We start from the raw sequence: 235599 nt of genomic DNA, 5'->3' as shown, positions 1-235599 counted from the left end.
TTTCTGTTGGAACCCGGATAGGGCAGGGGTTCCCAGCCCCGGCTGCACATTTGAAATCCACTGGGAGATTTTAAATGCCCCAAAACCAGACCTCACACCGGGCAGGTTAAGTCAGAATCCCTGTGGGTGGGGCTAGGTGTCCAGCGGTAGGGCTGGGGGCGCTGGAGCAGCGACCACCCAACGACCCCACCCCTCATCAGAGGTTTTTAATCCCCCTGGGCGATTCCAGTGTGCATCCAGCGTCAGAGCGATCCTGGAGGGCTCTTTCCTTTAAAGCCCGGGCTGCTGACCCCAGGCCCATCCTACCTAAGCCCCGGTTTTAGGAAAGCCGGTGTAGCCCTCCTCCCCCTCCTCCTAGGAACCAGCGGTGTAGACCACACCTTTCTGTTGGAACCCGACACTTCTGTTGGAACCTGACACTTCCGAGGCCCGGGCTCCGCGCAGTCTTCTAGGGTGGAGACCTGAGCCTCAGAATTGTCTGAGGCTCCCCAGATGGCTCCAACAGCCATCCCTAGTGCTAGGGATTGAAACCAGGATGCTCTACCACTGAGCCACATCCCCTGCCCTTTTTGTATTTTGAGACAGGGTCTCTCTATGTTGCCTAGGGCCTCACTAAGGGTTGAGGCTGGCGATCCTCTTTCCCCAGCCTTCTGAGTTGCTGGGATTACAAGCCTGTGCCACCACACCAGGTACTACAGGCAACTTTTAAACTGTTCCAGAGAATTATTATTATTTTTTTTACTGAGTATTTACTGGCATAAACCTATTTATTCATATTATTAAATCAGCAATAATAGAAATAAAAGCTACTATAATGAAAATGGAAACCAGGAATGAGGTCATTAAATATAACTAAGTACATTTTAAATATAAATACCATGTATTTTCTGTTAAGTATCAGATAAATAAACTCTCTATCCAAAATTCTAGTTTCAGAGAAAAAGGTCAGAGACAATTACAAAGAAGGTGCTTCGTGTTATCAGGTCCATTTTAAAAACAACTGAGATCCTTTGGGAAAATTGCGTTAGTCTTTTTTTTTTTTCATAGATTCCTGTTGGTCCTTTTGTTGGTAATCCATTTCTGTCAGCATCCTTAAAGTCTACTTTGCCTTTGTTTTTATCATTGGATTCTTGTACAGCTTTTCTAGGCCATATGCGACTAACAAAAGGGGAAATCATAGGGTATATGTATGGCTCCAGGAATTTTTTGTAGATCCAGAGAAGAACAGGAATGACGATACAAGGAATGCACACCACTGTCCCAGGCTCAAGCCCCTAAACGTGAGGCCAGGCGGAGTGTATCGGGAGCGCAGGCCGCCGCAAGGCGCCGGGCAGGGCGGGGAGGCGAGCCACGCACAGGCCGAGGACCCTGAGCGCCGCCGGGAGGAGCCTGCGGAGCTGCTCAAAAGCGCCCCGCGAGCGCGGAAGACAGAGCCCACCTTCCTGCCCCCGCCCCTGCCAGGCGCACCCCAGAGAATTCTTAAACACACTCAATTTACCACCCCTCCACTCACCCTTAGAAACTTTTCTAAACCATTCAGAGACCCTGGGGCTGAAGGAGGAAGGGCTCACCCCGCTGTCAAAGTGATAGTCATGAGTACAGGACTAAGGAAGTAAGTGAGCCGGGAAGTCTAGAGTCTCCATCTCTTTTGATGGAGGCTGGCATCCTCTTTTAAAATATTAATTTTGGGCCCGGCGTGGGGTGACCCAAATTTAATATTTTAAATATGTTCATAAATATGTACATACACACACACATATAAAATTTGTTTTTATTTAACGGGTTGATCCTAGGGTTGCAAATAACTACACAAGAAGCCTCTCAGCACCTTCCTGCTAAACCTGAGTTTGTATTCTATCAGGAGACCGGCGGGGGGTGGGGTGTTGGAACACACTGGACCTGCTCCTGGTGACCCACCCCCCTGTACAATTCCTGCTCCCAAACGCGCCTCTGGTAACTTCTCAACATCCCCACACCCCTACATTCAGGCCTCAGCCCACAGTCACTTTCTGGAAATTTCTTGGCAAAGACTTGGGACTCAGGTGCTCAGGGAAAGGGTTTTACAGGAACTCGCTGGGCCCACTCTTGGCCACTGGCCATTGCGAACTGCTCAAATCTCCCAGGAATCCCACACCGGTCTCTGCCCCAACCTCGGCCCCTCACCCGGCCCTGGCTGGGACTTCTTCCCAAAGAACCCAGGACTTCCCATATTAGCCAGGTGGACTCTGGCGTAACGGTGCAGTTTTGAATCTTGCCCAGCACACCGCGTGTTGCCAGGCGTGCAGACTTGCAGAGTGAACGCAAAGCTACGTGGACAGGCTGCCCCACGCTCCCAGGAAGGTGGCTGCCTTGGGGGGGATTGGGGAGGGATGCGAAGGGGCCCGATGAGCTTGCAATGTTGTTTCTTTACTTGATGTTGGTTGTAATACTTAACCTTTTCCAATGCCCAAAATGACTCATTAAAAAAAAAAAAAAAACCCAGCCTGGAATGTTGGTCCACAGCACTGACTGCCCAGCCCCTTCCCTGGAGAGAGGCTTCTGCAGAAAGGGTCCGCCTTGGTCACCAGCGCCCCTGCATCTGCACCCTGGGCCAAGCTGGCTCCCGACAGTCACTTCACCTGTGCTTCACCTTCCAAATGTGCAGTTATGCCTCAGGAACACTGCTCCACACGGGTGCCCAGAGCCCAACCCCCAACTTTCTGAAAGGAGGGAGTCTCTGGGAGAGGGGTGCTGGGCCCTGCATTGGAATCACACCCAAGTCTGAGAATAAGCCCGTGGGGGGGGGGGTGTTCCACCTTGCTCCTGGCATCGACAGGGACCCCATGGGAGGCCAAAGACAAGATCTTAAACAAAGAGGATCGAATCTGCAAGAAGCGCCCAGCCCTTCAAGGGTGCTTGGCTCCTGCCCCAGGGCCCTGACCCCCTGGTCCAGCCCTGGGTCCCCGGGGCCCTCGGGGAGGCCCTGGGACAGGCAGTGAGCCTGAGGCCTGGAATGCCGCCCGCCAAGGCCGCACCCTGCCCAAACCAGTTTGAACCAGCTGCCGGGAGGGAGCCCTGGCGTCCCCAGGAGCTCCCTCTGGTGCCCAAGCCGGCTCGGAGCTGCTGCTCCCGCAGCCTTCTCCGGAGGCCTGGGCGGTGCCGGCAGCGGCCCTTCGCAGCCTGGGTGAAGGTGTGGCGGCTGCCGCCCATCCAGCTTCGCCTCCAGGGGAAGCGGCTGCCTCCGTGTGGTTTCAAAGTTCTCCCAGCGAGGGCCTCAGACACACCCGGCTCTCCACCAGCCCCAGTCCCCAAACTTGTCTGAGCATCGGAAACTCCGGGAGCGTCTAGAAAACACTGATGCCCAGACCCCACCCCGAGACTGGCTTCATTGCTCTGGAGTGTGGCCTTGGCTTTGGGAGTTTTCAAAGACCCCCGGGGAATTCGGTCTGCCTGGTCCCGGGCTCCCCGGGCTCTGGCCAGTGGAGGACCCCACCAGAGCCTCTTCTAACGCCCTGGGGCTGCTGCAGCAGCGTCCCTTGCCAAAGCCCTGGGCACCAGCCCCATGCCAGATGCTAGTCTCAACTCGCGTGTGTATGTGTGAGTGAGTGTGTGTGTGTGTATGTGTGTGTGTGAGAGAGTGTGTGTGAGAGTGTGTGAGTGTGTGTGAGTATGTGTGTGTGTGTGTGTGAGTGTGTGTGTGTGTGAGTATGTGTGTGTGGGAGTGTGTGGGAGTGTGTGCGTGTGAGAGAGAGTGTGTGTGAGTGAGTGTGTGTGAGTATGTGTGTGGGGGGAGTGTGTGTGAGAGTGTGTGAGTGTGTGTGTATGTGTGTGAGTGTGTGTGAGAGAGTGTGTGAGGGTATGTGTGTGTGTGAGTGAATGTGTGTGTGAGTGTGTGTGAGTGTGTGTGTGAGAGAGTGTGTGAGAGTGTGTGTGTGAGTGAGTGTGTGTGTGTGAGAGAGAGAGAGTGTGTGTGAGAGTGTGTGTGTGTGTGTGTGTGTGTGAGAGAGAGAGAGAGAGAGAGACATTCTGGGGCTCAGGGCCTCCCCACACGGGCCACCCTGAGGTCCAACCAGTGAGCCACGCCACAGCTCCTGACACAGGTTAGTTCAGTGGATCCCTCCACGCCCTGTGAGGCAGGTGGGCCCTGCTATGACCCCATTTCACAGATGAAGAAACTGAGGCACAGAGAGGCTCCTGACTGGCAATAGGAGAGCCAGGATCTGAGCCGGGCAGTCTGGTTCCAGGGCCCAGGCTTCCACCGCCGTCTGCAGGGACGGCCTCCTGCAGGCCGAGCCTTCCTTCGGGCTGGGTGCTTGCTGCTGGGTCAGGCCTGCCTGTTGGGAAGGCCCGGTGCCCTGGCCCCGCCAACCTGCTGTTTTACTGCTCCCCAAAACGCCTCTCATCTCCTCAGCCTGCAGTGGGGGCCTCCCATCCCTGCCTGATAAAGTTCAAAGGCTGGCCCTGCTCAGGCCTTGCAGGTCCGGTCCACCACTTTTCTGATTCCGTTTGAGCCCCAAGCCACACACGGAGCCCACGGAGCAGGGCCAGGGCACCCTGGGTCTCTGGAGTGGCGTCTCCTCACACGGTGTGCTCTGGTTGCTGGCCCGCCTCACGGGGCCTGGTCACCCCCCACACCCATCCCCACGGGGCCTGGTCACCCCCCCCACCCAGCCCCACGGGGCCTGGTCGGCCCACCTCTCCATAGGGCACCTTCATGGTTCAGGCGCACAGTGTGCTGTGGCTTCTCTCGAGAGGAGGGCCTGGGGGCCGGGGCTGCACTGGTCCTGCTCAGCCACTTAAGGCGTTGCCCAGCTTGCCAGGCCTCCAGTCCAGCCCTGGTCTGTCACAGGTTGGCTCCTAAAGGCATCTGGGTTTGGGACCCTGGAGGCTCACGTCTGCTGGCCTCCACGTCTCCGTCCAGTGCTCTCCTGCCTGGATGTCCTAGGCTGTCCCCCGAGCTGACCGCTCGCCTGCCCCCTGTCCAGCCTTCCAAGTTTCTCTTTCACAGCTCATTTCATGCCCCCAGGCAGGTGAGCCCTCGGACACCTGCTGGCTAAGTGGCAGGTTCACCAGACACCGCGTTCCTGGGCACAGAGATTGTGGCTGACGCATCCTTAAGAAACGTTCCGCGTCCAGCGGGCTGCCTCGGCACATAGTAGGTCCTCAATACATGGATGTAAGAAACACAAAGGGTTCCCCTGTGTAGGGTCTGTTTTCCCACTCGTGACATAATTTTAAACACAGCCCATTTCCGTAGAAGCACCGGGAAAAACGAGATTTTTTAAGACATTTTAGATCATGATTGTGAAACTGTCACTATTTAGTGACAGGAAACAGCACTGGCAGCTTCCCATTCTCCCCTCCACCCCCGCAAGGAAAGCTTGTCATTCTCTATAGTCCTGTGACCGGGTTTTCTCTACCCCACGGAGTCCAGCAGCCTCAATTAAGAGGCCAAGGGCGGAGGTTCCATCTGCACACAGCGTCCGCGCTCCCTTCAGAGCGGGGCTGCCTGGGCTGGAGAAGTGAGGGCTCCCGAGTCTGGGGGACGAGGAGCACACCCTCCCAGCCCCTGGAGTGGCTCTGGGGGCCCTCTCTGCCTCCACCCAGGCAGCCATGAGGCCACCCGTGCTTCCTGTGGAACCTTGCTCAGGCGCAGGGCACGGGCAGGCGCACCCCTCACCAGCACCTGGGGCCAGACGTGGTTCGGCATGGGACTCAGAGCTCGGGGAGGCCCATACAGCGCAGGGGCCGCGGACAAGGCCACAGCTCCGGGGCAGGCGGGCAGCACCCTCCTACCAGTGGAACAGAATTTCTCAGCAAACCTGTGAACTTTCACTTGAATGAGTTAAATAAAGGCCTTAGATAGCTTCAGGTCAGCTCAACTCAGTGAACTTCTACTGAACTGAAGGGAAGAAAGCTAATGGCAGCTGGGCGTGGCGGTGCACACCTGTTATCCCAGCGACCTGGGAGGCTGAGGCGTGAGGATCAAGAGTTGGAGGCCAGCCTCAGGAACTTAGTAAGACCCCATCTCAAAATAAAAAAAATGAAAAGGGCTAAGGGTATAGGTAAGTGGTAGAGGGCTCCTGGGTTCAACTCGCAGCGCATGCAAACACACACACACACACACACACACACACACACGCACACGTGTGCCTGATGCTTCTTGTAATTTCCTGGATTTCAAAATTACACACGATAAAAGGAGCTGTGGACTTGTTTCCCAACTTAACAGCTGGGGACACTGAGGCTCGGGAAGCCCAGGGCAGGACCCAGGCCCACAGAGCTCCAGGAGGGTGGCCAAAAACAGGACCCAGGCTGAGCAGAGAATCTGAGCTTGGCGCCTTGGGGCCCTTTCCACCATGTCACGTGGAGATGGGTCAGAACATTCTAGAATAGAGAAATGCCCAAGTAATTCTTAAAAAAAAAAAAAAAGATTTTAATTGGCCTTTTCTTCCACTTTGGAATTAGACGACACTTCTTTCCACAAAATAGGATGAGTGTTTCCCCCAAACAACAGCAGTCTTCAGACTCCTCGGAATGTGTGAATATATGTATGTTGCCATTGTTGTCGCTTGTATTTCTGTTCACTGGGACTTCAAGGCCCTTTTTGGTCTTTATGTACATGATAAAGCATTGTGTATACAGTAGGTGCTTCATCGATGAGCACTGCTCTATCTGAAACCTGCAGTCTTATCAGTAACAAAGCCAAAGGGGCCTCTGGTTGTAACGGTGGCCAAAAACAAGTGAAATGAAATTTAGCAAAAACTTCGTTGTTTTTTGTACCTCCTGAGGATAAGGGAAAGCTTGTCTCCAGCAGTTCGTGTGACAAACAGACCTTTTTGAATTGTCTTAGATTCAACTTCAGGCAATGAAATAACATACCTGCTGAAAGTACATGGGAATGAGGATGTTTACTGAGAAGTAAAGAATGTAAGGCAACGAGCAGAAGGCAAATATCCTCAGGCACAGGCCCTCGGGGGTACAGCAGGCAGCTCCAGGAGGGAGCATTGCTTGGCTACTGCACAAGTTCCAGACTCAAATTCTCTTGGCCCAAATACTGGCTCCCCACCACTTGCTGTGTGACCTTGGTGGAGTTACTTAACTTCTCTGTGCCTCAGTTTCCTCATTAGTAGGCATGACACAACTCACAAGGTCGCTGAGAATATTCAGTTAGATAATCTATGTAAACGGCTTTAAATAGTGTCTGGCACCAAGTAAGCGCTCAATAAATACCACGTGGGAAGTGCAACACGGACCAACCGGAGTGCTTTCGAGGGAGAGCGAAGAAGACGCCCGACAATGCAACGGCGAACCTGCCAGGCAAGGCGTTTGTCGCCCGGGATGCAAGGGTGTCTGTGGGGACCCGCTGAAGGAAGGCCTGCCACCTGGTGCCCTCGTAAAGCCTGGGAGAAGGACGACCACAGGAAGGAGCGAGTGGCTTCCATGCGGCCTCCGGGGACAGGCCTCCCGCCGAACAGAGACACCGCCCCGCCGGGCGGTCTGCGTCGGCGCCGAGACTGCCCCCTGGTGGGCCGACCCTGTAACAGCCGCCGGCCGCAGGCCTGGCGCCCAGGCCCGGGCCACGCCGCCGAAGGGAGGCGCGCATGCGTGAACGGCGGCTCTCCAGGAGCCACTGCTGTGGCGAGAGGTCCAGGCAGGGCCACGGCCTCCCCGAGCCGGCGCTGCCCTGCATGGGGGGCCCCGGAGGGGTCTGCTCTCCGTGCACAGAGCTGACGTGCGGGTGGCGCGGCCTCTGGACGTCGGCCTGACCTCTGGGCTCCCAGGCTGGGTGTGGGGACGATGCCCACCGGGGACACTGCAAGAGTGCGGATCCTGAGCGGGTTGGGTCAGTCACCTGCAGACTGCCACTCTTCAAGAAACGTCAGCTGGAAGCCAGCCGAATTTCTGAAGGGCCATTTTGACAAGTGACCTCGGTGCACCAGAAGGCTGGTTCCGCGGACACAGGTCGTGTTTGTCCTCTTGACTGCTGTGTCCCCACTGTCTGGCGAGGAGTAGGCGGTTGGCACAGTTAATTAAATTTGTTTATTTATTTTTGTCTTTTAAAAGTATGGAAGGCCTGGCAAATTTGCAGTTCACCCCTCCGTGCTACCCTCCTGTGCGGTTCCAGTTTTGAACATGCGCTGCCGAAGCAGAGCAGGAGTTGGCGTATTTGAAATGAGTGAAGTTTGTGGATCAGGACTGACAGCTTTATTGAGATATGGTCCACACACTCTGCCATTCACTGTTTAATGCACACGGTCAGACTGGGCAGGGGCCAAGCCTGACATCCCAGTGACTTGGGAGGCCAGGGCAGGAGGCTTGCATGTTCAAGGTCAGCCTCAGCAACTTCACGAGACCCTGTCTCAAAATTTTAAAAAGGGCTGGGTTTGTGGCTCAGTGGTAGAGAGCCCCTGGGTTCAATCCCCAGTATCCAAAATAAATAAATAAGTATACGTTTCATTATACAGTGAAATACCTTTCAGGATGCACTTCACCAGTCTATTGATTATATTTACTGTGCAACCACCTCCACAATCAAGTTTAGAACATTTCCATTACCCAGAAAAGAACCCCGACACCTGTCAGCTGTCAGTCCCCACGTGCCCCGGAGCCCCAGCACCACGGATCTACTGCCTGACCCTCTGCAGCCTCCTCTCCTGGACATTTCGTATAAATGGAATTGGGCACCGGCAGCCTTTTGTAACTGGCCTCTTTCACACGGCAGGCTGGTTTTAAACTTTACGTTTTAGCGAGACCAGGACATTCCTTCATTCCTTTTATGGCCAATTTTTTTTTGGGCGGGGGGGGAACCAGGGATTGAACCCAGGGGCACTTAATTTCTGAGCCACATCCCCAGTCCTTTCCATTTTTTATTTTGAGACATGGTCTCACTAATTTGTTGAGGCTGGCCTTGAACTTGCAATCCTCCTGCCTCAGCCTCCCAAATCGCTAGGATTACAGGTGGGACCACCACACCCACCTGGCAGACAACCAACATTTCACTGTATGGGCGTACCGTATTTTGTTTATCCATTGCTCAGTTGAGGGACACCAAGGTCAGTGGTCGATCACTTTGTCATGGCTGCTGATTAGAAGTTGGCAAACTGTCCTTACATTGAAGTTCATTTTCAAACACCCTTTGCTCATGCATCCCTAGTGGCTACTCATGCAAAACTCAACGTATCCAGGGGGTCTCCAGGGCTGGGGGTATAGTTCAGTTGGTAGGGTGCTTGCCTCCCTTTACAAGGCCTTGGGTTTAGTCCCAGCACCACTAAAATGAAAAGGGCCTTTTGTTTTATTTATTTATTTATTTATTGGTGCCGGGGATTGAATGCAGAGGCACCCGACCACTGAGCCACATCCCCACCCTATGTCGTATTTTATTTACAGTCAGAGTCTCACTGAGGGGCTGAGCGCCTCGCCATTGCAGAGGCTGGCTTTGAACTCGCCATCCTCCTGCCTCAGCCTCCACACCAGCTCCTAAGGGCCCCAGAGGGTGCTCGCCAGTTTGGCCACAAACGTGGGGAAGTGCCTGGAGCCCAAGCAGAAGACAAGCCGGGAACCACTCCCAAGTGAGACGGGAGGGTGGTCAAAACTCAGGACCTCGCCCAGTACACACCCGCCAGTCCGCTGCGCAGAGCGGCCCTGGAAAGCATCTCGGTGCGGGCCGACGTCTGCAACTAACAGAACAGAGTCTGCAAGGGCTGGCGACAGGAGGCTGGTAAGCAGGCCCTGCCGCCAGAGCAGGTGCTGGCTGAGTGGAAGCAGCCACTTCCACTGCTGAGTGGCATTTAACTCCCCGTTAAACACCGCAGGGGATCAACCCCAGGCTGAGGGTTTCCTCTTGGCTCTGAGTCTGGAGGTCTCCATCCACGATTGACCGGCCCTGCGCCCATCCACGATTGACCGGCCCTGCGCTTTTGGAGCGTGTGGCCAAACAGCTCAACTCACGACCAGGAAGTGAAAGGGACAGAGAGAAAGGGGCCCGAGCTCCCAGCTGCCCAGCAGGGCCCTAAACCCTCCCCAGGCCCTGCCCTCTGCGTGGTGATGTGCTGGGGATGGAGCCAGGGCCTGGGAGCGCTGGGCAGCGCTGGCCTGCGGAGCTACTCCCGCCCACACCTCCATTCTGAAAATATGCGAGGCACCCAGGTAGAAAAGCCAATAAAAGGAGAAATACTAATAACCACACTTTTAAAGGTCTTCGCATTAATAATCAAGATATGCAGAGTAACAGCAAGGCCACGCCCGCCCCATCCCAGCTGAAGGGCCAGCACAAAATGCTACGTCTGGTGTCTTCTAGGGGAAAAGACACTCGCCACACCAGCCCCAGGCTTGGGAAGATCTTTCCGGAGGGAAGCGCGATTCATCTGTGGCCCATCCTCTCCCTTTCCCTAAAACGCCTCCGCCTGACCTGCCATCCCTCCTCCTCGGGTCGCTCCTAAGGAAATAAGTGGGCACAGAATAAAAAAAAGGAACTTACAGAGCCGCTGGCCACAGCACTGCCCAGCACAGTGAGTAAACGGAAACGGAAACGGGAAGGCTGGCTCTAGGGTGAGGCAGGACGGAGCCCCCAGAGCAAGGGTGGCCCCCGACAGACAGCAAGCCTCCCAGTGACTTGTGCCTGCTGTGGTCCCCTCCGTCCCAACAGCTAGTGCACGTGAAGGCTAAACACTGGGCTGCTGTCTCTGGAGATTTCCTTTCTTTTTTCTATGTATTCTTTCTCTAAAGTTTCTGAACTCACAGATTACTCCCGAGGACATGAGCTTCTTGAGCCGCACTCTTCTTTCCCTAAGAAACATTTGCATACGCAGACGCATGCTTTCTTTCCAGGCATCTTTGAAGTTCAGAGGATACCCAAGGGCCAGACAGGAGCACGGGAAGCCCTGCCGGCAAGTTCCGCTGTTTTGCCCATCGATGTGAACGGTATCCAGGACCAGCACGTCAGTAAGAAGAACGCAGAGACCATTAGCTTCGGGAAGGAGAGCGGAACTCAGCTGGGCGTCAGCTCGCCAAGCAGACCGGGCGGCTGGGCATTCTGAGAAGCCCTAATTGAGAGCAAACCGCTGGGCTGGAAATGAGCGTCGCCTGAGCAATGAATTATGGATGGCTGCTGCTAAATATTTCATCCCCCGTACCCGGCATTTGTCCACAAGTGGCTAAAGAGGAAAGAAGAAGGACATGCCAGCATGCGGGCGTCTGTCCTCTCTCAGCTGCTGCAAAACTGCCACGCACACGGCCCTCCCGTGGGGGTCGATCTCTAGACAGAGAGGCCTCGATCGGGATGTCGGGTGGCTTCGCCTCCAGCGTGGAGCGCCTCCCCTTCAAACCACGAACACGTCGCATTGCCGAACATGCTGGTTTCCACGCTGCCTCTCGGGACCCTCGGTGATGCCCGGGCAAAGGGCTTTGGGTTCCATGGGCCATCATGAGGGCGTGGTGCTTCCCGAGCGCCCTGCATCCTCTCCCACTTGGCCACTTCCCGGCCACTCTGCTGCTCCTTGGCGCTTCTCCATTCCCAGTTTATTTTCTCCCTCTCTGTTGACTCCAGCGGCCCGGCTGCTGGAGACACATGCCAGCCCCACTGGGCACTGGTCCCTGTGAACACCAGCCAGGGTACCTGGGGGTGGAGGGTGGGCACCGAGCCAGCTCACATTAAGCACCCCCTGTGTTGCAACTGCACAGCTTCCCACAGGGGACCCAGAAAGCATCACTGTCCAAGGCCATTTAGGGGGGCAACTTATCTGTGGGCACTTTTCAGGCATCATCTGGCTTTGTGCGTGTGTGTGAGCGTGCCGGTTTATTTTCACGTCTAGCTAGAACAGGTTTCTCTGTGTGTGTGTATTCTTGGACCCAATTTAAAATCAGGTAGGCAGCAGGCAAGGTGGCGCACACCTGTAAACCCATCGGCCGGGGAGGCTAAGGCAGGAGGACTGTGATTTCAAGGTCAGCCTCAGCGATTTATCAAGGCCCTAAGCAACTCAGTGGGACCTTCTCTCTAAAAACATTTAAAAAGGACCGGGGATGTGGCTCAGTGGTACAGCGCTCCTGGGTTCAATCCCCGGTGCCAAAAAATAAATAAAATAAAATACAATAGAACCTGGTCGTCAGAGGTTGTGTGCGTGTGTTCGGGAGCCCGCAGGGATTGGAAAGATACCTCCAATACGTCCGTTCGGCGCATACCTGAGCCGGCAGCTGCGCCTGGAGGAAACCCGAGACGTGCCTCGCTCCCAGGCCGCCCGCGGGAGGCCGCCCCAGCCGCTCTGGGCTGCGGCGCAGTGGGGCGCAACCTGCGGGGCCCTGGACACCAGGGCGCACGCGCTGTTTCCTGGCGGTCTCCCGCCTCGCAGAGCAGGAGCGGGAAAGGAATGCGGAGCGGGTGCCATCTGGGGCTGTACTGTGATTAGTCACCGTGGAGCCCTTTCTTCTGACAGGTAAAGCAGCACGAAAACCCAGCCTGGGATCGTCAGAGGTCAGGGGCTCGTGTGCTGTGCGCCTGCTGATCACGGTGATTTGGGTGCAGAGTCGCCTATTCAGTCACAGCTGCGTTACTGATTTAGGAAGTGGGACCCTCCGCAGTGGGGCTGGCTGTCACCAAGTGAATTAATGGTAGGAAGCTCACCCCAGCGACTCGGAGGTCGAGGCAGGAGGATCCCAAGTTCTGGGCCAGGCTGGGCAACGGAGGACACGGGCCTACCCAGATGGCAAGCACAGACTGCAGAGACCCTGCCTCGTGGGGCGGGGGTCTCCTGTTTACCAGCCCCACTGCACGGCCGGCCAACCCCTGGCCTTTGCATTCATTCATTGGTAACCTCTGCTCCAGGACCGGAGGCCCGCTCCTTCCTAGATATGTAAAGTAATAATGTTTGAACTTCCTGTTGTTTCAGATGGAAGTTTATATTGTATTTGTAGAGTCTTAATATATTTGTGTCACTTATTTTAAATGGAATCAAAATAAGCTATTAGACCTAAACACACAAATCCCAAGGTGGTCCCCACTATGAGTTTTAAATACAATTCCAACACCGAGCGCTGCCCGGCCCGCCAGCAGGACTCCCTGCTCCTGTGGGAGCCCACCGTGACTCCCTGATTTTATCCCGGGACCAGGTCCCGCCAGGTTCAGATTGGGGCCCAAGACCAGCCAGGTAGCGAAGAGGTACAGAGCTCAGCTCCCCAGTGGATGAGGCAGGGTCAGTGAGAGTCACCTCTGGCCTCGGAGCATGGGCCCCCTTCTTGGTGGTTATTGATGTGACAATGTAAAAGAGACCTCTGTGCCACCGTAGGGAGGAAAGAAGAGCTAAGGAGAAACCAAAGCAGGAAGTGGAGGGGGGCCACCTACCACAGAGCCGCAGCCCAGCCCCTTTTGTCTTTTGAGACAGGGTCTTGCTAAATTGCCAAGCAGGCCTTGAACATGCGATTCTCCCGTCTCAGCCTCCCACGTCGCTGGGATCACAGGCCAGGCAGGTGCCACCATGCCCAGCTCAAACATTAAATTAACTACAATTACATAAAATTAGGGATTGATTGTGGAACCAACCTAGATGCCCTTCAATAGATGAATGGATAAAGAAACTGGTATATATACACAATGGAATATTACTCAGCCATAGAGAAGAATAATATGGCATTTGCAGATAAATGGATGGAACTGGAGAATATCATGCTAAGTGAAATAAGCCAATCCCAAAAAACCAAAGGCTGAATGTTTTCCCCAATAGGTGGATGATGCTATATAATGGGGGTGGGGGTGAGAGAAGAATGGAGGAACTTTAGATTACGTAGAGGGAAATGAGAGGGAGTGGGGTGTGAAAGATGGACTGAGACAGACATCATCACCCTATGTACATGTATGCTTACACCAATGGTGTGACTCTACATCGTGCACAACCATAGAAACGAAATGATGTGCCCTATTTGTGTACAATGAATCAAAATGCAGTCTGTAAAAATAAAAAAAAATTAAAAGAAGAATTCAGTTTCTTGGTTGTTCCAATGACATTTCAAATACGCAGGAGCCACATGTGGGCTGGTGACTACCTTCTGGACAAAGCAAATACAGAACATTTCCATCATTGTAGAAAGTTCTGTCAGACGCCTGGCATTGGTGGTATGCACCTGGAATCCCAGAGAACCGGGAGGCCAAGGCAGGAGGACTGCAAGTTCCAGGCCAGCCTGGGAAATTTAGCCAGACCCTGTCTCAAAATAAAATAAGAAGAGCTGAGGTGTAGCTCAGTGATAGAGCACCCCTGGGTTCAGTCCCCGGTACGCCGTGTGTGCATGAATAGCTCTCCTGCTTTGAAGTAATGTTTTAAGATCATCAACATTAAATCAGAGCTGGTGTGCTAGCCCTCAGTTATCATCCCAGGGAGGCTGAGGCAGGAGGATTGCAAGTTCGAGGACAGCAACTTAGACAGGCCCTAAGCAACTTAGCAAAATCCTCTTTCAAAATTAAAAATCAAGGGGCTGGGCTGTGGCTCAGTGGCAGAGCGCTTGCCTAGCATGTGTGAGGCACTGGGTTCGATCCTCAGCACCACATAAAGATAAATGAATAAAATAAAAGTCTATTAAGATCTTTAAAAAATCAAAAATAAATAAATTAATTAAAAGGGCTGGGGATGTAGCTCAGTAGCAAGGTATCCCTGGATTCAATTCTCAGTACCAAAAAACAAACAAACAAACAAACAAACAAAAATCAACATTAAATCAAACAGACATGAGGTTCCTGACATGGTACAATAAAGGTATAATATCACTTGTGTGGCATTCATAACTAAAATGCACTACTTGAATATGATCATGAGAAAACCAGTGCAGTGACCCCCCAGTGCAGGAACAGTCTATAGAACAGTGTGTATTTACTCTTCAAAAATGTCAGTATTATGAAAGACAAAGCAAAGCTGAGAGATTGTTCCAGATTAAAGGAACCAAAGAGACCAGGCAGCCTAAGGTGGTGCCTGGCTCTAGATTGGGCCCTGGATGGGGGTCAGTTCTGACAAGAACATTGGGGGACAGCGGGTGAGATATTTTGGAGGGAACAAAGGGTTGAACCCGCGGTACTTTACCACTGAGCTACATCCCACACCCTTTTAATTTTTCTCAATTTTGGGACAGGGTCTCCTACGTTGCTGAAGCTGGCCTCAAACTTGCCATCCTCTTGCCTCAGCCTCCAGAGTATCTGGGCTCACAGGTCTGTGCCACCACACCCGGCTGGGTGAGATTCTAGTGTGGCTTTTTTCCTGATAACATTGTATCAATGTTCAGTATTTTGAATGTGATAACTGAACTGTGGTTGTATAAGGGAATACATGAGAATGCCCTTAGTCTTCAGAAATATATGCCGAAGTCCAAAGTGGGCCTAGGGGCTTGATCTCGGTACCTCATTCTCAAATGGTTCAGGAAAAACAAAACAGCAAAGGCCAGAGATGGATGGAGCCAGCGCGGGGTCCGCTGGGTGAAGGGTGTGGACGGTGCGTCCGGTGCAGCCCTTTGCCAGGCTTGGAACTGTTCCAAACTTCAAAAACTAAAGGTAAAAGTAACAGTAAGCAAGTACGCTATACAGTGCTTCCTCCTCCTTTAGGGAGGAAAAGCAATGCCAGCATTTCCCCTGGTGAACATCTCCAGTGGAAAGCACAGTGCTTCTCGGGGCTTTTCAAACAGTGCGCGCTGGACTCGTTCGAGGATTCACAATGCACATTTTAAAGAATGAAACAGAAGCTGCCTAGCATGAGAGAGGCCCTGGGTTCAATTTCCAGCACCAAACGAAAGGAAGGAAGAAAAAGAAAAGCGGAGCCAGGCGTGGTGGTTCACGCCTGTAGTCCCAGCGGCTCGGGAGGCTGAGGCAGGAGGATCGCAAGTTCTAAGCCAGCCTCAGCAAAAGTGAGGCACTAAGTAACTCAGTGAGACTCTGTCTCTAAATGAAATGCAACATGGGGCTGGGGATGTGGCTCAGGGGTCGAGTGCCCTGAGTTCAATCCCGGGTACCAATAAAATAAAATAAAATAAAAGCAGAGCATTGCACAGTTCCGCTTTGTGAAGCTCCAGTCACAGAGTCACACATGGCACATGCAGTTCTGTTCACACACGCACACCTGCATGCGCTAATAGTTCCTACGGTGGGCTGCAGTTCAAACAATTTTTTGAAAGTCACTATACTATAGTTGCAATCTGCTGGTTTGGGCATTATTAATGGCCAACACATCCATTCTCAAAAGCGTCCCAATTTGGATTATAATCATTCTTGCCTTAAGTTGCTCTAATTCCTTTTTATAGGACAAGTATGAACAATAACAAAAAAATGCCACAGCTTTTTCTGGTTTGGTTTGGTTTTGGTCCCAGGGATTGAACTGAAGCGTGCTTTGCCACCTCCCTAGCCCTTTTTATTTTTTATTTAGAAACAGGGTCTCTGAGTTGCGAGGGGTCTTGCTAAGTTGCTGAGGCTGGCCTGGAACTTGCAATCCTCCTGCCTCAGCCTCCCTAGCCACTGGGATTACAAGTATGTGCCACTGGACCTGGCTCTGTATTTCTTTTAATAAAGACAATGAACTATACATTATTTGCACGATTGAAAATTATTTTTGAAAAGTTCTCATTACTTCCTAATGCTACAATAAATAGCTTTGTTTTCCATTCCATGGGGTTATGACAGACTAGATAAGAAGGATATTTGATGTTTTTTATTTTCTATTTCATGGGGAATAGTGCTTTTAGAATAAACTTCATTCCCAGTTTTATAAATGGGAAAAACACCTTAATATAGCATGTAAAGAAATACAAACCCATTGTGTTATCAACCTGTGGAATAAACACCAAGTATCAGAAAGTAACTGGCTTTTTTTTTTTTTTTTTTTTTTTGGTACTGGGGATTTAACCCAGGAACCCTTTGCCACTGAGTCACTGAGTCAAGAGGATGGTAAGTTCAAGGCCAGACTCAGCAACTTAGTAGGCCCTAAGCAGCTTAGCCAGACCCTGTCTCAAAATAAGATAAATAGGGCTGGAGGTGGGGCTCAGTGGTAGGGCAGCGCTGGATTCACTTCTTGGTACCCCTCACTCATGTCCAGGGAGGGTCTGGCGGGTGGTCATGAAGCACTTCGGAACCGCTGGACCTGACCCATCTCCTGGATGCCTCCCTTCTGGGGCCAGACCTCAGCCAGCGGCAGGCACCTGACTGCACCTTCCTTCCCGAGGGCTGCGAGGACAGCGAAATGTCTTCTGACGGCACTTGGGGAACTCCAGGAGGTACACCTGGGTTCTGCTCTACCTCGCAGGTGACAGTTCTGTCACTTGGTGACATGCTGTCCCAAGACAACAGCAAAGGCTGTCTTGAGAGCCAGGATGCCCTGGCTTTGTCAGAAGAGCCCCGAGTCACCGGGACACCTGTGGCTTCGCCCTGCACGGGGGACCTCTCAGCCGGCTGAGGGAGACCAGCAACGGCAGGGGTTGTGGTCGTGGCACCTAAGCCACCACCGGGGCAGAGGGGCTGGGGCTGTGATTTCTCCAGTGTTTCCTCCACTTCAATCTATCAGTTCTCATCCAGAATTGGGAACTAGGAAGCAGCAGGGATTTAAGGTGCAGACAGCACTGGGCTCCTATTTTGGGGGTCAAAGGGATGTTTCAGCTCATGGTTGTTCATGGACCCTGGAGCCCAGAAACGAGGAACAGGTGCTGATTGCAGCCCCTCAGTGAGGCGAGGGGTCTACGACTCGGCGGCTTACCCAGGGCTGGGGCGCAGGATTCCCTCCGACCTGGGTGGGGCAGGCTGGCGGGAAGATCATTGGGCCAAGTGCAGGGTGACCAATCCAGGGACAGAAATAGTTTAAGGAACCATGTGGGGGTGCACGCCCATATTCCTGGGCGGCGGAAGCAGGAGGATCACAAGTTCGAGGCCAGCACCTGCAGCTTATTTTGAGAACTCTTAAAATGTCAACGGTGCCGGAAGTGTAGGTGAGGGTAGCGCACTGGCCTAGCACTCGGTGGGGCCCTGGGTTTAGCCTCGGCACTGAGAAGACAACAAACAGTGGCCTGAGAAGGCTGGTTTGTCTCCGGCCTTCGCAATTTTCCGGTATAAAATCAGTTCACTGCACAGGGCCGGACTAGAGGTTGGTAACAAGGAAGGACAACAGGGCGGGTCTGAGTGTCAGGAGATGAACGCTCACGTCAAGGCTGGGCTCCGATGCCACCTTTGGGAGGATGATGGCGATCCCTCGCGCTATCAGTATTAAAACATCGCCTGCAGGCGGTCCCCACCGACGTGCAATGCAGGTGCAGAAGTCATGCAGGAAAGCGGATTCTCGCCTCTCAGCTGCCACGGGTGCGGAAGCCGGGATGGTGCCAGACTCAGTGCCCCACCCAGTTCATATGCTCAGCATGCAGCTGTTTCCACATAATTTCAGACAAGAAAGTAGCCTTTACGCAAGTCTATCTTTATTCGTAAAAAATAATATACAACTAAAGCTAATTTGATTTTTTTAAATCAAAGTTCATTTAGTGATAATGTACATTTTATAATAAAATTGTAGTAAAATACTGACATTTGATAGTTTAAACAAAGTATCATTCATGTAAAAATCATGTTATCATGTAAAATTTAATTAGAAAATTCATAGTTCACAAAAGTACATATATTTTGTTGACAGCTTGAGACATTATCATAAACTTACTTAAGATACGCAACAAAATTCACAGTTAGGCTTGACATTTAGTACTATAACATTTTACACTGGATCCACTGATATTTGTGTTAATAAGGTGCACTTGAAATAATCGATTCAGACTACCTACCAATGAATTGATACTTTATTGTATAACCAATCTATTGGTTTTACAATGTTTAGTAATCAATTATTTCGCCAATAATTTAAATGACGGAGATTGAGTTGAAAACACCACTGACATGTATCCTTAACAGGATAGCTAAAATAAAAAGCATTAGCAGCCTTGATTTCCACTTTCATGAACAGATACAAGATAAATCTGTATTTTACAATTAAAATTTGCACAAAAGTCAAGCCCTGAAGTATTTTTTCCCCAAGAGAAAAGTTCTAATGTTAAAACTTTGTTAAAAAAACAAAATAGAGAGAGAGAGAGAGAGAGAGAGAGAGAGAGAGAGAGAGAGGTAGTGTGTGACAGTGTTTTTACTCAGAACGTTGAACCCTTGCACCACTGTTGTCCTAAGTGAACGGAACCTTCTGGCATCTGGCATCGTCTTGCCGCGGGCGGAGCGTCTAGACTCAGAATGCTAAAGCCGGGACACCAGTGCCGCGGGGTGGCACGTGAGGGAGGGAGAGCGAATTCAGCACGCACGCTGGGCCACACACGCTGTGCAGCCAGCTGACAGTTCCCGGGTGACGTGCCCAGTGGGGACACGAACGAAACACAGTGACGCCTGGAGTCCAGTGGCCGCCACTTACTCAAGACTTCACTTCCTCAGGTTTCACCGTCAACAGAGAAAACATCCTTCAAAACGGAGTCACGGGGCTTCATTGTTGGAAGAGCACACGTGGTTACTGAGGTCCTGCGCGAGCCCCACACGAGCGTGATCAACGCGAACGCACGAGGCGCAGGGAGCGCGCGGTCTCCATGCTCCGCGCCTCTGCACACGACACAGTGGAACCAGCAAGGGATGAAAGCAGCAGCTTCTAACTCGTCCTAAGTGGATGCGTTGGAAAACAATAAATAGCCTCATAAAATGATAAACTCCACCTGTTGAGTGCATACTATGTATCTTCCATAAAGTGTAGACAGTGTTCCTAGAAATCCAAAGGAAAAGCCAGTTGTTTCTGTACAAAAAGTGCACGTCTGTCCTGTGTGTGAGCAGCCCTCCAGTCCAGAGTGATTCAGAGCAGGGAGTGCCCGGGATGGGAAGCGCCCGGGCACGAAGGCCTGGCTTCCAGCGGGGCCTGGAGAGGGGACCAGAACCGACTGAGGGAGCGCCTCCCACGTGACCCGTCGGTGGCCTTTCCTTCTAGGGCATCGGTCCTGCCTGAGCAGACCCCATCTGGAACCATGAGGCTGTGGGACGGTGGACGCCACCGGGAGCAGCCGTCACAGCGTCAGGACCGGGAACAGAGCTCTGGTGCCACCCACGCGGGAAGCAACTCCAAGAAATGGCCAACTGGTTTCTTGGAAATTGGGGGTAAAAATACATGCGAGAAAACAATTTGTTAGAATTAACAACAGAGGAACAACACTGGGGAAAATAAATCAAAACACACTATTGGGACAGAAGAGCTGAGGTCCCCGGTGTACAAAGGAGGCAATCAGCCTTCTTCACGTCAAATTTAAAAGACATGAAAGGAAAATCAACTGGGTTCTGCATAGCAGGTTAAATGTGCAACCACTTCAAAGAGAAATGACCCCGTCCCGCACACAGGCCTGGGAATGTGCTCCAACACCCAGTTCTCCACAGAAAACATGGCGACAGCACACAATTTCACACGCAAGGCCCCTGTGTTTTAGACTTAGACTCACCTCTGAGCCACCGAGGTTTATGTTAGCAGTTACCGACCTTTTCAGCAACAGTCCCAGCCGGGCTCCTTTCCCACGCCTGCCCGCGCCCCTGGCTCAGAGGTATGTGTGTACGTATCTACGCCTCATCGCTAGCCAGTCACTGGTCCCACAGCTCCCCGCAGCGGAAAGCATCCGTGCGGCAGCTTCACAGGGTTATGATCGTCCCGTCTTCTTCTAAGAGCTTCTGATCTGGAGCTCGAGTTTCAAACTCCGAGTCTGTGCCACCTGCTGTGGGTGCCAAGCTCAGGCCACGAGAAGGAATGAGGCCGTTCTGCCCAGACTCAAAACTGAGTTCTATCTGCGTTAGGGATTCCAGGCTCTCGGCCTCAGGAACGGCTTTGGGGATCTGCTGCGGCACCCCGTTGTCTTCGATGACAACGTCGTCTTCATCGCTATCTTCGTCCTCTGGCTCAAAGCTTGGTTCCATCGGCTGCGGACAGCCAAGAAGGCTATTGTCGGTCGACTGGCCGGAGCTGCCAGAAGCCCGACTGTTCCTGACGACGTTATTCCTCTGGTTGGCTGGCCTCACTGTGATGATGAGGTTGCGGCTGTTTGCGATCATCATGTCTGTTACTTGGTCGAGGCTCTTCCCTGAGACTTCTATGCCATTAACTTCTAAAACCTCATCATTGACAGCTAACAGTCCCGTGCTCTGAGCCAGACCTCCGGGGACGAGCCTGGATATGAAGATCCCGGGGACCTTCTCCAGCCCGTGGGGCGTGACCCGGACACTGGAGCCATCCCGGATGTAGAACCCCAGGGGTTTCTCGGTGCCGTATTTGTAAAGACGAACCCGACGGTGTGTTTCTGGGAGAATATCCACGTCTATGATGGAAGACACAGGCCGGAAGTCTTGGGGCATACTAATGACTATGTGTGGCTTTTTTCTATGGTTGTCAGGACGTAACACATTGGTTAAAACATTCTTCTTCTTTATTAGTGTGTCTGTACCAAAGGCACTGTAGTCTGCTTCTTCTGTTTAAAAATAAAATAAAATGATCACAGAAATGCAGTAGAAATAATCATTCGCTTGCAGTTCAATCTGTACAGAAAAGACAACTCAAATGTACTTGGTACATAAACTAAATATTAGATTATTCTAGTCAGGACATCTCTCGTGCAATAATAAGATATGCCATGCTCCAAAAAAGCCACTAGGGGGCCCTCTCAACTACACATCACTAACCAAACGCTGAAGCTAAATTTGATAAAGCTCACTATTAAACAACATTAAATGTGGCAAACAAAGTTCTAAGAGATCTTATTGTTTTTTTTTTTTTTTTTTTTTTTTTTTTGAGATGGGGTCTCACTGTTGTCCAAGCTGGCCTCAAGCAATCTTCCTGCCTCCCGAATAGCTGGGCCCACAGGCAGATGCTGCTCTGCCTGGCTGCAAGCTCAATCTTTACACGTCATTTTAAACCAACTATCTTCAAATATATTTTTCCTTTATTTGTTTAAAAAACTTCCAATCTGCATGCTTACACCATTTAAGGACACAAGAGGGACCCTTGATCCCCAAAGTAAATCAAGAGAGCACAATTAAATAATCAGCGCTGGAGGGCATGTCCAGGAAGAGGATCGCTCTGCGCCGGCGGGATTGTGAACAGCCACCACGGAGGCCTCCACGGAGGCCTCTGCGGAGGCTCCTCGAAAGACGCGGCCTGGAAGCACCGTGTGGCCCGGCTGCGCCGCTCCTCAGAGCTTATCCTGAAGAACGAAGTCATGTGACGGGGATGGCGCACACCCATGCGGACAGCAGCAGGGCTCACAAGAGCCCAGCGAGGGAGCCGCCCGTGTCCTCGGCAGCGGGTGGAGAAGGAAGCGTGGAACCCGCGCAGCCACGAAGAGGAATGAAGTCACGTCATCTGCAGGAAAGCGGGTGGGACTGGAGACACTACGTTAAGCTCAGTGAGCCGACTCGGAAGGTCAAGGGTCGTGTGCCATCCCTCCTATGTGGAAGCTGGAGAGGAGAAAGGAAAGGAAAGGTGGGCGGGGAGGGGGGTAAAAGTCTCGGAAACTGAAGGGAGATCAACAGAGGAAAGGGACCGGGAAGGAGGAGGGAAGGGAAAGGGGAAACGCTGGGGAAGAACAGGGGCCCAGTTATGTGGTTATGTCGTGTGCGGGCGCACACTGTGACGACAAATCCCACCACTGTGTACGACTACGATGCACCAAATATGGAAAAGAGCAAAATCAAATGTGTGATTAGCAACAGGGCAGATCATGTGATTAAATGGAGCTGGCCGTAGAGGGACTCCGAGCAGCAGATGCCTGTCCCCTCAGCCTCCTAAAGGGTTCTTAAGGTCTCATTCTCCCAAAGAGGCAGAGGTAGAGACGGGTGGGTGGCCCACATCCGTACTCCCAGCAGCTCAGGAGGCTGAGGCAGGAGGATGGAAAGTTCAAAGTCAGCCTCAGCAACTCAGCAAAAACAGAACAAAACAAAACAGGACGTGGCTCAGGAGTGAAGCACCTGGATTCAATCCCCAGTACAAAAAAAGGAGGAAAGCAGAGGTGAAGGTTCCCTGATCACCCAGGAAGAACTAGTTCGAAGTCCTGGTCTCCAGGAAGCTACAGGCTTTGCCCTCACCCCCCAGTGGTGAGTGATCACCACCTTCACAAAGTAAGTTATGGAGAAAGAACTAGAACCACTAGATCAGCTTGCCCAGGTTCACAGATGGCCATGGTCATGCGCTAGGCTGGGGACACGCGTGTTCTTTTCTGACACTGCATGAAGGCTTTCTGTGTAAGAGGAGGCCCCTTATTTGCGGCATTCCTCCTGCCTTGGGACTCTCATCCTAGTTTATAAGGATTCACGCTGTGTTCTTACAAAAACTGAAAGTCACTTACAATTTGGTGTTGAAACAAATCCACTGATACACAAGGCTTCTTGGCAAAATTTGACCAAAAATCTATTAACCTTTATCTTCTACTGATTGTGTTTTCTCAAACACACACACACACACACACACACAATTTTAAATTTTAAAACAACCAATAATGAAAGCCTACACAACATTTATAAGGGAAATTCCAGAACGTACAAACTAAGAATAAAGCCAAGTTGCCCACAAACCCGCTCATGGGAAACCTGACCAAAAACCTCCAAATCTGCATAATTTGGCATCACATCCAGACTCCATTTGAATGCTCTCTGCTAAATTCTCAAAAGCAATATGCTCCAGTACAAAGGCACCTTTGTTCTCCCATCTAGCTAATCAGTTTCCAGCCACTGGGAAAGAAATATTTTGGCAGAGAGCCAGGGTGCAGGGTGTTAGTGTAAAGTGTAAAGGTGAGCGTCCACAGGAGCCGGCGACTGCAGAGAGCCAGGGAGCAGGGTTTTAGTGTAAAGCGTAAAGGTGAGCGTCCACAGGAGCCGGCGACTGCCTACTGGTGCCACACGAACACTCGCCTCAGACGGAGGCCGGAATCTGCGCCTGGTACCAAGCCGGACTCGCACAACAGGCCCCACACAGGCCCATAAAGCAGATCCCAAGATCTCAGCCACCCGTCACCTACCAGGAACCAGGACCCACGAGGAGGCCTGAGCTGCCAGGCGGATGTGGCCATCCTTACGCAGGGCAGTCCCCAAGCTGACCTACAGGGGAGCACGGCGGGGCTCCCTCGCTCTTCCTCCTCAGCATCAGTTCTGCTAAGCCTGGTCATCTCACTCCGGAGCCCACAGAGGGTCCTATGGCCGCGGTAAGTAAGGGTCCAGTATAAGCAGCAGGCACAGAAACAAGAAATAAAGCTTGCAGTGAACAAAAAGCAAGTCTGAAAAAAAGAAAAGCCCCGTATAAACTCCATCAGCATCTCCACGGGGTAGAACAAACCAGCCCAAGCCCAGTGACCATTCATGGCAAAGGGGTCACGAAAGCTCAGGTGGGTGCCGGCTGCAAGTTCAGAGGAAGACAGGAAAGAATAAAACAACTGTTTACAATGTTCAAATCCAGGGGTCTGACAGTCTGTTCTGTCAAGAGTCAGACAGTACCTGCCTTAGGTACCGCAAGCCACGCGGTCTCTTGCAAAAGCAGCACGGACATGTTTAAAGGAAATTTTATGTACAAAATACAGCCCGCAGTCCTTAGTTTGCCCACTGTTCTAACACAAAATGGTTAAATAAATACATCTGGCAACTTTAAAAGGATTAAACAACACTTTAAGCAATATTCAAAATTTGCAGATCCCTTCATTTCCCAGTATAGAAAAAAAGCAATCGCCAAATATTTATAAACACCTTTGTACCAGGCATTGTGCTCTGTGGGGCAGATTCAGGGCACAAAACAGACTCGGCACCTGTTTCCATGTGCATACTGTATACAGTTAGAGAAGATGGTAACTAACAAATGTCAAGTAACTACAGCATTACAAAGGTACGGCCAGGAACAGGCCCACATCCTGGCACGCAGGAGACTGAGCCACCCTCGGCAACTTAGCGAGAACCTGTCTCAAAATGTCTTATTTAAAAAAGTGGGGTAGGGGGCTGGGGATGTGGTTCAGTGGGTAGCACCCTTGGGCTCGATCCCCAGAAGTGCATGCGCACGCGCATACACACACAGGTGCCGAGGGTTGCGATGTGCAGGTGCCTAGCCTGGCTTGGGGCAGTGAGACGAGACTTCTTTGGGGAAGCAAGGTTTTTGCTGAGACTAAGTGTCCAGGAGCTAATCAGGTAGAAGGAAAGAACATTCCAGACATGGGATACAACAAATCAAGAACCAGGACAGGGCAGATGAAGTCCAATACAGGTAGGGGGACCAGAAAGAGGGCGGAGCCCCACCCAGTCAGAGGGTGGGGGTCCACCCACAGGCAGGCCTCCTGGAAAGTGCTGAAGTTGATGGCGTTTGCCTCGGGCCAAGGGAAGAAGCCAAGGATTTCAAGGGGGAGTGACAGTAATCTCATCTGGGTTTTCTACCAGACTCACTGCGGCTGCAAGCTGGAGAATGACTCGAGGGGAGGAGAGGAGGCTACTGCAGTCATTTAGGACGGCGCCAGGCTGGAGCAGAGGCGGTGAAGACGGGGACAAGCGTGTGAGGCACAATTAGAACACAGTTTTAATAGGCACAGTGACTGACTGAAAAACAGGTATGTGTTCAAGGTGACACCCAGGTTCTGCCATGAGAAACTGGTGTCACATGCTGAGACATGACTCTATAATCACTTTTTATTTCTGGGGCCATAAGTTTTGTTAGACTATATTTTGTAATTAACCATTAAAATGTATATCCCTGCTCAGGGATGGTGGCAAATGTCTGTGATCTCAGTTCCTCAAGAGGCTGAAGCAGGAGGATTGTAAGTTCAAGGCCAGTCTGGGCAACTTAGTGAGATCTTGTCTCAAAAAAAAAAAAAAAAAAAAAAAAAAGGCTGGGGGGATGCCGCTCATTAAGCCCCTGGGTTCAATTCCCAGTTCCCTTAATAAATAAAATTCATACCTCTTGGGTCGTTTTAAAATTAAACCCTGATCCATTAAAAAGTAACCATAGGGCTGGGGCTGGGGCTCAGCGTGAGGCGCTGGGTTTGATTTTCAGCACTGTATATAAATAAATGAATAAAATAAAGGTCTATCAAAATAAAAAAAAAATTTTTTTTTTTTTTTAAGGTCTATGATTTCATGGCCCCGATGCAGGTGTCCAGGCCACAAAGGGCACATCCTTGTGATGGTGCATCCTAAGTGGGACCAAGTTAAAAGCGGGACCTTCTGGCATTTCTAACAAACCCATCCGAATAGTCCACGATGGAAACATCCTTGTTCCATATGTAAAAACGGACAGTGGCATGACAACGAGTTTAGGTGCAGGCATTGTGCTTAGGTCTGGCAGGGATGGGGGGGGGGTCTGTGCTCTAACATGTTCCTGGATCTCGGACTTGGCTGATCATGACGGGAAACCTTGAAAAAATACATTTCCTGGCTGTGTCCAAACCTACAGCAATGACCTGTGGGGTTTTTTTGTTTTTGTTTTTGTTTTTTTAACCTGGGTATTTTTAAAAGAATATTTTTCTAAAACAGTTTTGTGCATAGTTGTAACATAAAACATGAGAGGAAACTATTTTGTACCTTCTCTTCTCCCTCTCCCAAATAAATCAGGATGAACTCTAATGCTCCAACAGGGGAGATACTGGAGAGCTGAAAACCCTCTTTGTGAAAATAACTTTTAAGATATCAGGTTTTTTTGTTTTATTTTTGCTTCCACGGTAACAGACCATGAAATGGAGTAGGGGGTTTTTCTTCAAATAAATTGTTATAAAACATAAAACTTCAAGATATGCAACAACGCTATCTTCAAGTTTGGTCTATAAAGTGGTTTATACGTCCAGTTGTGAGCTTTCACTTCAAAGAAACATTTTCAGTAGAGTATCAGATTCTAAAAGATGACATGGTTTAAAATTTTTAAAAATCACATTTGAAAAAACCTCCCCTGGTACCACATCAAGTGCAACTGCTGCCCTATTGATCCTCAACTGGAGTATCAACAGCTAGGAAACGGAATGTGCTGTGATTAAGCAGCAGAATGCAACGGTACTTATGTCACCTTTTCTCAGTCTCCTGAAGTCACTGTTCATTAAGGTTTTCATAAAATCGGCTTTCTACTTAACCATCTGTCAGCTTTGTTTATGAGAGAAGAGCGTGGACATGAATCACTGCGTGGTGCAAGTGTCACCCAAGCAGATGCTGGGACATGGGGTGAACAAGATGGGAGATGAAGGAACTACCGTGCTCAAGTAGGCACTTCCGGTCTTCAGAGGGAACTGGGGAAGGTGGGAGGGTGGTCAGAGACCCCACGGAAGTGGCCGAGTGCAGCAGAGGCAGCCAGGGAGGAGCTGGAGCAGTGCTGGCAGGGAAGGACGAACACGGGGCCAGTGACCACTATAGCAGGCTGTGCCCAGGGCGCGGAGTGGAGGAGTCCGAACCAGACGGCACTTTACTCCGTGGCAGTCTGATCACTGGTTGGCTAGCGCGGGGGGCGGCTGAGGACTGAACCCAGGGGCTCAACCACTGAGCCACATCCCCAGACCTTTTTATTTTTGAGACAGGACCTCACTAAGTTGAGGAGGCTGGGCTGGAACTTACAATCCTCCTGTCTCGGCCTCCCACATTGCTAACATCACAGGTGAGCACCACCACACCTGGCTACCATCAGTTTTTAAACAGGAATGAATTCATGTTTTGCTGAAGTCATATTTGCATTATGTTTAAATTTTAAATTTTTTGGTACTGGGGATTAAACCCACAGGAGCTTTACCAGTGAACTACATCCTTAGCTCCCCCACCCAGCTTTTTAAAACATTTTTATTTTAGGACAGGGCCTCCGTAAGTTGCTGAGGCAAGCCTCATACCTGTGATCCTCCTGCCTCAGCCTCCGAGAGTCACTACATTTATATTCTTAAAAACTGAAAATCTCAGGGTTGGGGATGTGGCTCAGTAGAACACTAGCTTAGCATGTGTCAGGTCCTAGGTTCCATCTCCATTACCCCCCCCAACACACACAAAAGAAAACCCCAACAAAACAAAAACTTCCTGTGGCATGGACTGCCTATTTCCCCTTCGCCCACTCTTTTGCAGTACCAGGGACAGAACGCAAGGGCGCTCTACTACTACACTACATCCCCAGGCCTCATCATTTTTAATTTTGGGCCAGGGTCTTGTAAATTGCCCAGGCTGGCCTAGAACTTGTGATCCCCCTGCCTCAGGTTCCAGAGTTGCTGTGATTGGTGTGCACAGCCACATGTGGCCTGGACTGCCTATCTCTATATCAAGTGATAGTGGACCTTCCACCTCTACCACCCAGAAACACTCGCTGACGTATAAATATGCTTCTAAACTGTGACGGCTACAACAAAAATAAAAACATCCCTAGGTTTCGAGAAGACCATACCAAGCAATAAGTAAAAACGTTAAAAAGAAATAGCAGAAGATAACTTTTTTTTTTGTGGTACCATGAGTTAAAACCAGAGGCACTCAACCACTGAGCCACATCCCCAGTCCTATTTTATATTTTTATTCAGAGACAGGGCCTTGCTAAGTTGCTGAGGCTGACTGTGAATTTGAGATCCTCCAGCCTCAGCCTCCTGAGTGGATGGGATTACAGGTCACCACACCCGGCAAGATAACTTTTAAAAGATGTTAGGAGTCAGGTACAGTGGCGCTTGCCTGTAATCCCAGTGGCTAGGGAGACTGAGGCAGGAGGATTACAAGTTCAAAGCCAGCCTCAGAAATCTAGTGAGGCCCTAAGCAACTCAGTGAGACCCTGTCTCTAAATAAAAACACAAATAGTGCCAGGGATGTGGCTCAGTGGTTGAGAGCCCCTCGGGCATGAAAGTGTTAAATTCCAGTAGTAAAACGTGATATATATAAAACCTGACTCCGATAATCTTTCTCTAACAAAGGAAATGATCCAAAAATATTTTATCTAATAGTTGTAGTTTAAAAACTCATTCTACATTTGAATAAGCAGCCACTAAATTTTTAGTGAAAATTTTAACTGTTAATAAGAGATCATTATTCAATCAAAATCACCTAAATCAATCTGCCTAAAACAACTAGGTCCTTCAAGTGCCTTGCCCTCGTCTTCCCTGGACGCCTGCTGTCGTCCTCCTGCATTCTGGGCATCGCTTTCCAAGGTTCTGCCCACCGACTTCACTCGGGCCTGAAGTCCACGCCCCCAGGCCAGCTGCCGGTTTCCGCAGACCTCTAGCCTGCAGTCGCCAGATCTTCATCCTCAGCTCTGGTCTCCTGTTCGACATGGTCGACTCGCCAGTCTGATGAATTATTTGTCCTCAGACCAAACTCATCGTTTTCTTCCCTACATTGATCTCTCCTTCAAACTCTGCTGCCTTTCAACAGCACTCAGACAGCCAGGAAGCTGCACTGCGCTGTGCGGGCCCTGACTCAGCGGCTTCTCTGTCCGGGGCTTTGCACACCTCTCCCCTCCTGGGCAGCTCCTCGGCGGGTCTCCCTTCTCCCTGCTCCTGGCTCTATGCTCAGACTGCTACCCACCCAGCTCATCCTGAGCAGCAGGAACCCTCTCCCTGAAGTTGGGTTCTGGTCACACCACACCCCTGCTAAACAGCTCTGCTATTCACCTCAGGAGACTTTGGAGGAACTCTGCTTGGGTGTGTGAAAGCATTTTGTAAATAAGTCAAGTGACACAGACAGAAGTTACCCTTGGAGGTTTATTTTGTGGATGGACTTCAGTTTCTCCAAACCCAGAAAGGCAAAGACACATGATAGTGGAATTCCAAAGCCCCGGAGTGGTCCAATGCTTATCAACTGGCTGGAAACAGCATCATCTTCAAGGGTAATCACTGCCCTCTTCCTCAAACCACTTTCTGGGCTGGTTTAACTGTGTTCTAAAGCTCGATTTTCCCCACACGGGGCTCCATGCTCTCATGCTGGCTTCTAACCCTCAGACTTCTTACTAAAGAGAAAGCAATAAATGGCACACACCATATCCTACCACGGCCAGTGCGGACGTGCGCACATCCCCATACCCACAGGTAGGAGGCTAACGTTTAGAAAGTTTCAGGACTCAAGATACATTTGAAAATGCTTGCCAGACAGTCATAGTAAATGTTCATGACTTTCTACCTCATTTTCCAGTTAACTAGTTTTATACTATTTCTGTGAAAAGCATCCTAAAAAGGGAAAGAAAGAAGACGTGAACCAGGAGCCTACTGTAAGCCAGGGCGTGCCCTGCACTCACTTCATCTGCACGGTTACCTGACAAGAGTCACTCAGCCGAGTGTGGCGGCACATGCCCGTGATCCAGCACCTTGGGGGGGCTAAGGCAGGAAGATCACAAGGGTGAGGCCAGCCTGGGCAACTTAGCCAGGCCCTGTTTCAAAACAAAACTTTAAAAAGGGCTGGGATGTAATCCGTGGTAGAGTGCCATGGTTCAATACCCGGTATCAAAAAAAAAAAAAAAAAAAAGATTTAAATAGAATTTTTATTCACTAAGTTGGTAGCAGTCTGTGCATCCTACCCAGTGGGGGAAATACACTACTTACATTTCTAGAACAATTTTTCTCAGCAGTGACTCTTACCTTTCTTTTGTATAAATATCCTAAGCAGTGGATTGGCTGTTGAAACGGCTTTGTGGTAGTTGTCATCATTATTTATAGGCAGCAAGTCCCCATGGACGTCGGCGTAGCCCACCAGCACATCCACATTGGGGATCTTGTGGACGTGCTGCAGCAGGCCATAGAACTCCTCGAATCTTCCAGGTTTTGACCTTTCCAGGGAGAACCGACGAAACTCCGCTCCAAACTACAAGCACAACACAACGAGAGATCTTAGAAAACGAGAGGAACACAGGCCCCGATGTGAAAACGCATGGCACAGAAACACAAGCACAGTAGTGTTCCCATTAATAAAGAGGATGGTCCCTCGTCAGCAGCTCATTATCAGATTCCAAGGGCAGAAGAGTGGCACAAGGACATGCTCCTCGCTCCGTCTCTGAGGGCACTCCTTCCAAGAGAGGCAGGCCAGCCCGCTCCCAGGGTGCCGCCTCACTGGGGTTGCCCGCAGTGACTCAGCTAAACCCTGCGTGGAGTCCAGACTGACGGCAATACTCTTCTTGCTGGGGTCATGGAGAACCAAAGACTGCCCAAGTCTTTATTCTGACCACTAGTAAAAAGCATCCAAGTGTCTTTTCCTGTAACAGGAACTACAATCTCATGGGATGTGCTAAGAATCAATCACAAAATGTATAAAAGGGACCTTGAGCTTTTTGACATGAAGGTATGATAAAAGTAGAGGTGTATCATGAGAGAAACAGGTGGAGGGCTGGGATGCAGCGCGGGATACTACGCTTGCCCTGCACATGTGAGGCGCTGGGTTTGAGCCCCACACTGCCCCTAAAATACAAAGTCTAGAGATAAGGACCTTCCCTGAGTTAAAGTAGAAAGGTATTAATACATCCAACACACATCCTACCACTCCCCAATTAACACAAGGTGTGTTTACGTGCTTGGCACAGTGCTGGACCCCAGAGACCAGAAGGTTTGGGCCCGCCTCAGAAGCTCCCTAATTAGTGGGCAAAGGGAATAATTAGTGCAGGAAGACACTGAGGGATCACAGATAAGGAGGAAGACACCTCCGTGTCGGGTCTTTTATCTTCATGTTGTGATGTCCAAGTCTGCCTCCCGACACCTCTGCTCTCCCAAGGCCAATTCACTGAAGAGGTTCTTAGCAAGACCGTGGACTCGCTTCAGCCAGCCCTTCGAGAATGGAACTTGTAACTTAATGTGGGACCAGCAGGGTATTTCCTCGAGTAGGAAAACCTAAGAAAGGTTAATGAGCCTTCCTCAAAAAGTGTCCCAGTCACTTAAGTTTAGGAAACGCTACCTGACTTGAATGGCCCTCTTACTCACCCAACGAAGGCTCAGTGCGACGGCGGGGGAGGGGCTCAGGGCAGAGCAGGGACTAGCATTTTGCAGGCTCTGGGTTCCGTGCCCAGCTCCTCATCCAAAAGACAACACACACTTCAGCTAAGACCCAAGCTGAGTTTTGAGGCTGGGGCAGAGCTTGGTGGTAGAGCACGTGCTGAGCATGCTTAGGACCTTGGACTCAATTCCCAGCACCACACAAAACAATTTTTAAATCCATGTTTGCCAAATATGTTTGACAACTAGTTTTTCAAATACCTATTATTACCAGGAAATACTGACATACCTCTGGGACAACCGTAAGCACCACGCGGAGAAAGTCCCTATCGTAACAATGTGAACGGTTTACAAATATGTCAGCCCATTTCCCCAGGGCCCAGAGGTATCTGGATCCACTGTTTCTGCTCTATCTAGAAGGTCCATCTGTCTTGCTTACAGCCATACTACTCACTGGTTTTTAACAAAATCACATTACTGCCTCTTACCTCTAATCATTAAGTTTCCCAAATACATTCCTGAATATAAACACTAACATTTGTCAAGAAAATAACGTGACTCACACCTAAAGCTTTCAAAAAGTTTAGTCACACCTTCATGTTTCAAAGTCAATAAAGTGAGGGAACACCCTTGCTATCAGTCAGTCCCGATGCTATCAATCCGTGCTTTCTCTTGGTATCACTGCAGTCTGGGGCCTCCCTGAGGTACCAATGGGACGGACACCTCAGAAGCCAACACTTCAGTGCTGCTTTTCTTTGCTGAAGTCTCTGGATGAAACTCCTTGCTCGACACTTTCTCTGGCGTAACTATTGTGATGAAAACAACATGAGCATGTATGGCTTCACAGTAGATGTGTCCTTTACAAACGCTGGCAGAAAGGGGGAAAAGGAATGAATGTACTTCTTGCCACAAAACAAAAGAATGGAGAGAACTTTTTACTACATGAGGAAAAACACTACAATAGAAATAAAATTAAGACCAAATCAACAATTCTCCACTATGTGAACCATCTACGACTTTTTTTTTGCCTGGTCATCTAGAACGTGTATGGAATCTCTACTTCCAGAATCTGCTGGTGCATTCTAGAAATGCAAACCTGATTTTATTTTTTATTTCTATTTTTTAAAAATATATTTATATTTTAGTTGTAGTTGGACACAATGCCTTTGTTTGTTTATTTTTATGTGGTGGTGAGAATTGAACCCAGTGCCTCACACACGCTAGGCAGGTGTTCTACCGCTGAACCACAACCCCAACCCCATCAAACCTAATTTTAATATTCTATTTGTTCATGAATAATTAGGAAATGTTATGGCTCAGAGACTTTCTAAGGTTATTTATTTGATGGCACTAAAGATCAAAGCCAGGGTCTTGTGCATGTCAAGTGAGTGCTCTACCACTGACCTATATCCCCAGCCCTGCTCCAAGGTTATTAAAGGACGTCACCATGATTATTAAGATCTTTCCCAACTCTACAGGAACAATTAGGAAGATAAATCACTTACTAAAGAAGTCACATGGTAGCCTGTATCACAAATTTAACTAGAGGTATATTTACATTAACCATTATTTTTATTATCTGTACTTTTTCCCCTTCCCTGAACAAGATAACAAAGTTGACACTATTGTTTTCTATGCAAAACAAAGAGAGATCCTAAAATGTAGATCTGCATTTTACCTAGGTTACCTACAACCTCTTCAAGATCAGTTTTGTAAAAAGGTGTGGTATCACTAAAGTAGCATAAGAGGAAATATTTTCAAAAATCTGGGCTGGGGTTGATCTAGCTCAGTGGTACAGCGTTTGCCCAGCACACACAAGCCTGGGGATTTCATACTTAAGGCTGAAAAAAGGAAATCTGCACAAATATTTTTCAAGTGATGAAGGTGACAAATGTTTCTCCAATCCATTAAAAATACATGTATTTGGGGTGGAGGGAGTCTTGCCAACCAGAGATGACGGATCAATGACTTGATGAAAAACTCAACCTGTGATTTTTCAATCAAAGCATTAAAAGCTCCTAAACCCTAAAAAAAAAAAAAAAAAAAAACCATGTATCAACAATATACATTTAAGCCAGGCGCAGTGGTATGCCTGTAATCCCAGCAACTTGGGAGGCTGAGGCAGGAGGATCATAAGTTGGGGGCCAGCCACTGCAACTCAGCGACACCCTACTTCAAAAAAGAAAAATAAAAAGGGCTGGGAATGTAGCACAGTAGTAAAGTATTCCGGCTTCAAGCCCCAGTACCCCCCAAAAAAAGAAAAGACCTGGTTCACCATAAGTGCAGTGCAGCAGGTGGAATTTATACTATGTAGTTTAAGTATGTGAAAGTTCCACAAATCATCAGGCAGGAGAGGAAGGCAAACCGCCCGAAGCTCGCCCCTAGTGCTCGAGGTTTCCTTCCACTGAGATAAACCCTATCTGAGTGTATTTATCGGTGCACCTAGAATCCTTACTCATTCCTTCCTATGATAAAAATTAAAGACTCTCTACCAAGATTAGGACCATAAACTGCATTTTAGGATCATGCAATATTACAAGCGTTTTTCCTTCCTTCTCTCAATTCTCACAGACCCAAACTAGGTTCATAACAAATGGCTCAAGAAGGTTCACCCGCTGGGCAAGGAATCATGACTGCCAAGACGCTGCTGGAGGACAAGCTCTATGCATTAAGTCACCCCTTGGTTCAAGCAAATCACCCTTAATTTGCTGTGTGTGTCCCAAGGAGGCCACTGGAAAGAGTGGATTCTTTAAACTGTTATAATCAAGCTTCTATTTTTAGTAAACAGAAACATTTCTCAAACTAGAGCCTGATAAACACGTTCTTATATCACAAATAACATTTAAAACACAAATGTAGATTTTCTTGATGTGATTCAGTTACAGAAACTTATAGAACTTGGCTTATAAAACCGAGACACCACCAGCATTCTGACCACAGGTGCCTGGAAGCTCTTACTCCCCAATCCACTCTTTGAGCAGGGCACACGCCTGTCACCTTGGCTACCCAGGGACGTCGAAGCAGGAGGACCACAAGTTTTAGGCCAGCTTTGGCAATTTAGCAAGACCACTCTCAAAGAATAAAAAGAGGTGGGGTGAAGCACCCCTGGGCTCAAACCCCAGAACCACAAAGTAGATAAATGAATGAATAAGTACACTCCCTGGTTCTGCACTGTCCCTGACAGTCTTACCATCAGCGATGCTTCATTAGTTTTGAAGTCGATATCATTTTACGTCTCTTCTTTTACATGGTCTGCCCTTCTCAATTTTTTTCCGGTACCAGAGCTCGAACCCAGTGTTCTCTACCATTGCACTACAACCCCAGCCTTTTTTTATTTTGAGATAGGGTCTCACTAAATTGCTGTGGCTGGGCTCCAACTCCTCAGTTGCTGGGATTACAGGCATGTGCCCCCAGGCCAGCTGGTAAACACTCTCCGTGTGCTCCGATCTGTGTTCAATAGTGTCTAAAAGTTATTTGGTAAAAAAGCTTTAAGTGAAAGGCTTTGTCATAAAGCAGAGCCTGGGCAAGTCAAAGCTTTCTGATCCCATCTTCTCAACCGGTACTTCTCAGAGAACAGACCAGATGACCGAGGCTTCTTTGGGCTCTTCAACTCATGAAAAGCCTGCTGAAAATGTCCCGTGTCTGCGGATCACCTTCAAATTCCAGCTGAAAACCCCCTTTGGAAAGCATTCCCTAACTAATCCCCACGGACTACTCTGCTCACCGAGCCTTGAGATTCAGGAATTCGGTGGATGCCAAAGTAATCATCAGCAGACTGGCATACCGCTGGTCAAGGGTGAAGGCACTTGACGTGAAAAGGTGGCAAGGTGGCATGAAAAGAGCAGCGGCTCAAACTGCAAAGCGCCACTCCAGGCCAGGGTCAGTGCTGTTTCGAAGATGAAGTGCATGGGGCCGGGAAGAGCCCCAGAGGAGGCGAGCTGACCCAGAGGGCTGTGTGGCCACTCGATGCGCCCGAGCCTCGGGAAGGGGTGACATGAGGTGACAACTGGGTCTCCCCCGAGCCTGTACCCACGCCCAGCAGGCAGGGTCCCGCACCTCCCGTGCCGCCTCGCCTGCCGGCGCCCCGGCCTCGGGCTCGCCCCGGCGCCGGCCCCGGGCGCGAGGACCCGGCTTAGAAGAAGCAGGCGCTCCCGGGTCGCAGCTCCCACGCCCGCGTCCCGCCCGCGCCGCCTCCCCGCCCGGCCCCGCGCACCTTGCTCTTCACCTCCATGGTGCCCAGGCAGCCGCTGCCCGCCCCGTGCCGGTGGCCGCGGTTCATGCTGAGGCGCGGCCCGCGGCGGCCTCCTCGGGCCCGCCGCCACTCCGGAGCGCGGGCGGCGAGAGCGCGGCCGCGGCCGGGCGCCCGGTCACAGGCACCTGCAGAGGGGGCGGCCGCGGCTGGGGCGGGCCGCGCTCGGCTCGGCTCGGCTGGCTGCTCACGCGGCGGGACCGAGGGTCGGACTGGCGGCGCGGCGGGCGGGGACGCGGCTCCCTCCCTCCGGGCCTCGGGGGCGGCGGCAGCCGCGGCGGGGGAGGAGAGGGCGGAGCAGAGGCCACAGGCGCCCCGGCCTCACTCTCGGCCTCCTCCTCGGCGAGCCCGCGCGCGCGCCCCCGAGCAGGCCAAAGCCGCGGCGCGGGCGCGCGCTCACCTGCCGCCTCCGAGCAGCCTCGGCCGCTCGCGCTCCGCCCACACCCAATAGGAAGCGCGCACCTGCGCTCGCAGCGCCAACCAATCAGTACACGACTCGCCCGGCGCATGGGCGGACCGCCTTCTCCCAAGCCCCGCCCACAGCCCCTGGATTGGTCCCGCGCTGGAAGGGAGGGGCGGGATCACCTGAATCCGTGGGCCTTTTCTACGAACTCAGCAGGAGATCTGGAAGGCGCATGCGCGGACCCTGGAGTTTCCGCCCCCGGGAAGGCCGTGCGGGGAGACCGGCCGGAAGCGCGAGCGCACCTGGTTGGGATTTAGGGATGTGAGCTCCTTGCGCACGCGCGGGCGCGCGCCAACCACACGCAGTGCTTGGGTTGGAGAGCCAGTCGGTGTCGGTTGCCGTGGCGCCGTGGGGCTGCTAGGATCCCCGTTCCCTGCTCCTCTTGGGTTTGGGACGCCCCTCGTCCTCCCTCTCGCGTCGTTTAGGGTCCGGCTGCAACTCTTGGTTGCAATACTCAGGTTTTCCCGTGTCTGCATCGTTACCGGGGAGACCCACGCTCTCCCTCGGCCTGGTGTGGTCTGGAGAGGCTCCGCACCTCCTCCCTAAATCCGTCAGGTCCGGGGCGTCAGGTGCGCCCCCTGAGAGCTGGAAGGTGGCCCGAGGCCCGCGCAGGGCCCGGCCGCCTGAGCCCTTTGCAGCGGCCTCCCGGGGCGTTCTCTTATTTTAAACCTCTGAAGTCTCCCTCCAGCCATTTCTTGGCTCCTGTTTCCACAGCGCCAGCTCTGGGTTGTGTTCAGTTCCCTTAGTGACCGAGCCGTGTCCCCGGGTAACCGAAGGCCCAATGCGCTCTAACGCCCCAGGCTGGGGCTCTCGCCCCGACCTGCTCACTGGGCCCTGGGGAGGCGAGAAGATTGCAGATTATGGCTGGACGAGGCCCCGCAACCCCCTCCCCCGAAGGTTCAAAGCCGTGGGAGCCGGGAGCCAGGACAGGGCACCGCTGGGGGCGAGCTGGGACCCGAGGAGGGGAGTGGCACAGGGGCGACTGCCCAGGGCGAACCCCTCCCGACACCTGCACCACTCCTGCCCAGCTTATGGCAAGTTCCTATTTTCTCATTTCTTTTTTAAATTTCACGAGTAACCTGCCACCGCCCCGAATGAGCTCTCCTGCTTTGCCCTTAGTGAGAGCGTGGCCCAGAGCCTGTCATACACGTGTCTGCTGGTGCTGGAGCCCAGTGGGTTTTTCTGGGCTACCTTTGCTTCCCTGGTTCAAAGGTGAGCATCTTTCTCCTGAAGGATTCAGTTCACAAAATGTTTGTGGGAGATTTTAAGGCTGTGGGACCATCGGATGGAAGTACCCGGGGAAGGGATACCCTCCCAAGCAGAATGGCAGGAAGTACGGATAGGATTCAGACTCAGCCTGGAAAGAGGCAGGAGCTGTGACGGGCAGCCGTGGTCCTGAAACGTACCTGTTGGAATTAGAACAACAGTTCTGAACTTTCTGGGTCTCAAAGCCAGTTTCACACTATTAAAAATGACAGAGGACCTCAGTATCTTATGTATGCTCTATCAATATCATATTAGAATTAAAACTGAGACTTGTTAAAACACAAAACACCAGCACACATTCACAGTCATCAGTGATGATGTCATTACATGCCACGTCCCTTCCCGAAAACTCCGTCATATACTTATGAGAGCGTCGGGGTGAAGAAAAAAGTGACCATATTGTGAGAACAGTTTGGCCTTTCGAACCCATCGAAAAGGTCTCAGGGACTCCCAGTGGGTCTCTGGAGCACACCATGATGGCTGTTGAACTAGAAAACTTGCTACAACCTTGACGGACACCTCAGGCTCAGCTGTCACCCTCCTCTCCTCCTTCAGGGGCCACGCCCCGGGAGCCAGGGCCCAGGTCTGGGCTGGTTGAGCTTTATTACTGTTATCGGTACTGATTTATCAGGCCTGTTAAGAAGGAAGTTCATGAGTGCCAACACACCTGCGTGGGCCCTGCATTCCTGGAGACGCCGTCACATCCTCCCTCCCCTCCCCCCAGGTGTGGCATCCCTCTTTACTTGGACTTTCCTTTGTAGAAGGGAGGGCCAGGCCATCGCTTCCTGGATCTCCTAAGCAGAATTTGCTTGAGGACTGCGTCACTCGCTGGGCGCCTGGGTTGTGTAAGGAAAGAATGTGGAAGACGTTTGACTTTGATAAAGGTGTGGAGGAGGGCAGCCCTTGCGTTCCAGGAGCTGTTAACAGGCGGGCAGACTGTCAGCTTGTTCGCCAGGCACGAGTTTCACCCTTTCTTGAGAAGCGTGAAGCCTGGAGAAACAGCACAGAGAGAATTTCTATTCCTGATCCTTCACTTTGAAGACTGACCCTAATCTCATTTCTCTCCACCGTCCCTCCCCACCCCCAAATCCTTAAGCTAAAGCTGACGGAGACCTACATGCAGAATGAAAAGCTGGTTCTGTGCCCGGGAGAATTAGTACTCACTGGGCTAGAGAGATAAGTAAAGTATCCGACGGCTCCATAAATTATAGGTTCCCAAAATCATTAGTCGGGAATGGGCAACCAGAGTACCACACCCACGCCCGTCGGACTGCTGGGCCCATGGCTGCCTCTGAGAGAAGTTAGCGAGGGCTGTGCCTCTGCTGTATCTTCCTCTTGACATTTCTGTCTTTCTGGCAAACACCCTGTTACGTTCCTTTGAAACCTGTCTTAGAGGTAGGAAGAGCCTGTAGTTTTCCGTGGTTTGTTTTCTGAGTTCACGTTTTACATAATGATACTTCTTTCTTTCCTCCTTCCTCTGACTCCTGGGGGGTTGCGGGGGGGAGAAGACAGACAATGTGGGTAAAAGTGTTTTTTAAGGAATTCCTCTTGCCAGCTCTTTTTCTCCTTGACTGCTCAAGTTCCAGTTTCGATGGAGCTGGTTAATAATTCTTTGAAAAAGAGCTGAAGTGTATATTTATGAATCTCAGGCTACTCACCGAAGCATTTTAAGTCCTTTAGCAGAGGTGGAGTTAAGTCACAGGATCCGCTCTCTGGTTAATGGCTTATAATGCTTTACTAGTTTGTGGGGGGCTGGGGTGGTGGTGCTCACAGCCGGAGACAATGAATTCCTGCCTGTAGACCTTAAGGAGCCAGGTGCCCTTCTGGGTGAAAACCCATCTTCATGGAGGCAGCGTGGGACACTCGGTGCCTAAGCCTTGCAGTGGCCTGGTCCTGCCAGGAGTCTGCCTTCTGACCTTTCCCTCGCTGGGACTCAACTTCTCCATGTGTAAGTGCAGGCACCAGATGAGGTCATCTCCACAGTCCCTGCCAGCTCTGAACAGTCTATGGTTCCCCAGAGATAATGGAGATTGATCATCATTTCAACATTACCGGGATGAACTGGAATGAAAAAATTAATCTCTCCGTCATGGTCGACAGACAGGCTGCCTCCATCAGCCAAAATATTCTAGTTTCCAAGAGGTGTTAATGAAGATGGTGAGCGTTGACATTTCTGAGAGATCTACCAGGTGCCAGGAACTGCTAAGTGCCTTTTCATGGATCAACTTATTTAATCTTAAGTTGCACAGAAGAGCTCTATATCTGGAGGCACTTGGATTTTATTTGTTTTTTAAGTCGACAGATGTTCCTTTAAGTCCTTGCTCTGCTCCTTCCTGCCTGGGTGACCTTGACCCTGTTCTCTGAACCACGGAGAGCCTCAGAGTTCTTCACCCCTCCTGAGACAGCCTGCCGGGGCTCTGCCCAGTGAGGGCGTATGGAGCTCCGCACACCGTCAGGTACAAAGCAGATGCTGTTGCCCACCAGGGTCTGGGAAAGAAATCCCTTAAGCGAAATGGAAATATCTAGTAAACCTTTCTGTTTTTACACAAGGCAGTTTTTTCATCAACATCTTCTGAGCAGCCAGGAGGCGGCCTGGCCTGTTCCTGAGGGGCAGGATGCAGGCTAGATACTGACCGCCGAGTTGCCCTCTCCCAGCTGTGTGACCTTGGTCAAGTTCTTAACTTCTCTGGTCTCCATGTCCTGTAAAATGAAGGTAATAAGAGAATTAATTGTCTTCATCATGTACCAAGCACTTAAGACAGGGCCATAAATGTCACCTCTTATGGTCATCATTGCCATCTAATTATTTTTATTATTATTGCCATAATAGAATCCATTAGTGTATCACGTATTTAATAGGCTCCACATGTGTACATAACACTGTGCTTGGCGTGGAGATGAAGGACGCCCACAGTCAAGAGTGCGATTCCTGCTGCCCGCCTTCCACAGTCCCGGGTAGACTGGTTCAGCACGCATCCTTGAACACCCACCAGGGCTCACACGAGGAGATCAAACAGGAGCGAGGCAGCTCTGCCCCGGGGATTCACAGTCTGGCCAAGAAGTCAGACCCAGGGACAGTGGCATAGTGTCCGAGGGCGGGCTCTCGAGTTGACCGTCCAGGGTCACGTCTGGCTCTACCAGGAACTAGCTGCGGACTCTTCCCAGGCCCCCCCACTCTTTCCTCGGGTGAAATGAAGGTGATATTAGTACTGACTTTAACTTTTAAAACTTTGTTTGAGCTGGGAGTGGGCTCTTGCAGCATTGCCCAGGCTGGGCTGGGCTCCTGGGCTTCAGTGATCCTCCCGCCTCAGCCTCCAGAGGAGTCAGACTAGAGGCTGGTGGCACTAGCCTAGCCCCCTACCTTCTTTGGTTAAGTAGTATCGATCCAGTGCCTGTTATGTCTCAGGCAGTTGAGGACATGGGCCCTGCTCCCCTCCTGTGCTATCATCCTGGTGGAAGAGACAGAGCACGATCAGTGAAAATGCGTGGTGCGTAAGGATCGGAGCCGCGGAGGAGATACAGACCAGAGGCGGGAAGGAGGCCTGGGGTAGTGTGGGGAGCCCAGCGAGGGCAGGTGGCAGGTGGCCTCTGGGAAGTCAGGTGCCCGGGCAGCCTGTTTCTGGGGCGTGGGGGCCGGGACCTTCTGGGCAGGGTTGGGGATGGGCTGAAGCAGGCCCGGTGTCTGGCACACGTAAGGGCTCTGGGGGAAGCACCAGCTGCTATTTTAAGCCCTTGCTCAGAGCTGAGGCCGGTGGAGCAGAGTGACTGAGTCACCGCGGGCGGGGCAGGTGCTCCCCGTGCAGGGCCGGCTGGAGCCCGGCAGGAATGAGTAGGAGGCTGCAGCCGCGGGCGGGGGCATTCCAGTGGAGGCCTGCAGGCCAGGCCAGGCGCTGGCCAGGGGCCCCTGTGGGCTGGGTGGGGTGCTGTCTGAGATGGGGGCTGGAAGGCAGGTGGATAGCAGCAGGGAGTGGCCCCAGGGGCTGGGGTGTCCGGTTTTTGCTGGAGACCCCTAAAATGTTTAGGGGCGGGGGCGGAAGGACTCGCTTTGTGTTTGAGTGGATGCACCGGAGCCGGCGCTCGGGCAGCCATCACGTCCACCTGCCTTGCGAGCAGAGTGGATTCGGTGGCAGAGTGTGTGAGGGGCCTGCAGGACGGGAGGGGGCGCAGCCTTGACTGACCTGCCCCTCCATCCAGCCTTGTGTGTGTTCTCGCTGTGAACCAGGCACAAGCCACTGCTGGGCCACACTGGGGAGTAAAACTTCACACAGGGAGGGAGACAAGGAAGCGGCCTGACTTTGGGGGCTGAAAGGAGAATGCCACCAAGCCTGCTGGCTTAAGAGCCTGCAACTGATAGCAGCCAGAGCTGGCCCGGGGCGGGCTCGCCTTCAGGCCAGGTGGCTGTGTGGCGGGCGGCAGGAGGCTGCACGTGGGCGGGCCTTCTGGTCCTTCCAGAGGGACCCAGCTCTCCGTGTGACACTGACCTCTGAGCGTTAGCAGCTGGTCAGATGGGACTGGGTAACTGGCATGGGAACAGAGGGATCTGTGCCCCCATCCTCCCTAGGACGGGCTGTGGGAAGAGCACCCAGCTGAGGCACCCGGTGGTGACTGGCGTGCAGGGGTGCGGGGTCCAAGCAGAGAGAAGTCCTGTGCCAAGGACCAGGGGAGACCTTGTGTCTGAGAAATTGGAAGGCAGCCTGGGGCTGCGGGAGGCCCTGGGTCGCTCCCAGCACCGATAAATTAAGTGGATAAAAACAACAAGCCTGAGGGCAGGTGTGGTGAAGCCGCAGGAATCCAGCTCCCAGGAGGCCGAGGCAGGAAGACCACACGTTCAGGGTGAACGGTCCTGGGATCGTGCACGACTTAGTGAGTTGTCTCAAAAAATAATCTGAAGAACTGAGAATGTCGCTCGGTGTCAGAGCACCCCAGGTTTCAGTCCCAGCACCAGTACTGTAAGAAGAAAGAGGCCCGGCGAGGTGGCGCTCGGCGCCCCGCTTCTGACCCTGGCTGCCTTGCCACTGAGCCATGTCCCCAATCCCAGCCCTTTTTATTTTTTATTTTGAGACAGGGTCTCACTAAATTGCTGAGGCTGGTCTCAAACTTACCATCCTCCTGCCTCAGCCTCCCAGATCTCCGGGAGGACAGGTGTGCACCACCGTGCCTGGCAGGACCCTGTGATTTCGGTGAACATCCTGGCTGTTCTGACCCTTGAGCATGTTTGGGAAATGCTGTTGTAAACTCAGGGGTCGTCGCAGGGTTCTGACCCCCGCAGGGGTCAGAAATGGGGATCGATTTGAGGAAAGCAAGTCTGCAGGCCGGGGCTCCAGGAGGCCCTGCCTTTGTGAGGACACGAAGCCGTGGGGTCTTGACTTAGGATGTGGAAGGCAGCGGTATTGATTTCCTGGGCTGCCATGAGGAGGTGCAGACGCGCCTTAGCCTACCGCGGGTTCCCGTTCTCCTGAGCCACTGGAAGCTGGAGGATCGCAGGTGAGAAGGCACTAAAGCCCCCCTCCCGCTGCATGCCCTGGCTTAGCTGCCCAGCATGCTGGAGAGCAGCCCTCCAGGTCCAGGTGAGGGCGGAGGACCTGGAGCTCAGTCCCTCCTGCTTCAGGAGGTAGTTGCTTCCGCTCCGCTAGCCTGCGAAAAGATCAGTCAAGATTGGAAGTCTGGCTTCTCCTGAATGCATAGCTTCGGAACCATCCAAAGTCACAGCCATCTGTCCCACAGGCCAGGCACCCAAGACAGCAGAAATGTGCTCTCTAGCAGTTCTGGACCCTCCAGCCTGAAGCCAAGGTGTTGGCAGGGATGGTTCCTTGTGGAGACTGCAGGACAGGCTGTTCCCAGGACAGGGCCCCTCTGCTGGCTCTGGTGGTTACTGGCAGGCGTTGGCATTCCTTGGCTCACGGCCAGATCACTCGCAGTTCTCCTGGTGCCGCTGTGTGTCTCTTTGTATCTGTTTGTATAAGGACTGCAGTGACTGGCTTTGGGGCCCACCCGAATGACGTCATCTTAAGTGATAGAGCCGCAAAAACCCTGTTTCCCAGTAAGGTCCCGTTCACAGGTACTGGGGGTTAAGGCTTCAACATATCCCGTGGGGGGACAATTCAGTCTTCTGCAGGGACATTCTGGTGGAACAGCAATAACAACAACAACAACAGCAACCACGTACTCTGAGCATCTGCATTCCGCTCTCACGCCGCTTCACACACAATGCTCCTATTCTTCACGGGCCACACTGAGTCCTGAGGAATGAAGCATCTGGCCCAAGGCCACGCGGCTTGTCACAGGGGCTGGACCTCGCTAGAAAGCAAAGGTGGGGCCGGAGCAGGAGGAAGAGAAGACGATGATGAAGTACCAGGAGCAGGAACTGGCCCTGCCCGGCTCCGGCTCGCTCCCCGCGAGGGACTGCCCGGCCCAGGCTCCTTACCTGTAAGGTGGTACCCGCTCCCTGGGTTTGCATGAGGCTCAGCGACACATCTGTAAGAGGTTTGGCAAGGTGCCAAGGACACGGTAAACTCTCAGTTGTCCCCCACTGGGGGTGCAGCTCGGCGGGAGGGCGCTCTCCAGCAAGAGTGAGGCCCCGAGTTCAAGACCCGTCACTGCAAGATAAAAATTGTGGCTATGACCCATGTTCTTCCAGTCTTGAGAAAAAGAGAAGAAATGGTTAGAGAAGCAAGAAGTCGTCAGGGACTTCAGCCCAGGGGCAGAGGACTACTGTTGTTTTCTTCTTCTGTCTTTGCTTTGCTTTCTGTTGTGTGTGCGTGTGGGTCCTGGGATTGAATCCAGGGGCACTTCCCCCAGGTACTGTTATTTTTATTTTTTTTAGAGACAGGCTTTCCCTACGTTGCTGAGGGTCTTGGGAAGTTGTCTGGGCTGGCCTTGAACTTGGGATCCTCTTGCCTCAGCCTCCCAAATCACTGGAATGACAGGCATGCGCCACCACGCCCCACCACGCCCCACCAGGTGCCTGCAGGTGGAGGAAGGGGAAGTGGGAGAAAGATCCCCCTGACTGCCCCCTGTCTGCCGGATGGATTCTCCTCATGCTTGACCCGTGAGAGCACTGACTGGGAACTTGGGGGCAGGGTGTAATGTCGGGGTTGCAGAAGGAAGAGTAGGCACGTTGCAAGCCCCATGTGGCAGCTACTGAGGACCGAGGACCGGGAGGCTGGAGGCAGGGAGGAAGCAGCAGGGACACGGGGCGCAGTCCTCAAGACCCAGCACGCTCCCCCCTCCCCGCAAAGCCAGTGATTGACTTGAAACCTTTTTTTTTTTTGGTACTAGGGTTTGAACCCAGGGCGCTTAAACACTGAGCTGATCCCCAGCCCTTTTCAAAATATTAGAGACAAGGTCTTGCTGAGTTGCTCGGGGCCTCACTAAGTTGCTGAGGCTGACTTTGAACTCTTGATTCTCCTGCCTCAGCCTCCCAAGCGGCTGGGATTACAGGTGTGTGTCACCACACTGAGCTTGAAGCGGTTTCTTCCCTTATGAAACATCATTTTGTTTGGGAGCAAAAAGTGTACCTGTGTCCTTCCCCCGCCCCAAGACACTCCTACAGGTAAGGAGTCAGCTAAGAGTCAGGTTGCAAGGCTGCGGCCTTCTAGGAGCCTTCCAGAAAAATGACACCCTCCAGGGGACCCGCCCCACGGCCCCAGAGTCTGATCAGAGTTCCTCAGGCGACTTTTTAAGGAGGAGGGAGATGGTTAACCGTGGAGAAAAGTTTCCAAAATGAAAATAAACCAACAAACAACCAACTTGCTGACGGAGATCCAGTGACTTAACCTAAGTTCCACATTAAGGAGGGAGAACAACATCGCTTTAGAAATCCTCTGTCCCTCAGGAGACACTTAAGAAGTGAGCATATTTTTAAATTTTTCAAGGAAGGTCAAATTTATGTAAGATTATACCCGTGGTGACAGAGGCCGGAGAGCAGCAGCAAAGCCAGCCAGAGATGAGCCCGTGACTGCAGCTCTTGGGAATCACAGGGGCATCCGTCCGCAGGGAAGCCTGTTCCCGGGCCTGCCTCCGCCTCCCTCAGCGCCTCCCCCTCTGCTGTGCCTCCAAAACGGGATGCTGGTGGCTGGGGACGTGGCTCAGTAGAGCTCTTACTTAGCATGTACAGGACCGGGGTCACCCCCAGCATGCCCCCTCCAAAAAAATTCATTCCCGGTAGTCTTGGTATTGAGGAGGCTAAGGCAAGAGGAAGCAAGTCCAAGGCCAGCCTCAGCGATGTGGCAAACCCTGCCTCGAAAAATAAAAGGACTGGAGAATATGGCTCAGTGGATCAATCCCCAACACCAAAATAAATAAATCAAAAATAAGGTGGGATGCGGGGCAGAGCCACTCCAGAGGGAGAAGGCCCCGAGCGGCCGCCTGGCAGGGAGGGCGCTCGCCCAGCACTGCGGGCTGCGGGCTGCATCCCAAAAAGAGATTCTTCCAGTGCACAAATATCCCTGACAAGTGCTGAGCAAACGGCCTCAGGACTGGCCAGGACGCCTAGGGTTCTCCTCTGCGGCCTGCTGAGTAGCAGCCCTGAGCTAGTGTATCCCACTTACGGATGTGGAGACTGAGACAAGACGGGCTGTCACTCAGGTAGAGCCTGCACACAGCTCGTGGGAGGCCCTGGGTTCCACCCCCAGTGCCAGAAAGCAGGGCAGGGAGAGGGTCAGTAGCTTGCCTTCAAAATTCACACAGAGGCAGGGACGAGCCTGGCACGAGGACCCAGAGCTGTCCCGACTCTGCCGTCTACTGAACAGCTGTGCAGGGAAAGCTTTTATAAAAAGTCAGGTGTTTTCCTAATTCCAGATCTGTTTCTGGAACGTGCCCTGGGGAACCTGGAAATGGAGCTAGGTGTGCCCAGCGGCCTCCTGAGCCACTGGGATTACAGGTGCATGCCACCATGCCTGGCTTCAAGACTCGTTATACTGGGCAGATGATTGAACCTAAAACAATTTAGATTGAACGGAACGATTGACAGTTCTTTAGGGATGTAGTGTCTGTCCTGCGAGGACATTTATCATACTGTACTGTAATTGTGACCTCAAGTGCAATGCTACTCCGAGTGTGGTCGGTGGAACATTGACCCCAAAAGCTGGTTTTGAGCCAGGCGTGGTGGCACACACGCGAAATTCCAGCGACTCCGGAGGCTAAGGCAGGGGTATCTCAAGTTTGAGGCAGCCTCAGCAGCTTGGCAAAATCCTGTTAAAAAATAAAATAAAAATAAATTACATTTTTAAAAGCGGAGGGTAGAGTATTTGCCTCGCACGTGCAAGGCCTTGAGTTCAAACCCCTGCTCAAACTAAAATATGAAAAGGCCGGGCACGGTGATGCACACCTGAAACCCCAGGGACTCGGGAGGCTGAAGCAGGAGGATCACAGGCCAGTCTCAGCAACTTAGCGAGGCCCTGTCTCAAAATAAAAATGAAAGGGGCTGGGGTCGTGGCTCCGCGGTAGAGCAACACACCCCCGAAAAAGTACTTAGATGAGCTCTGCATAGCCTTGCCCTCTATGGCGTTCAGCACCGGAAGATGACTCGCTTTTTATTAGGGTCTTTTGTGGGCGAAGCCTCCCTTCACTCCTCCAGTCTCTCACTGTCCAGCATAGAAACGGACTCGCCCAGGCCTTCTTTGACACACCCAGCTTGCTGCTGCGACAGCGTGTCCCATGGCACTTCCTCTTCACCGCTCACGTGACTTCCTCATCCTTTTTCCTGGCTGCCTGGCTTTCCACGGCTTAGGCGCACAGTGCTTTGCCTGGGCAGACTGGTGACGGTGGACACTGAGGTCAGTACTACTCAGGGTGCTGCACCGACCGTCCTGCGTGTGTCCTGTGCGCGTCTCCAGAACAGACTCCCAGAGGTCCACAGGTGTGCACATCTTAACCTGGTGCACGCTCCCAAAGCCGGCCTCCTGAGAGAGCACCGGTCACCAGACTTCAAGGTGACAACGTTCACTACTGGACCCGCCCACCTTTCGTGGGTCAAGAGGTAGAAGCAGGAAGGAGGTGATGTCGCCTGGTGAGGAGGCAGAGGCAAGGCGCGCCTTCCCGCAACTGCTCACTGAGGTCCCAGCGTGCGGGTCAGTCTCTCAAAAGCCCGGTGGCCAGTCCCCACGCCCATGTGGTGCCCTGCAGAGTCCACCTGGAGGCTCTGACTACTTGCTTTTGCGTCAGATGTGAACCTGTGTCCTTGTGGCTGTGTCTCGGGCCCCTCGGAACCTGACCTTGTCGTATCCGGTGCAGCTGGTGAGTGACGTGAGGGTCTTGGAGCAGCCGGGGTTCCAGCCTTGGCCCCAGCTTTGTGGCCTGAGACGCGGTGCTCTGGGGCCTGGGGCTGGGGCCAGGGAGCCAGCCCTGCAGCTAGACCGAGGCTCTGCGTGCAGGAGGCTCTTGGGTGCTGGTCCCTTCTCTGTCCTCCTGGGCTTGAGGGGGTCTGCTCCTTACCCAACAGGGACGTCGTCCCAGCAGCTGGGCTGTCAGCGCATCGGGAAGAATCGGGAAGCGCACGGTCGGTGCACCGCCTGGCCTGCGAGGCAGGAGCCTGCTGCCGAGTGACCTCCCGGCTCCTCTTGCATTTCGTTTTGAGCCAGGACTGTCCCCGTGTTGCTCAGGCCGGCCTGGAAGTCGTGCTCTTTCTGCCGCCGCCTCCCAGGTAGCTGGAATGACATGCACGCCTGTCACGCGGCTGGAATTTAGGCTTAATTAAGGCCAGAGGTTACTCAAGGCTAAGAAGTGGCTGCGTGGCAAGATCCTCTGGGCACCCCGGCACACGTGCCTTCTGAACCCTGAAGGTCATTGTGGTCTTCTTCCTTATCTCCTGGGGATCTAATTCTGTCAGTGACCCTCTCTTTGGTCATCCAGGGTTATCACTTTATTTCTGACCTCCGATGCCCTATGTCCACGGAGTTGCCTGATTCTAGACACCCGGCAGCAGGTCCTTCCCTGACGCCCCTCAGGTCACACCTTCACACCTCCTACCAGAACTGAGACCGCATGCAGCTGGGTATGGTGGTGCACACCTGTAATCCCAGCAGTTTGGGAGCCTGAGACAGGAGGATCGTAAGTTTGAGGCCAGCCTCAGCAAATTAGCGAGGCCCTAAGCAACTTTGTGAGACCCTGGATCAAGAAAAAAAAAAGACTGGGGTGTGGCCCAGTGGTAAAGCGCCCTGGGTTCAGTCCCTGGTACCAAAACAAACCCACGTGCCCAAGTCCCCGCCTGGGTGCTGTGGCCAGAGCAACCAAGCCCTCTGCCTCTGCCTCCCCACCTGCCCCTCCCTCAGTGACACTGGGTGCTCTCTAGGGTCCCTCCCACTTTGGTTCCCGGGATACTGGCCGCCCCTGGTGGAGAGGTGACTGTTGACCTTTATGGGCATGACTTCACCAGCCGCCACGCCCTGGCCTAGGAGCCGCGACTGTGCTGGATTTGTGGAGGAGACCGAGAGCCAGCCAGGTACAGGGACGGGCTAAGGCCACGCAGCCGGGAGGAGGCGGTGCTGGGACTTGAAGTCCTCGTAAGTGTTTCCAGTCGCTGGAGCGTCTCCAGGGGCGTGAGAAGGTCCGGGAGACGTGGAAAAGGCCACCGCTCCCGTCTTCGTTCCTCCTTTAGAAAGACGGAGGGCTGTTGAGTTTCCCTTCAGAAGCCTGCAGCACGGGAGCTTCACGGGGTCCCGCAGGACCCCGGCTCGGCCTCTCCCGGGTGCCGGACACCTGGACACCAGGCGGGTGACCGGGCCCTGCAGGAATTCGGTGGTTTCATTCTTACTCCATATCCCTGCACGGACATCACGTAGAGCCCAGCTGTGATCGACGGGTTAAGGAAGCAACAGAGAAAGACAGAGCGATGATTCTGTTCGCCTGCGTGTGTCGGCCACAGACAGCACCGAACACAGCCGAGGTGTCTCCCACCTCTTAGAAACCACCGCGAAGATCATAAACCTTGATTAGTTCTTTTTTGTTTCTGCAGTATTGGAGGTTGAACAGAGGGGTGCTCTTTCACTTACCTATACCCTCAGCCCTTTTATTTTTTTGAGACAGGGTCTTGCTAAGTTGCTGAGGCTGGCCTGGAACTTGCGATCCTCCTTCCTCGGTCTCCCGAGTCACCGGGACTACAGGCGTGTGCCGCTGAGCCCAGCTTCTGCCGGCTTTCCCCGGGCCGCTTCTCTGTTCTGTCTCCTTCTACGCTTGCCCTCTGTAGTTATTCTCCACAGAAAACCAGGATCCCAGGGAAACCTGAGTCAGATCAGGTCGCTCCCCCGGCAGATCTCCTGATCTCTCTGCGAGTCAGTGCCAGTCTTCTTGCCGTAGCCTGGGACGCAGCCCGGGAGCCTCCGTTTAGCCTGCCTTCTGCCAGCCCTGCCCGCGCTGCGGCTTGCTGTAGGGTTTGTCTCTGGCGGGCACGGGAGCTGAGGAAGGCACAGACCTGCCCCTTCTGCTTTTCCTCCCGTGTCTGGAACAGCTCTGGACGCTGCCAGGACTCGGCAGTGAGCGAGGGTGACCTTCACCTCCGGGTACAGTCCCGTGTGGCCCAAGGATGCTTCCGTCCAGGACGGGTGGCCCACAGGGTGGTGGTCCCACGGGATCCCATGGAGCTGAGCGATTCCTGCCGCCGGTGCCGGAGCCCTGGGTCGCCAGCCGCGTGGAAGCGCAGCGCGAACGATCCCGCGGGGTAATGACACTGGGCTTGTCTCCGGCGCACAGCGTTACTCCGCTACGCTCCTGAATAGCTGCTCCCGAGATTGTGCAGATACTCAGTGAGAGGCCGCCTGGACAGCTGGCCACGTCTGCCGGAGCAGCCCGTCACCCTGGGCTCATGGCGCTCCTGTGACGTGTGTGACACAGGCTCCGCCACCTGTGGACCTCCCTGCCCAGCGGGCGCCGTGACGCTGCACACCGCAGAGACCCCGAGAACCCAGGCAGCGCAACACCCCTTTACCTGGCGAAGAAAGGACCACGGGAGGCCGGCAGCGACGGCCAGGATGCCACCAGGCGCGATGGCAGGGCGGGTGCAGATGCACGCTCTGCCAGGGCCCTCGGGACTCATGGGAGAGGCCGGGGGCAGATTCGTTCCTTCCAGGGGCAGGAGGCAGGAAGTGGGCAGGTGGCGGTCATGGGCGTCGGCCAGGTGTGGGCCTCTGCTGCGCTCAGGACGCCTGGGAGCTGCTCTTGTCCCTGTTTAAAATGAAGAGGCGGCCGGCCGAGCTGAGGGGCTGCCCGGCCACCCAGTTCCAGTCTCACCTGGACCTTGCTTCACTGGGCCTGGGGCAGGGTCCCTACTCCGCCTTTTTAATTTCTTTTCTTTGTCAATGGTCCCGGGGTGGAGCCCACGGCCTTGCACAGGCTAGGAGAGCACGCGCTCTGCCCCAGCCGCCCTCGAGCCCAACAGCTGCCTCCCTCATCCTTCCCTCCCTCCCTCTCTCCCTCCCTCCCTCCCTCCCTTCCTTCCATCCTTCCTTCCTTCCTTCCGTTTTCTTTCTTTCTTTCTTTCTTTCTTTCTTTCTTTCTTTCTTTCTTTCTTTCTTTCTTTCTTTTTTTCTTTCTTTCTTTCCTTCTTTCTTTTTTTTTGGTACTGGGGATTGCACCCAGGGGCCCTCAACCACTGAGCCACATCCCCAGCCCTTTTTATTTTTTATCTTGAGACAGGGTCTCATTAAGTTATTTAGGGCCTTGCTAAATTGCTGAGGCTGGCCTCGAACTTGCAATCCTCCTGCCTCAGCCTCCTAAGCCACTGGGATCAAAACCACCTTGCCCAGCACAACATCTGCCTTTTTAAAGAGCCCCTGTGGCTGTTCTTATCCTCGAGCAAGTTGAGGAACACCTTACTGTCTGGAAAAGGCTGGATAAACAGATGAACTAACTTCACAAGTCAATTCTGCTGTCCTCAGGGCTGTCACTCTGTCCTGGGGGACTCTTGTCCTTCAGGCTCCCTGGGTGTCCCCGCTGGAGTGAACTCTCTGCGAGGAGCGGGGCCCGTGCTGGGCTTAGTCCCAGGCCACTCTCCTCCCTTGCCGAGTCCTGCTTGTGTCCAGGGAGGTCCGTGCCTCCGTCCCTCCGTCCCTCTCACCCTGGCCTGCCCACCTCTTTCCTTTTGAAATCATTTAAAGGCTTTTTCCACGGCTGTTAAAGCCATAAGGTAATGATCCTAGTATGTGTTTTAAAAACGCATCACGTACACTTTAAAAAAATGCATTACATGAAAGAATGATTCTGTCTCAACGACTGGAGTTCAAACAGAACGAGAGCAATCTCCTACAAGTGGGGCCTGGTTTGGGTGTTTCTGCTGAGCACAAAGCCAGGAGTTTGCGTGACAGAGCTGCCGGGCCCCTGGCTGTCACTGGGCTGCTGTCCTGGCCTGCATCGGCACAGAGCTCACTGAGGCCGTTTCTCTGGCGCCTCACTAGACATGGCTTCGTCCCGCCCGCCCGGGTCGGGAGTCCCTGGCCTGGGCCTTTGCTGCGGCAGATCCTGCGTTCACACCCGAGCACAGTGTCCTGGGGGCTCCTCATGGAAAGGCCCGAGCCCTTGTTCAGGTTGCGGCAGAGAAACCACGACTTCCAGCTCCCTGAAGCCGGCCAGCAGCTGGCTCCCTGCCCTGGGCCCCCCTGCTGTGCCCACAGCAGTCCCCACAGTGCCTGGGGAGCAGCCTCCTGGGAAGGCACCACCTCCGCCCGGGGTCTCCAGCTCTGGACGGCTCCTTCCTTCTTCGGCACCCTCAAGGCCTCCCGTCCCTTCTCCACCATAATCTCCCTAAAACACAAACCTATATTGCTACCGAGAAGCCTAAAATGGTCAGTGGCTCAAGATGAGTCAGCGGTTGAGATAAAACGTCAGCACAGGCCACAGGCCCTGAAGAACGAGGCTCTGCCTATCTCTCTGGCTTCGTCTTGGTTTGACTGTTTTACGAGATATAATTTAAACATGATAAACTCACTTTTTAAAGGTAAAGGGAGCTGGGTGTGTTGGCACAGGATAGTTATCCCAGTGATGCGGGAGACCGAGGTAGGAGGATGCCAAGTTGGAGGCCAGCCTCAGCAACTGAGTGAGAACCTGTCTCGAAATGAAAAGTAAAAAGGACTAGTGGCAAAGTGGCCCTAGGTTCAATCCCCCGAATAAATGAATAAAGTGCACAGAGACTGGGAGGCAGCTCGTGGTAGAGGGAGTGCTCAGCATTCCCGAGGCCCGGTTTCAACCCAGTGGTGCTGATTCAGTGATCATTTGTTTTTTCTCAGTACTGGGGGTCAAACCCAGGGTCTTGCACGTGCTCAAGCGCTCTACCACTGAGCTACACCTTCAGCCCTTTTTAAAGTTTGTTTTGAGGCAGGGTCTCATTAAATTGCTCAGGCCGGCCTCCAACTTGTGATCCTCCTGCCTCAGCCTCCCCAGTAGCTGGGCTTGTAACCGTGCCCCACCACGCCCAGCAGTGCTTCATTCCCTTTTATGGCCGGGGAATATGAAAGGTGCCACAGTGGGTGCGTCATCTGTGTCAATGGACATTTTGGTTGCCCCCTCTTTCCTGGCGATGATTGATGGGTGTGTGGTGAAGACTCGTGTTCAAGTCTGTGCAAGAACATACCTTTTCATTTCTCGTGCGGTGGAATTGCTGTTCCATCACTGCAGACCGCCCGCGGTGGCTGTCCAGTCCCACCCCACCTGCCATGCGCCAGATTCGCACTTCCTGTGGGTTCCTGCACTGGCCTGGTCCCCGACTCCCGACTCCCCCCACAAAGGGGCTGCTGGAAGGTGCCTGGAGTTCTAACCCCATAGAGCACCTGCTCAGCCGCCCTGCAGCCCACAGAGGGCGTAACCCACCCACCCACACAAGGAAAGTGGCTCGTGTGACCCTCCAGCTACACCCGGTGGGCGAATCCGTGAGATTTTAGTGCTGGAAGACCGCATGAGGTAGCGGGTTTTGAACTTTCAGGTGGAGCCACGGAGCAGGTGACAGTGACAAACGCAGGTGGCCCAGGTGCGGGAGCTGGCGGGCTGTTGCTCCAGAGTAGGGTACGGCGCGGTAGGTCCGTCCTCAAGCCGAGTCAGTCTTCTCTGTTTACATTCCAGGAAAGGCGAATTCCAGGTCGCTGCATTCCAGGAAAATTCAGCCTATGAAAAAAATCCATGCAAAATCCGTCTGTGTTTACGCGCGGCATGGAGTCGGTTCTGGACGAACCTGGTGGCCCTGCGGGGGACCCGAATGGTCTGCCCCTCCTCTCCCGGCCGTCCACTTTGCCTGCTCTTGGGCTCCTAAGTAAGAGCCGCTCCTCAAGGCTGCGCGACCCCTCACCCAGGCAGGCCCTCCTCCAGAGCAGCCCTCAGCCCCCCGCCACCCGCGCGTGGACCTGTGCGTCCTCAACCCCGCGCCAGGGGGACGGGAGGTTGCACCCAGGGTACTGGAAGACAGCTGCATGCCCAGCCCTTTGAGACGCGGTCTCACTAAATTGCCCAGGCTGGCCTCGACCTTGTGAGTCTCCTGCCTCGGCCTCCGTGTCTCTGGGATGGCAGCCGTACCCCACTGCGCCCACCCACAAATATTTCTTGAACAGTAACATCAGGGATATGTGTCGTTGTTTTTAATTTTGTAGTTCTGGGAATGCTGGGCAAACGCTCTGCCACTGAGCTGCACCCCCAAGTCACACAGAAGAGTCTTCTCTCACCTCCTCTGTTGTTCTGGAAGCTTCTGGAGAACAGTACCAGGCCTGACCCACCTGTGTCCCCGGTGCTAAGGACAGCTTGCTCTTTTATATGGAGAACAGTGGTCGAATATTGAGTGAGCTAATGGAAGGAAATCCGTCTTGGACTGCCGGTGTCCTGATGAGGGAGTTAGGACACGGTGATGTGCTTCAATATTTCCCCCAGAAACGGGGCTGAGGCGGCTCCTGCTGGATTCTCTGCATAGCTGTTGTTGTAACTGCCAACAGTTATTCCAGCTTTTGTGGCTGCGTGACAATCTCCGAAGCACTGGCCGATTCTGTGGGTTGGCCATCTGGCCCTGCCTGGGATCGCCCATGTGGCCACCTCCATCTGACGACTCAGTCGGGGCTGGAGTGTGCCAGGTGACCTGCCCGCTGCCCAGCAGTGGTGCCACGGTCAGATGAGGCCCGTGGCTCCCTGCCGCTGGCCTTCCCTCTTAGAGCGGTGAGCCCAGGGTCCTCTACCTCTGGCGGGCTCGAGGTTCCAAGAAAGTAAAAGACGCATGTTTCAGGTGAAGGCCTGGGTCCAGAGCCATCAGCCACCCACCAGGTCCCCACTGCTGACCCCACCTGCTGGCCAGATCCAGGTAGGCCAGGGTCAGCCCCGCTCTGATGGAGGGACGGCCAAGGACTGCGGGTCCAGGATGCTCACGGGTGAAGGGTCCTCTGGGACCCAGAATCTCCTCTCCAGACTTGGCACCTCCTCCTCGCTGGGGCCTGAAGATGGAATGGAGAGGGGTGGCAGGGCGGGAGCTGGGTAGAAAAAGTTCTTTTCCAGATTTTGTTTTGGTTTCAGTGATTTGATTTGTTTGGGTAAGTCACGATGCTGTGTTTTCTTGCCACTGACCTTATTTCTCTTCCAACTCAGCTGCAATAAAAAGTCGACGTGATGGAACATTCCAGCTGGTGCTATAGATCCGACCTCCGAGTTCCTGAGCGTTGCCAGGAATCTACAGCTCCTTGAGCTGTAGATTCCTGGAGTTGGAACCGGTTCTGCCACCAAGGAGCTGCGCCACCTGGGAAGACCCTCGCCCTCCCGGCTCCTGGGCTTCCCCTACCTTTGGTGGGGCCTCATGCCACAGGGGTCTTGTGAGGATGGAGGGCATGACGTGGACCCCGAGAGCCTGGCACCTGTGAATATTAGGGGCCCGGTTTGTGCACAGAGCAGGCCTCGGGGCGGCTGGGAAGGAGCCAGTGCAGAGCATCTCAGGCTGCCCACGGCCGCTAAAAAGCAGCTCAGGCCAGTGTGGTGGCCACGCCTGTCATCCCAGCCATTTGGGAGGCTGAGGCAGGAGGATCCCAAGTTCAAAGCCAGCCTCAGTAACATAGCGAGGCCCTAAGCAACTTAGCAAGACCATGTCTCTAAATAAAATACAAAATAGGGTTGGGGATGCGGCTCAGTGGTTGAGTGCCCCTGGGTCCAATCCCCGTACCAAAAACATGACAAAAGAAAAAAAAAAAGAGCCAGGACTCCCGTGGCGTGCCCTCAGAAGAGCAGTGCAGGCCTGCACGCGTCCTGCTGGCGGCTGGGCTCGCCCGGCCCTCTAACCAGGCACTCGTGCTTTCAATATCGATCATAAATCTAAACACATGCAGGCTTTGTCCCCCACCCCCAAGCAGATTCCAACCAGCGTGAAGCCAGCCAACCCAAATAAATCGCGCGCTGAAGTCTATTGTTTCCAGCGACTTGTAAACTGCTGGGCTCAGAGAACGCTTTGAAGAGCGCGGCCCAGGGCTCCGTGGACAGTGGACCAGAAACGTGCGCCAGACAAAGGCCTGCGTGGACGCGGCGGCAGTGGCGGGGAAGGGTCTGGTCACGTTGTCCAGGCCGGGTGCAGGCAGCGCTGTCTGAGCCCCCAAACGAAGCGGCGGCCCTGAGCTCCTGGAGGATTTGCGGATCCTCAGCTGGCAGAAGTCATTTTGGGAATGCAAAGACGGCTTCCAGCGCTGTTTATGACAGTCCCGTGTGGGAATGCCAGGTCCTCCCAGAGACCCGCGGCCCTCGCGCAGACACTGTTTACTTGACTGGAACGGGTTTCTGGAAACACTCGGCCCTGGCGATCCCCGGAGCGCGGGGGGCGACTGGGGTTTTCTGTCAGGTCAGGCTTGGCCCTGCTGATCCCTCCAGCTGATAAGACTCCAGATTCCAGGGCAGCTCCATTCCCGGTTCCCCGGCAAGGTTTATGGTCCAGGCCTTTGTCATCCCAGAGCCTCCCCAGATCAGCAGACTTCCAGAGCCTGTCAGGGATCAGGGCCGCAGCCAGGCTCCAGAGGGCGGTGGGAGCGGAGGCCGGGGGATGGGGGCTTATCTCCAGGAAGAATCCCGCCTGACATTCCTGCCGGCTCTGGGGCAGGAGGAGGTTCCGCTGCTGGAGTGACAGTTCCAGCAGTCAGGGTGGCTCGGGGCACCGTTCCTCTTGTGAAGGACCATGCGCAGCCCTCGCCTGGAGCGGGAGGCTTTGCAGCTGGACTTTGTCCCCGTTATCTGCAGGATGCTGGGGTAACGGACACGGATGGCACCAGGTCACTGGTCCCACAGGCCTTTTCCGTGTGGGTTACACCAAGGGCCCCCTTCACCCCTTACAACCAAGCACCGCTCTGCGGTAGGCACAAGGGTGCCCGGTGCCCTGGGCAGCCAGGGTCCTTCCTCCCAGTGGAGGGCGAGGAGGTAGGCGAGGCCGGGAGCGGGTGGTGCGGGGGTCCTAGCGGCTGCGTGTGTCTAGCGGGGGCCAGTGGAGTGCCAGGCAGGGGCTGGGGTCTGGGTCCCTTGCCGTGTGTGCCTCGGGGTTCACCTGTCGGAGCCTGGCCCCAGTGTGGGCTGAGGTGTCGGGGTCCTGGGCCATCGCCGGTGCTGTCCCCGGAAGGTAGCTCCTGTGGACTCTGTTGGTCCTTTAGAGAGAGCGTTGTCAGGGAGCGAGCCTGGCCCTGCGTGCCCCTGGCTTCCTGTCCTGCTATGTGATCTCTCTTCGCTCTCTTTCTGCCCCACCCCTTCCTCTTCAGTACTGGAGGTTGAATCCAGGGGCGCTTTACCACGAACCTACATCCCCACCCTTTTAATTTGTTGAGACTGTCTTACTAAGTTGTTTAGGGCCTCCCTTAAAAGCTGAGGCTGGCCTTGAGTTTGCAGTCCTCCTGCCTCAGCCTTCCAGGCAGCTGGGATTCAGGTGTGTGCCACCACTCCTGGCTGATCCCCCCTCCAGAATGCAAGCTTGCCATGATGTCACCTGTCATGATGTGGATGACAGCCCCATGCTGTTGACCTCCAAAACCGAGAGCTAAATAGGCCCCTTTCTCACTCCTGCCACAGAGTCTAAGGTTCAGTACAGGGCACCGGGGCCATTGTTCCCCAGGTCATGTGCCCAAGGTCATACAGTCAGAAACAAAGAAGCCCAGGTCAGACTCTGGGTGACAGTGAGGCCTTGGGGTGCCCGGGGGCGGGCTGAGCCCAGGGGCAGGGCTGGAGAACGCTCAGGACTGCTTCTCGGGGGGAGTCCTGGGGATTTTCTCTCCACTGAGCTCTACCTCCAGATCTTTTCATTTTGAGACAGAGCCTCACTAAGTTGCTCCCCGATCCTCCCGCCTCAGCCTCCTGAGCCGCTCTGGGCTCTGGTTACCGGGCGCCTCTGTGCCTGGCTATGTTCCGGCAGCTTAAGGGGCTGGTGGAAACAAAGGCGGAGCAGGCTACCCTGGGAGGCATCCAGGTCGGGAACCGCAGGAGGGAGCCCAGGACCTCAGGAGGTGGAGGTGGCAAAGCGGGAGGGCGAGGCCAACTCGGCAGGGCCCTGTGGCTGCCCGCGAGGACCAGATCAGGCTGGTCACCATCAGACTCGCCGCCTGGGAAGACCAGGTGATCTTTCTGTCATCGCCCTTCGAGACTTGGTGACACGCTCTGCTGGGTGCCCCTTCATTCTCGAAGGCCAAGTCCCGGTCCACCACGGTCCTGCCCGGCCCTTAGACGTGGCATGTGGTCTGCCCTTCTCTCTCCCCAGACCCTTTCCTCATGGGGGGCGTCTGGGCTGAAGGCCCTGCCCTGCCGAAGGCCGAGGGTGCTGGAGGCCCGGGTAGAGCCGTGGAGGCTGAGGGGCGCCTATGAAGGGTGCGTGCGAGCCGGAGCCTGGGAGGGACCCGGCCTGCGCTGCGGCAGGTGGGATGACGATCCCGGGCCGCCTCGAGGCCGCGGCCTTCCAGCTTCTGAGCCGCCCCTTCTGGGGGCACCCTCGCGGATGGCGGGACTTCTGGAGCAATCGGTAATGAGCGTGGACGCTCAGGAAAGAGAGGTCATGCAGAACTTCCCCACGTCCCAGCTATTTGCCTGGTCACCTCTCAGCCTAGTGTCCCCCAAATGGCAGCAACACAAGCACCTCCTGGCAACTCTGGCCACCCTCACTTGACACCTGAGTGCCAGTGTCCTTGATAGTTTTCATTTAAATGGTTTGCTTTGCTGGGCGCAGGGGAGCACACCTGTGATCCCAGCAACTCAGGAGGCTGAGGCAGGAGGATCACAAATTCTAGGCGAGGCTCAGCAACTTAGCGAGGCCATAAGCAACTTCATAAGACCCTGTCTCAAAAAAAAAAAAAAGGAGGGGCAAGAAATGTGGCCCAGAGGTTAAGCTCCCCTGGGTTCAATCCCTGATATCAAAATAAATAAGTAAATTAGTTAAATTTAATTAAATTAAAAGGGCTGGGGTGTGGCTTAGTGGTTAAGCACCCATGGCACCAATAAATAAATACATGAATAATAAAAAGATTCACTTTCCTCCGGACTTTTAATTTTGCCAAATTTCCAACCTATAGGAAAGTTGAAAGAATAATACCAGGAACCTTCACGAGGTTCACCAACGGTTACCTTTCTTCTTTTTGCAGTACTGGGGGCAGGACCTGGGCCAGGACCTGGGCCTCGCACGTGCTGGGCAAGTGCTTCACCACTGGGCTACATCTCCAGCCCTCCTTGTTTTTGAGGTAGGGTCTTGCTAAGTTGCTGAGACTGGACTCGAACTTGTGATCCTCCTACCTCAGCCTCCTGAGCCACCAGGATTACAGGCACACGCTACCACATCTGGCTTACTTCTTTTTTTATTTTTTGGTACCAGGGGTTGAACCCAGGGACCCTTTAACACTGAGCCACATCCCCAGCCCTTTTCTATTTTTGATTTACAGACAGGGTCTCCCTAAGTTGCTGAGGGCCTCTCTAAGTTGCTGAGGCTGACCTTGAACTTGTGATCCTCCTGTCTCAGCCTCCTGAGCTGCTGGGATCACAGGTGTGAGCCACTGTGCCCGGCCTGGCTCACTTTTAAACTTTAAAGAGTTAAAAATCGGAAAGTGTTCCTGTCAAGCCAGGATCATTGCCGAGCGGGATGGGAGCTGGATGCTGCTGGGGGTGGCGGCCTGGGTGGCAGGCCTCCCCTGACGCAGAGAGGCTGGCCGGTGTTGGAGAAGTTTGGGAGACAGGCGGCCCGGCGGAGCCTTTCCCCCAGGCCGGATGGGACTGAAAGGCCATCACCAGAGGAGAGGACTCTCCACCCGGTGAGGTGAGTGCCGTCTGCTTGTCACCTGGGTCGGCGTGGAGCCACTCCTGGGTGGACCCCACCGTGGGCAGCAGCCGTGGTCTGGCTGAGCTGCGTCCTCATGGGCTGAGAGGCTGGAGCTGGCCCTGCAGGGCCCATCTGGAGCTGCCCTCTGCCCTGCAGGACAGGGGCATGGGCCGGGTGCCCTCTAGTAGCTCCGCGTGGGTTCCGAGGGGCGCGGGCCTTTGGTGAGTGCAGAACAGAGGGGAGCACCCTGGGGACTGGCAGGGACAGCACCTCTCAGGAGCGCGAGGGCCCTGGGGGAGGTCAGGCATTGACGCCGGCTCCCCCAAGCCCTGGGCGTCTGGGCTTGTCCGCACGCACCCTTTAAAGCGCTTCCAGAGTTGCCGTGTTTTACGAGTCTGCGTAGGTGACACCGCTTCCTGAAACCAGGTTGGTCTCAGCCTCATCCCTCCAGGTGCCCTCAGGGCACAGGATGGCTGAGGTTCTCCACCCTCCAGGGATTCGTTCTAGGATGAGTCACTGTGGCTCCGGGTCTCGGCACCCCCGGGGATTCGGGCTGGCTCTGCAGGTTTCTGGGTTCACTGCGACTTGCTCTAGTGCCAGAGCCCTTGCGTTTGTCCAAGGAAGGACTTTTCTCTGCCTAAGAGGAGCAGTGTCCCAACCAAAGGAAGCTGGTTGGGACAGGACCAGTAGGCAATTCATCGTCATTTCTAGAAATGAAGCTACCACAGGTAAACCTGCCACCCCCAACCCTCTTCCCAGAGGAAACAACTCAGGTCAGAATCTTTCCCAAACATCTTTCTGCTTTATATGTGTCTCTGTCGCATGTCACTTCACCGGTGTGCGAGGGAAGATGTCACACAATCGGGATTTGGTCAGCCGGGCGTGCCCAACTACATGGGAGGCTGAGGCAGGAGGACCGCTTCGGTCCAGGAGTTCGAGGCCAGCCTGGACGACACGGCGAGACCCTGTCTCTCTTAAGAGACCACGCGAGATGCATTGTGCTGACCCCTTTCACTTGATGACGTGGCTTGGAGCCCAGCGTCTGCTGTCACGAGCAGACGCAGCTCTTTCTAAACGCTGCCGGGGCAGGGCAGTGCGACCGTTTTTGTCCAGCCAGTCGTTACTTGATGGACAGTGAGGGACCCCCGTTTCCTCTGTTGAGCAACTGGGTGAGCACCCCAGCAGGCTCCTCGCGCGCATGCCTACGTGGCATTCCGGCTGCCAGGAGCTGCGCCTTCTGGTTTGGAAGGTGGTGCCAAAGGGCCCCCCGGGGTGCAGGGCTCGCGAGCTCGTGGCCGGTGACCACATCTGTCCTCGCCTGGTTTCTTTCCTGCACTGGCTTCGGGTGGGGAAGAGCCAGGGGAGAGAAATCCGCGCTGGGGTAGCCGGAGGCCCTGGAGGTGTCCCAGCCGGCCCTCGGCAGTGTACACGGGGCTTTTCCCTGGGTCCATCCCTGGGCAGTCAGGAAGCTGAGCTGTGTCCGAGGCCGACCCCGCTCCGGGGCTCGGGCCACCTGGGTGTCAGCAGAGGGCAGCGGCAGCGCGGACCCAGGACAGTCAGGTGGTAAGAGAGAGGCGTCCAGGGCTGGCGGGGAAGACGGGGCTCGGGGGACCTGGGCGGAGGAAGGGGGGTGTGCGGCCGTCCAGCGGAAGGGGGACGGAGGGAAGGAGGAAGGCGCGGAAGGGCAGAGCGGGGGGCAGGCTGCTGCCGGCCTGTTTGTGATTAGCGGCAGCCGCTGCTGCAGGATGGAGTCAACAGAAACTTCCAGGCTCCCCTCCGCCCCCTCTGAGGCGAGGCAGCGAGCAGATGCTCCGTGATTAATCGTGCCGGATTCAGGACAGGACCACAGACGCTGCGGGGACTTGAGCGGCCTTTTCCCTGTCCCCGCGCCAAGATGGGGGTGGGGGGTGGGCCGTGAGGGCCGGGCCGCCTGCGGGGGGCCGGCTCAGCACTCTCCCGCCAGAGCGCGGCGTGACACTGACAGCAACCCAGCAATCGACCTCGGCCAGAGCAGGCAGCGGCATCCGGGGGCCCGCGGGCTTCCTGGAACCCCGGCTCCGGGGCCGCCCGCACCCTGACAGTTCAGATAAGAGCTGGGCTGTTATCGGGACCAGCAGAGCGTCCACCCCAGCAAGCGGGGGAGCCCGGGGTCTTCGGGACAGCCTCCGGGCAGTCTCCCCGAGGACAGCCAGGCTGGGTGGGCTTTCCTGAGCCCCAGCCCCGGTCCTGCAGCTGGGACCTGGCACTGGCTTGCAGCAGTAGAGACCGCAAGGCGGACCGTGGGTCGGGCCACCGCGTGCAGACCTGCTTCATGGTGAGTGCAGGCGCCTGCAGCCAGCTGCCTGGGGACCCGCTTCTGCAGGGGGAGGGAATGGGGGGGTGGCACTTCCTCACACCCACCTGCAGCTCCTGGGCAGCAGGAGAAGGGAGCCCTCCAGGCTGAGATGGGACTGAAGCATCTGGCTGTGTGGTCTCGGGCAAGTTCTTTTCCCTCTCTGGGCCTCCCTTCACCCATCTCTAAGCAGGGTGGTTGAACTAGGTAGTCTTCCAGAGACCCTCACACGACATGCTTTTTCCCGCCTCTGCTGTGTGCCAGGCACCGGGCAGGGAGTTCCCGAAGTTCCCCCAGTGGGGGAGGTATTGTGATCATCCTCGGGATTCACGGAGGAAACAGGCCCAGAAAAGTGAAGTAACTTGCCCAAAGTCACACAGTCCTTCAGTGCAGAGATGAGAAACAGACGAGGTTGTTCTGACTTGGCTCCGGCTGAGCGCGCCTCCGCCCCAGTGCATCCTCGTGGTTCTGCAATTATCCCGGCGAGTGGAGGGAGAGGATGGAATACCCATCACCTGGAGGGGCAGGGCCGGGAGGCCACGGGCTGGGCCAGCAGCCGCCACGGGCGGGGGGGCGTCCAGCCAGGTAGGGCCCGCTGCCCTGGGACGGAGAGGACGTGCTGACCGCCCCTGCCCTGCTCGCGGGTCCCGGGTGTGAGAAGAGGGTTAAGGTCGGGCGGAGGGCTGGGCGGGGAGTGGAACATGCCTCCAGTAGGTTCTGCTCCAGTTTTATTTCGCCTTTTCAAAAATCTGTTTCGAATCATCCTGGGCCCGCGCAGCGCTCTGGACGAAGGAGGATTGTGAAACACACTGCTTTCCACACGCCTCCCAGGAGGGGCTCAGAGCTCTATGGCGGGCTGTTTGCACCCGCGGCCCTGCAGCTGGGCAGGCGGCAGCCAGGAGTGGGGCAGATGGAGTCTCGGGGCGCAGGGGACGGGTGCGCTCACAGCCAAGGCCGGGAGTGCCCGGCGGCCTGCAGCAGGTTCGAGACCTGGGCACCGTCCTCAGGCCGGAAGAAAAGGTCCCACCCCCCATGTGCCTCCTTTTCTTTCCCTTGGAATATCCCTCCTGCGGCAGCTCTGAGCAGACCCAGGCGCCCCACCCGGGCTGGATCAGATCCCCTGCCGGGGACAAGTGGAGACCTGCGTCCTGGTCCCTGCTGGGGATGAGCCCAGGGATACTGAGGTGGCTGGTGGCCGTCCCCAGGTCTGCCCAGGATTTCCTTGTGACCTTGAGCGAGTCATCGCCCCTTTCAGCCTGTGCTTCCTGGGCATGAGACAGAGGCGTCGATTCAGGAAATCTCAGGCTCCGGGGCCCTGGTTGAAGGACGCGCGTTCCCAGAGCGGCAGGGGACGCCAGGGGCTCTGGAGTGCAGATGGGCTTGGAGAAGTGGCTCATGCTGGTGGTGCCGCCGTGGCTGGTGTCCAGTGACAGCCCTGCTGCCTGGAGAGCCGAGCCAGCTGACGGAGGTGTGGCCTGTTCCTGCAGCGTGGGGACAGCGCTGGGCCATGGGACGCAGTTCCTGCTGGCTGCCGAGCCCTCAGTGCGTGTCCACCGTCCTGGTTCTTTCTGGGGAGCTCTGAAGGGACGCTCCCCTGAGCTCCAGAAAGGGTCTCTTGCCCCTTCGGGCTTCAGGGGGAGACCCAGGCCACTGGGGACATGTCCCCGCCCGCCTGGAGCTCACCAGCAGGGCCACCCCTGGAAACCCCCAGAGCTTCCCACCCGTTAGGCCAGAGCTGTTTCGGGCTTGGGGCGGAGGTGTGGATGGACGATGGCTTCCTCCCCACCTTGGTGACATTTGCCGTGTGGTCCCTGCCCTATGGCACACTGGTGCCAGCCGGTGTGGCTTGTGAAAGCCAACTGTCTGATTTTCAGGAATTTGGTGAACTGGTTGCTAAATACAGCCATTATTAAAATCAAGTTATATAAACTTCTAATCAAATGAAGTTATAGATATTTTTTGGTCCTGGGGAGTGAACCCGTGGCGCTTAACCACTGAGCCGCCTTCCCAGCCCTTTCTGTTTCTTACGTTAAGGGAGAGTCTTGCCAAGTTGCCTAGGGTCTCGCCACGTTGCTGAGGCTGGCTGGAAACTTGAGATCCTCCTGCCTCAGCCTCCAGAACGGCCAGGATTATAGGCGCCATCCTGCCTGACTATAAATTTAATTCTTATTTGTAATAGCATGCTGTACATCCTTTACCTTGAAACCAGTTACACTTAATCCGGGCGTGTGTATATGTGTGTTATATATGTGTGTGTGTGTGGCGTGTGTGATGTGTGTGTGTGACATGTGTGATGTGTGTGTGTGATGTGTGTGTGACGTGTGTGTGCATGTGTGACATGTGTGAGTGACGTGTGTGTGATGTGTGTGACGTGTGTGATGTGCGTGTGTGGCGTGTGTTGTGTGATGTGTGTGTGCGTGTGTGGCGCGTGTGTGTGATGTGTGTGTGACGTGTGTGATGTGTGTGCGTGTGTGATGTGTGTGCATGTGACGTGTGTGATGTGTGTGCGACGTGTGCGACGTGTGTGTGACGTGTGATGTGTGTGTGTGACGTGTGTGATGTGTGTTGCGACGTGTGTGTGACGTGTGTGATGTGCGTGCGTGTGTGACGTGTGTGTGAGTGGCGTGTGTGATGTGTGTGTGCGTGTGGCGTGTGTGACGTGTGTGCATGTGTGGCGTGTGTGTGTGTGTGACGTGTGTGATGTGTGCGCGTGTGTGGTGTGTGTGTGTGTGCACACCACACAGGGCACCGCCCTGGAGAGCCACCTGTGAGACCCCGGCAGCCCACCACTGACATCTCCGCAGGTGCTCTCTGGTCAGGGCCGTCTCCCGGCCTGCACCTGATGGGCTCCTGACCCCACGTGGGGCCTTCGCCAGTCCCTCCGATTCCTCCTTTGACTCACGCCAGTGGCTAAAGGCCTCTGGGGCCGGCAGTGGGTGCAGGGTCGGGTGGGGCAGAGGGTCCTGTGGCCCGGGCAGCATCCGTGCGCTCTCAGAAGCGGTGTCTTGGACCCGTCAAAGGAACAGCTAAGCAAACCTACCGGGAAGCTCGGCTTCTATTTTTAGAAACCCTGGGAGCCAGGTGGGCCTTTTCCAGCTCCCCAGCCAGAAGCACGAGAGGAAAAAATTCCTGGCCCCCAAGTTCCGCCTCTCCGAAGTCTGGGTCACGGAGGAGGCCCGGTGGGGGCCGCGGCAGGGGAGGGAGCGGCCCCGTTTCACAGAGAACAAAAACCTGCGCCCTTGTTCCCTGGACGCAGGAAGGGCCTCCTGGGCCTGGGTCTCGGCCGGCTCCTGTCCTGGATGAGCCCTGTCCGCCAGGAGGCCACTCTTTCCAGCGTGGGACCAGGCTGGGGTGTGGCTCAGCGGCAGATCACGTGAGGCCCTGGGTTCCATCCCCAGCTCTGCAAAAAAAAAAAAAGCAGGTTCACTCTGCAGGTTCTTCTGCACCTTCTTGCCGCGCTTGGCGCTGGGTCGCCGCGCTTCTCGTACGGCCTGTGGAGATTTACAGATTCCTCTTCAGGCTTGCAGGGCGGAAATGCTGGGAGGTTCTGGGGAGGGACAGATCTTGATGACCACCTCTCTACTCTCTGACCGGGTCTCAAACTTTCTTCCCCTCAAAACACTTTAAAGGAGCCCAGCATGCGCAAGGCCCTGGGTCCATCCCCAGCCATGAGATGAAAAAATAAATAAAAATCGGGACAGTAGTGCATACTTGGGAGGCTGACGCTGGAGGTTTGCTTGAGCTCGCAAATTTGAGGCCAGTCTGGGCAACACAGTGACACCCTGCGTCAAAACCAAACGCACCTGTAACCCTGGGACTCAAGGCAGCAGGATCCAAGTCCGAGGCCAGTCTCAGCGACTTAGGAAGACCCTGACCACAGTGAAATTTTTCGGGGATACCAGGGATTGAACCCCAGGGCACTTAATCACTGAGCCACATCCCCAACCCTTTTAAAAAATATTTTGTTTAGAGACAGGGTCTCCCTGAGATGCTCAGGGCCTTGCTAAGTTGCTGAGGCTGACTTTGAACTTGCAATCCTCCTTCCTCAGCCTCCTGAGCAGCTGGGATTATAGGCATGTGCCTCCATGCCTGGCTCAAAATAAATTTTTTTAAAAGGGCAAGGGATATAGCTCAGTGGTTGGGTGCCCCTGGGTTCTCTCCTCGGTAGAGCAAAAAGCAAACCAGTCAACCAACCAGCCCACCACTCTCTCGCAAAGCCCTCCTGATCCCCCATTTTAAATGACAGCCCTGTACCCCGCACTTCCCGACCCCACCCCTTTTCTGGTTATTTTTTATCCTTACCACTTATTATCATCAACATATTATTTCTCTTTTCCTAAATGCCCTGATTAGAAAGCAAGTCTCCCAAAGGCAGAGATTTATTCTACTTTAGAGGCTGTGTCCCATAGTAGGTCTTCAATATCTGCCATTGGCACATAGTAAGCACTCAATAAATGCTTGCTTTGCTGTGGTCAAAGACAGCCTGACCCCTCACGGGGACCCTCTGTTTCCGAATGCCACATGGGCACGGCCGGGCCCAGCCTGTGGAAGGACACACCCTGAGCCCGTGGCACCTGGCACAGGCCTGGGCCCTTCGGGGGCCGCTGCTGCCCCTCTTGGGATCACAACTGGCAAAGGAACAGAGTGGCAACTGCCTGGCGGAGCTCCCCAAGGTGCTGGCCCGCGGCTGGGGTGTGCCGGGCTGGCTGGGCAGCCCAGGGCACGGCCTCGCCCCACTCGCTGGTCTCTGGGCCCCATCCCTGCCTGCAAACGGTTCCCAGATGGCTTCGCCCCCTTCCTGACCGAGTCCAGCACACGGGGGCAGGCAGGTTGGGGGACTGGGGTTCTGTGATCACCGCAACGCCCCACGAGGGAGGCCCGATGCCGCTGACCAGGGTGGCTGGCGTCTTGGTAGCACAGCAGCTTCTGGAGGGCACCTGAGCCCAAGATCCGTCCCAGGAAGAAGGCGGAGGGGCGGCTCAGGCCCGGGCACCATCTTCCCTCCCTCCCCGCTGCTCCCTGCGCCTGGCTCCCGCGGGGAGCAGGGCGTGGGGGCATGGCTCCCCCGTGCTGTCGATGGCTCCCCTGTCCTCGGCGAGCTGGAGGCCGGGACTGGAGGTGTTCTCACAGCTGGCACACGAGGACTCTGAGGATCAGGAGGCTGACAGCTTGCCGCCAGCCACACAGGTCGGAAGTGGCGGAAACGGTCTGCACTCAGCCTCTCAGTAGCCTGGTGGTTAAGCTCTGCCAAGCCTCAGTCCTCCAGACTTGAATTCAAACCCTGGGTCACCAGCCACCTTGCTGTGTGACTCTCTGCAAGCTACTTTACCTCTCTGAGCCTCAATTTATCTAAAATAGGAAAAGCTCTTTTTGAGAAGCCTCATCAAATGTTTGTTCTCATGCCTTGTTTTGTTTTCGTTTTTGTTTCTGTTTTTTGGTACCAAGGATGGAGCCCAGGGGTGCCTAACCATTGAGCAACACCCCCAGACCTTTGTTGTATTTTATTCAGAGACAGGCTGTCGCTGAGTTGCTTAGGGCCTTGCTAAGTTGCTGAGGCTGGCTTCGAACTCATGATCCTCTTGCCTCAGCCTCCCGAGAGGCTGGGATCACCGGCCTGGCCACTGTGCTGGGCTGTTCTCAGTCCGCCTTGTTTCTTCTGGGGTCTTGCCACCCCAGAACACCCCTGGAATATACTGATCGGCTTACGTCAGGCCGGGCTCATCCTGGAGCTGAGGGGGACCCACTCCACCCAGGTCAGTTGGGGTCACCGGCCCCTGGGAGCGGAAAGCCACGCTCAGAAGGAGCTGGCTGGAGCTGGCTGCAGCTGGGCAACAGGAAAGCAGTGTCCACTTGGGGCCTTGACTTTTGTGGCCACCTTGCTAGAGATGCAACCAGCACAGGCCGCCCTTGGCCTGGTGCACGTGAGGCGTCCTGGGCAGCCAGGCTGTGCGCCCGGGAGGAGGCGATTCTCCGGACAGGGCCTCTTCCCAGGGGAGGGCTCAGTTCCTGTCGCGGGCTGGTTCTGCTTGAGATGGGCTTTCGCTGGCTGCCCAGCCTCGAGGCCGCGGATCAACTCCAGGTGGGGACGTGACCGTGCTTCCCTTCCCGCAGGCCCAGCTGAGGAGCCTGCCTGTCAGCCACGAGAGGGGTCCTGGGGCCTTCGGCTTTTCCTGTCACCATCCCAGGAAAGGGCAGGAAACAACCCGTGGGCCGTAACTGACTGGAGAGGACAGGGTGCTCGGGATGCTTCGCTGGCCACCCGTCCCGGCTCTGGGTGCCTGGTGACACCTGCTCCCCAGGCCAGCGAGGGCCCTGGGGGTTGTCTGTGCGTCTCCTCTTCCCAGGTTCTGTCCCACCGTCAAACTGGTGACGTTCCTAGTGACTCGGGCCACCACCTGTGCCAAACCTAGGGCCACTGCTGTTGGCCCTGAGCCCAGACGAGGGACCAAACTCTCAGTGCCCCAGCCTTCCCGTTTTGAAGGGACAGTGGTCCCTCCACCCAGTAACGTGACACCCAGAGCGGGGTCAGTGGCCCTGGCGTGCTAAGTGCCTTCAGGGACTCAGCTTTGTCGCGAGGTCACGACTCTTGGTCTCTCTGGGCTGGCGCTTGAGTCCTGTGTGGCCCTGCCAAAGTCGCTCAGCCCGGTCCCCGCGGTGGACATGGGATGGGCCCTGCCCCGAGTGACCTGCGGCTTCGTGCGCCCCGCCCTCGCCCGGCCTCTGGTATGGGAGCCCAGATAACCTTGGCTCTGGACTCTGTGTCCACAGAGTGACAGATGTGGGTGCGGCCAGCCCTGCCTGGCATGCAGACAGGCCTGTGGAGTGGGGCAGGGTGGGCAGGCCCTCTGTGGGCTCTCCAGAGTCCTCCTGAGTCCCTGGGTGTGTCGTGGGGACATTTCTGAAGATCGGGGTGGGCTGTGCACCCCCAGATTCCAGGAAGCTGCCCTCAGGGGACCTGGAGAGAGGGAGTCTGCCTGGAAGGGTCCGTCCACGCTGCGTGACCCTCTTTCCCGGGGAGCCCTGGGTGCTTTGCGCCAGCCCCCTCTGCTGTGTCTGTCCCTAGTGTCTCACGGCTGGTATCTGGGTCCCTTCTGGGGGCAGAGCACCCGGTGATGGAGACTCTGAGATGTGGAGTCCTGATGGCCTCGCTCTCCCCCACGGAAGCCCCCAGAGGAAACTGATAACGGTGCTGAAATCACGGGCGACGGGGGAGGCCCAGGCCTGGGGGGCAGAGTGCTGGGCAGTGTCCTGCCTGTGGGGCATCCGGGCCCCAGGGACCTGCAGGCAGTGGCCTCGAGCCAGAAGCAGCTGTCAAGGGAGTAACCGGCTCTGCGGCCTCGGCAACCGTCCCCGGAAAGCGAGACTCTCATGGCGCATGTCTCCCCGGTCGTCGTGGAAACTAAATGGGCTGAAGCGCATGTGGTTTGGGACCTTGCGAGTCCTCAGTCCCCGGGGCCATGCTGGCTGACTGACTAGTGACACCCAGGGTTGACAGTGGCAGATCTCCCCCCGGCCACAGGTGGTAGAGTAGAACCCGGAGACCCCAGGAGGGGCCCAGGTGCCTGAAGGGGCTGGTGGTCTGTGGTCACTCCGCTCTGCAGCCCGGGCCTCACCCCAGGCCCACGCCCGCAACCAGCAGGAGCCGCACCCGCTCCCCACCCCCACCTGACCCTTGGCCCTGCAGGAAGCTGGCGGTGGGGTGAGACGTCCCTCTGTGGCTGCGGCCTGGCCCGTTTCTGACATCTTTGCATCCTGGGACAAAGGGTGAAGGAACTCGGATGGACCCTTCCTGCTTCCTGACCGGCCGGGCGCTGTGCTGCGGGCAGCGGCTCCGTCCTTTGCTCTGTGCAGGGTGGTAGAGAACCACGGTGGAAGTACAGAAGGGGCCTTGGGTGCCGTCCGGCCCCCTGCCTGTCGGCCCCCGACGACCCTGGTGGGGGTGGTGTGCGTGCCGGACCCCAGCCCCAGCTGTGTGGCTCCCAGGGACCCTGAGCTGGTCATCCCCCGCCCGAGCCCCCGAGCGCTCAGCACCCAGAGGCCAGCCCAGGGCAGGATGCTGCACTGGCAGAGGCCTTGGGGCCCAGCTGGCCCGGCCTCGTCGGTCCCTCAGTAGAGTGGCCTTGGACATGCTGGGCACCTGCCTGGCTCTTCCCTGCAGGACGTGAGGAAGGAGCTCGTCCCATGAGGACCAGACAGGAAGGGCCATGGGGCTTGGCCCTTGGAGGGGCCCTGGGAAGTGGCTGTTGACCAGGTGGAGCAAATTCAGATCTGGACCCAGGGATGAGTCCCTAGGGTCCCCGGTGTCCGATGCCCTCGTGAAATGGGATGAGAGTGACTAACCACAGTGTTGACAGGGACCGAAGTGACCCACAGGAAGCTCTCGGAAGAGGGCCTGGGGCAGTGGCCACCCGCACCCGAGGCCAGCAACACTGGAACCAAGGGCCGCAGCCCGGGGCTGAGGACAGGAGCGTTCTCCCCCAGCCCTGGGCCGGAGCCTGCACTGAGGACTCTGACCCCCTGAGGCTCTGGGTGGCCGGGAGTCCTGCTGTCTGACCTTGACCTGTAGCCACATCGCTGCAGACCCCTCTGTCTTCACATGGCCGTCCCCCGTGCGTCCCCTCCTCTACGAGGACACCAGTCCTTGGACTCAGGGCCCACACTGAGCCAGGACGACTCCACTTAACCGGTGCATCTGCAAGGACCCTGTTTCCATGCGGGATCGGGGCTTGAGCCTCTGGGTGGACAGACATGCCGGGGACACTATTGGACCCCTACCCCTCCTACGGGTAGTCCCGCGGCTGGCACTCCCTCGCCACGTGGGCACCATAGGCCAGCCCCTGCTCCCACGGTGCTCCTCCCGATTTGTACGCTGCTTCGCCCTGTGAGGGGACACCGTGAACCTCTGAGGGCCAGAGGTGACTGACTCGCCCAGGGTCACACAGCCAGACAGGGCCACCTGGGGTTGACCTTCCCTCCAGAGCCTGCCAGGTCTCCAGGCCCTGGGTTCCCTCTGGGTCTTCTGGCCGGGCCTCCCCGCCGTCACCTCCCTGGAGGCTGAAGAGGGTCCCTGGTGGCCGAGGCAGGGCTGGTTCCTGCTCAGGCCGGTGTGGCCCTCCTGCTCCAGGCGGCCAGAGGCGTGCCGTGTACCTGTGGCACCTGGTGACACCCTGGGAGCCTTCGCTTGGGCGACGGACTGGAAACCGGCCCATTAGGGTGAGATTCTCTGGCCACTGGGACGTCGCTATTGGATGCTCACAGGGCCAGCGGCCCCGGCTTCTGGGCCCGGCCTGGAGAAGGCCCTGGAAGGACCGGGATTCGTTCTGACAGGAGGAGCAGGATAGGGCTGCCAGCAGCCGGGCGGCCACCCTGACAGCCGCCTGCAGAGCTCGCGGGGCTCCTCGGGGCTCTCAGGTCTCCCACAGTGGTCCAGGCCAGAACTCCGGGCGGACGGCTGCTGCTGAGCTGTCCCTGGAGGCTGCCCTCAGTCTGTGGCCACCGGGTGCCTCCACTTGCCTCGCGGAGGTGACCAGGCCGAGGGGTGGGAGGGGAGCGCTGGACGCCAGCACCTAACACCTGGGGGACCTCTCACACCTTGGCCACGTCCGCGTCACTGAAGTGTCCACCCTCTCCAGAGGAGGGATGGGGCACCCAGCCAGAAGCTGCCCCAGGACAGAGCAGGTCTGACCTGGGAGCCCTTCTAACTGGAGGCCGAGAAGTCAGCCTCGTTCTCCCTCCCCAGCCCGGAGGCCAGCAGGTCCCCTCGGCCAGGGGGCACAGGGTGGCTCATCCCCTGAGGTTTACTGAGCACCTACTGTGTGGCGGGTACGGGTTCTGCCTCAGGTGTGCGGCCTGCAGGGGCGCGTGTGGGGACCGGGAGGCCGGGCTGCGTCCCCACCTACCCGGGTGTGCAGGGACACCGCCTGCCCTCCTTCCTGAGCCTGAGCTGCGTTTCACACGAGCCCCATCAGGATGGCCGGGAAGGGTGCCAGGCGAGGCAGGTCTGTGAGCTTCTCCTCACTGGCCCTCGAGTCCAGTTCTGGTCCCTCCCAGCCTCTCAGATGGCCCTGGGGCACGTGTGTCCCGGGAGGCTGCTGTGCCCGGGCTTCCCAGGGAAGCCACCTGTGATGTCGCGGCCACTGCCGGCCTTTCAGGCAACGGGTGAAGCTGGCAGCTGGTCACTGTGCCCCCAGGGCAGCAGCCCGGCCTGCGTGGCTTCTCCCCTGCTCGGAGCCTCTGCCCGGCTGTCCACCTCCAGTCCTGCTGCAGGTCACTCTGCCTAACAAGGTGTCACCAACCTTGGCAGGCACCCCATCCTGGCCACGGGGACCCAGAGCAGCCCACCAGGGCTGCCGAGGGCGGTCCCAGAGGGCCAGCGGGAGGGACGGGAGTGTCTCCTAGCAAACCCTGGATGTGCCGAGGCTGCCTCCGACTTCCGCTCCCAGGCGGCTGAGCGCCAGGAGGGCCAGGAGGAGAGACCGTCACGCTTCCAAACTGCTGCTGCGGAAGTGACCTCGGGCTTGGGAGCACGCTGGCCAGCCTGCTGGAGGAGGGACGGGTGACGGCCGCCCAGGCTCCGGGGAGGTGGCTGGGGGCCGGGGTGGGCCAGGAGGAAGAGGTAGCCGTGTCTGCGCACCGTGCGGACATGCGTGTGTGCACACCTGCACTCGTGCGCGGAGCGCAGCCTGGTCTGCTCCTGCCTTGGCTCGGCCCACCCACGTGTCTGGAGAGCTGCCGGTGTGAGGGGAGGGGACTCTGGGCAGGCGGCAGGTGTCACCCGAGGGCACCTCCCACCACCGTGGTGCCAAGGCAGGAGAGGCCCTGCTGGACGGAGATGGGCCGGAGGTGGACGGGCGCCTGTGTCGCCCCCTTGGAATGTCCTCCTCTGCCCTGAGGCTGCAGGTGAGGCAGGAGATCCACAGGCTCCATCAACAGACTCGGGCCTGGGCAGTGCCTGCCTCAGTGTCCCCTCCTGTGCACTGGGGGAGAAGATTCGCCACCTCCGCGTGGATGAGCAAACGGTTCTCCAGGGACTGAATGAGTCTTACACCGAGGTGACCTCGTGGCAGGAGGACGCAGGAGACCCGAGGGCACCCCGGCTGCTGCCCGCCCCGGTCAAGCCCTCCTGGAGGAGACCAGCGGCAGGTCCTCACACCGCTTCCCGGGCAGCCGGAGGGCAGCCCTGCCCAGGGCACATTGACCCACCTTACAGGAAGGAAGACTGAGGTTGAGGGAGGGTGCGGCCTCTGCTCTCCCGGCCCTGCCTCCATGGGCCCTGCAGCTTCCGGAAGCAGCAAGAGGAACTTGAAGAGCCAGACTTCAGGTACAGACCTTGGCCGGAGCCATGGTCGGGGACCAGGGCCCGCCGCCCATGCTGCCTGGCTCTTATAGCAGCCAGGAGAGAACTTCAGGCAGGAACCCACCGTGAAGTGTCCCGGGACAGCTGGGGGGACTGCTCAGGGGGCGGAGGAGGCGCCAGTCCATTTCCCCGGGGGGCACGGGGGCAGGATGTGGGGGTGGGCTTTGACTGGCCCGCTGGCGGTCAGCGCTCCCTCCTGAGGGTATTGGAGATTTGTGCTGATGTTTTAAAACAAGTTCACCCAGCCAGGTCCCACGTCCCCAGAGGCCCAGGAAAAACGCCTCATGAGAACCCGGTTTCGGGGGGAGGGGGGCGGCACCGAAAGCCACTAAACACGCGTCGCCCCTTTGACTGCTTCTCCAAAGCAGAGGCCGTCTTATCAAAGACAAGAGGGGGGGCCCAGGGTGCCTCCTGAGGTGTTTCTTGCTGCATTTGAGGAAACAGGTGTCCTCTCTGCATCCTAGGCCTTCCGTCTGGGCTGGATTAGAAAGAAAATAAATAGCCAGCCCCAGAATGAACTCATTATCATATCAGCATCATCTGTCCTTGGTGCCTATTCTGAGGCCTGAGTGGAAGGAAGATAGACACAGATCTCTTTTTTAGGACTCTTTGAATTACCCATTATGCAACCCCAATTCACACTGGTTCAAGCGACACAAAGAACTCACCGGCTTGAAAAATTTAACAGTCTAAGATTAGACGGCTTCAGGTATGGCTGGATCCAGGGGAGTACCTCGGCAGGTGTTAGGGCTGATTTTCTTTGACCTGACCCGGAGGCCATTCCCTGGCGGAACCAGCCCCTGTCCCACGTGGCTGGGCAGCCTGATCAGCTGTGCCCTACTTCACCTCCACCACGTGCCCTGGAAAGCAGGGTGGGCCACTCACAGTAGGAACCCAGGCACAGTCAGAAGGGCGCTTGGACCAGCAGAGGGCGTCTTCAATTCATGGAGACGTTGCTGTGGAAACCGCCCCTTCCACACCTGCCTCAGAGTCCTCCTCGACAGGGCGCCAGCTGCAGCGCAGGCCCGAGGAGCCCGGGAGCCGCTAGCCAGACTTTCACAATGAAACTGGGCGACGTGCCCCCAGGACCCCACGCGGGACGCCGAGCTGCTCCTCCTGGGTGGCGGCAGGCGGTCTTGGAGGGGACCGATGGCTGGTCCCGCACAGCCATGTTCTGGGCTAGCCTCACCCGGCCAGGGAAAGGAGGGTGCTAGCCTCTGACTGTCCTGTGGACAGTGCGGGGTGGCCCCAGGGCCTGGTGAGATGGCCCTGCCAGCGTGACCCACAACCCAGCGGGTGGCCGCTGCCGCCTCCTAAGGCCAGGCCTTTGCACGCTGTCCTGATGACCCCACATGCTGGCCCCTGGACAGGCCTTGGCTGGAGGCTGGAGGACGTGGTCCTGCTGATGGGCCCAGCTCCAGCCTAGGCCGCGGGAGGGTCATGAGGTGTCGCTGGCTCTTTGCAGTTCCAAAATCCATGGATATTTGTCACCGCCTGCAGCAACAACTTGCACGGGTCTTATGGGTGGTGGAGTGGAAACTGAGGCACTTCTATCTTTCTCTTTAGTGCACTGCTTTCTTGCTTGTTCATAGAGGATAGAGGAAATGAGGTTTACTTGCTTTGAGAGGAGAGAGAGAGAGAGAGACTTATCAGAGAGAAAGAGAGACTTTGCTTAAGAGAGAGAAACTTTGAGAGAAGGACAGGCTTTGCTTAGAGCTTAGAGGAAGAGACTTGCTACGCCTTAAAGTCCTGCATCCTGTGACCTAAGGGTACGTCCACCCAAGGTGCCCTACTGATGCGTCTCAGTTCTCCATTCCGCGATCTGCTTTCCGCCGCTGCCCCTACTCGCTGCTGCCACGTGTGTCTTCTTCTCCTGCTTTTCTGCTAATGGCTGCTGCCTCTGTCTCGCTCCGCCTACGCTTATATCACCTCCAGGAGGCGGAGAGCAGGGCCACGCCTCCTACGCAAAGATTAGGCGAGAGCTCCGAGCAGGCAATTAGTGCTCAAGAACACATGCGCACACATTGTGTGTGTGGACGAGAAAATCACCTGAGTGTGCTCATGTCAATTAACCTCCTCGCTGCCGATGTGATCAGGCGCCATCCTGGTGCCGCCAACATAACACAGCTCCCAACGATGAGGGACCCCGTCCTGGCGGTGGCTCTGTTGGGTGCTGGGAGGGATTGGAGGGTCACCTGGAAAGGACAGGGCACACCTGGCGGATGTGGCCGAGGGGCTGCGTCACACATGGATGGCTGCTCTGGCCCGTGGAGCTGGCAGCCGGCAGCGGCAGAGGTTTGGAACCTGGGGCATCCCGGGCTCCACAGCCCCAGGCCGGGCTCCTGCCCCTGGGATCTGGGCCCGCAGCCCTGCAGGCCTCGCCCCGCCTCGCAGAGCTCCTGCAGGGCCCGGCCCAGCTGGTGACCCAAGCCCACGCCCCAGGCAAACGGAAGGCGCTCTGCCAGGCCGGCCTCCCCTCCCCTGCCTGCCCTGGGTCTCAGCCTCGCTTCTCGGCCTCGTCCAGGACCTTGGAAGAGACGACAGCCAGAGGCTCGGGAAGAGCAGCTCTGGGCTATGGAGGGGTCATCCTGGGGACGGCCTGTCCCTGCAGCTTGGCCTGTCCTCCAAGCGCTTTGGACCAGGGCGGGGGAGCTGATCACTGGGGACAGGCCGGGACCCTGCTTTGAACCTCGTTCTCCCAAGGGGCTTCGCCTGCTTTAGTGAGGGTGGCAAGTTCCATGACTCAGAAATCTACTCTGACAATCTCAGGTTAAAAAGGGACACACTGCAGGGTGCACGGGTGTTTCTCTTGGTTATCAAAAATGTTTAATTCAGAAAACCCAACGAAAGTGGTCTGAAGAAAGACTTGTTTGTTCACAAAACTGAAAATTCTAGGGGTAGGTAGGGTGGGCTTCAGGAGAAGCTTGATCTAGCCCCGTGACACTCTCAATGGGCTCCAGAGGCCTGCGGCACCTTCCCCTCTTCCCCATGGCTGTGTGCACGTACCCCTCGTGGCCACCAGCTCTTGACCTTTCTGCTGGTGTCTGTGCCGACTGGAATGTCCCCTGTGTCTCTTGTTGAACATTCCTGAGGGAGGGCAGTGGAGGGACAGGGTCATCTCTTTGGGTCAAGCACTAAAATCATGTCCTGGCCAGCAAAGGAAGGTCCCTCCTGGGTCCAGTGTGCAAGGCTCCTTCGGTCATCGGCAGCCGGACCCAGTGGATGCCAGAGGAGGGGAGGCAGGCAGGGGCACCACCCGAGGCCTCCTGGGAGGCGGGACTCAGCTGGCGAGTCCCGAGGACCCCGTCCTGGAGCGACCTGCAGGCTTGTCTGGAGAAATCGTAAGCCCGGTCTGGTTGGATTTGTAACCTGGCTGTTCCCTGCTGGTTCCCTCAGGGGCGTGGCCAGGCTTGGGTTCGAGATGGGTCTCATCGCTGTCCCGAGGAGTCAGCTGGCACCGCGGGGTGCCACCAGCCGGGGAGCCGCGGGCCAGCAGCGGAGGCTTCCCCAGATGCTGCATTATGTTCTTTCTTTCATACCAGGAAAAAGGTCTGATCTTCGAAACAATGGCCCACGTCACCCACGGGGCTGGAAGAACTCGTTTGGCCAAATTTAGAACCCACGAGAAGGTCAGAGAATAAATTTAGACCTGAGCTCTGAGCCTGCGGGGCACAAGGTTCCACCGGCCCTGGGCGCCGGCCCCGCCCTGGGCTGCCGAGCCTGCCCCCTGACCCGACTGCAGCGCTCGTGAGCTGTGTGACTTCCTAGAAAGTCCAGCCTCTCTGAGCCTTCACTTCTTGATGGTTTAAAGAAGGGGGAGGGAAATAACGGCCCCCGGGAGATGATGAAGATCGAGATACTGCTATGGGGCTGAACTATACACGACATCAGGCTTACCACTCTGACGCTGCTCAGGTGTGGTTCTGTGGGCTAAGGACTTTTGCGTTCTCGTGTGACCATCGCCAGCAGCCAGCTCCAGACGTTTTTGGCCTCCTCAACTGAAACTGCACCCGTCAAATTCCAACTCCCCCGGCCCAGGGGAACGGCCATCTAATTTCTTTTTCGTTCTGTTCAGTTTTGCGGGGATGGGGAGGTCAGAGCTGGGAATCTGACTGCTCTAGAGACCTCACGTGAGAGGACTCACTCCGGACTGGCCTCTCGTGGCCAGATGTGCACTTGCACAAATGCCTGTGCATGCTATAGTCTCAGCTCCTTGGAGGCTGAGGCAGGAGGATTGCTCAAACCCACAAGTTCGAGGCCAGCCTGGGTGACATAGTGAGGCCCATGTAAGAGAGAGGGAGGGAGAGAGAAGGAGAGAAAGGAAGAGAGTAGAATGTCTTTCAGCTTCATCTGTGTTGCAGCGTATATCAAAATTCCTTCCTTTTCAAGGCTGAATAGTATTCCATGGCGTACAAATGTGTGCATATGTCTGTGTGGATACAGACTCATGTACACACGGGTCACATTGTTACCCATTTCATCTGCCACCTGCGTCTGTCTTTTGACCATTGTGAACACAGGTGAACCAACATCTACTGGAGTCCAGCTTTCATGTCGTCTGGGTGTACATCCAGAAGTGTGATGAAGATGTTTGATGCAGCTCAGTGGGAGAGCATGTGCTCTGTGTGGGTGACGTCCTGGGTTCGATTCCCAGCACCACCTCCACCAAAAAAATGGGGGTCAAGTCAGGTGCAGCAGCACTCGCCTGGACTCCCAGTGACTCCGGAGGCTGAGGCAGGAGGATCATAAGTTCAAGGCCAGTCTCAGCAAATTAGTGAGGCCCTAAGTAACTTAGCAAGACCCTGTCTCTATATAAAAAATACAAAGGGCTGGGATGTGGCTCCGGGGTCGAGCCCTGGAGCAACAACAACAGAGCTGTTTCACAGGGAGTTCGGGGCTGTGACTGGCACGTGGTGAGCTCTTCCGGGCTGGAGCTGTGATATAATCAGTAACAGGAAAGCAGAGGGCGGAGTCGTCTAAAATGCAAATTAATGGAAATTAAAGAGACAGGCGCCTTTGCCTGTCTCATTAATGATGCCTAAAAGGTGTCAGTCCTTGGGGCGGAGGGACGTGGCAGGCTGGTGTTTCAGACACGCGGGGACGTCTTCTGGAAGGCAGCTCACAGGGCCAAGCAGGATGTGCCGGGCCCTTGGAAGTCATTGTGCCCTTTGATCCAATAATTCAACTTCTGGGAATTTGTCCTAAAGACGGAACCTCAGATGCAGACCAAGAAATGAGTCTAGAAATGTTCATCGTGACAACCTTTACAATAGGGTGGTACGACTCCTGTGTCTGCGGACAGGGAATGTGCGGCCAGGCCACCCACGGAATATTCTGTGATCACTAAGAAAGCCCACGAGAATAGGGGAATGGGGAAGGGCAGACACTGTGCTGGAAAAAAGCATAAAGATTGCGTCTGTCCTGTGAAAACAGAGCAGTTTATTGAGCATTTACCCTACTAAGCTCTGCGTGTATTTGCTCTATTTACTCCTCCTCACAGTCCAAAGAGGTGGGCACTGTTATTACAAAAGAGGAAACAGGTTCCAAGTGGGGACATGATTTTCAGGGTTATGAGGCAGCCTGCCTGGCGGCAGAGCTGGGATTTGAATGAAGGCCCTTTGGCTCCAAGGAGTGGAAAAGGAAAAGGTCTGGCCGCGGCCTCCTGGAAGAGTGGGAGCGATGTTTACTTCCTTCCTCATACTCATCTGCATTTGCCCCAAAGACTGGAGAGCGGGAGGGGGAGGCAGGTGGCTGCGCTGAGGTGAAGGGCGACCTGAAGGGCGATGCGCCTTTGGAAATGGACAGCCGGGCCTGGTGCCTCCTGCCACCCTTCCGCTCATGTCCCTGTTCCTGGTTAGAGGAGGGCAGGGGTCCTGGCTGTGCCTGGACACTGGGCTGAACGCTGTGGACACACGCACAGCTGCGCACCAGCGGGGAGGCAGCCCACGCGCGGGCGCCAAGGCCCGCTGGGTCGCGCAGACCACGCGGCGCGCTTTCCAAAAGGCGCAGCAGCGAAATCAATACTTTCGCTGAGAGAAGAGGCTTCGGCCGGCGCCCGGCGCCCGAACCACCCCAGCGCATTCCAGATCCGTCCTCCAACCCGGCCCTGCCCGCTCCGAGGCCCTGGGACGCGGGGTAGCGGCAGGAGCACGAGGCTGGCAGACTTCCCGCGCTGGGCGGAGCCAGGGGCGCTGGGCGGAGCCAGGGGCGCTGGGCGGAGCCGGGGCGCTGGGCGGAGCCGGGGCGCTGGGCGGAGCCGGGGCGCTGGGCGGAGCCGGGGCGCTGGGCGGAGCCGGGGCGCTGGGCGGAGCCAGGGGCGCCTGTCTGGGGCGCTCTCCCCAAGCCCTCCGAGCTCCTCCCCGCTTCCTGGGGACCCGACTCTTCCTGCAACTCCCCCAAGTCACCTGCTTGGGGGTCCCGGGAAGCAGCCTCCTCTCGGAGAAGGCGCGACTGTGCTAGTCCTGGAGAAGCTGCAGGGAGAACTGGGAGTCGGGACTTGGGAGCGCACGTCCACCCCTGGTGAATTCGCCCGCCCGCCACCGCAATCAGCCGAGCCACAGCCGGGTAGACGCGGGGCAGGGCGGCCGGCGAGGTGCAGGGCCTGGAGCCGGCGCGTTGTCACCCGGCCCTCCATGCGTTCACCGGCTCCTCATTCAGCAGACATTTGCCGAGAGTCTCCTGAAGTACCAGGAACCCTCCTCGGACTGCTGGGGTTCCCAGGGAGCCTCGCAGACAAAACCCGGCCTCCTAGAGCTTGCCTCCCAGTTGGGGTGACCGATAACACAGGGAAACTGTAACATCTAGTATGACGGGTGCTTCAATGCTAAAGGGAAATTAAAGGAAGCCCTGGGAACTGGGAGGTGGTGGAGGTGGTCACCCTTTTAGATAAGGGACCCAGGAATGTGAGCAGGTGGCATTTGAACCAGGAGTGGTATGCAAGCCTGTAATCCCAGCAACTTGGGAGGCCAAGGAAGGAGGATGGCTGGTTGGAGGCCAGCCTCAGCAACAGCAAGACCTGTCTCAAAATAAAAACTAAAGGAGCTGGAATGTGGCCCAGTGGTAGAGCACCCCTGGGTTCAGTCCCCAGTACCGGTTGCTAAATGAATGGAATTTGGGACACACTGAACTAAGACATGAGCCTCATGTCCCCCTGCGGGCTCTGGACATGAGATCCGTGGGTGTAACTCTGTCTGTGATGGTCACCTCCCTTTGAGGACCTCTGGAGGGGACAGCTGCTCCCTGGCTCTGAGGAGTCAAGGCGAGCTGCCCGGGGGAGGTGCTGCTGGGACTTGCCTGAGGGCACGTGTGACCTGCCAGTGAAGGACACGCAGGCCAGTCCCGGCAGAGGGAGCGCGTGGGACCCAGCAGCGGCCGCAGAGGTGAGGCCCAGCATCGGGGCTGGCGGAGGCCGAGTGGGCGGAGGCTGTGGGTGCTGGGACATCTGCTGGCAGCATGGGCAGGATGTGGCGGAGGCGGACACTTGCGCCGCGCTGCTCTGACAGACCCACCCGCGGACAGCGCCCGGGCAGGCGGCTCGCGGTTCTGTGTGATGGCCGCAAACCCCAGGGCCATTTTTACCCTCGTTACAATCCTTTCTTACCCAAGGGGAAGCTGCGGCCGGACAGGCCAGGTTACTTAGGGTCATGAGCTCCTAAGCCAGCACTTAAAACAACCTTTAAAAAAACAAAGGCGCAAGTCCTTTGCCGTCCATTTGCGCCTTTAAAGGACACCATGCGCTGGGGTTGCGGCTCAGCGGCAGAGCGCTTGCCTGGCATGTGTGAGGCACAGCCACACGTGGATAAATGAATCAGATAACGGTCTATCGACAGCTAAAAATACCTTAAAAAGCGCACAACGCGCCGGCTTTTGGCATATCATAAAGCGGTGCAGCAACTGCCACTAATTCCAGAACATTCTCATTGCCCCCGCAACACCCCAGACCCATCGGCAGTCGCGGGCCTCCCTGGCCCCAGCCCTGGGGTCACTGAAGCACTGGGGTCCCTGGGTCTGTTGGCACCGGCGTCGCGGGAGCAGCCGCGGGGCGCGCTCCGGAGGACGGCTGGGCGTCGGGCGCCGCCTGGCAGCTGTGTCAGTTTGTTCGCCGCTGGCCGAGGGACTCCGGGTCTTTGCCTGTGGGCGTGGTCAGCGTGCGGCAGTGAACCTCCTGAGCAGGTCGGCGTCGCCAGGCTTCGCTCCCGGGGGCGCATCGCTCCGAGGGGCTGCTTCACTGCCGAGGCTGCCGGACTGGCTGCTCAGCATCCGCCCCAGTGGCCACCGCAGCGCGCCAGGGTCCCGCTGCCTGCACCCTGGCTGCTCTTGTTATTCTCTTTCACTGGCCGTTCTGGACTTGTGAAGTGGCCGCTCCCTGTGGGTTGGATCCGCACGCCCGGCAGCAGGACTTGTCCTCGAGGCCGCTCACAGGAAGGATGGGAGGCCTGGGTGACTTCTCCCGCGTGGGAGGACCGGAGGAACAGCCATCAGGAGGTACTTGGGGTTTGCAGCCTGGGGGAACTTAAGGCCGGATGGGCCTGGGGCATGCACATGTCAGAATGGAAGCAGGAGAGTGGATCCCCCTTTGCCTGGGTCCAGGGTCAGCTTCCTCCTCACAGGGCAGGGCCTTGGCCTCACCTCCATTAGACAGAAAGGCTCGGCAGCAGAAGACTTAAAAGTCATCGCTCCTGGCCTGGCGTGGTGGCACACACCTATAATCCCAGCTATTCAGGAGGCTGAGGCTGGAGGATCACAAATTGGAGGCCAGCCTCAGCAACGTAGTAAGATCCTGTCTCAAAATTAAAAATAATAATAAAGATCTGGGGATGTAGCTTAGTGGTAGAGCATCCTGGGGTTCAATCCCTGGTACCAAGAAAAGATAAGACAAGAAATCCTCCCTCCTCAGAGAGAGCAGTGTGCACAGGTCCTGAGGAGGCCCCAGAGCCGGCCTGTTCCCGTCCACGCCCAGCGGTGCCCGCTGAGAACACCATGACGCAGCACCCGTGTTCCCTGTCCTGAGTCCCCGCTGGCCTGCAGCTCCAGAGGCCAGGTTGAAGCTCACCCACACAGAGCATGGGGCTGGCTGTCACTCACCCCCAGAAAGCTGGTGTTTCTTTGGGGGGCTGGAGCTCACCATGCCTCCCACAGCTGGTCTTGAACTGTGAGCTCAAGCGACCCCCGACCCAGCCTCCCTAGCAGCTGGGACCCCAGTGTGGCGCCCGGCTGGCATTGGCTTCCCAAGTGGCCACAGGGTGCCCTGTTCTGATGATCAGCGTGCATTTGACTTCCATCCCCATTCCACAGAGGCGGACACCAAGGTTCAGAGAGGGAGAAGAGGTTGCTTGTGGCCACGTCACACAGCCAGCAGTTGGGAAGCCAGGCTGTGGGGCCTGCTCTGACTCCAGAGCCCTGCCTCTGGCCACCTGACCACAGGAGACGGTGGTGGTACAGGCGGCTTCCCGGCCAGGCTGCCTCGGAGATGCTGGCCTGGTTTTCCGTTGCAACAGGTCAAGTCTCCAAAAACGCTGGGCTTACAACAGAGCTCAGTGACCAGCTCACTGTGGTGTGGCTCAGGAGGCAGGTGTTGCACACTGGTCTCTCCCCCCAGGATGTCATCAGCTGCAATTCCAGGTGCTGATCAGGATGAGGGTCTGGGGCAGGTTGGGTCCCAAGCTCATTCTTTTTTCTTTCTTTCTTTCTTTCTTTTTTTTTTTTTTTTTTTGGTACAGGGATTGAACCCAGGGACGCTTAACCACCGAACCACATCCCAGCCCTTTTTTATATTTTATTTAGCGACAGGGTCTCACCGAGTCGCTTAGGGTCTCACTAAGTTGCTGAGGCTGGCTTGGAACTGGAGAGTCTCCTGCCTCAGCCTCCTGGGATGACAGCGTGCACCACGTCACGGGCCCAAGCTCCTTCTTATTGGCATAATCTAGCTCCACCTGGTGACAGGACCCAGGTCCCCACTTCCTTACGAGGCTCAGCTGGGGCCCTTTAGGCTTCTGGAGTCCCTGAGTTCCTCACCGCGTGGCCCCCGGCTCTGCAAAGCGGGTGGTGGACAACCTTTTGGCCCAGGTCCCCCTCATCCTTTGACCATGTCTGCCAGGAAGAGCTGGGGCTGGGGGCGGTTGTGCAGGGCTGTGGGGGGTGGGGCGGGCCGGCGGGGTAAGACCCTGGGGCTCGACCGCCTTGCGGCTCAGGAGATCCTGGAAGTGCTACCCGAGCAGGGCCCCCTGTCCTGCCCACTGGGAGCGGCGGCCTGGGCAGGGCTGCAGGGGGCGGGTCGGTCTCCTCCTATCCGCTTGGAACTTCGTGGTTCAGAGCGATTCTACTGTGTCCCGTGGGGGCTCCCGGGGTTGGGGTCTGCCACCCCACAGCCCACGTGTTGACACCCTGACCCCCAAGGCCACGGTGTCTGGCCCGGGAGCAGCGCCCTCATAAAGGAGGCCCGGTGGGTGGCCTTGGCCTCTTTCTGCCACCTGATGCAGCTAAAGGGTCTGGGTCTGCAGCCCAGGGGCGGCCATCCCCCACCTGTCCCCAGGACCTGCCCCCGACTCCAGCCTCCAGGACCGTGAGAAGCAAATGTCAGTTAAGAAGCCTCCTGGTCCGCGGGGCCTTGTCACAGCAGCCCCGTGGGCTGAGACAGCGGGGCCGAGGTGCCTCGAGGTCTGTGCCCGGGGCTCTGACAGGCGAAGGGCTGAGGACCAGCCGTGAGGAGGCAGCCAGCTCTCTGTGTCCCCATGCTGGGCTTTGGGCACCAGGCACGGGGCAGCCTCCCCACAGAGCCTCAGACCTCAGTATGGCCCTTGGAAGGGGACAGACATCTGCCTCCAGCCAGCCGGACCTCGGGAGCGATTCCCCATAAACTGGCCACATGGGGTCATGGAAGCTGGCCTTTACAGGAACTGCCACTGGGCCCACGGACCCCGCCTGCCTCATTAAGCAGGAAAAGCGATCCGGCCAAGGGGACGCGGGGTCAGAACAGCATGTCTCCAGGGAGCCAGGCCGCGGGGCCGTGCTGTCCAGAAGGGAAGGTCCCAGCTGCACCCCGAGTCTGCACGTGTGTGCGCAGGGCCGACTGGTCCCTCCCGATTTGCAAACCGTGTCCAGACCAGCGAGCCACTCCGGGCCGTCCCTCCTCCCCGGACTCTCCAGGGTCCTGGGGATTCTTCTCAGCACCTTGGGGCTCACTTGTGGATTTTTAAACTTCGCCTCCTGAACGGCTGTCATTTCCTCCCCCTCACCGTGCTGGACGCTGCTCCAGAGCTTCTGTTCAGTGTCCGCCAAGCGTGGCCAACACGGCTGCTGGGGTGGACGGCAGGGAGGTGGAGGGGACCCAGCAGAAGAGTCTGGCTAGTTTAAGCTGAGGGGGCTCCTGGAAGCCTCCCAGAGGGAGGGGGCGGGAGGGGGCGTCCAGAGATCGAGGCCTGGAAAAGGGCTGGAGCAGGGCCCCGGAGCCCACGGCAGGCCTTGAGCCTGGGCACCCTATCTGTGCTCCCTGGCTCCTTCCCAGGGAGCCGTGTCCTCTGAGCCTGGCTTGGGTACCTGTCCTTGGTGAGGGGACAGTCAGGCTCTGGTCCTGTCCCGTCAGCCCAGTAGGAGTGAGCGAGAATCGAGTCCTCCCCAGGAGAACGTCACTGGGAAGAGAGGAAGTCCAAAAGAGAACGGGACAGCGGGCACCCAGGGGGACATTCCTGGAACTAAGTTCCGTCCTCATGTTCCCTGGTCCAGAGAGCTTCACATATTGCCCCCGGCCTCCAAGATGCCCCCTTCTCTGCAGTCCGTCGCCAGCCCGAGCCTGTCTGTGCTTTCCAGACACAGGGTCTGGGGTCTCCGTCCCCTCCCACACCCGGAGCTCCCCAAACGGCCCATTAGGCTGCTCTGCACACAAACATCCCTGAACTTCTGGGATACAGTGTTCTCCATCTGTTACTGGTTGGATGGCGTCCCTCAAGATATGTTGAAGTCCCACTCCCCGGAAATAGAGTCTTGGAAGACGTAATGGAGTTGGGATGAGGTCCCTGAGGGCCCCTATCCAGCAGGATGGTGTCACACTCAGAGAGGGGGCCTTTGAAGACAGATGCAGGGAAGACAACGCAACGGCCGAGGCAGACCCGAGGCAGGCAGCCACCAGGCAGGGACGCCAGGGATTGGCAGCCACTCAGGGCTGAGCCATCTGGGCGAGCTCGGCCCTGCGGACACCTGATTCTGGATTTCTAACCTCCAGAACTGTGGGACAGTGAGTTTTTGCTGTCTAAGCTGCACAGTCAGTAGGACGTTGTTCCAGCAGCCCAGGAAACCAACACTAGCCCAGGTCTCCCAGGTTGGCAGCACCAGGCTGCAGAAAAGATACAGGCTCTCATTTGAACCTCCCGTCTAACAAGGACAAAATAACACGTCCTCCCAAATGTACAGTAAGATCACCTATGGTCATCTCAGCAGCTTCCATCTGATAGAGGAGGACTCTGAGGTTCGAAGGGGACCAGTGACTTGTCCAAGGTCACATAGCTGGAAAGAAGCAAAGGCTGGATTGGACTTGGGCTTTTTGACCTCAAGGTTTAACCTTGCCCCCTCCTTGAGAGTCTGTGGACGCCTGTCTTTTAGTTTACGATCTGTCTGGAAGTCACTAGTTCCTGGAGGCCACTTTTATTTTTTACATGATTTCAAAATTTGGGACCGTCTTTGTCCTTACGGGAACAACGGGTTCCAGCCACATGTTTGGCAACAGGAGCCCTAGCATGCGAGCTGGCTCCCTGGTGATTTTCGTTACACAGTTGAGATGCATTCCCACCAAGATCATCTCCCAGCAGACCTGAGGAAGAATGTTTGGCAGAGAAGGAATTAATTGATAAACAGCTTGTAGTACACACATTCTAGCATCTGCCTCGAATGTTCTGCAACACTTTTGGAAACTCCAGGGTTACAATTCCAGCCCCAGCTGTTTATTTCAGGCCGTGAAGCCACAAGCATCTCTCGCGTGCTTGGGCATCCGCTGACTTCTCCGTGGGCGTGGAAACCCAGAGCCCAGCTCCTGTGGGCTGGCAGAGCAGGGGTGCAGTACCAGAGGACACCAGTAGGGGCCTTCACGTAGTAAAGATGGATCTGGGGCTGAGGACGGTGGAAATTCAAGACCTCGGGTTCTAGAAAGAAGCCCACTCCTGCCGGAGGAAATCCACTCCCCTCAGGATGTGGGTTAACCATCTGGCCTAGTCGTTCAGCCCTGAGAATGGGTGATGTGAAAAAAATCTGCTTTTCCCGGCTGCTGGCTGAGGGAGGCGCGGGGGCTGGGACCAGGGTGCCTGGAACAGCCTCTCCCCAGCAGGCACAGGAGGAGGAAGCTGCCCAGCTCCCTGCGGAAAGAAAAGCAGAGCGGCCGGCCGGCTTGACTGCTCTTGTAAATTGTTTACCTCGCAGGGCCAGATGGCTCTTCTCTGGTTGAGCCAGTGACCACTTCCTGGGCTGGTGGCAGCCTGAGCCACAAACAGGCCCGGCTCCTCCGCAGCCCACGTGCTGGGTGGGAGTCCCCAGGCCTGGCGCAGACTCCACAGCCCTGGGTTCTGGAGCCTGGGAGGCCGCAGGGGCTGAGCGAAGCACTGCCCCCACCCGGGTGGCTGTGAGCTGCTCCAGGCCTGGCCCCTCACCTGCCACCCCTCCCGGAGGTGCATCTGCTCCCCTGGGCTAGGCAGCTGTCCTAAGCTTTCCTGCTCTATCCATTCTGAGGGGCAGGGAAGGGGCTCCGTGGTGTCCTTGCCGCCTGGGTGGGCAGCGGGTGCCTGGCGGGTGGTCTGGTTCCACTCTGGAGACGGCTGCCTGTACCTTTTCTGCGAAATTCTTTATAATAGGAAAAAGCGTCCAGTCCAGGTCGTAACAAACTGCGATCCACGAGTATTAAACAAATCAATACCTTGTGTCCTGATCAACGCCTGGAGCACATCCCGCCTCTCCCTCCTCCACGAACAAGGTGGTAATTTATTTATTTCTTTGCGCAGGAAAAGACTGGGAGGTTCCATGGCCTTGTTTTAACAGATGGAGAACATCACATTCTGAGTGTCAAGACTACCCCTCAGGAATTTTTGATTGAACAGCCCTGTCCTCGCTCCCCAAAGGCTGGCCACGCGCCGCCTCCGGGTGACAGGTTCAGCCTCGTCGTTCTTGTCTGTGTCTGACCAAGCTCCGACGTGCCGCCCGTCCTGCAGCAAGGCGCCCATCCTGCAGCAAGGCGCCCGCCCGAGTGCCAGCCCCCAGCGAGGGAGGCGGTAGGCATCCCGCCCTGGTGGGCGCCCCGCGGTGACCTGGTGGCCTGGTTCCAAAGACAGTGATGGGATTCACAAAAACGTTGCCGTGTCCTGGTCACACGTGGTGCCACCAGAGGGGACATCAGTGCCCCTGAGCGCAGGAGGCAAGACGGGGGGTGGGAGGCCTGTCGTTTGGGAGCGTGAGGAGCCCCTTTCCCGGGTGGCTGTTACAGGCTGGGGACATTTTCAAGCATCACTCTGGCTCTCTGTGGGGGCAGAGGGCCGGGTGGGGGCCAGGGCTGATCTGGAGCAGGCTGGGGGTGGACGAGGCCCCTCGGGGTCCCAGGAAGCCGCGCATGGAGTCTTTGCCAAGGCCCAGCAGAGGGAGGAGGGCGGCCGGGGCCAGGGTCCCTGGGAGAGGAAGTGGGTCCCTGCTAAACTGCAGGAGGGACAGGGACACACACCCAATACAGTCAAGTGGAAGGTGAGTGAGAGAAGGTCCCCATCAGGCCTGGCACCCAGGTCCTGGAAGCCAGTGAGCAGCAGGTGGACACTGGGTGGGCAGTGCCTAGAGGTTGGAGCAAACACGCTCACCTCTCCAGGAATGAGGGGGCAGCGCGGGCTGCCAGTCACAGGGAGGGGGACGGGCAGCGGCTTGCGTGGGCGCCGGACCTGGAGCCGGAGGCCTCGGCCGTGATGTGCGCTCTGGCGGTCGGGCCAGCGCAGCGGCCAGTCCTTGTGGCTGTGAGATGCGGGGTGGGGGGACGCTGGAGGCGCCGGGCCCAGCAGGTGCCTGTGCAGGGCTCCCAGGCCACGGTCAAGTGTGAGCTGACCGGGCCTCCCAGCTGGGCCAGCACTCACGTGCTTGTGCCAGGACCTGGGGCGGAGGAGCTGGACCGGCCGGGGGGGGGGGGGGGTAGCTGCGGGTGGGTGGGCTGAGGGCGCAGGCCCGGGCGCTGGGGACCCTCTGCTCAGGGCTGACGACTGTCGTTGAATATCATGATGTCAGCCATCAAAGGTTTTCTTTGACCTGAAAGTTCGTTGTTTGTCTTCCAATTTCAAAAGTAATTCAAACATTTTGGGGTCCTTGTGCCCTGGGGGGGGCGCGAGGGTGCAGCTGGGCCTGGGCTGCTGGGCCGGCTGATGCCACACCGTTCCCGCCAGGGGGACTGTGTGGACCCACGGTAACTACCAAACAGCACCCAGTACAACGACCCCAGCCCCGTGGGCTCCTGGCGGACCCTCGCCCGCGTGGGTCGCGGCCCCGGACACGTGGCAGTGTCTAGAGACCTTCCTGGTCACGGCAGCAGGCGGGCTGCTGGATACACAGCACAGACCCCCAGTCAGCCTCGCGGGGCCCGAGACCCTCTGAGGCCAGCTCAGGAGCCTCCGCTTGGGGCCTCCTCTCCCTCTGCGGCTCTCGGAATGCGGGACAGCTGTGCGTGCCCAGCCACACTGCCCGTGAGGGTACAGGGCTGCCACTTGCCAGCTCAGGCCACGTGACACCTCTGAGCCTCCCTTACCTGCCGAGTGAGCACAGGGCACATCAGGGTCAGGAAGGAGAAACAGGGACACTCAGAGGAACCGGAGCGCAGGCCCGAGGCCAGACCCCTGGGCGCCAGGCTTCAATCTGCCAGCTCAGGACTAGGCTGAGCTCAGCAGGGCCTAGAGGGGGAGTCGCCAGCACTGTCCCTGAGTCCCTTGAGGCCATCAAACACAGGCGCTCGCTGGCCACCTGGCTCCTGGCTCCCTGGGTGCAGTGTGGGGAGGGTCCCCCGCCTGCCCCACTCCCACTCCATCTCTGTCCCTCCTGCAGTCCAGCCTCCTCTCTCCTCCTGCAGCCTGAGACCAGGGCAGGGCCAGCAGCCGCTGACTCCCCTTCCTCCCTGGGCCCCACCAGTCGCTCTGCCCAGCCTGAGGCCCTCGCTGCCCTGGCACGTGCACGCTGCCCCGAGAGCCACTGGCCTTCCAGGTGGTGGGTGGGGTGGTGAGGCAGCAACAGGGCCGTTTAAACGAGACGCCTCTGGATGCGCCGTAGAAAGCCGGGGGTCATCTTTTCCTCACAGCCTAGTGGCCTCAGCCAGGATGCAGATGGTATTTGTAGGCTTAATCAATTTATTTATTTATTTTGGTACCAGGGGTTGAACTCAGGGGCCCTCGACCGCTGAGCCACATCCCCAGCCCTACTTTGTATTATATTTAGAGACAGGGTCTCACTGAGGTGCTCGGAACCTTGCTTTTGGTGAGGCTGGCTTTGAACTCGAGATCCTCCTGCCTCAGCCTCCTGAGCCGCTGGGAATACATGTGTCATTGCACCTGGCTGTTGGCTTACATTTTTTCTAAAGAGACAAGTTCTCCCCGAACTCCAGTTTTATCCTGAGAAACAATGTTCTGTGCATCAGAGGCCACCCAGAATCTGCTCGGAGCTTGGTCACTGTGCAACCGAAGACAACTTCATCAGCCTCTCTGCTGTTTTCAAATTAGCAATTCTTTTTTTTAACAATTCCTTTCGATTATGAGGGCATATGTCCACTGTAGAACGTTTTCAAGGTATTATCCCCCAAATAAGACTGAGGTCACTTCATATATAGTTTACTTCTGGCTTGTTTTGTTTTGTTTTTTGATACTGGGGATTGAATCTGGGGGCACTTACCCACTGAGCCACATCCCAGTCCTTTCATTTTTTATTTTGAGACCGGGTCTCACTAAGTTACCTAGGGCCTCATTAAGTTGCTGAGGCTGGCCTTGAACTTGCGATCCTCCTGCCTCAGCCTCCTGAGCCGCTGGGTCACGGGCATGTGCCACCACGCCTGGCTTACATCTTGCCGTTTGCCTGAACATCTTACTTTGAACGCTTCCCTACAGCCTTAACTGGTCCTTGGTGTCCTCCTTGAGGGCCACAGGGATTCCACCGTGGGGCTGAGCCACGGGATATTAACCTTGCCCTTCGCCACCGTGGCGTCTCCCGGGGTTCCTGTCTGAGAGGTGGCGTGGGCGCTCTGACGCCCAGCGTGGACCTGCTGTCCACTCACATGACTTCTGCCCGTGGGCCTTGAGGGGGCAGGTCAGGCGTGGGGTCAGGCAGGGCATGTGCTCCTCCCAGGTGGCCTCCCTGGGCAGAGGGGATAGGGCTGTGGACCGTGCAAGGTCCTCCTGGACCCAGGTGCCAACCCCTGGCTCGCTGAGGAGAGGTCTGGCGGTCAGGTGGCGCCTCTGGCCCTACAATCTGGGAACTGGGGACCTGGGAACTGGGGCTCCCAGGGAGCTGCTGGTTCCCTTAGGCCAGGCGCAGGGCTGCCCAGGAGCTCTGTGTGGTGGCTGGCTGGCTGCCTGCAGAGCCCCTTGGCACCCCTCCTGGCTCCAGGCTTTACTTTGGGGGGTTCTGAAGGGTGGTCAGGCGGGGCGGCCAGGCGCGTGCCCAGGATGTGAGCTGCTGCTCTGCTTTGACCTGGGGTCCCTCAGTTAACACTCACTCATAAGCCAGCTGCCTGCCCGGTTCAGTGCGGAAGCCAGGTACGCAGTCAGCGATCGGTCCTTGTTTATCAGGACCATTCTGGCCCAGGTGGGTGGGGGTTTGCTGAGTGGGCGAATGGACTCCGTCCTGCCCCCATGGGCTGCGGACCCATGCGCCTCCCCAGGGGCTCCTCACCTCACCTCTCAGGCTCCTCGCTGTGCGAGGCTCCAACAGACGCTGGCGGTCCCTGTGCATGGCCCTCCTCTCCACCTCTGAGCCCTCGCGCATGCTGTTCTCCATCCCCACACGCTCTTCCACCGCCCTCACAGGCTCCTGTTAGATCGCGGGCGGAGACGTCCTTCCCCGGGTCTTCTGTGCCCCGTTCTCGCCTAGGCTGAGTGAGGCAGCCTCCTTGTGGTTTGGATGTGAGGTGTTCCCCAAAAGCTCATGTGGGGACGAGGCCAGAGGTTCAGAGGAGGAGCGGCTGGGCTCCAGCCTGGGCCTGGTCAGTGAGTTAATCCCTGATGGACTGACTGAGTGGTGACTGGCGGCAGGCGGGTGTGCGGAGGAGGTGGCACTGGGGACTCATTTGTACCTGGCCAGTGGAGTCTCCCTGCTTTCCGATCATCCTGTGAGCGGCCTCCCTCCGCCAGTCTTCCACCATGATGTCCAGCCTCCACTCGGCCCCAAGGAACGGAGCCGGCCTAGAGGGACTGAGACCTCTGAAACCATGAGCCCCCAAATAAACCTTTCCTCCCCTACAGTCGTGCTGGTCGGTCCTTTAGTCACAGCAGCACAAAGCTGGTGAAAGACCTGCCTCTGCTCCCTGGGGCCCGGCACGTCCCATCACCCACGAGCTCACCCAGGTGCTGACGGCCTCCGCCAGCCGTCTTCCCCCAGACAGCTCACAGCTGTAGGCCCAGCGCCTGCGTCCAGCAGGGAGTCAGTGCGTGCATGCTGAGGCCGCCTGCGTCCCGCCCTGCACACAGCTGTGGACGGGACAGGAGGTCCCGCCTGTGAAGCTGGGGTCCTCGTGAGGGACATGGGCAACCCCAGGACAGAAGCGAGACACCTGGCAGGTTCCCTGGAGGACCCGGGATAGCCTGAGGGTGAGGCTCGTTCACCCTGGGCCCAACAGGGAGGGTATTCTGAGGGGCCATCGTGGGCAGGCCCGGGGACGTGCCTGGGGGACAGCGCTGCCTGTGTGCAGCCTGGAGGTGCCCAGGCGGCGAGGGTTGGCACGGAGGGGAGGTTTGATTCTCGCACTGTCCCAGGCGCCGTTGGGGCATCCGGCTGCCAAGCCATGGGGCTGGTCCTGCCGGGGCAACGAGGCTGCGCTGCAGACTGCCTGGGCCTCCCCTGGGTCCAGGGCAGCCGCGGGGCCGCCATCCCTCCCAAGCGCACAGTCACGTCCCTGTCCGGGGCTATTTTGCCTTTCCTTTCATTGCTAAACCAAAGGGGCTATTTTGGAAACTCCTGTAAGCAAACTAAGCCCTGGCTGGCATTTGAGAGAGAAAAAAAGAGCCCTAAGTGAGGGACTCGAGCATAAAAGCCACCCAGCCCCGGAGCCCACGACGCTAAATTTAGAAGCTTCACCTCCAAGTGAGGTGAAATTGCAGGTTCCTCTGCCTGGTGGGCGGCGGAGACGCAGCGGCGTGGTCAGCACTGAGCGGTTCAGATTTAGTGGAAGTGGGTCCTGCTTCCTGCAGCCACACCTTGGGCAGAGGCCCGGCCGGTGCCCAGGGTCCAGGAAGCGGCGGCTGGCCGGGTAAGAAGCCCCTCTGGCTGGCCTGCCTTGTCCAGAGACATCCACCTGAGCGTGGGCTGCGCGGGTGCCAGGCCAGAGTGAGGCAGCGGAGGACAGAGCAAGGAAGAAGCCGTCCAGTCTCCACCAAAGGTTTGGGAACTGCGTGGCCACCAGGCCTCCCTCCTCCGCACAGGGCCCAGCGGCCCTGCAGAGTGCCGGCTGCTCTGAGCCCCCTGAGCGTCCCTCCCTGCACTCTGGGCCTCCCTGGGACTCCCCAGATCTGCCCACGCCCAGCAGTTAACGGGCTAAAGGCGGCCACAGCCTTTAGGTGAGGTGGGAGTGGGGGGGGTCTCAGGCGCCCATGCGCAGCTTCCTCTTCCAGGGTCCCCGCCCGGGGCAGGTGAGCACCTCCGTCTGGGCTCCCTTTTCTCTCCCCACAAGAAACCCCGCTGGCGGAGACTGCAGCCAGCCAGGAAGGGGCACTGCCGGCCGTGCGGAGCAGGCTGGCCAGGGGGGTGCCCAGGACCTGGCGCCCTGACCTTGGTGCCTGCAAGGTGGGGGCTGGGCACTGCCCGGCCACCGTGAAGTGCTACCTCCCCGAGTGGCAGGTCCCTGCGCACACCTGCCTCTGCTCTGGGGCCCCTCCCAGCACCTCAGCCCAGATGGAGCGGTGTCCAGGAGGGCCTCCCGAGGGAGGTGACCTCCGGCCAGGAGGTGGGAGAGTGTCCAGGGGCCGGCCCCATGCGGCAGGGAGCCGGGAGGCAAGCCAGCTCCGTGTGAGAGCCGGTCCTGGCTGGGCCCGGGCTCGGGGGGAGCCTGGCCTACACGTCGGCCTGGGTTCGGTCCTCAGCTCTGCACGTGAATGAAGGCAATGAGAGTCCATCAACTGCCAGAAACATAGTCAAAAAAGTCAAAAAGGCAGGTCCCCAGCCCCCGCCTGGAGCGGAGCCTCCCTCCTCGTGGAGACTGGGGCCGCCGGCCGCGTGGTGCTGTGGTGGTCACTCCGGTCTGGCGCCCCATGTGGGTCTGCAGGGACCTCCGCTCTGCTGGGGACCGTCTAGCGTGAGCGCGGCGTGTGCTTTCAGGACCCGCGAGGGGGGCTCTTGATGGGGGAGAGGGGTCGGCCCTGCCCAGCCCAGGGCCTGAGCGGTTTGGCAAGGTGCGGGCACACCCTGGGCACGTGTGGAGGGCCAGTTAATCTAACAGCCAGGGACAACGTCCTGAGGTGATTTCCAGGGCATCAACGTTCCCGCTGTGGCTGACTCGAGGCCACCAACTCCATGTGGACAGCTCACAAAGTCCTGAAGGTTTGGTGGTCGACCCTTGTGAGCTGGTACTTGCCAGGGGCACAGAGGGGATGCGGGGTCCCCAGGGCAGAGCAAGCTCCCGGAGGGTGGGACTCTAGCGCCTGGTGAGGCCATCAGGCCTGCCTGACCTGAAGGGGCTCACCGTGTCCTGCTGGGTCCTTGGGCTGACCCGGTCCCCTCTCAGAGCTTCGGTTTCCTCTTCTGTGGAACGAGGCCAATGGAGGCCCCTGTTCCCTGGAGGTCCATCTAACAAGAACTTGCGTGAAGCGTTCGGCCAGGACCAAGTCACCAGGGAGCACTGGAGGCGACTCCCAGGCTGCAGGACCAGCGGCCAGCTGGGGCTCGCCGCCTGGTGGGCGTGCTTGACACGGGCCCCCTCCGAGTCCGGCCAGAGGTCGCGCCCCTGGCTTGGCTCAGGCAGGGTCTGGGTGGCCGTTGGCTCAGGCAGCCAGCTGCTCCCCAGCAGCCCGTGCACCCTGAGGGCTCTGGGGGTGCTGGGCGCCTGCCCCTTGGCCCTCCCCACGGCCTCTGAGGCCCTCTCTGGACTCCCATTTTACAGCTGTGATCACGGAGGCCCAGGGCCTGCCAGAGGCTGGGCTGGGACGGAGCCCACGTCTGGCTCCTTTGTTTCCAAGGCTCTCCTACCGGCCGCGCCGGGGCTGTGGCCTGGGAGGTCGTGCAGAGGGGCCCGAGGCCCTGGCAGGGCCGGCCCAGCATGGAACTCGGGACTGAAGGCCCTGCGCTGCTCCAGGCAGAGGCCCCGCTAGAGCACAGGGCGGAGGCAGAGCTCGGCCGTGATGGGAGGGCTGGCAGGAGGGGTGGGAGCAGCGGGGTCCCTGGAATCTGCGCACTGAGGCCACCCGGCTGAGGAGCAAAGTATGAAACAGTAGCAGCAGAGATTCGGGTTAGATGGGAAGGAGAACTTCCAGCTGCCCACGCTAGAATACACCAGCTAGAAGGGCTATGTTCCCAAGGGAGTGGTGGCGTTTCCAAACTAGAGATGGTTTGGAAGAAAGAGAAGGCGGCCAGCGTTCTGGGCTGGCCGCACTGCACCCCAGCTCAGTGGGGGCGCGGCATGGGGGGTAGCGGGGTCCAGCGTCATACAGCCCTGGGTGCCCGCGACCTATGGACGGGGCTCGCCACCACCTGTCAAACGCCTCCATGGCTCCCGTGCCCTTGCTCAAGTAAAGCCCCCTGGGCTGCCGAGGCCTGAGGCCTGTGCTCTGTGCCCCCGCCTGGCCCGCAGCGCGGCCCTGCCTGCCAGACTTTTTGGACCACATCCTCTCGCAACTCCGGGCCTGTGCACACGCTCTTCTGTCCCTGCTGCCCTCGCCCCTGCTCGGCCGGCCCTTCCCTGCCTCCTCCGTGATGGGCCAGGAGGGAGCGGGGCACCCCGGCAGCAGGGCCCTGAGCGCAGAGCTGGACCTGGACTCAGGCCACCGCCTGCTGCCCCAGCCTCCGGAGCCTACTCTAGCTCCTCTGTGGCTCTGCCACCCGTCCCTCGGGCTGCTGTGCGGCCGGCGGTCAGCACTCAGAGCCGAGCCTGGCTGACTGTCCTCTCCTCTCCTTGCAGGTGACGGCCATGTCGGTGAGGGTGCGATTCCTGAGCCCCGGGGACACCGGGGCCGTGGGGGCCGTGGGCCGCAGCGCCTCCTTCGCGGGCTTCAGCGGCGCACAGAGCCGGAGGATCGCGTAAGCCACCAGGGCCCCGGGCGGGCCTCTCCCTGGGGTCCTCCTGCTGCTGCCAGTGACCTGCTGCCCAGGGCAGAGGAGGGCAAGGGTGTGTTCTGGGTGCCGGAGGACCTGTGATTTCCTGAGACCCAAACGGTGACCATTTTAAATGCTCCGGAAAGTCGATCTGTCTGAGTTTATCAGGCCAGCTAGGCAGATAGAAAATAGTCTCAGAGAGGTGAGTCCACTAGCCCAAGGTCACACAGCAAAACTCCTTCAGAGTCAGGACTTAGTCTCCTAAGAGACTAAGAGGGGTGAGGTCAGGAAGGATGTTCTTCCTGTTTGGTAACCTGGGCAATGGAGCCACCTATTCCGGCTCTGTGACCTGGGACAAGTGACTTCATCTCTCTGAACCTTGGTTTACTCAACTGAAAAATGCGAGTCAAGTGTCCCTCCCTTAAAGACTGTCACAAAGCCACCATGAGGCGACCGTGGCAGGCCGCTGGCACACGCAGACACAACAGGTGCTGTGGGAGTTTGCAGGGCCGGGCCTGGGGGTCAGCAGCGAGGCAAGAGTGGTGGTAGGTGAGGGCCGGGCCATGCCGCTGCCCCACCCGTCCCTCCAGCGCTCCGTGCCGTGTCCCGGGAGCAGGGCCTGTTTCTGCCTGGTCGCCCAGCTCTAGGAGGACCCGGACTGGCCCGTGGGGAGCAGGGGCACAGAGCGGCGACTCTGCAGGGGCCGTGTGCATGTGTCCTCTGCCCTGACCTCCGGCGTCACCAGACACCCTCGCATGGGTCAGCTTGCGTCCTGAGGCGTCCAGTCTCACCTGGAGCCTCAGCGGGTCCCTCGCCTGGGGGCTGGGCAGGTGCAGCTCTGACCCAGCCCGTCCGGGGGCCAAGCTGGCCTTGCTGAGGGGCCACACCAAGGCGGACGGCCGCGCAGGGGACGCTGGGTGGCACGTGCCGCCTGGAAGCTTGTCTGGCAGGCTGGGGTGTCCCAGAGCCTGGGAGGCTCCCGCCCAGCTGGCCTGCCGCTGATTTCACCACCGGGAGCCGTACACGCACTGCCCTGCAGAGCCCAGACCAGAGCCCGGGCTCAGAGCAGGCGGGAGGGGGCCCAGCTGCCACTGCAGCAGCACGGCACGGTGGGGACACAAGGGCACGCGCCTGCCAGAGGCTGCGGCCCCAGGAGCTCGGGGGCGCTCAGAGCTGCCCAGCTCACCTGCCTGCCCAGCGGCCAGGACCTTCACCTGTCAAGACCTGCGGCTCTGCCCTCTGCAGCCTGGAGATGGCCACCTTGTGGAGGGCCTGTTCCAAGAGGTGGGTGCTGTGGCCTCAGGGCGGGCAGGGGAGGGACCCCAGGCTGGTAGCCGAGCCCTGTGGGTGGCACTTGACTGGAGGTTCCCTGGGGAAAGCCGTCCCATCCGTCCGACGTAAGCCCATCACCCCCACCCCTGCACTGGATGCTGTGGATTTTAGACTTTTAACTTCGGCACAAACGTACCTGCCCTTTGAGGAGCATTGCCCCCAAGCCCCTCCTGGGCATTAAGCCATGTGACCCTCAAAGCAAGCTTTGCCCGGGTCTCCACGTTACAGATGAGAAGATAGAGGCACAGAGAGGTTCACTAGCTTACCCAAGGTCACACAGCTTTAGTGAGGCAGTGGGATACAGACCCCAGTGTCCAGTTTGGAGCCTGCACTTGTTAGCACTTCCCAGGGTCTCCCTCTGTGGGCCCATCAGCTCATGGGGAGGTGGTTTTTCTGTTAGGGTCCCTGCTCTGCCCCTAGCTTGGTGGCTGGTGTGCAGCAGGTGCTCAGTAAATGTCTGCTGAATGGATGGATATCTCATGGTCATTCCATGGAGCAGGACCTTACGCCCCCTGTACTGATGAGGAAGTGGAGGCTCTGGCAAGTGAAGTGGCCAGTCACCGGCTGGGTTTGAACACTGGTGGCTGCCCCAGAGCCCGCGTCTCTCGCCGGCCCAGGTTCCCAGCATGGCGAGCCCCCTAGGGTCCAGAGCAAGTAGGCTCGAGGTTGACGGTGCAGCTGTGGCTGGGAGCCAGGGGCTCCGTCCTGGTCGGCAGGTGTGCCGAATAAACAGCGCAGCCTGACCGTGTGGAATGTCCAGCATCCAGCCCAGCTGGAAATACAGCTGGCCACGCACAGCCTCTTGGGGACCAGGCTGGGGCGGGGGCCTGGCGCCTCTGCCCGGCTGTCTAGACTAACCCCGCCTCCCGGGGACTGTGAGCCCTCAGGAGCGGGGTTGGCAGCAAGCTCTGCTCTGGGGTGCCCTTCTGAGCGAGGCGACCACCCACCCTTGATTCCCACAAACCCAGTGGCCTCTGAAGGGCCCCCAGGAAGACGGGACCCTGGGTCTTGAGTGGGAGGGAGGATGTCTTCCAAGGAAGCAGGGAAGGCCTCTGCCCTAGGATGGCACTCAGGAGTGGGACGCTGGAAATGCGGGTTCCCAGGCGCTGCCCTGCAGCCCACGCTGGAGGGCACTGGTCAGCAGCAGGAGCCAACGGTCCTCTGGGGGTTCTGAGGGCCGAGACACCTGTGCCTGGCTGCTCTGGAGGGGTCCTCGGTTCCGGCCGAGTGTTCCACAGGTCTGAGTTCGGGTTCCAACTCCGCCGCCCCCAAGGCTCGTGGCCTTGGAGAGAGGACCCCTCTGCGCCCTGCTGGGGGCTGCGAGGCCATGGAGAGAGGACCCCTCCGCGCCCAGCCCGGGGCAGGGAGGCCTTGGAGAGAGGACCCCTCCGCGCCCAGCCCGGGGCCGCTCTGATCCCGCGGTTCAGCTCCGCGTTCACCGAGGGCTGCTGTTTCCCAGGCTCTGAGGGAGGAGAGGAGCCGGGCTGTGACGATTGTCACCTCTGGGGCGCCCTCTCTGTGCCCAAGGCGCCCGCACCGTCTCAGATGTAGGCCCCGCCCCGCCCCCACTGCCAGCCGAGGAGACCGAGGCTCGGGCAGTGCCTGGGAGATGCTGGAGCAAGGCCGATTGCCCTATGTCCACCTGGCGGCCAGGGCACAGCCACCAAGGGCAGGCGGGAGTGGCGTCTGCCCTTGGCCGTTCAGGGTCTGCTCTTTCCCCTCCTTGCTCGCTCTGCCACCTCTCGGGGGGCCTGTGCGTGTGACTGCAGTTGACTTCCTCACACCCAGGTCCCCACCCCAGGTGAGAGGAGTTGGAAAGAAGGCCTCGTGGTGCCCCTTTAAGAACTGACCCCGAGCCAGGTGCAGTGGCTCGCCCTGCAATCCCAGAGACGTGGGAGGCCGAGGCAGGAGGATCGCAAGTTCAAAGCCAGCCTCAGCAACTTAGTGAGGCCCTGTCTCAAAAATAAGAAAAAGAAAAGAAAAGAAAGGGCTGGAGAGGTGGCTCTACGGTTACGCACCCTTGGGTTCAACCCTTGAACCAAAAAGGAAGGAAACAGAGCTGACCCAGAAGTCGGTGCCATGAGCCATTTCTACCGTCCTGGGCGGAGGCAGTCCCAGCCACGCCTGGGGCAAGGCCTCTGGGAGATGCCTTCGGAGGGCAGAGGGTGGACCTGAGAGAAGGCCACGTCGGCCAACCCAGCCCTGCGGGCCCTGAGCAGGCCTGGGTCCTGTGAGGAACCACCCTGACCTCAGGCTTCCCCAGTCGATCCTGAGACGCTGGTGCATCTCTACAAGCCTGAGACGCTTGCTGTCACTGCCGGGGGACGTTAGCTCTAAGGATTATCCAGTCCAGACTCCCAACTCCAACTACCTGAAGCAAAAGAGAGTCAACTGGCTCATAGACTTGCAAAGCCCACGGCAGACTAGCTTCAGGCATAGCTGGATCCAGGAACTTGCTGTCATATGGGTTTGATCTGATCCATCTGGTTCTCTGTGTTGGCTTCATTGTCCCTATGTGGTGGCAAGAGGAGCACCTGGAAGCTCCAGGTGTATGTCCCCCAGGTAGCAATGCCAGCAGAAAGAACCTTTCCCATCCTGTGAACTCAGCCACACGCCTGGCTGACTTCTAGTCTGACCTGTGCTCCTTGCCTCGCCTGGCCTCTCCCAGGCCTGGGGCGGGGCTGCCCGTGAGCACGTGTGCCCATGCAGTTGTTGGAGTGTGGAGGTTTGTGGGCCGCGCTCCCCTAGACCACAGGATGAGAGCAGATCTGGAGGCTGCTTGAGGGGAACATCCAGGTGTGGTAGCCCAGGGCAGGGTGGCGCTGGGCAGCTGCCCGCCTCCTGCGGAAGCCTCAGGACCCTGGGCTGCCCCCACGTGCTGAGCGGAGGGTGTGCGCTCGGGCCGCTGCTTCAGTTCCAGCTGTAAGCCCGCTTCTGACGCTGGCTTTTGATCATCCTTCTCGTAACCCCCAAACCAGGCCCCTCGTCTTGCCGATGAGGAAACCGAGCTCCAGAGACCTCAGCCCTCCCAAGGCCACACAGCCCTGGGCCCCTGGGCTCTGGTCACTCCTCCCAGAGCTCCTGCCCCTGGGGAGGGCTGTGTCCAGAGCCTGCCCAACTTCTGGCCGTCCTCCCTCACAGGAAGTCCCTCTCCAGGAGCTCCGTGAGGCCGCGCACGCCCATGAGACCCTCCAGGACCTACGGCACTCTGCGCAAGGGGTCCGTCTGCCTGGACCCCCAGCCCCAGCAGGTGAAGAGGATCTTTGAAGCACTGAAGAGAGGTCTCAAGTAAGTGGCCAGGCCGCCCCGCTGGCCCCGCTGCTCGGACGCACGCTGCTCCTGAGGGGTTACAGCGGGCGCCTGGCTGCTCCCGCCCCGGGCACAGCCCTGTGCTCGGCCCTGTCTGAGGCTCTGGGGCCCCAGAGGGGAATAAGGCAGGAGGCTCCTGGTCCCATGATGCTCAGGATGCAGACGGGGGGATGTGGGTGTGGTGGGAGGTGGTCCAGGTGGGGTGACCAGGGTGACGGGGGCTCGGGTCCGAGAGGCCTGGACTCCAGAGAGAGCTGGCTTTATTCTGAGCACCCCGAGACGAGGGCCCTGTCCCCAGCTGGCCCTGGCAGTCCCAGCACGCACCGGCCCAGAGGCGGGGGCTGGCCGAGAGCACAGGCCACTGCGGCTGGCACGCTGGGAAGCGCTGTTTCTGGAGTGAGCTCCCCAGAGGCAGGGCCAGCTGACCACGAGCCCTCCCACTGCCACCCGGCGCCCACGGAGGAGGCCGAGTGACCACGGGGTCAAACCCCTTCAGAGGAAAGCGGTTTCAAAAGTAGATTCTCTACTTAAAACACAATGTGCACAGGGAGCGGGGGCCCGAGACGCAGGACGGCCGGGGACTCCGGGGAGGCCAAGTGACCTGCACTCTGGGTCTGGAGCGGGGAGGACATGGCCATGAGCCAGCTGAAAGAGGGGTGGTCCCGTCCCCAGCCAGGCCCCAGGCTCCCTCGGGGCGGGACAGGGAGAGAGGCCTCTGCCCGGAGCTCTGGGGACCGCGGGCACGCCTCCTGCAGGACAACGCCAGCGCGGCTCCGCAGCTCCTGTCTGTCCTCTACCGCGTGTCCCAGGCTGGCACTTCCGTCCCCTGCCAGGCTGGCTCCCGGCTGTGGTCCTAGGATTCTCCATGTGGGCGCTCCTGGACGGGCGAGCGGAACCCCAGGCCTGCAACCGGGCGCGGACCCAGCCGGGACAGCGCGGCCCACTGTCAATCACAGCCGCCAGGTTGCTGCCACGCAGTCGCTATGCGGCATTACTGTGCTGTGAACCCCGCTGGGCCCCACCCAGGCGCATCCCTTACCCCACCACTGCACCCCGTCCAGGCTGGCAGAGTGGGAGACGCTGCGTGTGTGGAGATGGGGTCTGTCCCAGGGGTTCAGCTCCTGGGCAGCTTCGGGTGTCCCCTAAGGATGGCCTGCTTGAGACGCGCCTTGGGCTAACGGTGCCCCTTCTTCCTGGGGAGCCCGACCCTTGAGCAAGCAGCGGCCTTCCAAAGTTGTTCCTTCCATGTTCGAGGTGGTATGAGTGAGGCCCAGAGAGGGCAAGTGCCCTTCCTAGGGCAACCCAGCAAATCTGTGATGGCGCAGGTTGGTCGCCACCCCAGCACCCAGATGCAGACCCCAGTCTCCTGCCACAGCTCCCTGGGCTTCCCTGAGTGTGCAGAGGCCCCAGGGTCCCCAGCCTGGGCATCCAGTGAGCAGGGAGGCCTTGCCTATTGGTAAAGGCCCTGGGCTGGGAGTGGGTCTCCCACAAGCCTGGAGAGTGTGGCCCGGGAGGCCACCACGGGCTACAGAGCTCAGTCCAGCATCCTCCCTGGGTGGCTCTGGCCAGGCCACCAGCTGCCTGCAAGGCCAGTCTGCCTGTCTCCAAAGTGGACCTTGCGGTCCCCTCTGGACCTCTGTGGGGCAGCTGGGAAAGAGCCTCCTGAGACCCGTCCTGCTGCACTGGCGACCCAGCCCCGGGCAGGGCCGGCACAGTCGAGAGCGCGGCTTTGCAGGCCACTGGCCTCTCCCCGTGGGGCTCCTCACACTCACCTGGCCGTCCCCGCAGGCAGCACCTGTGCGCGCAGCAGGCGGAGCTGGACTACCTGTGTGGACGCCACGCAGACGCCCGCAGGGACTCCAGGCTGGTGAGACCCCACCGCCCGCCCCAGCCCCACTGGGTGTCAGTCTGGAAGCCGGGCTCTCGGGGGCGGTTGACTGTGGCGACCGACCTCGCCCGACCTGACGGACGAGACTGCAGCACAGGCAACCCGGGCCTCCTGGCTCTGCCCCTGGTTCCCTAGGAGCCTGCGGGGCCCCTGTCCGCGGCCGTCCCCGCTTCACGGGTCGGCGTTGGGTGCCCTGGGCCTGGAGGCTATGTGACTGGGGACAGCGGGCATCTCTGGAGTGACACAGTGGCCCCCATGTCCAGGGCTCGCCAAGCTGTCTGCTGTCACCAGCAGTGGCTTTGAGGCAGGGCCTGGGCCCGGGCAGCCCACAGCTCAGCTGCTCGCCCCACTGGAGCCAGAGTCAGAGAGAGACAGACAGAACGGCAGACAAGGGGCTAGGCCTGAGGAGGCCCGCCGGACTCGGCTTCCGGACAGACCATGCCTTTTAGACGAGCAGGTTCCATGCGGCTTTGGGGCCTTGACGCTGAAATCTGCCTGCTGGTCATCGGAGCATCCCTGCCCACGGGGTCCTTCCTCGGAGGCGCTGCCGGTCCCCGCGGCCTGGGGACCCTTTCTGGTCTGGGCAGCCCGCGGGTCCTCTCTTCACCCACCTGCCTGTGCACCCCAGAGCCTTCTCCGCCAGACTCTGGAAACACGGCCACTGGGCCTCACTGCCCGTGGGCCTCCCCGGCTCCTCCAGGGCGCAGGCGCGCAGAGCTGGCCCAGGCATCCCAGGGCCAGAGGGGTGTCAGTCCCCAGAAGGGCACCAGCTCAGCAGGGCGGGCACCTGAGGCCCTGGCCCAAGTGGGGAAGGGGAGGCTGGGCCAGCCCAGTGCGGCCAGCCCTCGGTGGGAAGAGGCGCTGCTGGGACCGCGCCCACTGCCAGCACCGCCTGCCGCTCCCTGGGGTCTGAAGAAACCCGAGGCAGGGCCGAGGTGGGAAGAGCAGCTGCCGTGGGCCCCTGTGAGAGGTGGACGTGGGTCCCACTGCCCCGCTGCTGCCTGGCGGCGTCTCAGTACGGCCGTGGGCTCTGGGGACGCCAGGCAGCCCCTCTGCTTTCCGAGATCCTGGACTCCTTCCTGCTCGTTCTTAGTGGGCTTTGATTCCAAGATCTTGCAGGTGCCACAGATCACACCAGGGAAACCCGACCTGTGGGGTCGAGTCTCCTTTCTGTTCAAATGGTGTGTCCCCCAGCCCCCCGGGGACCCTCCTCACCCTGCCGTTCTTTCTTCTCCTGGTGTCACATGGTGATTGTGTGAACAAGCATAGGTGTGCAGGCAGAGGTTCTGGGGCAACACCAACTGGCAAAAACAGGGCACACTGGGCACAGGGCGCACGTCTGTAATCCCATTGACTCGGGAGCAGCATGAGACCCAGAGCCGCCTCACCCCAGATGCATGCAGTTGTCCCTCTTTCTCCTGGGCCTGGCCAGTGCCCCAGTCTGCAGGCCACAGAGGAGAGTGCGTGGCTGGCTGCAGTCATTGGCTGTCCGTCCCCAGGCTCAGATGCCGCTGTGTGCAGCCTCCTTGGCCTGCAAGCACGCGGGTGCTGACGCCTTCTCTCCCCTCCCCCTCAGGCTTTCTACTACGACCTGGACAAGGTGAGCCACCTGGACAAGGTGAGCGGGCCTTCCTGAGCTGCTGTGCTCAGCGGGCCCCACGCAGGGCCTGGTGCTGAGGAGGCCTGGCCTGGCCTCCGCCCCCTGCTGCCTGATGAGGCCCGGGGCTCCTCCCACTTTACGAGTGGGGAAACTGAGGCCAGGGTGAGCCTCATTGAGCCCAGCCCTGCACCAGGACCTGGAGGGGTGGCGGCAGCAGAAGCCTGGCTGCGCTCACAGGTCTTTTGTTTCCCGGGACAAGCAAACGCGCTGGGTGGAAAGGCACATCCGGAGGATGGAGTTCCACATCAGCAAGGTCAGGGCCCAGGGCAGGGCGCCGGGAGCCCCGGGCAGGGCGGGCTTCCCCGGAGCCAGGCGGGGGGCAGGTCTGAGAGCTGCAGGAGGCCTCAGCCCCCAGGACTGTGGAGGTCAGGCCCGGCCCCCACTGCCTGGATGAGGCCCAGAGAGCCAGGGCTGGCCCAGGGTCACAGCAGGCCCCTTAGGCGTCAGCCAGCCTGCGCACCCTGATCTTGGTCCCCTGGGGCCCCCGGGGCCGGGCAGCGGTCCCAAGCCCCCTTCACTGAATTACAGTTGGAAAGTCAGGCTGAGGCGGAAGTGACATAACCCCTCGTCTGCCTCACCAGTTCTTTTATTGTACACTGACTATATACCAGCCCCTGCCAGGGCTGGGGTAGGAGCCACACTGGGCACTGGGCGGACGCTATGTGGGTGGTGGGGGGCGGCCGGCCGGCAGGCCCACCGCTGTGCCCACTGCAGGTGGAGGAGCTGTATGAGGGCTACTGTGTCCAGTGCCGCCTACGCGACGGGGCAGCCAACATGCAGCGCGCCTTCTCCCAGGGCCCGCCCAGCCGCGCCTCCCGCGAGAGCCTGCAGGAGCTGGGCCGCAGCCTGCACGCGTGCGCCCAGGTGGGAGCCGGGGCCACCCTGCTGCAGGGACGGTGGCATCCCCGGGAGGGCGGGGCCCATGGCTGAGCTCCCTGGGGCCTTGCAGGACATGTGGCTCATCGAGGGTGCGCTGGAGGTCCACCTGGGCGAGCTCCACGTCAGGATGAAAGGTGAGGCCCTGCGAGCGAGCGGGCAGTGCTGCCCACGTCCCCTGGGTTTCGCCCTGGAGTGCCTCTCGGCCCCTCTGTGGGTCCCCTGTCTGCCCATGCTGATGTGCATGCCAGGGTCCCCCACCTGGCCCTGGGCCCCGGGCGGCAGGCACGCAGTGGCCCGTCTCTGTGTTCCAGGCTTGGTGGGCTATGCACGCCTCTGTCCAGGAGACCAGTACGAGGTCAGTCCTCAGCGTCCAGCCAGCCTTGGTGGTGGGGCTGCTGGGAGCCGGGGTCCTAGCCGAGGTGCTGCTGGGAGGGAGGCCCCCAGGCAGCGGCCGACGCACCCCTCCTGGCCCTGCTGCAGGTGCTCATGCGCATGGGCTGCCAGCGCTGGAGGCTGAAGGGCCGGATTGAGTCCGACGGCAGCCAGACCTGGGAGGAGGAGGAGAAGGCCTTCGTCCCCACGCTGCACGAGAACCTGGAGATCAAGGTGGGGTGGGCGGCCGGGCCAGGGCACCCTGCTGCTTGCGCTCGACACCACCCTCAGCCCCTCCCCAGGTGACGGAGCTGCGGGGCCTGAGCTCGCTGGCGGTGGGCACCGTGACCTGCGACGTCGCGGACTTCTTCACGACGCAGCCGCGGATGGTGATGGTGGACGTCACGGAGCTGGGCACCATCAAGCTGCAGCTGGAGGTGCTGTGGAAGTGAGTGTCACCGCCCGCCAGGCCCGGGAGGCTCCCACGCGCCCCTGCTGGCAGGGCACCTCCTGGGCCTGGCTCTGGCCCCACAGTCCCGGGACACTCCTGCCGGGACCACTCTGCCCTCCTGCCCCAGAGTCTGAGTTCAGCCTCACTTGGACGAGCGTGTTGAAGCCTCCGGAAGTAAAAACAAGAGCAAAGAGCAGAGTCCCGGGGCTGGGCCCGGAAGCTGGCCAGTGGCCTCCTGGGCTTGGCTTTGTGGAGGTGGCCGGCCTGTGCCTAGAAAGGCCACCGGGCTGCCCCTGCCTGTGTGTTCTGGGGTGACCTCTGGGCCACAGGTCTGAGAGAAGGCCCCGGTGGCGGGGTCCCTATCCTGCACCACATTCCACTGCCTCCGGGTCCCCAGAGGCTTCTATTTTAAATGTGTCTTAGCTGTCGAGGGACCTTTACTTCAGTCGTTTGTTTTCGTCCATGCGGAGAAGCGAGCCCAGGCGCGCGCCCCTCGGGGCCCCACCACCCCAAAGGCTCTGGTGGCCAAAGAGATTTTCTCCCCCCAAGTGAAAGCTTGTGTTTCCGAGGATTCCCGGCGGGCCCAGGAGTGGGGGCCCCGGGGAGCCCCTCCAGTGTACAGGTGCTGACTGCTCCGCACTGTCCCGCCCGGGCCAGCCGTCCAAGGACCCTGGGTCCTGCTGGCCGGCAGGCTGCCCGAGGAGGTCCCACAGCGCCCCGCCGCAGGCCGGGCCTCGCTCGAGCAGAGCCGTGTGCTGAGCGTCCGTGTCAGGCGAGCCTCCAGGCTCTGCGGTGAGCGAGGCGGGTGTGGAGTCCGTCCTGTCCGTCGTCCTCAGCGGTGGGACGCTGGCCTAAGCAGGGCACCTACCGTGGCGTCTGTTCCCTCCCGTGGGTGAGCTCCAGCCCCAGAGGGTCGTCAGAGTGAGAGGACGGTGGGAAGAGGCGAGGGCACGCTGCTCGCGGTGCCCGGGCGGGCCAGGGCCACCAGCCTCGCTCCCTCCCCAGCCCATTCGACTCCGAGAGCCTGCTGGTGTCACCCAGCCCCACGGGCAAGTTTTCCATGGGCAGCAGAAAGGGCTCCCTGTACAACTGGACCCCGCCGAGCACCCCCAGCTTCCGGGAGAGATACTACCTGGTGAGCGAGCCCTCTCCCCGGCTGCACGGGGTCGCGCTGCGGGCAGGAAGCGGGTGGCCGGCTTCAGCCCGGCCCTCAGGGTCAGCCTGGCTCTGGGTTCAGCGGGGTGTCTGGCACTCCTCCTTCCGCCCCTGCGGCTGGCCTCTGGGACCCGAGCTGGCCTGCGGGTTCTGGAACGGGGCTCCCTGGGTGCTTCCGCCCACCCGCCACGGGCTTTGGCCTCTGCTTCCTGTCAGGAGAATCGCTTGACACGGCGCCCAGTAAAGCACCTCTCTTCTCCAGGGACCAGGGTCCCCTCAGAGTCCCTTCTGCGTCCTTCCAGGGACGCTGCCCTCTGTGAGCGGCCTCCCTCCCCGTGCTGTCCTCGGAGAAGCTTCTTTCCCTTCCCAGAGGGCTCCCCTTGCCTAGCTGACGTCCAGCAATAGGCGGCCGGGGCTGAACTGTGCCTCATTAATCAGATGGCTGTTGTGCTGTGGCCACCAGGGCAGTGCGTGGCCCCTACATGTGTCTTTCCTCAGTATCTCCTCAGAGCCTGAGCCCTGGCCGGGGTCCTGAGGTGCCAAGGAGCTTGTCCCCCACGTGGGTGTGGGCACTGGCATGGGGAGGCTTGAGTACTAGGGACATGAGACCCCGTCCTACCGGGAGCCCCAAGTTGGGAGGTGAGGGGACGCGGAGCTGGCCGTCTTGTCAGGTTCTGCCCGCCTCTTGCCCGTGGAGCTGGGTGTGCCCTTGGGCATCGCCCTTAGCCTTCCTGTGTCGGAGCAGTGAGAAGGACAGTGCCACCCTCGGGGGCACAGGAGTGACCTGAGGCCTGGAGCAGGGCTGGCACACACACCCGTGTAGTGGTGGCTGCGGCCACCTCTGTGTCAGTCTTTGATCTGGGTACCTGCAGGCCCGGGGCGCATCTGTCTCCTCCACTCATTCAAATCTCCACCCCAGGTGCTGCTCTCCACCGGGTGGGGGCTGTCCTATGCTGGGGACACCAGCCACAATGAGGGACAGGGCCAGCCTAGGGGCACAAAGACCACAGGAAGACAGGGAATGTCTGCGGGGCAGGGGGACCTGCTTAAAGCAGGGCATGGAGGGACAGGCTCCTGAGAAAGGGGACACCTGAATGAGCCCTGGGAGGCAGGGCGCGGGCAGGGTGTCCAGGCAGTGCCGCCGCCCCTCGGCACTCTGGGAGGCCAGGCCCCTGGGCAGACCCCGTCATCCTGAGCGCATGGCACGCAGAGTGGGAGTCTGGGTCTCGCACGCCCGGGTAGCTGGCGAGGCCACCCTGTGCCCTCTCCAGTCTGCCCTGCAGCAGCCAGTGCAGCAGGCCCCGCTGCTTGGGGGGCCGCGGGCCCCCTCCATTCTCAGCTACCTGTCCGAAAGTGACCTCCAGGGCCCCAGCCTGCGAAGCCAGAGTCAGGAGCTGCCAGAGATGGACTCCTTCAGCTCCGAGGACCCCCGAGACACAGAGACCAGCACGTCAGCCTCCACCTGGGATGTGGGGGTCCTGCCCCTGGCCGCTGGCCCCACTGCCTCCATTGAAGAAGAGGCCCAAGAGGGGCCCCCTTCCCTTGGCCTCCTGCCAGTGATGGCCCAACCGGCAGGCGGCTCACTTGTGGAGCAGCCTGGCTGGAGGAACCTGGGCGCAGGGAGCCCCAACATGCCGCAGGCTGCCCTGTTCCATAGCTGCGCTCTTCCGAGCAGCCAGAAGGGCCAGGAAGGAGGAGAAAGTGGGGCAGGAGTGGACAGGCCTGCTGGAGCCCCCGAGAGGCCTTTGCAGGAGGTCCTGGAGTTACTGAGGTCCACCGACCCCGCCCAGCCCCAGCTCCGGGAGCTGGAGTACCAGGTCCTCGGCTTCAGGGACCGGCTACAGGTATGGCCACCCCCACGGATGGCAGGGCTGCTCTGACAGCGTGGCCACTGGGAGTGGGCTCTGGGCCAGGGGACTTGCCTCTGCTCAACCCGGGGGGCAGCGCCTCTCTGGGCCCCAGTTCCCTCATCAGTCCAGTGGGCCACAAGAGCCCTCACTGGGCCAGGAGGAGGTCCCCAGGGGAGGCGGGACTCCCAGAGGGTGGCGGGTCCCAGTCAGCCAGAGCCTGGCCCTGCCACGGAGCTCCTGGCCAGGCGGCGGGGCCACAGCTCAGTGTCAGGAAACCAGCCTGGCCCGGAGCTGGGCCCCGGCCAGGCCTGCAGCCACCTGCCAGTCTCCCCGGTGCCTGCCACAGCCTCCTCACAGCTGGGGCAGCGCCCCGCTTCACAGGAGGGTGTAGCGGGCAGTGGCTCGACTGGCCACCTGGACAGACACTCTACCTTCCGTTTCCATGAGCTGAATGGACATGAAACAAAGCCAACATCATGGCACCTTCTTATCCGTCAGTGAACTTAAGAGCCGCTTCCCCGTGTCAGACGCCGGGGCTGAACTGGTCAGGAGCTCTCTTCAAACAGGCCTTGCATTTGCTTCACTCCAACCCCCACCCTTAACAGGACCAGTCGGCACAGCGAAGGGAGGTCAATTCCTCATTTTATATCCAGCAATTTAAAAAAAGGTTCACTGCCACGGTCTTCCAGAAGTACCTGCCTCAAAGTTTCAAGAAACAGTGTCACTTGTTCTTTGGTGTTTTTGAAGTCTTTCTATGTGGACAGTTTGAGTCACATGCACACAACTCCCATCGCATGCTGATGATTTGAAAATCACACCTACTTAACACAAAGTCTTAAAATAACACGGCCACGAGGCCGTAAGTCACACCCTCTTTAAGAACATCTCTCTTTTTTGGGCAAACTAAGTTAAGAATGATAGAAATGATCACAGGTCCTGGTGTGTAGCGTGCTTTCTATAGAGAAATTCCACGCGTGTGCACGTGCAGCTGTGTCAGTGAGTGCACTGAGGCAGACGGGCGGAGGGTCCTCGCCACCGTGGACTTGAACTTGCCCGCCTACTGAGATGCTCTGCGGCCTTGGCACCAGCCCCAGGCACTGCAGTCACTTTGAGGGATGCGCCACAGTGGCAAGACACCCGAAGCTGTCTGGTGTGCGCTCCCAGCGAAGGTCAGGCCGGTGACGCTCGGCCCTGCTGCTCCTCTCAGCCAGGGTCCTGATCCGGGTCTCTTCAGGGTCACTTCTGTCCCAGTCTTGTGCTTTTGGTCAGTGGCTTCGTGGTTCAGTGGCCCCATGAGTGTAGCTGCAGTGCTGGCTGGTGTCCTGGGAGCTTCCCTCCGCAGGGGTCACTGGGAGATCAGGGTCACTGTGCCACACGGAGACACCAGGTGTCTTTAACAAGCGCACCGTTTCTACCGCTCGGCCGGTGAAAGTGCTGTAAGGGCCAGCAGGAGCCCGGCCAGTCCTTCCCCACAGCCCTGGGTCTGTGCTCACTCTTTCTTCTTGCCGAGACTTCTGGAGAGTCCACTGTGAGTGCCTACGTGCACGCTCACACACCCCCACACACCTGCACGCGCACGCACGCACGCACACGCACAGAGGCACACCTGTACCTCTGTTCTATCAGGAAATGAAATCTCTGAGGCCTTCTTATTCTCCTGCCCAGGCCCTTTCTCTCGGGCTGGGCACCGGGACCTGGCTGGGTGCGTCCCCTCTGCCTGGTTGTGCCTCGGGTAGTCTCGTGGCACGAGGCCTCACTGTCCTGGGAAGGGGGCGTTCCAGCCCTGGGCTCAGCCACAGTCTCCGGGAAGGACGCCACCGTGAGGCGGCTCAACAAACCCAGACTCACGTGCAGCCCCGGAGCTTCTAACGGGGTTTGGCCCAGACTCCCCAGTGCTTTAAAGGTGATCTGCAGTCTTGGTACTTAAAGCCGGAACCGCTCCCTCAAACACACGGGTTCTGGACTTTCTTAGAAGACCGAGCAATCTGACCCCACCTTCCCATGTGGCAGGGGCAGCTGGAGCAGAGTGGCAGCTCTGTGTTGGGCGGGGGCCTGCTCCACGCGGCCCCTCCTGGACCTCTCCTGTCCCTTGTCCTGCCCATGGGTGCTAGGGGCCCAGGCAGCCTTTTCAGATGGGTCGCCCTTGAGATTTTCTCCACCACGTCAGTCACCCAGGAGGGGCCTTGGGAGTGCCACACCGCACGCCTGCCCTGCCCAGGCCTGAGCCCTCACCTGGCATTGCGGGATGGCCGGTGGACGGGGCTGTGACTGGGACACATCAGGCCTGCAGTGGGGCTCCTGCTGGGGTCCGGCCTGGCGCTGGCCTCAGCTTCAGCCTTGCCCACAGGCCCGGCAGGAGCACGTCTCCACCGAGAGTCTGATGGACTGCATCCTGGAGAGCTTCGCCTTCCTCAACGCCGACCTCGCGCCCGACGAGCTGTCCCTGTTTGGGGGCTCCCGGGATCCCCGGTGAGTGCACCCTGCCCCACGAGGACCCACCTGGCCACCGGCCCAGGCTCCCTCAGTTCTGTGCCTCCCCTGCCTCCCGTCTTTTCCTCCCAGAGCCCGTGGGCGTCCCTCCCTGTCCCCAACATCCTCTGCCCACCACAGACCCACCCGAGCTGTCTGCTCCCAGGAATTGACATCTAAAAAAATGTGAGCAGAGGGCGGGAGCTCTTCGGCCTCAACTTCGCCAACCAAAGTTCCCTAGTGACTGTTGCTCTGCCCTTGGGACCACCGCCTGGCCCACACCCAGGACACCTCTGTCCAGATCACACTGGTGACCTCAGTAGCTGGGGAGAGCACAGCCTGTGTTCCTGTTCGCCTCTGGGAGCCGTAGGGAGGGGGTTCTCGGGCCTGCAGGAGCCCCGCCGCCTCCCTGCTCTGCTGGGGGCCTTCACTGCCCGGCCCGAGCCAGAGCAGGGCCTCGGGCCCTGGGAAGCTGCGCGCCTGCCCTCCAGCCAGCCCCGGCCTGGTGCTCCTGTCCTGTGCGACCCCTTTCTCCTCAGCTAACTCTCTCCTGGGGACCCGGGCTCGGTCTCCCTGATTGGCAGGGAGCAAGGGTCTCCTTCGCCCTCACGAGGAGCTGAGCCTGCGAACCCGACGGTCACCAGGTTCCTCTCCTCCGACTCAGGAAGGAGCGGACCCCACCCACACTGTCACGGAAGGCGCCCTCCAGGGAGTTCACGGCAGGGCCCGGGGAGCTGGACGTGGTGCTTGTGGTCCACCTCCAAGTCTGCAAGGCCCTGCTGCAGGTGTGGAGGGCATGGGACTGGCCGGGCCAGGAGCCCCCTGTGCAAGCGGAGGCGGGGCAAGTGGCAGGGGCACAGACAGAGACGGAAAGGTCAGGCCGGGGTCCGGAGGGGTCAGGTGGCTCTGGGTGGCTGACGCCCTGAACGTCTGTGACGCATCTGTAGACACAGGAAGCTAAGTCCAAACGGGTTCAACAGAAGGGAGAGTTCAGAGTGGGTTTTAGTGCCAACTCTGTCACGTTCAAGCGCCACCATGGCTGGTCTCGTCTCTCCGCTCTGCTTTGCAAGGTGGATGGGCTGCCCTTTCTGGCAGCTTGGCCCCTTTTGGTGGTGAAGGTGGCCCCTGGCAGCTTAGCCTGCCCCCTAAGTGGCTTAGCTGAGTGAAGGGAGAATCCCCAGAAGACAGGGAGCTGCTGCGGGGTGGGCGGGACGCGCAGGGGACCAGGGGCCCAGCGTGACTTGGACTCTGAGGGTGCTCCCCATGCTAACCTGGAGCACCCTGGGCTGCCTCCAGAAACTGGCCTCCCCTAATTTGTCGAGGATGGTGCAGGACTGCCTCCTGGAAGAAGCAGCACAACAAAAGCAAGTTCTGGAGACACTCTCTGACCTTGATTTTGACAAGGTCGGCAAGGCGACGTCAGTTGAAGACAGTAAGTAACTGTCCCTGACAGGCTGCCTCTGACTGGCATGCAGTGACAGGGAGCCTCGCCCCCTTCCCCACACCCACAGCAGACAGCAGCCCTGGGTGGGGTGGCCAGACCTGGAGTTGCCTGGCACACGTGCCAGCCCCACAGGACTCTGGGCAAGTGGTTCAGCTCTGAGTTGCAGCCTCTCCTCTGTATCCTGGGGAGGCCACTGTCCAGGGCCATAATCCCCAGGCCACATTCAGGCCACATGCCCGCAAAGTGTAGCGGGGACCCCAGTTCTACCTCTGCCCCCCAAAGACTGCCCTTTGGAAGCCCAGGTTTCTTGTCCACAAGGAGCGGGGGACAGCTGCTCTCAGGGTGTTGTTGGCCACCCTGATCCCCCTGCCCACTAGCGGCTGGGGGCCTCTGGGATCTGTGGCTCGTTCTCGCCCACCGGCCACCCAGGCTCGACCCCGCTATCAGTCATCCCGCAGGCCTCGCGCAGGAAGGGCTGCCTGAAGCTGTGGCACGGATGCACGGGCCCCGGCGCTGTCCTGTCCTGCCCTGCCACCACGCTCCTGAGCCAGCTCAAGAGGACATTCCTGCACAGAGTGCGAGGGAGACACTCAGGACAGCTGGAAACAGGTAGCGCTCCTCTCGTCCTCACCCGCAAGAAAGGCTGGGCCTGCAGCAGGTGACGGGTGCCCAAGCTCTGCCAGTGTCTTCGTGGCATGAGCAGAGGCCAGCACTCCGCCTGACCACGAGGCCTCCTCTTCACTGGGGAGGGCGAGGGCCTCCGCAGACGCACCTCTGAGCAGACAAGGTGCAGGCCAACACAGAGAGAGGGCCGGTCATTTTTCTGGGGAAACGTCCCATTCCTCCACTAGGACTTAGGACAGGTGGGCAGGTAAAGCCTGATCAAGGTGCCTGGAAATGCAGGTTGGGCTCCTCCCCAGAGTGTGGGGCTGCATTTTTCTCTGTTGAGCAAGTGATGAGTGACAGCTGTATTCCAGGCAGTGGCTCTCCACGCCCAGAAGCGCCACGGCCCTCTGGGCTGCTTACTGGTGTGCACATCCCAGGCCCTGCCTCTGATCTGGGCCCGGGGCTTGGCAGTGCACCAAGGCTGGGCACTCTCCCGTAGAAAGCCTTCCAGCTGAGCTGCCGCCTGCAGAGGCCGGCCTCGGTCTTGGCTTCTCCTCATGGCCCCTCCCCTCTGGCCAGTGTGCCGCAGGCTCCTGGAGCAGGTGGTCAGCTGCAGTGGGCTGCTCCCCACAGCCGGGCTCCCAGAGAAGCAGACTGTCACCTGGTTCCAGTTTCACAGCTACCTGCAGAGGCAGAGTGTCTCTGACCTGGAGAAGCACTTCGCCCAGCTCACCAAGGAAGGTAGGGCCAGGAACGTCCACCGGTCCCTGTCCTGGCTCTTGAAGGCCAGTGGGTGTCTCAGGCTACCATGCAGTTTCTGCAACTCCCCCTTCTAGTGACTGTTTTGTGATCCCAGATTCATTGAGATTCCACACTCAGCTGACCTAGAGAAATAAACTCCAAAAGGGGCGGCTGTAGAAGGTGGAGGGGACAGGACGGAAAGCCAGTGTTGTGGGGCACGCTGCTGATCACAGCTGCTGGGGGCTGCGGCAGGAGGTTGGAGTTCGAGTTCCAGGCCAGCCTCAGTATCTGAGCCAGTGCCGTCTCGGAAAAGGAAAAAAGCACAGCGCAGACGTCAGAGCTGGGTGGAGGGCGGCAGTTGCTGGCAGAAGGGCCCAGAGTTTCGGGTTGTGGTTCTACTGATTCTCAGGGTGTATCTGATCCCTTGCTAGAAAGTCCTCCCAGGTCCCGGGAGGTCCCCTTTGAAAGCTGTCCAGACAGGTCTGTGGCAGGGCCGCCTCTGCAGCTCACGGCAGCTGACCTGGGCTTCCTCCTCCTCTGCCCTCAGTCGCCCTCACCCAGGAGCTGCACTGCGCAGGGCAGGTCAAGACTGTCCGGAAGCTGCGGGGAAAGAGGCTGGGCCTGCTGCAGCCGCTGCCCCAGACCCTGAGAGCCTGGGCCCTGCTGCAGCTTGACGGGCCCCCGAGGGTGTGCAGGGCGGCCAGGGCTCGCCTGGCCAGCGCAGCCAAGAACAGGAGCTTCCGGGAGAAGGTATGGCACCCGGGACGGGGCAGCAGGGGGCATCGGTGTTCTCAGGGACTTGTGCAGGGCAGGTGGCTGGGGCTGCAGTCGCTGGAAGCTCTGGGCCAGCATGGTTCTAGGAGGCCCGAGGCCACCTGCCCACGGCCCCTGAGCTTGTTCTGAGCCGTCACCGCACACTGGTGTCACAGAGTGCCTGTGGTCATGCGCACTCACTCGCAAGCGCATGAAGACTGGTCGGACCCCTCTGCCTTTGTGGTCCTAGATCTGGGACTATGGCCTACGTCAGGCAGCAGACTAAGGCGGGTGGGAGGGGTGACGCTGGGGTCTGTACCTGGGACTCAGCTCCAGGCTGAGAGCAAGCTTCAGGCTCGGTGCTCCAGTCCTTCTCTGAGCACATCTACCTGTGGCTGCTTTAACTCTGCATGGGGACTTGTGGACACGCAGACTAGAACACACCCTGGCCGTCAGGCCCAACCTGCCCAGGGCAGTCGGCTGCCCGTCCACTCCAGGCGCCTCTGCAGCACCCTGACCGGAACGAGTTGCGGCTGGGCCAGACGAGGGTGCTCCCCACACTCCGGCCTCAGTGGCATCACGTCTGAAGACCACCCTGGGGTCCTTGGGGACGTGTATCTAAGGCTCCTGTTTCCAGCTCCCAAGTCCCTGGAGTGTTCGTTAGACATGGGTCTCTGAGGGGAGCGCACTGGGATCAGCTGACATCTTTTCAGCCTCACTTCATCTGAAGGTCCCACCTCTTTCCCCCCGAATCACACGTCGAGGGCCCCGGGCTGCCCCGTGACTAACAGGCTCCTGTCTTGCACGTCCTTGGACTGGAGTTGGCTTTCGTCTTCAGCGCGTTCGGGGTTGTCCTGGCTCTTGGCACAGCACGTGTGGATGTCCCGGTGTGTAACAAGGGCCTCCACACGGCAGCCCCTTGGAGGTGCCTTGAGTGGGGTGCCGGTGACCCCGTTCCCTGGGAGTGGAGAGCGGCCGGCCTGGGCGTCTCCGTACTGCTGCCCTCTCGGGAGGAGGACTCCGGATGCTCACTCCCGGCCCTGCCCCCCGCAGTAGCCACGCACTTACTTTTCACCTTGGAGCTGGGATGGAGGCCGAGCAGGTGCTCCTCCCAAGCTGCACCCCAGCCCCATGGTGCCCAGGTGCCACCTGTAGCCATGTGTTTCCTTAGCTGCCTCAGCCAAGGGGGCAGGCACACTCATCCTAGGGTCTCCCCTGACCAGTGTGGATGCCAGGTGCCCCCAGGCCAGGCACGTCCCCACCTGCTTAGTTCTAAGCCACCCTCACAACACCCTGTGAAGCAAGTGCCTTTTAGCTGGGCTGAGTCAGGTCCAAAGAGGTGAAGGGACGCTGCCATTTTATGTGACTGGAGGGGACATGGTCAGAGCTGTGGCTGGAAGAGGGCAACAGAGGGGACAGACACCCTTGTCCTCTGGCCTGGGCACAACCCTCGAGGACACCTCCGCTCATTTCTTTTTGTGTTGAGCTGGACACACAAGACCCCTGCTTTGGCGTTTGAGAAGTTGGCAGTTTCCAATGCCTTTCTAAGACATGACGAGACAGAGCCTTCTAATGTCACTACCACCTGACCACAGGGTCAGTGTGGGTGGCTGACTGAAGCCCCGCAGCATGTCCTCCCCCCAGGCTCTGCTCTTCTACACCAACGCCCTGAGCGAGAGTGATGCCAGGCTCCAGCAGGCTGCATGCACGGCGCTGCAGCAGCTCAGGGTGAGTCACCAGGTCCTCAGCGGACCAATGGGAGGCAGGGCCTAAGTAATGAACTTCAAGAGGACTTCACTGGATCAAGAGGGAGGGTCACTGCCAGCAAGGGCCCCTGACGAAGGGCTTTAGAGCAGCGGCAGAGGCCTCAGACCCCTGGCGGGCACGCGCTGCAGGTCTCGCTCCTGAGTCCTTGGATTGTGTTTTAACGTGTTGGGTTTGTTTTTTTGGTGGGGCGGGGAATTGAACCCAGGGATTTCCACAGCATTATGCTTTAAAATTCTCAACAGATGTTAAAGTACACTAAACTTATTTATAAGGAAAAGAATGTCAAATACAGAAACGGAAAAGTTAGCCAGCACCCACCTGCTGTGGTGTATTTCTTTTCTGTTGGGGGTGAGCATGTAAGACTGTGGATCATACTAGATGTGGCTTAAAAAGTGAACGAAGTGGGAAAGCTCTGGGGGAGACCTGGAGCACTTCAGAATTCTGCAGGGAGGGTTTGGCAAGTGGATCCTTAACCTCCTCACCCACTCAAATTGTAGAAATTGTAGTGTTTAAAAATGAAAAACCCATGTTAAAAATCACAACGTCACTATGAACATTCTCGTGCATAAAGTTTTAAAAACCATTACAGGTTCTGAATTAGCTCCCCAGGCTGGACTCCCCAGGCATCGCTCTGGGGCCACAGGCCCCGAGTCAGCTCCCACTCACCCCTGCAGACGTGCGGGGTGCTGCCTGTGCACCCCCTCAGCTGCACATGAATTTGCATTACTGCCCTTTGCTAGACAACAGTTCAGTACAGATAAAACTCACTTGCCCGTAGTCTTGGGGATTCCCAGGTACCCGGCAAGAGGTGCCACGCCTCACCTGGACCCTTGTCTCAGGGCCAGTTGCCCCAGAAGGGTAATGTCAGGAGAGCCAGAAGGCAGCAGAGGCCAGAAGGGAGCAGCCTCCTCCTTTCAACTGGGCCCTTGCGAGGCATTCATGAAAGCAACCTCACTGCCCCACATTCTCGTGCAGTGGTCAGGGCTGCAAAGGCACTTCCCAGGGTACCGCCAAAGAGCCTGAGGACACAGACCTGGAGGCCCGGGCACCATGCTAGGGACGGTGTGCAGGGCTGGCGGGGGGATTCTCCCGGCGTTCCCTACGAGGGCTTATTCTCCTAACCTCAAACAGGGCATCGAGAGCATTGATCAGATTGCCAGCCTGTGCCAGTCTGACCTGGAGGCCGTGCGGACTGCAGCCCGGGAAGCCACACTGTCATTTGGTAAAGTGGTGTCAAAGGTCAAGTGTAGCATGGCAGGGTTCCCAAGGCTCTTGGCGAATCATGTGAGGGGTGCCCCTGCTCTCAGAGCAGGCAGAGCAGTACCTGGGTGGCACCGCCACAGGCCCTGGTGCAGGGGTTGACCTCCTACTTACCAGCATCCTGCCCAAGGCAGGCGTCACTCACAGCAAAGGTGGCGAGAAACGCTTTACTTTCTTCTTGAACTTGTGTCTGATCCTGGGTGAATGAGAGCCAGAAGCGGGGCAGGGCTGCAGTCTGGCCGACTTTGTCCTAGAGCTTGGCTGGCGTGAGGGCAAGGCCCAGTCCACGAGGTCACCAGGTTGAGTTCCCTAAGTGCTACTGCCCCTGTGAAGGGCCCATGTGGCTAAGTACTAGGGCCCCCCTGGCTTGGCAAAGTGGGACACAGAGGCAGCAGACAACCCAATGACAGATCACCTTTCCATTTCAGGTGAAAAAGGACGCTCAGCTTTTGAGAAGATGGACAAACTTCGCTTAGAACAAGGAGACGCCTTTTGCCAGGAAGCAGATGTGGAAATCACAATATTTTAAAAAAGCCTCGCTGATGAGCTCGAATCTGGACTTGTGTCCCCTGCTGCTGCTCAGCCCCGGCACGGGGCCCGAGCTTTGGGTGGGGTGTGCTTGGTGCTCCCCACATCTCCCCGGCCCAAGTGGCTGCCTGAGGCATGGACATTACTCTGGGGCACAGGCGGCACTTTAATGGAAGCCAAAAAAGCAGATGCACGCCACGTCCAAGCCTGCGCTGCTCACTGCACGGCACGTCTGCCTTGAGAATCTGAGCCCCCAGGGTGCAGAGCCAGGCCGGCCATGGACAAAGGCGCCAAGGCCAGGCAAGGCAAGGGCCTGCCCAAAGACTCCAGGACCGCCGAGTGCGGGGAACGCGAGACTTCTGCCTGCCAGCTGGCTTGGCACTCCTGGTTCAAAACACACTGGGGCTGAGGGGCCGGGGGTGGCCAGCAGGCTGGCCATGCTGATCAAAGAATGGTGGCGTGAGTCATTCAACAGCAGCTCACTGTCACCTTGGTGAGTGGAGAGGTGGGAGGCTTAAAGCCAGCAGGTCTGTCACACTCTCAACCTGAGCTGCAGCCCAAATGCCAGCAGGGCCAACGGCGGCTGGCTGGCCATGGCCTTTATTTTCACCATGTTCAACAGCACAAAGGACAGAAAGGACACCGGCCAAGGAGCCTGGAGCGTCCCAAGCAGTAAAGCCGTTTGCTTTGGCCAGACAGCTCAAGAGGCGACCCAACTTCTGAAGCAAGTCAGCCCAAGGCCTGTTGAGTAAGTCGCTCCAGAAGCCATAACTGGTCTGAAGGGCTTCGGGAAAGAGCATATTGCTTTAAAGAAGGAAAATGAGCTTCCTAATTAAGTGTGTTAAAAAAAAAAAAAAAAAAAAAGCCATGTTCTGCGATGTTTCTGTTAGTGTAGGGAGCTGTGGGGCTGTGAGTGTCCTGTCAGCCAGCACGGACAGCTCTGGAACCTTCTCACGGAAACTTCCTGGATAGATCTTAAGCCTTTTTTTTTTTCCCTTTGGTTTTAGTATTTATTTGCTCTGTTCATATGCTGCGTTTTTTGAAATTTCAATTAAAAAACTATTTTAGTGGCTGTTACATTTTACCCCCAAGCACACACTGGTTATTTCCCAGAGGAATTGCAGGGGATCAGCACGCTGCTCCTGCCGCCTGCCCTCAGCGCGGGAGGGTCCTGATCTGTGCGCAGGCTCTGCTGGACCCGCCCGCCCGAGGATTCTCCACAGCTCTGGACTTCGAAGGTCCCCATGCTGCCCTCTGCTGTGCGGGCGCCCTGGCCCATGGCCCTGGTCCTGCCCTTTGCCCCAGTGGATTTCTCCTACACTATTTTCCGCACTGTGTTCTCTTCTTCTTGCCCGTTTAGATGCCCTGGAAGTGGGACAGTAGTTGTGACACTGCCACTCAAGTCCCTAGGCTTCTGTGGCTTCAAGACCAATCCTGCTGGCAGTCAAAAGAAAAAAAATCACTTTGGGGGCTGGGCTGGGGCTCAGATGCAGAGCGCCTGCCTGGCACGTGTGAGGCGCTGGGTTCGATCTCAGCACCACATACAAATAAATAAAATAAAGGTCCATCTACAGCTAAAAAATACTTTTACAAACTCACTTTGGAGGATTTATATTGTTTGGTTTTGTCTGTAAAAGGACCACACTGATTTCATCCATCTCATTTTCATTTCTAAGTCAATTCTATATCAAATGTGATATCACAAACCTAGAGACATAGAGCCACCACGTCTGACAGGCAGCTGGCTAAGGGGACAGTTTTCAACAACTCTGGCACATCCTTTCAGCTCTCCGAGGCCCTGTGTGTCCCCAGGGTGGGTTTCTACGGAGCGAACAGGCTCACCAGTGAGCAGAGCCCCAGCCCTGGGACCCCAGCACTCGTGACCCCGAGGGTCTAACCTGCTCAACGGCCATCTGCTTGGCGTCAGAAGGCCTGGAAAGAAAGAGTCGCCAGCCCCGATTCAGGCCCACTAAGCAAAGCAATGGGAAGCACCCAAATCCATGTTCTTTAGAAAAAGTTTTATTGTTGCAACTAAAATGCAAACCCATCGTTTATACGGCAAGTTGGAAAACTGTACACCTTGACAGTTCTGTGAGGCCACAGAAGACCCTGAGACAGCCCCCCCCCCACCCGGTCACGCGGCCACGTATACGCACACCTGGAAAGGTACTGTAGCCAAACACCTCGCTGTTTCTGTTTGTTTTTATTTTTGTAAAAATGGTTTATTCCATGGCCATTGTCAAAAATAATGGCCTGGTGAGTAAATGTTGGCTTAAGGCAAACAGCAGAGCAGCCCGCCACCGCCCCAGCCGACGGCCGGCTGTCCTCCGCGCACAGGGGGCTCCCCGTGCACCGTGCTGAGAGGCTGCTGTATACACACCCACGACACAGACAGGACTCCAAGACACAAGCCCAGCTGAGGCCCGGCCTACCCACACCTCGGCAAAGCTCTGCGGCCCTGCCGCCGGCGCTCTGCCAGTTGCTCTGCACTGGCTCTCCCACGCGAAAGGCCACACGTGAAAATGCTGGCAAGAGGGCAGCTCGGGGCCACAGCTGCCTTTTTTCGTATTAAAAACGTCACCAAATGTGGAGGTCTTGGTTCCCCTTGCAGGAAGAGTCGTGAGCACCATCAGTCCCACGGGGCTCCAGGGCGGGCAGACACCCCTCAGCTGGACGCAGTAGGACGGAGACGCAGCAGGCCAGCTGCCTCCAAGGAGGGGGCTCCCGCCGCCGCTGCCCTTCCCAGTCACCATCTGCTCCAGAAGGGCATGAGCGTGGACTAGAGAAGGCTGATCCCAGAGCAGGGACCCTGCTTGCCTAAGCGTCCAGAGCGTGAGGTGTGCATAGGGCTGGCCACACCTTTGGAATGTCTGAGTTACAGCGGGGCCCAGGGGGCCAGGAGAGGCCGGGCCTCACCAGGAAGTCATCAGAGAGTCATGCCAGGAATTAGGCCAAAATCTGCCACTGGAAACATCACTGTCTTGCTGAACAGTGGCTACTGTAGCAACAGCCTTGGGAACCACAGCGGCGTGACGATCAGATCAGATCATGCAAGGTGGACTGGCTGGGACACGGGCACATTGGTAAGCGGGAGTCTACGATTCTCGTACAAGCACACGTGTCTCATGGGGACACGGAAGCCCTCACATGCACCTAACACACACAGGGAAGCGGAGACGGAGAACAGCTCTACCAGGGAACAGGGCGGACAGTCATCTCCCACCAGAGTCTTGTCAGATACCAAGTGTCCACGGCCTCTCACGCCAGTGCGCCACTCCTCGCGGGGCCCACAGCCGTCCTCGGGCCAGACGGGCCTGCCGCACAGGCTCCTGGCACGGTCCTTGCTCCCACACTACCTGAGGATTGACTTATTATTGTACTTCTTGATAAAGCCCTTGATGCAAGGCTGACATCAAAAATCTTCATACATTATTGGTTTAAGAAAATGCTAGTGCAGTACGGACGCCTTTGGGAGAAATCAAAAATAAATAACGGAGCGGAGAGGCTCACTCCACATGGGATGCAGGGAGGCTTCCGGGGAAGATGGTGTGGGAGGACGGTGTGTCGCTGGCCTGGGCACCACAAGGGAGCACTCAGGTGAGGCAAGCCAGCGTCTGGCATGGGCCACCACCCCTCTGTGCCACCATGACAGTCCTCTGCTCTGCTCTCCTCAGAAATGGCTGTGGATTTGGTACTCGAAGGAAGGAAGGGCCGGGGGAGAAGGAAGCAGGGCAGGGGAGGGGCCGCCAGCTCTAAGGACAGCGCCTCCGCACGCCCGAGGCCCTTCCCTACCAGGCGGCCTGCCAGTTGGGGGGCCCTGCGAGCAGAGGTGGTCGGGGCAGGAGGTTGAGGAGGGTCAGGCACGTGCTGCTGCTGAACAGGAACTGGAATGAACCCAGACACAGAGGAGCCCCGGCAGCAGCGCGAGCTGTCCAACTCATGCTCGACCTGGGCCCCGCCAACCTCAGAGGGAGCAACTAGCCGGTTTTTAATGATAGACCCCTCCCCAAAATCACCCCTAAGGAAAAAATATTAGAATTTTGCTAAACCATCTGATGCACTCAAAGATAGTCACCTGAAAGAGGTAAAATAGTCAAAAGGATGAAGAAGGTCACGTGGGCGGTTTGCATGGATTCTGCAGCTACGCCCTCCCCACCTGCTGTCACAGCACACTCCCAGGTGTGGTGCTCACCTGCCATGGCCCCTTGCACCTGAAGTGGAAGCCAGGGGTGACATGCCAGCAGTCACCCTGTGGTGTGGCCGACCCCAAGGCAGGGGCCTGCAGGAAACTCACGTAGAGGGATGGGGTGCCGAGTAAGAGGGCTGCCGCAGGGAGGAGCGGTGGAGAAACGGGCCATGGACACCAGAGGGACGCCCTGAGCAAGAGCAGAGGCCGGGTGTGCTTCCTAGAGATGCCGGGTGCTGTTCCTCTTCTCAAACAGGGAAGCGGCGAGCACCGAAGGCGCAGGTGCCCGGCTCGGGCCGCCCGCCACAGCACACCGACCTCTGCTCCAAGGGGTCTACATTCGTGAAGGTTTGGGATTCTTTCCCTGGGAAACCAAATACAAATTGTGTATCTAATTATACCACCTAAGGGTACGAGAGTTTCATAAGTGCCTAGTCTTCTTTCTTCCAGAAATAACAAAAAGCTGCTTTTTATAAAGGTTAAAAACAACAATGTGTTGTAATTCTATTTTTTTTTTCAAAAATAAATGAACAAAACAAAACAAAACAAAAAGTAAGGAAAGAACAAGAGAGAAGAGAGATGGAGAGAGAGATAGAGAGAGAGAGAGAGAGGGAAGGGGGAAGAGGGGGAGAGGGAGAGAGGGAGAGAGATGTATTTGGCATTTTCTCTACTTCCTCCTGAATAGGTTGAGGCCCTGAGATTAGACTCTATATTCTTGGGACCACGGGGCTCCTTCAGCCCCAGAGCATCGATCCTCACTTCTCTCTGGTCAGCCCTTCCGCAGTTCAGACTTGAACAACCCTTTGACTGTGCCTTCCGAGACCGGCCCAGGTGCTCTACAGAGCCCAGCCCCACGCTGGGCTGGCGGCCAGGGCGGTCTGCACGCGGCGTCTCGCCAGCACGTCCGTCAGTGAAAACATACCCTGTAGCAGAAGTATGCGCCGGCTGTGAGGACCGTGGCCATGCACATTTTGACCAGGAAGGGCCTCCAGTGGGTCAGCGCAGGCGCTGCTTCCTCCTCCTCCTTCCTGGGAGGTGCTGGCTCCGCCTCGGCAGGGAAGGCCACCTGGGTGCCTCGCAGGCCTCGGCTGCGGATCCGACTTCTGACTTCAGTGTCTTGACTCGTGCTGAGGAGTAGGAGGGGCAGCAGTGGGTCACCTGCCTCCTGGTGTGGAGGAATCCAGGCAAAAACAAGGCATGCACCCGAACCAGCCATCCTGCTGCCTGGAGGGAGGCCAGGGCCGAGCAGGCATTGGCCTGAAGCCCCCGTCCCCCTCCACCCCAGAAGCCTCAGGCAGTGCCCAGGGCAGGGGCTGCAGCATCCTGGGACCTGACTGGTGCAGGTGGAGGCTGCGCAGGTTGGGCTGTCTTCTCGTGCCTGGCTGTGCCGGGGCACCCAGATCTCCTTCCTCAACAGCTGCAGAATGCCCTGGCCAGGGAGAGAGCATGGCGTCCCTCATCCCCAAACAGATCCCGGGGCACCTCCACTCCTTACTACCACAGGTGCTGCTGCGGGCACCTCTCTAGCCCTGTGCCATGGCGGGCTGAAAGGAGGCACATAGCCCAGCACCTCCCTCCAGAAAGCAGGCGCCAGGGCACGGCCGCCAGTGCCCAGCAAGGGGCCACTCCTGCTCCCTGCGCCAGCTTCCGGAAGTGCAGTGCCACCTCCTGTATGCGGCTGGCCCGACACCTCGGCCTCTCCCAGAAGCCCCTGGGTCTGCCCGTCCACACAAGACGGTCTGCTCTGGCTCAGCTCAGTCTCCACATGCCAACAGAAGCTCAGTGGTGCTGGTGTCGACGTGAGGCAGCAACTACAGTGGACTGAGTGAGACTTCATGATGAGGCCAAGTTCCCCACAGCACTGTGGGGACTGACGGTGTGCAGTCAGCTGACAGCGCCTTTCAGGAGGACCTGGCAGAAGCTGGGGGTGGGGACGCCAGCATCACAGGGCAGGAAGACTCTACTCGTTCCACAGAACCTGATTCCAGCGAGTACCACCAGGTGGTGCCAGAACCCTGTGAAGCTGCTTGTGCCCATGGCCATCCTGGGCCCCAAAGTGGCCTCTACCAGCCAGGAGAGGGCAGCCTGCTGGTCCAGCAGCCCCATGTGCCAGGGATGCAGGCACATGGCCCGCCAAGAGGAGGCTGCAGCCACAGCTTGCCATCACCACGCACGTCCCAGGAACAGCAGGTCGCTGCCCATGCCCCAACCAGCCAGACTCTCACCTGTCCACGCTGTGGGAGGCCCTCAAGGAGGTCCTGGTCTCCTCCCTGATGGGGCCCTCTTCATCCTCCTCAGCCTCATCCTTCACCCACTGGTGGTTTGAGAAGAACTCCTTGCGCTTCCCATTGTGTGGCTCCAGGATACGCTTGGGCGGCCGGGGAGGTGGGGGCACGTGCTCAGGCGGGGGCTCCAGGTCCTCATGGGACAGTTCCTTCCACTGGTCCTTCAAAGAGCAGCAAGAGGAAGTCCCGTGAGTGCTCACTCTGGCTATCTGTCAGGAAACCCACTCTGTTTAAGTGAGCAAAGGCGCTGGCTTGGCACAGGGCGCTGGGCTTCCTGGTTGGCAGCCATGTACGTGGAAGATGAAGTCTTTGGAAAGCCAGCTTCTTCTCGCTCAGCCTCTCTGGGGGAGCACCTCAAAGGCAGAAATGGGAACTCGGTAAAACTTCGACGACTGTCTAGCTATTCAAAAACACACGGGGCCACTTCCGGCCCCCACAGCTCTGCACTCTCCAGCTGATGCTCCTTCAAGGGCAGGAGCCAGAGCCGGGCCAGCCCGGTAGGGAGCACTCGCCTTGCATGCTCCGGGCCCTGGCTCCATCCCAGCACTGCGTGTGTGCTCAATCAGACACTGGAGATCACTGCCCTTGGGTTAAAGCAAAAGCAAGGCTGACCTGCACTGAAGAGTCTCCCATGATGAACTTGGCCCCTTCAATCACAGCCAGGTAGGAGAAGCGCAGCTGGTCCGCTGTCTGGATCAGTCCCATCCGGAACTTCCTCATTTCCAGCAGCACTTTCTTGATGTCCACAGAAGAAGGGTCTTTCCTTTTGTCCATCTGAAAGCCAGAGAGGAGACAGAATTCAGTTGGCACCAACTCTCCTGCGGGGGAGTGCTCTGATTTCCACCTGGGGAAATCACAGTGGCGCATACAGAGGATTTCCAGAGAAGGTGGGAGAAGTGGGAGCCAGCGGACACAGGGCTGCAGGAGCACAGAGAGGGGGGCCCCTGCTCTACTGGGCTTCCAGGTCAAAGTGGGAACACTCTGCGAACACAGCTGTGTAGGGGCAAAGCTCCGGCCCGAGGGGTCACAATGCCAAGGTGCCCCTGCAAAGACAGCAGTGGGGAGCTGTAGCCAGGCCGGGGCAGGGGTGGAGGGGTGGAGGACGCCTTCGAAGACCTTCTCACCAGCAAGAGGCAAGTGTCAGCCAGGCAGAAGGTCCCCGACCTGCCGATGCCGGCACTGCAGTGCACCACAATGGGGCCGTGCTCTGGGTTGAGTGACCCTGACTCTCGAACTTTGAAAAGAAAGTTCAAGAATGAGGCTGGTGATTCAGGGACCCCGAAGTCAGGCCACGTGGTATAGTGGAAATGCAAGATCTCTCGCGCTTCTTGATTCTGAAAGGTAAAAAGACACACGGGATGAGAAGACTGTGAGCGCGGACTGCCCTGCCAAGGCACACACGCCACGCCCCGGTGCCACCAGACTCCCGGCGCAGACCTGCAGGCTGCCTCCACTTGGACTCCCTTGGCCGTTGGGATGGATCGGACCCACCTGCCTCCCCCAAGTCCCCCCTTTCCGCCTACACGCCTACGGTCACTTTCTCCTGCCTCACCAAGCACAGTGACGCTGCACTGTACCGCCATCTGTGATAATCCTGTCAGAAAGTTTTGTGCTTCCTGCAGAGGGTGAAAGAGCAACTGCACCACGTGGGCACTGGCTCTGGGCCACCAGGCTTCCAGGCTACCTGGTGTTTCAAGCACTGTTGCTTTGAAGAAAAGGTGACCAACCTGATCTCCATGGTGGTGGCTGCTGTGTGGCTCGGCACCCTGCTGAAGAGATGGTGCACAAGCAGGAGCAGGACCGCAGGAGCAGGACCACAGGAGCAGCAGTGGCCCCGTGAACCCAGCAGCACAGCCGCGGGCTCCCAGACCTCAGCCGCCACACAGTGAGGCCCGTGCCCTCTTCCCAGTTTCCAGACTAGGCGGCCAAAGCTCCGCGGTGACAGCCCATGCTCAGAGTTGCTGCGGGAACTCTGAGCCTTTGTCCCAAAGTGCTCCCCCCTCAGTCTTCCAGTGACCACTACCAAAGGCCAGTCCCGCTGCAGGCATGGGCCTAAGACAAGGCTGCTCTCACAAAGATGCCCTGCTGGGACAAGACCACAGGAAGCCATGGAGCGGGCAGTCCAGCCGCCAGGCCACAGCATCTCCTGCAGAACTGGAGACACCTGGCCAACCCAGAGCCATATGAAGCGGCTCCATCCTGTCTCCTCGAGAACCATCTCCATGTAACTATAACAGCACTAAAGAAATGCCCCTTCTATTTTGGCAGGTGAGAAAAGCATTTTAAGAGATTTTTTAAGTGACTAGAAAGCATGCCAAGCCAGGCCTGCCTGCCCCAGGAAGGTGTGGCTGCTCACCACCCTCTCCGCCCTCCGCCTGCTGCTCTGCACAGGACTCGGTCTGGGCTCCAGCGGTCACCCAGTGCTGAGAAGGGGCTTGCTGTTTTATTTCTTAACTTCCTGCTACAGTGGGGTAGAACCCTGGGCCTTGCACACACTGGACAAGCTACCACTGGGTGACATCCCCAGTCCCTTTTTTTAAAATTCTGAGACAGATTCTAAGCTGCCAAGCCTGGCCTCAAACTTCGGATGGTCCTGCCTCAGCCTCCCAAGTCACTGGATCACAGGCGTGTGCCACCTGCCTGGCTGGATAAGGCTCTGTGACAGCAAGGTTGGTTGGCGCAAACGGATCCTGACATCAGACTCCGGCGCGTGGCTGCACTCGCTCTGTAAATCAGAATTCTGTCTGAATTGTTCCCTCGACAAGTGGTTTGCAGAGGCTAATGGTGACAGCAGGCTGACAGCAGGAGTCCGAAGGCCTAGCGCTCCAGGCACAGGCACCTTCCAAGCAGCCGAGCCGCGCCTCCCTGGAGCGCCCCCGCCATCGGCCACACAGCAGAGGAGCAGGAGTGCGGGCGCATGCTGCCGAGTCTCTGCTGCACTTCTGGAAACCTGCGCTGTGCTCTACATCTCACAACCATTACCCAGGGACAGAGGCCACAGGACTGGGCTGCCGCACGTGAACGCAATCACTAGGACAGAGCCGCTCCGCAAGCTCCCTGGCCACCGTCCCTCGCTCTCACTGGACCGCGCCCACGGCACCTATCCTCCCGCCACCTCCCGAGCCCCCCAGGCCCCGTCTGACGTGACAGGAGGAGATGCAGACACGGGGTGGTGAAGCCCCTTTCCCCAGCCTGACAGTGTGAAAGGGCAGGGCTGGGACTCAAGCCTGGGCAGGGTGGCTCCAGGGTGGTGGCGACACCAGGTTCAGGGGCATCCCCCGTGCGACCTGGAGCCCTTCCTACCGTGTCCAGCAGGGCCGCAGACTCCTGCAGGCATGGCTCCCCCGAATGGTTCCGAATGCACACAGGCAGGGCCCTCTGTGGCACTTAGCACAGCGCCACGCCATGTTCCAAGACAAGCTTTTAGGGACAGCCAGCGGCTGGGGTCATACACTCTTCCCAGAGAAATAAACCCAAGGCCTCGCCCAGAGAACCTCCAGTGGCCAAGGCATGGCCTCGTTCCTCACTTCAGACTGAGCCGCGGAGCACAGAGAAGACAGCGTGCTCTGTGGCAGTCTGCTTCCAGGTCCTGCAGGGCCTGACCACTCACAAAGAAACTTGTCTTTTCCCTAAGAACCCGAGTTAACTGGTGCCGCAGGATCAAGAGCTCTGTGGAGAGAAGGCACCGTGACTTCCGCCGTCGCGGAGAGCCCTGGTCCCTTGGAAAGTGCATGACGAGCCCTGCTCACTCCACAGGGCACAGGGGAGGGACGAGCAACCCAGGTGGGACTGGCCGAGGCGCCCGGTGCAGGCCGGCTTACCGCCAGGTTCTCCAGCTCCAGCTGTCGCACTGTGTAGTAAGACTTGATGTCTTCAGAGATCAACGTCAGTTTCAAATTTGTGTCATCAAAGATCATCTCCTTTTCTTCTTTTTGTGGCCAATACTGTGCACATTTTAACTAAGAGAGGAAATAACATCGAATTACTGTGAGCAACCGTTTTCCAAGACGAGAGGCTTGGAGTCCTGGGCTTCATGACAATGTAAAGGCCCAGAATTTTCTGAACTTCGAAGATGCAGTCAATGCAGCAGCCCAACTCCAGGGGATGGACGGGAGGGGCGGGGGAGATTCTGCCGGGCAGCCAGGTAGACCGGGCTCAGCCTTCCTGCCCAGCGGCAAGGGGGCGCTTGGGGGCTGACCCTTGCCCGCCAGCAGTTCTGCCTCTTACAAAGGCCTGTATGCGGACATTTCCAACATCGCTGGGCCCAACCCACCTGCTGGCAGATGCCTCACCCCAGGAGGAAACGTCGCAGAAACGAGAATGAGCCCGGGGGCTGTGACGCCAAGACTGAGCCGAGCAGGACACAACCAACCCAGGGACAGCTGGAGGGCACAGGACTTGGTCACCCTTTCACTCTGGTTGGTTTGGTCCAAAACAACACTTCTGAGTTCTATTTTGATAATTTCAGAAACTACCTGATGATCTTGATTTAAATGTTGGTCATTAAGGTTTTAAAACAAAAAAACTCAAGAAGATTTGGTTTCATCTGAAGCTTCAGTAAGAAAATTTAATTCAAATTTACTGGATACTTTGCTGAGACTAAGTCCCCGTGCCAGTTACTCGGGACCGCTCTGCTTGCGGGTGACTATTGTGCACTGAAGGGCAGGTGGCCAGGGCTGGGCTGCAGGTCCAGGATGACCTGCCGAGTGCCCTGGGAGACCTTGCAGTCCCCACCAATGATACGCCGGTGTGTGCCAGCCACGCTCATGAGTCACATGTGGACCCACGGGATGCTCCTCTGGGGCCAAGGATGACGGGGGTGAAGGAGCCATTTTCAGGGCTGGTCCTATCTGCTGGAGAGACCGCTGAGACCAGCAGTGACAAGGTGGACAGGAGGAAGTGCTGAGGGCAGAGAGCTCTGACTGGGCCCTGGGAAGAAGGTTCTGGAGGGTGGGCAGCACTTCCTGGGCAGTGACCACAAAGATCACCTCAGGGGAACAGGAGATGGGCAACGGAGGCCCAGAGCCCAGCCAATGCTGGTGTCAGGCCAAGAAAACTACAGCGTCCCTTGGGGCGGCAAAGGGCAGGGCGGCTCTTGAAGAGGGAAGAGAAGCCTAGATGTGGACTGTTCTGTTGCACTGAGGCTGGAAGCTGCCCCCAACCCAAGCAGAGAGGGAGAGAAACCAGTGAAGAAAGGCCAGGGCAGAGCACTGAACTTCACGGTCCCAGGACAATGCCAGGGCTGTCTCAAGAGCCTGACTGACGCTTTGGCCAGGTGCACCACGTCACCCAATCATCACGGATGAGCTGCAGAAGCTTAGTCCCTGGATGGGGCCACCTGTCAGCACCAAAGCAATTCTGCCACACAGAACAGGGAGGCAGGAACCAGGAGCCAGAGTGTGAGGGCCACTGGAGCCAGACCTCCGAGGAACCAGGAAGGCGACCCAGAACAGCCCGTCCTGTGGCTCAAGGCCACCTGTGCCGGAGCAGGGAGAGGATGAGGCAAAGATGGTCGAGTGGCCGCTGATCCTGGGCTCCGAGCTGGGCAGACAAGTTTCACGTCTCACTTCTGGCAAGTGCTCACTTTCAAAATCGAAAATAAAGCCAAATAACTCTTCATAATCTAAGATGTCAGAGGACTTCTGGCACATGACCAAGCATCCATCAACCAATATTTAGAACTCTTTACGCATCTACAGGAACATCTCTATTTCCTGTAGCAATTTTTGTTTTAAAGGCGCAAAATAAAACACAAAAATAAGCACTTGACCACCACTGCAGTTACCCTATTAAACCAATACACACCAACTTGAACAGGGGATTGACGTTTACGAAAAAGCAGTCCATCACTGGGGACTAAAACAGGCCTAGCTGGGCGTGGTGGCACAAGCCTATAATCCCAGGGGCTTGGGAGGCTGAGGCAGGAGGATCTCGAGTTCAAAGCCAGCCTCAGCAACTTAGTGAGGCCCTAAGCAACTCAGTGAAACTCTGTCTCTAAATAAAATGCAAAAAAGGGCTGGAGATGTGCATCAGTGGTTACTAAACATCCCTGGATACAATGCTCAGCTCCAAACCAAACCAAACCAAACCGAGGCCTATCTTGGTTGGCACCAGGCAGGAAAGTGCTGGCGTTGCTAGTAGGTGCCATTTCCACCATGAAGGCAGATGTTTAGCGAGAGTCCCTGGGCCTTCCTAAACAAATGGCCAGGCCATGTTAAGAACCACCTCTGGAAGTCAGCCATGGGACCCTGAGATGAGTGATTTGGTTTTCGTCATGTGCACAGAAGCCCTGACATCCAACCAAGGTTTCGTAGGGTTTTGGGAGAGATACAGACCAAATTCAGGAATGGCGAGTGAAGCTCACCCAGCTTCCCCTGAGCAACCGTCCAACCCTCACACATGCACACTCTGTGCTGACATGTCTAAAGTCAGTTTTAAAATTGAACAACAAGAACTTTGACCATGTGCATGACCCCAGTCCAACACACACAAATTAGCTTCTGCAAAACTGGTTTCCAGGAAGTGTGAGGTCCCAGGAGATTCCAGTCAGGTTGCCAACAGCAAGAGAACTTCCTAGGCTATTTGGTGAAAGAAGGAAACCAGAAAGCAATGGGCATTACATGGAAACTCTGCAAGCTGGTCAAAGCACAGGTAGTGTGGACGGTCGTGACAAGGTGAGAGCCAGTAGACGCTACGGCTCCTTGGCACCCTCCCAGGCCACCCTTCTGGAGTGATCCTGTTGATGCAGAACTGAAAATGTTGGTCCTGAAGAAACTTTAAGACTCTCACACCACACAAAGGTTTTGCGCCAGTCTGTATGCTGGAATAAACCAGACTGGAACTGGGTAGTTAAAGGAGAAGAAAGAGTACTGTTACTTTTTCACAGTGAACTATGACAGAGCCCACCAGTCATGTTTTTTGATGGCCAACACAGTAGTAATCTCAGGGGGGAAAGGATCTGTGGATCTGTGGTCTATTTAGGGTCAGTGCTGGGTAAGAGACAACAGGCCCAGTGACGAGTATGTAACCATGGCACTCGACACAGCTCCTTGTTGTAAAGTGACAACAATTGCTAAAGCAAACTATGAACGGATAGCAAAGGTTTTACTGGAACTGTGAGCAACAAACAGATTCATACATAAAAGGAAAATCCTACCACGTCTGGTGCTTTCTGAATAAGCATCTTGACTTAAGACCCCAACCCCCAATGTAATCTAGAGCAGTTCTCAACCAGGGCCAATCCCACCCGCCGTGGAGACAGGCCTGACCGCAACCTCTGGGGCATGGGTGCTACTGGCACCTAGGGGTGGGCCAGAGACGCTGCTGATCATCCTAAAACACAGGTCAGCTCGTTCCAGCAGAGAGCAACCAGGTCGACGTCAGGTGCCAAGAGTTCTGCACCAGGTGCTTCCCATGCAGAGCAGCTGGGGGAACCCAGAGCTCTGTGTCTGACACTGTGACAAGAGTGGTGGGGGACAGGAGTGGCTTCACATCTGCAACCTCACCTTTACTAACCAGGCCAAAGAAGCAGGAAGAAAAAAGTGAAAAGCCACTTTCGTTGAAAAAGCAGAAGTAAGGAGACTATGGAACCAACCTAGATGTCCTTCAATTGATGAATAGATAAACTGTGATATATATATACAATGGAATATTACTCAGCCATAAAGAATGATAAAATTATGGCATTTGCAGGCAAATGGATGAAATTGGAGAATATCATGCTAAGTGAGATAAGCCAATCTCAAAAAGCCGAAGGACGAATGATATCGCTAATAAGTGGATGATGACATATAATGGGGGGAGGGTAGGGTTAGTGTTAGGGTTAGAGTTAGGGTTAGGGCAGGGGACAAGTATGGAGGAAGGAAGGACTGTATAGAGGGAAAAGAGGGGTGGGAGGGGTGGGGGGAAGGGAAAAAATAACAATGAATCAAACAACATTACTCTATGTAAATTTATGATCACACAAATGGTATGCCTTTACGCCATGTACAAACAGAGAAACAACAGGTATCCCATGTGTTTACAATAAAAAAAATACATTATTTAAAAAAAAAAAAAAAAAAAGAAAAAGCAGAAGTAAGGTAAGAAGTGTATTGGGACTGGACATGCAGGCAGGCTGCTTGTCTGTCACTGTGGAGCCACTAAGTATGCTCAAGATTTACAAGGCGGGTGGGGTGCACCCAGACAGGACCAACAGCAATCCCAGCCCCGGGCCTCTCTGGCAGTGGAGGAGGTGGCACTGTGGCCGGCCCCAGGCTCTGCCTGCACCTCTCTGTGTGCCTTCTGTGCACCAAGTGGGTCCCCTCTCCTGGACACAACTCCTTTCTTTGGAGGGGTCATTTCTCTGGAGCCCTCATGTCCAAGGCAGCCAGGACAGCCACGCAAGCAACCCAGCTGACCCCCAGGGCGCACAGTGCCAGGACCTGGCAAGGCTGAGGGATATTCAGGGTCCTATTGGTCCCCACGATCCTCCACTCGATCCTCAACTTGACTCTGAGCCCCAGAAGGGCCAGCAGAGCCCAGGGAAGGGCGAGAGCAGGAGAGGTAAGGAGCCTGCTGGCTCTGCTGAAGGCCAGACGTGGGCCCTGCGTGTGAGGCACCTCTTTCAACAGAGAGACTCCTGAGGGCTGACCACAGGAGTGAGGAGGATGAAGGACAGCAACCTGAGGACACCTGGACACAGGGTGACGGTGGATGCTGTGACTCAGACCCTTGGATCAAAGAACATGGTAAGAAACTAAGAGAGAAAATTTGTCCTGGCAGGAATCTGGACAGTGGGGAGAGACGGGCAGGTGAGCAGGGCCAGAACACAAGGCTCTGTACGCCACAGCGTATCATCCTGTGAGCGAGGAGAAACTGGTGTGCGGCTGGGAAGAGGTATGGTGAGGCCTGAGTGAGAAAGAACATTCTGGAAGCATGGTGCAGAATGGACTGAGGGAGCAAGCTGAAGTGGGGTGGCTGAGGGCAGACGTGTGAGGAGCAGAGTTTAAGAGTGGCACAGAGCGAGCAGTGGCACCAAGTCTGAAGGGACAGATGCCAGCGGACACCAGTGCAGAGGAGGCTGGCTGCTGGGCCTCTGCAGAGCCACCTCCGCCCGTGGTTAGGAGGCACTCAACCGGCCACGCGGGCAGGTACGATGAAGATGCACTGTGAGCTGCCTGACCCAACTCCACATCGCAGTGACAGCAGCCCAGAAGCACAGGCGGGGGACGGAGGACACTTGCCTGGTGCTGGGGAGCCCACCCCTGGGGGCGCCTGCTCGAGGGCAGTCTGATGCCTCCCCCTTTCCTTTTAGGTGACTGACTTGCTTACAACGAATGAGCACTTGGCTACTGCTTCTTTGATTTGTTAAATGAAAAAGAGAGTATGCAAAGGAACTCTAAAAGAAATCAGAAATCAGGCACTCCAGATGTGAGCGACTCCCTGGACTGACACGCACAGGGACGGTGACGTCGAGAGGCCCCAGCGTGCCACTTACCGAGCCCTTCTCCATCACGCGGTTGAGCATGACCACGCCCCTGCTCTTCTGCTCCCACACCATCTCCCAGAAGTGCCCACACGTGTTAGGCAGCGGGCCCTGCAAACACACAAGACGCACAACGTGTGACACTGGGACGCGACAGCGTGAGCTCGCCTGCGGCGGCCCTCAGCCTCCTGGCCCAGGCAGAGTGGCGGCAGAGGCAGGAACAGGGCCGGCCTCTCCTCGCCTGAGGCGCAGTGGTCACAGTGCTGTCTGTGGCACACCCCGATGCAGGACTGACCGGCCAAGGATGCGGACGCCCAGCGTGCTTCCTGGTTTGGGCTGGCCGGCTGAGGGTTTCCACTGGGCTCCTCGCCAAGGGCAGATGGGACGTGGGACAAAATGTGAGAGGCAGCAAGAGTGTGACCACCTGTGACTCTTCCAGTGGTCCCAGCCCCAGCTCCAATCGCTTACCAGCCTGTGACCTCAGGCAGGTATAAGCAGGCTTCACCACAGGGTCACGGAAATCAACTCTCTTCACGCAGGGCAGGACTGACCCGGGTGCCCGGAACACAGGAGCACCCAAGAGAGGTGGGCTCCCGCTCTCACTATCAACCAGGAGCCGACCACTCACCGCCTGTGTCCTTGGACCAAAATGCAGACACCCAGACGGTCATGCAGGCGGGCACCGGGGTGCCTGCAGAGCCTCACTATCCTGCCTGGCAACTGGCACCGGTGTTTCCAGGAGGCTGGGTATGGATGCCTCGAGCTTACCTCAACTGGCAGCACTGCCTGGGAACGTCACCTGCTCAATCTAACGTCACATGCCCTAGAAAGGGGGTGTAAAGGGCTTCGAGAATCCTGGAGAGGTCACTGTGCCTTGACCTCTGCCCACAGCAGGCACGTCCCTCCTCAGGACCTTGCTCCCAGCAGCCCACCGGCCTGGGGGGCTGCTGTGTGTTCGCAGCCAAGAGCTCATTCCACGACCTGCAGACTGAACTCGGCCTGGCTGAGGGTCCTCATGCTGACTGGGAGGCATCAGGGTCAGGATGGGAGGAACTGATGGACAAGAAGGGAGTGGACGGGCCCCGGCCCAGGTTCCTGTCCGAAGCAGCCTGTGTTCACAAGGCTTCCTGGCTGTGCCAGAACTTAAACTTCACACAGCAAGCGCAAGGTGCCCCCAATCATCCCACAGCCCGAGCCATGAGCCCGACGCGCAGGCATGGAGCGAGAACACGCCGAACAAATGAGGAACGTCGGGCTCCTCGAGCCACCCGCAGGCGACGGGTCAAGACTGGAGAACGCTGATTAACGTGACAGAGTGAGCAATTAATTAATTAATTAGTATGAATAAAAAGAGCCTGCCTTGCCCTGTCTAGACACTTGCGGCCTTTGGGTCACAGAGCGTTAAGTGTCTTACAAGCGCTCGATCGATGATGGAACCACTGCCGCACTTTCCTTCGCATACAGGTGCCAAGAGCCAGCAGGAGTTCTCAGTGACACACGCTTGTTCACGTACTCTGATGACACTTTTCTGGTGGCCAAGGTGAGGAGTATTCTCCGAATGGCTCTTGGGACAGAGATGCCTGGCCTCCTGCTACCCTCTTGACTCTGCCACCAGAGGCGCCTGGCGCTGAGGCGCGTCCTTCCAGGTCAGTGCAGGTCCGGCCCCTCCTGAGTGGCGCTCTCCTGCCCATCCACTGCTGCTGGCAGTCTCCAGCTGAGTTCCTGTCCCTCCCTCCCAGTGAGGCCCTTGGGACCTTCCTGGCAGATCAGGGTCACAACAGGCTGAATCTTCGAAGAAGGATTTTTTTCCTTTCTTTGCTCTTTGGTTTATTAAACACCCGAACTTCTAAACAACGCAGGAGGTTTTGCCTGAGGTTCAGACAGTTTAAAACTCTCAGTTAACATTAAAAAAAAAAAAAAAAAAAAAAAAACACTCAGCAATCTGTTTACCTGGGTGAGAATGTAACTCCTCTGGGCTTCTTCCATTTTTATCAAACTAGCATTAATATAGTCATTGTCCTCCTGGTGTAGCTTGATCCGACTATGGTCAACTGAAAGGCAAACAGAACCCAGGTCAGTCTGGAGGGCTGCAATGTCCACACGGCCAGGGCCCCCACAGATAGCAGAGGGGCGCCAGGGCTGGAGGAGGCCCTGCCTGTCATCTAGTGGGTGGCGGGCACTTTCTGAAAGGCTCCTCTGAAGCACGTGCAGTCCTGTGCCACACTGGGCCCTCCACCGGGTCCTAGCCAGAGCCTGCCCTTAGCCCTCCCTCCTGTGACAGCACCACACTCCCCAAACGCAGTGGAACGCAGCGGGGCCCCAGAGGACCCACCTTCTAATGCTAACAAACTTTTAATCTTTAAAGGGGAACACACATTACCAGGCAGCCCAGGCAGCCCTCAGGGCAGGGGGCGGTATGACTGCACCTGCACGCACTACGTCCAGAGCGTCAAGAGCGGGTGACCTAGGTACGCAGCCTCCTGAGGCCATGCCTGGAATTCCTTTATGCAGGTTTTTTGTTTTTTTAAAGTTCAAGTATAATTAACTTAAAGGATTTAGGCTTACAATGTCATCATCAAAGACTTCAAAAAGAGAATTCATCTGGGAAAAGCTCCAAACAGAAAACACTACAAATATATAAATGTAACTTTTAGATTAGTTCTTAAAAATAAACTCACTTGGAATTTCTGCCCCAGGTTATTGAAATCAAAGCCACCTCTTATCATCACTGTCCCGAGAGCAGTCACTCCCTGAGGGCCACTCTCCTTATCATGTTGGCCAACAGGAGCAGGTGGGTGCGTTCACTCCTGCCACAGCACCAGGGGCGGCGAACCCGGGTGACCCCCATAAACAGCACCTTCTTCCGAGACCAAAGGAGAAGCAGGATCGGGACAAGGGGGAGTGGTTTGGCTTCTGTTCTAAAGAAGGAGGAGCAGCGCTCAGAGGGCGGCTCGTTCTCCACACAGGGCGAGGGCTAACATGGACTGAGATGCCTGGGTAATTTTAAGTGGATCGTGGACATAAAAGATCTCAAAAAAAAGAAAAGTCGAATGACTGGCACTGGGTTGAGTGGGCTCAGACAACACCAAGTGGCCCTGGGTGACAACTCGTCCTCTGGGCCTTGTTTTTTCACTTGCCAAGTGCAAAGTTAACAGGAGTGCTGCGGGAAGAGGTGGCCAGGGCAACAGAGGCAGAGCTGAGCTCAGTGGCTGGCGTGGACACATGCTCTTGTTGCCATCAGTGCCCTGAGTCAAGCGCCAGGTCACCTCCCACCTGGACTCACTCCCTGCCCCGCTTCCCCTCATGTGAACAGCAAATCACTTTTTCTACTGGAAGGTGGAGGAAGGGGAGGAAAATAAAGACAGGAGGAACGAGCTTGGGGTGAAAACGTTCAGGAATGACCTCCCGGGAAGAATACGTTACATGTCATAAAACTGGTTCTTAAATCGTTTAGACAAGAAAAGGTAAAAAATGTGGCAAATGAATATCGCAGATAACATTATTCCCTGGTTCAGAGCAAGTCTGGCAAAGCTAGTGACCAGGGTAAGCTCACACTGTGGGAAAGAGGTAAACTGACTGTTCTGTGGAACTCCAATCAGCTGTCCGGAAGTTTCTGGCCAGGACTTCACAGCAGGATCACCAAGGTTTTTTGTTCTTTTTTTATTTTAAAATAAATACCTATGTAGTGCCTCAGTCTAGTCATGCTAAATCAAAAGCATCAGGTGCTGGGCACACCGCGTCACCTGAGGACCCAAGATTGCACTTCAGATGTCCTAGTGGCAACTGTCTTCCCCCTTGGCCAATATTTACTGAGTCCTTTCTATGCCTGAGCAGGCCCTGGGCTAAGTAAGTGGCTCATGTGTTTCATTCCATTGTGACACATTCTTATGAGGTGAGGGTGACTTCTGCTCTGCTGGTAGTCAGAGGAGAGAGCAGGAGCCACACGGTGCCAAGAGGCAGAGCAGAGACGCAAACCCAGGTGGGGAACCATGTGGTGGGCAAGAGGTACACGTTCAGGATCCACTCGAGGGCCAGTCCTCTGTCCTCCCAGGAACCTGAACAGCTACAGAGACATCGGTGGCCACCACCCTGCTTGGGGTCTACAGGCCCTAAAGGGGAGTCAAAAACGCCACTGACAACTCGTAGAGATGGTCAAGTCCAGGTCTTGAGCTCAGCTCCAGTTTTTCTTGTTTTACACAAATTCTAACATGTTCACTTACTTTGAAGACACTGGCAACCTGAGTGCCAGTCACCCAGAAGGCAGGCGGGCACTGAGGCCAGTGGGTGCACCAGTGACTGTGAAAGGGAGGGGGCGGGGCATACTTGGAGGCGCATCCGCAGCGCCCACCCCACCTGCCCATGGGGGCCACCCCTGTGATTCAACACCAGGCTGGGGCTAAGAATACCGCTGCCGAGTCACCCAGAAAAGGTTCCGTTAGGCCTGTTCCACTCTGCTTCAGCTGAAGGAAAATGATTCATCACAAAACAGTCAAGCCAAAAAAAAAGTGCTCTAAACTTTTTGCTGAATTTTCCAGAAACTGAAATCTTACCTCTACAATGGTGGAAAAATGAGCCATTACTCTAAGTCTCTGATGTCCCTATTACAGCAAACAATCAGGTCCTAAACCTCTTGACTACTATGGATTTACTGCCAAGCTCTGGGGCTAAAGACAGGCTGACCTGCAGGCCCTGTGTGGAGGGGGAGCAGGCGGCCAGCCAGGGGGATACTTACAGGGACTGACGTCTCGGTACCTGTTTCGGTTTTTGTTCTTAGGAAGCTTCGCCACTCTACAGGGGAAGTCACTGGCTTCGTGTCGGATGTCCTACAAAAAAGGATGAAAAACTCTCTTGAAATCTCTGGCATCAGGAATTCGTCCAGATGCTTAACTGAGCACCGGGTGCCAGGCAGAGGGCAGAACCAGACACTGAGCAGGGCCGGGCAGCATGGGCAGGGCAGGGTGATAATCGAGAGGCATGGAGAAGGTCACTGGAGGAAAACAAGAGGCACAAGCCCAAGTCTGGGGTGGGAGGTAGTGACTGGGCTGGAAGCAGAAGGCTGAGGATGGAGGCAGGGACAGAGGGGGCGGCGTTCACTGCACTCAGGAACACCCGGCGCGGCAGAGGCAGGGGCTGCGGAATCGTCCTGTGCCAGGAACAGAGTGGGCAGTGGAGGAACGACAGGCGGCTGGAGCACATGGGTGGGCAGGCCAGATCTCCAGGAGCCTGGAGTGCCAGGCCTGGATGTTCCAGCAGGAACCCTTCATGAGGACACTCATGCCAGCAAACTACGTGCTCTTCCCTGAAGGGGTAAGCAACTCCTCCACAGAAGACCGGCGCCTCCTGCTGGAGGCCAACACGGGTCCAGCCCTGCTCCCTCCGCCAGCACCACCGTGCTCACTAACCTCGCTTAGGTGCATCCGCCCTATTAAAACACCACCACACTACACGAATGCCTTCACGCCACTAACTACTTGCAAAAATGGTTACAATGGTGAAGCAAAATCGTAGGTTTTGTAGGTTTTAACACAATTCAAAAAAAAAAAAAAGGAAAAGAAAAAAAAAAAAAAGACAAACCCACAATGGAGAGCAGCAAAACAGACAGAGGCAACAGAGTTCTGAAGTTGGAATCAGACGACTCAGCAGCTGCACGGACCTGAGAAACCCAATGACGCACCAGCAGTGGGGTAGGTAGCTGAGATTGTCCCAGAGTCCCTGTTTTCTGGAAAATGTAAATCAGGAGGGCTCCAGACTGGAGCTCGATTGGCACAGTGAAGAGTGTGCACGCTCCACCACAAACAGGGGGAAGCGACACATACCACAACTCAACACCAGGCCTCTGTCCTTTTCCTTGTAAATAACTCACACTGCTGCTGCTCCAGCCTCCCCTCCTGGCAGGAGGCAGAGCAACAGATGATCTGACCAGATCTACCACCAACCCGTGCAGCCCAAGGCCCTCACATCCACTCAGGGCTCTCCATACACGTGGACACCACTGCGGACGAGATGGGACACGGTCTCCAAGAAAAAGCAAAATCCAGGACAAAAGCCCCTTGGATGAAACAAGCTGTGGAGAACAGACGTAAAATGTTACCAATATACTCAGAAGATAAGAAAAGACCTCATATCTACAAATTAAGAATGGAATATTATACAAAATAAACAAAGTTTTCTCCTGGAATTAGAAACAAACAACAAAAACAATAAGCTCAGTTGAAGAGTCAGATAAAAGTAGAAGAAAGGGCTGGGGATACAGCTCAGTTGGTAGAGTGCTTGTCTTGCATGCATAAAGTCCTGGGTTCAATCCCCAGCACTACAAAAAGAGAGAGAGAGAGAGAGAGAGAGAGAGAGAGAAGACTGTAAAGCCAAAAATAAATTCTAGCATGTACAACCCTGAGTTTGATTCCCAGCACCACAAAGAAATCAATAAATACATAAAATAAGCAAACCAAGTAAAACTATAATGAAAGAAAGCATCAAAAAAATTTCAAGGCAATTTCCCAGATTAACAAGTACTCATCATAAAGATAAAATGGACCCATTCTAAGGCACATGGATGTGCAATTCCAGAATCCTGTGCAGAAAGAATACTGAATGTTTCTGAAGAGAAAAAAGTTCAAAGGAAAAGGTGAAGATCAGAATGGTTTTCGACTTTGCAAGACACTCAAAGCTGGCCAGAGATGGAGCAATGCCGTCCAGATTCTGAAGAAAAGTGATTTCCAACTAGAATTCTACACCCAGCCAACCACAGCCCACAAATGAGAAGGGACAATAAAATCACTCCCTGACACGGAGCGTCTCAGGGACTTCACCTTCTGGGCTCCCCCAGGACGCCTTCCACTGAGGGCAACAGACACCAAGAAAGGTAAGGACAGGGGACACGAGGAAAAGCAATCCCAGCTGACGACACGGGCGAAGGAGCTTTCCACAAAAACTGTGGAAACGAGTCTCCGGACAGTACGACTCAGCGTCAGCGACGTGCCTCTCGGACACCGTAACTGCCCGAACAGAGCGACAGCAGGGAAACGGGAACCTGCAATTCAGGAAATGGGGACTTCAGGGAGAGAGCAAAGGAAGTCTTCAGGCGACAGCTATGTGGGCAGACGGACGGCTGGACAGAAGGGCACTCCACGGCGTCCCTGCCACAAGCGCCACGACTGCTCCGACCAGCACAGCAGCCACGAGCCACGCGGGGCCGGGCTGCAGAGACGCTCTGCGGTCTGAGATCACCGCGGCATCTGAAGACTAGAAGCGCAGAGAAGGAGCAGGAGCATCTCAGAGACCTTGAATACCGATGCTGCTAGTTGTGGAAATAATGGGATAAGACTGGGTTAAGAAAAGTACACCTCCAACCCCACCTGGAGGAGCGCTGGGAGGCTCTGAGAAGGTACGGGACCTCAGTTACCAGGCAGAGAGCCACGCGAGCAAGAGGGCCAGGCGAGCCCCGACGAAACAGCACGGCAGCTACCTGGGCCTACCTGGGTCCAAAAAAAACCCGGCTCGCGACGAACGCTGGTGCAGTCAGGTGTCCTGGGAGACAGTACTGGAGAGGAGGGCCGAAGGGGTGGGCAGGGGAGAGCTGGTTAAGAGGATATCGGGCTGGGCTGGCCTGGCACGCGTGAGCGCTGGATTGGATTCTCAGCACCGCAAATAAGTAAGTAAAATAAAAGTCCATCGACAACTAAAAAAAATATATAAAAAAAAAAGGAAAATGAAATCCCAACCTAACAATCAAAAGAGAAGCAGTCTACCTAAAAATACAGAGATACAAACAAGCGGAAATCAGCCTTTCCACGAGCTGGAAACTGCTGCCCTGGGAGGCAGACTAGGACTTCACGGGAGCCTCTCATGGCTCGGCCTCTTGAGCCGTGTGCACAGTCAGGCTGGATGGAGGGAAGGGAAAAGCAGCGAGCTGGAGCAGTGGCACAGGCCTGCCGACTTCAGTTACTTGGGAGGCTGAGGGAAGAGAATCACAAGTTCAAGGCCAGCCAGCCTGGGCAACTAAGTGAGCCCCTGGCTCAAAAAAACAAAAAATTGATCGAAAGGGCCCTGCTCAGACTCCAGCACGAGGCGGGGGAGCGCTCGCACTCTGCGCCTCTCCTTACAGATCTAACGAGTCTTTGACCCAGAGAGACTAAGGAAGGACTTAAGTGCTTGCTGACAGACAGAAACCCATCTGAGAACAAAGAGATGAACCAGGTCCACCATGTCCATCCCATCGTTTGTGGAAGAGGCCAAGCTTGTGGGGAAATATATCTGCAGAGCCCAAAAATAAGGTAAAGGAATCTAACTCTTGTGTTTTTCTACCTATGATGGTAACCGGAGGCCTTAGCAACAGGGAGGAATTTTTCCGGTGAAAAGAAACAACGTGGTCAATGCAGCTGGTGGCTGCGTGGAGACGGAAGCAGCACCCGCGACGCAGCATGCAAATGGATCACCGCTAACAATCCAAGTGGGCTGTTGGTGAATACTCTGCGCGTGTGTATGTGAGAGAGAGAGGGGAGGGGCGTCTAGACAGGCAGAAACAGATGCGGAGATACCATGTAATAAGGATGCTGGGACAGTTAAGAGGAATTCACACGATACTTTTTCACAAGTAGATTTTAAAATCAAGGTATGCTCACAGAGTAAACCACACTGGTATGGGTGTATACGGTATTGTTTTTCTAAGTGTCTGAGGTATGACTGACAAATGAAAAATATCCATTTTATGTGCCCAGTTCAGTGAGTTTTAAGCACTGTCTTCAGTCATGTAATTACCAATGCAACCAAGATACAGGACATTTTTGTCACTCCAAAAAGTTCACTTGTGCTCCCAATCCCAGTCAACACAAACCGACTCAGCCTCACTGCCACCCGAGGCAACACTAATCTCCTGTATGTACTTCAAAAGTATTTTTCAGGGCCGTCAAACTTACTAAATTTATTGGTATAAAGCTATTCTTAATACTCCTTATTTATACAGGAGAATTCCCTCCTTTCCTACTAGGTATTATTAATAATTTGTGTTTTCTCTTTTTTTCCTTAACTAGCCTAACTAGAGATTTATCAATTTTACTGGTTAAAAAAAAAAACAAAAAAAAACAGTTTTCCTTTTAATCTAAAATAGGATTATTAGAAGTATATTGTCTGATTTCCAAATAATTGAGGAGTTTTCTAGATATTATTATTGATACCTAACTCAAGTCTGCTGTGGTCATAAAACAATAAATGATTTCCATCTCTTAAGATTTACTGAGACTTTGGCTGGGGATGGAGCTCTGTGATAGATCATTTGCCACCTACTGTGTTTAAAGCCATGGCTTCAATCCCTCGCCAAAAAAAGAAAAAACAAATGAGACTTCTGTAAGCCTAAAACTGCTCTAAAAATAAAATCTATTCATTTTTAAAACTGAGATTTTAAAATCCATAACGTAACCTATCTTTGAATAATCCATGTGTACTTGGAAAAAAATGTTTGGAATGCTTTGCAAATGTCCATTAGGTCAAGTAGGTTGGTAGTATAAGTCTTCTATATTCCACAATTGGCTGCTTCTCCAATTGCTGAGATAAGAAATCCATTTGTCTTTCTTTTCTCTCCATCCTCCTTCTCTCTTCTCTTTTGCAACACCGGGGATTGAACCCAGGGCCTCACACATGCTGGCCAATCATTCTACCACTGAGTTACATCATCAGTCCTTTAAAAGAAAAAGGAAGAAAAAATAGGACCTTGCTAAATTGCCCAGGCTGGTCGTGAATTTGAGATTTTCCTGCCTCAGACTCAGAGTACCTGGGATTACAGGAGTGCATCACCACATCCAGCTTTGAAATCCATTAAATTATGAATGTCTGCCTCTCCTTTCAGTTCTTGGTGGCTGCTTCATTTATTTGGACATTGTTTCGAGGTTCATTTGCATTTAGGACCAAATGTCTTCTTGACAAAGTGATTCCCTCATCAAGAAACATCTGTTTATCTCCAGTAACAACCTTTATTCTAAATTCTGATAATACAGTCACTCAGTTTCTCTTGATTAGTGTGTGCATGGTATATCTTAATCTAGTCTTAACTTACCTATGTCTTTATTTTTAAGAGAATTCTTAGAGACTATAGAGTTGAATCATGCTTTTAAAATCTAATTTCATAATCTTTGTCCATTAAGTCAGGAATTTAGACCTTTTACATTTAATACAATTATTAATAGAGTTGATTTAAATCTACCATCTTGCTAGCTGTTTACTTGTTTTGCATTTGGCCCATTTGATCTTCATTTTTTTTTCCCTCTTCTCCTGCCTTCTTTTGGCCTTCCTCCCCTTCCTGCCTCTTTCCTGGCATTCCATCTTACCTCCACTGTTGACCTTCTTATCTCGACTTCTCCAATTTTTTGGTACTTCTACAGGGTATGCATATGACATAATGGTCTACCTTCTAATAATATCACACTTCACCAACAATGTGAGAAAGGCATACTTCCATTCACCCTACTTATCCTTTGTGCTATTGTTACATTTTACTTCTGTTACAAATAACACAAAGTACTTTTATTTTTGCTTTGAACAATTCTCTTAATTTTCAAAATAAGAACTGTATTTCGTATTAATCTACACATACGCCATTTTGATACTCCTTATTCATTTATTTAGATCCAGGTTTTCATATTTTGTCATTTCCCTTCTGTTCTAAGGATTTTGATAAATGTCTGCTAGTCAGCTGCAACAAATACTTCCATTTATTACTGCTAAGGAAAGTCTTTGATTTTTTTTTTTAAATGTTTCACTGGATACATCCTGACAGTTTTTTCATGATGCTATTCCACAATTTCTTCATTTAAAGTATTTGGCAAGAAGCTGGTAGCTTTTTTTATTTTCCTGGTTGTGTGTCTCTCTATGTGTGTGTGTGAGTGAAAGAGAGAGAGAGAAACCACCTCTACGCCTTTAAGCTTTTCTTTTTTGGGGGGGGGGGGGTGTAGCAGGGGTTGAACTCAGGGGCACTCAACCACTGAGCCACATCCCCAGCCCTACCTTGTATTTTATTTAGAAACAGGGTCTCACTGAGTGCTTATTAGCACCTTGCTTTTGATGAGGCAGGTTTTGAACTCATGATCCTCCTGCCTCAGCCTCTGTAGAAGCTTTTCTCTTTATCAGTGGTTTCAGCAATATGATTATTATGTGCCTTACTGTGGTTTTCTTTGTGTCTGTTTGGCTTAAGGTTGCTGAAATTCTTGAAAATCTAAGTTGATATTTTTCACTAAACTTGGAAAAAATCTGAACATGACTCCATTAAATATTTTTTCAGGGAATGTAAACCACACAGATTTTAGATTGTTTAATTATTGTTCTACATGAGGCCCCCACCTCCACCCCACAGTTTCCTCTCTGAACTTCAATTTGGATAGTCTCATTGGTATGTCTTTAAATTCACATTTTTTTTTTCTTTTATAGTGCCTTAACTGCTATAAACCCTATTCAGTGAAAATTTCACTTTAGATACCATATTTTTCCTCTTTAGAATACTATTTGGTTTCCATTTATCTCTCATTATGTTTTAGTTTTTCCTGAAACCTTTAAACGTGGAGTTATTTACCATGGCTGCCCTAATGTCCTCACCTGCTAACACAGCACCTGTCATGTCTGTGTCTGTCTGTGCCTGTCCGAGTTTTCTCCTTGCTCTGAACTGCACTGTTCTGCCTTTTTGGTTTTGCTTTCTGCCTACCTAACAATTGTTTTGTTGGCTCTTTCTACTGACTAACCCACGTATTACAGAGGCCTCTCCCTTCTGGATGACGGAAGTCGAGTGGATGTTGGGAGCCATACCCGCCCCACAGTTGTCCTTTACCCAGGCTTGAGGGTCCCAGCTCTGAGATGCGCACTGCATTTAGCCAAAGACTCGAGGCGACCCTTGTGGAGATCTGTGCAGATCATGCACAGCTCTCTTGCAGGCAATGCTCATCTGCAAATTCTAGCCATTCTGACCTCTGCGAGTTCCAAACCCTGTCTCCTGCACTGTGAGACCACTACACAGGAAGTTAATCATAGGACCTATCTATATCTCCCTCCAGTTTATCCAGGTAATATTTTAAATATCTACCTATGATTTTAGCATTGGTCACTAAACAAAAATTAGATTTTAGATTGTCAGCATTTATTCAACAAGTACAAAGGTCCACCAAGTGCCAGCTGTTGTGTTGGTCTTGGATTATAATAAAGAACTAAACAAATAAGATGTCCTTCTTTCACAGAATTTACCTTCTATGAGGGAAAGAGGGGCAAATGAGTCTATGAGAGGTCAGATAAATGCTACTTTGAGAAATAAACAGGGTATGGAGGCAAGTTGGGTGAATTGTTTTGAGTAGGGTGGTCACAGAAGACGCCAAGTAAACACAAGGCTGCAGAGACCTGGCGGAGGCAGGAAATGAGCCATGTGCTGGGGACACGGGGCAGGCAGGGGTGTGCTCAGTGGGTCTGAGGAAGGGGGCACAAGCCCTGTGGCTTTTCTTTGGAGTCACAAATGGAAGTCGTGGAGGATTTCTGAGTAGGGCAGTGACAGGATACCTCTTGAGTGCTGTTTGCCTGCAGGGGGTCAAGGTAGAAGGGAAGGCAGTCAGGAGGTGAGGTGGCTTGAAGCCCTGCGGGGCTGTCAGCAGTGGTGAGAAGGGCATAGTTCCTGCATAACTTGTTAGGAGCTACTCTCTTTGGAGACTTTCTCATGTTCCTCTACTTTAGAGTGGCACTCGGGAAACGCATGCTCTGAGTGCAAGTTTTATTTATTTGAATTAGGAAGATGAAACACCGAGACTGGAGTCTCAGGATTGAGGAGTAGAACACACCTGTACTGTCAAAGGCACAGGTCAGCGATTTGGAGTAGACTGTCATACTAGAAAACTTCCAGATTTACAGCGAAACAGGTTTCTGTATTCTAAAACTGTATGGAAGGTAGCTAACCTTCCAACTGCTGTAGCAAAGGCAGAGTCCTGACTGGTGAACCAGTTCAACTAGATTTCCATCGCAAGTATGAAATGCCCCTAGAAGTTTTCTACTGTGTTGACCTAAGAGTAAATAAATACTTCTCACCTATCAAGTGTATAGAATTTTCACAGAGAAAACAAAATAAAGGCCCTAAAAGTGATGGGAAGATGACCGCTGGGTAAATGCAGGAACCAAACCCAAAGGAAATAACCTGCCATGGGGCAGGTTTCCAGAAGTGTCCCATAGAAGAGACTAAGTGTGTCAGGAAGCATCGAGCTGGACCTCAGCGTTCCAGGGGTGGAGTGCACCCAATGAGCCCCTGCAGCAAAGTGCTCCTTACCGCCCCCTTCCTTCCCTGCCCCTCACTGGCTTTTCTGCGCTCCTCACTCTTGCTGGTGTAGACTTGAGAAACGTGAGACTTGGACATCACCTCTTAGACAGCACGTCTGATGCTGTGCTACCCAAGCAGCTTTATGTTTGGTCAAAGCTTATGTGTCAAATGGCTCCAGTTTCACATATCATTTTATGTGGGCATTGGACTCCCAAGAGATCTGAATCATCCCCATGATTCCAATTCAGGGAGAGGATAAAATCAAGTTCTTCCTAAGTTATGATTTAGGTGGGCTAGAAAGATTCACAAGTGCTGGATCAAGCGCAAACACAGCCTCTGCTAAGCTGGTGGTCTTCAGAGGCAAGAAAGTGAAGGAGCAGAAACCACGTGACCTGAAGAATCCCTAAGTGACAGCTCCTGACTACCCCTCCCTCACTCTCTAAGATAACAGGTGACTGCCCAGGGCAACTTGATGACAAACTTCTAGTGACAGTGCAGGAGGGCAACTATAATTTTTTATATTCCTTTAAGTGCATCACTCATCATTCAAATTCTCTCCCAGATCTAATTAGGCAAAAAGCTGACAACTGTTTGAGATTTCCATTTCTCTTGAAAATACACAGGCCCAACAGTCAGTTCAGTCCCAGAAAGACTGCCCTGTGGAGAGCTCCCTCCGTGGAAGGAGCAGCAGCACAGGCGCAGACGGCCTCTCAGTCCCACAGCGGGATGCGTGCCCGCCACCAACTCCCAGGGCAGAGGCAGAGACAGCGTCCCCCAGCATCAGAAGTCTGATGGGACCTAGACCTCACCTCTGTCAGCTCCAGCACAGGTCCAGGCCCAGAGTAAAAGCACACGACGTGACTCTGGTCACTGGACCAACAGATGGTTCCACGGGCTCCCAAAGGGCAGCCCCAACTCTACACCGAGGTGCTCCACGTCACAGAACTGAAAGGTGCCCGAACGAGCGTATGGCCAAGGCGGGGCCTGACTGCACCTTCTCAGCCGCTCCAGGTGAAAGCTCCCGGAGGTTCTGCTTTCTGTTTGTGGCTGGCCCACAGGCCTCCTGACGGAGGTCAGGCGGACGCAAAGCAGAAAGGGTAACCCATGCACGGGTCTGACAGCGATCTCCTGTTTTTTTGTTTTTTTGGGTGCTGGGGATTGAACCCACGGCCTTGTGCTTACAAGGCAAGCACTCTACTGACTGAGCTTTCTCCCCAGCCCCGCGATCTCCTGTTTTAAGGCTAAAGGAAGATAAGACTCCAGCGTTATCTCTCATGTGCTAGAACTTCGGGGAACAACAAAGTCCCTTGGTCCCCTACCTCCCAATTTGGTCCACCTGAGTTGTTACCTGATACTTGAGGGCAACTGCCGCTCCTCAGAAATGGACAGGCAGAACTCGACTGAAGGAACACACAGAAATAGAGAAGGTGAGGATTTTAAAGGCAACCAGGAAACAGGCATGTACTTCCTGGAACTCCCGGGCTAACTGGTGAGTATGGAGTTACATGGAGAAATGGGCATCTGTGTTGAGTCTGCCTGGAATTTCAGAAATGAGATCCTCAAAGTAATGTGTGTTGAACAAATTTAGTTAATCGTAAACTATATTATGATGTGAACATAAAATTTCTATATAGCAAAGAATACTCTCAAAATGCACAAACCATTAGAGTTCAATGCCTTTCACATAAAAAGCAATGCTACATCCTTTATACATAGAAGTCAGCAGGGCAGTGTCATTACTACAAAACCTTGGTGGTGAGCTCAGTGATACAGCACCTGCTTAGCATGTGCGTGGCCCTGGCTCCATCCCCACCTCTGCATAAACACGTACACACACACACACACACACACACCATAAAAAAACCCGAGGAAAATAATTTCATTTTATTTACACATTTGTATAATCAACAAACAAACAAGTAATAGCTTTCATATTGTTAAATATTCCAATAAGCTAAAATGCCTGAATAATAAAGTTGAAAATTTAGCTAATTAATACTGAGTTCGTTTTGATTTGACTTTCAAAGTGACTACGTATTAAATAAAAATAGATGCTAAAAAATAAACCAGGTGCCTCAGAATCTCACAGCAGTTCAAAGAAGGAGGAGGGAACGACACTGGTCAGGCAGCAGGATATATCATCACCCCAGCCAGCTCGGGGTCAGGCAATGGAATGACAAATCACTAACAGCATAATCACATGCATTTGTAAAACTACATGGAAAAGCAAGTCGCTTTATAAATTTCCCCACAAATCCGGGAAGGAGGGCAGGAGTGGGGTGCTGGATTCCTTCACATGGCTGCGTGGGAGTCTGGCTCAACTACCCAGCGTGGCCTTGACCTGTGATTGGCCTACCCCAGCCGTTAGGATAACAGGCGTCCACCACCCCTCCTGGCAGTCACTGAAATTTTTCTAAAAGTCTCAACAGAACATAAACTCTACACTGAAAACAGTGAGAGGACTGGGAAATGAAAGCGACTTCAAGAAGTGCGCCAGCTCAGCGTGGAGAAGCACAAAGCAGAAGGCACCCTCCGCTGCAGTGCAGGAGAATGGACAGCCCAGGCCCAGAGGGCATAGCACGGAGGTGGGGGGGGGGGGGGGGGGGGGTGCAGACTCGGAAAACACAGAGGCTTCCCAGTAAGTCACAGCACTGTTTGGACACTTCAGAGTTTTCACACACTCTATGGCTGGGCAAAGGCACACACTTGCAATCCCAGTGACATGGGAAGCGAAGGACCATCATACATTTGGCTGGCCTTGGCAACTTAGTGAAACCCTGTCTCAAAATAAAAAATAAAAAGGGCTGGAGATTGGTAAGAGTGCCCCTGAGCTCAAAACCCAGTCCCCAAAACACTGGTTATACAGCCACTGAAAACAGAAGATTCTTAAAAATATGAAAATAGGCCGCTGTCATTGGTGGTGACCCCAGGTCATTATGGGAAGAGTCGCTTCCCATAGCTGTGTTAACAGCTACTTGGGATCCCCTCAGCTCTGAAGTAGCTTTAGCTGAAAATCACCCAGCAGCCACGGGCGACCCCTCTCCAAACAGAGGTCCTACCTTTAAAAACCCGGCTACTGTGGAAGCACAGAATACCAGTGGTTAGTCGGGACACCTTAAAGCAGACGGAATGGAAGTGGCCTTCCCTGGGGCTCAGGGGCCCATCCTGAGTTCGACACAGCAGCTCTTAGAGCCTTCATCCATACTGTTTATACAGGGAATCAGGCAAGAACCATTCACAAAGAAGTTTAAAAACTGCTTATTCAAGTGGCCCTGATTTTAAACCTTACTTTTACAGTCCTTCATGTAAGTGTCTGTGTTTTTAAAAATCACTTGTTTTCTGTTAAATGTCATGAATTTCACCTTGGGCAGAAATCAATAGGCAGAAAATGAATCAGACTTACAGTAATTGATGTCAATAAAACATATTGGAACCAGTATCTGTTTAAATGCCGAGAACCACAAATCTATTCCTGTAAGAGAACAGTCTAAAAAATTAAATCTACTTTCACTTCTGTTTTGTTTACCTTCTGCTTTCCACAAGGACAGCTTCAGAACCTCAAGCCCTGGGGTTGGGGCTGCTGCCAGAGGACATGGCATAGTTGACTTAGGACACAGGGGCTGGTGACATCTGAAAGTGGAAGGCTCCCAGCTTCCCTTACTGGAACCTGACTAGTAACCCCCAGTTTCCTCTCTCCAGGTCCCAGGGAGGGACACCACACAGGACCACGAGAAATACCAGAATAACCCTGAAATAACAGAAGCCATCCTTATGAAACTGGCGTGCATTGTGCACAATTTAGGAGTGTGACTGGGAAGAGAACAGAATGCCGACGGAAGGCGACTCTGGTTAAGAATGTCTTGGCTGGGCATGCTGGCACACGCCTGTAATCCCGGCGGCTCTGGAGACTGAGGCAGGAGGATCACAAGTTCAAAACTAGCCTCAGCAAAAGGGAGGCATTAAACACCTCACTGAGACCCTGTCTCTAAATAAAATACAAAACAGGGCTGGGGACGTGGCTCAGTGGTTGAGTGCCTGAGTTTAATCTCTGGTACCAAAAAATAAAAAGTCTTGGTACTCCAAGGGCAGGACAAGATTCTGTTAACCAGAAGCAAGGAAAAGGCAGGTATGTGACTACTGACCAACAGATGACTTTACCAAGTGCTTCCTAGATATGAGATCCTGCTATACTGCTCTGTACACCTCCTGAGGGCCCAGGATGAGGAAGGAGCAAGCATCCAAAGTGAGCATTCTGGGAGGCCCCAAAGTGAAACAGTTTGGAGAAGAGCAGAAGCAGGCAGACAGCCTCTTCTGCGAGGATTTCCAAAGGGCTCTGTGTGTGACTTCAGGAAGTGAGGTTCAGATTTGATGTGGGTCCTCTGAGTTCATCCAGACACTGACTAAGCACTGACTACATGGCAGGCACGGCGGATGTGACAATGGACAAAGGAGACAGAAGTCCTGCCACCATGGAACTGACATTCCAGTGGGGAAGACAGGCTGCGAACCAGGCACTGTTGCAGGCAGCCCTCACAAACAGGTCACGGGGAAGAGAACAACTTGTCCCAAGCCAGTGGACACAGCCCCTGCAACTCCCCTCCTTGCTCCCCACACGCTGGGGAAGCTGGCCACTAGCAGAGGCAGTGAATGCTTCCAAGGCCATGGCTCTGCCTGCACCTTCCTCCCTCCTGGAGAGCAGATGAAAGGTTCCAGCACCGAACCAGCTGTGCATGGGCACCCCTGCCGCGGGCGCCATGGGCCACGTAAGGATGACTTGGTCTACACACAGATCTTCCTTTCCTAGACCCTAATCCAGGAGTCTGATGCAGCTCCACTAACAGAAAGCTAATTGAGGGTGTTGCCGAATAAGCGGCAAAGATCCAAAGGACATGAGGACTTCAGGAGAAAAGTGTGCACGCGGCGAGAGGGGGCAGCCCAGCCAGTGCTTCCTGTCTACCAGCCAGGCGCACCAATCTCACCGAGGCCACAGACACAGCCAACTCAGTCCACAGGCTGGAGTTTTCTCCCTGTTTTCACCATGAAGAAATCACACGATATTCAGGACTCCCTGAAATTCCTACTCAGAAACGCCCGAGTGCACTCAAGTGAGGGCAGCAGGGTGGGACGACTTCACGGCCACTCCAACCCAGTTATTTAAAGCAGCTGATAACCGACACTGGCACTTTAAGATCATTAACAATGACAGTGGCACACCTCGTACCTGTCATGAGGCATCTGGACATAATGTCACTGCTACAGGCAACAGGAGCCCTCACAGGGTTTGCTGGAGGGGGTCGCTCCAGGCTGTACCACCACTGGGTTCCACAGAACGTTCCCACAGCCTGCAGATGCCGGGCTCCCCCAGTTCCACTGGGGACCCCTGCTATTCAGTGCCCCCTCGTTTTGCCTTTTCCAGAAAGTGACAGAGCTGGAATCATACCATATGTAGCCTTTGCCCAATTTTTCAGTGAGGCTGTCTATGTTTTTCTTACCGGTACACAGTGTTCCCTATGTATTTTGGGCACAAGTCTTTTGAGAGTCAAATATATTACAAGTATCTTTCCGTGTCAGCGTTCATTGTATATCAAACTGCTCTGAAACACAGAGCTTATAACTACCACCTTCCATGCTCATGACCACATCAGGTGCCATCAGGGCTGGGTTTAGCCAGGGTGGCTTGGAGCTGGGACCTAAATGGCAGCTGGTGGCCCAGTGTCCTTGCCCACATACCTGAGGCTTGGCTGGCTGTCAGCAAGAGTTCTAGTGGTAACTGGGCCACACACTGCTCATCCCCCAACAGGCTTGCTCACAAGGCAATTACTGCAAAACCCTCACAAGGAGCAAGACGGGGCAAGCCACGATATTCAAGTACCCTTTCAGGACTCTGCCTAGGTCATGATTGCCAATACGACATTGGCCACCAAATCACAAATTCAAGTGCAAAGAGAGATCGCACCTCTTGATGGGAGTCACACTCAAAGGAGAAAGCAGGCAGGGGTGGGAGGAATTTGTGACTACTTCTGCAAACAACCTGACTAATGTGTCTTCTGATGAACAAAAGTTCTTATTTAAATGTGGTTCAACTGATCAGTCTGTTTCTTGACAGCTTTTTGGAGATATTTTGTTTACGATATAGTGCCTAGCCCAAGTTCATAAATACATTCCCCTATATTGTCTTTTGGAAATTCATTCTCTAGAAGAAAAATATTTCCTGCCCATTTTAATTTATATCTTGATCATTCTACCTCGAAATGTTGCAATCATACACAGATGACAATAAAATCTGTTCCTTCTGATAGCTGATTTATGCCCAGGAAGTGTGACTTCAACAGAGGCACCACCTGGCTGGCACACACGTGAGGTCTGTGGGGTAGTGCGCAGGTAGCCACCTGTCCCCACTAGTCTTCTGGAACATTAGTGTTAATCTTACTCAAGTAATATTTTTACATATTTTAAAGTCATCAACTGTTTTTGTTGGAAACCACTTTCCTAAGTTATTTGCACATTTAAAAAATCTCAGGTATGGGAAATTAAACTGGAGTGTGGGAGGAAATATGGCCACAAGGCCAGGGATGAAGCAGCAGCCCAGAGCTGGTAGTGCTGCCTGGGCAGCTCTTATCCTCTATCACTTTGCAATTTTTTTAATAGTGAGTATGCTTTACCTGTGTGATAAAAAGTTCAAAGTAGTTTAAAATGTGTATGCCTTCCAACCTGCAGACCCCTTCCTCCGAAATCTCCTTTACTGCCTGGAAAGGTAGAAAGTCTTCCTCGGGATGAAGAGGTCACTCTTTATTTCCCTCAAACATTCACCCTTAATTCATCTGGAGTCCATTTCCTTCTGTAGTTCACCTCTGCCATTAAACTGTCTGTAGGTCTCGTCCTATGCTAGGAGCTGGTGGCCCTGCCACCTTGGAGCCTGCACCTCAGCACAGCTCTAAAGGGGCCTCCTGCTCCTTCCTTAGGTTCACACAGTAACAGTCTGATCCCCTGGCAGCTCTGCTCTCGGGATGCACAAATCACTGTTTTTCAGAGAGGCAGGAACCTTTACCATTAGTTATAGTTGTTTTTAAAGATGATGATGCAGTCTCTGTTCATCTTTGTAACCATTTAGCAAACTAAAGGTCAAGAGGAACTCAAGAGATTAAAAGGCAGGGAGTTTTTAAAAGCTACAATAGCTGCTGTTTTTAAAAATGAACATTGTTACTTTGTTCTTCTTCCTGTAAGGAAAGAATGGGCAGAAGGCTCTAGTACAAACCTTCCCCATGTTTATCTGGCACATTTTACTTTGCGTAGATGCTTGCAGTAAAACATAAGAAAATACTAAAGACATTAAATCATTTCTGTTCACCTTGTTCAAAAGCAGATCTTTAAAAAAAAGTCTAGTTCTCCATGACAATTACTTTTGACGTCAAGTGAAGCAAATTGTATTAAGTATATTTAATTGAAAAGCTAGACTCAGAGTTACTCCTTCAAATAATACCCAGCATAAAAAATCTTAGCCCATTACCATACCTTACCACCTCTGCGACATGTTTGATAATCAGGCATTTTTAAGGGTCCTGTTCCTCTCCAGTCCCAGCCTTGGGCAATAGCCACTCATCTTCTGGGGTCTGCCCTCTTAAAGCTGAATGCATAAAAAAGTAATTTTCTGGCCAATGGAGGCAGGCGGTAAACCTCCACTAACAGCATCCCATCCACCTGGAGAAGCCTCTGAACGCTGACAGATGTCACAGCCTCCCTTAAGAGGGTCTGCTCGATACCAAGAGCACAACTAGAACTACAGAGGAACCCAGCCCCTACATGCTGCCAGGTCACTACTGGCACATAAATGACTCAGGGCCCTGGGCAGAGGTAACATCTGTTAAGGCTATCACAGAGCTAGTGGCACACTCTCCCTCCCTCATGAGATGAGACGTCCAAGGCCAGGTCTTTCTCAGGACAGACCCTGGGAAGCAGGAGGATGCCACCCTCCACACTGGCTGAGGGTGCAGGCAGAGAGTGCAAGCGGTGGCAGTCTGGGCCCATGCCCAGCGGGACTCAAGTGCTGCCCCAGTACAAGGCCCTGCATGGGAGAGAAACTTACGGGAGCAGAGCTGGGAAAGCCAGACAAGAGGCAAGAACAGGCTGAGGTAAAAGGCGGAGGCAAGGAGGCGCAGGCAGGGGCACAGGTCTTGGAGGGCACGAGGTCATTTCTCAAATCACTTTACAAAGGCACTGCAGAGAGAGTTTGAGTGTCCTGGGCTAGAAACCCAACCTGACCACCCTTCCTTCCTACAAAGCTTCAGCGAAACCTCAAAACACTCGGCAGAAAAGGAGCGGCAGCATCAAAAGAAAGAGACAGAAACAACATCTCTGCAGAAAATAAAAGCAAACTAGAGAGACGCCAAACAGACGAAACCCACTCGCCAAGTAAGCCAAGAGAAATGAACCACAGAACGGGTGAGAACCTAGGAAAAGTGACTAGAAAAAGGTTTAAAAACAGGTGATTTATCAGGAAAACATTAAGAATAAAAGAAAAACAATCGTCTTCAGAAATGAGAACAAAAGGAAGAAGGTTAGAGCAAATTAACACACTGAATGCCTTAAATGTTAAAAAAAAAAAAAAAGAATAAGTGGAAATTTTTATATTTACTTTTTTGGGGGTCCTGGGATGTGAACCCAAGGGCCCTTTACCACTCACTGAGCTGCATCCTCCAGACCTTTTTGTTTTTTATTTTGAAACAGGGTTGCCCAGGTTTGGCTTTGAACTTGCAATCATCTTGCCTCAGCCTTCTGAGGTGTGGGACCACAGCAGGAAATTTTTTAAATAAAAAAGAAATTGGTTCCTTGTACTACTCTTATAATTTTCGTGTAAATTTCAAATTCTATGAAAAAAATCTTAAGTGAAGATAAAACACTTGAGAGGAAGTGAAAGAAACAGATGATATGCAAAGAAGATCACACATATACATAACAAGCTGAGTTCCTGAGAAGGAACAGAGCAATGTCACACAGCCACACTGAGCCCGCAGCTCAAGACTTCTCTGTAATTACAACAGTGAAAAGACTGAAGCTATATACTGAAAAAGCACAATGATTTTCAGAGGTGACTGTCCCCAAATGGCCAAGACCCAGCATACCTTAAGAAAATTTTTTAGACTTCAAAATAAAAGTAATAAAAAAAAAAAAAAAAAAAACAAAAAAAAAAACACTGGCCATCTGGGGGAAAGAAAAGGCTTAAAACAAGTCACTAGGGCTGGGAATAGTCACTAGGGCTGGGGAGATAGCTCAGTTCATACAGTGCTTGCCTGTCAAGCACAAGGCCCTGGGTTCAATCCCCAGCACCACAAATAAAAAAAAAAAAAAAGTCACTATACGGGAAAGCCAATCAGGCCGGCGAACACTGACAGCAGTGCTGTAGATGATGTGTTCAGATCACAGTGGCTGCAAACTGCTAGGAAGGTGTGTTGTTAATTCACAGAACACGGTTTCCACAAATGCTTCCTGAGAATGTGGTGCAGAATGATCTTCAGGAAACCACAACCACCAGAAGTGGAGAAAACTAACAGGAAGCATTAGCTTTACCAGCAGGTTTAAGATAAAGGGATGGTCACAGGGGACAACATACACCATGTACCCAGGCTATGGATGCTGACTGTGTGGTGTACAAATACCAAAGATGGAGGCGCAAGACCAGAAGAGTTTCTGAAAAGTGGAACAATCCTGCCCACGACCTAGAATATTTCAAATCGGATTCTGAGGGAAGGAGCTTCCTAGCTAATTTTAAGATTGCTCACAGAGGGGATGCCCACCAACCGCCCAAATGGAGGGAATGAGGGATGTATATAAAGAGCTGAGTACAGAAGTAACCATCAGAAAACACAAGGATGGATTCCTAAATACCAAAAGATTTGATCACAGATAAAATTCCTACTTGAAAACTGTAAAAATATCATGTCCATCATATCCAATACAAGATATAATGAAAAAAATTTAACCAATGTCAACAGTCTTGAAGTGTCTACTTTTCTACAGTTTTCTCCAAACACAAGCAAACATAAATAATAAATTATTCTTCTTATTTTCATATAGAAAGGAACACACTATACAGAACCCTCTACCACACAATGGAACGTTCTGGGTATATCAGTCATGCAGGCAGAATCATTTTCTCTCTTAACAGTTGAGCAATAATTTAATTTTCTGACCTCAGTACTTTAAAGCCTGAGTTAGAAATCCTTCTGGCATCTTACCTGCCAAGGCTGGGACACAGGTGCCCCCCTTCCAGCAGGTCCCTTCTGTTCCTGTGTTACTGCATTTTATTTATGAGGTGTGGGGGCAAACCAGCCAGGGCTCAGTTCCCAGCAGGCCATGGAGCGGGTACACCCTCTGCACCCTCTGCGGGCCCTGGGTGGAAAGCGCTCCCTCCGCTCGCCCCCAGGCCTGCTGGGCTCTCCACGCTGCGGGCCCTTGGCAGACTAGCCTCCAGCTTCCACAGCCTGCCATGTGCTCTCTGCTACCCCAGGCGCCCTGACAACCAGCGTCCCTCCTGCCCTCCTCCTGCTTCCTGAACTAAACCAGCTCCCTCTCCTTTCATGTCTATTCTTTCTCTCCTTTTCACACCTTCCGAATAAAATCAGGGGTGTTTCCGATTACTCTACTCCCATTTAGAAAATTCCACCAACACAGGAAGCCAGGAATATGAATCAACTGACGACACACACACCAAACAGGGTGGAGAATATCCTTGGGTCATGTGTCGCGCAGGTGATCTGTGCCCTGTAGGATGCGGGGCAGATCCCAGCCTCCTTGCTACTGGCACTTCCCCAGCTTACCCTTTCACTCACTCCACCGCCTGACTTACAGGCAACTAGACATTCACCCCACCACCAGGCCTCTGGGTGACACTTCAGCCCATTACGAATGGCACAGGACACTTCTCCTTGGTTGGACACCAAGCAGAGGACCTCCTGGCCACCAGGCCAGGAACTCGAAACTGGTTAACAGAATCAGCCACCTGGAAAAGTCCATCGAGACCGCAATGCCGCTTCCTCTCTGCTACTTCCCTTACCGGCAGCTGCTTTCTTAAAGGAGCTGAGGAAATACACGGGTACGAGGGACTCCTTATCAGGGGAGGGGACACCTTCAGAGGGAGGAATTTTTTGAAACACTAGAATAGCATTAATACCATTAAAAGCAGCATCACTAACACGAGGTCTGATGAAAACAAACACCGCACACGAACCAGCACAACACCGAAGGAGGCGCGCAGACCGTCCACGCCCAGGAGGCCGACACTGTGCCACAGCACTGCCTGTGATGCGGCGCGGGGCGACAGTGTGAGGAGCTCTCTGCAGGGATCATGTCTCACAAACGCACAGGAATTTGCAATCACCTCAGGAACAATTTCTATTAAAAAAACATGAGTGGCAGAACACAAACCTAAAATGTTTACAGTGCTCTGCATGACAGGAAAAAAGAAAACTTTCATTCTTTTGTTTTCCAGAATGAACACAAAATACAGTATAAGATGAGCGTGGCGTGCGGTCGGCTCAGGAGGCCGAGGCAGGAAGATCGCAGGTGCCAGGCCAGCCTCAGCTCTCTGAGGCCCTAGGCAACTCCGTGATACCCCGACTCAAAACGAAAAATAAAACGTACAGAATAAAAGGACTGGGATGCGGCTCCATGGCAAAGCGCCTCCGAGTTCAATTCCCAGGACCAAAAAATTAAAAAAAATTTTTTTAAAGAAGAATTCTTCACAAGGGATAAAATGATATATTCAAGACTTAGGACGTGTAAAAATATTTTATAAAATCAAGAACAATGAGTGAAGTGAATGTAGAGCTGTTCAACAAATCATCAGATAAAACTTCAAAAAATCTGGTGAGCAGGGGATGCCAGCCTGACACCACTGAAGGGGACCCATAGCAGTGCCCGCCAGGAGGTGAGGCACTCTGGGGACCTCACTCTGCCACACACCTTCCCTGTGCAAGGCCACTTCTCAGGAAAGGCACCCCGCCATCCTCCAGGTCTCCCTGGGAAGTGCCCTCCCAGCGTCCTGTGTGTGACCGTGGTGGCTGGTCCCTCCCGAGACTGTAGCTGAGACATCTGGCATGCGGTCCTGGGAGCATGCTGCTGGCAACTGTCACCAACAGTCTGAGGGCTGAGTGGCTTAAGGGCCAATGTGCTGGACAGGGTTTCACAGCCGCCTGGCAGAGGGCTCTGCCCTGGGCCTATGGAGCTGGGGTCCCACTTCCAGGGCGGCCACCCCCTCGGTGAGCTGGGAGGTGAAGCCACGTGCAACTGAAAGGCACTCTGGGGAAGGGTCCTAGGCTGCAGCACCCAGGCCTCCGCCAAGGCCATGCCCAGCTCCACGCCTCCCGCTCTCCAGAGCGGGGGTCCGGTAGGGGGCTGGCACTGGCAACCCAAATTTAAAGGCGTTTCTCTTGGGGCTGGGGCAGGAGGCAGAGTGTGGGAGGAGAAAGGGTCCCGCAGAGGCCCGGGCCTCTGGGGAGCTAAGGACGGAGACGCGTGAAGGACAACCCCGTCCTCCAGAGGGCTCACGTGGTGACTAAGAAGAAAGTGAATCCGAGCAACAGAAGAGACTGGGGACCACATGAAACGCTGTGGAGTGTCAGAAAGGCAGTGACGCAGCCCCACACGCCTGCACTGCGCCTCCTGGGGGCTCCTGAGCCAGGCAGAGGGCCTCCTCAGGGACAAGGCAGCAGCCAAAGAACATTCCTGACAAAATCGCTCCCAAGATCCAAAGGGGGCGGGCTCACTAGAGGACAACTCAGTGCAGGGGAGGCACGTGAGCTCAGAGGGAGGCAGGGACCCCCAGCAGACAGGTGGCCCCGCGGTGGCAGGGCGGTAGGGCAGGCAGAAGATGCAGCAGCAACGGAGCAGTCCCTCCCTGTTCAAGTAGGACAATGACACATCACGGCTCCTCCCAGGAAAGACACGATGAAACCAGAGGGCCTGAGCAGCTGAAGGGGCCTCTGAAGGCCAGAGATGAGGGTCTCAGCAGGGCCGAGAGGAAGGAAGAGGTTGCTGGCCATTCGAGCTGTGTGGGAGGCAGGAGGATCACAAGGGCCTCAGCCACCTGCTGAGACCCTGTCACAAAACTTAAGAACAGAAAGGGGGCAAGGCGGGCGTGGTCGTTCAGTGGTAAAGCCCTGGGTTCAACCAAAAGAAGAACACCAGAAGACGTGGCAATCACCTGAAAGCAAGGTAGACCAGAGTCGAAGACTGCTTAGGAGCTCACACTGGCCGCGGAGGAGAGGGAGATACGAGTGACAACTTGTGAAGCTCAGTGCCCACTGATTCTAAATCACTCAACAGATCTCTGAATGAGGAAAAAATGCCTGTGGAAAAAACAAAAGTCAAGCAGCAAGACAGACAAAGCAATCCTCCACATTAGGAAACACATTTCCCACCAGAGGTGCTTTCCAGGACTGCAGTAACCCGCACGTGGCCCGCGTGTGCCAATACCACCGCTCCCGTGGTCAGGTAAGTCACCGCGCTGCTCAAAACCGAGTGGGGGAGCATCCCAGAAACGTTCGTCCAGGAGCAGCCCACCCACTTCCAGCCTCACCAGACCCAGCTCGTTACAGCCCTGCAGAAGCAGCCGCCAACCCTCCCTTGCTGGGTGGGCACCAGTGTCCCCTTCTGAGACGTGAAACAGCAGCCAGCTTCAAGGAGGGACAGAACGCCTCCAGCTCTCCAAGAAACTGTTTACTGTAAGAGAGGACTCCCCTGCAAAAGCACCTGGGGCCTGCTGTCATCACCAGCCAGGTCGCCAGCCTCTAGCATTTCAGCAATGTTTGGCAGAGGATAAAAATGGGGTAGAGGTTGAGAGTCTGTAGGTTGGGGGGAGGAAACAGAATGCCTGTGAGAGATAAGAGCTCAAAAGACAAACCATTTTGTGCCAACACTGCCAGGCCCAGGTCCAGGTGCGCCATTCAGACCCTCTCCTGGTCCCTCTGTGACTGCTTTATGCTACTAGTCCCTGCTCTGAAAGGCCAACTTCCAACCGGCGCACCTGTAATTCCTGCTACTCAGGAGGCTGAGGTAGAGGAGGTCAGCCTCAGCAACTTAGTGAGACCCTGTCTCAAAAAATTTTTTAAATTTTAAAAAGTGGGGCTGGGTATATAATAGTTCAGTAGTAAAGCACCCTGGGTTCAATCCTCCACACAAAAAAAATAAATGAAAGAGGTCAAGTTTCTTGGTACCATCTGAGGCACAGATGGAGTCATCAGGGACCAAAGACAACCCACCCAGAGGTTATCCAGTCTCTGGGCAGAAGACGTCCTGGACTCTGAAATACCAGTGGAGGGTCTTGCAGCATTTAAGCAGGAAGCATATGTATTCTCGTGTAAACGCCTTGAAAAAAATCCTAAAGGAGAGAGAGTGTCAGGGGAGGTAAGGCGACTCCAGAAGCATGACTGTCTGCAGTGCGATGCACGACGGAGGGCGAGCCGCCGAGACTACGCCTCAGGATGCTGGGTCTCTGGCGCGACACTGACCTGCGAGAACCCCACCACAGCACTCTGGTTCAGAAATTCGCTGGACTACATGTTTATTTAAAAACCAGGAGACTCTGAAAAGACATCTATAGATCTTAGGCAAAAACACTGGTCAAAAGCAAAAAAGGAAAACTAAGGAACAAAAGCAGGCCCATCCCTGGGGACCCCAGAACAAAACCAAAGGGGGACAGAAGACAGGCAGGCCTATGAAGTGGCTCTGGGAGCAACTCAGTGCCCTGCAGCCCCAGGAACCCAGCTTTGTCACATCCTCGGGCTCCAAGCGCCTGGTATCCAGCCTGCGCTCCGTAGTCAAGGGAGCCGAGGTTCGCGGGGGAGGAGAGGCAGCCCCCGCCCCACGCCTGGGTGCCGGGGCCTCTGCGGTCCACCCAGCGCCCAGCCCGCTCGGCCTGCCCGCCTCCCTCTGGAGGGAACCAGATGGTTCGTAAGACCCCTGTGGAGTGTGACAGTTCATGTTCCACAGTGATCACCCGTTCCCTACAACCCGGGAAGTGCATCCGTGGCAACAGGAGGACCTCAGGCACACCGCAGACTTGCGGCTTGCGCTGGCCTGGAATGTCACCACCATTCACAACGATGACTCCACAGAAAATACATGCAGAGTCCAGACGGCCGGCTGAAGCCTCCAAGCGTGTCACATTTGTGTATTAGGGACTGCCTGTGCTTCCATGCGTGCTCACCACCTGACCCTGTGCCGGCCAAAGTCCATCTGAACACTGTCCTGTGCACTGACCCAGAGAAGACTGAGAACCTTGAGCCTCACAGGCCGGGTGCCCCATGCCACAGCCGGCAGGGCACGGTTTTCACCCAGGGGCTCTGGACCCAAAACAGACTGAGCCAAATGATGAGCGCAGCCGCTGCAGCCGGCTTCTGGCCTTCCCACCCGCAGGTGTCCCCTGCACAGCAGGCCACCGACAGCCCCTCATATTTGGAGGTAGCAAGTCACAATGACATGGTAGATACCAGACAAAGCAGCTTATTGCTTGTGTGCAGCCCGTCAGCGTCACAAGAACCACCAAGTATGGTCACCACGACCACAGCCAGCACAGGCCCCGAGATTCCACATGCGGTAGCCTTGGGGAGAGGGTAGTAAGGAGGGAGGCAAAGAAGGGGCAAGCAGGACAAAGAGCCTAGCTGTGGGGGGACTCCATCACACACAGACAGACACAACCCGGGGCCTGCAAGCCTGTGGGAAGCGGGCCTCTGGAAGGCAGCGCCCTCTGCTCCCCACACAAATGCAGCTCGTTCCTGAGCCTCCTGCCACTAGCCCTGTCAGTTCTGCTTTGCTCTCAACTGTTCTACCTCTGGTCTTCAATCCCATTAAAAGGTGTGTTTACGTTTAAAAACACTCGAAGTCACACTAACAGATGCGCAGAATGACAGCAAGTGAGCCTAGCGGTCTGAAGAGAGCTGCTCTGTTTAAACTCAGTTGCTCTGGGGACTTCGGGAAGGTGAAGAGCAGAGCAAAGGATGCTGGACCAGGAAGGAAAGGGCTCCCTTTGGGCCCAGGTCTGCTCTGTGACCACGTCACACTGGACTCAGTTCCCTTGAAAAACAATCCTTGCTCCAAGTCGTTTACACAAGGGTTCTACTATTAAAAGCAGGACAAAAGAATACTCTGCACCTCGTGAAATTAAGTACTTTCATTCTAAACTTAATTATCTTCACACAAAAACTCCAGTTAAAAGACAAACCTAGCATAAATAAATCAGCTGTAATAAGGCGGCCAAACCAACCCTAAATAACCTTCTTCACAAGAACAGACGTGCCACCCGCCCCCAGCCATGAGGCCAAGCTTGCCTAGGCAGGAGCGAGGTTTTTAAGTCTATATTTACGCCTTCCCTCCTCTTCTCCATCCGCACAATGCCACTCATTTCGTAAGATCCAGACGATGGGCAGCTACAGGGACAGTTGAGAACCACAAGTAACACAATAGCCTTCGGCTGAAGCAAGGATAACATGTTAAGAAAAAAGTCAAAAACAAAGACAAGGATTTAGTTTCAAATGTAAATGCTTCACCTACCCAGAATTTTTGTTGGGAACTTTCTGGCAAGATCAAAATCTCAGGAAATTCCAAACAAATGAAATTCTAAAGGCAAATCACTTAAGAAAAATGACCTAACTTCAGACACCAGGCACGCTCCTCCTGCTCTCACCCAGGACTTTCACTTTTCAGAGGACCCCCGGCCAACCACAAAATCACGTGCTAACAAGAGCATGGCTTCCTGCAAGGTGACAACTCTCTGGCTCTAACTCCCTCTGCTTCCCGTCCACACTGGTCAGAACCAGCTCCCAACCCTGTGAGGCCTGCACCCGGGAGACCGTCCCACACCACCATGTCCTGGAAGCGGCGGGCACGCTGGAAGGCAAGAGGAAGAAACCGACGGGCAAGTGCCACTCAGGAGTGGCGGGGGGCAGAACCTGCTGGCAGAGACAAAGGCAGATCACAGAGGAGACGTGGTGTCCTCAAGTTTCATCCCAGATAGGACAGTCCACATCACGTAAGCCACCATGAGGGGCACGCCAGGAACTACACACACAAGCTCCTGCTCAGCGAGGGCTTGTCGCCTCACTGGGGGTACGAACATAACGGAACGAACATAACAGGGAACAGAGAGGACAGTGTCTGCTAACTGATGGTGGGCCAGTGACATGGTCACACAATACCAGAAACCTGAAACCTCCCTGTTAATCAGTTTCCAATTCGTGAACCTTCCAAATAGCACAGCTCGTCTATTCATTCCGAACGACTCACTGGGCACCTTCTACGTGCCAGGTCCGACGCTGGGTATTAAGGGACACAAATGGCTGAAATAACAGCAGCCCGGCCCCTCCCAGACTACCTGGCAATGAGTGAGTAGCAACAATGGGTGTAAGGCAGCATCACCGCCACCCAGGATGCCACAAAAGGGACAGTCCAGGGGACCGAGGCAGGGCCTGGAAAGAAAGAGATCCGAGAAAGAGATCCAAAAGAGGGCCTAAGATGCGACTGGAAGACCAAGCATTAGCAGGTGGAAGGGAGAACGTTCCTGGCCAGGAAAGCAGCACATGCCAGGCTCCAGAGCGCCAGCGCCACCTGGCAGGAATCAGAGCCTCTGAAGGCTGCACAGGAGCGCACGAGGGCGTGCCCGCACCCTGCGTTCAAGGCCACTGCAACCCAGGTGAACAAGAGGAAGAACGGGGGAGGAAGGAGCAGCTAGGTGCGGCCTGAGAACTCCCTTGGTGCCCACCAAACAGAGAAGATGCCAAGCATTCTCTAGCTGCAGAAAAGCCGGAGATGGGAAAGGAAAAGGAGCACAGAGAACCGAAACCCAGGAAGAGATCATTCGGGAAGCACCCAGAGGTCTGCCTGCATTATCTAAGGATGCTAAGTACCCACTGGCTTCGCAGAAAGGAAGCCAAGCATCGCTCGGACAAAACCCTTTTAGTGGCTTGGTAGAGTGGAGCCCAACCTCCCTGGGTCCAGGAGTGACTGGGGGCGGACAAAGGGCACAGGCACCAATTTGTTTTTTAAGTGCCCACTGGAGAAGCCAACTCAGCTACAGTCAGAGGAGGGCTGGTTTCCACTGGAGGCCGAGGGTTACCCAGCCCAGGTAGATGGGAGTAGAGAGGGAGGGCTGGGTCATCCCTAAGAAGTCACTGGGCCACCAGGGCAGGATACCTTGAACAGGTTAAGATGGGAGGGTGTCTGTGCTCAGACTCTTTTACTTTTTCCTTTTTGCCAGCACTGGGGATTGAACCCAGGGTGCTCTACCACTGAACCACATCCCCAGCCCTCTGTATTCTTTATTTTCAGACAGGGTCTCACTAAGTTGCTAAGGTTGGCCTCAAACTTGCCATCCTCCTGCCTCAGCCGCCAGAGTCTCAGGAATGACAGGCAAGATCACCAGGTCTGGCTTGGGGCCCAGATTTAAGGGGTGCCTCAGGTAAGAACAAAGGCTCCTTTCTCCTTACGAGGCAAATGAAGCAAGAGGATGTCAGGTGAGCTTTGGGCCTGCGGTCAGAAGCCGGGGGAGACTGGCCTGAGGTTAGGACTGTCCTGCACATGGTTCCACCTGCCAAACTTGACCTTCTCCAGCAGCACCGTGGAGTTGCAGGGCACAGGCATCGGACTTGGAACAGGCAAAGGCCTGAGAGCAGCAGACGTGAAGAGGGAGGGTCAGGGAGGCACTGTGGGAGCACAGGAGGCTGGGGCGGGACAGCAAGTCCAGTGGAGCCGATGTCAAAGGCAGGGAGAGGAGGAGCAAAGGAGAGAGGGACGGGAGTTTCCAGAGCTCAGGGAGGACACTGGATGTAGCCGTCAATGGACACTGCCCCTGCCCGGGGTGCCGGGTGCACAGGGTGCCAGAGCCCTGAAAAGCAAAGGCAGGCAGTGGTCTACAAACAGGGGCGCAGGCACAGGGCCACGTGAACCCGCTCCAGCACCACCTAAGGCAGTAATCAGTCCCTCGTGGCAACCCACGGGCCAGGAACGCCTGATGGGACCATGGTCGTGCACACACACACAGCCCTGGAGACCACCCATCCCAGGGTGTTTACTCTTTCCAGCAAATTAGAAAGCAAAACACAACCAATGAACAGGCGTCATGTGCAGAGCCGGGACTTGAGTAAGTCCACTCTCATCTGACCCCTTCTTAACAACGGTCAACTCCCCCAACCCCCTTGGCCACACAATGGCTGCGTTGTAGTGATTCTGTCAAGACGCTTGGGAATGCTCACTCTTCTCCTCCATCCATTTACTTCTTCCAACTGTGTCCTACCACATCTACTCAGTGACACCTAAATGACTCCAAAATGAAACCAGGCCAGGTGTGGAGGCACACATCTAGAACCCAGCAACGTGGGAGGCTGGAGTAGAAGAATTGCAAGTTCCAGGGCGCCCTGGACATATTAGCAAGGCCCTGTGTCTCAAAATTTTAAAAAAGGGGGCTGAGGATGGGGCTCCGCGGTTAAACACCCTTGTGTCAAATCCTTAGTACTGACAAATTAACTAATTAAAAAAACAAATCAGAAGGAAAAAAACCCACTAAGTCATCATCTTCACCATTAAAAGAAAAGTAGTCCAAACAAACAGCTTTTACTTTCCTTTGTCTTACATTTTCTAAGAAAAACCCTTCAATTTTCAGATCTTCATGTGATTAGTAATTGTCGAATATTTTTTTAAAAACTATCTCTATATGTAATCTTCATAGCTAGAATTAAAAGGAGGAGAAAAGAGTAGATATTTTTCACAGCTTTAACAGTTTACAGGGACCAGCCCTGACTGCTTCTATGTGGCAAGGAAAGAGTTTAATTTGGAAATGGAAAACAGGCAGCAATCAGTAAATCATTCAGAATTACTCGAGATAATCTTTGTTTTTTAACAAGCATTAATGTCTCAGAATTTGTAATCCTATCTGAAGTGAGTGCCTCAAAATTAAGGGCTATCACACGGTCTTTTAAAAATAAGATAATTATCAGCCAACTCAGGTTGTTTTACAAGGTAGTTGACTTGAAAGACTCACTCAAACAAAGCCATTTGCATAATGAGAACTGCTGATACACAAACCACAAAACGGGACAGGCCAGTCAAGTCGCTAAAAATGCCTTACACTCACAGCAAACCCGTGAGCCCTGAGCTGAGCACCAGTGGAGGTCAGGGGCTACCCGTGCACTTCAATTTGTTCTTAGTAAGGCCAGTTAATATTTGAAGAGTCTTTCTAAAAATTTCGATTTTACATATTAAAATGTGCTATGACCCACCTTTCCTGCAGACTAAAGTTTCTCTGTATACATACTTGGCCAAAAGTCTTACTTTATTTCCACAAGTGCCTGTGGCTCTGTGCTCTGGGCTGTGAACTGATGACCCAACAGTCAGCTACACAGAATCCTCCACTCCACGGTGGCAGAGGCACAAGGTCGAGGTCCCAAGGCAACCTCCATTCTGCCACCCTTCAAAGGCACCAGAGGCCATGATGGCAGTCAAGGAGAGAAGCAATGGAGAAGGGACAGATAAAAAGGAAGCGAGGACATACGTAAAGAAGGGTAAGGATGCACGTGTGTGGGGGGTTAGAACCAAAGCAGAAGAAACTGAAATGTCATCCCAGGCTTCCAAGGTAGTGGGTGACACCTACCAGGAACAGAGAAGGCTCACTCCTTCCCTGCCCTTCAGGGCCACTGAGACCTTCATAGATGCCCTCCACCTCTTGGCCTGCTCGCACCCCATCTGCACCCCCGTGAAGTATGTGCAGGGCACTGGGCCTGGCCACCCTGGCTCGGAGCTGGGATTCTCCCTGGGGGCCCTCTGCTGCCCCAGCAGGACCCTGCTCCTCCGCCGGCTGCCATGTTTGCTGGAGAGCCGAATGAATGGGCCCACCAGCAGCTCACAGTCTAGGAAAGGGAGCAAACGAAAGCAGCAGGGAAAGCGTCCTGAGAAACTGACTTCCAGCCGATTTTAATTCCACATACACGGAAATGCAGGAAGTGGCGATGCCATCCGCCACATGACCCGGGAGCTCAAACACTGGTTCCATCCTTCGGGCTCACCTTTGAAGGGGAAGGAATAAAAAACTTAGAACCAAGGTCTTGACTATTTCATACTGAAAAGAATCGCCTGGTCTACCTCTCCTTCTAATCTGTCATACACAACATGCTCCGTGGGAAGACAGGTTCAGCCAATCAGAGGTGACGCACACGCTGTGGTGAACACTTGCGCCCCGACAGGAACAGGGAAGCCCTGAACAACACACAGGCCCTACGACCCGCACGCCTGCTTCCTTTTTCTCGCGGCATCATTCACTGAATCCTGTGGTGGAGAAACCGTCTAATCAGGCTCAGCCACAGGACAAATGACACCGCTCTTAACCCTATCACAAAGGGATCGTCAAATCCAAACACAACTTCTCAGGATTCCTCGGTATAAGCACACTTGGGCAAAGTATTCTTTTTATCAATTCCCATAGGGCCATTCAATTTAACTTCTAAGTTGGTCATTAGAAACAGTTGGAAACAGCTGATCATGGGACAAAAACAGTCACACTCAGTTACCCGATGTGGAAAAAATGGCAGTGGCTTCCAATTTCCTCAAAACAGTAGGAGGGGGCTGAGGCAGAGAGGAGGGGAGGCTGGGAGGAGACAGCACCTGGTTCCTGCCGTCAGGGGCCCTGCTCAGGCACAGCCCCTCTGTTGATTTATCTAATGATGCGCCAACCACAACAAGCTAAGCATCATGCAGTTCTAATACTAACGCTAAGCTTCGAGAAAAACCCAGCTTGAAGGAGGGTGGCAAACCCAAGTGCCTCTAAGGGCCAGGGAGCAGACAGGTACAGGACAGAGACTTGCCAAGCATGCGGCCACGATAAACTACAAAACACAGATGAATCCATCCAAAGGAGCCTGGGCCAACCCCGCCAACGTGGCTCAGACAGGGTGGTTGCAAATTTTTAAAGAGGCCAGAAATCCAGATTTGTATGTGATGTCCCGATTTATTACCAACGGCCAAAAAGTTTTAACTCCTCTGTTCTAGGTGAGTGACATCTAGGTAAGAAGTTAGAAAACAGGGCAAAGGTCAAAAACCACAATCTCTTCATATTCCTAATAAGTTGGGGAGACTTAGCACAGCCACCCCTGGGACCCGAGGCAATGCCCACCCACCAGGGTTCCTAGGAGGCTGGATTCAGGCCCTGGGCTCTGGGCTCTGTGACCTGGCCATCCTCAAACACTTCCTGCTATTCTAGACTAATTGACAGTACGTAATCAATGGCCCTGCATTTAAAGCACTTTGCACGGGGCCTGGGGCACAAAACAGAACTCAATAAACGCCAGCTCTTAGTGGCTCCATCTGGACCAGGGCAGAGCGGAAACGGGTGTGTTGATCTGCGAATGGAAGATTCTGACCCAAATGTGAGACCCAGCATTCTTCTTCAGATGTAAGAAGGGTTTCAAGGGAACTGCACCCATCATTCTATAACAGTCTGGTCTATGCGCTCAAACGGCATTTTCTTAACTTCTAAGCACATAATGGGCTCTTAAGGCTCTGAGTGGACATGAAGATGCAAAGCTCTGCCCCACTTTTAGGAGAGAGGGTCGTGGAACTGGCATACAACACTACCAAGTCCAGCATGAGTAGGACACGAAGCCCCAGTTTTTCCAGAAAGGTCACCCTACTCTGGGTACCGCACATGACCATGGAGTCAGGAAGTCACACCTGCCCAGGCCCTCAGCGCGTCTGGCCTAACCACTGCATTTACAGATGCCTTTACAGACTGTGGCTGCATCCAACTCAAGGTCCCACAGCATCAGATGCAGACTCAGAACCTGACCCAGGTTCCTGAGTCCTCTTTTTGCAAGACTGCATGTGTCCCTGGGGTGTGCGTGTGCAGGCGGATGGGTAAGGGCAACTGAAGGGCTTGCACACATGTGTGACTGTCCTGGGTACGACTAACCAGCATCAGAGACAGCCACAAGGTCCTGCCCTGAGAGCAAACTCTCTATCAACCAAGGGCACAGGCTGGGGACGGCTCTTGTTCACCACCAGCAAAGCCTTACTTCAGCATACCGCAGGGTCGGTCAGACTCTTTTTAAAACCCTCTGACATCTACCTTGCATTCGAACCACTGGCTTGGAGCACAAGTTCCAACCTCTGTGAAAGAGGTTTGTCTACTTGCTGGAAAAGGCAAAGGTGTCACTAAGCAAAGGAATCAATGATTTTAAAATGACAATGCCATGCTTCAAGCTGTCTAACTTGCAAAGCGCTGAGAAAAACTCTTTTGAAATGTAGCCAACCAGAATATAGATTGTGTCCTACATTCAAAATCTCTTTCTAGAAAGCATGTCTTAATGGCAAAGGCTATAAAGTGAGCTTTGAACAAGAGACTAAAATTAGCTAAACCACAAATAACCTAACATACTTATCACTTCCTCATGATCAACCTACAAAAATCAAACACGAAGGCATTTATGAAACTAAAGGTGAGAGGCTACAGCCATCCCCTCCCTTCCCTTTAAATGCCAACGTAAAATTGGCATTGAACGTTACCAATGGATGGTATTTTATTAATTCGAAGGCAAGTGCAAGGGAAGCCGGGTTTTGCCCAGTTCCAGGCAATTCTTAAGTGGTTAGATCAGCCACCTTCCGAGCTCACAGTGGGAAATCTCCACCGATGGCCACGCCCGTCTCCAGCTGCACTCACGCTGACAGCTGAGGAAACGCCAGTCTCCTGCCGCACACCCCAGTGCGCTCCTCTTCCAAAGTCATTTGTTTCCTACTTCCAACATCTTCCAACAAACAAAGTCTGTTGGGAAACACAAAATTTGTTTGTCGCCATCAAGCATGGAACAAGTTGCAAAAGAAGGCTTCGTTGACAAATATGCATTCATGAAAAAAAGGTACTGGTTTGTTAAAGTTCAACTGCTTTCACAGTGACTCCCTCTGATGTTTTGATAAGTGTCATGCTAAGCTTTGGGGGGAAATTCAAGATCACAGAAAGTATGAAAGCCAGTGGTTAAGGATGCGCACAGAACCTGCCAGCTGCCACTGTCCCAGCCTCAATGTCCCTACGCACTCTCGAAAGCAAAGCATTCTGTTGGCAGGCGGGAAAAGAAGGGAAGCAGCATGGGGGGTTATTTGTGGTGTCAACAGAAGAAACAAGATAGGTTGATGGCACTCGTCTCTTGGATTTACTCAGGAAAATGTGCCAGAAGGACCCAAGGGAGGACTGCAGATGCTTAAGAGCTAGCGATGCGGCGCCACCCCCGGGGCTCTCAGCACCTTCTGCTTCACTCACCTGGAGGGTGGCAGCATCCAGGTGGCGGACACAGTAATGGTCACGCCTTAACCAGCCCCAAAGCAAACAGTGACGAGGACGACAGCAAGACAGCCTCCCTGCAGAAGACCACCAGCCTCCTGGGCCCCCTGCTCTGCCAGCTGAGGCAGCTTGCCTGTTCCTTGCAGAAGCAAACGAAGGCCCTACCGCTCTAACAGTGAAGTGCTCAAGACCTCAGAGGCTAAGGACAGCAGCGACAGATGCTCAGCCTTCGAGGGAACTGAAAGCTCATTTACCATATTACACTGAAGGCAGTTTGCTCCTCTGTCTACTGAGCGAAGTTGTATTCAGACGTGACTTCATCCTTTGACATTTTTAAGTAACCCCGTTCTTAAGAGAACTCCAACCATGTGGGGTGACTCCTTGGTGCTCCCTTCCTGGAAGCAAGTCTGCAAGCGTACGAGCCTGAGTGCCAGCCCCTGTCATCCTGAGAGGGCGGGCTCTGGCCGGAACTTGGCGTGGCGATTTTTAAATAACTCCCATAGGAAGAAATGTGCCAAGAAGATCCATTAAGGAAACAAGTCAAGGGAAAAGCGTTCCATCGCAGATGAGGAGAGGATGCGCCTGCTCTAATCACTAGCTAATACATTTTAAAAATAGAATTTTGGAAACCTAGTTTTGTTATGCTCGTCTTCTCTCTGCAAGCAGTGCCACTTGCCCACAAAAGCCACAGACACAGCCCAGGCTTTTCCTTCTTCAGCTATAAAAGAAAAATAGCAGGCCTCAGAAGTAAAAGAGAAGCCGGGAGCATGGAAGACTTGGACCCAAAAGCTGACTTCGGCAAGTCCCCCTCAATAAGGACTCAAGGGGTCTCAGCAGACTGATGAAGAGCAGGAAGATACACCTACTCCCTAGAGAAAATGTAGCCCTTGTCACTCTGCTGACATGACTAACATTGACTGAGTCCACAGCTCAGACCTGACTTCCTGACGCACTTATTCTAGCAACCACGGGCATCCGTAAAACTTTATTTACTGCCTTGGTGAAATCTGAAGCATTCAGAACTGTAAGTGTCATTTTAAAAAAAGAAGATCTGAAAGTCATTCATCACGGTTTCTAGTAGTTTGCCTGCAGTGTACGTGTGCCAAAGCCTGAAGAGCAACATCTGGGGGGCTAGACTTTTCTTTGGCTGCTGTGGGGAAGGGTCTTCCCTGTGAAGCAGTCTCATTTCAAGGTTTCAGACATGCAAAATGACAAACTGTCAACAAGGCGCTCGTGAGTATGTCAAGCTGTCCTGAAAAAGAGGAAGGGGGCAGTACTAACCCACGAAGGCCATTTCCACCCGAGGCCAAGCATCGGCTCCAAACGCTGGGGATTTGGGTACTTTCTTCCCAGACACAGCAGATGTGTGAACTATCCTCTCATTCAAATGAGGCTCAGACCAGCTGTAGGTTTCTTTCTAAAATTACAACATAAAGGGCAGCTTCTCTTGGTGTATCTGGCTGGGGTTGAAGCTTTCGTAAATTCTCAAGAATCAGTTCCTCTATCTTTTACAGGAAAACCACCCAATTGTTAGTTAAAGGAAAACTGCAAGCGTAACTGTCAGTCAGGGCTACTCATTTTCCCACATCGCTCAAATGAGTGAACCCTACTTTTAAAAATGCTTAACGCCCTTTAGGAAAAGACCTAACTCCTCTGAGTTGTTGACTATATTGACAAACCTGTAAGATTTTTAGCCTGAGTGTGCCTATCTTTACCTTATAAAACTGAGTAACCACTGCAGTTTTTTTACAAGAATTACTTCAGGAACATTAAATTCTCCTTGTGAGTATGCTAATAGCTTATATTACTTGACTCGAACTTAACAATCAGTTAGTTCAGGATTTGATTTTATAAAAGAAGAAACGGAGCCTCAAGAGAGGAAGGAACCAGTTCAGAACCGTTAGTGTTACAGCTGGGACTACAACCACAGCCAGACACTGAGGACATTAGGAAGAGCAGCAGATTACTACGGTCTTCCCTTGGTACTAAGGGTGATCTGATCAAAGGCCAAAAAATACTTGCCTTCACTGGTTATAGTCAGAAAAAAAAACTGACTTTGCAAGGGTTACTACTTTATGGAGAACCATATTTTATATCCCATAATCAAAAAATATTTTATGGCTGGGCACAGTGACATATGTCTGTAATCCCAGCTATTGTGGAGGCTGAGGGAAGAGGATTGCAAGTTAGAGGCCAGGCTGGGCAAGACCCTGTCTCAAAATTTTAAAAAAAACTTTTAAAAGACCAGGGATTGGAGCTCAGTAGTAGAGTGCTTGCCTAGCATGAGCGAGGTCCTGGGTTCAACCCCCAGTATGGGGAAATACACACAAACACACACGTACACACATACATATATATGTGTGTGTAAACCAGGTTCCCACAAAGTCCCTCTGGAAGGCTTGTGAGAACAAGTCAAGAGTGATGAGATCGGAGTAAATCAACACTCCTCAAGAGAAAGTCATTATCTCCTCCTATTGCCTGTTAAGTTGTCTCACACTAAGTACATTTAAATGCAAAGCTAGGGGCAAACAACTGAGAGTATCTGTTTCTCCTGGACAGGAATTCAAGCCTTCCTTCCAAAGACACACAGCAGGCAACACTCAGGCCATGACTCAGATCTGGTAGTTTTCTTCTGGAATGGCCTCGGCTTCTGCTACGGATCCGGGCTAGTCCACTGGCTTCTCTCATTCTCCCCTGCAGGCACCGGGGCTTGGGAACCCTATCTCCTACACCCCTCTACACAGCCAGGCTGGCAAAGCTGGCAACCAACTCAATCCCAGCATTTGTTGGGCACTTACTTCGTGCCAGGTGCAGAGGACTCTAAGACCAATGAGACAGACATAATAGGTGACCTCAGGAAGCCTGGGCTCCAGAAGACAGACCCAGGATATAGAGTTAGCCACAGTGAGAAGAGAATCTCCAAGCAGACGGGCACGGACGGGGTGGAACATGCCGAGGCAGAGCACGACTCCAGAGCAAGGAGGCGACGTCCGAGCTGGGGGTGCACGCAGGAGCGCGGGGGGCTGGGTACAGAGGAGCAAAAGAAGAAGCCAAGTTTGGAGAAGGATGCACCTTTCGGTACAACTGGAACAGAGGTCCCTGGAAGGGGGAGTTACAGGAAGTAGAGGCCTGAGAGCCCGCCATGCTGAGCCTGGACCTCGACAGGTACTAGGAAAGATACAGAGGAGTGGCGGGCTAGGCTCAGCTCTGTGTTTACAACAAGGACTCTCGTGATAATGTGAAGAACATAAGGGTGACGAGAGGCAGTGGAGAGTGGAGAGGGACCAGTGCCACTCATTTCTGCAGTGTGAAGTTACAAGCAACTGCGGCCACATGCGAAATTTGAGAGCCTGTACCCCTGGGGTGGCTGCCATGGTGACCCACTGAGAAAGGTGGAGATCACGAGCTTCTCTGAAGTCCCTGGCACTCCTGAACACTCAAAGTGTGCACTCAAGGCCAAGCTTCAGCATCTGGGAACAATGACCCAAGCAGAATCCCAAGTTCCCTGAACATGGCAGCATAAAGGGCCATGGCCAGCCTATCTGCCAATATTAGCTGTAACTGGGAACAAATTAACATAAACACTGCAGGGAAGAAGGCCAAATTGGGCAAAATACACAAGAGTTCAGGGAGGCTGGAGAAAAAGTATCAGCGATTAAAAGCACAGCGCAGAAAACTGCCAAAAGGATTCTGTGACCAAAAATCTCAGGAAACAAAGGAAAAGGAAGACAAACAAGAGGGAAAAGACAAAGAAAAGACAGCTATTTCAGTAGTTCCTCTGAGGAATCTCCATGGGAAATTTCTTATTCATTTCTATCATGAAATTCAGGATACAATCAATTAATTACATTATTCAATACCAAGTAAGATCTCTGGGTTTGGGAGCTAATCATAATCCTGACAGCAGGTAGGTAACTGGCAGCCAAAAACCATTTGCTTCTATCCATTTTACCATTATCCCCCAGCTGGTTTTTCAGAACCATGGTCTGCTGCCCTCCAGAAGTACCAGGTTCTCCTACATATACACTAATAATGCCAAATAATGGTACTGAAAGTCCTTCCCTCCCACCTTTCCTACTTGAGCGGCCAGTTAACTCAGCACTAGGGCAGACGATTTCAAAGGTCTTTACACCCTTTCCAAAGTGGTGATCAGACACCTAAATTTAGTTCATTCAAACCAGGGTTAACAGGAACGCTTAGACCTAATGGGTCATCAAGATGACTAGAACTTCCCAATCTCTCCAAATTATTTCCGTGTGTCTTTTTCTTTTTTTTTAAGTGAAGTGAGTCATAGTGTATAGATCTTTCTCCTCTGCACAATATAGAGGGGTTTTTTTCCCCTCTGCAAAGAATGGTGTTTAAGTCAACATTATTGGGAGGTTTAATATTCATCTTCTTGGAATCAGAGTGCACTACTGTTATAACAAGGTTGAACCTAGTCAGGCATTAGATTGTATTTCATAATGAGCGCAGCTATAAAAACAAATGTCAACTGGAAGGAGGCCTATTGCACAAAGCCTGCCTCTAACATGAATAAATCTTGCTTTCAAGTCACAAGCTACTGTAGCAATCGCCTTTATCCAAAACAATCAGATCATTCACAGTGAAAAATAGTCAACTGTGACAGAGAAGCAAAGAGGGACAGCAGAACACCTGACACAGGCCTCTTAAGCCACAGAGGAGGGCGGCACACTGCGGTTCTTCCATTCACTGGAGGCGCCCGCCATCCAGCCTGTGCTGTCTTTCGGACGCAGGACCAACTCCAACACGAGGATGACTTCTACTTTTCAAACCAGATTCCTTCAAATCATTTAAATGCTAAAAAACGATCTTAGAGTCATTCACACATGCCAGCAGAGCTGCCTTTCTGTACAGCTAAGTGCCGAGCAGCACGGAGGCCACCTATTAGCATTAAAGATTAAGCAAGGTCATGCTCACTTGATCAAAGTGAGCTGGCAGTCTTTGCCTGAAACATTTGTTTTCCAAGCTGCCACATTCACCCGCACTCAAAAGTGCACTTCACCCCTGGTTCAAGTTCATGCATTCTTTTATTCTAATTAGAAGACAGGGTAATTTCTATGTAGAAGATACAGAAATTACTATACTGTCTTTTGTTTATAAAGTTTCAAAAAAAATTATGTATTATTTTTCTGGTAACAATAGATTAGGCAAGCTCAAAGTATGACTTTGTATAATGCTCTTCTCGTTTTAACATGCTATGAAATACTAAGTTTTTTTTTTTTTTTTTGCGGTACTGGGGATCAAACTCAGGGCCTTGTGCTTGTGAGGCAAGCACTCTACCAGCTGAGCTATCTCCCAGCCCGAAATACTAAGTTTTTAAACTTCCATTTTCTACCAATCATAAACACATTTCTTCAAATTCTTAAAATTTAATGGTTTTGATAAATTGACATGACCTTGGAAAAATCAGCCACTTTTGTTTAACCCAAGGTCACTTGAATTCTACATTTTTAGAAATGCCACAGAGGTAAAAATAGATTCATTTTTAAATTTAAAAAGAAACACTAATTTGTGTGTGTGTGTGTGTGCTGAGAATTGAACCCAGGGATGCTGTACCACAGAGCTACACCCCAAGCTCTTTCTATTTTTCTGTTTCAAGACAGGGACTCAGTAAATTGCTAAGATAAGCCTTAAATTTGAGATCCTCCTCTCACTGGGATCAGAGTCACTGGGTTTATAGGCTCTCACTTGTGCCACCACTACAGGGCCAGGCTGATTTCGATCTTAAAAAAGGAAAACATTTCCATGGTAGAGGTGAGAAAAGCCCACAGTCTCAATTCTTTAAGATCAAAGGAACCACCTCCAGAAATGTGGCAATCCAGTAAGAAGCTGGAGAAATTTTAACATCTTGACTAATCTCTGGGATTTAAATGTGGTGGAGAAATTTAAGAACAATGAGAAACTAGCTGAAGATCCCATTCAATGCTTGTAAGATTCTTAAGTTTCAACAATTTTTGGGTGTCAGGTCAGGCCACTGACCTCAAACTATATGAAATCAAATTCAACCATAACTTATCTATAATATGAATTTGTTGCCAATTTAGTCAGTTTCAGTATAAAAAAGATTTCTTCCTACTTCCTCCACTCTGATGAAGGGTATCACTACCAGCTCCAACACGTCTCACCAACAATTTTCATGGAAAGCCACTCTGGGCTCTACTGCATTAAATCCAATACAGACAAAGTGTCCACATATTATTAAAGTCACTGCTGGAATTCATTCAATTAATTCAGAGACTAGAAATGGAATGCAAATTTTATATATTGATCAATCATACTTAGGCATATTATGGTGGTTATAAATATTAGTCCATCAGAAGTTAATATACATTACAGCCCAAGTAAAAAGAAACCTATCAAATTAAACCAAGGCTACCCCCAAAAAGGTTTTTGTTAGTCAAGCATACCAAAGGACTGCCTGATGCTTTCTTCTTCTTTTTTTAAGTGAAGCTCAAAACAGACTTTCATACTAGTTGATAGATCTCACAATTTGCCTTTTGAGACTAGAAGCTGAAAACAGAACACCCTGCCTCCTCCCTTTACACAAGCAACAATCTCTGTTGTACATCGCTATTTAAGAAACTGAGACAGTGTGGTTTTGGTTAATCCTCACAACCCCCGCAATGACATTTAATCGGGAGTACATATTTTTTTTTAGAGGACTCAGCTGCTTGTGAGAGAAGAACCTCTGCATGTTCTCAATCTGTTGTACAGATACGTGGGCTACCCGACCTTCCTAACTTCATTAACCATCCGAACCCACAAGTAGATGAGGTTTCCGAAGACATGACATCTCATCCCTGACCAAAGGACATATGCTCGTTGAGGAAAGATGCCATTTTAGAGGGTTAAAACGCTCACCTTCCCTGCTCCCTGCCTGAGAGGGTGCCATTCTGGCTCCGTGGAGGGGACTGCAGGCCGGCGGGTCCGCGGCTCGCTGCTCCTCGCTGGCTGCTCCCAGAGCAAAGCCCTCTCCCCAGCAGACCTTCCCTAACTCTCCTAAGGCCGCCGGCCCTCCCGTGCGCACCCTGCACCGCGGCAGGACAGGAGGGCGATCTTCGCAACACTGTCACCATCAGACACTGCTCGTGTCGAGCGCCCCGTTCGACCCCGGCTGCACTCGACAGGGTCTCGCCTGTCCGTGCAACAGACGCCCGCCTGGCGCCGGGCAGGGAACCGGCGCGCCGGTGCACATCCAATAAATGAATGAACCGGAAGGGGGAAGGGGACGGTCGCGGGGCCTGGACGCGCGCGGGGGCCCGGGGAAAGGAAACGTGCAGGAGGGAGCGGCAAGCCGCTCCCCGGGGAGACAAAGGAAGGGCGTCCGGGGTGGTCCTGCACCGAGGCCAAGTCGCGCGGGCGTCAAGGCACCCGGGGGACAAAGGGTGGCAGGCGGGGGCGGGAGCCGGGCCCCAGCCACGGGCTCGCGGCGGCGGCCCCGGGCGCGAGGTCACCGGGCGGAGGGTTCGCGGGGTGGGAGACCCGGAGGGGCTGGGGGCGCCGGCGAGACGCCGGCCCACGCGGCGGACAAAGAGAGGCGGTCGCCCGGGTCGCCGGCCGGTCGAATCGTCGAGCCGAAGGGCCGGGGCCGGGGCGGGACCGGCGGGACCGAGAACCCGGGTCCGAGGGGAAGGTTCGCGCGGCCTAAGCCAGCGGCCTGCCGCGCCGGGCGCTCCCGCACCTGGTAAATGGCCCCCCAGCTCCCGGCCTTGTCGATCTGCTCGAACTCCTTCTCCATCTCCATGGCAGGCCAGGGCGGCCGCTGCGCCTCCTGCTCGGCCCACCGCGCCTCCGCCGCTCGAGGCCGCCTCGCGCTCTCAGCCCTGAGGCCCGCTACGAGCCTCGACTCCCGCCGCTACCGCCGCCCCAGCCGCCGCTGCTACTTCATGTCAACCCGGCAGCCGGAAGTACGCACGGCCGGCCGCGGGCTCCGCCCCCGGAGCCGCAGGACCAACCAGCGCGCGGGGATGTCCGCAAGCACTTCCGCGGGGCGGAGCCGGGGGCGGGGCCAGGGAAGCGGCCTCAACCCCGCGAGACCTGCGGCTGCGCGCGCTCCCGCCACCCCTCCCTGCTCCCGGCTCGGGCGAGGCGCGCGCCGGTTGCCTAGGCGACCTCGGGCCCCGCCCTGGGCTCGTGGGCTTGCGAGGCGCGGGCGGATCTGGAGTTCAATGCTCCAGCCAGCGGGTTGAGTCACGTAGTGAGTGACCTTGAGACAGTCACGCATCTTTTCTGCGCGCCGGGGCCCTGGCCTCAGGGCTCCCGTTGGGTGTGAGCGTTGGGCAGCATGCTCCATTTTTTGTCTTGGTTCTAGCCTGATATCCACCCCTTTTTCATGAACTTAACTGATACTTCAGGCTGCTGGGGAGCCCCATCCTCTCCAAGGGTAGGGCCCGGTTCCGTTTGGGCGCTGCAAGAGTGACTGGATGGGGTCCTGGGATGTTTTTCAGTGTTTCCCAGAGTGTCAGCCTGAACTCAGTGGAGCACACGTTCCACAAGGCCCAAGGACCCCTGTGCCCACCGCCAAAGGATGCAGACAGCTTTGACCCAGGGGAGGCTAAGAATCTTTTCATCCGCAACCCTAGCCAGTTCTAATATGTATGGTCCTTGGAGCACACGCGAGAAGGCCCGGTGAGGTTGCCTTCCTGCGAACTCTAGTTTAAAACCTCCTTCCTGGGCCTCCAGGTTATATGGAGATGGTGGACTCCATGGGATCAGAGGACCTTATCATCTCAGTCCTCTGTTCTGTGACCCCATCACAAGCCTGCCCAGGCAGCTAGCTGGTAGGACCGGTTGAATTCTAGCTTGTTCCTTGGGTGCTTGTGGCAGGCACTGTATTGGGCATCCCAAGTTCTGTCCTTCCACAATCACTTCCAATCTAGACATGATTAGTCCCGTCTTAGGGTTGAGGAAACTGAGGCACAAAGAGGCCAAACGGCTTGTCTGGAGTAGCATTGCAAATTTGTTTCTAACCTGATCTTCCCAGGACACTAGCTTTGGAGCCAGCCTGCTGGGTGCTCAAATTTTAACTCTACTTAATCCTGGCTGTGCAGCCTTAGGCAAATTACTGGTAATCTCTGTTCCTTTGCTCTCTGCTTTGTAAGATGGAGGCAATAAAAGTGCCCACCTTCTAGAGGTGCTGTGGAGAATGAATGAGAACATACACTCTTCTAGTGAGTGGCTCAGTAAAAGTCCTGATCATTATATACCTTCAAATAATAGCAAATGGGCTGCACATGAATTCTTAATAAATACAACTGATAGGCCGTGTGTGTGTGTGTGTGTGTGTGTGTGTGTGTGTGTGTACATATATATTTTTGTTGCTGTTTTCATTTTTAGTTCAGACATGAGAAAGATCTTTGGTCACCCACTTAACTGGGGGATGGAGATGGGTGAGGAGGGAGGAGGGGAGGGGACTGCAGAGGGGAGGGGGAAAGGCTGGAGTCAGTCCAGTGATAGAAACTACCTTATCCACGTCTTAGCCCATTTAAGCAACTCTCCAGTCCATGTGCTTTTTCCTGCCCTTATTTATGTACTTAAAGGTGAATTTGTCTGGACCCCCAGCACTGAGCGCTTCCTGGGGAGAGGAGGGTCCCTTTCCCCACAGGCAGGCTAGGGAGGCAGTGAGTCAAACACCCATCCTGAGCCCCGGGGGCCCTCAGCCATGCAGTGACCGCCCGGCCTTCCATAGGGCCAAAGCTCTAGGAAGGATTTTCGTGGGGAAGCGTGGGTGAAGGCAGGCTGGAACGGGGCCCAGTCTGGGCTTTCCCGGGGCTGTACGAGTTTCCTAGGGCCAAGTCGCCACGAATCTGGTGGCTTAAAACAAGAAAAGATCGTTCCTCCGCAGTCCTTGAGGCCCCTGAGTCTGAAATTAAGGTGTTGACAGGGCCATGCTCCCTCCCAAGCCTCCAGAGGGAACCCTCCCTGACTCTCAGCTCTGGTACCCCCGTCATTCCATGGCTTACGGTGACATACTGCACCTCTGCCTGGTCTTTGCATGGCTTTCTTCTCTGAATCTCATCCTGCCTGTCAAATCTCTCTCTGTCTTATTCTTTTTTTCTTCCAGGTATTAGGGATGGAATCCAGGGCCTCGCGTGCTAGGCAAGCTGTCTGCCACTGAGCCACATCCCAGCCCTTTCTAAATTTTATTTTAAGATAGGATTTCTCTAAGTTGCTGAGATTGACCTCGAACTTGAAATCCTCCTGCTTCGGCCTCCTCAGTCGCTGGGATTACGGGCTTGTGCTACTGCATCCAGCTGGTCTCATTCGCTTAAGGACAACTGCCATTGGCTTTAGGCACATCCTAATCCAGAATGACTTGGCAATTCCAGGTAATCCAGATAAGCTCATCTCAGATCTTTAAATTAGTAATGTGTGCAAAGATCCTTTTCAAAAAGTGTGGTCACATTCACAGGAACTGGGTGTTGGAACTTGGACACGTCTTTTTGGGAGTCCCCTGCCAACCACTCTGGTGGCAAAAGGTGAAACCTTGTTACAAATATTAACCGTGAATGAAATCCCTAATTCCAGGCCCCCGCTCGTTTGCCCTCACCTCTGTTTCTCACCCAGAGAGACTCTGAATATTGGATCATAGAGCGCCTCCCCATGCAAAATCCTCCTTAGAACAGAATGTCACTCCAAGCCCTGGTTCGCAGCGCGCCTGTCCTGTCACCTGCCTGCTCCCCACCTCTCTCCCTTGCTTGCTTGACTCTGTCTCATGTCCTTCTTCAGTACACCCCGCTACTTTCCACCCCAGGACCTTGGCACCAGCTGGTCCTTCTGCAGGGGTCACTCTCACAGATCTTCTCGCCCTACAGGTTCAGGTCAAGTGTCACCTCCCTAGACAGGTCTGGCTGATCCCTGTCTAACACGGCCCCCAGGCCTTCCCTTCTTCATGCCTTGCCCATTTGCCTCTTTTCTCTTTGCTGGCTTTTTTCCTCAACTTGACCTCGACTTTGTGTCATGTCCCAAGAACCTAACGTTGGTTGGGAGGAGGGACTCGGAACCCGAGTCTTCTGTGACTTGGAGGCTGGGCTTTCCCCCTAAAGCTCCACTGGTTCCCAGGAGACCTGACCAGAGCTAGCCGTGCCCCAGAGGCCCCAGCCATGTGATGACAGTGACTGGGCATCTTTGGGTGATGACTGGTTAGAGGGTAAAGAAATGACGCTGTTGTCATCTGGGTAAGACCTCCTCGCAGCAGACATGCCGAGGACGGCTCTCGGTGGCTTCTCGGCCTTTACTTCACAGATTTAGCTAATGGAGAAATCAGGACTGCAAATCAGTGGCCCCATTAAACTTTCCTAAAGGTCCTGGGCGCTGTCAGTGGAGAAGGACAGCTGGCCGCCAAGCCTCCCATGGGCCGCTGGCTCCTGACAGCACTTCAACAAGCCTTGTCTTCCCGGGGCTCAGGATCCAGAGGGAGCCAGGCTGGACTCTAGTGAACTGTCACTTCTGCTGAGTGGCCCCTGCTGACAGTCCTAACCAGGCGTGTGCGTCCCGGGCCGCGTGCGCCTAGCACTGCCCTGTCCTCTGCCTGGGGTCACTGCGTGTGCTGCGGTGTAAGTTTGTGTGGTCATCATCTCTCTCCACTGCTGAACGTAAACTTGATGAAGAAGAGAAACCAAGTTGATTTGCTTCAGTGTTGTCTCTCTGGAGCTGCGGGTTGTTCCAGAAGGGCCTGCCAGTCCTCGAAATCCGGATGCCAGGTTCTCTGCATCTACAGGCTCCAAGCACCGGGGTCCTCAGGCATTCCAGGTCCCGAGAAGGGAGGTGGGACTTCCCTTTGAGACTCATATACTCTCCTCACAGGCCATGGGCGCCTGGCCTGGGTGACCTATGGGGACAGTCAAAGACACCTCTGAAATGGAGTAACTATGGGCAAAACCAAGGCCCAAAGCCCTAAAAACTGGAAGTAGAGGGCCTCAGCCTCCAGCTGCGGAGAGTGTCAGCTAACAGTGTGACCTCGAGGGTTCTATTTCCCAACAGCCTGGCAGGCCGGGTGTTGTCCCCATTTCAAAGATGAGTGCTGGCGATATAGCCCACCACGTAGAGTGCCTGCCTCGCATGCGCGAGGCCCGGGTTCGAGTCCCCAGCACAGTGGGAATGCAGAAATAACAAACAAACAAATGAAGCCATTTCAAAGATGAGAGAAGAGCTGTCCAGGGAGGGGAGAGGCATGGATGAAATCAGTGAACACCCAAATACAGAATGCTGTCCCGGAGGGTGGAGAGATGCGGGACAGCTGGCCGGAGCTTCCAAATTCCGTGTGACCTTAGCTAAAGTTGACCTCTCAAACTTTCAGGCCTGGGGCAAGCTGCTCAACCTCCTGATATCAGCCTAGATGCTTTTCTGTGAGAAAAACCCAACTGATGGCTTTTGCAAAACAGAGAATGACTTTTGCAAAATGGGGAATTTACTGGCTCATGAAAATGGGAAATTCAAAAGTGGGTTGCTTCAGGCGTAGTTGGGTCCAGGCGCGATGTCATCGTGACTTGTCTCTCTCTGACTTGCTTATCTGCTTCCCTTTTGCTGGCTTCCCTCCCAGACAGGCTGTCCTCCCCAGATGACCAGGATGGCCCCAGCAGCTCCAGGCTCACAGCCTGCTAGCTCAGGAACCAGGAGGAAGAACTTCTTTTCCCAGGGTCCCTAGCCTTGAGCCTCATTGGTCCAGGTGAGACAGACATGGTCTCTCTGAGCCCATCTCTGTCCAGGGGAGAACCTGGCAAAGGAAGAAACCGAGGCTCCGAGAGGTCAATGGTAGCCAAGGTCATCCAGCTAGTAGGTAATAGAGCAGGATTTAAATACAGGCATCTGGTTTCAGAATCTGTGTTCTCAGCCATGATGCTATGAAGTTTCCCAGAGAACCCCCAGGAGCTTTAAAAACAGCAGTAATGACGAGGCTGCTAATGACCATGATAGTGACTCTCACTTCGCAACAACTCTGCACCTGTGCTGTTTTGCTTGCCGTTCAAGTGCATCACAGAGAAGTGAAGTGACTTGCTCAGGGTCACACAGGTAAGAAGGTAGTCCTGGCACTTGAACCCAGTCCAGCTCTGCGTGCTGCTTCTGGTTCTGCACCATTCCCGAGCTCAGGGGAAGCAGGGAGCCAAGAGCTCCTCCCGCCTCCTGTCTCAGGGGGCCCTTCCCTATTTCTCCACCCCAGAAAGCCTTTCGGAGGCCATTCCACACAATTAAAAACAGTACATAAATACAACCCCAAGCTGGCTGTCTTGCAAGAGGGACTTCCTGGGGTCAGGAGGAGGAGGGGCTCGGGGGAACGAGGGGAATCACCTGGGTTCTGAGAAGGGTGGTTCGCAGGCCTGGGGAAGGTTCCGGGAGGGCTGTCAGACACCAGCCTGGCCTCCATTTCCAGCAAAGGCAGCATCTGGGGAAGGTTCCAGAGGCCACAGCGACAGCCCCACCCTCCAGCGCATAGGGTCAGGGTGAGGGGCATTTGCCTGCCCAGGAGTTCTGGGTGCAGACTGCCATCTGGGGTAAGGTCCCTGCCCTCTGGATCCTCAGGGCGTGGCAGCGGGTGCAGGGGTGTGCGAGGCTGCCTGGCCTCTGGCTCGTGGTGAGGCTGATAACTTGGGGCTGGTATTCCTGGGTTCTGGGAATACCTGGGGAGCTCTTGCCACCCAAGTGGCACCTGCTGGTTTACATCCCAGTTCTTCCAGCCGGGTGCTGGGGCGGCCGAGCTGGCTGCGTGGGTGCTGCGTGCCCTGTACATCACACGGGACCCGGGGCCACGCGAGGCAGGTGCTGCTGTCCCTGTCTTGAAATCCTTGATCTCTGAAGGGGGGGCCCTGGGTATTTTTTTGTACTGAGCCTCCCAAATTCTGAAGCTGCTCCTGGGGTGGGGGTCCAGATCTTCCTGTTCCTCGAGGGAGTTAGAGGCAGGTCTCTGTCTTTGAAGATGGAAGTGGGCTTGCCCCTTCACTGCGGCAGAAATCACTGCTCGCTCTTGGGGGACATCCTGACACTGTCATTATCCAGATACAGTCTCCTGTGTTGAATTGTTAGGTGACAGTATTGTGATAGTGTCGCCTGTGGGCTCTGTGCTGAGCAAGCACTTTATCTCCATCTTCCTTCTCCATCTCCTCAGCAACCCCACGAAAGGGACTATCAGCAACCTCACAAGGAAACTGAGGCCCAGCGTGGTTATGTGACTCGCCCCCTGTTGCACAGCATTGTATGTAAGTTGAGTGACTCTGTAGTGGGATTGTACCCTTATAGGGCAAAGGAATTTCCCTTCCTTCCTTCCTTCCTTCCTTCCTTCCTGCCTTCCTTCCTTCCTTCCTTTGATTGAACCCAGGGCCTCCTGCATGCTAGGCTAGCTCTCTACCACTGACCTAGATCTACAGCCCAAGCAACTCATTTCTCAGTGTAGATTTAGGTAGCACTGACCCGGACCCCTTGGGAGAGATGTGCCTTTTGTAACTGAGCACTTATTCCAGTAGCCTCTGCATTTAAAGATGGAAGCGTCCTCTGCAATCCTGCCACGTAGAGAGGCAGGGGCTGGCCTGCACGTTCCTTCTCTCGTGCTGGAGGGGTGCCCACGGTGAGCACTCCCATTTGGAGCGACGGAGAGCAGAGGGACCCAGACGTGGCCTCACCCAGGCCATGGTGATCCACATGGGGACCAGCTTTCTTCTGAAGGCCACGGCTATCCACACTGCCCATATCCTGGGAAAGGCCAGGCGCCCAGTTCACTGTGGGACGGGGAGGGCCTTCTGCTTCATCAGGGCCCAGAGGAGGAAGAGGGAGGCCTGCGCTCCAGAGAGAGCCGGGCAGCCTCCACCCAGGGACGTAGGGCCCCAGAAGGTATTCATCTTTTTATTTGGGGTTTTCCTTTTCTGCTTTGTAACCCCCCGTCACCCCAAGACTTCATTCAGTAAGATTTCCTTCCCTCCCCCCGCTCTTCCAAGCAGTTGGGTCAGATACTCATTGTCCCCAGTGTCGGTTCCTTGTTCTTCCATAGAAATAGAACTTAGATGGACGCCACCTGCCCTCCAGAGACTGCACCTCCCCACCTCCCTCGCAGCTGCACCTGGCGGGACGACCTGCTGACCAACAGGACGAGCGCAGAAGCACCGGAGTCCACCCCAGAGCCATGCCCTTCACCGGGAGGGGCGGGGCCGGCACGCGGGCATCTCTTCCACCCTTTCCTCATCGTCCCGCCTGGACTGTGACGTGGCGAATGTCTGCCTGGACAGGGCAGACAAGGGCCAGGTAGAGGGATGGAGAAAGAAACAGGAGCAGCCGGGGACCCTCACCCCTAGACCCTCCTGCCTCAGACTGAGGACACAGACTCAGGAGAGAGGCTGAAAGTGCGCATCTGGCTGCTCACTGGCATCACTGAGGCCCACCCTTCCTTAAGTCCTTGTGGGTGGGGGACTTGGGGCAGTAACATGAGGGACACTGTCGTGCTCAACCAGCCAGTTCTGGGCCTGCTAAGGCTGGGTACCACTTCCAGGTGCAGACAGTGCCAGGGCCGGTCAGCAGCCTGCTGCAGGCAGCAAGGGGCAGAAGGGGCAGCAGAGCCCTGGAGAAAGGGCCCCAGGTGGTTGCCAAGCAACCTTGCAGATGGGCTCCAGAAAGAACCTGAGGCAGTTTGGTCTTGGTAGAGTCACAGGGTCCTGTGATTAGGTAGATATTAAAGAGGAAGCTGGAAAGTTAGGGGCAGCCTGGGCCGTGACCGGTGCCCAGCAAATGTCAGTTCCCTTTGGAGGCAAACGCCCTTCTCACCCAGCTGCCCACCATCCCTTCCCCCTTTCTTGGCTGGTGGAGGCAGGAAAGTGACATGGCCGTGTCCACATCGCCTTTGTGGGGTCTTGAGAGCTGACGGATGGGTATGAGGCACCATCTGTGCACAAGCTCCTGGGTAAGAGGGACGCACAGGAAGAATGTCCTCACAGCCTGAGACGTAAGAGCCAAGGAGGAAGCACCTCCGTCCCGGAACCACCTGCTCAGGACTTGTCCAGGTGATCGTAACCGCGTGGTGACCTCTAGGGGCCACGAGGTCACTGGAGCTTCGTCTTCTGCCTCTGCCTTCCCTGGGGCCTCACGTCCAGCCACATTCCTGCCCGCAAGCAGCAGCTGCTCTGGAACTTGAGATCTTTAGGAAACCGCCTGGGAGGACAGCTACGTCAGCGTCTCCCGTGTCTCTCCTGACGTCCTCGTTTCAGGAGGGCGAGCTGCACTCCACCTGTCTCTAACCCCCATCCTGGTGTGGCTCCGTGCTCCCTAGGGGCCGGCTGGTCCACACGTGTGGGACGACCGCGCAGTCCCCCGTGGTCCATCCCCAGGGCCTGGGCGAGAAGGAGCTTGCTCCGAAGTTCCACCTCGCTCATTAGAGCCGATTTCCCTGCCCACAGGCCTCGACGTCACATGGGGACAAGACCATTCTCGCCAGGATGGAGCTGGGAGGAAGGGAGGCCAACCCACCTCTCGGGGCCAGGCAGCCCTCGTCCAGGACACCCTTCCTCTGCCCTCTGTGGGCCCAGGTCGCCTGACCCGGGTCTTCTCCAAAACAGGAAAAAGGAAGAAAGAGGGAGAGGGGGAGGAAAACGGAGCGAGTTTCATCACTTTGAGAAACATGGAAGAACCAGAGAGAAGCAGCTTGGGCTGGGCCTCCTCCTGGCCGGCTGTGATTCTGGCGCTGCAGGTGGGATATTTTTAGTGTTCTCATTCTGTTTTTCTAAGCACAAAAGTAAAACACAACGCATGAGGACAATTTGAAAATCGGGAATGAGAGAGGCACCAGTCACTTTCCAGTCCCTTGTCTCAGGTACTGTCAGCCACCTGGTGAGCTACTTCCCGCGTCTCTGCACCTCTAGCTCCTGGTCCCCTCCCTCCAGCCCTGGGCCATCTTGCCCTGGCCCACCCGCCCTTCTCCAGCTCTGTCTCCTCCTGTCACGCTCAGGGCCTCCGAGTCTTCAGCCTGCACAGGGGTCCTGTCTCGCGTACCAGCCAGGCCACGGGGCCCAAGCTCCGTCTCTTGACACCACCGGAAGCAAGTCCCTCTCCTCCACAGGGTCTCTGAGAAAGCTGGATATGGACGCAGACTCAGCTCGTCCCCGGTTTCCGGCTCAGCACTGCGGCCTTGACCTCCTCACCAGCTTCTGTCCTTCTGGACGGCTCAGGATTGCTTCTGGCTGCAGGTAAGATGTCCCCAGGCCAGCAGTAGCTCAAGCAAATCCAGGTCAGCTTCCCCACAGGACAAGTCTGGGGTCACTGATCCCGCGATGACCTGTCTGCGCCTCTGGGCCTCAGTCTTCCTCCAGCAGCTCTCTGGTCAGGTGCCTTCTCAGTCCCCTGGCCAGGGGAACCAGGAGTTCAGGCTTCCGGAGCTGCCTCCGTAAGGAGCAGGGGACACTGTGGGTGGCCACTGAGGTTCCCTGTTCTACAGGCTGGACAGCTTGGAGGACGGCCATCTCCCAGATGTCCCCGATGGGATGGAGCCCCATTTGCCTACGGACACCCTGCTGGTCAGTGTCCCCTCCCAGGCCCACGCCCTGCTCCTCAGCCAGGCCTCAGAGTCGACTCTGGGAGAAGCTCCGTCCAAGTCAGAGACTTGGGCTTTCTTTTGTCGAACTAAAAGGCTTCAGATGGAAACATTTTCTTCTGCTAGCTGTGAATCCAACATTTTTTGGTGTCATTAAAAAAGCAGTTCCTCCAACATCTGATCCTCTGACTAACAGAAATGCTGGGTTTCCAGCGAGGCCCCAGTACACCTACTTTGTGTTGGGCGCTCTGCATCGCAGTGAAGTGTGTTCGGGTGCCTGTGTGCTTCAGCCTGGGTCTGAAGGTCATCCAGCAGTTAGGGCCACCTCCCTGCCCCTGGGCTCACTGTGCGGTCAACTCAGTCACCCCCCCTTCCAGTCCCCTCAGGCCCAGACCCAAGCCCCTAGAGCCAGCTCATCGGGGGCAGTGGCGGGGCATAGAGCAGTTTTAAATCAAATCTGAAATCACAGTTGCTTTTTAGGAAATGTTTATTGTGTTATAAAACATATACAGAAAAGCATACTATACATGTGCACATATTCAGAAATGTACACATGTATCATACATAGATAAGACTTTTCCGTTATGTATTATGACGATATATACATATGTGCATACATAATACATATATCATACTTTTTATCATCACATATATATAGGCTTTTCGGTATGTCTTATAACTCAATAAACATTTCCTGAAAAAAAACAGACTTGATTTAAAATTCCTTTCTACCCCATTATATGTATGTATCTATAGTAGGGGTGTGTGTGTGCGTGTGTGCGTGTGTGCACGGGTGCTCAGTTTAATGAATTCCCACCCACTAAGCATGCTTCTCTCGCCAGCATCCAGGTCAACATGCAAAACTCTTGACCCCCAGAGTGCCCCCCAGGAGGGCTCTGGCCAGCTGTCCCTGCCCTGCCGCCGGTCCTGGGTTTTTGCCTGGCTTGAGCTTCCTGTGAGTGGGTGGGGCTGGACGCACGTCTGTGACTGCCACGCCCTATGATGGGCACAGCTGCGGCTCCTTTGTTGAGTCTGACATTTTGATCAGAGGAGGTTTGAGTGTGAAGAAAGACGATGAGCCAGCTTTGGTGACCAAAAGAACCTGGCCAACGTGGGACGGGAGAGAGGGAGAGGAGGGCGCCACCCCTTGCTGGATGCGTGACTTTGGGGAAGTTCTTCAGCTCTGTTTCTCTGTTTCTATGACATGGACGTAATGCTGGTTCCTACTTTGAGGTCGCCGAGAGGATCCTGCGCTCTGGAGGTGCCTGGAGTACAGGAGGTGCCCTAGGGAGCTCCCGCTACCCCCACTCGCCGCCCCACCACCAGGACGGCCACCACCCCAGGACCTTCCTCACCACGCAGAGGGACAGGAGGCCTCCACAGAGAGCATCTGGTAGCAGTTAATGTAAAATTAAAACGATTGCATAGTTGAACCTCGACCAGCGGAGACCTATCACTAACCAGTCCGGCCCTTAGTCATCAGCTCAAGTTCATGTCAGTCCTGAGAAGCTGGTCTGGTGATGCCTGTGGACAGAGGAGGTGACCAAGGCCTGGAGACAGAGCAGCTCCGTCAGGGTCGCAGAGTGAGTGGCAGTGGAGCCGGGGTCCGTGACCACAGAGCCGCACGTTCTCTGTCCGTCTGCCCTGATTCTCACCTCTGAGACGAGGTGGAGCCGTCCTTGGGCACTGTGGTGACTCCCCTTTGAGGTGCCACCTTGGAACTCACCAGAATGTCTTCTGTGTTGATTTCCCACGAGCCTGCGGGCGTGAGGTGGGCCTTTGCCGAGGGTCTCAGGAGCAGCACGGTGGGAAAGGCAGGGCTTGAGCCACACTTAGCAAACAGGCCCCAGCCACCTCCTGGGGTTGGCACGGCAGCCAGGAAGGTTGGTTTCCCTTGCTGGAATTAGCCAGCTGAGCTGCCAGAATCCTGCCTGGACTATTACAGTAATTGGTTCAGACCAACAGGAGCAGAGGAGGAATTTGTTGGAAGGATGTAAGGTACTTTGGAAAAATGGAGAAAGCTCCAGAATCGGGCTCTGAAAGAACTGGAAACAGGAGGCCCCGGGATCCTGGTCGTTTCCTCTGGGTAGTGTTCTCTTCAGGGCACAGACGTCTTTGCGGAGGCTGTTGGTGGCGAGTGACAGAAAACTCAATCCAATCTGGCTGAAGCAGGAGGGCGAATTGGTTGGCAAAGCCACCCCGAGGCTGGTTGCCGAGGGGGCTCAGGAACCTAACTGGGCACCCAGGTGCCTCTCTCCATCTACTGTGCATCCGTTGGCTTCATCCAGAAGTTACTTCCGTGTGGCAAAATGAGGCTTGCAGTAGTAATTACCCAATAACAAGTGACCTTACCCAATAAGGTCACTTGTTGAAAACACCCAGTGGGACAGAGAGAGGGGGTGACTTCTCAGGCCCCCTCTCAGGAGTGAGGATGCTACTGGCCAAGCCAGCATAGGCTGGTTGACCCTGGAGCCCACCAGGAGCGAGAGGCGCAGGGCTGTCTGCCACTGAGTTACCTCCCCCATCCCCCACCCGCCTCCACCCCGACTTGCCTTTTTTGAGACAGCGTCTTGCTAAGTTGCTGAGGCTGGCCTTGAACTTGCCGTCCTCCTGCCTCAGCCTCCCAAGCAGCTGTGCTCCACCACACCAGGCTGAAGACATTTTCGATTATCATAAATGCTGTGACTAGTGGCACCTGAGGGGTACAAGCTAGAGATGCCTCTAAATATCCTACGACGTGCAGGATGCTCCTCTCCATCCTCGCACATGAGAAAAAAATCATCTGTCCAAACGTCAGTGGCGTAGAAGTTGAGAAGCCCTGCTGAGTCAAACCGGAGGCACCCCTGCCCCTGCGGTAGGTAGCTCGTGGTCACCTGCCGTTTCCAGAGCAGACGTTTTTCAGCACTCTGTTCAAGATTCAAACGTCAGGGAGGGTGTGTTCCGGCCACCGGGTCAGTGGCCTCCCACAGGCTAACGAAGGCCGACGGGGTGGTTGACCACTAGTTCCTGCAGGAAGCTCGGAACGCTGGCGAGGGAGTGGGAAGGGTGTCACACCAGAAAGAAAAGGTCCCCTCAACCTCTCCAGGACGCTTGACTCGTGGCGGCTCAGGAGGGGATGAGCTTCACGTCCCACAGAACTGTGATGACCTTCCCCGCCACACTCCCCTCCAAGAAGAGGGAGCTGTCCTGGGCGGGGGGCAGAGTGAGCTCCAGCGGCGGTGCTTCAAAGACCACCGAGTGCTCCTCCCCATCGCGCACCAGCCCCTGAGAAGTGGGCTCTGCTCCGGCCCTGAATGTGGAGGCCGGCCGTGGCCTTGGGCTCCGCTGACCAGTGGAACGTGGTGCAGGTGGTGCCAGGCCATCCCTGGGCCTCCGGCTCTCGTAGCCCTGGAAGGTTCTCGGCTCTGGACGAGATACCACTGGGACTCCAGCCCAAGTTGAGGAGATGTGGACCCCAAGGCGACAAAGGCCCAAGCGAGAGTTACCCGCTGAGCCGGGCGTGCCATGGAGCTGAGTGCTGAGTGGAAAAGTATGCACGTTACATACGACACAAGTATATCTATGCTGAATAGTACCTGCCGTGAAATATGCATATCATACGTAATAAGACGTCTGCACATACTGCATAATGAAAACGTAGAGTGTTTAATAAAATACATACATAAATGTTTATTCACTCATTTATTCATTTATCTATTCGTTCATTCACTTATTTAACCATTTATTTATCTATCTATTTATTTATTCATTCATTCATTTATTTATTTTTTGAGACCGGGTCTCACTTTGCTGCCCAGGCTGGCCTTACACTCCAGGTTGAAGCAATCCTCCTGCCCCAGCCTCCCCAGTGCTGGGGCTATCGGTGTGTGCCACTCTGCCTGACTGCTAGCTTACTGTTTTTAAGGTACTAAGTTTGGGGATGGTTTGTCATGCAGCAATTAATAAGTAGAACAATATACAAGTACGTTCATGTTTACTAATATTTTAATTGAAAATGTTTTATTATAAAAATTATATAAAAGCATTGTGGGAAAAAAAAAAAAAAAAAAAAAAAAGGAGGAAAGGAACCACCCGCGCCCAGTTGCCAGGGTTTGACCCTCGTGGCTGTCCACATTCCGTTGTGCATGCTGGCCTCCGGGCCATCAGCCTTTCTTCCTGTGTGAGCTTTTGTCTCGTTTTGGTTTTTTATGGTACTGCAGATGGACTCCGGGGTTGTTCTCCCTCTGAGCCACAGCCCCGGTTCTTTTTTAATTTTTAATTTTGAAATAGGGTTTCCCTAAATCGTTGAGGTTGGCCTCAAAGTTGTGATCCTCCTGCCTCGGGCTCCCAGGTGGCTGGGGTCACAGGAGGGCACCATGCACCCAGGGATGTGCACTTTTAGTACCGCGTTTCTGTTGTCACCGTGATTGTCCCCACTGCCATAGAGTCTTGCAACCAGCAAGCTCACGGCCAGTCCTAGGGGCCACCTGTGGTAGACAGAGCAGTGGTTCTTCCCGCAAGTCTACCGTCTAGTGCCTCCAGACTCTTCCTTACACGGCAAGCGGGATTTTTCAGGTGTGATTAAGGTAAGGTCTCAAATTGGGGAGATTATTCTGGATTATCAAGCCAGGCTCAATGTCAACACAAGACCTTTACTAAAGGCAGGCAAGACGGTCAATGTCGGGGTGATGGAAGAAGGAAACAGGGTCAATGAGAGACTGGAAGCTGCTGCTGGCTTGAAGGTGGAAGGATGAGCCACGGTCCAGGCATGCAGAGGCCCGTAGGAGCCAGAAAGGGCAGGAAACACCCTCTCCCCAGCCTCCGAGGAATGCGGCTCCGCCAAGGCCTTGCTTCAACTTCCCAAGACCCAGTTTGGGCTTCTGACCTCCAGAACTATAAGTTAATAAATATACGTTGCTTTAGAGCACAAATGTGTGGTGATTTGTTACAGCAGCAATAGGAAACTCACACCACCAGCACTTCTTATTTTACACTATCATCTTATGTAACTCTCATGCCAGCCCTAGCTGGCAGATGCTGTCGCTGCCTCCATTTTAGAAATGGTGCTCAGAGACAGTTGAGGGACTTCCTCGGGACACACAGCTGCTAAACGCAAAGGCAAGAACACACATGGTTCCTGCCATGGAAGGCTGTACTCCAAAATACCACTAGTCTGGGATTTATTGGAACTGTGTAAACATGCAGACCTCGGTCTGTGTCTTTGTCATTTTGTCCTCTTTTTTTCATTGTCGTTCCCGGTATTAACGCTGTGACTTCTGTGGAAGTCCCCACCAGCAGTAAGATGAAAACCGCAGTTTTGAAATTGCAAGGGTCACGGACTCCTTAGACAGTTTTTATTGTTATTGGCACCAAAAGGTTTCATTTTAAAAAAAGATGAAATCCCAATTTGTGCTGGGGTTTAGGTGGGCCAGATGTAATTTTGAAGATCTGCCTGAATTTTAACTGTTGAATCAACCTCCGATTTGTGAGATTAGGTTTCATGACACATTCCGAGAGAATCTGCAAAGCCTCTGAAGTGGCATCAGGGTCAAGTGCGTCCACCATAAGAAGAAGGCCTTGTGCTTGAGTCAACAGGACTCCTGTCTGAGAGGCTGGGCTGCCCATGAGCTGAGGTCACAGGGTCTGCTCGAGGTCTGGGGTTTCCCCGGCTGACTGTGGCTTTGGCATTGGCGTCGACCTATTGGAACAACCCTTGCCAAAGTGGAAAGCAGGCTTGCTCCCATCCAACACTGGCGTCTGCACCTCCCTGTGGATCCCCAGTGGCTGCCCTTGACCAAGTCCTGGACTCTCACATCCCGACTGGGCTTAACATCCCCCAACCTGATACTCGGTGTGCAGTCGACAGTCCTATGATAGGATCTTATTTCGAAGGGACTTTTTCTTTTATGTTTTTCTTTCTTCCTTTTTCTTTTCCTTTTTGCTGTACTGGCCATCGAACCCAGGGCCTTGCACTTGCTGGGCAAGAGCTCTGCCACTGAGCTGCACCCCGGTCCTTTTTCCGTAAGTTGCCCAGGCTGGCCTCAGACTTGTGATCCTCCTGCTTCAGCCTCCTCTAGTAGCTGGAATTGCAAGGAGGCACCACCATGCCTGGCTCGTTTTTTTTTTTTTTTTTTTAATTAACATGTAATTTGCCTGCCTAAATTTATCCTATTTAGTGCAAGGTTCTGTGAGTGTTAAAAAATTGCACACAGACATGCAGCCAACGTAATGGTTGAGGTGTAGAAGGATTCCAGCGCCCAAACCCCTGGGGAGTCTTGTAATCTACCCTGGAGCACACCCCAGCCCTTGGCAAGCTGTTTTTTGTTTTTCTAGTCTTACATCTTCCAAAAATGTCCTATAAGTAGAACCCCACAGCATGTAGCTTCAAGCCTGGCTCTTTTAACGCATGGTGCTGCCTCTGAGGTCCACCCACATGGTGGTACGCGCTGAGTCCCCTCTTTACTGCAGAGTAGATTCCTCCATAAGGAAACAGCACGGTTGGCTTATTTATAGCTCAGTGGAGAGGAACGTAGTGTTTCCCTTTTTTCATTTTTATGAATAAACACTCTTGTACAGCTTTTTGTGTGAACAAAAGGTTTCATTCCATGAGGGTTAATATCCAGAAGTGGAGCTGTTGGGTTGATTAATTTTGTTTAAAAAAAAAAAAAAAAAAAAAAAAAGTTGCCAGACTGTTTTCCAAAGAAGCGGTGCTTGCAATTCCCCTAACAATGTTTGTGAGTTCCAGTTGCTTCACGTCTTTGTCAGCACTTGATGTTGTCTGTTTTCATTCAGTTTTATTTTTATTTCAACCATTCTTAGAATAACTTTAATAAAAAATAACTTTAAAAAACTAAATAACTTAAAATAACTTTAACAAATAAAAGAAACCATGGATGAAGTTTAAAATCCATAACTCAGACTCCATGTCCCATGTGGCCTGAGCCCTGGGTATTGAACAGGGCCACTCTCTGTCCACTGGCCATCTGTTGGAATTTGCTGCAGGGCCTTTCTGCTCACCTTCCATATGGCTAATGCTACTGTCATAGAAGTCTCATCCTAAAGCCACTTCCTCAAGGGTATGACTGGGTTCTGCTCTCTCATTACAGGTTTTTAAATGTCCCTCTGTGGAGAGAGGTGACAGAGGATGGGAGAGCAGTGACTGAGAATAAGGGTCTCTGATGACCTCACGGCTGTGGCATGCCTGGTGCCTGGGAATGTTCCTGTGCAAGGGCACAGGATGCTCAGCTGCTGTGGCAATGCCCTGCATGAGGCTCTGTGCAAGAGTCCTGCAGCTCCCACCTTGCTCTCAGGCACACAGCTCCTGGGGAGGAAGGAACTCTTATGCTAGACAACCACAATGTCTCACCAGTTCCGCTTCTCAGGTTCCTGTCTGCCTTGTAGTAACTTTAAACAGGGGACACTCTTGGGAGCTACACAAAGCTCCCAACGTCACACTTTACAACTGTGGATTGCAACTGTGGAAAAGCTACATAGGTGTCCTAGTTTCTGTAACTTTGCTGAATACAAAGAATAATGCTTGCATAGTCTTTAACCTGATAATGAGATGTATATAAATGAAGATTGTTGGCGGAACTCTTTAGCCCCGCATCTCCATCAGAGAGCAGGCTCCACCTGATCCCAGCTTAATCTTCAAAATCTGTGTCTGTGAGTCTTTATTTTCCAATCCCCTTGCCGGATCCAAGAGTTCGGTGGCGCTGGTTGCAGAATCCCTCTGCTTTTTTTTTTTTTTTTAATCTAGCTCTTACCACAGGGTCTCCCTGGGCATGATCCTGCCCCTACCCAAGACATCTGGCAATGTCTGAAGGCACTTTGGTTGTCCAAATGGGGAGCAGGGGTTTGCCACTGACACCCAGCGGGTAGAGAACAGAGAGGCTGCTAAATGTTCTCCAATGCATAGGCCCATTTCCCACTACAAAGAAATAAATCCCCAGGCCCAAATGCCAATGGGCTGAGGTTGGGAATCCTGCCCCCAGCTGTAATGAGGGAGTCACCTGGTGCTGGCGGCCTGCCCATGCTTCCCTGGCCTCCATTGCGTATTTGGTTGTTAATGTCACTCTTATTCCCTGCTATGGATCCCAGGGGGTGACGATTGTGTGTGTTTGGCTCTCTGTTTGTGGCACATTGAAAGTGCTTAATAAGTATATTCAATGAATGAAAGAGCAAGTGAAACCCCTCTTTTGAAAAATATCTTTTTAGCCTGAGGACCCAGAAGGCTTTCCTCTTGATTTCCATCTTCATAACTTTCTAAACACCATTTGGGAAAAAATAAATGTGTAAGAGATGAGAGAGGGGGTGGTGGGGGCGGAGGAGGAGGCTGGGCGGAGGAGGCCAGAATGTCTCCTGCAGACCACACCTGAGTGGGACTCCAGCTGCCTCTCAACTGCTACATGGCCAAGAACGAGCCACATCCCTCTCTGCGCCTGTTTCCTCCCTATAAAATGGGAATTGTAAAAACAAATAATTAACCCATGCGAGGTGTCCTGCCCTTTACACGTTGGTTTTAAATCTTCCTGTCCTTTTCCTTCCTCTGGGGAGCCTGGCCAGCGCCCACGTCCACTCTCACCCCCTGGCCCACCAGAGGGCTGCCTGGGGCTGGGTGGACAGTTTTGTAGGTGCCCACGGCTCCCAACCTCCACCTCTCCGACCAGACGCAGTGTGCTCAAGGTGCCCATGGCAGGTCACAAGGGACATGGGTGAGGGTTTCGATGGCCCCAGGCACAACCTGCAACCATAGAGAGAGGGCATTGTGGATAAACACCCCCCTTCCTCTTTCCCTCGGAGGGCAGCTGTGGAGTGTGCCCCCCACCACCCCCGTCTCCCAGAGACCCCAGCCCCATAAAGACAGCCAGCGCCTCCCCAGCTTCTTACTGGTGTCTTGTTCCCGCCATCCCCACCCTGCTTCCTCTCCCCACGTCCTCTTGGGGCTGCCTCCCCAACAGTCTGCCTGCACCTGGGGAGAAGCCACTGTCTGTGCCCTGTCATCTGCCCAACTTCTAAATGGTGGCACGGGCATCTCTTTGCACGAGGGGTTGTTTTATTTTATATTTTTTGATACCTGAGATTAACCACTGAGTCACACACCAAGTTTTTTTGTTTTTTTTTCTTTTATGCTTTATATAGAGGCAGGGTCTCACTGAGGTGCTTAGCACCTTGCTACACTGCTGAGGCTGGCTTTGAACTTTCCATCCCCCTGCCTCAGCCCCCTGAGCTGCTGGATTACAGGTGTGGACTCCTCCCAGCTTTGTTTTCTGTTTTTCCTCTGGCGGTTGGAATGCAGCAGTCTGGATGAGCTGTGAAGTAAGTCTCCTCTTCCCTTGGGAGCTGTACAAATCCCCAGGCCCCTGACCCCTGGGGTAGATGACCCTGGGCACATGGTCTGCACGCAGGGATTAAGCTCCAGCTGCCCACGGTAGGATCTGGCCTGACAGCTTGCTTTTGAGGGCTTGTCCTTCCTTCCCTGGCTTTCCTCTTTCCCGCTGTGTTTCCTTTGCCGTTCAAATAAACTGCCCTTGGGTCTCCTCTCAGGATCTGCATCTGGAGAAATCTAGACTAAAACCCAAGGTCTGCAATTGGGAAATTCCAAACGAAGACAGCCATCACCCACATCCAATTCAGTCTTGCTTTCAGTCTCTGGGGGAAGAGCCGCTGTTCTTGCATTGAACAGCTCCCCTGTTCACCATCTGGGCTGAAGCAGATGTCCCCGAGGGAAAGGACTTCATCTTCCCCGGGGCACTAACAAGCCTTGGGACGTCAATCACCCTCTCTGTCACATGGACTTCTTTGTTGTATTCCACAGAAGGTTACTCTCCCTGAAAGACAGACGGTGGTGTGTGGGTAGCTTTGGAAATGTCTCTTGGGTCCCCCGCTGGAGGCATCTCTCGCTCCTGTTTGGTTCTTTTCTGGGAACAGTCACAGGTTCCGTGCTGGCAGGGAAGGGCCGGCCTGGTTCAACGTTTTCATTTGCCAAAAGCAGTTTTGCAGGTGACTGACGGGAAGCCCCACGGCAACTCCTAATGGGACTGCTGCTGTCTGAGAATTTCTCTTTCCTTCACAGCGCAGCATGCGGGCTGTGTGCAGGCGGACCTGGGGCCACCCTGGTCCTCGGGCATGCCCCTGGGTGCCAAGTACCGCGCCCCTCAGTTGGGGAGGAAGCGCACTGCTCGCAAGGCAGTTCTCTGCCCAACAAAGAGCACGTGACTCAACACCAGCCAATCAGAGCAGCTGAGGCGCAATGGCTACAGGGATTGGCTCAGGGAAGGGCAAGTGGTTCAAGTTGGTCCAATCAGAGTCCATCTCAGGACATGAGTGGCAGCCACTAGGAAGGCAGCTTGCTCGGGCTCCCTCGAGAGTTGGAGTGGGTGGAGGGGCCGCCACGTGTGCGCCCAGCCCCAGGCGTTTTAGGTGCGTGTGCGCCTGCGCGCGTGTTTCACCAAACACCACTGCTGCCTGGACCGGAGACGCGCTGACGGTGATTGTCAGCAGTCTGTAACTTTCCAGTCACTTTGGCTTGTTTTAAAAATCTCAGGCTAAAGTAGTTCCCAAAATCTGAACAAGTGCTTACTTGAAATCTTATATTAGTCAGGATATTACTCAGCTGTTACAATAAAAGCCAAAAAAGCAGGCATGAATAAAATAAAAGCGGAATCCCCTCCCATGGGAAGGCCAGGTTTAAGTGTCCCCATGGGCTGTGTGCTGGTCCCCAGTCTGGGCTTCAGGCTCTTGCTGTCTTGCTGTCTGACACTCTCTGTGCTGTGTCCTGTGTCTCGTGGTCTAAGGTGGCTGCTTCAGCTCCTGACCTCAGGTCTGTGTTCCTGCCGGCAGGAAGAGGAGGAGGGAAGGAGAAGCACCTCTGCTCCTTGTAATGGCAGGGGCCTGAAGCGTGCCGTGCACGCTGGTCCCCAGCCTGGTTCCCAGCCTGTGCCTGTGCTGGGCCTCGTGATGAGATCCAAGGGCTCTCTTGCCTTTTGCTTCTGACCGGGTTTGATAGTGAGAGACCAACGCGTAGGAGGCCGGGAGCAGAGCCTGCCTGTGTTTACGCCGCAGCTCACTTGGGTCATCGTGGGCTACCGTGTCCCCTGGCTGAAGGTCACAGCTTCTGTGGGGCCTTTCTAGATCTGGTGGCCGCTTGCGGCTCCACCTCTCCTGGCCGGGGTGGAAGCAGCACACCCTTGCTGTGTGGGCATGGAACCGCCCTTTACTCTCGAGCTGTGACAAGCCCCTCCCTTCCAGTCCTGGGGTACACAGTGTCCTTGGGTCCCTGCACCCTGCCCTTGCTTCTGTAAGCAGTCGGTTCACAAAGCTTTCCTGCCGTGCGGGATGGATGTGAGTCCTCCTGGCAGCCCTGGGCGGGGAGACCCCCGTCCTCAGCATACGGAGGAGAAGCAGGGAACTGTTCAGCTCTGTTCTGAACTGGAGCAATTTTCAAACTTCACAATTTTCCTAAAACTTGAGGGCTTCCTGAAGTCACGGAGCTGGCAGTGGGTCGCACAGGCGTCTCTGCCAAAGGATACCTGGAGCAGGAGTCCCGTTCCTCACCAGCGCCTGGCCAGGCACCTCAGGAACGTGGGCAGCGAGGGACCGGTTGTGTGGCCGGGTCGTCCGCAGAGAGCCTTGGCCTCCTCGCCTTTTTGGTGAGGAGTTGAGCCAGTCCAGGGCTGCAAAGCACGGCCGTCGTGGTCCCCGAGCTCCAGCCATCCTCTGAAATGGCTGGCCTCCTGTCCTGGAGGTCAGAGTCCAAGCCACACCCAGCCTTTGTGTCCCCAGGGACCCTCCGTGGACCAAGTTGATAAGACCTCGAGGAGACGGCCCATTCCTCTGAGCGTCCCTTTTTCCTTCGAAACCGGGTGACAACCATGATCCTAACAGCTAGTGAGGGGCCCCCGTGTGCCAGAGAAGACCGGCTGCCCTTCGGGTACCCATTCCTCGTGGAGCCTGGACTCTGTTTGGTCCTGGGCAGCGGTGTAGCTCTGGTGCCCTCCGTGGTTGCCGAGGAGAAGGAGCGAGTGGTGGGGCGGGGCGCCAGGGCCAGGCATGCACCACTTGCTCCCGCACTTGCTCCTTCTTTCTGCCAAGGATGTAGACATGATGGCTGGCACTCTGGAAGCCATTTTGGTCCATGGAGGCAATCTCCTGGATGGGTGGAGCAGAAAAATAGAAGTCTCAGACCCTGATGACTGTGGAGTCATTGTCCCAAACCTGAATGCCACATACATCTTTTGACTTCTTGATTCTGTGTGTGTGTGTGTGTGTGTGTGTGTGTGTGTGTGTGTGGGAGAGGGCGAGGGTGGACTCCCCGTTGGTGCTGTTCCGAAGCTGTCTAGGTGGGAGCTGGGCCGGGCTGCAGGGCGGGCTCCCGGCTGGCTCTCTCCCAGTCCAGGCGCTGCGGCCTGAGGGAGGCAGCCTTCCTGAGCTAGGGCTCTTGGCCACTGCCTCCTCGGGCTGCCGCGCTGTGACCTGGTGGGGGCTGTGCACTCACTCCTACTTGTTCACTATCAGTTCACTTATTTAGTGACAGACCTTTACTGAGCCAGCTCAGTGGACGCGGGCCTGCGAGAACACCAAGACGGCTGCCCGTCCTGCAGGAGCCCCAGGGCGAGCTCCTTACCCGTTCTGGGCCAGTCGGCGAGCCAGGGTCCCAGGGACAGCAGTGCACACCCCGCAACCCAGGAGCCCTCGCCACACAGACCTCAGAGCGAGGGCACAGCGGAGTTGGGCAGTGCACAGCCCTGCGACCCGGGCAGGCCTGGCGCGAATCCCAGCCTTCCGCTTGGGCACCTCTTCCTCTGCTCTCTGTACTATCTCGGTTTGTGGCCCGATTTCTTCTTGTGGGCGTTGGTTTCTGTCTCACCTTGGAAGTGTCTCTCCGGCATCAGCTCTTTGGATCCCCGAAGATGTTGAGAGGGAGACACAGAGGCTCTCCGGAAGCTCCTAGTGTCCCCGTAGTGCGCCTGGGAGGTGGCCGGCTTCTTCACTGTGGACCTGAGTGTCATGATCCCCCAGCCTGTTGGCTGCACTACCTGGAGGACGCTCCAGCTGTCCTGCTACGTCCCGCCGGGCTGCCAGTTCCAGAGGTCAAGCTGGGGAGGGAGCCGGCTGTCCTCTTGGTACCCACCCTCTGTGATGCCACCCTCTCCTGTCCCAGCACCTTCAACCCTGCCTCCGGGGGCCGCCCACCTGGCTGTGTGAGCCCGAGGGGGCTCCCAGCCGGCACCCTGGGCTCTGCCGGCATCTGTGCCCACAATGGCTCACCTGGCCGAATGGCAGGTGCGACTTGTCATGTGATGTGTGGGTCACTCATGGGTTAATCTGGTGGGAGAAGAAAAAGCAAAAATGAAACTGAAGGAATTTCTATATTAAAGTTGTTGTACCTCAAAACGGACTCATTTATTGTGAGAAGTCTTTCTAAAATCAGGAAAAATTTTTTTCAAAAACGTGTGAAGTATGGAGGTCTGAATTAATGTCCAAGTTATTTCTTTCTGTTTTTAAATGAATGTGTTGAATTTTGTATGAAAGATAATGAAATGAGTTCATTTATTTTTATTTTTATCTGTTTATTTTGGGTGCTGGGCAGGTGCTCTGCCCTGAGCTGTATCCCTGGCCCTAATGTTTTATTTTAGTTGAAGTAGGACACATACAGTAGAGTCTTTGAGATGCGTTTTGCGGGGATCAGGCCCCTGCAGAGCGTGGCCCGTCCTGCCCGGGGAGAGTCCCATTTCCTTCCTCATCTACACTTTTTCCGCCCCACCCCCACTGGTAGCTCCTGACTTTGTTGTTTGTTTACTTTTGTGCTGGAGTCTCGCTGTGTTGCCCAGGCTGGCCTTGAACTCCTGGGCTCAAGTGACCCTCCCACTTCAGCCTGCTGGTAGCTGGGGCGACAGGTGGGCACCCCTGTGCCTGACCCCTGTTCCAGTCTTTCTCACCGAAAGTTAGCTGGGCTCACCCTGGAGCCCACGCCACTGGACCAGTGCAGCCTGTCCCCCTTGGTGTCGGGCTGCTTCTGCCCCACGGGATGTCTGTGAGACTCATCTGCGTGGTGGCCGTGTCCTCGATTGCTCATATGCAATATTCAGTGTGTGTGGCAGTGCATGCTGTCATCCAGCCACTCGGGAGGCTGAGGAAGGAGGATGGCAAGTTCAAGACCAGCCTGGACAATTTAACAACCCCCAGGTCTCAAAATAAAAAAATATAAAGGGCTGGGTTCGTGGCTCAGGGGGAGCGCGCTGGCCTGGCATGGTCCAGGCCTGGGTTCCACCCTCAAGGACACACACACCAACAAAACTAAAACTGAAATATTTTTGTAAACTAAAAGTATCCCGATGGACCTACTCTAACCCCGCACCTCTTCATCCTGCTGTTGAGGGACATCTGGGGACACCTCCATCCGATCTGGGACCATGACGATCAAGCCGGCGGAGGGTCCTTGCACCTGACTCTTGGAGGACACAGGGCCCTAATCTGGGTCCGCGCAGCCCTGGCCTCCTTCCGAGGTCGCACGAGCGCCTAGGCTTCCAGCACAGCGTCCAGCCCGGCTCGCTGTTCCCTCCGGCCTCTTGACCTCAGCACACGGGCCATCGGGGTCCCTTTGCCTAACCTTCCCAGCACCGTGGTCACCCGGCCGGTGACCGCGCTTTCCTCTGCTCTACCGGCCCCTCCGCCCAGCCCCTGAAGGGCGCAGGAAGCTCTGGCGGGGCGGGATCCTCCCTTCCGACGGCCTTCCCACCGAGGCCGGGCTCCCAGAGGGCGCCCGCAGGACGGCAGCCTCCCGCGCGGCACCGGCCACCCCTCGGGCGCCCTCCGCCGTGCGGTGTCCGCCCACAGGCAAGTCCTCGGGCCGTGGGTGCTTTGCTTTCCGCAGCCGCGCCAAGCTGTGCCTCCCGCCTGGGGTCCTAGGTTTCCCGCGCTGCGGAGGCTCCACTTCCCAGCCGCCGGGCAGCGCGGCGGGGACAGACGGCCGGGGACTTTCCTGCGCCTTCCTGACCCGCACGGAAGCCTTTTTCCCCCTTGGTTCTTGGAAACACGGCGTCAACGAATAACTGTGTTCATGTCCCTTGGCACGTGCACGAATCAACATGAAGGACAGTTTCCTAAAAGCAGATGCTGGGCCACCAGCTGCGGGCATTTTTGCATTTCGTGAACGTCGCCAAAGTCCCCTTCATGCGGAGGAGCGTCAGTTGCTGGCCCTGCTGACGGAGTGTGACCCGGCTCATTTTCTGCAGCTCTGTTGCACAGTGGGTTGTCCAACAGGGACCTCTGTCCATCCCACGGGAGGGACGTGGCATCTCCTCTCTCCTACTGCGCATGAAAGGAAAGTTTCCATTTCCGATTCGACAAACAGTCCTTGAGCATTTATCATGTGTAAGTCGGGAGCTGAATTCTGGGACTGGTCTCAATTGCTGATGCGGGTGGTTTTGTAGATACAATATGTTTCTACACATTTTTGAATTAAAATAACAGCTATTAGAAATTTTAAAATAGAACTACAAGGTACAGTGGTGAGCCCAGAGGTTCAGGAGGCTGAGGCAGGAGGATCACAAGTTTGAGGCCAGCCTCAGCAATTTAGGGAGGCCCTAAGCAACTTAGTGAGAGAGGCTCTGTCTCAAAATAAGAAAAAGGGCTAGGGATGTGGCTTAGTGGTAAAGTCCCCCTGGGTTAAATCCCCAGTACCAAATAAGTAAATAATTAAACAAATAGATAAAAATAAAAGGCAAGAAATAGAAGGACAAATAAAATGGTCAAATAACCCTTATTGTTCTTCTTTTTTTTTCCTTGTGTCATGGCACTGGGGATCAAACTCAGAGCCTTAGGCCTGCCAGACAAGTCCAGCACTAACCCACATTCTCAATCCATTTCATTTTTATATATTTTTAAAAATACAAGTAACACTTGTACATGGTTAGAAAAGTGAAGTTGTTCAGAAAGGTTCAAAAAAATCTCAGATGTAATCAACCACCTCCAAATTCAGGGCATTAAAATAATTACCTTTAAAAAAACAAAACAAAACAAAAAAACCTCACAGAACAAAAAGAGAAGAGAGAAAGAAAGAAAAAGGCAACCAGTCTCTCTAGTAACCATTTCCTGTGGTTTCTTATGGAAAATATTTATGCATATAGAAGAATATTTATATGTACACAACAAAATATTGTTTCACTTTTAATTCACACACAAAAAAATGCTTCCAACCCTCACCAGGTTCTGCCCCTCCACGTCTTTATTTAGTAATATCCGGGGCCAAAGATCAGTAGAAAAATGGACAAGAGAAATGAACACACAGCTCGGAGGAAAGGAAGGAGGAGCCGCTCAAAACATCCGGAAGGATGTTCAGCTTCCTCTGTAACAAGAAAAATGCTAACTGGAAGTGCACAGAGCAGGCGCGGTGGCCACGCCTGTCATCCCAGCGGCTCGGGAGGCTGAGGCGGGAGGATCACGAGAGCAAAAGTGAGGTGCTGAGCAACTCTGAGACCCTGTCTCTAAATAAATTACAAAATAGGGCTGGGGATGTGGCTCAGTGGCCAAGTGCCCTGAGTTCAATCTCTAGTACAAAAAAAAAGAAAGAAAGAAAAACAAGAAGAAGAACAACGAAGGAACACAGAGAGGTGGGTTCTCACTGATCAGACCGGCAAGAACCCAAGGAAGTGGCCAGCCGTGGCAGGCACTCCGCTGTGCCTGTTGGTGGTCTTGCCCAGTCCCAGGAGGGCGGCTGGCCACATCTGTCAGCATGGCACAAGGGTCACCGCAGCCCCAGCCTCTGAGTGGGCCTTCAGACACTCTGGCTTACGCACACATGGCAGAGGTCCTGGTGGTGTTTAGACTAGAGTGTTACTGTCTGCCTTCCCCACAGGAAGGGGACCCTGAAGCTGGGGACCCTGTTGGCCTTGCTGTAATGAGACAAGGAAATAATAGGAATTGCTATAGTTGTGTGTTTTGTGGTGATAATAAGCTGTATTTGGTATTTGCCTGGACTTGTAAAACTAAAATAAAGGCGCCTGGTGACAAATTTGCTGTGAGGCAGGATGACACTCCTGAACAGTGCTGATATGAACCTCGATCTATGATTTGAGTGGGGGCTCCTGGTCTAGTCGTGTTCTGGTCGTGAAGACCAGAGTGTGACTGGGTGAAAATCACTACTTAAACCCCTGGACTTTGGGAGCAAACTGTCGGCAGCACCGTGACCAGAAGACTCCACGTGGCTCTGTCTCTTGACGCCCCGGCTGCTGTCCACTCTATTGCTGGTTGCTGATGGACCATTGTCACAGAGGCCAGACGACTGACCACCTCTCCCGAGGCGATGACTGCCACCCAGCCTCTGGCTCGTCGGACACCCGAGGACATCCGAAGACATGTGAGGACCTGAGAGAGGCTACGGCTGAGAAGAGTCCCCTCGGTCTTGCTGGACCTCTTGGCTAAGAGACGTTGCCTTGAGTGAGTCCGTGGGGATGGGACTCTAGGTGGACAAGGGAGTGAGCCTTCGACGTATTTGTGACTTGCTATATTAGGAACGTTGAGTTGAGTGTGCGTCGCATGGACAAAATCCACTTGTTGGAACCGAACTTGATTCCTCTCTTACTCACTGCTTGGGACACCTTTTTCCCTGGGAGTCCCCGCTCCTGGAATAGTCCCTTGGACAGGGTGGACGGCACAGAGACAGTGCTCTGCCAATGTCCACGTGCTCCTTGACCTTCCAGACTTTGCCGAGATGAGGTTGGATCCATGAGACCCATTTCTCCCCACTGGCGTGTGCAGAAGATGGAAGCTCCCCACAGGCCTGGCCCTTAAGACTCCCCTGTGACCTCTGGCTCTCTGCGTCCCTCTCCAGTCCACCTGACCCGGGGGGCACTCACTGTGCATCGTGAGGCAATGGGCCTTCCTGGGGAGAGGTCATGAGGTGACAGCGTGTCCGCTTTGTCCCGACTATGGTCCTAGTTGCTGGATAAATCTTGTGGGAGAGGCCGTGCCGTGAGGGGCAGGACGCCTGCAGCTGAGGATCGGAAGCCCTCGCCGGCCACCCGGGGTCCTTCCGCTGCCGGTGAAGGAGCACACATCTGCCACATCTCAGTGGGCAGCCTGGATGGTCCTGCAGAAAGTTTGCACCCACGGACACCCGTGTCCCCTGCAGGCCTGCTCTGCTCCAGCCACGATGCCAGGTGCCTCCCAGGTACCTGTGTCTCTTACTGTCCCCATTTGGTAGCACCGAGGAGCTAAGTGACTCTCCCAAGGTCACATAGCTGGCAATATGGGAGTGTTTCTAAAATTACCAATTCTCAGTATCCAACTTCTTCAAGTGAACTGGCCAAAGTCCTCTTTAAAAGCCGCCCCACGTGCTGCCACCGAGCAGCTGGCTTCGGGAGTCGGGGCCCTGGAGGACGTGAGGCCAAGGGGTTCCATTGGCACCAGCGAGGCACGGTGCCCACACCCTGGGCGGGCATCTTCCTTCAGAATTTTTTGAATGGGAAATAAACGGATATAAATGAATCAAAACTATATTTATTTCTGTTTGAAAAAAAGAAGAGAATTTATTTACGGGTTCGATTATGGAATTTCCAAAGCTAGACCGACTTGTTCAGAGCCGCACCATTTAGGGTGCAGTTTCACTGGTGGGGTGCAGGGAGATGAAGTAAGATGCTGAAATGTGTTTCTCTCACAGACGCCTGAGCTGGGGAGGTGGCTGCGCACCAGAAGTTGTCAGGGGCTTGAGCCCCCAACTTGCCATTTCCTCATCACCAACACTTAGCTCCCCCTCCCAAGGTGCCAAAGGCTGACTGCCATGTTTGGCTTCCAGAGTTCCCCTCACATCCCATTGGACGTTCATCAGTCACATGACCACTGCTCACTGCAAGGGAGCTTGGGAAATGTAGTCTTTATTCTTCTGCAGTGTTCCTAACACTTTATAATATTATAAATATTAACAATAATATTAGAACAATAATATTAGAGGCAACTCTCAGGCTGCACCACTTGGAGGCATTATTAAAGAGCATAGGATTTAGATTCTAAAACAAAACAGATTACGCATTCCCAGTAACAGCACTAGGCCATATGGTTTCAGAATTCCAGCTGACCATGACTGCCAATTTCAGGAGGCACTTGGCTGGCCTTGGGTGTGTGGTATGCCTTATGGTTCTATAACGCAATGAGCACATGCGGGTCCTCAAACTAGTCAACAGCAAGAGATTAGAGCCAACTGGCTTATTTTTAAATTTTTTTTTCACTTGGGTACTTGTCATCCGTGTTAGAAGGGAAATTAATATTTTGCTGATTGTGTAAGAAGCTACGTGTGGAAAAGGAAGGTTTCTTTTGGCTCCAGGCTCCTATTCTCCTGCAGGAGTGTTTTAACATCATGGCTATATTGGTGGCCAGGTTACGATAGGTTTAGGAGGCCATGGTGAAGAGTGTGGACTTTGCTGTCAGAGCATAAGGGAGCCATCGAAGAGGTTAGAGCAGAGGAGGATCCCGATCAGATCGGTACTTTAAAAAATTCTCTCTGAAGACAGTGGAATGAATCAGACATGACTTCCCTGTGTTCACATATGAACGCCCGACCAGTGCAACTCCACATCATGTACAACACGGAATTGGGAGGTTATACTCCACGTATGTGTGAGACATCAAGAGACACTCTACTGCCATGCGTATCTAAATAGAACAAATAACAAAAGTCTTTGCTGCCACTCAAAGAAAAAAAAGGTTACGTGGGGAGAGGCAGCCTGGAAAGTTTGAAATGTGGCTGGGGGGTTGGGGCAATCTGAGTCAAGGTGCAACTTGGAGTGACAGTTTTCTCACTGAACACTGTATCAGTTTTCTCCAGCTTCAGCCATCCTGTTGCTACCCTTCTTACATATACCCCGACTTTCTGGACATTATTTACTTCACTTTTTTTCTTTTAGAAAATGTTTATTTTACTTAAATTTATTTTTTAGAGGAAACTTTATATCTTCTGTGTCTGTCTGCTCAGGCTAGGTTTTGCCGCATTAACAAACAACCCAGAAGCTCGGTAGGTGGCTCACAGCAGAGGCTCATGTGTCATTCATGAGACTTGTTGGTCCAGGAGCCTTCTTTGCTGGGGTGGGTGCTGGAGGTGAGGCTTCGGTGGTGTAGGCCACTCTCGCAGCAGGAGGAGAGGTCAGGCGGCAGAGCCCGGGATGGCTCCGGAAGCTTCTCCTTGATAGCTTAGCTCACATGCTCTTGGCCGAAGGAGATCACAAACAAGCCAAGCTGGACTCCAGCAGGGAAGGTCATTGGGAGCAGCCAATGGAAGGGAGACCTTGAGAATAACAATCCACCGCATCTACCGGGAGGGAAAGCCACCGCTGCTTGACCACAAAACGTAAATTGGGCAGGAACATGTCATTTAGTAGGTCCAGCCGAATCTTGCCTTGAAGACACGGGGCCTGCAGCTGGTCTTGCTGTGAAGCAGTGGGATGGGTGAGAGGAAGGCGTTGCCAGAACCCAGCGTGGCTGCTGCCCAGGGTCTCAGGAGGATGGGGAGAAGCGCGCCTGTCCTCTGGCCCTTGGGGAGACTTTGCTTTGGAATCTCGCTGGGCAGGGTGGTGGGAGGCAATTAGAGGCTGGGAGAGGAGCGCTAAGGACAGCCACGCCTGCGCGGCGTTGCATCCTGCGACATGGTGGATGGTGGACGAGGTCCCTGCAGTCGTGCGACACAGCGGCCTGGGAGTGGATTTTTCCGCGCCTCGTCCTCACCTCCAATCTGCAGGTGGGCAGCATCGCTTTCATTTTACAGCCGAGAAAACCGAGGTTCCCAGAGATTCACGTCCCGCCCAAGGCCAGGGCTGGAGGGGACCGAGGCGGGATGCGCGGAGCCTGCCGCCTGGAGGCGCAGTTCCAGACTTGGCCACGTGGTGTCACTCTCTCCAAACCGTCGGGGGAGCGCGGCGCTGCGCCGGGCGGTGCGTTGGGGATTCGGCGCGCCAAGGTTGCACACTGGACCTGGCGAAGGGCCCCATCCTGTCCTTCCTCCTCGGGGTCCTCCTTGGGAGTGCAGAATTCCTGCCTGTTCCCTGCTTGGACACAGCCCCTCTCTGCGGACACCTGGAGCTAAGTGCTCCACAGGCTCTGGGACAGAGCCTGCTGTCCTCGTGTTACAGATGAGGAAACCGAGGCCGAGAGAGTTGGGGTGACTTAGTGTGCTAATAAGTGGCAGCGTCAGAATTCCACCTCAGAGGGAGTTAGAGGCTTGGAGTTCTGCCTGGCAGGTGCGTGGTGCCGCAGTGTATGTAGGCACAGTTTTTCACGGAACATATTTCCAACTACCTGACCACAAGCTAATGATGTTCTTGGCGGTGAAATCAATCTGACCATTTAGGGAAGCATATTTTTTTCCTTTTGATTGATTAACATAGAATTAGTTTTCCTCTGCCAAGAAAACACCCAGGTCTTCCATATATATATATATATATTTTTTTTTAATTGCCTAAATCTGTTTTGAGAATTATTTTTTAAAATTAGAAAATCTGCTTCAGTAAAAAGAAGAAAATAAGCCACTCAGAGGGCAGTGCCAAGCTGCCCTGGAAAAACTTCCTTCCTGGCATTTTCCTTTCTTCCATCTATCAATGCGTTAAAAACTTCTAAAAAATTAATGAGACAACTTTAGTCACATTAAAAAAATTTCTAAAGGTTCCAAAGACATATAGTGGCGTTCTCCCTCCAATCTTTAACTCTCCCTGTCCTGAGCTCCGGGGCTGGCTGCCCACCCCAACAGCCATGCTGGCCGCCATTTCCTGGGGATCCTTACCCAGGTATCCAGAATACAGATAAGCAGGTGTGCCCAGACTCTCCTGCGCTCTCGTCTCCAAGCAGAAGACCCTCTGCATCCTGCCCTGTGCCGGGTTGGTTATTTGTTCATTTTTACACTTGACCACGTATTTCGGTGATCTTTCCAGATCAGCATTGGAGAGCATTCTTCACGTAGTCCGTTGTCGGAATATAACAACTTACCGAGCCAGCTCTGCGTGATAGTCGCAGAGGTATTTACAGTCTTTTGCTGTAAAGAACGGCGCTGCGATTAGCTTCCTTTGCACAGAAGTTTCCATGTGTGTGTTATTTCTGCAGGATAAATCCTTAGCAAGGGAACTGGCCAGGTGCATTTTTAAATTTTGGCAATGATTGCCTAAGTGCTCTCTAAGGTCGACCCTACCAAGTGACATTCAGCCACCTATGTGAGAACTGGTTCCTCCTTATTCTAACCAAGGCCACGAATGATCAGACTTGCATTCTTGGCCGAGCTGACAGAGAAGGTGTTCACCATAGTACCGTCTGTGGGGGGCTTCCTTCTTCTGCTAGGTTTGGAATTTGAAACATATAAAGGCTGTTTGCATTGCTTTCCTGGTGGCAAATCTCTCATGTCCTTTTCTGTTGGACGATCATCTTTTTTATTGATCTGCAGAAACTCTTTACATACTAAGGAAATGAGGTCTCTGTTTCTCGTGTATTGTAAACGTACACATCCCTTGTACACAGTATTTCCAAGGTCTCTGTCACTTATGTGGATCACTTTCCACATCTATAATTGTGGCTTTGCAACAAAATTATGTGTTGGTCTTTATTTAAAAATCATTTGGGTTCCTTGGAAGCTCGCCAAGTGCAAATGGGTCTGACACGAACGCATTAATGGCACGTGTCAGTGGAGGTCAGGAAGCAGCCGGCTGCTCTGTCCAAGTCTCACGTAATCTAACTTCTGACGACGCGGAGGTGAGCAACGGGCCAAGGCGTCGTGGCATTTGTCCAAGGGCTCCCAGCGAGTCAGTGGAAGAGCTGGGATCGCGTTCACATCGGTTGGTCTTCTCAACTTTTGCTGCTGCTTCCACAACTTTAAATTCCTGGCCACATTCCCTGCAAATCCGCGGGAAAGCCCCCTCCTTCCCACACTCCAGGTGGAAAGTGTCATGTAGTTCAGGGTCAAGGCCACTGGGGAGCGCTAGGGACACACTCCCTGCCCAGTGTTGGGGCTGGGAACCAGCTGGGCCCAGGCACCCGGGATGGAATTATCCTTGGGCCTGATGACCCTGGGGGCTGGGCTGGATCGGGGCCAGAAAGGATGTCTATGGTCCCACCTGGGGCAGGCTCTTCAGCCCCTCCTCCTGGCCTCTGGCGGCCACCTGGATGTCTGACACCAGCTCAGTCCCCAGGGCCTCGGATTCCTATAGATCAGGGTTTCGGCGTCACCGACACCAAGACAGAATCGTCCTGTGCTCTGGGGGGCTGTCCGGAGCAGGCAGGTTGTTCGACCGCCTTCTTGGCCTCTACCCACACAAACCGTGACGACCCCAGATGTCTCTAGACGTTGCCACACGCTGGGCACTGCTGCGCTCGACCTCCAGTCAGCCATGTGGTGACGGAGGCCAGCCCTGCCCGAGGGAATAGCAGCTCCCACGGAAAGCGCCACAGGCCAGTGCACAGACCTCCCGCCAGCAGGGATGGTCACCTTCTCTCCACAGACGCCGAAGGTGGGCCCAGGGAGATCCAGCGCCTCGCCCAGGGCCACTGCAGGTGGGGCCTGATGGGGCCTCGAGGTCTGTGCCCGAGCCCTGCGCTCCCGTCCATCAGGAAGGGGTGCGCTGCTCAGGCCCCAGAGCCGCAGGGACGTCCCCAGCCGCACAGAGAAGTCCCTCCCCTCAGTTTCTGTGATTTTTTCGTTTCCCCACTTCTGAGGAAGGTCTGGGTACCAGAGAGCTCTTAGGCTTGCTTGGAATTCTACCACGCAAACAGCACAAGCACAGAGCGCCCCGGTGGCGAGGAGGTGGGGACCCGCCCGGAGGCAGCCGTCGAGGGGTGGGGACCTAGTGCCTTCTCAGTCCCAGAATGTGGCTCCTTGGCACGAGCTGGCTCCATTCTGTACGAGAAGTCAGAAATGTGGAGTTTTTTTTTTTTTTTTTTAAATAGCTTTTTAAATGTGCAATTCCCAATTTTTAAATGATAACAATTTATTTCAAAAAATTTAAACTCTCTGAAGACCAAACAAAACACACCTGGAGTCTGATGGGGCTTGGACGCTCTCCATTCCAAAGGACACCCTTGATGTCCAGTAATGGAAGCCTTCGCCCGTTGGCAGCTGCTTGGTCAGGTCTCTCTGAGCGCTCAGTCACGCGTCCATCCCACATCCCCCGTCCTCATCCACTCTGCACAGCTCACCCGTCCACCCGTCCTTCTGGTCATCCAGCCAACATCCACCCATCCACCACCATCCATCCACTACCCGTCCACCACCCATCCACCACCTGTCCATCACCTACCCATCCATCCACCACCCATCCATCCACCTACCCATCCATCCACCTACCCACCCATCCACCACCCATCCATCCACCATCCATCCACCACCCATCCACCACCCATCCATCCACCATCCAACACCATCCATCCACCATCCATCCACCACCCATCCACCACCATCCATCCACCACCCATCCATCCACCACCATCCATCCACCATCCATCCACCATCCACCACCACCCATCCATCCACCTACCCATCCATCCACCTACCCACCCATCCACCACCTACCCATCCATCCACCTACCCATCCATCCACCTACCCACCCATCCACCACCCATCCATCCACCTACCCATCCACCACCCATCCATCCACCACCCATCCATCCACCTACCCATCCATCCACCTACCCACCCATCCACCACCCATCCATCCACCTACCCATCCACCACCCATCCATCCACCACCCATCCATCCACCTACCCATCCATCCACCTACCCACCCATCCACCACCCATCCATCCACCTACCCATCCACCACCCATCCATCCACCATCCATCCATCCACCTACCCATCCACCACCCATCCATCCACCTACCCATCCATCCACCACCCACCCATCCACCACCCATCCATCCACCTACCCATCCACCTACCCATCCATCCACCTACCCATCCATCCACCATCCATCTCCCCGTCCACCACCCATCCACCACCATCCATCCATCCACCACCATCCATCCAGCACCATCTGTGCTTCTGTCCACCCATGTTTCAGTTCCACCATCATCAGTGTGTCATCATCGTGTGCCAGACCTGAGGCCAGGCATTGGGGACATAGAGAAGACTGTGACCCAATTTCTCTTTTCTGGGAATCCACCATCTAGTTTAGCGGAAATGAGGAGACCAACCAGAGGCAAGAATGAGACCAAATGGTGCTGCATCCAGACTCTGCCCCATCGACTGGGCAGCCTTGGGCAAATCGTCCATCTCTGGAGCCTCAGTTTTCCTCCCTGTGAATGGGAATGCCTGAGTCCATTTTGTGTTGCTCTTGAATACCCGAGGGTGCTGGGCTGCGGCTCCATGGTGGAGCACTTGCCGAGCTTGGTGAGGCCTGGGTTCCATCCTCAGCACCTCGTAAAAATATATAAATAAAATAAAGGTGTTGTGACCATCTACAACTAAAAAGATTTTTTAAATACCTGAGACCTGGATAATTCCTAAAGAATAGGGGCTTATTTTGGCTCACAGGTCCAAAGAATGGAAAGTCCCAAACCAGGAGCTGGCCTCTGGCGAGGACTTTCTATCTGTGTCCTGAGGTGACCAGCTCAGAAGGGCAAACAGGTGCGTGTGAGGAGCCCAGGAGGTGGCCAAAGGAGGGACACTCGCCAAGTCCCACTTGCCATCACTACCTGGGGCACGTCACTGTCCAGCAAGAGTGACCCGGTTCATTCTGGAGGTGACTCAGCCTGTGGCCCGCGGAAGGCATCACCACGCTGGTGAGGATGGGGACCAGTGACCTAGTGGCCTCGCACCACGGATACCTTGGCAACCCACATGCTTGCAGCAGGGTGAGGGGGGCACCAGCCGGGTCGGGTGGGGTGGGGTCACCAGTGGACGTGGGCACGTGGCCTGACGCAGGCTGCAGTGGCTGGTGGGGTCACTAGCTCAGTCTGCAGCCTGGGAAGGAGCCTGGGGGGGACTGGGGGACACACCAGAAGGTCCCGCAGCTGGGGGACAGGACACTTTGTCACCAGCTGCCTCCCCTAGCTCAGCCTTACGGCCAGGCTGCTGACCTCTTGCCTCACTTCTGTGCCTCCTCTGCCCTCCCGCCACCCGCTGCCCCGCCCAGCCCGGGCCCCAGCTTGTGGGAAGACCGCACAGAACAGAAAAGGCTGCAGGCTCCCTGGTCCCTGGCCTGTTGTTATTTTTTCCCATTTAAATTGAAATCATACTTATTAAAGAAAATTAGGAAAAAAAGAAAACATCAAACAAGAAGAAAGATCATTCTTGGTCCACCGTCTCTACCGTAAGCACACTAGACATTCTGTTTCCCTCCTTCCCCTAAGCCGGGGTTTTGGGGGCGGGGGGCACGGCTATAAATCCCAAGCTCAGCTGGTTAGTGTTGTGTTGTTAGAAACTGTTCCATGAGGTCACGCGCGTCCCTCGCCCCGACTCGTCTTCGGGAACCTCTCTGCAGGGCTGCGTTTGCTCGCTCGGGAAATCCGGAGTGAGCACCTACTATGGTCGGTGCCGGGGAGGGACACAGGCAGCGCTGGCGAGTGCCAGCTGGTGTCTGGCACGGCTGCTGAAGCGCTGCGTGGCGTCCTTCTCCCTGGTCAATCACACAGGTGCCACAACAGTGCCCACGTTCCAGACAAGGAAACTGAGGCCTGAGGTTGTATGGCTAAGAGGCAGAGCCAGAAGTTGGGTCCAGGAGGCTCAGCCTCCACCCAGGCTGCTTAGGGCCAGCCACACACAGGCTCCAATCCAGAGTGACTAGAGGTGGGACGGGTGGTGCACAGGAGCAGGTCACAGCCCTGAAGACGCCCAGACCCATCCCAGGGCATCAGGGAGGGCTACCTGGAGGAGAAGGTGACACCCTTGCAGGGGGTGGAGGATGAGGGGAGTGGCAGCAGCCATGGAGGCCCCGAGACAGGAGCTGACACGGAACGTGGCCAGGCTGGCAGGTGGGCCCTAGTTGGAGTGGGGACGGGGACGTGGCCCTGGGGAGCCTCAGAGGGGCTCTGGGTGGCAGGTGGCATGACTGGGAAGGCCTGGGCACATCTGGACTGTCCACCCCTCTGTCCTCTTCAACTGAAGAAAGTTCTAGAGGAGGGAAGTCCAGACCGATTCATCCCCTGCCGTGGCCTTGGCCTGGACCACTGGGTAACCACCCTACAGTGAGGTGACCGTGGACCTCAGGAGGTGACACTGTGTCCAGATGGGATCCTGGAGACGGACCACCTGGGGTCTCTGCTCGGCAGGCCCAAGCCCTCCTGGGCATGTGCCCTGTGCCAGGCTTGCCGGCGTGCTCTGACTTGCCCCTGGGGTCCTGTCTGGTTTGGGAGAGGCGGGTAAACACGCCAGCCCTGCCCACCTCGGAGCTGCCCCCACACTCCTGCTTGAACCACCTGGGACCTGCCTCCTGCCACGGGGCCCCTGGTGTGCCCTGCTGGTGTGGGCAGGGGTGGGGCCAGGCCTGGACCTTATCAGCTCAGGCACTTCGGAGTTCAGGCCAAGACCCACAGTCGATTCTGAAAAAGTGTTTCAAAGGCCCCTACGGACGCCCAGGGAGGGCGGGTGCTGAGCAGAGGCTGGGGCAGGGCCAGCACGGGCCCTTGCCCCAGGAGTCCGGCAGCCCTGCGGGCAGGAGAGACCTGCCACCCGACCACCCACAGCAGGAGGGCTGACCGGGTCCCCAGCAGAAGGCGCAGCCCTGAGTTAGCCTGAGCCACACAAAAAGGAAGTTCGAGCTGCGGAGCTCTGTCCCCTCGGTCCTTCTGTGGGGGTGGGAAAGATGTGCGCCCCACAAGCCAGCCGGGCCCAGGGAGCTTCGGCCGGGGTTCCTGGAAATGCTGCTGCCAGCAGGCGCGGGGACAGCCCCCTCCGGGCCTCTGATCTTCTCGCTGGTCAGCGCCATCGATCTTGTGGACTTGCTGAGAATATTTGAGGCTTCCTTCCAGGCAAATGGCCAACGAAGCAGAGGCTCGGGAGTGGAGCTGGTGGGATGGGGTGGATGGACTTGCTGGACACGCCCGGGGCTCCAGGCCCTCCTGGCTCAATGCAGGGGAGCCCTTCAAATGCGCTGCTTAGGGGGCACTTTCAAAAAGGACCACCTCCCCCCACTCCTGAGGACTCGATGCAGAATCACCACCTGCACACGGGCTGACCCCCATCCACAAGCCTGTTTTTTCAGGTGATGGGGACGCAGCAGAACCTGGCCAGCGAGGTCCCTGCTGTCCTCTCACCTGTGGGCATGGAGGGAGCCACGAACCAAGGTCAGCAGACAATGGCCCAGAAAGCAAGCAGGACAAGCCAGGTGGGAGTCACCGAGAAGCAGCAGTGACCAGGACTGAGATGGACAGACGCCAGCTGCCATGCCGCCGGCCAGCCAGGGGCCTCTGAGGAGGCTCATTGGAACTGAGATGTGAGTGAGGAAAAGGAACCAGCCACAAGAAAACCCAGGTGAGGGCAGCTCTAGGCTGTGGGAATCGCCAGTGCAAAGGGCCTGGGGTTACATTAGCTTTACTGTGGGACGAACAGAAAGGGGACCATTGAGGCCAGAGCTGAGAGAGTCAGAGGGACAGGAAGGCCAGATGGAGCAGTGGGCCCAGCCTGATCTTATGGGCTCGGTAAGAAGGAAACTGAGGCTCAGAGAGGGTAAGTAACTTGCCCAAGGTCACACATGTGACAGTGGCCTCGTCAGGATTCAGGCCAGGGTCCAACTCTGCATCTAGTGCACTTGGTGTCCACCGGCGGCCATGCAGGGCAGCAGACGGGTGTTTCCACCCAGCACAGCCCTGCTCTGAGGACACGATGATGGCCTTCTCTCAACTGGACGGAAACGTACATTCTACCTATGGAGCTCACGGGACGCTCACCAACGGACACACTGTGTAACCAGCGGTCGATGTGCACAGAGACCCCTTCCCAGGAAATCCCCGCAGGGTTGATGAACTGTGCCCCGAATTCTAACCCCACAGACTGCTCTGCAGTCTCTGGGCTTCGTGAGAGCAGCACCGCCCAGCAGCAGCGCCGCCCTGTCTGCTTTCTGCCACGGATTGTGACTGTGAGCTTCCTGGGGTTCCAGGAGACTCCCCGTGTCCCAGAGGAGAGCAGGCCAGGGTGTGGACCGAGAGCAGCTCACTGGAGACAGTGCAGAGGCCGTGCTGAAAAGCGAGGTGCAAAGACCACAGTACGTGAGAGGAGGGGGAGAAGGTCTCCGTATGCGGAGTCAGAAGTGGTCCTGGAAGCCGCGCGGGGCGGTGCATGCCTGAGATCCGGCTGCTTGGGAGGCTGGGACAGGAGGATTGCAAATTCGAGGCCAGCCTTGGCAACTTAGCAGACCCTGTCTCAAAATAACCTGTGAAGGATCTGGGGACGTGCTCAGCGATAGAGCTGCTCGCCCAGCATGCACGAGGCCCTGGGTTCCACCCTCCCTCGCCAAAAATGATCCTGGAAAATAAACGAGATTTCCTCTCGGTGGTGATGCGCTCTGAACCCAGCAAACACCAGCAGCTGGTGGCCGGAGGTCTTGTCTCGTGTTCAGGAGCGCCGGGGTCAGGGGCTGCAGGCTGGCCTCACTGTGCTATCTAGACCCTGAGTCCCCACCCCTCAGTCCAGGCGCCAGGTGGCGCTGAGCATGCCAGCACTTGGTGCCCACCGTGGGCTGCGGGCCTCTGGGGCTCTCCCTGCGGCTGCAGGTGGCAGGCGGGTGGCAGGCGGTGCCGTTTTCCCTACATCTGCTCTGACTTTCCCACAAAGAACAGGACGCACCGAGGCTGTGCCAGCCAGAGTGGCAGCTGTGACCGGCATTAGCAGTGACATGTGTGGCCGTCATGTCAGCTCAAGTTTGCAGAGGACAGGGTGCCAGAAAGGCGGCATCGAGTGCCGGGCACCGGGCTCTCGAGGCCCAGGGCGGCTTTGGCAGGCAGACCAGAGCGTCTGTGGTGCCCTCCGAGCTGGCCAGGCCTCGGGTCACCCTTGCTGGACAGTGACGCACCCCACCACCTGCAGTGCAGCCTTCTGCCTTCTTGGATTCGCGTCTCTGGCGTCCTGTGGGTCCAGGATTCAGACAGGCACAGCGCCTGGTTTGTCCCCGCTCCGCCTCGGCTGGGGCCCCTCAGCTGGGACACTGAAGGCTGAGGCCGGTGGCTGCCTCTGGAGTCACTCTGGTCTGTCTGGGGCTGGCGTCTGCCTGGCCCGACGGCCGCTCTGCCGAGGTCCCCACGCCGGGGCTCCTGGCGTCAGGTGAGTGTTCCAGGGGTACCTGGGAAGGGCCGGCATTTCGCCACCTGGTCCTCATGCCCTGACTGACAAGCGAGCAAACGTCCATCTGGAGTGACGTGGCGGCACACGCTAGGGGGATGGGCCTCGGGGCCACGGGGAGCCGAAGGAGCCACCGCACGCCGCCCCTGACGTCCCCCACCTGTACCGGGTGCGAGGCGGAGGTCACAGGGCTGGGGTCCTGCTCTGGGGCGGGGCCTCTTTCTGGGTGACAACCGCGTCCTAAAGTTGGATGGTGGCCGCCCAGCTCTGTGATGCCGGCCGCACTTGGAAGCCTGAACTCCTGTGAGCGGCCTCGCTCAGGGGCTGTTCTTACGCTTGTCTCTCGTCCGGTGCTGCCGGTTGAACCCAGGCACTTTATCACCGAGCTACACCCAGAGCTTTTCGATTTTCCAAAATTTTGAGACAGGGCCTTGCTAGGTTGCTGAGGCTGGCCTTGAACCTGTGATCCTCCTGCCACGGCCTCCCAAGCTGCTCGGATTTGGGGCGAATGCCCCTGAGCCCAGCTAACACTGTTATTTTAAATAAGGGAGGAAGGGACAGTGGAGATGGGGCAGTGGGGACAGGACAGTGGGGACAGGAGGCACTGCGGTGGCATCTTCAGATCACACAGGCCACTGCCTGAGCAGACGCGCACGCTCCTCAGCCCCTCATTGTACGGTGGGCTACTTCATAATCAAGTGAGCTCGGGGTCCTCGGGGGATTTGCCAATGAACCTGAACCTGGCAGGGACACTGAGTGCTCAGGAAGGTCACTATTTCAAGTGATAAGAGGTCGCAGGCAGCAGTTGGAAGTGGCGCTTCATGTTGGAATCCCACGGCCCCAGGGCTGACCGTCCCCTCCGCCTGGGCTCCGTCACCTTAAGATGGCGCTGACAGCCGTGTCCACCTCAGAAGGTGCTGTGAGCCACACAGGACACGCAGCTGGACACGCAGCTGGACACGCAGCTGCTGGCCTCAGCTGGCTGCGTGGCCCCTGGCGTCCCTGGCTTCCCCTGCAGCTCTGGTCAGCCAGGTTCGTTGGAGGAGTTGGTCCTTTGGCAGTGACAATCGTCACTGTGACTGACACTGGGCTGCCCTGGGGGGGGGGGGGGTAGCGGGAGGGGCGGGTGGCAGGACCCAGGCAGCTCCAGCCAGAGGGCGCAGCGGCCCCAGGGAGGAGGGCCCGGCTGGCCCGGGCGGGGGCTGCAGAGCAGGCGCGGGTGGGACGGGCCTGGGTTCTGGCCCTTCTGTCTTCCTCCTGGGGACGTGGAAGGGCAGCAAGTCCCAGGAAGGGTGCCTCTTCCCTCCTGGCTGTGGACACCGCTCTCTCTTGAGGTTCCGCGTGGCCCCTCAGGCCTGCGACGGCCCTGACCAGCCCTGCCCGGGCCCAGGCCCTTTGCCGCAGCTCCCGGGATCCGCAGGACACCCCTGGGGGTCACAGAGTCGACCCCGAGAACGGAGGACATCGGGGGAGGGAAGCCACATGCCCAAGGCCACAGGCAACCAGGGCAGAGCTAGGACTCTGCCTGGCAGTGAGCCCGCCCTGAGATCTACCCCGCTGCAGACGTGGCCCCCACCCGGGACAGATGTGGGCCACACGGATATGTTGGGGCGTCTCGCAAAGCTCATGGTCCAGGGAGCTCAGCCTGCCTCCGTCTGCAGGGTGAACAAGTGCGGCAGGGCCAGAGCGGAGGACATTTCACAGCCTGGTTTCACCTGAGGAAGAGGGGACACCATGGAGTTACTGACAGAGAATCCCAGCGCGGGACCAGCAGGTGCAAAGGCCCTGAGGCGGAATGGGGAAGGACAGTGTGGCTGGAGCTTCACGCACACAGGGCCCCTTCCCCACGCAGCTAGGAGTCTGGCCCTGTGACTGGGTCGCCCTCTGCTCAGAGCCCGCCATGGCTCCCACCTCACCACAGGGCTGAGTGGGCCACTGCTCTGGCTTCCCACCAGCTGAACGGCTTCCTCGCTGCTCCTGACACTAGGGCGGCGGGCTGGGGGCTCCCGCCTGCTCCTCCCTCGGGCGGGCGGGCGGCTCTTCCTATAGGTCCCCAGGCCCGCCCCTCGCGGCTCCGGGTCCTCTGTGCTCCGGGTGTGGTCTGGGTGTCCCGGGAGCTCATACGCGTGTGGGAGGCTCGGTGCTAGTGTGGGGGTGTGGAGGGCGCCCCTTTGAGAGTGGCCTGGTGGGCGTAATCAGGCCCCTGGGCTGCGCCGTGATGCTGGTGTAGCGCAGCGGGCCGGGTCTCTGGGAACAGCTCAGTTTCCATGGGTCACAGTAGAGCGTGTGGCCAGGCCCCTCCTGCCCTTGCTTCCTGTCTCACCATGTGACTTCCCCTGCCATGGGACGCCATCCACCTCCAGCCCCATCAGGAGACCAGGCAGATGCCGGTGCCATGCTCTTGACTCTCCAGAGCTGTGAACCAAATAAACCTCTTTACTTTACAGGTTCCCTAGCCTCAGGTACTTTGTCATAGCAACACGAGGTCTTTGTCCCCCTCCCAGTGCATTCTGTGACCACACCTTGCTCACCCACTCCACTTTTGCTTGAGGAAATGCAGAACCAGTGGGTGAGGGGAAGGCAACAGGGCCCAGTGGGGACTGTGGCCCACTGGTAGCCCTTGTCTCATCTGAAAGGAGCAACAACAGCTTGGCTCCAGCCTCAGGCTTCCATTTGGGAATGGCCCCAGAGCATGGTGCTTGAAGGAAGCCAGAAACGTCCGCATCTACATGAAATGCCTTGATTCTGAAGCCTTCGCCGATAGAGGAATGGATCATCATCTGCTTCTCGCTTGGGTGGGAAACTGCCATTTCTGACCTCTCGCCTGGGCGGGGACGCGGCCAGATGGTATTCAGAGAACCCCACGCTTCTGGGAAAACGGCCTGAGCTCGAGAGGGGCCAGCTGGCGGGGGACGTGGCCCAGGAGTGCTTCTGTAGGACGAGGGGCTTTCTCATGCCGGTTCCTGAGTGGCCTCCTCCAGGGTGGGTCCCTTCTCACCTCTGTCACGCCCTCTTGTCTGCGTGGGGCCTGGGCATCTTCCCTCCACGAGGGTAAACGCTGGAGGACATTGGCTTTACAGCCACCCAGATAAGGAGCTGCGCCAAGCAGAAGTGGTGAGATCGCCCGCTCCCACGACCTCCACCTGCGGCTGCCTCCATGCCCGCTGCCTGGTTTCCCTTGCCGGCTGATTTCACTTGTGTTAGTTTGGGCTGCCGACAGCGCTGTCGCTTGGGGCCAACTGCAAGGCCTCCGCCCCACCGAGCCCACCCCGCTAGATGGCTGCCTCTCCGGTGCATGGTGCCCGCTGCTGCGCAGACGGATTGGCACGCTACAGAGCTCAGGCTGAAGCTGGCCCGCGGCCGTGTGGGTGCAGCCTGCGAGCTAAGGGTGGGTCTCAGGCTCACGTGAGAACGGATCTAGAGAACCACACTGTCTCCCTTGTGAGAATCACACAGAATTAAAATCTCGCGTCCATAAACGCGACTCTCTTGAGACGCCCTCCTGTCCCCTGGCCTCTGGGCTACGGTGACGGGCCCACAGGCCCGAGCGGTGATGCTGGGACGGAACCCAGGGCTGGCTCGTGCCAGGCAAGTGCTGCCCCACCAAGGGTCACCCCAGCCCAGAACCTCTGCCCTTGCTGCTGATTGACCTTGACCTTCCCATTCTTCTGAGCGAAGACTCAGCGACCGATCACATCAACAGGCTAGAACAGCAATGAGCTCCTAAATTCTCGTTGAAATGAAAAGATTTTAGGTTTTAGGAAAATCTGAAAATTCCTGACCAGGACAAGGAATCCCAGGTTGTCAGTATGTTTATGATTTCTGTCTTGTTTTTACAGAAATAGGATTTGTGGCAGCTTCCAGGAGGAGGGGCAGGGCCACTGACACCTTGAAACCAGGAAGACAGAGGCCGGCCAGGAAGGCCAGAGTCGAGGTCGCCGGCCTCCCCAGACCAGGACGCCTGGCTCAGGTCTGAGCCTGGACTGTATTTGAATATTTGCAGATGATGTAAAAATCATTGAGGATGTTTATTTTCCTCGGGAGGGAGGCCGAGGGCAGGATGCCTGAGAGGGTGGAAACCGTGCCAAGCAGAACGGTTCAGAACTGCGTTTCCTACCTTGCAATTGCCAAAGCTTGAAGCAGAACATTATTTAGTGTTTTTTCTTTGACTTATCCATCCCAACCCCCAAAAACCTTAGATAGAGTTGTTCCCTCCGAAGAAATTGTATCTGCGACTGCGCTGTTCTGATGGTTAATTTAGCTCTGTATGCATTTTTTCAAAGGCACTTAAATTCTTGACACTAAAATTATTTTTAAAACACACAACTCCATCCACATACCACTTACAGTGATCCTGCCAAACAACAGTGGTGCCCGTGCCGGTCATGTGAAAAAGCTGGTGTGTCAGCTTCAGGGGGACTGCCTTGCCAGCGGCCACGCCTCCTTGGAAAGACTTCCCTTCCTGATAAGAAAAAGGCAAACAAGGAGAGACCTGTTTCCCCTTTTCTTGTCTTCCTTCTTTGGATATGATTGTGTGAAGAGGCGATGAGTGAGCTGCGGCAGCCTTCTGTGATGTGAGGACCAGACCAAGGATGAGTTGCTGGCTCACTGTGGGTGGTGGAGAGGGGACAGTGCAAAGGGCCTGGTACCTTTCAACAGCCTGAGATGCCAAATACAGCCTGAGGTCTCCAAGCGCCAGACATCTTTAAACGACAAATGTCACTGTGGTCTGCACTGCTGTGGCAGAGGCTGTGGTACTGTCTGGTGGACCCAGCTGGCCTTGAGTTTGGGAGCCACACTGCAGGTCAGACACACTTGTAGTCAGATTCCAGCTTCACCAAACACTGCCGCTGGCTCTGTTACCCTGGGTAAGGGATTTGACTTTTCCAACCCTCAGTTTCCCTGTCCGTTAAAATGTAAATAGGAAGGCTACTTAGTGATTTTTGAAAAAAAATTTTTTAATTCACTTAAAGCACTTAGAGTACAGCAAATTCTACCTTCTCTCATCAGCATTATCATATCTTTAGTAGTCATACAATCTGCTAAAAATAGGGGGAAAGACAACATGGACATAGACAGGAAGTCGACAGCACCTAATTAAAGGCCACCAGCTGGACACAAGATGAGCAGAAAATGATCTGAGTGTCAGAGCTGACCACAAGCTGCAGATGAGTCAGTGCTTCTGCGAACAAGTTTGATGCAAGCCCGGGGGGCTGGACGAGAAGAGTGATAGGCAGACTCCTGGCTGGGAGCCTTCTGCTCCATGACCGTGACTCACACCTTCCCAGGAGCCCCGGGACTGACTGCGTTTGGTCGCCTCCTCTTTGCAAAGGATGTGGGGAAGCTGTCCACGTGGAAAGCATGGAGACAGTGGCCCGGGGCCTGCTGACATGAGAGATCTGCAAGATGCAGGGCGAGGTCATCGTTGCCGCCATGGACCGGCTGGATTGAGGAGGCCCCTGCCGCCAGGCTGCGGAGCCAGCGAAGGGCGCCCCGGGGGCGGGGCCGGAGCCCAGGGGGCGGAGCTCCGCGGCGAGTCAGTCAAATGACTCCACCGTGTGACCCGGAAGCTTCCTCTGCTGCAGACCTGGCATCTCCGTGCCCACAGCAGGACTGCAGCCCAGGAGGCCACTGGCGGGCTGAGGACCTTCCGCTCCAAGTAGCCGGAAACCCGGTGCCCCGCTCAGACCCGCCAGGGCCGCCCGCCCGCAGCCGAGTGCAGAGCGGCAGCTGTGGGCCTGACCCAGGCTCGGGAGCTCGGGCCTCGCGCTGGCCTCCCGGCGGCCCTGGGAGGCAGGAAGGGGGCCGCAGCCCTCTGCAGGGGCGGAAGGGGCAGGAGGAGGGAGCCGGCCACTTCTGTCCCCCTCACCCCGAGGCAAGGCCTTCCCAGAGCCACCAGCTCCAGCTCCAGGGAGGCTGGGGGGTGAGGCTGCTGCCCCCGCCCCTCGGGTCGCTCCTCCTCCCAGTGCTCCAAGCCCACCTCCCCGTGTCCTGCCCAGTCCCCGCTGCCCCATCCCGAAGGTACAGTCACGGTCCCTCGACCTCAGAGCTTGGTCTGTGCTCTTTGGAAAATGACCCAGGTACCCGCTGGGTGCGTGGCCTTCACTTGAGTGAAGCAGGTCCCGGGGAGCCTCATCCCCTGGGGAACTTGAAGTGACCTCTGGACAGAGGACCTGGGTGCCCACTGCGTGCCAGCCACCACTCCCGGGGCTCTGGGAACAGTGGGGGAGTCGACGCAGGAAGCCCCTCCCCGGCAAGGACCAGGCTCTGGTGGGGAGACCGTCAAGGCGTCAGCCACCTGATGACCAGGCAGTGGCCAGAGCCGTGGAGAGAAGCAGCGGGAGCTGGAGGCCCAGTCGCGAGGCAGGGCACTGGGCCGTAGGTCTGAGCAGACGACTTTCAGTAAGAGGGAGCCCGGAAGGGCCTGGGCTGCTCTGGGAGCAAGGTTCTAGAAGGTTCCAACATGTCTTTCTCAAGGAAACCCCTGCTGACCACCTCCAAGTCCAGCAGCCCCTGGTCACTGGCTCTCAGAACCATCTGTGTCCCCTCCTGGCTAGCTCAGGGACATGTGGACACCACGTGTGTCCTGCCTGGGGCAGCCGAGAGCTTTGCCTGTAGCCTGACTGTCCCCAGATCTGTCTGGCTATGGGAGTCACCTGAGGAGTTTGCCACCAGCACAGCGGCCACTCCTTCTGAGGCTGCTCAGAAACCAGCCTTCCTTACGGCCTGGCGAGGTGGCGCACACCTGTGATCCTGGCACCTCAGGAGGCTGAGGCAGGAGGATCACAAGTTGGAGGTCAGCCCCAGCAACTGAGCAAGACTGTCTCAATAAAAAAGAAACAGGGCTGGCAGTGTGGCCCAGTGGTGGAGCGCCCGGGCACGATCCTCAGCACACCCCAGCCCTCCTGGACAGGGTGCCGCTCAGCCTGGACGGGGTGTGGGCGCGACCTGCCTATCAACCATTGACACCGCCGAGCAAGCAGGACGGGCGAGGAGGACTTCAGCTCAGGCCACAGAGGCATCACCTGCCTGGCCTTCGTGCCCAGGCCTCCTGCCTGGTCCTGGGGTAGAGCCCTCCAGGACGGTGTGTCCTAGACGAGGTGGCCCTGAGGGCCGCGGCTGCCCTAGAGGCTGAGCGGCAAGGCCTTCCTGGAAGGCTCTGGGCAGCCCAGCCCCATGCCCTCACATACCTGTCACCATCCTTGGTGACACACGGAGGGCCAGCCTTAAAGCCCAGCAGAGTGAAAGTGACCTGCAGCAGAGGGCGAGAAGCTCGGGAGCCACAGCCCAGTTGTCCCATTGCTGTGTGGCCGGAGGAGGTCGCCTGCCTTCCTGAGCCTCAGCCTGGCTCTCTGTTCAGTGAGGTGACAGGACCTGAGGGCCACCAGGTCAGAGGCTCAGCCCCGCCTGGTGCAGGAACCCTCAGCCAGTGGTCGTTGCCATGGGAACCCTGGACTGCATCACCAACATCTGTGGAATGAAAACAAGGCTCCCTCCTCCAATCCCACAGCCCTGGCCCTGGCCCTCCAGGTCTAGTCAGCCAGCCTGGAAGGAACATGCGCTCACTCTGCGGCCAGGGTCTTTGGATGGAAGCACCAGAAACAAATCCAGCTCAGTGAGCCCCAGGGGAACAAGCTGTGACTCCCTATTTGCAAATGTATTAGTTTAAGTAAATGAAAAGTCCTGAGATGGTTTAGCTTCAGGAATGGCTGGATCCAGGCGTGCAGGATCTATTCAGGAATCTTGCTTTCTCTAACTGTGAGCTCCTATGACTTAGGGTCACCCCATGTGATGGTTAAGATGGTTAAGCCCTGAATCCTGGGCTTCCATCCTGTGGGATCAGCCAGCCAGCGGGGGAGGCTGACTTTTCTGCCTGGTCCTTGTAGGTCTGGGGCTAACTCTGACTGGCCAGGCCTGGCGAACTCTCCGTCCTGGTCGGGGAAACCGTCCCTTCCCTCTGGAATCACAGGGAGTGATAGTGGGGGAGGGCTGGTCCCTCAACAGAGAACCGGAAGTTGGGGGCAACAGGGCCAGACACGAGTGACAGCTGGCCACCGACCCAGCCCCGGGCTGTGCCGCTTCTCTGCTCTGGGCCTCTCTGGCTGTGTTGGACGGGGCCGAGTGAGCGCTGGGCAGTGCCCCTGGAGCGGGCAAGCTCAGGCCCAGGCCCCAGGAGTCAGGCCTGGTCCCTCAGGTCCTGCGTGTCCATCCTGGTCTCCAGGACTGGCCTCCTTCCAAACTGTGTGGCCACAGACGAGCCCACCAGCCTCGGGGCAGGATACGAGGCCCCGCCTTCCGCAGGCCCGGGCAGGCGAGGGCCAGCTGAGGTGGCCCACTGTGCCCGAGGGCGCGGCTGACACAGGCCGGCGTCACCGGCCTGGGCTCTGGGGTTCTGCGGGTCACAGATTCTCGTCTCCCCGGGGACTTCCAGAGGATCCTCTTCCCGCCTGAGTCACCCGGCAGCTGCCCCGGGGCGGGTGCTGATGCCCGGGAGGCGGGGCGGGACGGCACGCGCCCTGGGCGAGGGAGGCACCTGGACCGCAGCAGCTCTGGTGGCCCTTGAAGATGCCACGGTGCAGCGACACCTCAACTTTTTTTAAAAAGTAGGCTTTTCAATCTCCAGCTCCAAGGAAAACGAGGCAGACTTTCTTTCCTTTTCTACAGACACGTCTCCTGGGTCCCCAGCCCAGCCTCCCTCCCAGGACCTGTGACTTCAGGTGGGCAGCCGGCCACTCTGAGGGGTTGCGTCCCAGCCCCGCCTGGCTTCATATTCTGAGTGTGATCCTTGGAAACATTCCTCTCCTGACACGCAGGAGGTAAGTTTTCATCCTACGCGAACACCACGCAGGCCCATTCCAGCCGTCCACAGACCATAGGGTCCACGGGTGTCGGACGAGGGGACTAAGAGGGGCATCAGATCCCTGAGGACCTAAGCCAGGCCTGCCCCTGCCAAGCTGTGTGGCCTTGGGAGAGTCACTTCGCCTCTCTGAGTCACATGAGGTCTGGAGAGGAGGGACTGTCAGCCTCTGAGGCCTGACGTCCCTGCAGGAGATCGCAGCACTGCTCTGATAAAACTGAAGACAGAAAAATACCCCAAATCCCGGAACCAGTGGGTTCTTAGAATAAAGAGGAAAATAGATCTCAGATTAGAACTTAGTGCCTGCTTGCTTGGGCAAAAATAAACTCAATTTCTTGGCATCCCCGAAATCCCCCACCCCAGCAGTCGCCATGAGGAGGGCCGATGTCGACCAAGAGGAGGCGTCGTGCCTGGACACCAGCTGCCTGGGTCTAATCCCCGTCTGCCAAGCTGTGTGACCTTGGGTGAATGACTTAACCTCTCTGTGTCCTAGCTTCAGGGCTGCTGCTGTCATGGTCTATGTGACTGGTGCCCTCTTGGGGCTGGGCAGGGCATGGCTGTCCCAGTGTTCCCGAGGTCCTTACCTGGAAAATGACCATAATATTTGTAGAATTAAATGAATGAACACACAGAAGGTGCTAGAAGCAGAGCCTGGCACAAGGCAACCGCTCGCTAAGCGACCCCAGCAGAAGTGGGATTGTTTCTGCTCCGCACGCGCGTTTTACTTACCACTAGCACTGCTGTACTATGAACACTCCATTCTAAAGAAGAGAAGACTGAGGTTCTAAGTGGTCGCCTTGCTCGCCCAGGGTCACCCCATCGGCAAGTGGCGGAGAACAATAACAGCAACGAAAGCAAAAGCGTAAGGAGCTTGGGCAGCTGGTGTGGATGCAGAACCGCCAGCGGTCGCAGGCTGGGTCCATGGCCTTAAGCACGTCACCTCCGAGTGTGGCCCCAACACCCGCCCCTACCCTGCCAGAGGTGGGTGCCCGAAACTCTACTGGGAGGTGGGGGCGGGGCCGCCCCAGGGGCCTGCAAGGTGGAGCAGAGCCTAGTCTCAGGGTTCGAGGACCGGTTCCCAGCAGGGTGCCCCGGCCGTGACCAGCGCCTCACCCTGGGCCCCTTCCTCCGGGATTTCAAAGCAGGCGGCTCGCACACGCCGATGAGAGGAGACACCTTCCTGCACAATGCCCTGCCTCGGCAGCCGCGGGCCAGGGAGGCTGCCCACGCGCTGGTTCTAGGACATGCGCTTAGGGGACGCACCAGGGCAGCCTGACCGCCTCCCAGGCCCGGGACCACCTGGTCCAAGTGGCGCCTCTCTCCCGCTGCCGCGCCTCGCGCCCAGAACTTGTCCTGCGTCTTTTAAAATCGGGCACCTACCTCTCCGCTTCCCGCCCTGAGGCAACAGCAGCACCTGCGTTTGCAGAAGGGCCCCTCCATCCGGGCCTGCGCCCTGCTGGGTCGTCCTGGAGCTGGGTCTGACCCAGCCTCCCGCACAAGAGCGCCTATCCGGTCCCCTCCTGGGTCCCCGTGCCGGCCGGGTGCCGGAATGAACCTGGGCTCTGCCCCAGCTGGCATGAGGGTCTGTCCAGGTCTTTGTGTGACCCAGGCAGCTCTCTCTGCGTGGCGGGGGGCAGAGCCGGGGTGCCCAGCCACTGCTGCCCCTCCTTCCCGTCATCTAGCTGGGGCCGGGAAAGAGGGGCGCCCGCCCTGAGTCCCTGCAGAGAGCTTTACGGGAAGCAGACTCGCCATTGGGTTTCATCTGTGGCTGCTGCAGGTCTCGGGCAGCAACCGTGTGGTTGAGGGGAGGCCCACAGAGCCCAGGGTTCACCAGCCAGCCCGAGCCACTGACCTAGGGTGAGATGGAAGGACCCCCGGGATGCCGGCCCCTCCCCGGGCTGCGGGGGCTCCTTCTGCAGCCTTTCCCGACCTTGGATGCCTCTTCTAATCACGCCCATGATGTTCTTTTTCTTTACTTTCTTTCTTTCTTTTGGTGGGGGGGTACTGGTAAAACCCAGGGGCATGCTACAGAGTTACACCCAGCCCTTTTTATTTTTAATTTTGAGACAGAATCTCACCAAATTGCTGAGGCTGACCTCAAACGTGCAATCCTCCTGCCTCAGCCTCCAGCGTAGCTGGGATGACAGGTATGTGCCACCACACCCAGCTTGAATTTTCTTTTAATTGACAAATGAAACTTGTATATATTTGTGGGAGACAGCATAATGTTTTGAAATACATATACCTTGGAAAATCTTTGCCACCTGTACCTTGAAGCATTAGTCTCCAAGATAAAGAAAGAACTCAAAAAAACTCAACACCAAAACAAACAAGCAAAACAAACAAACAAACAAAAAAAAGCCCCACAACAAATAACCTAATCAGTAAATGGGCTAAGGAACTGAAAGGCACTCACAGAAGAAGAAATATGATCGGTTAACACAGATAGGAAAAAATGTTCAACCTCTCTAGCAATTAGAGAAATGCAAATCAAAAGTACTCTAAGATTCCATCTCACTCCAGTCAGAATGGCGATTATCAGGAACACAGGCAACAACAGGTGTTGGCGAGGATGTGGGGAAAAGGTCCACTCATACGTTGCTAGTGGGAATGCAAATTGGTGCAGCCACTCTGGAAAGCAGTGTGGAGATTCCTTAGCAAACCTGGAAAGGACCCACCATTTGACCCAGATATCCCACCCCTTGGTTTATACCCAAAGGACTTAAAATCAACATACTGCAGTGACACAGCCACATCGGGATTTAGTTATGGTGAATTGAGCAGCTATAAACTGTGGAACCAACCTCGGTGCCCTTTAAGAAATGAATGGATTAAGAAAATGTGGTGCATATACACAATGGAAGATTACTCAGTCATAAAGAATGAAAGCGGGTAAATGGATGGAATTGGAGAACATCATGCTAAGTGAATAAGCCAATCCCCCAAACCCAAAGGCCAAATGTTCTCTCTGATATGCAGATGCTCACACATAAAGGCCGGTGGGGAGGGAAGAATAGACACTGGATTAGACAAAGGGGAAGGAAGGGAGGGGGCGGAACGGGAAAGACAGTGGAATGGATCGGACATGACTTTCCTGTGCTCACGTGTGAACACCGGCCAGCGTCACTCCACAGCATGTACGACCACCAGAGTGGGAAGTTATACTCCATGCATGGACGAGATGTCAAAATACACTCTACTGTCAGACATAACTACAGCAATAAATGCAGAATTACAGAATTGCTTCCCAGAGGCCAGCACATACTGGGTGCTCCGTGGGTTTACCAAACTGTTAACGTGAGCAGCTGTGGAGGCCCCAGGAGGGAGAGGGGGAAAATAAAAGGGCACCAGCAGACACAGGGATGGGGGGTGTTGGTGATTTTCAGTCACCTGCTGCCCGTCGTGTGGTCGATCAACAAACATTTATTCATAGCGTCATCCAGGCCAGCAGGCCGCAGTGGGGTACCATCCTGCCTGAGGCTGTAGATACCCACTGCGGAAACCAGCCACCCCAACTGTGGGTGTGTGTTTGGATTGTTCCTAACAGGGTTAAAAACCGTGCACGGGCACACCCACGGGAGGAACCCAGTCGGTGGCCACCTCCAAACATCGGAGACGTCATGTTGGACTTCTCTCTTCCCTGGACCCGAAGGGAGCGCTCGGGAGGCTGGGCCTGCGGCCTTGGGCTCTTCACGTGAGTGAGCTCGTCCAGCCTCAGGACCTTGTCACCATGAGCCATCTGAAGCCCAGAGAACTTAAGTGACTGTCCACTCCCCTGCCGGCGAGGAGAAGCTCGGGTGCAGCACAAGCCCCTGGAGGCTCCTCTGCCAGAAGTCCCAGGACTGCCCGTCAGCCAGGAGCTCAGAGAAGCAGGAAGCGGGGTGGAGGAGGCCCGGGTCGCCCAGGGCGCAAGCCACTTATTGTTGATCTGGGACTCAAACCCAACTGCAATCTGACAGCTCTCCTGGAGTCAGGGCAGAAGCCCAGCTGTGGTTCAGGCGCAGGTGCGACTCGACTCCGTGGGGACGGCAGGGCGGGTCCCCAGGCCCCGGAGGAGCAGACCTTCTCTCGTCTCAGGAATCCCCATCCTCCTGGCTGACTGCGCGCTTCCTCTTTTGGGGTGTGACACAGGAACAGGGAACACTATCTCCAACGCGAGAAGCGACAGTGTGTCTGGTGATAAACGCCACCTGAGTTTGGCCTCAGGGCCAGGGGTGCTGTAGGGAGAGGTAGGGAGTGTGGGCAACTGGAAAGTCCCTGTCGACCCTCCCGCCCCATCAGCAGGGCCACGGGGTGATTCAGGCCCTGCCAGTCGCTCTCACGGTCCTTGGAGGGAGGAAGCAGTTGAAGCTGTGATGTGAAGTCCCTTTATTTGTGAACATTGGTGTCATTTTATTAAAATGCCCGTAGGCCAGAGGAAGCAAACGCGCAGGCTGCTGGCAGCAGGGAAACCTCTGCTGCTGCCAAGCCGCGGCCGCGGAGGCTGCAGGGGCCTGGGGACTGGGTCCCGCCTGGGGAGGGGCACGGCCAACCCAGTCTCAACTCATCTCTGCCAGGCAGCTGCTGTGTGTGGCTGGGTCGCACAGCCTCCCTGTTTTCCAGAGCATGAGAGGTGCCGTCCTGTTGGTCTGCTGAGGACGCTGCTGAGCGGGCTGACTGGGCACCTGGGCAGAGCGGGCGCCCAGGAAGTCTCCGCCTCGACACTGATACTTGAATGCTGGTTTTCAGGCCCTCCCTCCTTCCTTCTTCTCCTCTCCTCTCCTCTTCCCGCACCTTCTTTTTCTCCTCCTCCTCTTTTTTTATTCTTCTTTAATTAAATGGTGTAAAGATTTAGGGTCAGGAATCGGGAGAGCTGGCACTGGGGAGAGCCTTTGGGGAAGGGGTCGTCCCCAGGCCTTGCTTTCCCGATCTGTGAAATGGGCAGGTCAGACAACAGGGTGCCCTGGGGCCAGGAACCTGCAGTTCCGCGGCCTGGGGGCGGGGCCATCCTCCAGAGGGGCGGGGCCAACCGAGAGGGGCGGGGCCTTTCGGGGGCGGGGCCCGCGGCTGAGTCACCCTGCGGTCTCAGGGCAGGAACACCCTGCAGGCACCAGGCAACCGCAGGAGGCCGAAGCCGTGTCCCCGCTGTAAACAGCCTCCGGCCAGCCGGGTCCCTGCTTGTCGAGGACCCGCTGCGGCCCCTCCCAGGGATTTGGGGTCTTAGTAAACCTCCCTCCTGGCCGCCCTCCTGCTCCCCGGGACAAGCAGTCACCTCCCGCCTCCCTCCTCCCAGGGCCGCCTTCCTCCTCCGGGCCTGGGAGACTCGACTGCGGTCCTCCGCCCGCAGGCCTCCCCCGAGCTCTTCCGTGCTCTTCCGTCTACCTGGAATGTTCGCGCCCTCTGCTCGGCTTCTCCAAGGCCAGCTTCCTGCTCACATGTCACCTCCAGCAGGAAGCTCCTTTGGTCCTGTCCCTGGCGCCCCCTCCCCTGCCCTGGGATCTGCGCTTGCTCCCTTCTTCCCGGGCTGCCTGGGGGCTCCTTGCTGCTGGGCAGCCCAGCTCCTGGCACAGCGAGGTGGGCCAGCAGTCCACCGTGATGGCGGCCACCAAAGCAGGGAAGAGGAAGTCCCTTGCAGCCTACTGGCGCCTCCACCTGCAAGGTCCCACTGTTCATAGCGGGAGGACCCCCAGCTTTCCCACCCAGCCCTGCCTGACCTCATTTCCTTCCAGCCTCAGTGGCCTCCTTTCTGTTTCTCAGGCACACTGAGCGTGTTCCTGCCTCAGGGTAGCACCCTTTCTGATCCCAGTGCCTGGAATGCTTGTCCCCGAGGCCTTGTCATTTATGTCGAGCAGACATGTCTCCTCCTGAGATTCCTTCCCACCCCATTCTCCGCAGGCGACCCTGTTTTGTTCCTTCACAGGTGGATCATCGTCGCTATCTGAAGTTATGTTCTTTATTTACAAATGTTTGACTGACTTGCAGCTGTGCAGAATAAGTACAGCTTTTCCCAGCTTCATTGCAGCGAGGGGTAGCCATGAGCCCGAGTCCTGGACATTGGGTTGAAAATGGGACTTGATGGTAGTTTCTGAAATCCTTCCTGGAATTCATCTTGTGCATGTCCTTTACATCCATCTTTCTTTTACACCACCATGAGCAAGGCAGATGTGAAGGCTGGTGCAATGGCCTCCATCTTGAGTCATGAGAAGGAGGGCATCCCCTAGGGATGGCAGAGTTGGGTAGGAGAAGGAGCCCAAGACACTGAGGGCTTTGTGGATTGCCAGGCACCGTACGCTGTCCGCACTTGGCTTCATTCACACAAGAGAAAAATCAATGTTCAATGTTGGATTTTTCAAATTGTTTATTAAATTTTGTTATGACTACATTTATATACCCCAAACTATACAACCTGATATAGAATGTCAACTAGCCCACGGACCACGTCTTTTTATTTTACTACATTTAGAGCTTTTTAAACTGTGCAGGATTTTAGTTATCCAAGGAGCCCTAGGTCAGAGAGGGGAGGCCACTCACCTAAGGCCACACAGCAGAGGAGGGACCGAGCTAGCCTTGGACTCTAGGGGCCAACCCCATGCTGCTTCTCAGAGGCCTTGCTCCAGGCCCCACCAGGACCCCGGGCAGTGTGACCTTTGCCTACTCTGCCCCTGAGGCCGGGGGGTCCGTGGTCAGAAGGGATCCAGCAGGGGCTGAGTCCGTGCTCTGCTGGGGGCTGTGCACCTCAGGGAAGAGCCTGACCTGCTCTGAACTTCCGTCTCCGGTGTTTCCCTGGCCGGTTGTCCTGCAGTTTCCACAAGGTGCTGCTTGGGACGTCTGACCCTCCTGAAGGGTAGAGCTGCTCCCACAGGGCGGAAGGTTCTG

At 55.5% G+C, this 235599-nt stretch overlaps 3 protein-coding genes and 2 long non-coding RNA genes across 7 annotated transcripts; 3 read left to right on the top strand and 2 right to left on the bottom strand.

Moving 5' to 3' along the window:
- Positions 1-19839: 19839 nt before the first annotated feature.
- Positions 19840-36483, bottom strand: PARD6B (par-6 family cell polarity regulator beta). The gene is made up of 3 exons (XM_079127045.1): positions 36071-36483; positions 30517-30739; positions 19840-21456 (listed from the first exon to the last, which is right to left on the bottom strand). Exons 1-3 carry the CDS (start codon positions 36134-36136, stop codon positions 20627-20629), a joined length of 1119 nt encoding a protein of 372 aa, XP_078983171.1. The 5' UTR covers positions 36137-36483; the 3' UTR covers positions 19840-20626.
- LOC306653934 lies at positions 22106-26061 on the top strand. Its single transcript, XR_013761840.1, has 2 exons — positions 22106-23770; positions 23838-26061. It is a non-coding gene; the product is annotated as an uncharacterized lncRNA (long non-coding RNA).
- Positions 36484-36820: 337 nt separating the features above from the next.
- Positions 36821-40624, top strand: LOC306653457. The gene is made up of 2 exons (XR_013761726.1): positions 36821-40291; positions 40386-40624. It is a non-coding gene; the product is annotated as an uncharacterized lncRNA (long non-coding RNA).
- A 21501-nt stretch (positions 40625-62125) lies between these two features.
- Positions 62126-123332, top strand: RIPOR3 (RIPOR family member 3). The gene is made up of 22 exons (XM_079127053.1): positions 62126-62353; positions 96034-96152; positions 100641-100787; positions 102597-102675; positions 104273-104296; positions 104556-104609; positions 105071-105220; positions 105306-105369; positions 105547-105590; positions 105716-105841; positions 105910-106055; positions 107064-107193; positions 108485-109057; positions 111411-111532; positions 112197-112317; positions 112829-112964; positions 113424-113585; positions 114162-114323; positions 114871-115073; positions 116721-116804; positions 117975-118065; positions 118532-123332. The coding sequence occupies exons 1-22, from the start codon at positions 62351-62353 to the stop codon at positions 118630-118632; spliced, it is 2841 nt and encodes a 946-aa protein (XP_078983179.1). The 5' UTR covers positions 62126-62350; the 3' UTR covers positions 118633-123332.
- Positions 120633-180073, bottom strand: PTPN1 (protein tyrosine phosphatase non-receptor type 1). Of its 3 annotated transcripts, none has more exons than XM_079127039.1 (9): positions 179848-180073; positions 139301-139391; positions 136519-136619; positions 134581-134679; positions 128924-129061; positions 126227-126436; positions 125715-125876; positions 125043-125263; positions 120633-123944 (listed from the first exon to the last, which is right to left on the bottom strand). In XM_079127039.1, exons 1-9 carry the CDS (start codon positions 179908-179910, stop codon positions 123725-123727), a joined length of 1305 nt encoding a protein of 434 aa, XP_078983165.1. In that variant the 5' UTR covers positions 179911-180073; the 3' UTR covers positions 120633-123724. The 3 variants fall into 3 exon arrangements, with proteins under 3 accessions (XP_078983165.1, XP_078983167.1, XP_078983166.1); XM_079127041.1 differs by having other exon boundaries at positions 139321-139391; positions 179848-179908; XM_079127040.1 differs by lacking the exon at positions 179848-180073 and adding an exon at positions 171470-171488.
- Positions 180074-235599: the final 55526 nt, after the last annotated feature.

This window comes from Sciurus vulgaris (assembly GCF_902686455.1).
Source record: "Sciurus vulgaris genome assembly, chromosome: 2".
Classification (NCBI taxonomy): Eukaryota; Metazoa; Chordata; class Mammalia; order Rodentia; family Sciuridae; genus Sciurus; species Sciurus vulgaris.
The sequence above is the reverse complement of the archived record's forward strand: the minus strand, read 5'-3'. Positions and strand labels throughout refer to the sequence as shown.

Excerpts from the sequence above, each read along its gene's own strand:
- PARD6B (XM_079127045.1), bottom strand. The coding sequence starts at position 36,136 with ATGAACCGCGGCCACCGGCACGGGGCGGGCAGCGGCTGCCTGGGCACC. Across the intron at positions 30,740-36,070 it reads CCATGGAGGTGAAGAGCAAG|TTTGGAGCGGAGTTTCGTCG; the intron begins GTGCGCGGGGCC and ends TTGTGCTTGTAG. Across the intron at positions 21,457-30,516 it reads GATATTTATACAAAAGAAAG|AAGAAGCAGACTACAGTGCC; the intron begins GTAAGAGTCACT and ends ATTTTTAAACAG.
- RIPOR3 (XM_079127053.1), top strand. Across the intron at positions 104,610-105,070 it reads TGGAGTTCCACATCAGCAAG|GTGGAGGAGCTGTATGAGGG; the intron begins GTCAGGGCCCAG and ends TGCCCACTGCAG. Across the intron at positions 105,842-105,909 it reads ACGAGAACCTGGAGATCAAG|GTGACGGAGCTGCGGGGCCT; the intron begins GTGGGGTGGGCG and ends GCCCCTCCCCAG.
- PTPN1 (XM_079127039.1), bottom strand. The coding sequence starts at position 179,910 with ATGGAGATGGAGAAGGAGTTCGAGCAGATCGACAAGGCCGGGAGCTGG. Across the intron at positions 134,680-136,518 it reads GGAGTTACATTCTCACCCAG|GGCCCGCTGCCTAACACGTG; the intron begins GTAAACAGATTG and ends GTGTGTTTGCAG. Across the intron at positions 123,945-125,042 it reads GCCTCCCACAGCGTGGACAG|CACGAGTCAAGACACTGAAG; the intron begins GTGAGAGTCTGG and ends CCTACTCCTCAG.